The 282,440-nt window shown below is 48.4% G+C and overlaps 4 protein-coding genes, 5 long non-coding RNA genes, 1 other non-coding gene and 3 pseudogenes across 27 annotated transcripts, besides 1 other annotated feature; 6 read left to right on the top strand and 7 right to left on the bottom strand.

The window, feature by feature from the left end:
* Positions 1–35,580: 35,580 nt before the first annotated feature.
* Gm26698 (predicted gene, 26698) lies at positions 35,581–36,748 on the top strand. Its single transcript, NR_166902.1, has 2 exons — positions 35,581–35,656; positions 35,850–36,748. It is a non-coding gene; the product is annotated as a predicted gene, 26698 (long non-coding RNA).
* Positions 36,749–43,333: 6,585 nt separating this feature from the next.
* Positions 43,334–47,445, top strand: Irf2bpl (interferon regulatory factor 2 binding protein-like). The gene has a single exon (NM_145836.2). The coding sequence runs from the start codon at positions 44,251–44,253 to the stop codon at positions 46,576–46,578; it is 2,328 nt and encodes a 775-aa protein (NP_665835.1). The 5' UTR covers positions 43,334–44,250; the 3' UTR covers positions 46,579–47,445.
* A 29,714-nt stretch (positions 47,446–77,159) lies between these two features.
* Positions 77,160–105,924, top strand: Gm51955. 2 transcript variants are annotated; one of them, XR_003950101.1, is made up of 3 exons: positions 77,160–78,363; positions 100,731–104,315; positions 105,726–105,924. It is a non-coding gene; the product is annotated as a predicted gene, 51955 (long non-coding RNA). The 2 variants fall into 2 exon arrangements; XR_003950100.1 differs by having other exon boundaries at positions 100,731–105,556.
* Gm10095 (predicted gene 10095) lies at positions 81,945–82,404 on the top strand (annotated as a pseudogene).
* Gm40491 lies at positions 94,385–97,052 on the top strand. Its single transcript, XR_872891.3, has 2 exons — positions 94,385–95,856; positions 96,325–97,052. It is a non-coding gene; the product is annotated as a predicted gene, 40491 (long non-coding RNA).
* Positions 101,036–105,218: an enhancer, noted in NCBI's record as "VISTA enhancer mm1444". NCBI's record gives its function as "enhancer in: hindbrain (rhombencephalon)[7/9] | midbrain (mesencephalon)[3/9]" and the evidence as "EXISTENCE:transgenic organism evidence [ECO:0001131][PMID:17130149]".
* On the bottom strand, positions 101,857–106,745 carry Gm32806. Its single transcript, XR_003950102.1, has 4 exons — positions 106,467–106,745; positions 105,920–106,089; positions 102,105–102,189; positions 101,857–101,980 (listed from the first exon to the last, which is right to left on the bottom strand). It is a non-coding gene; the product is annotated as a predicted gene, 32806 (long non-coding RNA).
* A 52,377-nt stretch (positions 106,746–159,122) lies between these two features.
* On the bottom strand, positions 159,123–193,803 carry Lrrc74a (leucine rich repeat containing 74A). Of its 12 annotated transcripts, XM_030246838.1 has the most exons (16): positions 193,451–193,803; positions 192,682–192,884; positions 191,594–191,722; positions 190,304–190,476; positions 187,099–187,206; positions 186,351–186,447; positions 183,098–183,147; positions 182,560–182,641; positions 179,682–179,767; positions 178,931–179,125; positions 173,713–173,808; positions 169,537–169,683; positions 166,385–166,492; positions 165,504–165,586; positions 165,241–165,334; positions 164,351–164,521 (listed from the first exon to the last, which is right to left on the bottom strand). In XM_030246838.1, the coding sequence occupies exons 4-15, from the start codon at positions 190,379–190,381 to the stop codon at positions 165,268–165,270; spliced, it is 1,197 nt and encodes a 398-aa protein (XP_030102698.1). In that variant the 5' UTR covers positions 190,382–190,476; positions 191,594–191,722; positions 192,682–192,884; positions 193,451–193,803; the 3' UTR covers positions 164,351–164,521; positions 165,241–165,267. The 12 variants fall into 12 exon arrangements, 11 of the variants coding, with proteins under 11 accessions (XP_030102697.1, XP_006516189.1, XP_006516190.1 ...); XM_030246837.1 differs by lacking the exons at positions 164,351–164,521; positions 192,682–192,884 and adding an exon at positions 159,123–159,804 and having other exon boundaries at positions 190,418–190,476; positions 193,451–193,650; XM_006516126.3 differs by lacking the exons at positions 164,351–164,521; positions 192,682–192,884 and adding an exon at positions 159,464–159,804.
* A 41-nt stretch (positions 193,804–193,844) lies between these two features.
* On the top strand, positions 193,845–228,429 carry Angel1 (angel homolog 1). 5 transcript variants are annotated; one of them, XM_006516199.4, is made up of 12 exons: positions 193,845–194,097; positions 194,294–194,418; positions 199,881–199,995; positions 204,728–205,303; positions 206,081–206,307; positions 206,768–206,837; positions 207,485–207,918; positions 210,307–210,433; positions 211,122–211,232; positions 222,812–222,881; positions 224,828–224,991; positions 225,707–228,429. In XM_006516199.4, exons 3-12 carry the CDS (start codon positions 199,893–199,895, stop codon positions 225,865–225,867), a joined length of 2,043 nt encoding a protein of 680 aa, XP_006516262.1. In that variant the 5' UTR covers positions 193,845–194,097; positions 194,294–194,418; positions 199,881–199,892; the 3' UTR covers positions 225,868–228,429. The 5 variants fall into 5 exon arrangements, with proteins under 5 accessions (XP_006516262.1, XP_030102756.1, XP_011242471.1 ...); XM_030246896.1 differs by having other exon boundaries at positions 193,845–194,418; XM_011244169.2 differs by lacking the exons at positions 193,845–194,097; positions 194,294–194,418 and adding an exon at positions 198,545–198,566.
* On the bottom strand, positions 200,571–201,841 carry Gm32755 (predicted gene, 32755). Its single transcript, NR_136890.1, has 3 exons — positions 201,779–201,841; positions 201,118–201,277; positions 200,571–200,687 (listed from the first exon to the last, which is right to left on the bottom strand). It is a non-coding gene; the product is annotated as a predicted gene, 32755 (long non-coding RNA).
* On the bottom strand, positions 212,648–213,337 carry Gm17138 (predicted gene 17138; annotated as a pseudogene).
* Positions 228,430–232,459: 4,030 nt separating the features above from the next.
* On the bottom strand, positions 232,460–249,448 carry Vash1 (vasohibin 1). 2 transcript variants are annotated; one of them, XM_011244107.3, is made up of 7 exons: positions 245,302–247,803; positions 242,676–242,764; positions 241,126–241,182; positions 239,862–239,936; positions 238,865–239,246; positions 237,178–237,290; positions 232,460–236,312 (listed from the first exon to the last, which is right to left on the bottom strand). In XM_011244107.3, exons 4-7 carry the CDS (start codon positions 239,930–239,932, stop codon positions 236,240–236,242), a joined length of 639 nt encoding a protein of 212 aa, XP_011242409.1. In that variant the 5' UTR covers positions 239,933–239,936; positions 241,126–241,182; positions 242,676–242,764; positions 245,302–247,803; the 3' UTR covers positions 232,460–236,239. The 2 variants fall into 2 exon arrangements, with proteins under 2 accessions (XP_011242409.1, NP_796328.2); NM_177354.4 differs by lacking the exon at positions 245,302–247,803 and adding an exon at positions 247,822–249,448 and having other exon boundaries at positions 232,467–236,312.
* A 23,468-nt stretch (positions 249,449–272,916) lies between these two features.
* Gm22004 lies at positions 272,917–273,023 on the bottom strand. Its single transcript, XR_003950398.1, has one exon. It is a non-coding gene; the product is annotated as a U6 spliceosomal RNA (small nuclear RNA).
* On the bottom strand, positions 276,489–277,577 carry Gm8504 (predicted gene 8504; annotated as a pseudogene).

The following is a 282,440-nucleotide window of genomic DNA, read 5'->3' as shown; positions in this document are numbered from 1 at the left end:
CAGATACCTAAGGGTGCTGGGGTGCTGCTTTTTGCGTAATGGCTTCTTTAGGAAAATATAGGGCTCAAAATACTGAAATTTTGTTTCTCCTTTGCTGACTTTGCTAAATAAGTCCTTTGGATATTTCTAGAAGCAAGAACTCAGCAGCTCCTTCTGCAGCTCACGAGTCTCATCTGCAGCAGGCGGGTGTGTGGTCTTGCTTTTCAATCCACACTGCAGAGTTGGAACACCAACAAGACACAGCTTGAGTAGGCAAAATGCAGGGGCGCTAGGCTACATTCCTTTCTCTGCTGCTGGGGTGCCAGGCTTGTTGGACACCGATACAGCACTCAGGGGAGGCAAAATGTGGCCCGTGTATCTCCGGGTGAGAAATGGTGGGGGCTGGGATGGAGGCTGTGGTTCTCAAACTCCTGTGCACCCAGATGCTGCTGGGAACCCTTGAGGTCCTGAGATGAACATGGGGCAGGACCAGCTTAGCTCAGGGTGAGTACCAGGAGTGCAGTAGGGAAGGGTCTTCTTCAGGAGACTTAGGTGCGGCTCTATATAAGATGAAGGCCCCACCCCCACCCCCAGGCAGTCTTTGATGAAGGAGACAGTCCTTGCTTGTCCAAACTGCTTCTTCCTAGTGGATGAGGAAGCATACGACTCACCCAGGATGAACCAGAGATGAAATATCTTTTGCAGGAAGGGTTGCCTAGGCAGGGTGGCTTATTGGCTAAACCCACAGGGGCCTGTTTAGATACCTCATTATCATGGAGAACTCTGGGTTTCTAAGCTACCAGTTGTCATGGTCCTCTTGGTGGGGTGTCATGGTCACATGCTCCAGGACAGGAACCTGGTCTGAGAAGATCTAAATGCCTACATTCTCAATTCTGAGAATTGTCAGGGTTTCTTCATCTGCTGGACCTTACCAGTTCCTGCTGGACCTTACCAGTTCCTGCTGGACCTTACCAGTTCCTGCTGGATCTTACTGGTTCTTCTGTCTGGTGGCACAGTCCACTGCCCCACACTGGCATTCACTGCTATCCAAATCCTAACTTTCTTCATGTCCTAGCTGTGCTCTCCAAGGTGACTGGATGACCTTCTGAAATCTATCTCAGGCTCCTCCCAAGACAGAATTGTACAAAATTCAGGTAAACAAGGCCAGGACTTCATGAACACCACTTAGCAGGATTTGACTTCTCTCATCTTCACAGCACGTTTGAAAGCTGAGGGTGTTTGGCAGACATTTGTCAGGCCAAGAACTCGAGGATCAGGAATGAACCCAGGGCACATGGTTAGTAACAGTGAGGAAAGGAGCCAGGACCCCAGTTTGGGCTGTCTAACCTAAAGCCTCTCTCATGTACCCACCTTCATTGCAAAAAAAAAAAAGAAAAAACAAAAAAAAACAAAAAAAACCAAAACCCTCTCATCAGCGTGCTAGGGAATTCAAACCAGTGTATCAGGAAGTGGGATTTTCTCCAACCTGGAGGGATTACCATGAACATGGAGTGAATGGGTTGACAGTGAAGATAGAAATATAGCATGAAGTGATTTTTTTTTTAAAAAGAAAAGAAAAGAAAGGAAAGGAAAAGAAAAGAAAAGAAAAGAAAAGAAAAGAAAAGAAAAGAAAAGAAAAGAAAAGAAAAGAAAAAGAGGATGAGTTTGACTGTTCTAGTCTATGTAGCAATGGCGGCCATACAGGGCTACATAGTAAGACCTTAGCTCGAATAGCGGGGTGGGGTGAACCTACATCTCTGTGGTGGCACACTCAAGGGTCTGGACTTAATCTCCAGAAAAGGAAAAAAGAAAAGGTGTTGGAGAGCAGGGGTGGGGGCTGGGCGGGGAGGCTTGGAGGGTTGGGAAAGCTGGGGGGGGGGGATCTGGGGGGGGAGATATAACTCAGAGGTAGAGTGCATGTCTACCACGTGTGAGACTCTGTTTAATTCCTGTAAATGAAAAAATAAAGATCGAAAAACCACACCTGATCACGGTGAAGCCAGGAGACCAGCTCTGCAGCTGAAGGTCAGGAGCTGAAGTCTGAGAAAAGCCTGGGCCATAGGAGACCTTGTCTCAAAAACAGAACAAATAGATATATAAAATGTTTGAAAGAAGTTGGAAGGGAATGGGAGATTCTTTTGGGTGTGGGATGTAGCTCAGTTGATAAAGTATTTGCCCTAGGGCCCTGAGTTTGAGCCTCAGCACTGAATACAAAATCATGTGAAGCCAGGTAGTGGGTGGTGCACACCTTTAGTCTCGGGACTCCAGAGGCAAAGGCAGGTGGATTTCTGAGTTCAAGACCAGCCTGGTTTACAGGGTGAGTTCCAGGACAGCCAGGGCTACTCAAAGGAACCCTGTTTCAAGAAAAACCACCACCACCAACAACAACAACAAACTCAAAACAAACAAAAACCATATGTGATAGTTCAAGTTTATAATCCTAGAGGTAGAGCCACAAGAATCAGAATTTCCAGCTGGAGAGATGGTGAAAGAACCTAGTGGGGAAACCCCCACTCAATTTCTGTTTGGCGCGCACCCAAGAATCACGAACAGACGACCATCTTGATGTAAAAGCATGAGGTAGTTTAATGACGATGGTGGAGCCATAATGGCGGAGCTCCGGTTCAAAATGTATCTCACGCAGGAGACAGTGGTTTCGACCCCGAGGCTTGGAAGCTAGGGGTTTTTATAGAAAAGGGGTGGGGCTGGAGGAGGAATTGGCACGGTTTCACATGATTGGTCCATTTAAACATCAACAGACTGTCAGAAGGGTGGGAGATAGGGAGGCACTAGGCCAGTCAGGACATGTGACGACGGGCCTGCCCGGGCATGTCCTGGCCTGTTCTGTTATGTTCTTAGCCCCTGGTTTTAAAGCTCACAAACAACTCTTTGGGCTTTTTGACATATATTACATGAATCACAGGTCTCAAGTTTTATTTCCTTTCAATGGCTCAGTAGTTAAGAGCACTGACTGCTCTTCCGAAGGGCCTGAGTTCAAATCTCAGCAACCACATGGTGGCTCACAACCATTTGTAATGAGATCTGACACCCTCTTCTGGGGTGTCTGAAGACAGCTATAGTATACTTACATATAGTAGTAAATAAATATTTTAAAAAATCATAATTTCCAGGTTATCCATTTTGGTTATTTAGTGAGTTCCAGGGCAACCTAGGCTGCATGAAACCTAGTCTCAAGAATAAAAGAATGAAAAGAAGGAGGAAGAGGAGGAGGAGGAGGAAGAAGAAAGAAAAGATAGGAGGTCTAGAACAGGTCAGGGTAGAGGACCCAGGTTTAACTCCCAACACCCACAAGGTGGTTCACAACCATCTCTCACTCTAGTCCCAAAGGATCCAACTGCTTCTGGCCTCCGTGGGCACTCAGCAGGTATGCGGTACACAGACATACACACAGACAAAGTGCCTGCACACATAAAGGAGGCCATATATTTAAAGAAAAAAAAATGGGGATGGAGAGAAGGAAAGGAAGGAAGTATGGGAAGGAGGGAGGGAGGGAGGGAATGAACTAGGGTCATCTGGGCGTTGTCCCAAGAGCCTGTTGTCATAGCACACAGGACACTGAGGCATGAAGATCTTGAGTCGGAGGCCAGCCTGAGTTGCCTGGTAAGACTCTGACTCCGAACAAAACAAAGAAGAAAATGGAGTCTGATGCCAGGCTGCTTAGGTTTGAAATCTAGTTTCCCCTCCCAGACACAGCTCACATTCTGCATCTGAAAATTGGGGACAGGAGTAAGTACCTCCCAGGGCTATTGGGGACATGAAATGAGGTGATGTCTGTGAGAGCCATGGCAAGAGTAAACAGCCTGTTAAATTTTTATTAACGTTGTGATTACCGTTAGTCATACTCCCTTCGTTACACCAGACTCTTCTATCAAGGCAGTATTTGAAAATTTAAACAAAACAGGTGTCTAGCTGAAGGCTTACAGCAGGGAGATCTGGCTGGGAGACTGTCTTCTGATTTGGGATTTTCTTTGCCAGCTCCAAGACAGCTCCCCACGTAAGATGATGAATGTGATTAATTGCAATCAGCGCCTCTCCCCATAATGAAGGGAAGCTGGAAGTCACCCTGAGGCTTCTGTGCAAGCCAATGAAGTTACTCACTGTGTCCACATGGTGTCGCTACCGATCACACTTTGATTTCTGCAGCCACACCAGGTTACACTGGGTCATGGAACTTTACCACCAGACTCCAGAGTCAAGCAGAAATGTTGGCAGGCAGCTGGGCATTCTTCAGCCACGCCCTTCCAAACCTGTCTTTGCCCTACACTGTGTGGGTAGAAGGGCTGGGGGTTGGGAGGAGTGACTTGGCCAAGGTGACCTGGTAATCGGGAACAGAGCTAAGAAGAGTGCCATGTATCGATTCCATCCATCCCGAGAGTGTAAAAGGCCTTGGGATGACAGGAGCTCTTTCCAGGTGGCAAGGCCTGACACCTCCAGGGAGGTTGATTTAAAGGTGGGTCCTGGGGACTCGAAGGGCCCATTGTTCCTTTCCTTGAGTCCTAGTCTTTCAGGGCCAAGGCAGGTCTCCTAGATCATAGCTGCCTCTTTTAACCAGCTCTGAATTGACGGTGGTAATGATAAGCTCGGTGGCTCATCATTAAACTTGCAAGACTTCAGGAAACCTTTCCCTCCCCTAAAATGATCCAGCCTTGATCTGATCCTGAGGAGTCTGTGTTCTGGGGTGCCCAGACAGTATAGTCCTAGGGAGGAAAAGCCAGTACCCACTTCTCTCTCTCTAAGATGATCACCATCAGATTCGCCAGAGTCAGCCTCCTCAAATCTGAGCTCTCTCTGCCTGGGTTGCTCCGATATACCTTGGGAAGGTATATAAGAGGCAAGAGTAGGGCGGTGGTGGCGCATGCCTTTAATCCCAGCACTTGGGAGGCCAAAGCAGGCAGATTTCTGAGTTCGAGGCCAGCCTGGTCTACAAAGTGAGTTCCAGGACAGCCAGGGTTACACAGAGAAACCCTGTCTCAAAACAAACAAACAAACAAAGGCACGAGTGGCCCAAGATAGACCCCAGCCACATGCCCAATAGATGCTCTGAAGAAACAGTTTCCATGGTTTCCTTCCCTTCCCTGAAGCCTTTCAGAAGGGATTAGTATGGCTGTGCCCTGAGCCATTGCTTTTGCTTGCAGAGCAAAGGGGCAATCACCTGCGACTGCAAATCTGCCACACTTTATTTGACAACAATGGGGTCAGTTTTCACTTCAGCAGTGGAGAAGGGGGTCCCACACTGTGCCATGTGTCCCTGGGCTTCAGGTTGGCGCCAACAAGACAATCAGAGAGTGGGTCAGAGCTCCTTGCCCTCTGAGGCCAGCATCACCTGCAGAAACAAATAATAACTAGAAAGCCCACCCAGGTATGCATGGCTTGGCAGAGAGGTAGGGAGAGAAGGGGGTGGGAAGGGATGGAGGGAGAGAGGGAGGGAGGGAGGGAGGCCTTTAGGTGCTCTCAGAAGACCACAGCCTTCTCTCCATCCACTAGTCAGCAGGGGGCTTCTGAGAGCAGCAGAGCCCCTCCCCTCAACCCAGTTGTCAGAGTGACAGAGGGAGAGGAAGGGAATATTCGAGAGTGTTGTAATGATTGACATATATATATGCATATTTTTTTGAGAGCTGCTGGGTTGGGGATGAGCACAAGAAAAAGTACAAACAGTCTGGAGTTGATTTATTTTTATTGCTCTTTAAAATCATGCAAATAATTGATATTCATTGAAAAAAATAGGAAACACAGATAAGCCCAGAGAAAACAATGAAAATCATCTGTTAACACCTTGGCGGCAGATATCCGTTCTCACGGAGAAACTTCTTGTTTCATTGAATAAAATGGTGTCTTACTGTTATACAGCCTTATAACCTTGTATGTTTATTCTCTCTCTCTCTCTCTCTCTCTCTCTCTCTCTCTCTCTCTCTCTCTCTTTCTGTGTGTGTGTGTGTGTGTGTGTGTGTGTGTGTGTGTGTGTGTGTTTGGGTACAGGATGGGGGCTCTGGTGTAGCTGAGTTAGCTGAGTGGTAGAGTACTTGCCTAGCATGGGTAAGGCCCCGAGTTCAATTCCAGCACCACATACAGACACTAAGTTAATACATGTCCACCTCTGAGTGCAGGCTGTGGACAGAGGTCAGCCTGGGATGTCATCTTCAGGAATGCCATCCATCTTGGTTTTTTGTTACTGTTGTTTTTGCTTGTCTGGTTTTTTGTTTGTTTATTTGTTTGTTTTTCTAGACAGGGTATCTCTGTATAGCCGTGGCTATCCAGGAACTCCCTCTGTAGACCAGGCTGGCCTCTAACTTACAGAACTCTGCTTGCCTCTGCCTCTCGCCCCGAATGCTGGGATTAAAGGTGTACACCACCACCGCCCGGCCCACCTTGATTTTTTTTTTTTTTTTTTGAGGCAAGGTCTCTCTGAGGGACTTGGAGCCCGCCGACTAAATTAAGCCAGCAAGCCCAAGGGGTCCCCCTGTGTCCAGGTGCAAGCACTGAAATTCCAAGTGTTAACCGACACTCCAGGTCCTTCACAGGGACCCTAGGGAAGGCACGGGTGCTCTTGTGTGTGCAGCAAGCACTTGCCGCTGGCATCACCTGACCAGTCAGCCCCTGCCTTGCTGCATTTATTGGTTTTGTTTTGTTTTGTTTTGTTTTGTTTTGTTTTTTTGGTTTTTCGAGACAGAGTTTCTCTGTATAGCCCTGGCTGTCCTGGAACTCACTTTGTAGACCAGGCTGGCCTCGAACTCAGAAATCCTCCTGCCTCTGCCTCCCTAATGCTGGGATTAAAGGCGTGCACCACCACGCCCGGCCACTTATTGTATTTTATCTGTGAGTCTTTTGCCTGCATTTTGTGTAGGCCTAATGTCCATAGAAGATGGTGTCAAGATACCCTAGAACTGGAGTTTCTGATGATTGAGAGCTTCCATGCAGGTGCTAGGAACTAAATGCAGGTCCTCTGCAAGAGCAACCAGTGTTCCTAACCACTGAGCTATCTGAGCCATCACTCCAGCCCTAACCTGCTTTATTTTTAATAGAATAAGATAGAGGACATCCACCGGGCATGGTGACACATGCCTTTGATTCCTGCACTAGGAGACAGAGGTAGACAGGGCTCTGTGAGTTCAAGGTCAGCCTGGTTTACAAAGCAAGTCCAGGACAGCTAGGGCTCTGTTACACAGAGAAACCTGTCAAAAAAAAAAAAAAAAAAAAAAAATATATATATATATATATATATATATATATATATATATATGGCATCTTTATATCTATTGGTATGATTGGTGCCATGGCAGTCATGTCTGACAGTTAATAATTCATACCATGAGCCAGACATAATGGCTTCTGCCTGTAGTTCCAGCTACCAGGGAGAAAGATTGCTTGAGCCCAGGAGACCAGGTCAACACATAAACACCCCTGCTCTCTGCTGTTTGTTTTGTTATGGGGGCTGGAGAGGTGGTTCAGCCATTAGGGGGACTTGTGGCCCTTCAGAGGACTGGTTTGCTTGTTTGAGACAGGGTTTCTCTGTGTAGCCCTGGCTGTCCTGGAACTCACTCTGTAGACCAGACTGGCCTCAAAATCAGAGATCTGCCTGCCTCTGCCTAGGATTAAAGGTGTGAACAGCCACACCCACCCTGGCTAAGGACTCAAATTTGATTCCCAGCACCCACATGACAGCTCATAACTGTCCTCTAAGTCCAAGGGATGCTATACCTTCTTGAGGCCTCCAAGGGCACCAGGCATATGTATTGCACAGACATATGCACACAGGGGCAAAAAAGTCATATCTGTTAAAAAATAAAAATGCATTAAAATATTCTTTAAAGGATAAGGTCTCATGTAGCTCAGGCTGGCAGTGAACTCCTGTGTAGCTAAGAATGGACTTGAACTTTGACCTTCCTGCCTCTACCTCCTTAAAGCTGAGATCTCGGGTGTGTATTACAGTGCCCCATTCATGATCTTCTGAAGATCAAACCCAAGGCTTTCATGAATACTAGGCAAACGCTCTACTAGATAAGCGACATCCCCAGCACAGAAAGGCCATGTCTTAATTAAAACAGTAACTCACCCCTAAGACTTTCTGCTCAGCAGTAGAGATTACCTGAGCACCCATACCAGGGCTTGGGAGAGACATCAGACTGTGTGAAGACCTGAGTTTACTCTGCCTTTCATCCATTGGACTCTTGTTCCAGGCAGAGCTGTTCTAAGATAAAGATGCAGGATCCCAATAGACCAAAAACCTGAGTTGCCCTTGACCTCAAAGGCACTGTGTGTGTGTGTGTGTGTGTGTGTGTGTGTGTGTGTGTGTGTGTGTGTGTGTGTGTACAGGGCAAAGCCACACTGAAAGGCTAATGCAGGCTTACCTGGAAATCCTACTGGCTGAGGGCTGGTCACAGAAGAGAACTAGCTCCATCCAGTGATGGGGCTCTGGGATCAGATAACAGGCTGGTTCTGTCACCTACCAGCTGGGACAACCGAACAAATGACCCAGCCTCATATTATATGTGTAAAACTAATGAGAGCTACTAATCATGCTGGCGTGAGGGTAAAGATTCGATGAGGGAATTTGCAGATGATGGAGCGCGTGGATAAGGCTGCCTTTGCGTTATGGCGGTGATGGGCTGTGTTACCACTGCGGATGCGATCAGACCGTGCCCACGGCTCAGCCACTCCCCACCCACACCTCGCTCCTCCTCTCATACTGCTCATTTCATTTCATGCTTCATCCTTTCTCTCTCCTTTCTGGCTTCAACCCCACCCTCCCTTCTCCCCGGCTGGGCCATTACAGCAATGTAACATATCATTTCTCAGAAGAAGAAGGAAAACCCTGCTTCACCTGGCAGAAAGAAACAGGCTCCGCCCAAGGGCTCTCTTGTCCTTAGACTGAGCAGTCTGGCGGAGTACCTGATTGTTCTGGAATGTCAGGAAAGGCAGGAGTCAGCTCTGTGTTTGTGTACCTGCGTTTGTGTAGGAGAGGAAATGGGCTGTGCCCAGCCAGGGTCAGCCACTGGTCTGAGACTTGGTGAGGAGGGTTTCCTAGCCTCTGGCTGCAAAGACAGTCTAGACCCCAGACTAGGTCTTACCCTAGCAGCCTGGCCTGCTCATGAGAGAGTCTCCTTCAAGGGCAGAGGGACTACACTTCTGCCAGGTAGGCTGGAGGTGGTGAGCCAGGGAGCGGTTAAAAGTGCCTGTATTTTTTTTTTTTTTTTAACTTCTCCAGGAAGGTCACCACAGGGCTCCCATTACCAACCATCTTGAGCTCAGGATAAGATTTTTTTCTCCTACAATTTAATCTACTCCCTGGATGGCCTCCAGTGTGTGAGCCACTGACACTCAGCGGTCTTTACAATCGATTTCCTGGAAACAGCAGTCCAGCCAGCAGTCACGTGGGGGATGTGTGCTACTGGGACGCGTTCGGCTGAGCCTGAGCAGGCAAGGAACCTTTAGCCACCCTCCCACACTGGGACCTGTCCACCCACGGGACAGAGGAGTGAGCATGCATTTCTGCCCACCCACTGGTTTAAGCCTAGGGAACAATGCCCCCCCCCCCCAAATCTATTCACAGGCATGCAGAAAGGCCTGGGCAGCATAGTCCCTGCGGGATTGTCTGTGTGGTAACAATTGGAGACACCTCGACTGTCCATCAGGCAGGGCTAACACATTCTGAGAGTGGGTGGTGGCCCCTGGAATTGGGCAGACATGCCATTTCCTATAAAAGCTGGCTCATGCTGCCTTGAGTGAGAGCCGAGGGGGAAAAGAAGCTACTGAACCAGCTGTCAGTGCTACACCTGCCCGAGGACTATTATCCAGAAAGCTAGGAAAACAAGCAAGGAGGCTTTCCCCCAAGACGAAGGCCAGCTTGGACTGTTCCAGGGAAACAACTGCAGAGCAATATGGTCAGCCATTTGTGTAAAAAAAATCACCGAGGAACAAAGATCACGACCTCACATGTGTGTGTGCACATGTATGTCATATATATAAACACCTGGGAAGTTGGACACGATACATGTACACTCCCTACATAGGTTATTGCTGGGGACAGTGTTGACACCGGTCAGAAACAGGATTGGAAGGAACTGCACTGCTGCTGCTGCTGCTGTCTCTCACTGTTTATTTGCTTGTTTATTTTGAAACCAGTCTCACTGGGATGCACGGGCTGGCCTCATACTCACAGTGATCCCCCTGCCTCAGATTCCTGGGTACCGAGATTACAGATTTGATTCAAGAGCTCCCTTTTGTTTCCTCTCTATATTTATGTTCTCAAAACAAAGAACCCAGAGAGTCGGAGCGCAGCGTCTTCCGCTTGTTCTGTCTGTTGCCTGGTTGCTCCCCAAAGCCTCCCTTCTCGGAAGACAGCTCTCTCCTAGCTTCCACTAGGCAAGGAGGAACCATGGGTGAGATGGCTGGGTGTCACCTGAGCTGACATCAACAGGCCACTGCCACACTGGAGGGGTCAATGGCACCCCCAAAGTCATGCTGAACTTCTGCTCCAAGTCCAGCAACACCTGCGTCGAGGCAGCCAGCAGAGAAGCAGAGAGGTGAACCCCTCACTGGGCCCCTCAGGTGAGAAGAAGCAGGACAAAGCCCGACAAAGCCGGACAGAGCAGGAGTATGGTGACATCAAAGCCAGCTGCTTTTTCTGGTTCTCATTCCCTACCGACCCCCAGAAAGGTGGAAAGGGGTAGGAATAGCTTTCTTCCTGCCTCTGTGTTGACTGCTGGCCCATTGTCAGGCCTAAGCAAGAGCCAGCACTCTGGCCTTTGGCTGGGGCCAAGCCTACCTTTAAAGGAGTCAGGACACACCAATCCCCAGTGCTAGGCCAAGACTCCTAAATGTCTTGCTTAGCACTGCATTCCATCAGCCGCCCTGCCATGCTGGGCACAGGGGCTTTGCCCTCCATGCTCTCTTTGCTCTAAGAGAAGAGTCCTTCTGTACTGGAGACCCATGTGGCTTCCAGGGCTATGATGGGCCCAATTTTCATTTCCAAGGAGTCTCTGCTTCCCCTTTCCTTGTTCTAGTGAAAAAATATAAAAGCAAAATTCTAGGCCTTTAGGCCCAGGCTTGGGAATGTGACCTCTGTGACTCAATGCTCCAACGTATGCTAATCACAAAACAGATAGGGACATTCCTCCACCCGCCTGCTTCCTGGGTTCAAGGAGTGTTCATTCAAAGAAAGTCACCCTAACCCACCCTGACCATTGCTGGAACCCGCTATGCAAATGTGCTATTGTTAGGGGCTTCTTAGAAACTGTCTTGAGGAATAGCCCGCACAATTACCAGGTATTCCTTGTGACTCTTGTGACTTTACACTTCCTTGTGACTCCTAACTGGTATCTTTGGTATTTTCCAACAACACCTTCCTCACCTCCTTGATTGTGGTATCTTCCTTTAAATACCCCCTTACCCAGCTACTCGGGGCACCACGGTCCTCTACCCCTACATGGTGTATGACCGTAGGCCCGAGAGTGCTCTTGAATTAAAAGTCCTCTTGCAGTTTGCAGCAAGACCGTTTCTTGTGTCTTTCACTAGAAGGAAGAGTGAGGACGAGGGACAGGACACGGGGGGGGGGGGGCACAGGCCTATTTTGCACCTAGCTTGGTGTGTCCAACTGAGTTCTGGTCACACTACCATTGCCCATGTCACCCTAGAGATGAGGTCACCAACAGGGATGAGGCAAGATGAGCACACCACCAACAAATATACCAATCTGTACTTGGGTCTATTCACGGAGAGGGCGATACATGTCACCACATCCAGTGGCAGTCTCCTTGTTGGCAAGCTTCAGGGCATCCTGTGGTAGAGGAGCTGTGCCTCAGGTAGGGCAAGGAAAGCCTAGGGGAAATTGAGCCTCCAGGACCTCCCGAGGGAGCCTGCCACCCTGGCTGCTTCAGGCTCTTCCTGCTCTTTGTTAGATAGTGCTGGCCCTGCCAGAGTTGGGGGTCAAACAGACTACAGCCCTCCTCTTGGATTCATTATTCTCACTTCCAGTATTACCCCTTTTAGCCGGTCAGCAAGACCCCTTCAAATCTTACTCATCCCCATGGTAGCAATCTGCAAAGGCTAGTGGTTAACACGGCTGGATCTTTGTTTCTGCCACCCCAGGTCAGGTGACCTGGAACACATCTCTGAGCATCTCTGTCAGTTTCCTTGACATGCCCGTCATCAGAGACCCTCCCTGGCTGTCCCCAGCACTCTGGGTGTCTCTGCCTCTGTTGCCCTTTCATCTATTCTCTGGGAAGAATGGATTATTCTGTTGGCACACAGCTAGGAGGACATCAGAGGAGGCTAGAGAGGAGACAGGCTGTGGCCCGATGAAATGCCAGATGGTACTCTTCCCAGGAATGGATGAGATTAGTCCAAGTTTACATGCCAGTAGGGATGATGGTCGATACTGGAAGTAAACAAGCCAGGGCTTTTCAAATGCTCCGTTTTCTCTTCTTCACCTATCCCCAGCATCTCTGTCCTCTGATACCCATTGTCCCATATGCCTTCAGGTCCCGTGCTGTCAGCGTCCTGTAGGAAGTCCAGTACAGGGCCAGGGAAACGGGCAGAGGAAGGAAGGACAGACACCTTGACAGACCCACCAGGCAGTGGATGACACACTGAACCCCTGGCAGGAGCAGAGTATTTCATTGAAGCTGTCGGCAAAGCCAGGGTGAATTCCCGAGCCAGTTTATTTTCTCCTGATTTCTTTCTTCCTTTAGAAAGGCACTGAAGTGTGTTTGCATAGCACAAACCTCTGGGTTCAATCCCCAGCAATGAAACAAACAAACAAAAAACCGGGTGTGGTGGAACACACCTGTAAGTAAGTCCAGAGTCAGAGGTCAGAGGTCTATCTCAATGGTAAAGCATTTTTGCATTTTCACTTCATAAATTCAAGGTCAGTCTGCTATCCATTAGACCTTGTAATAATAATAATAATAATAATAATAATAATACACTCAGAGCCATCATACTTGGCCCTCAGAACTTCTCTGGAACAGCCATGCCTGCATCACCTCCACAGCCTGATGTGCTGCTAGCTGAGATGATCAACTCACACTACAACGGACAGGCCTACAGGAGGAGGGATCTGAAAACCAGAGCTGCACACACACAAAGGGACTTCACATCCTTTCTAGCCATAGTACGTGCCCTGTAACTGCCATCAGACGTGGGCCCCGGGAGCTGTTTGGTTGTCACCAACACTGGCTTATTTCTTGGCCGACAATTCTGTGCAGCAGAGGCAGCCACACCCAGTCTGAACAGTTGAGCCTGAAGAGAGTGAGCAGTTTCCCTCCGCAAGCTCCTGACTTCAGCTGCTTATAGCAGCACCAATGAATGCTGTCTGCCTTCTGCTGACCATGGTCTATTACAGCCACATCCCTTTCAGGACTGTCTCCAGAGGTGGGGGAGAGGCCACCTCCAGAGACCCTGTGTCCAGTACTAATTTCTGAGAGCCAACTGACTCCTCTCCTTGGATCCTCTGCAAACTAGAGGGCAAGGAAGAGCTGTCTTTGGGGTCCTTTCTGGGCACTAGAAAATAGACTTCCACAGCAACGGAATTCATGATCTAACCGCTGCTTCCTGGAAACCAAAGTGCTGTCTCATCAGGGGACTGGAGGCCTCTTAGTCTTTGGCCACCCCCACCCTCTTACCTACCTCAGGCTGCTGAAAATTCAACCTGGTGACCTGCTGCTCCTCCAGGCTCCCCTCTGACCAAGCTTTCTGGTTGAAAAAGATGACACAGGGCAGAACTGTCCCCCACACCTACAGACCAGTCCCTGTCTAAGCCATCTCAGGTCCCTCTGCCCTCAGCACCTGCAGGCTGTGGTAGAGGTCATATGCCCCAAGCAGGGACAAGGGAGACTGGAGAAATTCCAGCTGTAAGGGTCTCCAGAAGGGCCCTGTCCCTCTGGCTGCCCTTCCTGTTCCTCTCTCCCCACAAGTCCTGTTCCTGCTTCAGACCTGGGGTGAAGTTGGAGCCAATCTGGCCAAGACCTTTGCACAAGACTGGGGTTCTTGGCAGGTGTGGGATGGAGCCTGAGAGGGTCTCATGGAGCTCTGGTTGGCCTGGGACTCTGGATCCCCCTGCCTCCACTCCTGAATGTTGGGGTAACAAGTGTTTGATGCCACACCTCACCAGCTAGGGAATCTGCTTTTCTAGCTGCAGCTGAGGTGGCAGCGGCGGCGGCGGCGGCAGTGGCTGCTATCCATCTCTGCAGTATGTCATTTCTTCAAGGGAGCCTCCTGGACCCCCGAAGAGAACCGAGGAACCCACCGATACCTGCATTCTTGGGAACTGCTTCTGCACACGGCGTTCAGCACAGTTTTTGTTTACTACCAATCCATGCAGATGTGGAATTAGTGCCAACCTCGCCTTGAGCTGAGCGTGTGGTCTACTTCACTCAGTCATCAGTCATATTGTCGTCTCCTTGGTATCTAGACCTGCGCCTGATACACAGTTTGTAAATGAGTGAATGTCTTGTACATGTAAAATTGTTCAGGCTTTCTTGTGCTCAGGTGACAGGTGCAGGAGAGCCATGGAGGCCGCAGAAAGCGATGGCTCAGTCTCCTGGTGTTACTACTAGGTGTGTGACCTTGGGTTGATTTCTTAACCTCTCCGTGTGCCACCTGCTCACCTGTAAACGAGGGGTCACATCTGTGACTAATCTGTAAGATTACATAAGGATCAAATGAGCTAATCTGTCTAGACGGCTTGTTTGTGCCTGCCGACATGCCAAACACCATCTAAGGTGATGTCATTGTTATCAAAGTGCCCGACACTGAGTCCTCTCTCAGTTTTATCAGACTCTATTCAGAAACCTCTAGAAAATTCCCTCTGGCAGTCTTAGGTAAGTCTTTTTTTTTTCTTTTTTTTAAAGATTTTATTTATTTTATGTATATGAGTACACTGTAGCTGTCTTCAGACACACCAGAAGAGGGCATCAGATCCCATTACAGATGGTTGTGAGCCACCATATGGTTTCTGGGAATTGAACTCAGGACCTCTGGAAGAGCAGTCAGTGCTCTTAACCACTGTGCCATCTCTCCAGCCCAGGAGGTAAGTCTTAACTGGCAAGGGAAGTGGCCCAGAATTTATGCTAAGGGATGGATGATGGTGGACAACGGGGCATTAAGGAGAGGGGCATCCGGGTAAGGCACCTGAGTGGAGCTGATGCTTCTGGCCAGTCTTCATGGGTACCAGTCAAGCCTGAGTGCTGACTCACCAGCGAGAAGGAAGGTAGGTGATTAGCACGCAGGGCAGGTACCATGAGGAAAGCTGTCTCCGTGCAACCGGCTCTCAATGTGTTGCTCTGATTAATGTGGCAGAGAGAACATTGCAGCTTCCCCGCACCCCCCGCACCCCACCCCCCGCCCTGAATAGTCGCCACGTGGAGCCAGAGTCATTAGCATTGTGCCTCCCGCTTGCTGCGACCCCGCTGACCACCCGAAGTAGATTAAAAAAAAAAAAAAAAAGAACGTGGCTGAGGCAGCTGGGAGGCCCGGAAACCCTCCCTGGTGGTTTAGCAGCCACAGGAACCTCTGCTGCAAAAGGTTTCCAGGCGGGCCCACCTTGCATCCTCTCCCATTCCCGGCAAGCATTCCTTAAAGTTCTGCTTTGGAATCTGTGCCTTCTGGGGATGGGAAAGGGGGTGGAGCCACTTCGGTTCTCAGGTGAGAGGTGGGGCCCAGGTGGGGCTCCGGAGCACTAACTACTCTTGCAAGAAGGAACTACAGGAAGGAAAAATGAGGCAAGAATGGAGCTCTGCTAGGGTAGGAGGTGGGAGCCAGAGCCACGATGAGACTGATGGATCAGATAAGGCAAGGGGAGTACTTGAAGACCTGGACCTCATCCTGGGGGCAACAAGTGGCTTATCATCTGGGGTGGAGGGGCCCATTAGGGATCCAGCCTGGAAGCGGAGAGAACAGTGAGGCATCGGGTGCCATGATCCAGGAGCAGAGACACTGGCAGTGAAATATCTCTGCACATTACTGGATGTGGTCATCCCCCATCCCTCGCCCCACCCTGGGTGGGGGGTGTTTATTTGTAGTCTATAGAATACAAAGGCTCTGGAAACACCAGACAGCCATCAAGGACCCGCTAGCTGGTTGTGGCAGGAGGACCTCCTCTGCTGTACTAGTACAGACTATTGTTTGAGGACGAGTCCCCAAAGCGCTACTTCCCTTCCTCAGGTCTCTATTATTTCACATTCCTGCTCTGGGGTGGAGAATTGAGGGTCCTACTTGCTTGAACAAGACAATGGGGACAGCTTTGGATCTCAGACAGCTCTTGCCAGTCCCATGTCCCCACCATAGCGCATGCGCCAGCTCCCCCCACCCGGCTATCTGGCACCCTGCCTGGGAGCAGGGTCTTCCATGCAGCCCCACAGCCTCTCCTAGCCAGGAAGCAGCCCTCTGAATTCTGCCTGGGCTGGGAAGAGATGAGCAATAGTGCTAATTGCGGAGCCTGCAGGAGAAGATGGGAGGAGGCAGCTGAGAGAAAAATCATCTCGTGATGCACCAATTACCGATCAGCTGGGACGTAATTGTGGGGCTGCCATGCCGGCTGCTGGAGGTACCAGGCCTCCCTCTCGTTAATCAATGGTAATCCAGAATTACGACCTTTAATGATCTGCAAAGGCACTTATGCACACATGCACACATGCTCTCCCATGGACACAAGTAATTGATAATCAACCATGTAATTGGAGGCAATAATTCTGTCCGGGCCAGATGACAGGCTCCACCCTGCCAGCAGAACAGAGCCCAAATCACAGGCGACCCCAGCCACCAGTGGCAGTTTTGAGGGAGGAAGGAGGCCCTTTTCCTCCTTCAGCAGGTTTCCTCCAATCTTCTCAAGGCAATAAAAGGATGGCAATTTTTTTCTCTTGTCATTGCACCTTTGTATTTAAAACAAAATTTTTAATATAACTATGTATAGCACATAAAATTTTAAAAAAATAGCATTGCAAACTAGGTGTGGTGGCACATATCTTTAGTCCCAGCACTCAGGAGGCAGAGGCAGGCAAATATATGAGTTCAAGGCCAGCCTGGTGTACTGAGCAAGTTCCAGAACAGCCAAGGCTATACAGAGAAACCCAGTTTTGAAAAACCAAAAGAGGACCAGGGGGTGGTGGTGCACGCCTTTAATCCCAGCACTTGGGAGGCAGAGACAAGCAGATTTCTGAGTTCGAGGCCAGCCTGGTCTAAAGAGTGAGTTCCAGGACAGCCTGGAAGAACCCTGTCTCAAAAAGAAAGAAAGAAAGAAAGAAAGAAAGAAAGAAAGAAAGAAAGAAAGAAAGAAAGAGAGAGAGAGAGAGAGAGAGAGAGAGAGAGAGAGAGAGAGAGAGAGAGAAAGGAAGGAAGAGAGAGAGAGAAAGGAAGGAAGAGAGAGAGAGAGAGAGAGAGAAACAGAAAGAAAGAAACAAAGGAAGGAAGGGAGGAAGGAAGGAAGAGAGAGAAAGAAAAGAAGTGTTGCAAGGCTGTGTGACTGCAGACTGATGTTCATTTCTGAGGAGCCCACATAAAGCCAGACTTGTAGCCCGTGTTTGTGATTCCAGCACTCCTGGAAGTGGAGACAGGAGACTCTCTGAAGCTGACCATGGAGTGCACATCACCTGTGTGTGGTGTTTGTGTGTGCGTGCACACACACAAATATAATTAATAAGATGGCTGTTATAAACAAATAAACAAACAAACAAACAAATAAACAAGATGGGTGTTTTAAAACTGCATCCAGGCATGGTGACACATGTAATTTTAGCACAAAGGAGGCAGGGATAGAAGGATCCTGTGGTGGTTGAAAGAAAACGGCCCCCACTGGCTCATAGGAAGTGGCATTATTAGGAGATGTGGCCTTGTTAAAGTGCTCAAAGCCAGGCCCAGTGTGGCAGTCTCTTCCTCTCTGCCTGCAGACCAAGCTGTAGAACCCTCGGCTCCTCCTCGAGCAACAAGTCTGCCTGCAAGCTGTCATGCTTCCATTGTGACTACAGTACACTCTCCCTTACCCTCTTCCTTCTCTCTCCCCATCCCCCTCTCCCCCTCTCCACATGCTCATAACCAGCCTCTCTCTCCCTCTCTCTCTCTCCCCCTCCTCCCTCCCCCCCCCTGCCTTTCTGTCTCTACTCTCTCAACTTCCCTCCCCATACCCTAAATAAGCTCTATTCTATACTATACCATCACGTGGCTGGTCCCTTAGGGGAAATGGATGCCTCAGCATGGGCCCACAGAGGCACCCCCTTCCCCCCACACCATACTGGGCCTCCACCAAACATATTCATCCTTCTTCTCTTTTTATAAAATACAACAGAGGGTGCTCACAAAACTCATAACAAAGTACAAGAACTCACAAGAGAGTTACGGGGTTCTTGAGGTTCCAGTGAACGATTGCTCTGGAGGAGGACTCTTTAGTGGAGCCGACTACAAGATGTACAGGGAGCTTCCGTGGACAGGGAAGACACGGGTTCTTACCTATGTTCCAGTGGGCCTTTTGGTAATGCAACCGCCTGAATCACCTTTCATGTAATCCAAACCAGTTCCCTCCGGTCACCAAGTCAGAGTGGGCTGGAATAATGTCTTTGGTCTGTCTTTAATACCGCATCTGAGATGAACAGATGCTTGCCCTCTTTCCCCAGGAAAAAGCATGCACCGTCTTTACTTTGAGACTCTCTTGCTCTGGTTGCCTGATTCTGACCTGCATAGAAATTACCAGGTCTTTGCTAAAATAAAATAAAATAAAATAAAATAAAAATAAAAATAAAAACCAGGAGGTAGAGGTGGAAATCCGTATGCCTCCAGGCACTGCCGGGTGACGGTGACAGAGATGATGATCAAGGTCCCTCCTGCGTTAAGTACGGTTCCTCAGTGCCCAAGGCCTAAGCAAGAGCATGGCCTGTTTATAAGATTCTTGTTCTGCAACAGGTTGGGTAAAGGGTGGGCTCTGGCAGCTACATGGAACAAGGCATGTGACTTGGCTGTTGTTCCCAGACAGGTTAAGTTCCTGTAGGATCCTAAGAAAAAGACGTGCTCAGGGCAACTCGGGGATGGGAATCCGGGGAAATTTGGAAACAGCAGTGCTAGCCCTCAATGAGAAGAGACAAACCTGTGTGAGTCTACTGCATGGAAAGGCACGGGGCTGGATGGGTGATGGGCCAGGAAGACCAGACAAGACAAAACATGGCACGTGCCTTGTGGTGGGAGCCTTGTAGGCTTCAGCCAGACTAGGGATGGGGAGAGGGCATTAGTTTACTCCGTAAGATAGCCACAAACATGTACTGCTTTTTCAGAGGTAAACTCCACTTTCCCAGATCCCACACCTGGGCTGAACCCCTGGCTTGCTTTTGCTCTTAGGAGCAGTGCAGCTGATACTGAACTAGCCCCAGGGAGACTTTCTCGGTCTTTCTGTGAAGCCAGAGCCATGGAAGAAATGTATCTATCCTAAGAGTCCTGCACTGGCCACACATAAGGAGCTATGCAACAGGCCTTGGGATGTCAGGCCTACAAGGGCACCTTAACCTCTTCCTGCCCACTCCAGCCACCAGCTTAGGCGATGTAAAGCAGACTCCCCAGATGAACCCTGCTCAAATTCCCTTACCCACAAAATTATGAGAAATACCAAGTCTGTGTGTGTGTGTGTGTGTATACACACGCCTGCACGTTTGTAGTATTTGATAGGTTTTTTTGGGGTTTGTTTTTTTTTTCTTTTCTTTTTTTCTTTTTCTTTTTCTTTTTTTTTTTTTTTTTTTTGGTTTTTTCAAAACAGGGTTTCTCTGTGTAGCCCTGGCTGTCCTTGAACTCTCTTTATAGACCAGGTTGGCCTCAAACCAGAAATCCGCCTGCCTCTGCCTCCCAAGTGCTGGGATTAAAGGCATGTGCCACCACGCCCAGCTCAGTATTTGACACAAGCTAAGGAGAGGAGGGAAAGGTCTCCATTATATCTAGGTGGAACCCATTTCTTTTCTTTTTTTCTTTTCTTTTAAAAGATGTATTTATTTAATATATATGAGTACACTGTAGCTGTCTTCAGACACACCAGAAGAGGACATCAGATCTCATTACAGCTGGTTGTGAGCCACCATGTGGTTGCTGGGATTTGAACTCAGGTCCTCCGGAAGAGCAATCAGTGCTCTTAACCGCTGAGCCATCTCTCTAGTCCTGTAACCCATTTTTCTTAATTAGTCATAGGTGAAGGAGGGCCTAGACATTGTGGGTGGTGCCATCCCTGGGCTGTTGGTCCTGGGTTCTAAAAGAAAGCAGGCTGAGCAAGCTAAGGGAAGCGAGTCAGTAAGCAGCGCTCCTCCCTGGCCTCTGTGTCAGCTCCTGCCTCCAGGTTCCAGCCCAGCTTGAGCTCCTGTCTTGACTTCCTCCAATGATGGATTGCGAAGAGGAAGCAAAGCCAAATAAACCCTTTCCTCTCCAATTTGGTGATGGTCTTTCATCTAAAAATAGCAGAAGGAGGGTGAGACAGGGTCTTGCTCTGTAGCTCTAGCTCTCTTGAAACTCCCTGTTGGCTTCTGCCTCAAACATCTACTTTAAGTCGACTCTTGCCCCTCCCACCCCCATCTCCTAAGTACTGGGATTACAGCTAACATCACCATACCTGGTTTATCAAAACCCAGGGCTTTGTACTAACTGAGTCACATCCCCAGCCCCTCTCGAGCCATTTTGATACCCATAGACAAGACTAGTATTCATATCAAGCCTAGAGCTTCTGGCTTACCTCAAGCCTAGGTAAGTTTAAATAAGATCCAGTGCCCTATGTGTTAGGCCTCCAACTCATCTCGTTGTTGTTGTTGTTGCTTTTATTGTGGTGTGTGATGTATGTGTAAGTACATGTATGTACGCCATAATATGTGTTTGATGATCAGAGGACAACTTGCAGGGGTCAGTTCACTTCTTCCACCATGTGGGTCCCAGAGAGCAAACCCAGACCTTCAAGCTTGACAATAATCACCTTTATCCACGGAGGCATCTCAACCAGCCCTATACCTTGTTCTTACTTGGGCTGAGAATCTCTGATCATTATCCAGGGTGCACCCACGTTGTTTGGGAGGAAGTTAAAAAAAAAATCATTCCTATTTTGCGTGTATGTGTATGCCTGTGTGGGTGTATGCCACAGGTGTACAGGAGCTCACAATGTAAAGGAGAGGCTCCTGGAGCTGAAGAGATGGGCGGGTGGTTAGGACTGCTTGCTGCTCTGCCAGAGGACCGGAATTTGGTTTTCAGCAGACACTTCAGGTGGTTCACAACCCATCTTCAAATCCAGACCCAGGGCATCCCACACCCTGCTGGCCTCTACAAGTGCCCGCCCACACACATAAGTTTTAAATAATAATAAATGAAAAAAAATAAGATAATAATAATAACGCAAAACCTGATGCCAGGTTTGTTCCCAGCTGTATTCTGAGCAATGAATGCTCAACTCCAGAACTACCTAGCTCCAAAAATCGGGCTCTACCTGCTTCATCTCAAAGTCGCAATCCTCTCAGGGCCAGACGCAGGGATGGGGATGGGGATGGGGGGAGGGGTGAAGCTGGTGAGTGTTCTGTGGCTGCTGGTAGATGCTCTGCCGCCATTTACCCCACCGCAAACGAATAGACGGGACTTTCGCTCCCAGGCAGTAGGGGGCGCGAGCGCATTGTGTTCTAGAGAACCTCCCCCAACCTCCCCAGGAAACTACAAACTGCGTGGTGTTTCTCTTCTTAAGGTGGGGGACCTATTACTTTCCAAGCGGATCGGGCCACACAGCAGATCCTGCTCAAGGCCCTTGAAGCCCGCTATTTCACTAAACATCTGAGATTCTGATATTACGGATACTGATATTATATGATGATTCTACTCATTTTATAATACCTATCTGGGGCCCTACCCTTTAATGCCCTCCTCACCTTTCTCTATCTAGGAAACCATGATTCTCAGAGGAATGGCTCCTTCCCAGCTGTGCCCAGGCAGTGCCTGCATCCTCCGGGTTTGTCACTATCCCTTAACTTCTCAGCCGGGTCACCTTGAGGAGGTTGGCCAGGTCTTCATTGCCACCCACCCAGGGCTACCAAGGGCACTTCTGGCTGGAGTTAATTCCAGCCACCTGGTACATACTAGGGGTGTGTTCTGGATGCTGGGGAGGTGAGGATCTGTGGGGTGGCGGGGACGACGACGAGAAAGGCTTCACAGTCTCACAATGGTGTCAGCTAGTTCATGGCGCCAGCTAGTTCATGACCTGAACATTTGACTTGAAGGGAAAGAAATGTGTCCTGAGGAGGTGGCTTGCCTAAGGCCACTTTACTGCAGAGGCAAAGCTAAGGCTGGTTTGGAAGTCTTTCTTTGGGCCTCAGTAGATCACGTACTGGAAGGATGGGGAATTACTTCCTCCTATGCCCCTACTCCCATCATGCCTTGCCCTGCCCTGCCCCACTTCAAGCCGAACTCAGAGCCTTTTCCCCTGAGTTCGAGTCACTGGATCCCTGTAATTACTTCTTAGCTCTCCTCTTTGTCTGTTCACCACCTCGTCTCCAGCTGATCTTGGACTCCAGAGCTCAAACCCGGAACTGGGATGCCAGACAGCAGGATTTGAACCTAGCTGTGCCTCAGTTTCCCCTCTAGTCTAGACCAGAGATTTGTGGTCCTTTTGCCCCACATTCAAAGGCAACAGAGTCCTCCCCCTTGCTTCTTTCCTTGACATCTGGACTTTTTTGAAGTCCAGAAAGAAACTTAGAGACCATGCTAAGGCCCCTTTGACTCTGCTCTTGCTCTTTGTAGCGATCTCGCCCCCTAGTGGCTAAGAGGAGTATGCCGTCTAGAATGGAATACTGTCAGCCCTGGGAAGAATTGAGTGTTGCTATAGGAAACCCACAGGACAGAAACCTGGGACAGACTTCTAAGACACCAACCATGCTCTTTGAAAAGGCATCCTCAGAGCCCCCCTCCTCGAGGTCCCCTCCTGGCTCATGCACTGGGTAAGCCTTCTCCTATAGGGTGCTCTTTCCCCATAGCATCCTCTAAAAGGTGCCCGTTCTCTTAGGCTCTGCTTGTACCATAAGGCTGCGCAGGTCACAGTTGAAGATGTTGATTCCAGGATCTGAGAAGTGGAGACTGTGGAATTGAATGTGGTCAGCCAGCCAAAGGTCAAGCGGCAGCGGGACAAGCGCCACCCGAAAGCAGGTTACCTAAGCCAGCAGTGGTTTACAGGAGTCTCTGGGCCCAGTGGGCTTCGGTCAAGTTTCTGCATCTCCTTGGACTACTAGATCAGCTTCCTAATCCCACCGTCTGCTGGAACAACACATCACATTTCCCCCTTCTTCCTGTTGGTGGGCCTTCTATGCCCCAGGGTGATGAGGGACCACCCAGCTTCGAAAGTGGGGCGCCAGCAATTAGAAAGGCCTGTGCTTGGGATGTTTAACGCTGGCCATGTTTTTTTTAAAGGCACAGCAAAGGAGGCTCATTTTCTCAGCCCCACCAGGCTGCCCTGGGAAGCTACCCCTTGAGTTTAAGTCTGATGTTGTTGTCCTGTGTTCACGTGCATTTGGCACCTTTGAACCGATCAAACTCTCCCTTCTTGCCATCTGTCATGACCTTTGGTCACTTGGCATGGTCAACCATGCATTTGTCTCTATGGGCCTACCATGTACCCAGGACTCTTAGGTAATTAATAGAGTATATTTCACTTGGTCCTTAGATCTGTCTGTTGGGAGGGCCAGATTGTCATAGCAACATTGGTGCTACTGGACTGGGAGCTTCACCGAACAATGAAGTAGCTGATGGATTTTGGGAAACAGACCTGGAGTGAGTGAATTTGTTCCAGGATCCAGGGTAATCCAGCTGCTGAACTGGGCAACAGGGACTTTCCAGACTCCCTTCTGTGTGTTCACTGTGTTAGCTTAATGCTCTCGAGTAGTCTTCACAACACGATGTTTGGTGTGGTACCAGCTGTTGGGTCTCAAAGAAACCCAGGCCTCCTCTCAGCACTTCTTACCCTGTCCCTACCCTAACCCCTCCAGCCCAGAGACTTCGCTCAGTTTCTCTTTCCTACGCAGTCATTTGGCTTAGGCATTCTTTGGGCCTCTTGGTTCTCAGCTTCCATCACCTCCTTCCTTCTCACTCCCCATCCCCCCACACCGCCCCCAGCCAAGTTCAGTCTGGACTCTTCCAGATGATTCTGGGTGTGTTCTCCCTCATACCTACAATAAAGCCTTCTCTTTAACCACACCCAGGAGGGGTCGTATCCCATTTTCATTCACCACCCCCCAACTGGAGGACAGCTGTTTGTGGCTCTCCCGTTTGGCTTTGCTTTAAGACAGGGTCTTACATAGTCCAGGCTGGCTTTGAACTCCATGATGATTTTGATCTTCCTGGTGCTCTTGATTCTACCTCCCGAGCACTGGAACTACAGGGTGCCAGCCTGCCTGATGCACACGGTGCTGGGGAACAGAGGTAGGTTAAGGCAGCAGCAAGCTGGTCATACTGCATTGGCCGTCAGGAAGCAGGAAGTGCAATAAATACTTCCTAGAAATTAAACCTTCCTGGAAATACTCCCATAGATATACCCAGGGATGTGTTTCCATGGTGATTCAAAGTCTATCAAGCTGACATGAATATTAACTATGTCAACCACAGTGACTATTAGACAGTGATCAACAGTGTCTGCCACATGGGTAATTATTATTAAGGCCACATACAGGCAGGAAATGGAAAACTAAAAGAGACATATTGTTGATTTTTTAAGGCATAGCAAGAGGCCATGCTACGATTTGAACTCAGGACCAGCTCTCCTGTACTGTTTTATTTATGATTATTGAGTAAAATGTTACAATTTTTTTTTTGGCTGGGACAAAGTAGAGTAGAAATAACCCTGAATCATTTTACTGATAATGGGAGTGTATTATAAAAGCCCACAGTTATAAGCTGGGTGTGGTGGTACACACCAGCAAGCCCAGCAATTTTGGAGGCAGAAGTAGAAAGATCAGCAGTTCAGAGCTGCTGGGTGTGGTGGTGCATGCCTTTAATCCCAGCACTTGGGAGGCAGAGGCAGGCAAATTTCTGAGTTCAAGGACAGCCTGGTCTACTTAGGAAGGAAGGAAGGAAGGAAGGAAGGAAGGAAGGAAGGAAGGAAGGAAGGAGGAAGGAGGGAAGGAAGGAAAGAAGGAAGGAAGGAAGGAAGGAAGGAAGGAAGGAAAGAAAGAAAGGAAGGAAGGAAGGAGGAAGGAGGGAAGGAAGGAAGGAAGGAAGGAAGGAAGGAAGGAAGGAAGGAAGGAAGGAAGGAAAGAAAGAAAGAAAGGAAGGAAGGAAGGAAGGAGGAAGGAGGGAAGGAAGGAAGGAAGGAAGGAAGAGGGAGGGAGGGAGGGAGAGAGAGAGAGAGAGAGAGAGAGAGAGAGAGAGAGAGAGAGAGAGAAAGAAAGAAAGAAGTTCAAAGCTATCCTTACAGCAAATTCGAGGCCAGTCTGGAACATGTGAGACTCTGAAAATAACAGCTGAAAACTACCTTGGCCCTGTGTGGTAGTGCATGCCTTTAATCCCAGTACCTAGGAAGCAAAAGGCAGGAGAATTTCTGTGAGTGTTAAACCAGCTTTGTTTACATAGGAAGCTCTAAGAGAGCCAGGACTACAGAGACCCCTGTCTCACATTTTGAAAGAAAGAAAAGAAGAGAAAAGAAAAGGAAAGGAAAGGAACGAAACGAAGAGAAGAGAAGAGAAGAGAAGAGAAGAGAAGAGAAGAGAAGAGAAGAGAAGAGAAAAGAAAAGAAAAGAAAAGAAAAGAAAAGAAAAGAAAGGAAAAGATTACCCCCTGATTCATTTATTTGAGTATTATTTTTGAGGGCCTTTTGGCCTTTTGGGTGGACTTGATGATAGTGATAGTCTGGCTTGCCCTAGCCTTGAACTTCAAGAAGTCCCCAGTGAGGGAGAGAGACTCTGTGATGTATGTGGATTGCCACTGAAGCACACAGCCAGGAAATGCTGGGAACCAGTTTCACCTAAAAGGCTAAACAGCTGAGTCTTGAAAGATGTTTAGAAGTCTGCTCGAAGAACTTAAAGGGAAGAACACTCTTCCAGGCAGAGAGAAGTCATGGAAAGGCAGGGACAGGAAAGTTCAGGTTGTGCTCAAGGAACAAAGAGAGATTTAATGTAGTTAGAAAGTAGTGAGGTCACCATTGCATACACTAGCAAGATTTTGCTGAAAGGACCCAGATGTAGCTGTCTCTTGTGAGACTAGGCTGGGGCCTAGCAAACACAGAAGTGGATGCTCACAGTCAGCTATTGGATGGATCACAGGGCCCCCAATGGAGGAGCTAGAGAAATTACCCAAGGAGCTATAGGGAACTGCAACCCTATAGGTGGAACAACAATATGAACTAACCAGTACCCCGGAGCTCTTGTCTCTAGCTGCATATGTATCAAAAGATGGCCTAGTCGGTCATCACTAGAAAGAGAGGCCCATTGGACTTGCAAACTTTATATGCCCCAGTAAAGGGAAACGCCAGGGCCAAAAAGTGGGAGTGGGTGGGTAGGGGAGTCGGGGGGAGGGTATGGGGGGCTTTTGGGATAGCATTGGAAATGTAAATGAGGAAAATACCTAATAAAAATATTTTTAAAAAAATTAATTGAAAAAAAAAAAAAGTAGTGAGGTAGCTGGTGGTGGTGGTGGCGCAGACCTTTAATCCCAGCACTGGGGAGGCAGAGGCAGGTGGATTTCTGAGTTCGAGGCCAGCCTGGTCTCCAGAGTGAGTTCCAGGACAGCCAGGGCTATACAGAGAAACCCTGTCTCCAAAAAACAAAAAAACAAAAAAAAAGTAGAAAAGTAGTGAGGTCAGGAGGAGGAGGGAAAACAGAAAGAATTGCAGGAGGTTTCCCAGAAGCCCCGTGCTCCAGGCTGAGGACTCTGGAAGATTGTTAAGCAGGCAGGTAAAGTGGTCTGCAATGCATGGTTGGGGGAAACACTGTAACGGACCCAGGAGGGGTTAAAGCAGAAAGGAGACTCTGTCCAAGGTCAGATACTGTAAGAACAGGAAGGCACCTGCCTGGCATTGACACCAGGTCCCACTGAACTAAGAGCAGTCCACCTACCTGTGTAGGATCATAGGAAGGCTTACATAATGCTGTACAAAGATGAGCACAGGGGTGCTCAGGTGTCTACTGAGTGCTTGCTGTATTGTAGCCACTCTACCAGATGGAAGCACGTTTCTATTTAATTCCTACAGCAAAGTTGTAACAAAGCTTTCTGCTAGTTATAGGAAATGGCCAACATTCCACTGGATAAATTAAACATATGAAATCAGCTGAGAACACCTGGCTGTACACAAGCTTGGCTGAATCATATGTCTCATGAATCAGGACTCAAACCCAGGTCTGTCTGCAAAATTAACCCTGAGTTCAAACATGGCTTACCACCTACCAGTTGTGTGTGTTCTGAGTTCAGTTCCTTAATCATTAAGTCTCAGCTTTCTCACTTATAAGATAGAGGTAAAAACTGAACATATGCTCAGGTGGTGGTGGGAGGCAGAGTTAGGCGGAACTCTGTGAGTCCAAGGACAGCCTGGTCTACAGAATGAGTTCCAGGACAGCCAGGGCTACACAGAGAAACCCTGAGCAGGCAAGGAGGAGCTGCTTTGCAAAAACCTGATTCTTCCCCTCCTGATGCAGCTCTGACTTTACATGGGACTCTCTGACTTTGTCTGTCTCTTTGCTCTTGAAGCACGGTGCATGGTGCATGCTTCTTAGAACCAAGACATACCCTGTCCTTCTGTCTATAATGGGCCCTGCCACCTTGGGACCTGGCTCACTGATTTGTAGCCTTCTGATGTGGGCTACAAGTTTCTAAAATGTGAACACCCAAGACTGTTTCCCTGGCCCACCTGCCTCTCCGATGGCTTGGGCTTGAAGTTCTCACTTCCCTCCACACCCAACACCTGAAGTGTCAACCCACAATTGTGACTGCGGCTCAAGAAGAGGAAGGTCAGCTAAACTCCACGTTTGTCTCTGGGCTTTAGGATGCTCTTAGGCCCTTCTGCCTTGCTGGCTTCTCTCACAGGACCTGGCTGCCCTTATTGCATGCATTCTAAAAAAAATTAAAATAAAAAATAAAAACAACACGTCTAGCCCACGACCCAGACAGGTCCAAAACACTAATGCTGCTTTTCCATTTTCCTGGAAACTTCTATAGCCGCAGCCTGGAAAGCATCCAAAAGTTTCCCCGAACTAAAGATAACAACAACAGTAATTTTTTTTTAAAACATTCAAAGAGGCGAAGGAAGAGCGACCCTAAGGCAAATGTCCCTGTTGGTTACTGCGCAGCGGAACAGATTCGAACTGTAGGGACAGAAAAGGGAGGAAATTTCCAGGTCAATTTAAACATTCACATTAAAAGACAGTTTCAAAACAGTCCACCTCCCTGGGGTGATTTAAAAAAAAAAATTTACCCAGAAGGCAGACACTTTCCCCTTCCCTCCCCCATCTGGAAGGTTTTCTCAGCAGAGGTCCCAGCACATTCCTGAGTTCTGGCTCAGGCAAGGACTTTCCCAACCTTCCAACAGACCCTGCCCTTGCTCACCCTGCTGACCTACCAAGAGTTCAACTTACTCCACCCCAAGCAGCTGGATTCCAGCTGTGGAGTTCTTAGGAAACTGCCAGAAATCCTAAGGCTAAGGCTGTAAGGTAAGGGAGGAACGCCCCTCCTGACAGTGGAGACCCTGCCGGAAGTCCAGAAACCCAGGAAGCCCAGGAGCTGACTCTGGTTCTCCTCTACATGTCTATAAGTCCACAGGAGTGGGCTGTTGTCCTAGGGAAAACCGGTAGGATTCTAGGAGGTCTTACAGAGATTAAAGGCCTTGGCCAGGTTTATTCTCCCCACCCCCACCCTCCTTATATGCAAGGGGCAATGCAAAAAGTCAAATTCAAATATTTCTTTGGGAAGATTCAGAAATATTTCTGCTTATTCATGAGCTCTGGGACTTTTTTTTGGGGGGGGGGGTTCGAGACAGGGTTTCTCTGTGTAGCCCTGGCTGTCCTGGAACTCATTTTGTAGACCAGGCTGGCTTCGAACTCAGAAATCCACCTGCCTCTGCCTCCCGAGTACTGGGATTAAAAGTGTGTGCCACCACGCCTGACTTAAAGATGTATTAAGGGTGTGTGTGTGTGTGTGTGTGTGTGTGTGTGTGTGTGTGTGTAGGGGATAGGTATGTGTGTCTGAGTACACATGCCAGCAGAGGCCAAATGAGGTTGACATCTATCATTAGACCTTTATGAGCCATTTGGTACGGGTGCTGGAATTTAACTCAGGTCCTCTGAACTCCAACCTAAGCTCTGGGCTTTTTAATTCAAAGCATGACATCTTGCATGAAATAAGTCCTTGGGGCTGGGAATGTAGCTCCAGGGTACTCTCCCAGCAAGCCTGAAGCCCTGGGTTCAATCATCAACATAACAGAACACAAACACAAAAACCAAGTCTATGCAACACCCCAGTAAACAGAAACTTAATTTGGGGATTTGTGCCTCTCTGGCCCAAAATTAGAATTCAGGGACTGAAAGGCGGAGTTAGGAACCTGGGCTCCTGAGGGAGACCCTGCCTCAGAAACAATAAGAAGTACGTGGGAAGGGGAAGATTAATTGAAACTGAGACTCTGAGATGCAGCTCCTGAGATGGGGTGGGGCACTGCAGTGATACAGCTGTTTGGGGGTCACCCACCCACGCTCCTGTAAATAGTCTCTTACCTATGCCCCCTAAGTATGCCCAATAAGTCCATTGCTACACACACACACACACACACACACACAATTTGCCAATGTGGCTCTGGGTTCCTCCTGGAAGGTGACAGTGCCTCTGCTAGAGGCAGAAAGGGGAGTATCAGTCCCCTTGTAGATCCCCTGCCCTCCCAAATGTCCCTTGCCTGTGGATTCAGATGAGGAAGGGACTTGGGAGGCACACCAGAGCCCTTTAAATATGTAGATGTCAGCCAGACAGAGCAGAACTGAACAAATGGTATTTTAGGCAGCTGAAGCCTCAGCTGCTGTCTGCACAACTGTCGCCAAGCTCCCCCGGTTGGGGTGGCAGGGTAGGGGGTGCTGGACCCTGATATCATCATGTGGGGTGGGGCTGAGTGGTGGATACTCAGGTTAATGGAAGTTGCTTTACTCCTTGGCTTTAGATCAGTGGCAGTGGCCGGCGGCCTGGCTCCATGCTGGCCGATGATTCTGGATTTTGAGAGTCTGTGCCTTTTCATTAAGAGTGCTGGCCACCCAGACAGCAAGAATTCATCGCTTGTGATTTGAGAGTCCAACCTCATCCACAGCCACACTCTCCCGAATGTGTTCCATCTCAGCAGGCTTGGGACTGACTAATCAGGACAAAGGATGAGGGACTCCATTTGCCAGATAGAGGGAGAGGCCTTTTCCATTCTTCCATCAGCTCCAGGGTTTGAAAGTGAGTATGGAGAAAAGGTGGCCTCTGTCCCAGGAGACATCAGGCCTCAGAGCTATATAGTGAGCTGTGTCTCTTCTTATCCCTTCCCTCTGTCTCTCCCACTTCAAATGATCCACATAGCCACATATGCCCTCCTTTGCAAAGAGAGAGAGAGAGAGACTTTTGCCCCATTCCACTGGTCTAACCACCCACTTCCCATACTGGCCCTTTCAAAATACAGTCTACAGGGTTACCCATGGAAGCTGCACTTGCCTCTGCCCCTGACAGTGTCCCCTGAGCCCTTGAGACTCTAGAAGGAAAGCACCAGGAAACCCTAAAACATTCTCCCTCCTGAAAACAATGGCTTCCGGGGTCGGTGCCAGATACACTCACAACCCCCAAAATAGCCTCATTGTCCTCTTGTGCAATATCCAGGAATTTGGTGAAACTCATCATTTTTCAGGTTACCGATAATGCAAGTTTGGAAAGCGAAACAGGAAGGAACACAGGCTGAGAAAGCTTTTATCCAGCCACAGAATCTCTCTCCAGACGTAAGATTTTTTTTTTTTTTTTTTTTTTTTTTGGTTCCCAGCAGTCCTTTGGTGGGGTTAAAATTAGCTGGCAGCATTCTGGTCACATGGCAGACAACAAAACAAAAGGGAATTGTTCCCCCCAGCCACTCCCCAAGTAGCCCCACAGACCCTTCTAATCCGTGGATTTCTGGAAATCTGGCTCTCCCCTGGTATAAGAGAGGCCATACCGCAGGCTGCCCCTCTGGGATGGCACTTGCTGTAGCAGAACAGAACACAGACAGTGTGAATGCTCTTTGGAATCCTGGAGCTTGCTTTGTCTGAGAAGTCACTCTAGGGCTCCAAATTGGCTTTTTTTTTTTTTTTTCAATTTTTTTCCCAGATGCCAGCAAGCAAACAAGCAAAACATCAGGAGCATTTAAGGAGGATGAGCTAGAAGGGTAAACATGGTATCCTTTGCCTTTTGGGACACCTGGCTGCATCTGTCAGGGCGATAACGGGGCCCAAACTGTAAGTGACAAGGACTTCAGACAGATCCTTTATCCCTGGACCCTGTTGACAGAACGAACCAGGATCTGCTTCCACTTTAAAACCATCCCCAGCAGCCCCTGAGTTAAAAATACAGCCTGTGATTCACGCACAGTCAGGAAACATGGCTGAGCTCAGTACAGAAACGTGTCCGTCAACCTGGGAGAGGAATCACCACCACGAATATGCTCTTAGCTTGCCAAAGCTTAGCAGCTGCATGAGCCAAAATCCCAGCTGCCTGGCCCTGTCTGGGGAGGGGGGGAGGGGGGGAGGGGGGGGAGGCAAGGTTCTGAATCACCTGATTTCTGCCTCAGCTTTAGTGTAATTCTATGCCAGACCCATCTTGAGATGTCTCAAGAGCCAATAGCTCCTTAAAAGTGTGTTTGAACACTAACCCTTCAAGTCTGGATCTGTAAGGAAGGTGGAGCAAATGGGTTTTATTGATTATTTATTTGGAAGGGGGTATTTAGGATTCGAAAAATTCCATTGAGACCAAACAATGGCCCTGACCAAAAGGCAAAGGCAATCATGACCGGGCACCCATACAATCAGGTAGGCTCAAAGACTTGGCAGGTAAGCCTCCACCAACTGGGACAGGTCTAGTCTTTTGCCTTTTGGGCTTCCATGGCAGTAGATACCTAGGAAGAAACACCTAGACAGGTCCCATGTTCTGTGGTTATCTTGCCATAATTGAAACGAAAAAGGTCTCTAACTATTCCTTCAACTTGAAACCACCTTATGCAGATAGACCTAAATACAGCCCCCCCCCCCCCCCCGCCCTGTGCCTCAGGCTGGCCAGCATGTTAGAGTCCTCTTTAATGAACACACACCCCTCCCCCTAACCCCAGAGGAATGTCCTCAAGGTGTTACAAGTACATAAAGGTCTGAAAGCTGAGACTCTGGGTAAACAGTTCACAGGAATATATTTAGCAGAAAATATTGAAAACCATGGAGAAAAATATGTCTTCTTTCTGGGATATTAACCAAGGTTTATGTCTAGGAAGCCTTCAGGAAATAGTGAGCAAGAAAGAAATATTGCTCACCCCTTCCACCCCAGTGTAAATAAATCGCTAACCCTCTTTGGTTTCCATAGGTCTTGGCTGGGGTATTTAATTTTTTCCCCATTAAACAGGCCACCCGTAGAGTTGGCATTATGGACCTGAAAATATACCAGATCTTGAACACACTGTTTTGTTTCTGTACATTGAATCAGGCTGTGTTTCAAATAGCAGCTTGTGGAAGGGGGGGGGGGGCGGTGGAGTGGGGTGGATTATCCGAGGCTAGTGCACCCTCACACGAAGTCACCTGAAACTGCAGCATAAAAGACAGATCAGATTCACCTTGACTCACCCAATGTCTTGTCTCTGTCAGGAACCTGTCCTCTCTGTCTTTGTTGCTCAGCTGATGTCATGCTCTAAGGGTCGGGGTTTGCTAAGTGGCAACAAGATGCCTCCAGAAGGACCCAGATTGCCTGCAGTGTGGGGCGGGGACCTGAGAAACAAGGCAAGGACCGGCAACCACTCTCCCAAAGATGGAGGCCACATGATGTAAGCGGCTGGCTAAAATAGCTGGCATGCTTGCAGTTTTAAGTTGCCAGCTAAATATTATTAAAAAAAGATAAAATACACGCAAACTGTGCAGAATGTAGGGCTGCTGTGTTTACATCCGGGTTCTGATGACTCAAAGCCTTACACTTGGGCTTGCTGAAAAGCTCTATTAAAAACACAGCTTTCCGAAAACCCTCCGGGGAGCAGAAGGACTGACTGGGGGGTGGGAGAAGAATGGTAACCCACCCAAAGATGCTTTTCAGCTCTGCTCCAGGCAAGCATTTACGGCCGGGAAAGTCTGAAGGGGTTAACCCCCTCGCTGATTGCAAGCCAGAGCCGGGAGGGTTAACCTTTTTCCAGAACATTTATTTCACCATCTCACTGACTAGAGAGGGAGGAGGGGCTGGCGGGCGGGCGGGCGGGCGGGCGGGAGAGCCTGCCGCGTTGAGAGGCTGCGGATCACAAGGCCATTCTGATAGCCTCCTGTCCCCATGGCAACTGCAACGGCATTTATCAGTTCCTTCTGCGCACAGGCACCGCAAATCTGCATTGCACATGGCAGGCTTCCAGCATTTCAAATGAAAGAGCACTTTGAACGGCTGCCAAGTTTGGAAGGAGCAGAACTGTCAGGGCTGCTTAAAGCTGGCAGTTTATACTGGGGAGGTTTTCACTTCCCAGAATCCTCCGGGCTTGGCAAGCTGCCAAGTACTTAGCGGAAGCTAAAAAGTAACTCGCTCCCTCCCCTCCTCCCCCCCCCCCGCTCGCGCTCCCCCCCCCCCCCCACACACACACCATTCACCGCAGTGCTCTCAAAATTTTCCACATGTCCTGTGTCACCAGTGCAGACTGTACAATAAGAACCAGAACACCGTCTGTCCACGATCGGGCTTTTCTCAATAATGGAGGGTTTAGAGTAGGTTCAGACCCTGACAGCGGGTTCCCGCTGTACCTGCCTTAACCCCATAACCACTGGATGGAAACGCATGGCATGTGTGCCTTTCAACCTTAAAAACAAAAAACAAAACGTGCATTAATAAAAAAAAAATAGAAAGCGGCTTCAGAACTAGAAACACCCTAAGTACTGGGTGGGGTAGAGCATGGGGGCGGGAGGAGGGTGCTGGGTGGACAGACCGGAGCTGCATGGGGTGTGGAGAGTCTTGGAAACGAATACAAAACGTCCACATCCAGCTTTTCTAAGCCGTGGGGAAGAGGGTGGTTACTGAGAGCTGAACCGTTTCTGGCCGCTTTCTTGGTTCTCTCAGACGTCATGATGAAAGCTCACAAGCTCGAGATGGGGAGGGAATTGGGAGATGATTTTTCAATGCAAAGTTTACCAGATAACTTTGACCCTGCACCACCCAAGAGCACCCAGAGCACCCGGGCTTCTACTGGCAGAAAGTGGGAACCGACACAATTTTTACTGTGCTAATTTTTTTCTTTCTTTCTTTACATGAAAATCTACACTGAGATCAAGGGCTTGAGCTTTATTTCCTGCACAAATAGAACAAAAATTGTCTGCCGCTTAGGCGGTTGGATAGAGTTCAGGAAAACTATGTCTGGCATTAATTCCAAAGTGGAGGTTTTGGTTCAAGCGAGGCCCATTAATTTCAGTAAACTGTTTTCACTGGTCCAGACCCTGCTGTGTGAGCACTATTTATTACCTTTTGCTAACCTGATGTCTGCTGAGTTGCAAAGCAGAGGGGAGGGGGAATCCGGGGTGGAGATATCTCTATCTTGGATCAAATGGCTTTGCACCTTCCCGTTGGGGGTCATGTTTAATAGAGAGTTCTCTACCCTGGCTTTTCTTTATCGGAGCCTTGACCTCCCCCCCCCCAAAAAAAAATCCATCTTGCAACGAATTACAGAAAAACAAATCTGATGGAGAGAGATCTGGTGAGTGCACATAGCCATTCCTTCCCCATTTCAGAAAGGCACATCCCAGTCCCGGGGATGTTTTCTGTGCCCGCCCCCCCCCCTCCCCCAGGCTGCAGGTCCAGGGCAAAGCCCTGGCGTGATTCACCCTGACGATTGGGTCTAAATCCACCAAGACAGTCAATTTTGGCATTCGTTCTCCCTTAGGAATTTTACTAGCTGCCTTAGAAAAGCACATAAATTAGTCCCCCTCCCTCTTCTTTTTCCATGCCTTCGCCTTCATCCACCAGCACTCCCCCCCCCCCCCAGTCCATCTTGATGTCATTTCAAAGAGAAGGATGAAAAGAGAGAAAAGAAGGGATTTGTCAGGCAGTCCAGTCTGTGAGTATGTCTTGCCAGGCCCCAACGCGCACGCGCGCGCGCGCGCGCGCACACACACACACACACACACACCAGCTGAGAATGCTAATAAGAATTAAAAGCAAGTCAGTACTATTAAAGCATCAAATTTGAAGAGTTGAAAGAGGAGGGGGGCTTGGAGAAAGAGAGGGGGTGGGGTGGGGTGGGGGAGAGGGAATGGGAACGAAATACAATTGGGTCCTTGAAGCTGAGAAGGAAAGAGGTGTCAGTAGCCCCATTTGGTCTGCTTGTCAAATGTCAAATGTCAAATTCATTGGTCTCTCTCCTTTTAAACTACTCCCCCTCTCGCGGCCCCGCCCCAACAGTCAAGTTCTGTGAGGTTCCCAAGTGTGATTAATCTTTGGCAGAGGCCAGAAACAGGAGTAGGCTTCTTGGCTGCCTGTCCTGATAAACAATCTGTTCTTGGGAAGAGTAGGTGAAGGGGCTGCGGGAGGTAATCTGCGGGCATGGGAGAGAGGGTAGGAATGGGGGGGGGGGGGCACCGCAAAGCCTGCCCTCAGGGAGAAATGCAAGTGCCCCTCCTCCCGCACCGGTGGTTTAGGGGTAGGTCAGGTTTCCTGCCCTTAATAGAGTGGGTAGACAGTGGATCTTTTCTTCCTGCCAGTTCCTAATGTCCAGGGCGCGCCACTGGGCCACGGAAGGCTTAAAGGAGAAGAAGAGAGCAAAACCGGTGCGCGCCACACGGTTTCGGACCATCTACAAAGCTGTGCTCTAGGCGCGACAGCCCATCCCCCAGCGCGTGGGCGCAGAACCTGCTCTCGATCAAGGGAAACCAAGGCAGTAGCAGAGAATGCCGAGTTGGGGCGGCCGCTGTAGAGCTTATTATAAAGCATAACGGGGGAAGCCAGACTGTGGGCAAAACAAAAGGAGAGACTATTTGGCGGAGTCGGAGGTCGCTGGGATCGAAACTCCCGAGGCAAGAAAGCTGGCTGTGGATTTTGCAGCGGGGATATTGTGTGAGCAACCAGGCAGAAATTGGCAATATGTAAAAGTGGGAGGGGGGAGAGAGTGGGCGGAAAGGCAAATCAGTGCCTAGAAGGCTGCGCACGGCTGGGAAATGTCACCAAGGAGAGCGCAGTGGCACCGAATAAAAGATGAATGATAGACTACCTTTTGGAAAACGAATATAAAAATAGTATTGAAGGTGAGAAGTCCGCCTCTTCGCTGAAAAGCGGATCCATTCCGCACTGCTTGCCTTCAAGCCCCGACATCCAGGCAGCTCTAATCTCCCTTGTATCCAAGAAGTCAGGGCCAGGCTCGCTTTCCTTCGGGTTTAATTACACGAAAATGCTGAACAAAAACCCTGTAATTACACCCTTAGTCCCCGCCACTCAGGCCCTGCGCACTTCCTGCCTAGTTTTGTTTTTTTGATTTTTGTTTTGTTTTGGTTTTTTGTTCTCTCTTTTTTTAATTTTTTTAAAAAGAGGGGTCATTGCCTCTTTCTTTGCAAATTGGCCAAAACAAAAAAACCTAAAGGCACTAAATAAATCTTTAACACTTTAACAGCTTTGTCTTCATCCACATCCCCACAAAACACACACACACACACACACACACACACACACACACACACACACACACACACACGGGAGGGGAAGCCCTTGTCTCTAGGAGAGCCCAGAAGAAGGGCCCAAGTGTGCTATATTGTCTTGCTCCCGCTCCTAGGCTGAGATGAGAGGCAGTCCTTGCTTATTTTGTCTGTCACACCAACAAGGTGCTAGGCTGGTCACCTCGAGGAAACCTGCCAAGGAACAAAGAATGTGGAGGACAGGGTGTAGCACCAGGCCTGACTTTCCTCTTTCACCTGGAAGGGTTGAGTGCTGGACGAGATCTGGGTCAGGACTGGCCTTTTTACCTGCCCTCCAGGCCTCCACATTACAGTCGGGAACTCGAAGGGATGGTCTGAAGGCAGAACATAATTTAGGACGGACAGGTGAGAAACCAAAGCTGAAGAGAACAAACAGATTGCTGCCGGAGTCAGTCCCACTGCTGCAGGAAGTCCTGCACAGTGTTGCTGCCTCTTCCGGCTTTGGGGGGCTACTGCATCAGGAAACTAGGACACCTAGGAGCAATGGAAGCTGGCTCCATTCTGGGCTTTAGATACCCAGCACTGAGACAGAAAGTGCTAAGAACCAGGCCTGATCGTACAGATCTCTTAGTCCACAGCCACTGTGGAAGGCGAGGCAGAAGACCACACGTTCAAAACCTGTGGGCTACAGAATGGGTTCAGGATGAGCCTAGACAACGTATAAGGATCCAATGGAAACATGAAAAAAGGGCTGGAGATAGGGCACTACTCTGCGTGCTCCAGGCTCTAGGTTTTATCCTTGGCTAGGGGGCAGTGCTCTCTAGGTAAATTATTGACTAACTGAATAGAAGGCAGGGGGCTAATATGCTACAACCCTCCAGGCTGCAGGGGCAGGTGCATTTCAGTACACTTAGGTAAAAGCAAAAGGGTATTATGCCTGGGACGTAACTTTGGGGTCTGGAAAGAGACCTTTCCCACAATGTGTTTGTTTTCCAATCCATGTTTCTTATTTTCCTCCTTCGCCGCCGACTTGGTTCACTGAGTTCTTTCTCACTCATTTTCCTTTCAGTGCTGGGGTTCCAAATCAAGGCCGGCCTTGCACGGGATAGGCAATGCTTTCCCATTCAGCTGCACTCTCTAGTCCCAGACACGTACATTTTAAAACTGTCTTGAGGGCAACTGGGCAGCTTCCTCAGCCTTTCAGCCTTTGAGGTCAAGAACTTCACATTTTCCTCTATCACCCCTGCCTGCGGCCAGGGCACAGAAATCCGAAGGAGTGAGAGAAAGGTGTCTGGGGATTGCTGGGAAAGGGTGGCTACTCAGTGATGCTCTGAGCTCTATAGTGATTGATTTTTTTTAACTCCAAGACAACTGGTGCTCATTTATACCTCACCTTGCAGCCTACAGAGACAGTGGGACCATTAACCTGTAGAGTCCTGTGGGCAGAGGATTTTTCTTCTTGTGTAAGCTTCCTAGATGAATCTGGGACCCCTAAAGGGCCTGCTTTTGCTAACTCTGGATGGACTACCTCTGGCTCAGCGTCCCTCACCTGTACAAAGGCTGACGAAAATAACATTCACCTCAGAGGCTTGGGCGGAGAACAGTGAGATAATGTCTGGAAATGCACTTTTGGAGCCCTGGACAAATGTCAGTTATTGGTAATAATCTCTCTCACATTTTATTAAACATACTATAATACGCTGTCATCCGCACAGACCAATGAGACAGGCAAAGGAAGTGGAGTAATAGCTCCACTTTTACTCAGAACATGAAGTGCAAATGATTTGCTCAAGGTCAGCCAAGTCCAAGGTTAACAGCATAATGTAAATATGTACCAAGTACCGCCCCTTTTTCTTGCTCTCCCTCCCTCCCCCTCTCTCTGCCCAGTGAGTTCCAGGCTGAACTGCTAAGCACAGGCAAGCCCATAGACCCATGGACCCAATTCAAGGAAAGCAATGATGGCTGTCCTGTACCAGCCTTGACCCAGGAATGGTGAGGACCTAGGAGGAGCTTTCTGCTCGGGAGACCTCACTTTCTGGCTGTCCAGGCAGAAAAGTGCCTGCGGCAAAGGCTCTGGCTTGTGGAAATCCCAGGATTATTGTAGACTGGTGGGAACTTCCCTTTAAGGCCCAGGGCTCCTAGAAGTAGAGGGCCAAGGGGAGGCACACCTGTGGTCTTCATGGCCACTGACCACCGCGACAGGTCCCGCCTACTCGAAGCCTTCCTTCCTCTCAAGTTTCCTTGTTGGGGGTTTGAAAATTTGTTCCAACTGAATCAGTGAATAGCACCCTTGTCTGGATCTTCCACCCTCTTCCTCTAGGCCCGTTTCCCTGGACAGCTCATTTCAGACTTTTTTTTTTTTTTTTTTTTTTTTTGGAAGTAAGAAACACACCAGCTTTTGCGGGGAGCTCCTCCAAACCCTGGCACGACAGCAAGAAGAGGATGCCGGGAGGCAGGAACTAGTCTCGACTACCCCCTCTTCTGCGCCTTTTTTTCCCCTCCCTGGTCTCCGCCCCTCCAGGAAGAAAACAGCCTGAGACCGGATCGGTTTTTCGGCCACTGTGCCAACCCCAACCCCTCTGCCCGCCCGCCCGCCCGCCCGCCCTTGCCTTCTCCCCAATTTCTCTCTAAGTGCTCGACTTGCCCATGCGCCCGAGGCTGGGCAGGTCTTGGCGGGCGGTGCAGGCTCAGCTCCCCAGGGCTTCTCAGCGAATCACGTTGTTCCTGGGATTTCATGCTCTAGTGGCTCTTGTGTAACCCTATGCCCTGGACTAACTCAATACTTTTTTTTTTTAATACCAAGATTAATCCTTTAGGGAAAGGCAAATACTTCCGCCACGGATCCGACTGAGGAGTAAATGTGTAAATCACACAGCAGCCTCCAGCCCCCACAGCCCCTTTGCCCTGGGGGTTTGCAAAGCTCAATAACCGGCCGCACCCCTGGGGTTCCTGGCGCAAGGCGATTCCTAGCCTCGCCAAGGCCAAAGGAGGGCCCAGCCCACAGGTTTGTTTTCAACTACTCTTAAGCGGCTCGCAGGCCAAAGAACAGGGCACTGCTTACTGTGTGTTACCAAAAAAGGCTTTTCTCTCTGCGGAGCGCTTGGCGGCGCGCTTTGCAGCGGGGTGACGCGAGGTTCAGCCTCGGCCTGGAGAGCCTGCACGCCAAGAGCACCCCTGACCCCGCCCCATTTGGGTTCCAAACTGAGGGGGCCTTTGAGGGCGGGCCGGAGTCGCCGGGATGCATGGAAGTGCTGAAGATCCTGACAACCCTTCACCCGCCTAACACTAGGCAATGTTGCTCCGCAAAGGCCAAGTGGAAAGCTGACCTTTTGCTCTAGTTTAGATCAGTGTTGTCTGAGCTATCTTAGATGGAAAGCTGAGAAGAAAACAGCTATTAAGATGGAACTTTGCGCGGGGCGTGATGGCCCACGCCTTTAATCCCAGCACTGGGGAGGCAGAGGCAGGCGGAGGATTTCTGAGTTCGAGGTCAGCCTGGTCTATAAAATGAGTTCCAGGACAGCCAGGTCTATACAGAGAAACCCTGTCTGGAAAAACCAAAAACCAAAACCAAAACCAAAAAAAAAAAAAAAAAAAAAAAAAAAAAAAAGGAACTTTGCTTTGTGGGGCTTCGGGCTAACACTTTATACCTTGCTCTACAAGTCTCTGTAGTTGGTTGTGCCCCCAGAACCTAGCGCCAGAGTTGTGTCTCTGCTTCCCCCACTTCTCACCTCCCTTGATTAGTGCTTCCCAAGAGATCACAGTACTGCTGCAAGAGCAGAGGAATGGGCCTCCAAACACTGGAGTTCTCACCTCCCCAATTGCTGATGCATCCACAAACAGGGCTGTCTGAGACACGCGGTTAAGAAGCAATTTATCACCAAGAAAGATGGTGATACTTTTTGAGGGGGGATGGAGAGCTGTGATTTTTAAATAAAAGGATCATGAGAGCGTGGGTTGTGATGGGATTGTTTAAATGCATGCTGATGCGTAGCTGTGTTCACAAATACCTTGTTTTGGGGTGTGTGTGTGTGTGTGTGTGTGTGTGTGTGTGTGTGTCTTTAGTAAAAGGAGTCAAGAAGATGGGGACATATTTGTGTGTGCACCCAATGTAACACTGTGACATGGAACTCAGCTTGCTTTCTCTAGCTGTCTGTCTGCAGGGCTGTGGCTAAGCTGTTATTTCTAAAGTGGTTTTGGTTTAATAAAGAGAAAGATAAATAATGTAAAGAAATGGGTCAACCAGCCAAGGCAAAGTTCGGGCTGGTAGGGATGGACTGTTTTCACCAGGGTAGTGGTGGCATGAGGAAGGGTGACTTCTAAGGGTGCAGAGACACTCCTGAGCAGCTCGCCACACAGCACTCTGCTTCAAGCCAGCCAGGCTAAGTTGATTATTGCTCTGGAGCACACAGTGAGCTCACTGTTTTTTTTTTAAAACAGAAACTGGGTTGCTCTGAGATGAAAGCAGCTCCCTAAGGGCTCTTCTCCTTCTCCTTGCAAGCTCTCCCTTCCGTTGCACTTAGAACCCAGAATGAAGATCTTGATGCTGGGAAAACGCCCGAATTGCTTCTGGAGATCAAGTGTCAAAATTAAAGTATTTCTTGTTGCTTCAACTGACTGTAATAGCGGTCATAAGTAATGATCATAATGCCTCATGCACCTTAATACTGTCACAGGTTAGCCAGTGACAGTAGCGAGATCATCAGCACTAGTGTCTGACTGTGGCAGTTTCCTGTGAGTGCAATCATGAGGTCTTCATACTGTTTGGTGGTTCATTTATGCTTCTTCAGTCTGCACAGCGACATCGTCACAGCTTCTCTATGTGGAAGAATTCAGTAGTACAGTCTGGAGTTGGACCCTAAGGGCTCATTATGAAGGGGCACTTGCATAGCACTTTATATACAAGGTTGTATGTAACAAAAAAATGGGATGCTGATAGAAAATCTTGGCCCCCTACATCATCATGTCTGGGAGTCTTAGCTTGTGTGCACCACCACCTCTCAAACCAAACTTACTGGATTTAGATCCCAGACCAGCTGCTGCAATAACTTCAGACTCTCTATTGTCCTAGTCTGCAAAATGGAATGGAACCTACTTTGTATAAGGCATTACAGGTTTAATAACATAAATACCTCTTTATATAATGTATCTATATTATAGTGAAAACAATAAGCTGAAGCAAAGGAATTACTTGCCTAGTACTTATCTTTTTACCTGTCTCAGAGTAGTCTGTCACAAACACAAGGCACAAAATGAAGTCTCCAACAACCCATCAAGCTGAGATAATTCCATTTTGCAGAAGGAAAGTATTATATAAACAGAGCTCAAGGTTACAAAGCCCGGGGTAGCAACAGTGAAGAAATTCCAACCCGGTAGGCCCAACCCAGCCTTATCAAATCCCCTCCCCCCCACCACCAGACTTCCACAGGGATTATCTTAATTTACATAAGAAAAAAGCAAACTCAATAAATAGAAAAACCAAGGGAAATGCTCTGGTCAGAGCTCAGACCAACCCTATCAGTTTTTACAGTAAGCAATGATGATGGGAGATGATCTTAGAAGAGCGAGGGAAATCGTGACCTCTCCAAGTGCGCTGGGGCAGTGTGGAAAGAAATCACAACACACAGAAGGAACTTTGAAAACTGTCTATGCTTTATTTATGTATGGTTCTAAGGATGGAGCTCTGAGCCTGGGTCATTCTGAACAAGCCCTCCCTCGGTCTAGCACCCAGTATTGTTAAATGCCCCCCCACCCCCATCCCCTTTATGAAACCCAGAAAGCCACTCACCTGTTTGGCCAATTCCACACTCCCCCTTCCCTGCCCTCCACTGCAGCTGTATTCAGAAGGTCTCTGAGTGCTCATAGCTTCTTTAGACATTCGGTCAAAATATGTTATAGAGTTCGGCCAGGGAGAGGGTGGCTCATTTAACGCCTTTCTCTCAACTCCGCTTCCATTCTTAGGCTGAGTCGCAAAAGCAAATCTAAAAAGGTAATTTCTGGAAGATTGGGGAAATGCTAATTCTGCAGGTGTTTGGGCACCAATGGTGGCAAGGAATGTAATATTAACAGGGGAGGGAGCTCTCATTGCAGATTAAATAGGTAATACCTTTATATGAAATTCAAAGTGAAACTCGTCGAACAGGGCATTTAATTTTACAGCCTGGGGCTTTGGTGGGGTGGGAAACGGGGAATCGGAAACAACACTCGTGGCTCTTAAATGTTTTGTTACTTGGGAAAGCAAGGCAGGAAAAGGAAAGGTCATCGCCTGTTTCATCCCGCCTCCCCGCCCCGAACCCCCCCTCCTCCCCGCACCCAAACCCTGGACTTGCAGCTTTAGCTCCCGGGGCCTCAGCTGTGGTACACACACCGCCGAAGAGGGGGGAGGGGAGGAGAGGGTGGAGGCGCGGAGGAGGGGCCGACAGGGAGGAATCTGGGCATGCTGCCGCGCATGCGTCTTTCGCGAGCAACAAGTGGGCTCCACAGACAGAGGAAGTGTAAAGGGGGGGGTGGGGGACTGGTGCAGAGCATGGCGGTGACGTCAGCGCTCCGCCCGGGCGGCATCCCGCGCGGCCAAGCCGGGGACAGCGCGAGCCGCAGCCCGAGCAGGAGCGCTGAGACGCGCCTCCGGAACGTAGAGTAACAATCACAACCCCACATTCCAGGCGAGCGAGAGCGGGAAGGGATGCGACCCGGGTGGAGGCGCCGAGCGAGCGCCCTGCAGCCAACGTGAGCGCCGCCAGCCTCTGTGGCCGGAGAGGTGCTCAGGCCAGGGGGCGGTGGGAGCCTGCGTGCGTGCGCTCCTCTCCTCTGCTCTCGTGTGTCTTGGAAACGGTGGCCGCGGCGGCCGGCTCCCTCCGGCGTGCAAACCCAGACGCCGCCAGCGCAACGGCCGTCGCTGCGGAGGGGAAACGCTCCTCTCTTGGCAGCCACCACCTCCTCCCCCGGCCCTCCCGGGGAATCAGCGGCTTCAGCAAGATTGGACCTGGGCACCGGGTGGCACAACCTTCTAACCCTCTCCCCGGGGCGCCTGGCGTAGAGAGGACTCAGATCGTAGGGGGACCCCTCCGCGCTTCCACGCTTCAATCACTCCGGGGAGGGGGCCAAGAGGCCACTGGCAGCCGGCCCCGGACACCGTAGCCCCCTCCCCCCAGACCCGGAGCTCGCAGCCCTGATCCGCCGCACCAGGAAGAAGGCTCCCGGTGCTCTTCTCTGGACCAGACAGCCGCAGTAGGAGGTGGGGGCGAGGAGCGTGCGGAACCCGTCGGCCGCCTGGGTGGTGGAGCCCCCGCCGAGAGAGAGGCACTGCTGCGCCGGCTGTGGAGACTCGCGCTCTCTCCTGCCCCAGGGGCAGAACTTTCTCGCTCCCCTCCGCCCCCCTCCCCCGCAGCTGGACTTCTTCCCCAGCCAGCTAGTCCTCCCGTAGGAGAAGGCGCCTCGGAAACAGCCCGGGCGGGGGCCTACCTTCCCCGAGGCTGGCATCATGTCGGCGGCGCAGGTGTCCTCGTCCCGAAGACAGTCTTGCTACCTGTGCGACCTGCCTCGCATGCCCTGGGCCATGATCTGGGACTTCTCCGAACCCGTATGCCGTGGTTGCGTCAATTACGAAGGCGCCGACCGCATAGAATTCGTGATCGAGACAGCACGCCAGCTGAAGCGGGCTCACGGTTGCTTCCAAGACGGTCGCTCCCCGGGGCCGCCGCCGCCAGTCGGGGTCAAGACGGTGGCCTTGTCCGCCAAGGAAGCGGCAGCAGCAGCTGCCGCCGCACAGCAACAGCAGCAGCAACAACAGCAGCAACAGCAGCAGCTCAACCACGTCGATGGTTCCACCAAACCTGCAGTGTTGGCCGCCCCGTCCGGTCTGGAGCGTTATGGCCTGAGCGCAGCGGCCGCCGCGGCTGCCGCCGCCGCTGCGGTGGAACAACGCAGCCGGTTCGAGTATCCGCCTCCTCCGGTGAGTCTGGGGAGCAGCAGCCACGCCGCCCGGCTGCCCAACGGCCTGGGAGGTCCTAACGGCTTCCCCAAGCCGGCACCAGAGGAAGGCCCCCCGGAGCTGAACCGCCAGAGCCCCAACTCATCCTCAGCAGCAACATCGGTGGCTTCTCGGCGTGGGACGCATAGTGGGTTGGTGACCGGGCTGCCCAACCCGGGTGGTGGCGGGGGACCTCAGCTAACCGTGCCCCCCAACCTATTGCCGCAGACGCTGCTTAACGGCCCGGCCAGCGCCGCGGTGCTGCCTCCGCCCCACGGGTTGGGGGGAAGCCGAGGGCCCCCGACTCCAGCACCTCCGGGTGCTCCCGGGGGCCCCGCATGTCTCGGGGGTCCCCCGGGTGTGTCAGCCACTGTATCCTCCGCTCCATCATCGACTTCGTCGACGGTGGCAGAGGTGGGCGTGGGTGCTGCTGGCAAGAGGCCTGGATCGGTGTCGAGCACGGACCAGGAGCGTGAGCTAAAGGAGAAGCAGCGCAACGCTGAGGCCTTGGCAGAGCTGAGCGAGAGCCTGCGCAACCGCGCGGAGGAGTGGGCCAACAAGCCCAAGATGGTCCGCGACACGCTGCTCACGCTGGCTGGCTGCACGCCCTACGAGGTGCGCTTCAAGAAGGACCACTCGCTTTTGGGTCGCGTCTTTGCCTTCGACGCGGTCTCTAAGCCGGGCATGGACTATGAGCTGAAGCTGTTCATTGAGTATCCCACGGGCTCCGGCAATGTGTACTCCAGCGCGTCTGGGGTGGCCAAACAGATGTACCAGGATTGCATGAAGGACTTTGGCCGGGGTCTGTCCTCTGGCTTCAAGTACCTGGAGTACGAGAAGAAGCACGGCTCTGGCGACTGGCGCCTACTTGGGGACCTACTGCCTGAGGCTGTGCGCTTCTTCAAGGAGGGCGTGCCCGGCGCGGACATGCTGCCCCAGCCCTACCTAGATGCTAGCTGTCCCATGCTACCCACGGCGCTGGTGAGTCTCAGCCGCGCCCCCAGCGCACCTCCAGGAACTGGAGCCTTGCCACCCGCGGCGCCCACGGGCCGGGGTGCAGCGTCCAGCCTGCGCAAAAGGAAGGCATCCCCGGAGCCTCCAGACTCAGCTGAAAGCGCACTGAAGCTCGGTGAGGAACAGCAGAGGCAGCAGTGGATGGCAAACCAGAGCGAGGCGCTGAAGCTCACGATGTCCGCGGGGGGCTTTGCGGCGCCGGGACACTCAGCAGGGGGACCACCTCCGCCCCCTCCACCTCTGGGACCTCATTCCAATCGGACCACCCCGCCGGAGTCAGCCCCCCAGAACGGTCCGTCCCCCATGGCTGCCCTCATGTCGGTAGCAGACACTTTGGGCACAGCTCATTCGCCCAAGGACGGCAGTTCAGTGCACTCGACCACTGCATCTGCTAGGCGAAACAGCAGCAGCCCGGTGTCACCCGCCTCCGTGCCGGGCCAGCGTCGCCTGGCATCACGCAATGGGGACCTGAATTTACAGGTGGCGCCCCCGCCGCCTAGCGCCCACCCGGGCATGGACCAAGTACACCCCCAAAACATTCCGGATTCCCCTATGGCCAACAGCGGACCCCTCTGCTGTACCATTTGCCACGAACGTTTGGAGGACACGCATTTCGTTCAGTGTCCGTCTGTCCCTAGCCACAAATTTTGTTTCCCTTGTTCTAGAGAGAGTATCAAGGCCCAGGGGGCCACAGGTGAGGTGTATTGCCCCAGCGGAGAGAAATGCCCCCTAGTCGGGTCTAATGTACCTTGGGCCTTCATGCAGGGCGAAATTGCAACTATCTTAGCTGGGGATGTTAAAGTGAAAAAAGAGAGAGACCCTTGAACCGCAGGGCAGCGACCTCCTTTGCCCTAGACCACCTCCTCTTCAATCTAGAGGGCCCTTCCCCCACCTGCCTCCACCTCCCCTATCCACCAAGATGTAGAATTGTGAATATAACTGCAAAAAGTTAGTCTTATGTATAGACATTATTTTCGTCGTATGTTTCTATATTTTGAAACAGGTATGTAACTTCTTCATTTGAAGGATAAGCTGGTTTGTGTTAAGCAGTATAATATTGATTGGGTCTTTCGCATCATATTCGTTAGCATTTATTTGGTGGCAGAATGTTTGCCTAGGTACAGAATTAATAGCCCTTAGCAACGACTGCTGCTGGTGTGTATTTTTGTAAATGTTATGCACTCTGAAAGGAAAACACACAAAAGAAGAGATTTTGTCGTTTTTTGTTTTGCCAAGGCCAGTGTTGCTGCCTAAAAAAAAAAATAAAATAAAATACAAAAATACAAAAAAACATTGATACTATAAAATGGTAAAAAGCGTCTTCTTTCTAAACAGCCCCAGTGTTGAAGTCTATACTTAATTTTGTTCTGTTCTGTTTTGTTTTCCTGTTTTGTTTGCAAAATGGTAAGGGGGGTGTTGGGAGGGGATGGGTGGTTTGTTTGGTTTTTTTTTTTTTGTTGCAAGTTTGTGAAGGGGGAAAATGTTTTGATTTGTTTCTACTGACCTGAATGTGTTGGATCTTCACGTGTCGTTTTGTTTTGGCTTTATTGATGCACGGATGCTTTTGAACAGTAGAGCGAAATGCTAGACATGGAGAACTTGCTCTGTTTGTCCTTTCTACATTTCTGTAGTTAACAGAACACTGTAATGTGCCTTGCAGCTTAGTAACTTGTAATAAATTCAATTGATATTAATTCTGCCCTGAGTCAGCAAATTTGTCTTTCTAGGGTTGAAGCTATGCTACTCCAATTAAGGGGGGACAACTGTTTACCTCCTACTTGGATGGAACCTGGCATCCTGGTTCCTTGGAAGGCTCTTGAGCAGGCTGCCCCACCCCCTGGGTACCAGACTGTTTACATTTACCTCCCCTGTAATCTACAGTTGCTGACTAAGCGATTTCTGTTTACTCTTAAGCATCTTTACCCAACCCCCCATACAGGACCCAGCTGCAAAAAAAAAAAAAAAAAAAAAAAAAAAAATTGTCAGGAATGCTCTTTGGTGTCTTTCCCCGGAGCGATGAGTAGATCCTGGTACCCAGTGCAGCTGTGACTTAACAAGTGGGAACAGAAGGGAGTTTATTTTGCCTCTACAGGCAAGGCAGAATTTTCTGTCCTTGCACACTTAAAACAAAAGGTGTCTGGCTGGGCTTTGCCTCCTGTGTGTAGATGAAAATGTGACCAGCCAGCTTCCTGCATCTCCTGCCATTGATGTGTCCCTTAACTGCTCCAATTTCTAAGCTGCCATCATGGACTATCCCTCTGGAACTATAGACTAAAATAAACCCTTTTCTTCAAAATTTAAAAAAAAAAAAAGCCTAGGTAGGAGTGGGGGCAGGGAAGGGTGTGAGCATCTGGGAGGCAAATGCACGTTGATTGCAAAGCGGTTTTCACCTCATTCATTATATCCCACCCCTTAATGAGTGTTTCTTAAGTCAGGACACAGCTGATCAGAGCAGACTTGGGGGATGGGGGAAAGGGAAAGAAAAGCAAAGGTTGCTTAGGTACCAAATGGAATCCATTTCACTGGCAAAGAAACACAACTATCAACTTTGTTGCTGAGCATGGTGGGGTGGGGAAAGTACAGAAGTAGCGAAGGCATCCTCTGGAGCTCAGAAGCCCCAGCAGGCACCAGACAAGCCTTTCATCTAGCTAGAGCAAGGCAAACAGTCCTGGTTTGAACCTTGTCCTTTCCTGGAGGCAACAGAGGACTAGAAAACAGAAAGGAAGCACAACAACAGGGGTGATCTGATCTGAAATTAATTCCTAGCCACTCCCCATTCCTGGCTGGGAGAACGGACCCAATCTGGATTGCCTGTCCTTGTTGGAGGAAATGATCTCCCTAAGGAGGAGTCTGAGAGCAGGAAGGTGGGAATGGGTGGCAGGAGGAAATAAACCGTGGGATGGTCCTGAACACCAGCACTATGGAGGTTTGATTGAGTCGGGATTTGCAGTTAATATACCCTTTGGATTTCTGTCCCTGCTTGGCCACCATATTGAAGTGGAACCCAGAACCCCGGTGTGCCTGTATGGGTGTGTATGTTTGGGAATGGGAATCTGTGGTGCTCTTGATGGTTCTGCAGCATGAAACATGGGAGGTGCCTGGCTCACCTCTAAGAATCTCCTTACATATAATATAAATAGATGTTCATTCCTGTCGGCTCCCTGCAAATGTGTCCTTGCGTTTTCATCTGTTGCCAAGTGTTGTATTGGTGCTTATGAGTCATGAAACCTATTTTCATCCTCCAGGGTAATTAACTTGGTGTCGGTAATGCATCGTAGACTGTAGGAAGAGTTAATTCTAAAACGCATCCTGGACCAGCAACCAATCACTTAAAGGTCTGGGCTGGCTTTTCTTACAGCCTCATTAATAAAAACCTGAGCAGGTTTCGCCTGGAAGATTCTTCAAGGTGCTCCCAACCCCCACACCAAATGTACATGCTCTTGAAATGGGTGAATCTAAGAGGGAAAAGCCCTTCCTCCCCCATCAACCAGGATGTGAGGATTGCCAGTCTGGGTGTGAACGCTGTGAGTAGTGTCTGTCCTGTTACCTACCTGTGCACACACAGGCTCCCTTCTGCCTGCCACTCTGTCTTCGTTGCTTTGGTATTATGTCCAGGAACTTTTAGAATTACAAAGCCCTTGATTACTAGTACATATGGGCAAGCGGCCTGTCATTAAGAGCTGCGAACAGTGTTGTTTTCTCCCCCTGTTGTTGCTGGGTGCTATTATTAGGAGAAGCAGCAGCTGGAGTAACGAAGCATCGAGCCGAGGATCCTGGGTTGGTTTCACTTAAGGAAGCCTGACTTGACCAGACTCAGCAGAGAGCTGTAAACCGGAGGAAGCACTCAAGAGGTCAGGGCAGAACTCTGGCTGCCAGTGAATCATACATAACTGGTGCAGTTAATTTAAGTTTACAATAGCCGTGGGCTGCTTGTTAAATGGTAGCTCTCTTGGGGCGGGGCATGATGAGTGATAAGACCCTTCTCTTTGCTGGAATTGTTCAGCACCCAGTGTGGTTGTCTTAACTAGTCTCTATTTGGTTCTCAGGTTGGTTCTCCCTTCCCTGAAGGGGTCCACACTGGACACCTAGGAAGCATTTTCCTTCTCTGGCCCTAGGGATTATGGTGTATTTCAGAGACTCACAGCCAAGCGTCTAGCTGACTGACTGTAAGCTCCCTTTATCCCTGCGTTACTTGGGCGTATCCCTACTCCAGGTACTCATCCATCTCACTTTGGTCTCAGAACCATAGACAGTGGCCCCCATTTACAGTCTATACTGTATTATTTGTATGCCTTACCTGTGAGTCTAATACAACCTTAATGATTCCTTAAGTGAATTTGGGGTGGAACCATGAAAATGTAACAGCTTTTGGAAGAATAAGCTGGTGGGTAGATAAAGCCATTTTTGATACTGAAGGCAATACCATGGAAGATCTATCTGCGGGAAAGCTCATAATTTCAAACTCTTAATAGTAAAATTCCAGCTGGGCAGTGGTGGCACATGCCTTTAATCCCAGCACTAGGGAGGCAGAGGCAGGTGGATTTCTGAGTTCAAGGCCAGCCTGGTCTACAGAGTGAGTTCCAGGACAGCCAGGGCTACACAGAGAAACCCTGTCTCAACAAACAAACAAACAAACAAACAAACAAACAAAAAAATAAAATTCCAGATAGTCCAGATACATTCTCCCACGTATCCAGGACTGGTGATAAAATGAGATTCAGTATTTGAATAGTTTGGACCATCCCAGGTAGCCAATGCTGACTTCGAACTTTCGATACTGGACTATAGGAATGAGCCCCCAGGCCCAGCTTTCTGAAATTCACTTTTGTTTCTTCCTAAACCTCATCAAGAACAGGAAGTTGGACATGGGAATGACCCTAAGGCCTAGTGAAAACCCGTTTATTTGACAAGCCTTTATTTGGTGATTGACCCCTACGGCTCCATCAATGGAACCCTGTGCTCTACCGCAGAGTTATAGCCTTAGCACCTTCTTTACTCTTTATTTTGAGACAGGGAACTCACTAAATTGGATGAGCCAATCATGCTTTGTTTTGCTTTTCAAGAGCTCGCTTTATAGACCATGCTGTCCTCAAAGTCACAGAGATCCACCTGCCTCTGCCTCCCAAGTGCTTGGATTAAAGGCATGTGCCACCACTCCCTGACTTCAAACATTTTTCCCCCCAGGGTTTCACTTTGTAGTTGACCCGGCTGGCTTGGAATTTGCTGTAGATGAGACTGGCCTTGAACTCTGAGGGACTGACCTATCTCTATTTCCTGGGATTAGGAGTGCACCATCACGCCCAGCATGACTATTTCTAAAGGGATGTAGGAACAGCTACAGTCCATCTATGGAACTTGAGTTTAGAACTCAGGCCTGTGGGTGATCCGGCTTTTAAACTCAAGGCAGGGAGAAGAGATACAACTTACCTGTGGTTACAGAGTGGCAGAGACTGAACTAGATTCCCATTTGGAAACAGCCTTAGTAGACACTAAAGTTAAAACCAACTAACCACCTGACAGTGGTGGTGCCTGCCTTTAATCCCAGGATTTGGGAGGCAGAGGCAGGCGGATTTCTCAGTTTGAGGCCGCCTGGACTACAGAGTTCCAGGAGAGCCAGTGTTATACAGAGAAACCCTGTCTTGAAAAACAAAACAAAACAAAAACCAACTAACCAACAGTCCAAATCCTCTAAAGATTCTTGGTTTAACTACATTTGTCTACCAAAAGGAAGGACAATCAATGGTGAGCAAAGTCCCCAGGGAGTGGGGCACACTGTCTTCATTAACTCTTGGAAGATGGCAAGCATCATTAGTCTCTTGGTTTTTGGTCATACCTTAGCAACGTTTCTAGTTTTCTGACTATAAATGTCAGGCAGGATTGAATTGTAAAGTCTTTTCTTAACCTTTCATCTCTGTAACGCCACACCTCCTCCCCATTTGCTAATTGGAAACTTCTGGAGGTTTAAAGACAGACAATGGACTGCAAACCCAACTAGGGACAACCATCTGGGCGAGCAAGGAAGAGAGGGTGGGGGAGGGAGAGACACTGGTGACTCTTTCTTACTCTCTCAAGCTTAGGGGTTCTTGGCTCTCTCCTTATCATCTCTTCTTGCCTGGCTGATTCTCCCACTGCAAAGAGGGAACTGAAAGAGACAGTAACAAACCAGGCTCCAGGTAGAACGAAACACACTGAGTGGCCAACCTTCAGGCGATTCTGAGAGGAAGATGTGTCATCCTGTTTTATGCGGAGATCAACTGAACACAGAAAGACTGAATTACCCCGAGTTCAAGCCCAGGTTGGCCTAGATCCTGCACTCTTCTGATATCGGTTTTTCTGCACCTTTTAGTTCTGACCTTCTGACCCCTGGAAGCCAAGGCTCTGAGCATGAGTCCCAGCCATTCCCACGGCTTTCTTCCCGGGTTTCAGTGTAAGCCTTAGAGCCAGCTTCAGGAAGACTGGAGGTGATGCACTCTCCCAGCAAGGTGCAAGGTTCAGTTGGGGTCCTGAAGCAATGCTGTTTTCCTGGAGTCTCCCTCCATTGCCTCCTACTGTGATGTCTGATAAAATAGAGATGGGCAGGGAGCAGATGATCTGGCTCCACTCTAATGGCTATTGCTCCTGTGAGGGTCATCAACTCCGCTGACCAACTCGATCCCTGACATTTTCAATTGTGTTAGTGGGAAATTGGCGCATTTATTCTTGGACCTGGTTTGGTCATTCTCCCTTGTTAGTGGACCTCAGAAATGCATCCATGAGCAGGACAGTCCCTGTTCTGATGGTCCTGAGAAAGCTCACCTTTTTCTAAGAGCTGTTAGCTGTGAGTCTTTAGTTTAGACACTACTAGAGAGACATGCCCGAGCCTCCTCACTGATCTCCTCATGGCTCTGTTTGGTCTCTCCCTACTTCAAGCCTTGATTTTGTGGCAATGAATCCTTTTCCACATGAATATATCACCCCTTGCTTAGAACGACCCTTAAGACTGGACATATAGCACATGCCTGTAATGCCAGAATTTGGGAAGTAGAGGCAGGAAAATCTGGAGTTCAAGGTGACCCTTTGCTATATAGCACTTTATCATGGGCTATAAAAGACCCTGGAGGGGTGGTGTATATAATTCAGTTAGTAAAGTGCTTGTTTAGTATGAAGGAGGCCCTGGGTTTCTGAATAAAGCCACATATGATGATGAGAGCCTGTAATCTAAGCATTTAGGAGGTAGAGGAAGATTAAAGTTTAGTGTCATTTTGGCTAACCCTGGAATTCAAAACCATCTTGGGCTACCTAAAGCTTAATCTCAGTAAAAGTAAATAAAACTAAAGTAGAAAGTTTTGCTGTTTGTTTGTTTTTTAGGAAAAGGAAAAGAAGACATCTCCCTTGGCTATAATCCAATCCTGGGCACATGGACCAAGCGTCCTGATAACAAGAGGCGGTTTTGTTGTTTTGTTTTGTTTGCTGTTGTTGTTGGTGGTGGTGGTGGTTTTTCTAAACAGGGTTTCTCTGTAGCCCTGGCCATTCTGAAACTCATAGGCCGGGCTGGTATCAAACTCAGCAATCCCCCTGCCTCTGCCTCCCTAGGGCTGGGATTAAGGGTGTTTGCCACCACCTCCTAGCTGAGTGTTGTAATTTTTAAGAAAGAATTAAAGGGTGTCTCAGTGGTCAAGAACACTTATTGTTCTTCCAGAAGACTCAAGTTCTGCTCCTAGCACCTGCACAGTGACTTACATGCATCTCTATCTCAAGGTCTAGGGAGTCTGACACCTTCTGCCATCCTCAGGCACGCACATGGTGCACATACAAACACGCAGGCAAAACACTCAACTAAAAGTTACTACATGCCTTTGATCCCTGCACACAGTGAATCTTAGATGAGGCCATTCTACTGGAGATCTAACCTAGAGATACCTTACACAAGCAAGCAAGCAAAAAATGCACCACACTTATTTATATTAAGAAAAGAAAATATTATTCCCGGCACTTGGGAGGCAGAAGCAGGCAGATCTCTGTGAGTTTGATGTCTGTCTGGTCTACAGAGTGAGTTCCAGATCAGCAAGGACTACATAGAGACCCTGTCTCAAAAGACTGAGAAAGAGAGAGACAGAGTGACAGAGACAGACAGAGAGAGACACAGATAGACAGACAGACAGACACCATGGGGGGGGGGGGAATTACAGAGCTACTCAGAAGAAAGAAGGCTCTTCTCCTTTTGTTCTACATCTTCAGCTCTCCACAGAAGGCATCACAGTGCAGTCATGTGTGAGGGCCTTCATCAGTGCTCAAAGAAGCTGAGATCTATACCACAGCTGTCCTGGGGGTTAGCACATACCAGAGACAAGGAGAACAGTATAGGATAAAGACCTGATCTTGGGTCACAGAGGCTTGCTACCTGAACCTGGGGAGTCCACATCCCCTCAGCAAGGGTTAGCTTATATTCTTTTTTTTTTTTTTTTTTGGTTTTTTGGTTTTTTGAGACATGGTTTCTCTGTATAGTCCTGGCTGTCCTGGAACTCACTTTGTAGACCAGGCTGGTCTCAAACTCAGAAATCCGCCTACCTCTGCCTCCCAAGTGCTGGGATTAAAGGCGTGCACCACCATGCCCGGCTTCGTTTATATTCTTTATAAAGTTCTGGACAAAAGGCCAGTGTGAGCTGGGAGTGGTGGCTATATGGTAGCTTGAGTGTTCTTTGGAAGGGATGGCCAGCAACAAGGCATGGAGCAGGCCAGGTATCCCCTGCAATGTTCCAGAGCCCCCCACCCCCACCCTACTACCCAGCAGCTGGCAGAATTGTACCCCAGGGGACTACCTGAAGAGCTTGGCTGAAAGGAAAGAGGGCAGGAAGAGGGCAGGGAAGGGGTATAGGTTAGGGGTAGAGAGCTTGTCTAGCAAGCGCACGAGCCTTGAATTCTACCCTTAGCACCAATAAATAAATATGTAGATAAATAAGCAAAAAAATGTATGACATTTTATTAACTAAGATTATCAGCTTATGAATTGACTCTTGATGTTTACTGTCATTATTACTATGTAGATTTTTTTGTTTTGTTTTGTTTTGTTTTTGTTTTGTTTGTTTTTCGAGACAGGGTTTCTTTGTATAGCCCTGGCTGTCCTGGAACTCACTCTGTAGACCAGGCTGACCTTGAACTCAGAAATCTGCCTGCCTCTGCCTCCCAAGTGCTGGGATGAAAGGCATGTGCCACCACTGCCCTGCACTATGAGGATTCTTATTTGGGGAACTAGATGAGATTGGTAGTCAGGAAAGACATACTATAAACAAATGAAAGAATAATAAATAAAAATATATAACAGGGCATGCTAGGAGTGGTAGTATATGCTTGAATTCTAAGCACTTGGGAGGCAGGAGGATCAAGAATTCAGGGTCAGCCTCAGCTCCATAGAAAGTCCAAAGCCAGTCTGGGTTTAATGTGACAACTCGTTTCAAGAACAAGAAAGAATCTAATGTAACCCGCAGTGGAATAACACTGTCATGTGTAATTTCTCCATTATTACGACTCATCTTTGAGGTTGGCAGTGATAGTGTTCTCCACAGAAAAACATCCCTAGTAGGTCTTGTCAGTGCCTCTCCCTCCTTCCCGAGGCTCACCCTCACTCCTTTCTGACAGCCTCCTCTAGTTTTGCTCCCTAGCCTAGCTCCCCAGTCTTCCAGGGAGCCAGGGGTTTTGGTTGTGAGGAGAATTGGAACACTTGAAGTCCCATGCCAGGGCCCAGGCTCTGGACCACCTGTAGCTCTAGCAGCCCCAGGAGGCCTGGCCACAGCTGAGAACAGGTTTGGGTGGCTGGTGGTGCCTGCAGTGCTGATGGCCAACGCTCTGGGAGAGGCGGCTGTGGAATGCTGGCCCTGTAGACCTGAAGGAATTAACTCAATGCCCTGGGCCTCAGCCCAGACTGTCATGTGACTACCTCCCACAAGCTCCCCTACCCCTAACCTCTTGTCTTCCTGGAGTCTAAGCTTGGGGCACTACTGGTCTTGGATCAGAGCCCGATGGCAGCTGACCACTCCTTGGGGAGTGGCCGACAGTCTCACTAGTTCACTCTTGGTGGGGTCCGGGTGGAGTTCTGGAAATATTGTTGCAGGGTGATAAAGGGCGGTGGCTGGGAGCATCTCCAAGGTAGAAGAGGAAGGGGGCGGATAGGGAGTCAAAGAAGCAGCAGCAGGGAGTGGTAGTCCTCCACTTCACCAGCCCCCTGCTAGGAAGCAGCCTCTTTGGTTCCAAGCCTTGGCTGCCCAGCTGGGCCTCCAGACAGTGTCTGGGAAAGAGGCCTGGGAGAGACAAAGCCACCCTAGGGCAAGAAGCCAGTACCAACCACTTCTGGTAGGCCTCAGGGACCAGGTCCCCCCCCCCCCCCAGTCTTGTGACTCCCACCTGTCCTCAGATCCCACCAATCTTGTGCAGGCAAAAGTAGGGGTGAGCATGTCTACCTACTGCTTCGGCCTCTAGCCACTGGGGCAAGAGGGCCTTGCAGGCAATCACCATTTCCTTCTTTGTTCTGTACAGGTCAGGTCAAGCCCTTGTCACTGGAAACCAGCTCAGTCAGGACCTGTGGCTTCCCTTCAACTCCTGCCCCACCTGCTGCTGAGGCCTGTTCCCAGGCTTTCTCCTTCCACGCTGTGGTTGATGGCCTGGAACAGGGCTGGGGTCCCTTAAGATGGCAGAGGTGGCCCTCTGAGCAGACAGTGAGAGTGTGCACAGCCCAGACAGTAGCTTCTGCTCTAATCCCCTCCCACACTCTCAGTCCTCCAACACTCAACTGTTGGTAGATGTCTGAGTTCAAATTCTGGCTCTGCTATCAGCTCTGAGCAAGCTACAGATCTCTTCCGGGACCTTAGCATCTTCCTTTGGGACTGATATTGTCTCCTTAAAACAGTGTGGGTGAAAAAAGGAAAGTTGATGCTCACTGCCAGTCTAGGATCCGGGGCTGCCAGTGGCGATTAGCCATGACTTTTCATTTGTTGGTTCAGGGTGTGTTTGTGTGTGTGTGTGTGTGTGTGTGTGTGTGTGTGTGTGTGTGTGTAGGAATAAGGATGGGAGGTCAGGAAGGGGGGTGGTGCTAAGCTGGAGAAATTACTCAGTGGTTTAGAACACTTGCTGCCTAGCAAGAGGACAGGGTTTGGGTTCCAAGCACCAAGTATGGTGGCTCACAATGGTCTGTAACTCCAGGTCCCGGGGTTCTAATGCCCTCTTCTGGCCTCCTCAGGCACTGCATGCATGTGGTACACATACACGCAGGTAAAATGCTCATGCATATAAAATAAAAATCAACAAAGAGAAGCTGGCATGATGGTGCACACGTTTAATCCCAGGATTCTGGCAGCAGAGGCAGGTGGGGTTTTTTCTAAGTTTGAGACTACTCTGGTCTACATAGTTAGTTCCAGGGCAGTCCAAATTACATAGAAAGACCATGTCCTGGGCTGGAAAGATGGCTTAGCGGGTAAGAGCACTGACTGCTCTTCCAAAGGTGCTGAGTTCAAGTTCCAGCAACCACATGGTGGCTCATAACCATCCTTAATGAGATCTGATGTCTTCTTCCGGTGCTTCTGAAGACAGCTACAGCGTACTTACTTATAATAATAAATAAATAAATCTTTGGGCCTGAGCGAGCAGAGTTGACCGGAATGAGTGGGGTTGACTGGATCGAGCAGAGGTCCTGAAATTCAATTCCCAACCACATGAAGGCTCACAATGTACTCATATACATTAAATCAATCAATCAATCAATCAATCTTTTAAAAAAGCAAAAAGAAAGACCCTATCTCAAAACAAAAAACAAAAAGAAGCCGGGTATGGTGGCGCACGCCTTTAATCCCAGCACTCGGGAGGCAGAGGCAGGTGGATTTCTGAGTTCGAGGTCAACCTGGTCTACAGAGTGAGTTCCAGGACAGCCAGAGCTACACAGAGAAACCCTGTCTCGAAAAACCAAAAAAAAAAAAGAAAAAAAAAAGAAAAAGAAAAAGAGAAAGAGAAAGAAAGAAGGAAGGAAGTTAGTTAAGACATAGATGGTACATGCCTTTAGTCTCAGAACTCAGGAGGAAGCCTGATCTACACTGTGAGTTCCAGCCAGGGCTACATAGTGAGACTCTGTCTCAAAACAAACAAACAAACAAACAAACAAACAAACAAGCAGGTAATATCAGAGAAAATCAATAATCAATTGTTAGAGCCACAGGGAGGAAGAAAGAGTTATTTTTATTTATGTATATGTATGGGTGCGTCTTTGTGGAGGTATGTGCACTTAAGCAGGGATGCCTGCTGGATCACAGTACCATGTGTCCCCCGTCTTAGCCAACACTGTAACTGCTAACTTTCAGGGACTCCCAGACTCCCAGGTTCCACATGTGATCTGGAAGAGGAAAGAGGAAAGGGAGGGAGCCCTGTGCACCCAGGAGAAGGTTTCCTCCCTAAGTCATGCTCTCTGGCCCTGGAAGCCACGTCCATTTGACTTGGTCGAGGCTACATGGTTTCCCAAGCAAGAAGCAGTTTGGGAACATTGTGAGTTCCAGGAAGAACGGGCTTCACGGTTCTGGGTTTTGTGGTCACACAGGAACTCAGATCCAAAGGAACAGTTTGAACCTTTGCTGACTTTTTTTTTTTTTTTTTTGGTTTTTCGAGACAGGGTTTCTCTGTGTAGCCCTGGCTGTCCTGGAACTCACTCTGTAGACCAAGCTGGTCTTGAACTCAGAAATCTGCCTGCCTCTGCCTCCCAAGTACTGGGATTAAAGGTGTGTGCCACCACTGCCCAGCATTTTTATTTTTATTTTTATTTATTTATTTATTTATTTATTTATTTATTTTGCTGGCTTCTTATGGTAGACAAGTGCTTGACACTAAACCATGGTCCTGCCGTCTTTTACTTCTGAAAACCTTAGGTTATTTTATATTTTGGAGTCTCACTAGATAGCCCAGGCTTGCCTCTATATAGCCCAGGCTGGCCTCAGACTCACCATCCTCCTGCCCCAGCCTCCAGGCTGTTAGAATTATAAACATGCCCCATTATATGCCTGACCCAGCTGTCTTTTTCTGGTTTTGTTTTTTCAAGACAGGGTTTCTCTGTGTAACCCTGTAATCCTGGTACTCACTCTGTAGACCAGGCTATCCTCAAACTTCCAGAGATCTGCCTGCCTCTGCCTCCTGAGTGCTGGGATTAAAGGTATATACATGTCTGGTCATTTTCTTTTTGAAAAAGATTTTATGTAAGTTTGTATGTGTATACTTTATATGGGATCTCTAGCTGATCTATAGGGCTGACCTTAAACTTGCTAAGTGAGTGGTAACTTTAGCTTCTAATTTTCCTATCCCTACTTCCTGAGTGCTGGGATTATAAAGATGCCCTGACTCATCCGGTTTATGTGGCACTAGGGCTGGAACCCAGTGGCATGCCCCAACCAGCTGCTGCCTCCCCCTCCCCCCTCCCCCTCCCCTTCCCTCCCTTTCCCTCCCCTCCCCTGCCCTCCTGGTAGCACAGAGGTCTTGATGCACCTCCTCTCAAGGGCAAATGCAAAGCAGAAACACCTAAACCTTAAAGTAAACTCCACGGAGATGACCAGCCAGGTGCTGACCTCTCAGTGTGGAAAAGGCTGCTTCCTCGATATTTTTGAAACACCAAGAGTTTGCCTACCAAAAAGGAAAAAAAAAAGGGGGGGGGGAGGGACCTGGAGTGAGATGGTTCAGAGGGTAAGAGACATTGCTCCTGTTCCAGAGGACCCTGGTTCAGTTCCCAGCATCCATATCAGATCCATATCAGGTGGCTCACAACTGCCTATAACTCCAGCTCCAAGGGAACCCACACCCCTGGCCTCTGAAGTCACCTGCACTCATATGGACACCCCCACCCCCCACCCCTACACAAAGGCATACACACATACACGTAATTAAAAATAAAACACAGCTGGGCATGGGAGTGCACGCCTTTAATCCCAGCACTCGGGAGGCAGAGGCAGGTGGACTTCTGAGTTTGAGGCCAGCTTGGTCTACAGAATGAGTTCCAGGTCAGCCAGGGCTATACAGAGAAACCCTGTCTTGAAAAACCAAAAACAAACAAACAAATAAATTAATTTAAAAAAATTAAAATAAAACACCCAATTTTAAAAAACCAAAGGAAATCAAAATGCTCTGATACCTTCTCTCTGCCAGTACCATACATCTGTGTGTCCTCTGCCTCTTGGGCAGCCTGACCTTGCCTGCCCTATCTCTAGTGCCAGAGACAGGCTGGCCTGAAATACCAGGGCATTGGGCCACTCTGCCCAGAGCCTTCCTGTGATACATGGAGGCCCTGGGCCAATCAGCCTCTGCTAGGGTGGTTACATCAGAAAAGCCCAGAAGGTTCGGCTGATTTCACCCCACCCCACTAGAGCTGGGAGTCCTCTAACTGGCAAGGCCTAGCAGGTTGCCCTTTATCCACACCTGCTGCCCAGGCCCCCCTACCTCTCCAAGCACGGTCCAGCTACTTACTCTTCAGGTGGGGGAGGGAAGCAGAAAGACTAGAAGCTGCCACAAACTGGCTTTTCCAGATCCTGCCTGTAAATTCAGGTTAAAAATAAAACCACGTGTCCAGGAAGGAGAGGGGAGGGTGGAGGCTCAGTGCCCGCTGGAGGCTAGGACAAGCCCGGGCTACACAGAGAAACCCTGTTCCCAGGAGGAACAACAAGCTTCCCCAGCAAGGTGGTAGTGAACCCCAGAGAAATAGGCAGATGGGGCGGGCCATCCTAGATAATTCCAGTGGGAGGTACCTTTCAGGTCACCACCCAGAAAGAGCGACCCTTTTTGGAAGGTCGCTGTAGGAAAGAATTGGGTGGGATCCTTCATGTCTTTGTTCTCTCGGACCTTCTGCTGTGGTTTCCAATTCCTCCCCTGGAGTGATCCCCACCACGGTGGAGCACCTCTCTCTCCTTGCTAGCCCTCCGTGGAGAAGCTCCAGTACCCTGAGTACCACGCCTTGTGAGCGGTACCTCTGAATAACAGGCCAAAGGCAGGAAGCTGGCTGTTGTCTGAGGAAAACACCACCCTTGAGGAAAAGGGAAAGAACGTGTGTGCTGAGGATTTGCCCACATGCTGGTTGCCTCTCACAGGGGCTGCTAGCTTCAGAACTGTCCTCAGTGAGAAAGTCTCACAGCCTGAGAGACGCCCACAACACTGGAGTCATCCTTGCACTGAAAGACACTGAGTGAAGTCTGGGACCCTGCTGCCCAGTTGTGAGGTCATTTGATCCTCACAAAATCCCTTTTTAGTCAGCAGAGAGGAAACTGAGGCAAAATTGAGCTAGAGACTGGGAATAATGGCTACATGTGTGTGTGTTTTGAAACAATATATTTTTTTCTTTTTTTGTTTTTTCCTAGACAGGGTTTCTCTGTGTAGCCCTGGCTGTCCTGGAACTCACTCTGTAGACCAGGCTGGCCTCGAACTCAGAAATCCGCCTGCCTCTGCCTCCCAAGTGCTGGGATTAAAGGTGTGCGCCACCACACCCTGCTCCACAATATTTTAAGTAATGTATATTTATTCATTTTAATTATGCGTAAGTGTGTGGTGGGTGCCTGTGGAGGCCAAAGGTGTCAGATCCCTTGGAACTGGAGTTACAAAGAGTTGTGAGCCATTATATGGGTGCTGGGAATTTAACTGTGGTCCTCTGGAAGAGCAGTCAGTGCTCTTAACCACTGAACCATCTCTCCAGACCCTTCTTCTAGGGACTTATGCCAACCAAGCTCAACCCCAAACTAGAACTGAAACACAAGGCTTTCTGCCTAGTGGCCTAGGCTCCTAATTGCTGCATCATCTGACTTGTCTGCCAGCCCCACTCTGATGACCTCTTGTCTCTTCTGTCCAGGGGGTCTCTCCAATGTCATTCCTCTGTCCCTCATCCTTTCTGACTGTCAGTCTTGGGCAGGAAGTTCAGGTAGAACTGGCTGGCAGCTTTCTAGGGAGGACAAGGCTGTGTGTGTGTGGTGTGTGATCACCTGGAAGTCGGGACAGATAGGGGTGGGGCTCAGCAAAAATAGCTAACTTGGAGAAGGCTTAGTGGGGCTGAGATTAGTGTTTATAAGTACTCCCCCCCCCAAGCTCTCTCTTCCAGGAGCTTATGTATACCTGTCCTCTTGCACTGTTTACAGTTTTCATTTTATCACCACTGTCCCAGGCACTAGCTCGTGTGCCTCCTCCCTAGGCAAATGCTCTCAGAGAAGATTGCGAAGTATTGTTGGATTTTCGGGGGAAATGTGGTGAACGGAGCAGGTTCACATTTCCTCTGTGCTGATTGATGACCTTGGGAAAGTCACCGTGGCTGCATTTCTTCTCTGTCAGGTAGGAAAAAGAATATCCGTTGAAGCTTTGTGAAGGAACCAAGTGAGGTTACGAGTGCAATAGTCTAGAATGGGAAGCCCTCGACAGTTGTGGCCTGGGAAAAGCCATGCCTCTATCATCATTGTTCTCTCTCTCTCTCTCTCTCTCTCTCTCTCTCTCTCTCTCTCTCTCTCTCAGACATGATCTCTATAGCCCTGACTGCCGTAGAACTCACTCTGTAGACCAGGCTGACTTCAAACTCAGAGATTTGCCTGCCTCTGCCTCCAGGAGTGTTGGGATTAAAGGTGTGCACTACCACACCCAGCCCTGATGTTATCCTCTTAAAGGACAAAGCTATCCACTTCATGTAGTCAGTGTCCAGGGTCTGACTGTCGTCCTAGCACTAGGAGGCCAAGGCTTAGCCAACAGAATGCTTGTCTAGCATGCACAAGGCCCTAGGTTTGATTGTTAGCACCACCAGGCTTGGTGATACACATCTGTATTCTCAGCACTTAGGAGATGAAGACCAGAGGACTATAAATTCGAGGTTATTATGCTCCATAGTGAGTTCAAAGCCAGTCTGAGACACATCAGACTATTTCAAAAGAAAGGAAGGAAGAGAGAGAGAGAGAGAGAGAGAGAGAGAGAGAGAGAGAGAGAGGTGGGGATTGGAGAGATAGCTGCACAGGCTCCTTTTGAAGACAGTGCTCCTAACATCCATATGAGGCCTATAACTACAGCTCTCCTGCTCCAGGCTGGAGTTACTTTTGGCCTCTATAGGCACTGGTACTTATGTGCACATTCCTACCCAGAGACTCACACCCATACATATACATAAATAAAAATAAGACTTAAAGAAGAAAGAACCCAGCACTTGGGAGGCAGAGGCAGGCGGATTTCTGAGTTCGAGGACAGCCTGGTCTACAAAGTGAGTTCCAGGGCGGTCAGGGCTATACAGAGAAACCCTGTCTCGAAAAACAAAACAAGAAGAAGAAGGAGGAGGAGGAGGAGGAGGAGGAGGAGGAGGAGGAGGAGGAGGAGGAGGAGAAGAAGGAAGAAGAAGAAGAAGAAAAAGAAGAAGAAGAAGAAGAAGAAGAAGAAGAAGAAGAAGAAGAAGAAGAAGAAGAAGAAGAAGAAGAAGAAGAAAAGAAGAAGAAGGAAAAAGCAATAGAGTTAATGACCGAGGTGCTGGGGATAGAACTCAGTGCCACAAGGAAGTAAGGACAGTTGCAGTTGCCTCCTGGGTTGGATTTGTTGTGCTGTGCTCTGGCCCTGTGCCTACAGAAGGGAGCTGGGGTCATTCATTGCCTGATGGTTCACTGAATCCATGTACCTTCCTTAGGGCAGAGTCACAGGGCCTAGAGTAGCCAGGAGTTACTAGCACCCAATTCCTTAACCCTGGTGTTCCCAAAGGAGAAGGGACTTCCTTCCACCTGGAAGACCTTTAATCCAGTCAGCTTGGGAGACTGAGGAAAGTCTGGTAGCTGGAGAGGGGCTGAGAGACCTGCATCTAATAGAGCCAGAAGTCCTTACTAATGACGGGGACTAAATTCCAATCTGGTTGTGGCCGGTCATCAAAATCTGGATTGTCCTTGACAAACAGGAATGCCCAGCCCCCTGAGCAGAAGCCGGGCCCCCTGGGTTACAAGAGAGGAATGAGGAAATACAACCAGGCTTACAGTCACACTTGAGTTGCTTGGCCATTTGGTTAAATATCATTTATTCAGCATTGGGAATGTGGCCATAAGCAAATCCAAATCCCTATTGTTATGCGCAAGTCTAGAGAAGAAGGAGAGGTCTACAAATCTGCAACTTGGTAATGGGGTATGGTGGGGCGAGTTGCTTCGATTTGTCCAGTGTGGCCTGGGGTTTTGATGACTGAATAGGAGCTCACTGGGCAGGAACAGGAGAATCCCAGGACAAGATTAGCTGGCTAAGGAACTGCCCCTGCACAAGATTTATGAGTGGTGGGAGGTGCTCTAAGGCGACAGAAGAGCATGACTTAGAAATGAGGCCAGTCTGGATCTGATGATATGATAATTTGGCTTCTGCCCTGCTGGTCCAGTCTCCAGCTTTTCCTTAGGTGTGACTGGACGAAAACTCGACCCAAATCACATTTCTGTCTTTGACTGAATCATCTGATGTCTTGGTGGTGGAGGACAGACAGAATCTGTAGCTCTGCTCCACCATGATCCAGCCAGCAGAGAGACCACCTATTCATCTTGCCTTTGGTGAGCCTACAAGCCCTCTCCAGCCCTCTGTGCCTGCTGCAACCTCTCATGGGGCACCTTTAAACCTTTCCCTGGTTGGAGGTACCCAGCAAAAGCCAGGACCTAACTTCATCTGTACTTTTAGCTTGGCTCAAGGTTCAAACATAGGCCCTGACCTTATGCCAACATTCTGGGCACGTCTATGGCTGTCTTTGGTTGTCTCTGGTTAGGTTTTCTGGGTGGCTGAGTCCCTCAGGCTGGCCATGGATGGGCATTGCTAACTTGGGCTATCCCAGTTCAGCATTTCTGCTGCAGAGTGGGGCCATGGATGGACAAGACTTCTTCGATTTGTCACCTAGGTGTCAGGAGCACACAGACATGTGCACAGGTTTGGTCGCCTTAGCTGAATCGGTGTGCACCTTCAGGAGAGGTAAAGGTCTGTCCACCAAGTTAGAGTTTCCCTATATGGCAGTATCTTAGTTAGGGTTTTACTGCTGTGAACAGACACCATGACCAATGCAAGTCTTATAAAGGACGACATTTGATTGGGGCTGGCTTACAGGTTCAGAGGTTCAGTCCATATCATCAAGGTGGGAACATGGCAGCATCCAGGCAGGCGTGGTACAGTAGGAGCTGAGAGTTCAACATCTTGTTCCTAAGGCAAACAGGAGAAGACTGGTTTCCAGGCAGCTAAGATGAGGGTCTTAAAGCCCACACCCACCATGACATACTTCCTTCAACAAGGCCACACCTACTCCAACAAGGCCATGTCTCCAAATAGTGCCCTTTCCTGGGTCAAGCGCATATGAACCATCACAGGCAGGTAGATAGGACTTAGTCACTCACTTTATCAAAGGGACCACTAAGACATTCACAACTGATTTGTCCACATGTCTTTCTTGTTTTGTTTGGAGTTGTGAGCATGGAACCTGGAACCTCGCTCCGGATAGGCAAGCCCTCTACCACTGGACTGTATCCCTAGCTCTCTTTTTACTTTTATTTTGAGATGGGGCATTACTAAGTTGCCCAGGCTGGTCCATACTATGTAGCCCAGGCTATCCTTGACCTTTCAGTCCTCCTGCCTCAGTGTTTCCAAGCAACTAGGATGACAGCTCTAAGCTATTTATTTATTTATTTTAGATTTATCATTTATGTATATGAGTACACCATTGCTCTCTTCAGACACACCAGAAGAGGGCATCAGATCTCATTACAAATGGTTGCGAGCCACCGTGTGGTTGCTGGGATTTGAACTCAGGACCTCTAGAAAAGCAGTTGGTGCGCTTTTTATTTTATTTTTATTTATTTTAAAAAGATGATAGTGTCTTTTTTTTTAAATTTATTTATTATATGTAAGTATACTGTAGCTGTCCTCAGACACTCCAGAAAAGGGAGTCAGATCTCATTACGGATGGTTGTGAGCCACCATGTGGTTGCTGGGATTTGAACTCCTGACCTTCGGAAGAGCAGTCAGGTGCTCTTACCCACTGAGCCATCTCACCAGCCCGCAGTTGGTGCCCTTAAACACCAAGCCATCTCTCCAGCCCAGCTCTGAGCTTTTTGTTTAACACTCCCTGCATATTGCTTCATTTTTGGGGCTCAAGGAATTTCATATTCCTGGGGACCTCAAGTTTGTCACTTCGGTGTAAATGGACCAAAAGCAAACAAACTCTATTATGAAGGTGACCTTACAGACATTGCATACATGAGGTGGGATGGCTTATGCTTTTTAGTGGACAGCAACGTCAGAATAGCCAGAGTTAATCGCAGGCTCGGAAGAACCAACCTGCCCACACTGGTCAGTAGTCCTTCTCCTGTTCTTCCACCCATTGCTGCAGGGTCTCAGCTCAGTGTCTGACCCTTGGCCTGTGCAGGGTACCCAGCTGAGGACATGTGTCCTCATCCTTCCCCACCAAGTCCCCTTTCCCTGTAGCAGAGTAGACGCCACTGGGAGAAGTAAGGACATTTCAATGCTCCTGCATCAGTTCTGAACTTAGTGTGGATGCTATTGACTGGCTTTACATCCCTCCTTTCCCAAAATGTGGGTGGAGCTGAGTCTTCGGGCAGAAGCAGGACCTGGCACACAGCAGAATGCTTCTTGACTGACTGCTGCCCACAGTAAGCAGTGAGTGGGAGCCCAGAGGCCTGGGGCAGAAAGCAGAGGGGGCCATGGCAGAAGCTCATCGTAGGTGAGTGCACAAGGTAGGAGAGGAATTCGATCTCGGTTCCTGAAGGCGTCATTGTTGTCATGTGCAGGGAAATCTCCGCAAATCTCTACGTTGTGTCTGCATTGTCCTAAGCCTTTGTTAACTCGTGAGTTGGGCTGGAAAGATGGCTCAGCAGTTAAGAGCACTGACTACTGCTCTTCTGAGTTCAAATCCCAGCAACCGCATGGTGGCTCACAACTATCTGTAATAAGATCTGATGCCCTCTTCTGGTGTGTCTGAAGATACCTACAGTGTACTTACATATAATAACAAATAAATCTTTAAAAAAAAATTTCAGGAGTCATCATGAAAACCACATGTGAGCAGAAGTCGGTGACTTCATGTTGATTTCTTTTCTTTTTGTTTTCAAGACAGGGTGTGTGTGTGTGTGTGTGTGTGTGTGTGTGTGTGCGCGCGTGTAGCCCTGACTGTCTTAGAACTTGTTATGTAAACCAGGTTGGCTTCAGACTCAAACTTCAAAGAAGTGGGTCACTTCTTCCTTCTGAGTGCTAAGGTTAATGGCATACAATACCACTGACCACATGCCTTTAATCACAGTGCTGGGGAGGTAGAAGCAGGTACATCTCTGTGAGTTTGAGGCCAGAATAGTGTACAGAGCAAGTTCCAGGACAGCCGTGGTGTACTACACAGAGAGACACTGTCTTGGGGTGGGGGTGGGGAGTGTATAACACAATGCTAACCTGATTTCCCTGTATTCTAGCATAAGCTCATATACACAGACTACTGTGACTGTCCAGATGGAAGTGAGTGGTAGTCCTCCGTAGACCAAGTCTGTGTCAGGTGGAGTCCTCTGTGAACCCAGGGACTGAGGACAAGAGAAAGAACCTCTTAAAGAGGTGAGGACCTCTTAAAGAGTGTCTGGTGTGATCCAGGTCTGGAAAGCTACCTCATAACACTGAGCCATGGAGGTAGGAGGGGCTTGGCCACACAGACCTGTGCAGAGCAGTTAGCTGTGTCTGCTCACAGCTGACAGAGGCTTTTGTGGCCTGCACTCTCTGTTCCTGTCAAGCCCAGGGACACCTGTCTTTCCCTGCCATGTGACACAAAGTAGTCTCCCTGGGAAGGGGATGGCCGCAGGATTCTTGAAAGCAAAAGGAGACGGATGTGAGCTGACATTTCCCCTAGTAACTGGCAAAGGGCTGACACACACCCGGCCGAGGGCCAGCCTGGTCATTAATGTGCCTGTAGTTTCATTGACAAAGCAAAAAAGCAAACAGAAGAGAAGGGTGGGTGTGAGAGATGGGTGGGAAGGATAGGGCCGGAGGGGGAGTGACTTGGGGGAGGGCAGCAGTCAGGAGGAAGCAAATGAACAGAACAACCCACATCAGTGGCTGTGTGTGAGGATGGGTGAGAACGTGTCTGGGAAGACCTGTCTGGGAGGATGTGGGTGGGGAAGAGGTGCCTACCCATGTGTGTCTGTGTGTGTGTATGTGTGTGTGCATGATAGAGAGACAGATAGACAGACAGACAGACGGGGGAAGGGATCAAATGGAGAGTGGCTTGTGCTTCCTCTGCTCAGCCATCCGGCTTCTGGCAAGCCTGGCAGAGCGCAGTAAGGAATCTGCTGTGGGGAACTAGAAGACTACCTTGCTACGATCCCTTTCCCTTTGTGTGAGATTTTCCTGTGAAAAAACCAAGTCTGGAGCTATAAATAATCCAGGCACAGCTGTGGCATCCTGGAGACTCATGGAGCATGCTGATGCCAGGCAGCCAGGGCCTGGGGGACAGGGTGCCTTTAAAAACCAAGAAGCAAGGCTTTCTTCCCCTCTGTGGTTCCTCAGTTCCAGCTGGCTCCCACGGTCTTGGGCTTCTCCTCTGACCCATAGAACCTTGGTGGCAGTTCTTGGGGGACTCTCAACGATCAGACCCCAGCCTTGACTTGAGCAGACTGAACAGCTATAGTGTGGCACAGTCGCTGGGCAGATCAGGGAGTCCGGGGGCAGAGAGAATAGCAGGTGCCTTCCTGCCCAGGGGCCCCATTTTGCTCAACTGCTTCAAGGAGGGTCATGGTGTTCCTGGCTGGCATGCAGATGGCTAAGAGTCAAACGGTCTTAAGGCCTGGATTGTGGGCCAATCATATCCTCATTCCTGATCTCATTTACATACTGTACTGAGCCTTTTTCAAGGTCTCACAGGGGATGGGCAAATGGGTTCCACACAAGACTCCTGGGGAACCCCCCTTCTTAGGAGAGTACACACATCTGGCTCTTGGGATGAGGACATACATAAGGGGCTCTCCCAAGACCAGCCTCAGCCTGTTTCCAGTTTCACTTTCAGGGCAGAGAGCAGGAAGAGGTGAGGCATTTTAGAGCTCAGGCCTCACCTTTAAAAATCTATGTGCTCTGGAGAACTAGAAGGAGGGAAGTGAAGGGAAGAGGGGAGCCTCCTTTCTATAGCACCTCTGCTCCATGCTTGTGCCTCTGTCCCTCACCCACCATGTTCTCTATAAACTCCAGGATTCCTGAGAGCAGAGAGCAAACACTCGGGCTCTCTCTCACCTTGGCCCCGTGACTATGTGTGCTCAGGCCCCTGGTCAGCTTCCATTGGCTGCAGAACTTCCAGTCTTCTATTGCTTTGTGGGAAAGAGGTCAGAGCCATCTGACTCTCTCCTGGTCCCATCTCCTGTCAGGCTCTATCTAGGCTCTACTTTGGCCTAAGGACTTCCAAGACCCCTGCTCCCAGCCTTTCCTGCCCTTTCCCCAAATTCCAAACTGATGGGCCCCAGAGGACTTTCTAATTGGCTGGGTTTAGGTTCTGTGTTCCCATCCTGGTTGCCAGCAGATACAGGGCACAGAATTCCCAGCTTTTGCAGAGGCAGGCAGATCTCCAAGTTCAAACTAGCTGGGTCTACAGGGTGAGTTCCAGGATAGCCAGGGCTACACAGAGAAACCCTTCTCAAGCAAACAAGCCAGCAAACAAATTTCTAGAACTGTATGAGAGTGATTCGCTAAGCAGTTGGCAATACAAGATTGTGAGGCACTGGCGAGGTCACTCAGTGGGCAAAGCACCAGCACTCATAAGAAAGATGGCCACAAGGATCCTTCTGTAAACCTAATTCTGGGAGGGCAGAGCCATGGTAGATCCTGGCAAGCCAGTCTACTTGAAACAGGGAGTTACAGCTTTCAATGAGAAACCGAAGCCACCCTGGTCTACAGAGCAAGTTACAGCGCACCCAAAGCTACACAGAGGAACCCTGTCTTGAAAAACAAAAATGAAAACAACAAAAACAACAAAGGTCAGGTGGCTGGAAAGATTGCTCAGTGGTTAAGGGTACTCACTGTGCTTCCAGAGGACCCAGATTCTACTCCCAGCCCCCACAAGGTGGCTCACAACCATCTGTAACTGCAGTCCCAGGGGATCCAATGCCTTCCTCGGGCCTGCAGGGGTACCAGGCATGCATGCACACTGTGCACAGATAGACTTGTAGGCAAAAAACCTATATACATTTAAAAATGTCTTAACTGGGCGTGGTGGCGCACACCTTTAATCCCAGCACTTGGGAGGCAGAGGCAGGCAGATTTCTGAGTTCGAGGCCAGCCTGGTCTACAAAGTGAGTTCCAGGACAGCCAGGGCTACACAGAGAAACCCTGTCTCAAAAAACCAAAAATAAATAAATAAATAAATAAAAATAAAAATGTCTTAAGGTAAAAGAGAAAGAGAGGGCCACAGAGAAAGACACCTGATATTGACCTCTGGATTCCACATATAGACTATGGCGCACACACACACATGTATACGTACACACACACACATACACCACCCATATGCACATGACTAGAATAAAGATAAACTAGGCCAGTGAAGGCCGAAAGGATCTGCCTGACAATAGCTCTCCGTGCTGATGCGGAGCTTCCTGGAGTTCAATGCAGAGGATTCTACACGTGGCCTGGAGGTGATGGGGACATTCGTGTGTGCTGGTGTCATGTGTGCTGGTGACGCTTGTCCTAGGCTTCTTTAGTAGACACTTATTATAGTATTGCTTTTCCTATCTCTTGCCGCCCCCCCCCCCCCCCCAGGAAGAATGCTTCTGGAGACAGAAAGGCCAGGATCACACTTGTCCACTCCCGACAGCGCTGTCCAAGTCCTGAGTCATCCCACCACCTCCCCTGGGTCAGCACCTCCTTTTCCTCAGAGTGGATGCCCTCAGCCCTTTCCTTAATCAGCAGTCAGCTCCAGCGCCAGCCAGGTTGTTTAAGGTCTTCTTTCCTGGGAACTTCTCCAACCCTTTCAAATCCTCAGATGCCCTGGCTGATGCTCCTTGCCATCACGATCCACACCACACACGCACACTCACTTGCATTGCACATGCTGTCTCTGCAGAATAAGTTATAAGGAAATACATACACACAGTAACTTGAATCGCTCGGCTCCATAGCATCCCACTCCCCAATATGGTCTCCCATTACAGGGAGCCTGACAGTGTTCCAACAACATGCAGCCCAGTTGGTCAAAGGTGTAGAGATAGAAGAGGAAGGAAGCCACGGGTACTCTGTGGTGGATGCTAGAGCCTTGATATCTCCACAGGGCCTCCTGGATACAGAGAAGCCTTCCAAAAGCAAACCTGTGCTCTTCTGCCTGCAGTTGTAACTCAGGGGTACAGAGCTTGTCCAGTGGGTGTGAGGACTCAAGTTCAACACCCAACACTACATCTATCTAGTTTCACTCCCACACAAAAGCAGCCTTCATTTATTCATTCACAAAAGAACTATTTAAAGCATCTGTTCTGTGCTGGTGCCCAGAACAGATATGCATGTGCACTGAAGAGAGACAGATTCCAGTCTGGACAGTGCAGTAAAATGCCAGGGCAGAGTGAGCCCAGGAAGGACTCTAACCAGGGTACCATGGTGGGGCAGTCATGTAAGAGACTGTCCTGCAGAGATTTGAAGGTGTGTTTTCCAACAGCCCCTGGTCGGTGTGGCTGGGGTCTGTTTGTTTGTTTGTTTGTTTGTTTGTTTGTTTTTCAAGACAGGGTTTCTGTGTTATAGCTCTGGCTGTCCTGGAACTCACTAGCTAGATAGATGTAGACCAGGCTGGCCTCGAACTCAGAAATCTGCCTGCCTCTGCCTCCCAAGTGCTGGGATTAAAGGCGTGCACCACCACGCCCGGCTCAGTGGCTGGGATCTGAACTGGAGGAGAATGTGTGAAGAAAGCTAGATCCTCAGTGCCCTGACAAGTCCTTTCTTGGCCTGGCTCAATGGATAAAGCACTCGCCCCCATCCCCAAGCATGGGGACTAGAGCTCAGATCTCCAGCACCCATGTAAGGCTGGACAGAGTAGCAGGCATCTGGAATCCCAGTGCACCTTTGAGGAGAAGAGAGGCAGAGGCAGGAGGATTCTGCAAATGTTGCTGGGCAGCTAGCTTGATATATAGCAGTGAACAATTGATCCCACCCCAATAAAGCCGAAGGTGAAGACTGATGTATGAGGTTGTCCACTGGCTGACCTCCACACACCCACCATGGCTCTGGAAGGAGTGCCCTTGAGTACACACACACACACACACACACACACACACACACACACACACACACATATACACTACTCACATATCACACACCTGAGTGAAAGAAAGAAGAAAAAGAGAAGTCCACTTTGATAGGTCTGGGTTTTTCCAACACAGTCCCCGACACCCGTCAGCTTGGCCCATGCCTGAGACCTAGGTAGGACCCTGATGGAAAGCGTCCGCCGCCCCTCCCTTCCTGTGAGTCCTAGCGCTTCAGCTGCCCCAGAAGCCAGGAGTGCAGAGAGCTGATGACAGCTATGGATGGGGGTGGGCGGCAGAGCTGAGAGAGAGGAGGAGTCGCAGAGCAGGACTGCCCCTCCCCCAGCCTGCTGAGTAAAGGCTTAAATGCTCTCCCGGGAGAACTGGCTTGCTCAGTAAAACAGGCTCTCTGGAATCTTCCAGCTTCTTCGACCAAGCAAGAAGGAGGTTTGCCACTACCAACTCCTCTCCTAAACTTGCTAACCTCTCTTTCCAAGTCAAGCCCTTGGTAAGCCGTTCCTCCTTCTGTGTAACAGGAACTGTACAGAGGGGTGTGGCCCTGAGTGTGTATACTGCTTTGTATATGTGTGTACATACATAGAATCTCATATACATGGGTGTGCACACATAGAATGCTATATCCATAGAGATGTTTTATATGTGCGCAAAAATAATTATTGCTGATACAGTGTGCACAAACATGTATGAGATTTGCATGTTTCCCTGAGTGTGTGTAGAACATGGATGTACAAGCAAGCATAGGGATATTTATGAGTGTAGTCAGGGGATATGTAGTACACGTGTGTGTACAAACATGCACGCAGCTTTGCAGCTCCAGTGTCATGGCTATATTTGCAGAAGAGACCATGCTTAGCTGGATTACACCCACCCGAGCTATAATACACATACCACACTGGCTGCTGCCCTCTTGCTCCTTTTTGATCTGCCCCACACACACCCCACCCCGCCCCCAGCAGCCAGTGCAAGCTTTTAAACAGTGCAGAATAGGCTGTGGCTTGGTGGCGCATGCCTTAATCCCAGCGCCTGGGAGGCAGAGGCAGGAAGATCTCCAGAGTTCAAGGTCAGTCTGGTCTACAGGGCAAGTTCCAGGGCAACCAGACCTATACAGAGAAACCTCATCTTGAAAAAAACAAAAGCATCCACTCTCCCTGGCCCCGTGAAGATCCACTCGTGATACTGCTAGGCTGCAACCCCCTCATGGCTTCTCTTTGTATTTGGAATAAATCAGACTTTTGAATATGGCCTTCAGGACTCCAGTGTTTGAGACTTGGTACCTCTCCACATTACCTCTCTAAGTGAACTCCTGCTCAGGACTTGGGCTGACTGTTGGACCAAGGCAGAATATGGGAAGAAAGGGATGCTTGGCTGGGAGGGGTGAGTCCTCAGACTACAGAACCCACCTGACAAGGTTACTGCAGGAGCTAAGGCTGTCAACTCAGAAGCTACAGTTGTCTGAGAGAATGAGACAAGGCGCCACATCTAGGAGGAACTAGTTGTAAAAACACATCTAACAAAGAGCTGATATCCAAAAATATACAAAGAACTCTTAACTTAACCAGGCACTGCAATCCCAGAAAACTAAGGATGGGGGCATGAGGATTAAGAATTCAACATAGGAGTTGGGGTTCATCCTGGGCTTTATGAGATCTGGTCTCAAAACACCAAAAATGGAGCCGGGCAGGGTAGTACATGCCTTTAGTACCAGCACTCCGGAGGCAGAGGCAAGTGGATCTCTGTTCAGGAGTTTGAGGCCAACCTGGTCTACAGAGCAAGTTCTAGGACAGCCGGGGCTACACAGAGAAATCCTGTCTTGAAAAAACAACAATTAACCGATTGATTGATAAAAAGATATAATAAACATACTCTCATCACCCAATCCAGCAAACATGTTCCTTGGTATTTGCCCAGATCACTAAAATACCTGCATGAGAAGATGTCGTATGTTGTCATGGTAGCTCCTGAGAAGTGGAGGCAGGACGATCAGGAGCTTGCCGTTCTCAGCTACATACTAAGCTGGGGACCAGCTGGGCTACAATGGGACCTTGTCTCAAAAAACAAAATAGAATATTTAAGTCTACAAAAATGCGAACATAGATGTTTATAGCACAATCGACAGAACTCTGAAACAACCAAGATGTCCTTCCGTATGTAAATGGATAAATAAATTGTGGTAAAGCCAGACAATAAAGTCCCATTCGGTGCCAAAGAGAAATGAGCTATCAAGTCCGGAAAAGACATAGAACAAACTTAAACGCATGTTACTAAATAAAAGAAGCCAGTCTGGAATGCCAACATACTACACAAAGCCAACTATATGACATTCTGGAAAAGGCAAACTGGTGGAGACAGCAAAAAGATGGATGGCCAGTGCTGGGGAACAGAGACAGATAGATAGAGCTCTCTAGTGTAGACAACTGGTGAGCTCTTGGCTCTGTGAGAGACCCTGTTTCAGAAGATAAGGTGGCAAGTGGCGACTGGCAAGTGATACTTGAAGACAGCTGATATCAACTTCTACCCCCACACATATGAGCACACACACTCAAATGCATGTATGTGCACACATACACACATGCACACATATACTACACAGTCACATGCATACAACTCACAGAGATGGACACAAACAGAGACAGACAGACAAACACACTCACACAGAGAGACAGAGACACAGACAGACAGAGACAGAGTCAAAGGTTGGAGATTTGGAGGGATGGGAGATGTGGATAAGCAGAGCTCAGAGGATCTTTGAGGCCATGAAGTATTTTGTAAGAGCTACGATGGAGGGCATAGGCCATAACACATTTAGGGAAACCCACAAAGTGCAAATCCTCAGGTGAACTCTGATGTCAGTTATGAGGTCTGGGCAGTGACGACTGTGTTCAGATAGTCTCATCAACTACAACAAGCACGCTGGGCAGTGGTGGCACACGCCTTTAATCCCAGCACTTGGGAGGTAGAGGCAGGCAGATTTCTGAGTTTGAGGCCGGCCTGGTCTACAGAGTGAGTTCCAGGACAGCCAGGGCTGCACAGAGAAACCAACCAAAACCAAAACCCTACAACAAGTACATACTCCTGACGGGGGATGTTGGCACACGTGAAGGCAAAGGGCATGTGGGAAAGCTCTGAACTTCTTGCTCAGCTCTGCTGTGAGCCTAGACTGCTCGAAGCTCATTAAAAACCTTTTTAAAAGGCTGGCTATGTGACTCAGTTGGTGGAGCACTTTCCTAGCATTCATAAAACTGTATAAACTGGGTGTAATAGTCCACACTAGTAATCACAGCATTAGGGAGGTAGAGAAAGGAGTATCAGAAGTTCAAGGCCACCCTTGGCTCAATAATGAGTCTGCCTAAGATTCCTGAGATCCTGGGTTGCCTACAAGAAAGGAAGTGGGGTGCAGTGGTGAGCTTGCCTTTAATCCCAGCATTAGGGAGGCAAAGTTTAGGCGGAATTCTGTGGGTTGTGGGACAGCCTGGTCTACATAGAGTTCTAGGCCAGACAAAGCTACATGATAGACCCTGTGTTAAAAACAAAGGCTGGTGAATGGAGCTTGTGAGGGAGGGATGAAGGAGAAGAATCTAGACTAGACCCCCCTCCCTGGGATCCACTCTCATTCTTCCTTGAGCTCAGAGTCCTGGCTTCCTTAGCAGATGGATACATTCACGGGGCTTGCCTGTCTGTCTGTCCTTTCTTTCAGGTTTGCTGGGTCCCTTGTTTCTGGATTTCTGTGGTTCTCCTGGCAGGCAGCCTTGCTGCCACCCGTCCCCAGCATCCTGTCAGCTTCTAGAATGGATTTCATAAGCAAACAAGAGCTCCGACCTGTGCTTGCAAGCCCTGTCCTGAGATAAACATGTAACCCCCACACCCACCTAAGGTTCCTGCTCCCAGACTGAGAGAAGAAAAATCCTGGAGAAGCCATTAGCACCGCTCCAGCCAGGCTTACTCTGGCCTCCTTTGGAGTCAGGCAGTATTGAGGAAAAAAAACAAAACAAAAAAACAAAACAAAAAAACCCATCTTCCCTCTTGGAGTAGGGATGGGGTTGTCATGTGGAACATATTTAAGGGGAGCCCACCGACTGCGCCTGTCCCACTTCTATTACCCTAGGCTTTGATTAACACTCAACAGCACTAAGCGTTGAAAAGACTGGACCATTTCTACACAGCCAGAAACAGAACAGAATAAAATCAATGCTAAGTTACGAGTAATCAGGAAATTCTTCAGAACTTCAAATTATTCCTGGCGACCATGTCGAGGCCTTTTAAAAAATATGTCTTTAGTAATATTTTGTGTATATGAATGTGTGGTATGTATATATGTATGTATGTATGCATGCATGTATGTAAGTATATATGTATGTATGTATGTATGCATGCATGCATGCATGTATGCATGTATACTGAATGTAAGTCCTCTTGCCTGAGGAGCTCAGTAGAAGGAATGGGATTCCCTGGAACTGGAGCTGTTGGTAGTTGTGAGCCATCATGTTAGTGCTGGTGACTGAACCTCCATCCTCTGCATCCTTTGCCAGAGCAACTGGGGCTCTTAACCACTGAGCCATCTCCCCAGCCCTTCTTTTTTATTTTGTTTTCAAAGAGACAGTATGAAATTCTCAGATGACTCCCTCCTTTGATGATTGCCTTTGCATGGGTCAGATACTTCACATGCCCTTGTCATCTGTTAGGAATTCTCATGCCTGGCTGCTTTTCCCCATCCTGTGCTGAGGCTATAACAGGGTGGTTCCAGAGCTGACCTTAAAGACCTAAAGGGCCTTTCTGTGAATGCAAGGTTACTCAGAGAGTCAAGTTCCTTGTCAAGAAGGCTAGAGGGCTTGCTTTATATTCCAGGGCAAATCCATCAGGCTCACCGGAGATGAGTTGAGCTGTGACGGGGGGTGGGGGTGGGAATGGTAGGGGGGTGCTTACAGAGTCCTGCATAGCTGGACTGGGGAGGGGCTTAGGTCAGTTCAGCTTGAAAAACCAAGCTTGGCTAAAACCAGTGACTACTAGGTTCCATTCATAGGCAACAAATTGGGCTAGCACAGGAGACCAACAGCATATTCTCTGATGGCTTGGGGATCCTCTGATCTGGGGCAGCCCAGAGAACAGAACACAATGCCCAAGCATTTCGGGTGTTGGCTACCCACTGCCTCCTGGTAGTGGTAGAGAGTCAGAACTGCATTAGAAATAGCAGCCAAAGTCATAGATACCGCGGCGGTGTTGCTGGATCTGCTAACTGGGTCAATCATTGAAGGTGTGGCTCACATTGGTTCCCTGGGGGCTCTGTACTCCAGTTCTGCCACCATATGACACTTCCTGAAGCTGAAGGAAAAGGTGAGAAGCCTGCAGGCACACTGATGTCATGCCTGCATATTTCTTCTTACTTTGTGCAGTGCATTGTTGGTAAGCAATGTCAATGCATACATTGACGAGTGACTGACTGACGGACTCCTTGTAAGTCTATCCTGGTTTTTACCTACTCTGGATTGTTGAAGGATGAATGCTAGAAGCTTGGGCTCCCTGGGAAGAGCTGATGAGAACAGAGGTGAGCACAGAGCCAAGGCATCTGCCCACCTGGAGACGCATACCCTCTCCCTTGCCTGGCACAGTAGCCACTGCTGGAAAACATGTGTAGTGGCAGAAGATCCGCTGTAAAACAAACGCATGAACTCTACATGCAGCCATTCAGAAGATGCTGTTGTGCTGGCCTCCTTCATCCCCCATCAGCCCTGTTCCCATAGCAACTGGCCTCCCTCCAAACCAGAGCTGACTGAGGGCGTCCAGATTAACTCCTTCCGATGTAGCAGGGTCTTCTGTCCACATGGCCCAGATGCTTATAGCACTAATGTCTACTGGAAGACAGAGACACTGTGATACTGTGAGTGTTAAAGGCCCGAGTTACATCTTTAGGAGGCAATTGTGCAAACCTGAGTATTCCAGGAACGTTTTTGACCTCAGTCGAATTCTCACTATATGTCTGTCTCACTATATGTCTGGGAGAGTATGCTTGTTCCTAAGGTACTGCAGGGAGAGAAGGGAGTGCACACTGATGCTTGGGGGATACTCAGCTTGCAGGTAGCTCCCATCACCTGGGTCCAGGTGCATGCAAGCTCACTGCTACTGTGATGGCCCTGCACAGCAGAGAGGATCTATCGCAAATGTACTGTGCTGTGATTCAGCTGGGAAAGCAGAAACCCACAGCCACTAAGACACTACCGAGCCTGCAGGTTGCCCAGGAGAGCCTTATCAAATTGATGCCTAAATTGATTCCATCTTGAGTGGAGTCACGTCAGAGCTCGCAGGACTGCAGACTTCCAAACAGAGTCGCTGGATGAAACCCGGGGATGGATGGAAAAGCAAGGACGTGCGAGATGGTCTGGGAAGAGGAAAGAAGGTGAGCTTGGTGCTAGATTAGCTAGACTCGCATGACAGGTTGTGGGTATGGGGTCACTGCTGTCTCTGCCAAGTGCTATGTGCTCAAATCATACGGAAAGGTCCCTGGGAAAAGGGACAGCAGAGCCAACTAGACAAGACAGAATCCATGGCCTCTTTTTTTTTGAGGGCCAGGAAGAGTGAACAGGGATGAAGGCCTATTGAGTCATGTCTCCTGTCCTGATTACAGGGCCTTGATGGCTTCTTCTGCTGTGGGTTCAGGGCCTCAAACCCTGGGATGTCCCACTAACCCTGGAATCCTTTCTTGTCCCTCAATGTTTTCTGTACCTCTCTGCCCCAGCCACTCAGCTTTTCCTCTGATGTCTTCAATTGAATCTTCTTTCTAGCCTCAGCTCTGCACACTTGGGACAGAGCTTCCTTCCTAAGATGACCCTGCACTCATTCCACTTCATGTAGTCCGTCAAACCGAGAGACACCCTTATACAAATCCAAACTCTTCAACTTGAAACATTTTCAATTTTTTTGTTTGTTTGTTTTTTAATTTCCACTTTGATGGCTCTAGAGGTCAAACCCCAAGCCTGGCATGTACTAATATACCAGCTCTCTGATGTTATCTCAGACAGAGCTGGGGCTGTAGCTCGACTGGCAGAGTGCTTACCAACCACGGACGAGGCCCTGGATTCAATCCTCAGCACCCCATAGACCAAAGGACACATAAAAGTGGTTGAGGTGGGAGGATCAGAAATCCAAGGTTGTCCTTGGCTGTACAAGGAGTTCATGGTCAGCTTGAGTCACATCAGACCTGTGGAAAGGGGGTGGGAGGGAGAGGGAGAGAAAGGAGGAAGAAGGAAGGGAAGGGAAAGGAAGAGAGGTAGGTTGGAGAGACGGCTTAGAGGTTAGGAGCACTTGTTGCTTTTGCAGAGAGGCCCCCTAGGTTCTGTTCTAACCATCCGTGTGGCAGCTCATCACTAACCCTAACTCCAATTCCAGGGAATTTGATGCCTTAAGGCCTCTGCTAGGCGGCTCTGGTGGTGCACACCTTTGATCCCAGCACTCAGGAGGCAGAGGCAGGCGGATCACTGAGTTTGAGGCCAGCCTTGTCTATGTAGAGAGTTCCAGGCTAGCTAGGGCTAGATCGTGAGACCTTGTCTCAAACGAACTCCAAACCAACCAAAAACCAACTAACCAACCAACCAAGCAAACAAACAAACAAGACATCTGTGGCCACCAGGCATATGTGTGGTACAAATGTATAGCACAGGCAAATCAGCCATATACAGAAAATAAAATAAATCTTAAAAAAAAAAAAAAGAAAAAAAGGAGAAAGAGAAAAGAGAGAGGGAGGAAAAGGAAGGATCGCAACTACATAAAAGTTGCAAATTATATTAAAAATAATCCCCAGTTCCCTCCCCTCCAGTTCTCCAGACATCAGCTTGCACTGAACTTGTGTTTGTGCAGGTGTGCTTGGAGGGGGGCAGGTTCTCCTCCCAACTCCATCCTTGGGAACCTCCCTGAGCTAGCGTGAACTTGGCAATGGGTGGGAATAATTACAGCACAGACGTCTCTTTAGGACCTTTTTCCTCTAGAGGATTGGGTGCTCAACAGCTTTCAGCATACAACCATCTATTCATCTCTTTTAAATACTTTTCTCTCTGTACATTTGGGGTGTGTGTGTGTGTGTGTGTGTGTGTGTGTGTGTGTGTGTGTACATATTCTTTTCTCTTCCTGGTCTGAGAGTAGGTTCTCCACCCTACCCAAGTCATTTTACCATTAACTACTTCCATATGTATTTTTCAAAAGTAAAGGCACCCTCTCTTATAATACCACAATGTATCTATTGAAATCAGAAAATAATCATGACCACAGTCCAGTAGATGCATAGACCTCATCCAAAGGTTGTCAACTATTCTTCTAATACCCTTCATAGGAAAAGAAGAAAATTGTTCTAGTCTAGGGCTCAATACAGGATCACAGATTTCATCTAGTGTTGGAGTCTCTGGTTTCCTTTAGTATTATTTAGCATTTCTCTGTTCTCCATGACCTTGACATTTCCTTTAGAGGACAGATCACTGACTCTCTGTATGCACTTCAGGTTTCCTTGGGCTGTGTTCCTCCATGACCAGATTCAGGTTCTCCATTTTGGAGGAACAATGACAGCACAGAAGTTCTGCTGTGGCTGGTTCGGTGAATCCCATCCCGAGGCCATAGCACTGATTTACCCCACTTCTGGGACAAGTTGATATTTTCCAATTTTCCCCTTTGTAAAGATTCATTGTAAAGATCCCCCCACCCCCACCCAGATCAATTTGTAGTTATCTTCTTTCTTGTGTGGGAATGGATACTTTGGGACTGAAACTATTTTGCCTCCTATAGCTCCTCACTGGTTGTGTATCTTTTATCAAAAAATAAAATAAAATAAAGGGTTTGGGACACAAAGTATTTTACATGTCAGAGTTTTTAGGATTTGGGGATATTCACATAAACTTTACCGGTTGAGCATCTCGGTTGTCTGACTTTCCTTGGAGATGCCTGTACATGGATCTGATCAGACCAGATAGGTTACTAATGACAGCCCAAAGAACTTGCCACCCAAATGGTGCTTAGTGAGCCACTGAGCTTGTTGCAGTCACATGCCAGTGCATGGGTGACTCAGGTGGCTGCATCTGGAAAGAGCCAGATGTAGTGTGAGTTCTCACTCCCCAGGGCTGCATCACAGCACCAAGGAGGCTCCTCTCCCTGAAGCAAAAGTTTCTCCGTTAACTTCATGTTCTGGAAGGATCTTGTGAATCTTTTTTTTTTCTTTTCTCTCTTTTTTTTTTTTTTTTTTTTTTTTTTTTTGGTTTTTCGAGACAAGGTTTCTCTGTGTTGCCCTGGCTGTCCAGGAACTCACTGTGTAGACCAGGCTGGCTTTGAACTCAAAAATCCACCTGCCTCTGCCTTCCAAGTTCTCCACTGCCCGACTGACCTTGTGGATCTTACAACTTTCTTTTAATTTCTTTGTACCTTGCATGAGTTCCATCAGCCTTCCCAACTCCCTCCTTTAGAAGTCGTCTGTAAACGTTTTTGAACCTTGATATGACATTTAAGATACACTTCTAGTGGTGCATGCCTTTATTCTCAGCCCTCAGGAAGCAGAGGTAGGCAGATCTGGGTAACTTGAAGGTCAGTCTGGTCTACAGGGTGAATTTCAGGCAAGCTAGGGCTACACAGTGAGAACCTGTCTTACTCACTTTCCTATTGTGAAGATTCCATGACCAATATAGAAGAATTTCATGGGTCCTTTCGGCCGCCGCAGCCATCTTCCAGTAACTCGCCAAAATGACGAACACAAAGGGAAAGAGGAGAGGCACCCGGTACATGTTCTCTAGGCCTTTTAGGAAACATGGCGGGCTGGTGAGATGGCTCAGTGGGTTAGAGCACCTGACTGCTCTTCCGAAGGTCCAGAGTTCAAATCCCAGCAACCACATGGTGGCTCACAACCATCCGTAACAAGATCTGACCCCCTCTTCTGAAGTGTCTGAAGACAGCTACAATGTACTTACATATAATAAATAAATAAATAAATCTTTAAAAAAAAAAAAAAGGAAACATGGCGTTGTTCCTTTGGCCACATACATGCGAATCTACAAGAAGGGTGATATTGTAGACATCAAGGGAATGGGCACTGTTCAAAAAGGAATGCCCCATAAGTGCTACCACGGCAAAACCGGAAGAGTCTACAATGTCACCCAGCATGCCGTGGGCATCATTGTCAACAAGCAGGTTAAGGGCAAAATTCTGGCCAAGAGGATCAATGTGCGGATTGAGCACATCAAGCACTCAAAGAGCAGAGACAGCTTCCTGAAGCGGGTGAAGGAGAACGACCAGAAAAAAAAGGAAGCCAAAGAGAAGGGCACCTGGGTGCAGCTAAAGCGCCAGCCTGCACCACCCAGAGAAGCACACTTTGTGAGGACTAACAGAAAAGAGCCTGAGCTGTTGGAGCCCATTCCATACGAATTCATGGCCTAATGTACACAAAGAAATAAAAATACCAGCACCAGGAAAAAAAAAAAAAAAGAATTTCATGGGAATTTAAAGTTTCAGGTGGTGAGACTATGCCATCATGGTGGGGGGCGTGGCAAGAAGCAGGCATTGGAGCACTGAGTGAGAGGGGGGAGAGAGCTAGAACATAAGGAAGGAAGCATGAGAAAAGGAAGAGGGAGGAGAAAGGAGAGAGACAGCCAGATGGCAATGGTCAGAGTCTTTTTTTTTTTTTAAAGATTTATTTATTATATATGAGTACACTGTAGCTGTCTTTAGACACACCAGAAGAGGGCATCAGATCTCATTACAGATGGTTGCGAGCCACCATGTGGTTGCTAGGATTTGAACTCAGGACCTCTGGAAGAGCAGTCAGTGCTCTTAACCTCTGAGCCATCTCTCCAGCTCCGGTCAGAGTCTTTGAAGCACAAAACCCCTCCCCTAGATACACACCTTCTCTAACAAGACCACACCTCTTAATCCTTCTCAAAAAGTTCCACCAACTGAGGTACAAACACTCAAAATGAGCTTATGGGGGCTATGGCTCATCCAGACCATTACAGATCCTGTTTTGAGAAAAGATACATGTCTGATCTGGGGTGGAGCGTTTCAGATTTGGGATTCTCAGACTCAGGTGCTCAGTCTGCAGTTATAGCCCCCATGGACATTTCATCTGTAACCATATCATGGTGGTCATCAAGTGTTGCTTTTCAACCTCTGCATTTGGTTTTTTTTTTCTATTTGTTTTGGAACTGTCTTACTTTGTAGCCCAGGCTGGCCTGAACCTCATTCTCACCTGTGACCTTAAGTTCTCAGCCTCAGCTTCCCCTCAAGAGGGATAGCAGGCAGGAGCTACCTCACTCCCCCTGTCCACATTTGCTCTTTACTCTTCTGCCTTAAGAAAGAATGTTCAGGCTTTCAGTAGAAACCCATGTGATAAAAGAAAGCTAGTTCACACAAATTGTCCTCTAACTTCTACTCGAGTGCCATAGCATGCACGCACGCACACACACACACACACACAGAGTAAGATATGTAGTAAAATTTGTTTAGTTTTTGTTTGTTTTAAGATAGTCTCATGCAGCCAAGGCTGGCCTAGAACTCACTATGTAGCCGAGGATGGCCATAAACTTCTGATCCTGCTGCCTCCTGCCTCTACTTCCCAAGTGCTGGGACACAAGTATGCTAGCTCAGGATTTCTACAGTAGGGTTTTACAGTGGACTAGCTTGTTCAGGACCAGGTGGCTTTCTCTTGAATCTCATCATATTCTCATCTTGCCATTTCATGTCCTCTTTGAAATCAGAGACGTCTATGAAGCAGAAGGAAGTCTAAAGGAGCTTTCTGTAAGCACAAAGCAACATTTCCACAGTCAGAGACCACTATTATGGATAATTGGCTAAGCTTTGCTTTCTCAGTTATCCCAAATAAAAACTGGAGGTGTGGTCAGTCAGTAGAGTGTGTGCCTAGAATTCACTGGCCCTAGTTTTGATCCCCAACATGCAAAACTAATAAAAACTATAGCAGTAATGTAGACAGTCAGGAGGATTTAAAATCTAATAATCACAAGTAGTTATTCTTGAAGCAAAGCTCACTGAGGCGCAGGAGAAAGGGCTCAAAGATTAAGAGCACTTTCTGTTCTTCCAAAGGCCCAGAATTTGGTTCGTTCCCAGCCTCCAAATCTGGTGGCTAAACATCTGTCAGTAACTCCAGTGCCTGGGTATCCAAGGCCTTCTTCTGGCCTCTGCAGGCTTTCCACACCCCAACAGACACGTATGGCATATGTCACACGTACACACATATACCTCATACCTTAAAAAAAAAAAAAAAAGCCGGGCGTGGTGGCACACGCCATTAATCCCAGCACTCGGGAGGCAGAGGCAGGTGGATTTCTGAGTTTGAGGCCAGCCTGGTCTACAAAGTGAGTTCCAGGACAGCCAGGGCCACAGAGAAACCCTGTCTCGAAAAAACAAAAAACAAAACAAAACAAAAAAAACCCCAAAAAACAAAAAAGCCAATTCATTCCTGTCTCAAAAACAAAGCAAACAAAACAATCCCTCCCTCAGTTGGACTCAGTTGCAGAGTTCATGTCTACTGTGCACAAAGGCATGAGAATCCAGAGTTCAAATCCCAACCCTGTAAAATGAGAGAGCAGTTGAGCATAAAACATGCTCACACCACTTCCTCACTAACACTTTTCCTTCCTAACACCCACCAGATTTGGTAACGTGGGTTTGGGGGGGGGGGTCCCTCTTTGTTCTTCTCTGCCTGTATGCCCCCTGAGGCACACCCCTGCCTGTCTATCTTGAATTCATACCTGCATCCTCAACTCCCGACACAGGCAGGCATTCAGTAATGATTTATGGAGAAATGATTGGATTAATTTAATCCTCAGGACGAGCCAGCAAGCAGGACGGTTCTCCCAGCTTTACGGACAAGGAAACCCAACCTCCATGAGCCCGGGTTTGTTTACCATTCCTCTCCCAGTAAGTGGAGAGATTCATAGAGTCAAACTCAGATTCGTCAGATGCCAGAGTCCTTGTGCAGTTTCAGCAGAGGAAACTGTCTTAGTGGTCCCTGAAGGAGTGTCTTTATTCTTAGAAATTAGGGCAGCACAAATGCAATGTGAGAAGGGACACAGAACGGGGCTGGTGTTGCAAAACCAGCTCCCAGGTGGGGCCAGCCATTCAGTTCATTATTTGTCACTGCCACAGGACCGCCTGGTGGCCCGCCCCCGCACCCCCCCACCCCCCCCGACCCCCCGCCACGAGGAACAAGGAACGAGGAACGGAAGATGTGGCTATGACAGGCAGCAGCCAGCAAAGTGGCTCAGCTCCACTAGTCAATAGCAGGGTTAGGTTTCTGTTGCTGGGAAGAGACACCATGACCACAGCAACTCTCATAAAGGAAGACATTTAATGGGGTCTGGCTTACAGGTTCAGAGGTTTAATACATTACTGTCACTGCGGGAAGCACGGTGCCATGCCTGCAGACATGGTGCCAGAGAGGTAGCTGGGAGTTATACTTTTGGATTGCAGGCAGCAGGAAGAGAGCGTTGACATTGGAGCTGGCTTGAGCAACGGAAGCCTCAAAGCCCATTGTCACTCACTCTGGGACACACTTCCTCCATCAAGGAACTCTGGGACACACTTCCTCCACATCTCCTACTAGTGTTACTCCTTATGAGCCTATGGGAACCATTTTTATTCAAACCATCACCAGCAGGTATAGTAGTGACTTCCTTAGCATATGGGACTGACCAACTCTTTTTCGCTCTGGCTTCACCAACCTACCTTGAATCTTCTGGAACATGTACACACTAGCTAGGCAGAGCAGGGGTTATTTCTTGCTTTGCAGATAGTAAAGGTTCACCAAGGCCCTCAGTTTGCCCATCTGTGCCATGGGAGGATTGGATTTGGTGGTGGCATAGTTTCTACACCATTATTTTCCCCAGCCCTCCAGGCACTTGTGTGGCAGTCAGAGGACAGCTTGTGGGGTCATTTCTTTCCCTTCACTTTGCAAGGGTCCTGAGGATCGAACTCGGGTTCGTTCAGCAAGCTGTCTTTACCCACGGAGTCATCTCATCACCCCAGATTTGAACTTCTCAGGTGCAGGTTCACAGGTGCTGTACAACACTACCTCAGACTCCATCTCTCACGGTCTCAAACTCCCATGCTCAGTTCTCTTCCCTCCCTTCTTCCTTCCCTTCCTCTTTCACTCTTTCTTATCGTTCCTTTTTCCCCTCCTTACAGGAAAAAGGAACACACAAAATGATTTACATCCCTAAGTCCTGCGAATATCCGACTCCTTTTTTTCCCCTTTCTTTTCTAGACAGGGTTTCTTTGTATAGCTCTGGCTGTCCTAGAACTAGCTGTGTAGAGCAGGCTGGCCTCAAACTCACATTGTCTTCCTGCTTCTGCCTCCATTGTGTTGGGATTAAAGGCGTTCACCAGCAGCAGCAGCACCATCAGCATCACCAGGAAGCCAAATATCAGACTCTAGTCCATGCAACACTTTGCAAGGAAAACATCTAAGAGAAATGCCTGGAAGAACCTGTGGGCCTCCATTTATAGGAGGGTGAGGCTAGTCAGGAGGCACAGCTGCCCTGTTGTCCCTTCTAAGCCCGCTTTCCTACAGAGTCAGGTAGGGAAGGGAAAGGGTCAATGGGCCTTTGTGGGAGCTGAGGATTGTAGCTCGGTTGGTAGAGTACTTGTTTAGCATGTGTGAGTTCAGGGTTGGACCAGCAGAACTACATAAAACTGGGTGTGGTGGTACGGACCACCAGAGCATTGCAGAGGTAGAGATAGAAGGATTAGATACCCAAGATCAGCTTTATAACAAGTTTAAGACCAGTCTGGGACCCAAATAAAACAAAATTACCGGGCTGGTGAGATGGCTCAGTGGGTAAGAGCACCCGACTGCTCTTCCGAAGGTCCGAAGTTCAAATCCCAGCAACCACATGGTGGCTCACAACCATCCATAACGAGATCTGACGCCCTCTTCTGGAGTGTCTGAGGACAGCTACAGTGTATTTACATACAATAAATAAATAAATCTTTAAAAAAAAAAAAAAAAAAAAAAAAAAAAAAAAACAAAATTACCGTTAAAAAAAACCAACCCTTCTCTTCATCTTCTTTTTTTTTGGGGGGTGGGGGGAGGCGGGTATCGAGACAGGGTTTCTCTGTGTAGCCCTGGCTGTCCTGGAACTCACTTTGTAGACCAGGCTGGCCTGGAACTCAGAAATCCACCTGCCTCTGCCTCCCGAGTGCTGGGATTAAAGGCATCCATCTTCTACCCCCAAGGGCTAGAGCCTACAGTTCTGTGAAGCATGGTAAAAGTGGGCAGTATCCATATTTGCTTGGAGTTAGGGCTTATTCCTGGAGTATATCTGGGGTGTGATGATGAAGGCCTACTTAGCAAGCAAATGGCTGTAAAGACCTAAGAACAGGCAGGAAGCAACGTGCCCAGGGATGCTTGGCCCTGCTCTCCCTCCTGTATCTAGTGGGTAAGGAGGTGGTGTATCGTACTGACTGAGTCTGGGAGTGACTGGGTAGACTACAGCCCAGCAGGAAGCGGTTAACCCCAATCTAGTGGTCAGTACCTCAGTCTGCCCTCCCCTGTGTCTGCCCCAGTGCCAGCCTCGAGCAAGGACACCCTTGCAGGTAGAAAGGCTGTAGGTGACTCCAAATGCTCCCATGCCTTCAGACACACCTGGGATTGACACCATGATAAAAGCCAGGGCATTGTTTCGCGTGCTCTCTCTAGGGCCAACACCCCTGGGAAGGACTTCAAGAACCCAGGAATGGACAGGTCATTCCTAAAAGGTGGCTTTCAAAAAAAAAGAAAAAGAAAAGAAAGGAAACAACAACAACAACAAAACACCTCTGCTTCCTGCTGAGGACACACAAATACAGCTTCAAAGAGCTTAAAATCATGCTTCCTTGCAACCTGAAGGACCCGCAGCTGAACAAGCACAGATGGGCATGCTCCCTCAGACCTGTGCATGCACAAGACACACCACCCACATCTGCAGCAGTTGTATACCTTGTTTGTACACACACAGAGAATGTAAAATTTACAAAAAAAAATATTTTTTCTATACATGAATATTATGTGTTTTGTGTTGCTATCCAAGTTGTGAGGGCTTTTCCTCTACTGCTTGCTCTCTCTCTCTCTCCCTTCCCGCCCCCCTCTCTCTCTGAGACAGAATCTGCCACTGAACCTGGAGCTCACCACTGCAACCCTCCTGCCTTCATCTCCCTAGGGCTGGGATTGCAGTCGTTTACTGCCATGCCTGGCTTTGATGTGAGCACTAGGGATAGAGTGGGGACCTCAGCCTTGCATAGTAAATACTAACTGAACCAAGTCCCCAGTCCCTGGGTGACTTTTTAAGGCAGGGTCTCACTGGTTACTCCTTGCTGTCCTTAAACTTGAGGCAGTTCTGACTTCCAAGTACTGGATTACAGGCAGGAGCTACCAGGCTCAGCTGTTGGCGGGTTTTTTTGTTTGTTTGTTTCTGTTTTTGTTTTTGTTTTGGGGGTGTGTGGGGGGCGGGGAGGCTTGGAGGATGGCTAATGCCTGTAATCTCAGGAGGTCAAAGTGAATTAGATCAGAAGTTCAAGGTCACTTTCCCTTGCCTAGTGAGTTCAAGGTCAGTCTGAACTACAAATGTTGGGATGGAGGACTTGGTCATTTGGTCTTGATGTCCGGCTCTTAGAATCTTAGCATGAAAGAAACTGAGGCAGGGGGATTACTAATTTGAGAACAATTTTGAACAAAAGCAAAACACAAACCTTGAAACTATACACTCTTATCTTGCCACAAGCTTCTTGCCTTGCTATCTAGCAAATCTTGTGCCTGGTAGTAAGACATACTTTATTCCTGCGACTGCAGCAAGGACGTCCAAGTCCCATGTCCCTTTCTGGGAGTGCTGTGGTCCTCTGCCTGGTCCAGGATTTCAGCCGCATCCTTCCTAAGGTAGAGAGCACCATAAAGAGGGCACATTCTTCAGTGGGAAGGATTCTGCCCCACACTCCCCCCACCCCACCCCAGAAGCATTCAGGGGCCCAGAACTTCACAATGATAAGTACTCTACTCGAGCCTTTGATAATTTCCCCATTGTGAACAGGGGAATGTAAACATAGCTTAAAGAAAGTGTAAATAGTGCTTAAGCCAAACTTTATCCTCTGCAGCAGGATTGGCTTCCTGTTTCCTGTTTCCCCAGGTGAGATAAAATGGGGGAGAGAGAAGAAGGGGTGATTTCTGGCCAACAACGGGCAAACACTATTAAGAGGGGAGGGGAGACCCTTCTTGGCAAGGCTTGCCTCTTAAGACTGTGGTAGTGTGGGAGGTTTAGAATGAGCAGGGGTGATGAAGGGGTCATCGGTTTCTGCTGTGTTGAGCTAGGTAGGTGCAATGGACAACCAGCTGAAGTTGCTTGTAAACCCAGGTCAGGACTCACTCTCAGATGAACTGCTTTGGTTCAGTCTCTGGAAACTTCCCTGGCCTCCCTGTAGCACGCCGCTCACAGAAGGCTCCAGTCCCTTCCAGGTCCTCCTCAACTACAATGTCATCTCTGCTGTCCCTTCCATCTACCTGCCTCTGTATGTATGTGTCACCGACTTTCCAGTAGTATAGCATTCCACAGACAGCTAGAATTCAGCATGTGCTTAAAGGAGTCATGGAATCTCTCTCCTCCATCCCTTCTCTATTTCCAACTAAGGGTTCCTGCAACTCATGCAGAATTCAGGGGCCGTCCTTGCCTTTGTGCCAGCTTCCACATCCTAAGCCCCTGTATTCTACATCTCTCCTGTCCACTCCTTCCCACTGTAGCTCACAGCTATGTCCTGTCTTGCCTCCAACTCCATGCTGGGCGATTACATCATTCTGGCTTGAGCCCTTCAGTGTCTTTAATTGCCCAGAGGATGAAATCCAAATTTCTTAAGTCTTAAGTTTAGAATCTGGTTCCCTGTTGCCTTTGGTAGTCCCACAGCTCCCTGCCTTACCTCCACTCTGCAGGCTCCACTCAGAGGCTGTTCTTTACTTGGAACAACTATCCCTTTCTGTGTCTGGCCAATGACTGGTTCCAAGCCTGGGTCCTGTGCAGGGGGTCCCTCCCTCTACGAAGCCTCCTTGTATGCTTCTGTGCTGCTATGCATTGCACTGGAAAGCCTTTGTCCTCTGGTCTTAGTCATCAGAATGTGTCTCTATTCCAGGATCCACAAAAATTCCGAATGTGCAGGAACCTGGTCCGTGTGGCTAGCATTGCTTACCTACACAGGAAACAGAAAAGTGAGGAAACCTGACAAATCCGAGCACTTAGAAAGATCATAAGTTCAAGGTCAGCCTAGGCTACCTGAGACACTGTCTTTAGAAACAAAGGGCTGGATACACAGCTCAGGTGGTAGAATTGCCTGCCTAGCATGTGTGCGCAGGAAGCCCTGGGCGCCATATAAATCTGATGTGGTCGGTCACACCTGTAAATCCTAGCATTGGGGAGGTGGAGGCAGGAGGATCAGGAGCTGAAGGTCATCTTGGCTACATCAGCAGTTTGAGGCCAGCCTGGGCTACAAGAGACCCTGATTCAAAAAAAATTATTAATAAGCCAAGTGTAGTGGTACACACCTTTGATTCCAGCACTCTGAAGGCAAAGGCAGGCAGTTTGAGGCCAGACTGGTCAATAGAGGGGGGGTTTCAGGACAGCTATAACTATATAGTGAGTACTTGTCTTGAAACAAACAAAAAATTAATAATAATAAAATATGTTTGAATATGTCTAGCTTCAATACAGTGATATACACATATAGTAAATGTAAAAATTGCAAAAAGGGTTGTTTGTTTGTTTGTTAAAAGAGGCTACAAAGATGGCTCAGTGGTTAAGGGCATTTGTTGCTCTTGCAGAGGACCAAAGTTCAGTTTTCTGCACCCACAACGTGGCTTACAACCATCAGTAATTCCAGCCAGAGGATCCGACTCTTTTTTTTTCTGGCCTCTGTGGGCACCAGGCACACATGTGGTGCCCATACATACATGCAGGCAAAACAATATATATTAAAAACATATATAAACTTATATATGGTGAAAACAAACAAAAAATCTAAAAACATTGTTTATATAAAAAGCGAACGATTTTTTTTATTAATGAAAATAAGATTATGTTATTAGATGAACGAAAATAAGAAAATGTTTGATGCACATTTTTGTGCCTCTTGCAAAGACTTGAGCTAATCAGGGGCAGGCAGCCCAGGCCTTCCTCAACCCGCACCGCTTTGTTCAGCGCCCGCCCTGGCACGCTGCTGAGCTCTGCTATAGAGAATCAAGAGTGACCAGAAAGTGAAAGTTACATGGAGGTGAGAGAACTAGGCGAGGTCTAGGGAGGAGGGCCCAGTCGGGCGGGCGTAAGTTCACCCAGCCCAGTCTGTTCGCCCAGCCCAGTCTAGAGCTGCCCTTGGACGGGAGGGAGTTGAGAGGAGGGGGGAGCGAATGGGCGGGGATGAGAAGCTGGCAGAAAAGAGAGGGACTTATGTAATTACTCATCCTCCCCACCCCCACCCCGAGGGTGAGAATTTTCTGCGGAGGTGGGTTGAACAGCTTTGTAGAACGGCAAACAGGCTAACCGAGGCCATGTTGGGTCTTCATGCCGAGGCTGTAGTAGAGCTTTCTATACCCCCACCCCCCAATTCAAGGTTGGCCCTAGCCGTGGGAGGAGGAAGCTTTCCTGAAGCCTCCGACTGCCCTCCACGTGGTCTCCTGAGACCATGACTGAGGACAGGGTGGTGCACACGCCTGCTTCCTGGAAGGATCGGCTCAAGGGCTCTAATTTAGTCTAGGAAGTCCTTAGGAAACATGAAAATCTCCGAGATAAGACCCGGGGTAAAAAGCTTGAGCCACGGAGTTAGACATGCCCAGGGTGGAGTCATGTTCAGAGGTTCAAGACCCGAATCAGCTACGTAAATAAAGCATTTGAGGCCTACCTGGGCTACAAGAGAGTATCTTTAAATAAATAAGATGATTTAAAAAAAACTGTTTTCCCCTTAGATGGATTAAAAAAACAAGACAAAACAAAACAAAACAAAAACCCGTCTTTCCTTCTTGCTAATGGGGGAAGCAGACAGAAGTGTGTGAAGGGGAAGGAAATGGTGGTCACGTCCTTCACCCCTAAGGGGTGCTGGAGCCCAAAGTTAAGACAAAGTGGCTCCCGACATCAAAGGCACATTTTGGCTTTTGGCCTTCAATCTTTTTCTAGAACATTAATTTTTTTTTTTTTTTAACTTTTAAGAACCATGATTCAAAGGACTCAGCACTCAGGAGGCAGAGAAGGTGGATTTCTGAGTTCAAGGCTAGCCTAATCTACAAGGTAAATTCCAGGACATCGAAGGCTATACAGACAAAACCTGCCTCAAAAAAACCAACCAACCAACCAACCAACCAACAAAAAAACAAAACAAGCAAACAAGCAAATCCCCGCTCTGCTCCCCAAGAAACAAACCATGAATCAGAGTCAAGTGTGCTTGCCCACGCTTTTAATCAATTCCAGCAACTGAGTGGTAGAGGCAGGCAGAAATCTGTGAGTTTGAGGCTAGCCTAGGCTACGTAGTGACCCTGTCTCAAAACAACAATCTCAAAAGACACGACTAACACTAAACATACACCACATTTCAGTCTATTAGAGGTGAGATGTTTAGATGAGGTTAATCATACAACTGTATACAAGGATGCAAATCTTCAAAATAACAGGCTCCTTTGGACCTAAGCAACCACCCTTAGGTTTTTCCTGTGTTTTGTTTTCTTTGTTGTTGGAACTCAGGGCCCTGTGAACATTCAGAGAGCACTCTACCGCTTTGCAATCCTCCAGGCCTTGGGGCTTTGAGACTGAGTCCCATTATGTAGCCCAGTCTGGCCTCAATCCCTGATGAGCTACATCAGTGTGGGGTTACTGGTATGCAACACTGCCCTTGGCTATGTATTTTAGTATTTTATTTTTGAGCTGGAGATTAAGCCCCAGAGCCTCACTTTTACTAAGCAAACAAACACTTGATTGCTGATCAATATTCCAGCTCACATTTCTCTTTTAAATAAAAAATTTGGCTGGGCAGTGGTGTCACATGCCTTTAATCCCAGTACTTGGGAGGCAGAGGCAGGCAGATTTCTGAGTTCGAGGCCAGCCTGGTCTACAGAGTGAGTTCCAGGACAGCCAGGGCTACACAGAGAAACCCTGTTTCAAGCCCCCTCCCCTTTCCCCTCCAAAATGAGTGAAGATTGAAGAAATGGCTCCAAAGTTAAAAGCACTTGCTGCTCTTACAGAGGACCAAGATTCAATTCCCAGCACCCACACCGGGCCACTCATAACCTCTGTAACTCCAATTCTAAGCGATCGCAAGGCCTCTTTGATTGAGTAGCTTCGAGCACAGATAAGCAGGCTCTCTTCCTCCCTCTCTCTCCCTTTCCTCTCCCTCCCTCCCCCCCCCCATCTCTCTCTCACACACACACACACACACACTAAAATTTTAAGAAATTCTGAGTGACCCACTAAGTCAGTCCCATGACTCACAGATGAGTCTTACTTTACAAGTGGATGAAACACTCCTCAGGAGGCCCCAATGCCACGCACTGCTATCTATGGCTAGGCCACAGTTTCCTTCCTGAGTTCAGCCAGCCCCTTTACTTTGCTTGCTGTGTAGCAGACACAGGACCCACACAGACTTCTATCTGCTTCAGGTCAGGACACCTGTTCCCATCAGGCATCCTCCTGCCGGGGAGCCACTACAGGATGAGATAAAGCCACAGTTGCAGAAGGCCGTGGGCTTTGTGGCTGTTCACATCTGATGGACTCATAGGGCTCAGAGACAGAATATTCAACTGAAGCGACTTCATACCACTGGTGGGGTGGCCCATGCTTTTAATCCAGCACTTGGGAGGCAGACACAGGCAGAGTTCTGTGAATTTGAGGCTAGCCTGGTCTAAATAGCAAGTTCCAGAACAGCAAGGGTTATACAGAGAGACTCTGTCTCACACAAACAACTTCCCCCTTAAAAAAAAAAACAAACCAAACAAGCAAACAAAACAACAACAACAAGCAAGAGGAATCAGTAAAGTCAACTGTTAGTCCCGGAATAGAGGATTCCAGAGTTAGTAAATGCTCATGTGACCTTCTGTTTATTTCCCTGTTGTCACTGCCAACCTTGTCATTCTTTTTTTTTTTTTTTTTTTTTCTTTAGTGGCAGTGTGACCAGAATCTGTGACAGGGGGGGCATGCTGGGTAGCAGGAGAAAGGAAGGGTGGGGCTGAGGTTTTCGTTGGCTCAGTGACTGAGTGAGTCACTCCCTGAGTGGCTGGCCCCTTTCACCCATGTAAGGACAGGCCGTAGCCACCCACTGGCTGCCCAGCTGTGTCTGGACAGAAATGGGCATGTCTGCTCTGCAAACAGCCCCACCCGTGCTGGGATAACCCTGTGAGTCAGGGAGCCCAGAGATCTACACTGGCTTCTTTTCGTTAGTCTCAGGGCTCAAAGCAGAACTGACCTCTGGGGCCACCTGGGACTCTAAGCCTGTGGGGAACAGAGTACCTAGCATGCTGACTAGCCCTGTGTGGGATCCTGGGAGCAGGGAGGGGTGAGAAGTCATGAAGCAAACTCTTTGATGCTCTCTATTCATTTTGTGCCCCTTCTTGGTCTCATGCCTAAGGACCAGGACTTCAGCCGGTTCTCACGTGGGTCTGTTGTCTGTCAGCTTCCCCAGCGAGAGTTGGGAGTTCAGGGGTGGTGGGAGGATTGCTCCTGGTGTCTAAGTCAAGGGTAACACCTAGGAGTACAGGCTGGGCACGAACCGAGCACATTGTGTGAGCTCAGCAAGACCCTGAGTCCGAGGCTTCCCTCATTTTGGAGATATGGAAACCCTGGCTCCAAGAGGGCTGGTGACTTGCCTAAGACACGGCTCCTCAGCGGTAGAACCATGAGCTGGGGTCTCCTGGGTTCCAGGCTGTCACTAGCCTCCCTTGCCTGGATCTCTGATTTGCTTCCTAATTTGTTGCAACGCAGAGATCACCATGGGTAGCCTCAATGAGAGGCTGGCCTAGGCTCCCCGGCCCTTTGCTCTGACCTGCTCATTTCCTAGCTGCCACAGACAGCTCGTTCAATCAGCTCACCTCTCCTCTCTTTTAATAGCTGTTGTGCAAGCAGCTCCCCTTCTAAATGCACCGCCTGCTTGGGTTCCCAGCAGCCAGGAAAAGGAACTCTGTTTGTTGCTTCTGTGCTTAGGTGCTGTTCATTATGGCTTGGCTGTCACCCTGACACATTTCATAAAGTCTGGTGTACCCAGACACTTAAGAAAGTAGAGGCAGGCACCAGACTCACAGGGAGATGCCATTACCGCAAGCCCCGTGAAGGTAGCCTGTCTGAGGTCACCACTGGTAAGTGCAGGGTTAGGACTTAAAGAACCCCAGGTCTGGTTGCTCGCAGAACTTAGCCCCTGAAGACCCGTGTTTAGTGTTCTGAAGGCAGAGGAAGCTAGAAAAGCAAGCTAGAGGCAAAGAGAAGGAAGATATGTGCTGCTGACGGCCTCAAGTGTCACTTGTGAGTCAAGGTGAAGTCTGAGGTGAGATATAAAAGAAGCATGCGGACTCATCAAGTCACATGGGTGACACACTCGGATTCATGCATCAGAGGCTGACACAGGCGTACAAACACTAGTGCCACGCATACACACTAGTGGACACAAATAGATTGGACTGTACATAAAGTATATAAAAAGACAGACACGGAAGTGCACACCTGTCCGTGACTGACACCAGACTACAGCCAGACCCAGACAGACACCCTGGGACACACACATCCTGGAGGGAAGGGAAGGAAGAGCCGCGCCGCCTCATTTCCTGCCCTGTCCTCCAAAGCCGAGGGAAAAGCCTGCCTCAGAAGCGCTGAGTCAGCAGCGGGTGACAAAGGAGACTTGGGCGGCAGGGCGCGAGCACTTAACATGCGGTGTGCGTGCATGCCAGCGCCAGTCCCTACCAGCTGGGGGGTTGGGGGGTGGGCAGGGAGGCTCAGCGGCCCCTTGCCCGCCTCGAGGAGGCCGGAGGGAGGAAGTGACTGGCTTTGACTTTACAAAGTCATGGACTTTGCAGCCCAAGGTCACTCAGCTGGCGTTGCCAGCCTTTTTGCTGCCGGGAGGTGGTAGGATGGGCTCTGGCTAGAGCCGGGCTGTAGCCTAAGGAAAGGGTTAGAACTGGTAGGTGAGGGAGAAGAACCGGGAGTTGTCCAATCCGGTGCGGGGCACCTAATTAGGTGTTTGGGAGTAGGAATGACCTGGAGGGCTCCCCATTTAAGTATGGTGAGGGCCTGGGGTCCTTCCTAAAACCTGCCACCCTGGAAATTAGGACTAAGGCACGTGTCAGCATGCCTGGCCTTGATCATCTTCCTTCTTGACCCCTCATTTATTCTTCCTAGAGCAGCCAGCAAGGTCTTTGCAAAACATCGATCATGTCATTTCCTCGCTTGGAACGAATTCAGCCTCTCATAGCGGGCAACAGCACCAAGGCCTGAAAGGAAGGCTTGCTGGGTGCCAGGAAGCAGGACATTGCATTAAAAAGCAGGTCTGGTTCAGCACTAATCCCTACCTACTTCTGCTTGGTCCCGCCAGCTCGCTACCATGGATTCCTGAGATCTTTTTGTTCCGGCTCACTTCCTTCCTCTGGCCATCAACCTAAGGAGGTCCTGTTTGCAAGCCATTGTCCATGACATTGCTTTTTGTTTGGGTTTTTGATTGTTGAGTCTGGTCTTGAACTTGTGATCTTCCTGCCTCTTCAATGTTAAGTGAACCACCATCCCTGAAACATTAGTTTCCTTGATGATACTCCATCCTGTATTTGTTTTGAAATTGTACACTGGTGTGAGATCCCTTGGAACTGGAGTTACAGACAATTGTGAGCTACCATGTGGGTGCTGGGAATTGAACCCAGGTCCTGTGGAAGAGTAGACAGTGCTCTTAACCACTGAGCCATCGCTCCAGCACCTTGTGTGCTGGTCTTAAACTTGAACAGGCTGCCTTGGAAACTCGCGATGCTATGGTCTGGGGTTAAAGGTATATGCCTCAGCCTACTCTCTGAATTTTTATTTTTACTTTATTTGGTTCTCTTTTGTAGTTCTGTCTCCCTCAATAATAAAAGCTCTTGATATTGAAGACTTTGGCTATTTTTGTTTGACTGTACTGAGTCTCTATCACCAGGGTAGGGTCTGGGACAAAGCATTTACCAGCCACTTTAAATATGTTTATACAGGAGAAGAACAGCCTGAAGGGGAACACAGGCCTTGAGTCCACAGAGGGAAAGAGATGGCCTGTGTGTGCATGTGGGACTGGTTGTGGCATGGGGCATAGCTCTGGGGTACCAACTGCACCAGGAAAACAGATCCAGACCTGCTGAGACTACGCCGTGGTGTTATTTTCGAAGAACACAAAAACCAGGTGTGGTTAACTTGGGAGGCTGAGAGAGGAAGATTGCCATCCGTTTGAGGCTAGCCTGAGCTACAGAGTAAAACTCTGTCTCAAACAAAAGGGAAAGAAGAGAAAGCAGCCCTCTGGAAGGGTTACTGATGCCCTTCAGCCCTTTGGGGGGGGGGGGGATCTTCTTCCTTGCCCATCTCCTCAGCACTCACTGGGCCTTTGTAGGGAATCCAGCCTTGGTAATGGGAAGACAGTCGCTGCCCTTTTGTATCTGCTCCGCTTCCGTTCCAAGTATACCAGGCTTGATTCAGTATTGGAGCCTAGGGATTGAGCAGGGCGTGGAGCTCCTGGAGAATCTGGCAAGACAGAAAACATAAAGTATTTTCTTCTTGGCTCTCTGGCTTCCTTGGACTTTGAGCCTAGAGGCTTTTGTTCTTAATTCCTGTCTTCTTTTGCGCAGCTCCGGGAAGATAATTACCAGGATGGTGCTTTGGAACCCATCCCTGGCTGGAGCCCTAGGAAGGTGCTGCTATCCTTTGTGTCTGTGATGAAATTCCCTCTTGTGGATACGGAGCGCAGAGGCTCTGTGCGTCCCCTTTCTCCCCAAACCCAGGGGGCCCCCAGGAAACAGTTTTTCTGACACGCAGTTTTACCTCTTTTCTGTGGGCTGAGGCTACAGCACCAGGTGGAGCAGATCCTGCTTCACAGAGGAACAGAGAAGGAGGCCCTGGGGGAGGAAGCAGCCCCCAGGGGACATACAGCCTGCACGAGAGGCAGCCACACACCCCTAACCCTGGCCTCCAGCTACGTTCCCGGCTTCCTAGGTTTGCTCGCAGCCGGTGCTCCTTCCTCCACAGCCCGGAGCGGATAATGAGAGGATGGCCTAAGGCCACTCTTCACAAGCTTCTGTCCTGAGTCAACTTCTCCCTGTGGGTGCCTGGCAGCTAGGGATACACCCTCATGGGTTCCAAGGCCGCCACTACCAAAACACACCTCTGGAGACCAAGGCAGGCTCGTGGGGGTGGGGTGGGTGGAGAAGAGAAAGAAGGAGAAAGGTGGTCGTGGCACCAAACATCCTCTGGCTCCACCCACAGCCAAGCCTGCAGCCAGGGGTTGAATCAAGCTGATAAGTGTGCAGTGGCGGCGGCAATGTTGGCAGCAGCGGTGGTGGTGATGGTGGTGACGGTAGGCTCAGAGTCACAAGGCTGAAGATAACAGGCAGGCTTTCACTTAGCCTTTGTTGTTGACAGTTTTGTTTTTAGTTTTGAGACAGGGTCACTTTGAAGCCTAAGTTGGCCTCCAACTCATGCCAGTTGTCCTGCCCCAACCTCCTGAGTCTTAAATTTTAGGTATGAGCCACTGTAATTAGTGCCATTCATTTTTTAGTGAACAATGCTATCATCATCATCTTCTTCTTCTTCTTCATCATCAGGTTTTGTGTGTTTGTTTTTGGATAGGATTTCACTATCTAGTCTGGACAGGAGTTCACTCTGTAGACCAGGCTGTCCTATTCAGAGATTCGGAGATATGCCTGCTTCTGCCTCCTAGGTGTTGGGATTTCTTCTTAGAGAAAGGAGTAGAGTAGAGTAGAGTAGAGTAGAGTAGAGTAGAGTAGAGTAGAGTAGAGTAGAGTAGGAGCTGGTCCAGACATTGATACATAGTTTCAACCAAGATTAAAAAAAATATTGGGCTGGTGAGATGGCTCAGTGGGTAAGAGCACCCGACTGCTCTTCCGAAGGTCTGGAGTTCAAATCCCAGCAACCACATGGTGGCTCACAGCCATCTGTAACGGGATCTGACGCTCTCTTCTGGAGTGTCTGAAGACAGCTACAGTGTACTTACATATAATAAATAAATAAATCTTTAAAAAAAAATATATTTATTTTATGTATATGAACACATTGTAGCTGTCTTCAGATGCACCAGAAGGGGCATCAGATCACAGTTACAGATGGTTGTGAGCCACCATGTGGTTGCTGGGAATTGAACTCAGGACCTCAGGAAGAGCAGTCAGTGCTCTGACCCACTGAGCCATCTCTTCAGCCCCTCAACACAGATTTTTTAAGTGGGGGCTAGAAGGGCTGGAGAGATGATGGACTGATGGTAAAGAGTGTCCACTGCTTTTAGAGAGGACCCAAGGTGAATCCTAGCATTAGGCAGCTCACTACTGCCTGGAATTAACTCTAGCTCCAAGATCTCCCATGCTTCTGGCCTGTGTGGACACAAACAGTTCCGCATACATACCTCCACACAGATGGACACACACATATATAATTAAAAATAATATATCAGCCGGGCGTGGTAGCGCATGCCTTTAATCCCAGCACTCGGGAGGCAGAGGCAGGTGGATCTCTGAATTCAAGGCCAGCCTGGTCTACAAAGTGAGTTTTCTCGAAAAACCAAAAGAAAAATATATATATATATATATTTTTTTCTTTATTTGGGGGCTTGAGAGATGGCTCAGCAGTTAAGATCATGCACTGCTCTTACAGAAAACCTGGGTTCAGTTCTCAGCACCCACATGATAGCTCACAGCTGCCTGTAACCACACCTCTGGGGATCCACTACCCTCTTCTGGCCTCTGAGGGCTCCTGTAGGCACATTGTCCATATGAATTCATGCAGGCAAATACACGTACACATAAAATAAATAGATACAGCCTTAATCCCAGCACATGGCGGGAAGGCAGGGGCAGAGGCAGGCAGAGCTCTGTGAGTTTGAGGTCAGCCTAATCTATAAAGAGAGTTCCAGGACAGCCAGGGCTACACAGAGAAATCCTCTTTTTTTTTTTTTTTTTTTAATTTTTTTTTCAGATTTATTCATTTATTTATGTATCTGAGTACACTGTCACCTCTCTTCAAAGACACTAGAAGTGGGCATTGATCCCATTACAGATGGTTGTGAGCCACCATGTGGTTACTAGGATTTGAACTCAGGACCTCTGGAAGAGCAAACAGTACTCTTAACCGCTGAGCCATCTCTCCAGTCCCAGAAATCCTCTCTCAGAACAAAGAAACCAACTCAAACAAGCAAAAACTAGAAATAACTGATTTTAAAATCCCTGTCCTTCTGAAGCTTCCATTGTAGGAAAGAAAATATGGTCAGAACCCAAAATATATGTGATCCCATATCAGGTAGTGATAGGCCTAGTGGAGAAAATAAACCAGGAAGGGAAGTTTAGAGCATGGATGGCTGACAGCATTGACAGGGAGAGCTTCTCACAGAATCATTGATCAGGATATTGACCAGATGGCTCTGCTGGTCAAGGCCCTTCCTGCCAACCTGAACTGGATCCCTGGATCCCCAGGATCCCTGGGGCCCATATGTTGTCTTGTGCCCCACCCCCACATACATAGACATTGGTGTATATGCATGCAAATGAATAAATTTGATTACAAAATTTCTTTTTCTTTAAAGAATCATTGGTCTGTCCCAAGAGCTGCAGGTGGCTGACTGGCATCGCCACGAAGGATGACAAGGCCAGGGCCACAGGAGCTGTACAGGCTAGGAGGACTGGGAAGAGATGGAGACACTGGAATCTGAGCTCAGATTCTGCCTGAGGTTTGTAACCACAGCATTGCTATTGGAGAGAGAGGGGTGGGGGAAGAGGATATAAGAGGGCGGATGGCGAGCTTTTGCAATGGTGGCCATCTGTTTTCCAAGCTGAAAATCAGGACACGCTCTGAAAGGATTTTCCTGTTGCTGGAATTGAGAGCTGCCGTCTGTGAGAGGCGGTTTGGATGGTTGCCTGAAGGGTGGTATTTTTGAGACATTCCAGTGGCTTGTGGGGCCCATGAGACAGTCCAAGGGTAGGGCATTGCCATGGGAACCACTGGGCCTGACCACTGGGCCAGGATCCTGGTGCAGGGCCACATGGCCAGGACACTTCATTGGCTGTGAACCCAAGACATCAAGGGTCACAAAGATAAGCCTGATCCACTGAGCAACCCACACTGGAGGGACGTGGAAGGGAAGAAGGCTGGGTGTGGCCCACATCAGCCTATGTTCTGAGCCAATCAAGACAGTGGTCTGGCAGACTCCAGGAAGTGCTCCAGGACAGGTCTGCAGGGGACACGAGGAAGAAAAGTCAGGCTATGTCATAACCTGTGTAGACACTTGAGTCTTCCCTCTGTAGCACTATGTTCCCCTGCCTTCCTAAGTCATGTGGGGACCACCTGATTGCTGGTTCATCTTTGTGGTGGGTGGGGATAGTGACTCTCTTCTCGGGTAATGCCTGGAGTTTGGGCAGAAACTGACTGATGTGTGCATGGCCGTTCCATAAGGCTATTGGCTGTTTCCCTCGGCCCAGTAGGAGGCTGAGGGCATGCCAGAATGGCGAGCTCGGCAGAATGGGAGAAATTTGAGGGCTTGGGAAACACATGACCCACTCACCCAGGGCAGTCGCAGGTTCCCAGCCAAGCCCTGCTTGTGGGTTGGTCAGGGTTTTGTCAGCAACAAAAGAACAATACCCTTCCCAAAAGGCTAGGCACTAGGAAAGTGCAAGCCCTGCCTCTCCTCCACTTGCCAACATCGTGCGTCCAAATGGTCCTGCTCCTCCAAGTCTTCCATACTGCTCTGGGTTCATGAGAGCTGTCAGGTGCCTCCAGGACATCAAACTTCCTGCTTGGTAATACCTTCCTGGTAAACTCAGCACTGCCCTGAGGTCCCTTAAAAAAAAAAAAAAAAAAAAAAAAAACTCGAAAAACCAAAAACCAAACAAACAAAAAACCCCAAAAATATTGCTTTTAAAGAAGGGAACAAGGGGCTGGGAATGTTGGTAGATGTTTTTACCTAGCATGCTAGAAGCCCTTGGGTTCAATCCCCAGCATGGCCAAACCCAGTCTGGTGACTCAGCTGAAATCCCATTACTCAGAACCTAGAAGCAGACAGGTCAGAAGTTCAAGGTTATCCTAAGCTACATACCAAATTTGAGACCAGCCAGGGAAACGTGTGAAACCATGTCAAAAACAAAACAAAACAACAACAACAACAAAAAACTTTTCAAAGCAGGAAAGAGCTGGAAGACATCTGTCTCCCCTACTCTCAGACTTCCATCGGCTGAGTTTTCTCCCTCAGGCCTTGGTCATGGCAAAGCCAAGGAGAGCTGGAACCCAGCCCAGCTTTTTGCCAATAATTCACCACCTGACCTTACACTTCCTCTCAGAGCCTCCTTGTCTTCCTTTGTAAATGGAGGGGTTCAGACAAGACTGTTTCTCAGGTCTAATCCTGACCTCTCAACGATTGTATTCATTGATCTTTTCTGCTGGTTCATTCATACATAGCACTTCCACTTCCTGACATAGTATTTTTTTTAATGTGTTTGTTTACTGTCTGTCTTACTCTGATTCGGTTCCTTGCTCCCTGAGGGCAGGAGATTTGGCTTGTTTTAGTCACTGCTAGATTCCTGCCATCTGTAAAAAGAAAAAAGAAAAAAAGAAACAAAAAGAGATGTGAGTTTGTGCCTGTGTTCTGAAAGGAAGCTGAGGTTGCACACTTAGAATCCAGAAGGGGACGTCACTGAAAGCCTCCTTCCTAGTTGTAGTCAAGGTAAGAACTCAGCTCTGGGTAGTGAGTATCTGGGGTGGAGCCGGAGGGTTAGACCAGGCTTCCCAGAAGGGTTGCCTAGCAAGACCGCAGCCACGCCCACCTGGCCCAGTTGGAAAGCAAGCGTGGACTACTCCCACTCAGACCTCCTTTTTCTTCAACCCCTGCTTTCCCCTAGAAGGGTAGAAAGGAGGGACTTGGATCTGGAGTGGGGCGGGGCCCACTCAGCCTAGTACCCGATAAACACATCTGCTGGGTACTGGCCCCGTGCCAGCGTGTACACTGCTGACCAGCATGTGATCTGCTGGCGCATAAAGCTAAGGCTGTGCCCACCAGTCTGCCCTACATGACCCGACACGGTGTTGGGAACTGTCCACTCGCTCTCCCTGGAGCTGCTCTAACTGTGTCTAGATCCAATTTGGGGCAGCCAGCCTGGTTTGTAACATTACCGCGAGGATGGAAATAGAGCATAGTTGAAGGCAGGGAGGAGACAGGGGTCTGTCTAGTCCGCGAGTGCTGGCTATGTGGAGCTACCAGCCCTCTGTAGGATGTCCTTGAAGTTTAGTTGACTAGGATCTAAAATCCTACTCCATCATTTCTTTGCTGGGCAATCTTGGGCCTGCTTCTTGACATCTCTGGTCCTCTTGTTTTATCCTCTATAAAAATGGGGATCAAGGGGATGTAGAAGGTCTGTGAGGATTTAAAGAGCATCTGTGCACCAGGCTTAGCACAGAGCCTGGACACACCGCGAATGCTCTGTTATTATAATTAGAGACCAGAGGCCACCCCCTTCCCTATTCTCGCTCCTCAGGGATCTCCACCCCCTCTCCAGCTCCATTTAATTCTGAGTGTTTTAGGTCATTCTATGGCTGGCGGTCTGCCAAGGCTCTGACAAAGACAGGAGTTCCTGCTCATTCATCCTAATGCAAGTTCCTGCGTTTATGATAATAGGGGAAATGCATGAAAGGGCTCACTGCCTGTGGAGGGGAAATCGGCTTAGAATTGAAAACCGAGCCCTTCCTAGGCCCAGCTCTCCCCTCCCAGCGCTTTGGCTGGGGCGACAGAAGGGAGGGTGGCTGGGAGGAGCCGAGAGGGGAAGAGGGCGGTGAGGCAGAACTCACTGAAGGGAACCGAAGGGCAGGCAGGGGGCCGCGGGAGAGGGCCTGGTTCGCCCGGTGAATGGGTTTCAGGGTGGCTGAGGAAGCCTGCCAAAAAGGCGAAGTGAAAAGGCCAGACCCTGCGAGGCGCTGCGCTAGCGGTTTCCATGGCGACCCCAGCTGCCTCTGGGCCCCGGTGGCTGGTTGGCTGGCTCCGTGGCGGGGCCTCGTCTGCCACCGCACGGTTACTCAGCTTGAAAAAGAGGCAAAGAAAATCTGAAGGGTTGTCTAGGCCCAGTCAGTGCCACTGTGGCTCCCAGCCTCACGGGGATGGAATCCTGAGGCCAGTGGATGGATGCAGGTACATCTGGTCCAGCAGAGGGGTCTGGTTAGCAGGGAGAGGGTTTGGAGAGAGACAGACAGACAGAGAGACAGGCAGAGACAGACACAGAGAGACAGGCAGAGACAGAGACACAGAGAGAGACAGAGGAGAGGAACACACACACACACACACACACACACACACACACACACACACACACACGGCGGGGGCGGGGAGCCTGAAAGAGTGCCCTGGGCTCTGTTGGTGGAGTGCTTGCCTACACTGAATAGGGCCCTGGGTTCAATTCCCAGCACTGCATACATTAAATGGTGTTCTACACCAGGAATCCCGGCATTTGTGAGGTGGAGGTATGAAGATCTGAAGATCAAGGTCATCTTTAGCTACATACTGCCCTAGCAATTAGATATTAAAACATAAAAAGACATTTTAAAGGGTAAAAGACATTTTAAAGGGTGTGTGTGTGTGTGTGGCCTACATGAATCAGAGATTTAAGGTCTTTTGGAGTTGGGGTTACAGGCAGTAATGAGTAGGATGCTAAGAGCTGAACTTGAGTCCCCTGGGAGAACAGCCGAGGTATCTATCTTTATGGCCTCAGCAGGTGGTGGCGCACGCCTTTAATCCCAGCAGGGCCCCCCCCCCCCAGGCAGGCAGATTTCTGAGTTCGAGGCCAGCCTGGTCTACAAAGTGAGTTCCAGGACAGCCAGGGCTATACAGAGAAACCCTGTCTCCAAAAACAAAGAGAGAGAGAGATGAATATATGAACATATATGCAAGGCAGGGCAGGGCCGGAGAGATGGCTCATGGGTTCAGAAGAACACCGGCTGTCCTTCCAGAAGAACTGGGTTTTATTCCCAGTGCCCACAACTCCAGTCCCAAGGGGTTTCTTTGATGCCCTTTTCTGGTCTCTGCAAGCACCAGACATAGACATGGCACACACACTTACATGCTAGTAAAGCATCTATATACATGAAAGTAAGAAATAAAGATTAAAACATTGAGAATAAAAGGAGAGATTAAGAAAAGAGTGAAGCGGGGCGGTAGTGGTGCACGCCTTTAATCCTAACACTTGGGAGGCAGAGGCGGGCGGATTTCTGAGTTCAAGGCCAGCCTGGTCTACAAAGTGAGTTCCAGGACAGCCAGGGCTATACAGAGAAACCCTGTCTCGGAAAAAAAAAAAAAAAAAAGAAAGAAAGAAAGAGAGAGAGAGAAGAAAAGAAAAGAGTGAAATCCATCTCATTTGTCACTGAAGAAGGCCCTGGGTAGGTGTTTCAGAACCTGGGGTGGGGGTGGGGGGTTGTACAGGTATATGGATACCTGGCTCATGGTTTTTATGGGGAGCTTTATTGAAATCTTTTGGGCCATTCATTCCCATCTTCCTCTGCGTAGAGTGCTTGCTTCTGTGTTTACAACCCTGGCTTCTTTCTCTAGGAAAACCTTTACTCAGATTGCCGATTGCCTTCCAAAGATCCACCCTTCGGCACACATCTGTAGATCCAGCTAGGGAAGGCTGAGGCAGGAGGATTGCCTGGACTACATGGGGGAGTTCAAGACCAGTCTGGGTAATTAATGGAGACCTTGTTCCTGGAAGACTAAAAAGAGAGAGGGGTAGGTAGAGCACTCACACAAGCCTTGGATCACCACCACTCAGCATCCACTCTTGGTTTTGCAGCAGCCTTGACACCAGCAGAGCGCTGCTCCCTGGCTTATGGGGGAGCTGGAGACAGGAGGGAAGGCCTAAGAAGCAGCGTCTCCCTGGGTGTGGCCCATCACCAGCTTCAGTTCTAGAACAGTCCTAGGAAAAGGAGGGACCGGTAAGTCATCTGAACCAGCCAGTTTTTCTTAAATGCATATCCCCTCTGTTGGGGCTCTGAGAATGTACTGGCTGGTTTTGTGTCACTTTGACACAAGCTGGAGTTATCACAGAGAAAGGAGCCTCCCTTGAGGAAATGCCTCCTTGAGATCCAGCTGTAAGGCATTTTCTCAATTAGTGAGCAAGGGTGGGAGGGCCCAGCCCATTGTGGCTGGTGCCATCGCTGAGCTGGTAGTCTTCCATTCTATAAGAAAGCAAGCTGAGCAAGCCAGGGGAAGCAAATCAGTAAGAAACATCCCTCCATGGCCTCTGCATCAGCTCCTGCTTCCTGACCTGCTTGAGTTCCAGTCCTGACTTACCTTTGTGATGAACAGCAATGTGGAAGTATAAGCAGAATAAACCCTTTCCTCTTCAACTTGCTTTTGGTCCTGATGTTTTGTGCAGGAATAGAAACCCTGACTAAGACAGAGAGCCGTAGGGCATTTTAACATTCACCTCTCCTGTTCCGAGTGGGACCTGGGCAAGGATGCTCTTTATTAGCCTCTCTGGTGCTCAGAGGTGCAGGCCTCATTAGGATGTTGCAGATCCAGCCAGAAGTGAGGCAACAAGGTTCCTGCACTCCTGCGGGTGGTTGGGTAACCAGACCACCGCATAACAATGAATGAGCATGCTCAAAACGAGTCAGGGGCTGGATTATAAAGAGGCAAGCTGTGCAATGATGGTCCTGCCTGTCATCCCCGCCTTGGGAGACAGAGACAAGCAGAGCAGGATTCTAAGGCCATCCTTGAGGTCATAGGAAGCTTGAGGCCAGCCTGCATGACCTGAAACCCCCTCTTCTTTAAAAAAAAAAATATCATGGAATACCATACAAAAATAATCTAGGGTAATTAGAAAAGATATTTTTTAAAAAAAAATATTTATTTATTTTATGTATATGAATACATTGTAGCTGTACAGATGGTTGTGAGCCTTCATGTGGTTGCTTGGAATTGAATTTTAGGACCTCTGCTCGCTCCGGTCAGCCCCGCTTGCTCTGGCCCAAAGATTTATTTATCATTATATAATAAGTACAGTGTAGCTGTCTTCAGATGCACCAGAAAAGGGTGATCAGATCTCATTACGGGGGCTGTGAGCCACCATGTGGTTGCTGGGATTCGAACTTAGGACCTTCGGGAGAGCAGACGGTGCTCTTAACTGCTGAGCCATCTCACCAGCCCTAGAATTTTTTGTTTGTTTGTTTGTTTTGTTTTTTTGATTTTTCGAGACAGGGTTTCTCTGGGTAGCACTGGCTGTCTTGGAACTCACTCTGTAGACCAGGCTGGCCTCGAACTCAGAAATCAGCCTGCCTCTGCCTCCCAAGTGCTGGGATTAAAGGTGTGTGCCACCACTGCCTGAGAAAAGATCTTTTTGTGGTTTTGGTTTTTCATGGCAGGGTTTCTCTGTGTAGCCCCGGTTGTCCTGGAACTCACTCGTAGACCAGGCTGGCCTTTAACTCAGAGATCCTCCTGCCTCTACCTCAACCTCCCAAGTGCTGGGATTAAAGGCATGTGCAGCCACTACCTTGCCTGAGAATCTCTTTTTGAGAAGGTGGCAACTGGGCTAAAGAGATAGCTCAGCTGTTAAAGGCCAGGCTTACAACCCCCAAAAGAAAACAAGCAAACAGAGGCTGGAGAGATGGCTCAGTGATTAAGAGCACTAACTGCTTTTCCAGAGGTCCTGAGTTTAATTCCCAGCAACCACATGGTGGCTCATATCCATCTGTAACATGGAGCAATGCCCCCTTCTGGTGTGTCTGAAGACAATGACAGTACATACATGAAATAAATAAATCGCAGCACTTGGGAGGCAGAGGCAGGTGGATTTCTGAGTTTGAGGCCAGCCTGGTCTACAGAGTGAGTTCCAAGACAGCCAGTGCTACCCAGAGAAACCCTGTCTCGAAAAACCAAAAATAAATAAATAAATCTTTTTTAAAAGGAAAAGAAAACAGACAAATAAAAAACTAAACTGAAAACAAGAGAAGGTATCATTCTAGGGGAGACCTGAAGGTTTTCATGCAAATAACAAGTAAAAAGTCCTCCCAGGAGAGTGTCTGGTTTAGGGTTTTTTTTTTTTCTTCTCGAGACAGGGTTTCTCTGTATAGTCTTGGCTGTCCTGGAACTCACTTTGTAGACCAGGCCGGCCTCGAACTCAGAAATCCGCCTGTGTCTGCCTCCCAAGTGCTGGGATTAAAGCGTGCGCCACCACCACCACCAGGCTAGTTTAGGGTTTCTGTTGCTGTGAAAAGACACTATGCTCATGACAACCTCCTCCCCCACCCCCTTGCTTGCTGTGGGTCCCCCTTGCTTATGTTATGGTAACTCTTTATAATATATATATATATATAATTGGAGTTGGCTACAATTCAAAAGTTCAGTCCATTATCATCTTGGCAGCATTCAGGCAGACTTGGTGCTGGAGAAGGAGCTGAGAGTTCTACATCTGGATCCGTAGGAAGTAGGAAGAGAGTACCACACTGGGCGTGGTTTGAGCATCTGAGATTGCAGAACCCACCCTCTAGTGACACATTTCCAACAACAGGGCCATATCTCATCATAGTACCAGTCCCTGATGACCAAGTCTTCGAACAGATGAGCCTGTGGGGACTTTCCCATTCAAACCACAACAGGGAACCTCAAGTGCGGAGGTCTTGAGGCAAGAGGAAGAGGTTTGGCAGGCTGCTATCAGGGGACTGGGCAAGGCCGGTCCAGTCACTGAAGGGCTTTTCAGCTCAGGATGGAGTTTGTATAACCATTGTGAAGTTTGTCTAGGGGACTGACAGGATGTGGCAATACTCTGGCTTGGGTAGGAGTGAGGTGGCTACAGGAAGGTCTCTGGAAGTAGAGAACAAGTGGGAGGAAGTGAGTGGTGGGGAATTTAGACCGTGGGGGGGGGATTGGTTCTCAAGGACCGTTTGTGGGCTGGGGTAGGGAGGGGAGAGTCACAGACTTCAGGTTTCAAGGTGAAGGGTCCCAGCATGCATGATAGATAATACAGTGCCCACACTGTCAAAGAAAACCCCCAACTCACCATAGAGCCTACGAGGACAGACCTGTCAGAGTCTGAGTGAATGGCGCTGTACACAGATGTGGGAGACACAGTGTCACAGGAGTTAACAGGCACGTCAACCAGTTAGGCATGCTTTCTGTTGCCTGTGTGGAGCTCTTGCTCCTGTTGTAGTGAGACATGATCTCAGGCCTTAAGTTTGACAGGTATGTGTAGCACAGGCTGGCCTTGAACTCCCATTCCTGCAGGTGTGAGTGTAGGGTATGTTTCAAAGGAGAACTCTTCTTTAATGACCCAAACAGCCTTTGCCTAGTGGACCAAAAATTTTGCATTTTGTGATAACATTAAGAGAATGTAGGTCAAAGGTTAAGATGATGAGCTGGGGAGAGTGTTAGATGAGGTGGAGGAGGGAGCCTTGCCAGGGTGGCTCCTCTACCTTCTCTAGCTGAGATAGAGTCGGGAGGAGATGCTGGCCTTGTCTCAGCAGATGCAGTCCAGGCTTCCCAGATTGGGGCCCAGCAGAGAGCTGGGAGAGAGGAGGAGACTGGCTGGGGCCCTGGGGGGACCCCGAGGAAGGCTGAGGCTGCCAGCCTGCCAGCTGACCCTGTTATTTTTAGCTCTGGAATGTGTCTCCTGAGCCCCCTTCCCTTCTGCTTATCTTGCTTTGGAGTCCTGATTCCCTCTGGCAAGTCAGTATCAGGGGAGAGAGCAGGGGACCTGAGGGTGTCATATGGGGGAAAGATGGGAGAGACAAGAGACCAGCTGGGGTGGGTCCTCCCTCCCCCTCTCTACCATCCATTGATCAAGGGTTGGCTTTCCCTCCTTTCTTTCCTTCTTCTTTTACCTTTCTTTTCTTTTTTGGAGACAGACTTTCAGGATCCTCCTGCCTCAGCCCTCAGAACAGTAGATTTGCGGGCTATACACCACACCAGGGTCCTCTCCTTCCCTTCTGATTTTTAGTTGGTGAAATGGAGACGCCCGGCTCTGGGAAACCTTGGCTCCCATTCAGTTGTGCTGTCCAGCGCAGGCCCTTCACTGTTTAGCCAGGATTCCCCCATTGTCCTTCCAGCACCTCAGAACACACCGTAGCTCTCTTGAACAGCAGGAACCACAAGATTGAACATAATCAGCTTGGAGTCTGCCCTTTCCTCTATGAAGTTGAGAGCAACACAGAAATAGGGAACTTTCCTGATGCTGGAACACTGTTGAATAAGAATCAGACAGGTCTACCTACGGTCAGTCACATGGCAACAGCGCCAAGGGTACTAAGGGGCCCTGAGTCTCCAGAGGTCTTTGTAGGTCACTTGGAAGAAGCCATTTCCTTCTCAGAGGGCTGACTTAGATCTGGAAGGTTCTACTCTGGGATGATAAGGAGCTATCATCTGCTGCTTTTCTTCCTATACCACTCCAAAAGATCTGCTCTAATGTTAAAAGTGAGGGGCAATTACCTCCTGTTCCCAGTCAAAGACTTAGATCTCAAGGGCACAGATGCCAAGCTGGTGGAGGGCAGCACTGCTTTGATATTCTCGTGAGGACTTTCTCAGGGAGCCAGGCTGCCTCGTCCTGTGCTCTCCTTCAAGCCGGCTGAGCACTGGAACAAGCCGTCAGCACACACCCCAGTTGTCCCACACTTGAGGGGACAATAGGAGGATTCTGGCTGCTGGTGTGGCCAGTGTGTCAGTCCAGAGCTGGACACACACACACACCAGACCCAGAAATGACCTGAGGGCCCTGTGTACTGTAGTGTGGGCATGCCCAGGCCAGATGTGGTAGAGGACGGGGTGGGGAACATCATCCGGACAACCTCTTGCCCCTGGGCATGGAGCCAAGGTCACTTAGAAGGAAAAAAAGGTGACAGCTGCCATATCCCGGGAAAGGCATTGACCTTTAGAGAGGGAGACAGAAATAGCCCGGGGTGAGAGAGGGGTGGAGGGACGGATATGCTCCTGTGTGGGAGAGAGGTTCAGGCTGGCAGGGCAGGCCCAGCAACTTGGCAGGGGAGAGCCACCTCAGCATCCCTTGTGCCAGGCACCCTGCTGGCTAGGCCACATGCCACTTCCTCAGTTTCCAGCATCCACTCTGCAGGTGGGGTTTGTCTTTGTTTTGTGCAACGGAACCCGAGTCAGAGAGGAAAGGCCAAACCTAAAAGAACAGAGCCTGACAGATCCAGACCTAGCTTGTCTGACCTAGCCCTTTGCTCAATGGCCACTGCCCTCCTGGAGTGCTCCTAAGAGGTTGTACAGGATAAATGAAAATGCACTCAAGCCTGGCCTGACTTCCCTTAAGGTCAGGAGGCCCCAAAAGGCTGAGTTCAAGTACTGTGGTTTACCAGATGGACTTAAGCTTTTACCTCTAGATATAGTACCAATTTTCCTCCCTCTCTTGCTCAAGAAAGGGAAAAACCAGGAGTTCTTCAGCCCACCCCATCCTCGAGTGTGCCAAGCTCCCTGCTGGGCTGAGCCCTAGAAACCCTTCCCCAAAGGCTGTGGCAAGGACACACCAGGGGAACGGCCCTAGCTCAAGCTGATGTCTGGATAGTGCGTGTAACAGGCTCAAAATAACCTGCGAGGATAGGCTGGCTCCTTTCCTCCCCTGCGGCTCCCAGCCTCAGCAGCTCCAGCTGTTTCTGCTTATCTGAAGCCAGGGAGGCTGGTTGCCTGGATACCAGTGCTGCTGATTAGCAGTTAGGTCCTTCAGTGGCAGACAGAGATGCAGCATCCCCAGCCAGCTAGGCGTGGCATCCCTACCCCCCACAGCTCTGGCTCTAAGAAGGATTGCAAACTGGGTTGGGGGTGTTCTCTGACAGTAGTCATCTCTAAGGGGCACTTTGCAGATGAGAAGCCGAACCCTGCCTTTTGCTGCTGCTGTGACCTTACTCTCATAAAATAAACCTCTTTCTTTCTTCAGGTTTTTTGTTTGTTTGTTTGTTTGTTTGTTTGTTTTGAGATAGAGTCTCATGTAGCCCAGACTGGTCTGGAACTGGCTGTATTGCTGAGTATCTTCTTGTCTCCACTATCAGGTGCTAGGATGACAGGTGTTTGCCAGCATACCTGACCAGTCTCTTGACATCTCTGAGTTTGTCTTTTTGCTCAGAAGGGAAATGCAGAGCCTCTAACCCAAGAAGCTATTACAGAGTAAATTCCATGATTGGATGACTGGATAAGCATGAGGCGTGACTGCCTCCTCCAGCTTAGTTAGGCTCTGTCTGGAACCCTCGGACTTGGTGTGCACTGAAAAAGCTAAGGGAGGCTGCTGGGGAGGGCACTTTGGAGGCAATCTTGTGGCTCCCTGTCTCCAAGGAAGAGGCTATAACATGACATTGTCATGACATGATGTATGACAGGGTGTTCAGGACTAAGCTGCTGCAGGTGGAAGCAATGGGGGGTGGGCTGAGAAAAAACAGGCAAGACAGCAGGCCACCCATCCCAGTGGGAGCCCAAAAGGAGGACAATATTGGCCTCTATCCTTATGAAAGTTCTTGTCTAACATCCATTTCCTGCCAAGGGAATGGGCCAGGCTGTTGGACTGTAAGCAGAAGACCAAAGCACAGAGGAGAACAGGACTCAGCATTGCCAGCCGCTCAAGGTGGCCAGTCACAGCCCTGGGGCAGGACAAAAGACAAGGCCAATGGAGTAGAGATGTAACCCAGAAGGGAGGGCCTTCTGGTATCCCCACCTCTAGTGGTCCTGCTGTGTTCAAAGAAGAGCTAGGCAGATCCCAGGGATAGAGGGCCCGCTGGGGTTGATGAATATTGACTTTGCTTGGGGAAATGAACTTTTCCAGTTCATTGCTTAGCTCTCTAGAGCCCCTATCCAGTGAGCCAGCCTGGTGGCGTAGGCAAGGGGACAGGACAAGAAGCAACAGATGATCACAGGCCTACGGGGAGCCTAAGGCCTGTAGGGTCTCTCTTCTTAATCCTCTACATTTAAAGGGCAGGCAAGAAAAGGCTGGAGGAGGGACTGGGTATCATTCACCAGGGCCTCTACCTTTTCTCTCTCTGAATGGGGTGGTGAGATCAGCCTACGCCAGTTGGTAGCAGAGAGGAACCCATGAATAATGCAGGCAGGAGTGAGGCTTCTAGAAAACGGCTACCATTTCATCAAACCAGTGAACGTGCCTCGAATACAAAATGGAGGGTGGCTGGCGCTACAGCAACAGGGAGAGCTCGGCTGCTTTGGGGACATCAGGCTGAGGGAGTTGAGACATCAGCTGGCAGAATTGCCAAACTGCCCTAGCTAGGTAGGATTTCCCTACTAAGGCAACAGCATCGGCAGGAGGTAAACTTCCTCAAGGAAACAGAGGGGTCTTCCAGAGATGTGTGTGCGGCAAGGCAAAACATGGATGGATGGACTGAAGGACTTTTAGCACCTTGGGATTTTTATACTGGGGAAAACCAAGAGGTGTGTGGAGCAGGGATTGCTTAAGATTCTAATGAAGCTGGGCGTGGTGATGCACGCCTTTAGTCCCAGCACTTGGGAGGCAGAGGCAGGCAGATTCTGAGTTCCAGGCCAGCCTGGTCTACAAAGTGAGTTCCAGTACAGCTAGGGCTACACAGAGAAACTGTGTCTTGAAAAACCAAAAAAAAAAAAAAAAAAAAAAAAAGAGTCTAGTCTAATGAAAAGAAGTAGGCAGGTGTAGTGTTGTGTTGTATGTCCACGACCTCAGTACTTAAGAGGTGGTGGAGGCAGGAGAATCATGAGCTCAAGGCTATCCTTGGCTACATATCCAATTGCAGGCCAGGCTGGGCTAAATACAGTACTACCTTTATAAAGAAATATTAAAAGGAAGGATTAGATTATACCTTAGACAAAAAAAGCTCCGAGCCGGGCGTGGTGTCGCACGCCTTTAATCCCAGCACTCAGGAGGCAGAGGCAGGTGGATTTCTGAGTTCGAGGCCAGCCTGGTCTACAAAGTGAGTTCCAGGACAGCCAGGGCTATAGAGAAACCCTGTCTTGAAAAAACAAAAACAAAAAAAAAAAAAAAAAAGAAAAGAAAAAAAGCTCCACTTCGTAAGGAGCTCACAACAGAGCACGTGAAATGATGTCTGCGAGTTTCCTCTGAGTTCCGGGGGAAGCCATGCAAGAATTTTTTTTTCTCCCTAGGCAGGGTTTCTCTGTGTAGCCCCCGCTGCCCTGGAACTTGTTCTGTAGACCAGGCTGGCCTCAAACTAAGAGATCTGCCTGCCTCTGCCTCCCCAGTGCTGGGATTAAAGAAAAGCTGCACAAATAGCACACAGCTCCATGGAAGGATCTTACAAGACAAGAGCAGTTTTGAGTATAAGCTAACTGTGACACTGTCATCGCATTGCTCTGGGACATCCAGAAGGACTTGGTTTCCAGACCCAGTGGTCCCAATGTGATTTGAGGATTGGAATGCAGGGCTTGCTCCAGGCTATTGGAGTAACCTAGGTGCAAGAGGCTGGCAAGAGCCGGGCAGTGGTGATACATGCCTTTAATCCCAGCACTTGGGAGGCAGAGGCAGGTGGATTTCTGAGTTCAAAGCCAGCCTGGTCTGCAGAGTAATTTCCAGGACAGCCAGGGATACACAGAGAATTCCTGCCTCGAAAAACAAACAAACAAACAAACAAACAAACAAGAGACTGGCAAGGTCAGGCCCTGTGGAGGCCTTTAGGAAACGCAAGCGACCATTCTTGATGACATGTTGGAGGGCAGGAGAGAAAGGAACGTCTGGGTGTAGGATGCTTCCATGTGGGAGAGGTGCTAGACACAGCCTCTGAAGCTGTTCCTTAGGAGTGTGGACAGACAGGTAATGTCTGGCCTTCAAAGCCACCAGAAAAAGGGGCCAGGTGAAGAATGGATCAGAGCAAAGTTCTGAGCCCTTAGCTGTGGGTAATTCTGTCACTTGGGTGGGAGGGAGCCTATTAGTTTTGGTTCCTGAGTCTCCACAGGCCCAGGCTATCTGAAATCCTTTCTCTTTGCCTGCACATGTGCCTTTGGGCTGTTGCCACTGCTGTTGCCACTTTGAGAACACTTTCTCATAGGAATGCCTCAGGAGAGAGACTTTCTCCTCCCACCAGCTAGCTCCTCTGCTGCCAGCAATGAGCCCTGAGGGGCGTTGCACAAGTGGGTGCTCCCAGCAAACTCCCATGGGTGCCCCTGGGGTGTCGCTCTGGGAGGTGGGATGGCACAGATAGAATGCTGTCTCTCAGGGGGCTGGAGCTGCTTTCCCGTGGAACTCAGTTCATGGCAACACCCCCAAACAGCAGATACACAAACCTAATTCAGAAGCAAAGGCTAGCTCAGAGAGGCAGCTCAGTGACTGGCCTAAGCGAGGGAACAATAGAGAATACAGAGATGGGGTGACAGCATGATGGAGGCTGTTTGAGGAAGCATAGTGACTGGGACCAGGCAGGAGGCAGAGGGTCCCAGTGAGTCCCTCTGGGTGCCAAGTCCAGTAGCAAGTAAGGAAATTCAGATCAAAAGAGTGCCCGAGGGTCTAGTAGGTAAATGTCACTTGTCCACATATTCTTCATTCGTTGCTGTACTGACAGTATTCTGGGTGGGGGGGGGGGGGCGGACCTCCAGGCTCACAGAAGGAACACAGCCCTGGTTCTGGAGTAGTTCCCCAGAATGTGTAGAAGGCAAAGGTAAGACAGGCCTGCAGAAAATGGAAAATGGCCTCCTGACTTAGTCTGGAAGGTTGTGAGGGTGGGGACTGTGTCCTAGAGATGATGGGCCCCAGGGAGAAGCCACAGCTATGCAGGTAAGGAAGGGCCAGGCATGGCAGAGTTGCAGCTGTTAAGGCTGAGGCACAGGGGAGAGCTAGGGGCTTGCCGATAGCTCTGGTGGCCTTGCTTGACAGGGCTTAGCAGTTTTGAATATGCACCGGTGTGTGTGTGTGTGTGTGTGTAACTGTGTGCCCCTGAGTGTGTGCATGCCTCTATGACTGTGCACCGGAGTGTGTGCAAACGTGTGTGTATGCATGTCGCTGCATGTGTATGCGTAGCACAGCTTGGTGAAGAATGAGACAGTGCTATATGCAGTCCCATGTGCTCTGTTCCTCTGAAGACTTGACTGCACCAGGCCACACTCAAACAATAGAGCGAGGTGTGTGTTTGCACAGTGGAGACCAGAGTTGGCAGACAGCTGGCTAAGAAGCCAGCCAGGAGAGGGGTGCTGGTATTGCATGGCTTTAATCCCAGTACTCAGGAAGCAGAGGCAGAGACAGGCAGATCTCTGAGATTGAGGCCAGCCTGACCTATAGAGTGAGTTCCAGGACAGCCAGGGCTACGCAGAGAAAGCCTATCTTGGGTGGGTGAAGGGGTGGGGAGGAGAGGAAGGTCTAGGGGCGTTGCTACAGGGCAGAGTGCTTGTCAAGTGCACATAAGACCCTGTGTTCAATCTCCAGGTCCATGGGGGAAAAACAAGCAAGCAAAGCAAATTTGAGGGACACATAATTTCATGGGTCAAGCAGTGCTCCTGTCCACTTGGAAGTTGGAATTGTCGTCTTTATTAGGAAGCAAAGCCTTTGCAGGAGAAATTAGGTGAAGCTGGGGCCACAGTGGATCAGACTGGCCCCTAGTACAAAAATGGATGCTCTCATACCAACACGGAACTCTCAACACAGAATCATAGAAGGAGCAGGGGAGACATGCGTTTGGAATAAGTCGAGCAAAGGCCTAGGCCTGCTGCTGGCAGCCATCAGAGGGAAGAGGGAGAGGGGAGAGGGAGGAGGAGGACAGAAGAGGAAGGGCTTCCTCTCTAGATCCAGCAAGTCGCAAGTTGAGTGTGGCTTTGCCAGAACCTTGATGTCAGGCTTGCAGCTTCCAGAGCGTAAATGCCTGCTCCAGCCTCCCAGCGTGTGTGTGACAGTTTGTTATGGCAGTCTTAGGAACCCATCACTTCCTTCCCACTTCAAAGAACCCAAGGCTTGCAGAGTAGGCTGAGGGCATGCCTAACTCAGTCAGGCACTGTCTAAAAGCAGGAGGGAAGAGGAGGGCAGCACTCCTGCAGGAGGCAGGTGAGCTGACGTGGCAGGCCCTTGAGAAGGACAGGCTGACAGTGATCGTGGAAGGCCTTGACAGGAAGAGGGAGGAGTCTGAGACGGTGAACGGAGCTGGCAGATGAGCTCAGACAGGAAGGACATGTTCAAAGCTGATGGAAGGGCACAGAAGCAAGGGCAAGAATAAAGGAGCAACCAGAATAGAAGTGGTGTGTGGTGTGCTGCAAACTGCATGAAGCTGAGCCTTGCGGCAGGGGCTGAGAGCAAAGCAGAATTTGGAAGGTGGGGGAGGTGGAACTGAGTAGTTTTTTAAAGCATCATTAGAATCAGGCAGAACCGCTGAGGGCGTCGTGGGCTTATTTAGCCCTCACAGATGTCAGATATTCCTCAGGGCTGTTCATTGTTGTTCTCTGTAGAGGTAATGGGGCACACATTTCCCTTTAATGTCTTTTAATTGAAAAATAAAAAGAAGTATTCTGTGTGTATGAGTGTTTTGCCTGCATGCATGTTTGTGTGCTATGGCGTGCATGTGTGTGTGGTGCCTGCAGAAACCAGAAGAGAGCGTTGCATCCCCTGGAACCAGAGTTGCACGTGGTTGTAAGCCTCCATGTGAGTGCTTGGAATTGAACCCAGGTCTTGTGCAAAAGCACCCAGTGCTCCCTCTTCTAAAACAAAAGATCTCTCTCTCTCTCTCTCTCTCTCTATCTATCTATCTATCTATCTATTGTTTGTGTATCAGGGCTCTATCTGTATGTACACCTGCATGCCAGAAGAGGGCATCAGATCCCAGGATAGAAGGTTGTGAGACACCATATGGTTGCTGGGAATCGAACTCAAGAGGTCTCTGAAAGAGTACTATGCATGCTTGAGAGCTGTTTGGAGGTTCTACCAGGGGAGTGCAGCTACTATATACCCTGGGCCAGACAAATCCTTCTCTGTTTGGGGTAGGGACTGTGTGTCCCTTCAGGAAAGAAACAAATGGAGCAGTGAGGGAGGGAGACACTTGCCTAGTCAGCCAGACCAGCCTAAATCAGCTCTGGTGACCAGTGGGGTGACAGATGTCACAACTACATTGCTTGCTGTTTTGTTTCCATGTATGTCTGAAGGTGCCAGATCTCCTAGAGCTGGAGCTACAGGCAGTCATGAGCTGCCATGTTGGAGCTGGGAATTGAACCCAGATGCCCTGGAAGAGCAGCCAGAGCTCTTAAGTGCTGAGCCATCTCCCCAGCGCCCCCTTCCCCCCCCCCCAACCAGTATTCAGCCTTAAGCAATGTGCTTTCTCTAGGTCCATCCCACTCCCGTTGAGACAGAGTCTCATGTAGCCCGTGCTAGCCTCAGAGTCGCTGTGTAGTCAAGGACGATGTTTTGTACTCCTGATCTTCCTAGATTTGCTTCCTCAGTGCTGGGATTACAAGTGTGCAGGGCCACACCTTGTTAATGAGGTACTAGGAATCCTGAACTCAGTCTTCAGGCTAAGCAAGCACAGCCCACCTTGCTACATCCTCAGGCCATCAGCTTTGTATTTGTTACAAAGTATCAAATGTGCTTCCCTTAACCCTCTTTGGGGTCTCCCTAACCCTGACCTTTAGCCCATCACTGTCAACTCTGGTGGCCTAAAGACTGAAGTACCTAGAAAAATCCAGGCAGCCCTTATGCCTGGTGGCAGAGGGGTTTTGCCCTGGTGTTGCCTCTCCCTCCTGGGCATTTCTTTGTTCTCTGTCTCTCTGTCACCATAGTTGGCAGGATTCACCAGCTGAATGAGCCTGGGCTGTCCCTTGCCTCTCCCACTGCCTGTCTGTTCATCAATGGGGCCAGGCATATACGGAAGACCCCGGGGCTTCAATAGTCTAGGGTAGTGACTGGTTCCTCCCAGTCACTGGGGCCTTCTTTCTGATCCATTTCCCCTGTGTCTGGCTGCAGGTGGAGGGAGGGAACCCAGAAGCTTGCCCTTGGCTGAGGACAAGGATCTACATGATGTCTTCTTTGACCTTGGGAGAGCTTCTGCCTGCCCCGCCTGGCAGGACAGGAGCTGGAACGTTCCCCTCTGGCACTGTCTGTCTGAAGGCAGCTTCCAGACACCTCCCAGGGACTGTCTTCTCTTAATAAATTGAATTCCCATCTGAGGCCTGAGGGACAGACAGGGTGAACAGTGGGAATGAAGGTGCCAGTACTTACCTTCAGGGGGCTGGGGTCCTAAGAGGAGGGGCTCCCATTTGGGCTATGGGCCCCCCACACAGCTGTCAACCTTAATATAGGGCATAGACCAGCATCTTTCACTCTTGGTTCACCCTTACCTAGGGAATCATTTCTCTCCTGCTCAGACTCAAGAGCCCTAGCTCCTCTGTCTCTCTGCGTGCTGTGTGACCACTGGGTATTGACTTTCTCTCTCTGGACCTCAGTGTGTGGCAGCGCAGGTATATTAAATAGTTCTGCGGCCTGCTGTAGCATTTATTGAGGAAAATGGAGGGTTTTGCTTGACTCTGGCCACACCTGAATCTTTTTTTTCCCCTTTTCCTGAGATCAGTGGAATGAGTGTATGTCTTAGCTTTTTGTCATTGTTTGAGACAGGGTCTCATACAGCCCAGGCTGGCTTCAAGCTCGCTTAGCACATGAGGATTATCTTGAATTTCAGATTCTCCAGTTTCTGTCTACCTCTGTAACCTATTAAGATTACAGGTATGGCCCTAGGGCTTGGTACTTGACAGGCAAGCATGCCTAACTAAACTAAATCACCTGAGTACCTGTCTATCTGTCTGTCTGTCTATCTGTCTATGTACTTATCTATGTATTTATCTATGTATCTATGCATGTATTTGCAAGCCTGGCAGGATATTCCAGCGAGATGCTGTCTCACTGGGAGTGTTTCATGGTTGGCCCCTTTCCCCTCCATCCCTGTTTGCTCTCCTCAGACCCTGGCATCACTGATGTCCAGAAAGCAGAGTTCTTCCCTTGTGCTGACAGAGGGAAGGAAGCACTGCAATCATTCATACCACACAGTTGCTGCCAGTGCTCTCTGAGGTGTGCCCGACCCTCTCTCCAGCTCTGCCGCCACCCATTTCCTCCCAAGAAAGAACCATGCCTTTTCTTGCCTATGCCCCTGTGCTGGCAAGAAGCAGACAACACCACTGGCAAGGTCCCAAGGCCCACACCTGGGCTGGCTTCTTCCCGGAACTAGACCACACGCCTAGCACAAGAAGAATATTTATTGAGCTCTTTTTGTCTGGGAGACTCCAGGTTGTCTGTGTCCTCCTGCCTCCTTTTAAGGAGGCTAGAAAGCTTTTGAGGAAGCCACCCCTGGGCACAGAGAAGCAGCCGGAGGCAAGGCCTGGGTGGCTTCTGAGGTGCTTGGAGCTTCTCAGAGTCTTTCTTTGCACCCCAAGTGCTGTGAAGAAGGAGGGGGGTGGTGAGGTGGTTGAGGAAGGACGAGAACGTGAGAAGAGAGAACCATCCTAGTTTCTATAGCAACCACACATGTGAGCCAGCTGCTGTCACCATGGAAACAAGGGGAGCCTGCTCAGAGCCTGCACTGTCTCAAGGGAAACACTTTTTTTTTTGAAAAAAAAAAAAAATCCTAACAACAACAGAAACCCAAACCTTTGATAAAAAATAAAGAAAAAGAATAATGAAAGCCACCCTCTCTGGGCCTTTCTGGCACTGCGGCATGAGGTGACAAAGGAGAGGAGGGGGAGGGGGGCTGCTTAAGGAGGAGGTGTGGGCAGGAACATTTGCTGTAGAGGGAGATTTGTTGAGTCAGTATTTCAGAGCTGAGTAGGGGGAGCTTTGAGCTCACCCTTGTTGATGGATGGGGGAGGCTGGGTGTGGGAGGGAGGCTGGAAGGGAGGCAGTGGCTCATACTGGGGCCCTAAGGCATAAAGAAATGCCTGCAGGAAAACTGGTATCCCTGGAAGGAGGGGAGGGCTATTGGGAGTCTCCTGCTTAGGGTCATGTCAGGGAAGACCCATCATGACCAGAGTTACTGAGTGACAGGGCTTAGTATACCCTGGTAAGGCCCCACCTGACAGGTGAGCTGAGCATCCTTAAGTCACTCTGGACATCTCTGTGTGTCATCCTACCTGTGTACATTTGCCCAAGCATCATGGCAGACACGCTTATCCCAAAGATGAAGATTAAGGACCAGGAAGTTGCCTCAGGTGCCCCCAGCCTCTGTGGAAAAGGCTGAAGGTACCGGGGGTTAGGGTGGGGGAATGGGGCATCTGCTAGGGCCATAGCCATAGCCCACATAATGGAAGATCAAGGTCATGTTTGGGGGCCTAGTTCTGGCTGCCTCTTTGTCCCAGAGCTTCTCTGTCCGCACCTGGGGTTTTATGTGGCTTCCACGGGAGTCCCAGAGGTAAGGGTGAGGAGCAGGAGGGACAGCAGGAGTGGACCGATGGATAGCTTCGCTCTGCCCTCATCTTGCAGGAGCGTTGTGCTCCCGGTCGCTGCCCTTCACCTCCTCACTGCCTCTACCCGCCCCCCCCCCCCAGCTTCTGAGGTGCAACCACGTGGCTGGGTTGCCATGGAAACAGCGGAGTTCCATTTGAAAGCATTGCTCAGTGTAATCTGAGATGGCTGCAGGGGGGGGGGTTGGCTGGAGGGGGTGGCTGGGGGAGCACCCACACCTGTTCTTCAGCTCACCTTTTCCCTACAGGAGCTGTCTGGGCTCTCTTTGCCCTCGGGGTTCTTTAGGATAACACCTCCCGAGGCCCAGCCACGACCCCTTTGTAATCTCGGGTGGTAACCAGACAGGAACAATTATCTCTATTGCATAACTCCGGTAGCAAAGAACTGGAACGTGTGTGGGGTGGGAGGGGATCTTGGGATTATTTGTGCAGAGAGAACTTCACACCAGGGACCCAGAGCTCTAGAGAAGGGAGAGACGGGATCGTGGCGCCCACCTTCTCTCCTCCTCTTTGTATCACCTCAGCAAAAATTCTGGCCACTGGCCAGGAGCTGAGGCAGGCTAGGGACTGAGATCCACAGGAGATCAGAGAACTGGGTCTGACTTAAGGCAGAAGGTAGGTTTTGCCTAGCCTTGATTAGAGCATCCCTCCCACCGCCAGGCTCCTGGGTGACCCTCTACAAGCCGGTTCAGGGCCTGTTTTGGTCATGCCATAGGGCAGAGTGAAATCACTGGCCGTCCCTGTAGCCTCTCCTATCCTTCACCCTCTCCTCCAGGGTTTCTTCATAATCCCCCAAATGGAGTCCCAAGCCAAAGAAACAGCTAGAACTGGGTGCCAAGACTTGCCCTTCATTTTCCACAATCTCCGTCACTGCCATAGCCAGCCACAGCAGAGACATTAAGAATTTTGTTTCTTCACTTTGCTGTGTGACTTGGGGCAAATTGCCTAGCCTTTCTGAGCCTCAACTTCTTCTCTCCTGAAATAGGAATAAAGGAAGAGCCACCCCCTGGAGTGTCTGGGGAATTCAAAGACAGTGTGTTCAAAGTGATGAGCATACCTCCTGGTGTCAAGAGAAAAAAACGTGTGATCACAGTTATTTCCATCTTCCAAGACTCAAGCCCCAAGTCGTCCTGGAAGCTTTCCATTTTCCCAGGGAGGGGGTGGAGCTCAGAGCTGCCTCCTCCCAGGTGCCAAAATGTCCTATACCTTTATCTGCTCACCCTCACTACAACCCAGTTATGTCTAGCCCCTTTACGTACCCATTTTACAGATGCGGATGCTGAGGAACAAGGAGTATTGTGCTCAGGGTTATTTATTAAGAACATTCAGGGTCAAGATTCAAACTCAGTCTGCTGAATTCTGTTTCTGCATGACGTATGCTTCACCCATGGTGATAATCCATTTCATGGCCATTTTCCAACAGTTCAAGGTTAAGGTTAAGGATTTCTTTTTTCTGTCCTCCTTTTGCCTCAGTTCCCTGCACTGGACAGAGGAGGCCAGGGAGGTCCCTAACCTAGTGGCAGGAAAGGCTAGGGACTCAGCTGTACCTGGCTTAACCTGGAACTCAGACAGCAGGCGCTAGGAGCCAGGCAGGTGTCTGTGGGAGGCAGGTGACCTGGCACAGGAATCTTTGAAGGTGAGGTGGGGTTCCAGGTGGCTGTCAGGGTCGGCTGACTTTCCACTCAGCATTGACCTTGGTCTCTAGACTCTTAACAGACCAGGACTGACAAGGGCTTGATGCACAGTCTCTCCACCTGGTTTTGTTTATCTGGGGTCTTCCGGTATCTTGTCTAGGTGAGGGGAGAGAAGAGATGAAAGGAGAGAGTAAAAAGGTTGGAGAGAGAAAGGAAGAAATGGGAAGAAGGAGGGGGAGGAAATGGCGAAGGGAGGGATGGAGAAGGAGGGGTGGAGTGGAGGAGGACACAGGAAGAGAGGGAAGGAGAGAGGAAAGGCAGCCACACTCGCGTGTGATTGTGAGCTTTGAGAAGAAAGGATGAGAAAGCAAGAAATTCGCTTCAAGGGAAGGACAGGGTAGGGAGAGAGAGAAAGGGGAGGATGAGAGAAAGTGCAGGGATGTGGTGGGGAGAGCCAGAGAGCTGGAGACCAGGATGGGAGAGGTCTTTCTGAGAGAAGTGAGAAACAAAGGCCAGACAGAGCAGCTGTCCCTTCTCCTTCACCAAGTGAAGTCAAAAGGACCAGCGCCAGGGTGACTCAGCCTGGCCCACCAGCAAACAAGCTTCTGGCTTAGCAGTTTCTATCTGTTGGGGTGTGTGTGTGTGTGTGTGTGTGTGTGTGTGTGTGTGTGTGTGTGTGTATGTGTGTGTTTGCACAAGCGCACACTACCTTCCTGAAGCCCCTCTTTGGATGATTGATTATCTTCCCTGCCCTGCCTCTCAGTTTTTCTTGGCTGGTACCTGCCCTTTAGAGTTCTCCCTGGCTTCTGTCACACAGCCTTTTCAAACCACACGGGGGAGCAGGCTGTCTCTGTGAGGAGAAGAGTGGGGGTGCAGGTGACTGCTGTCCGAGGGTTCCCCCTCTTCCCATATCTATGGCCTGGCACCTTTGGGAACCAGTTGCCCCCCAGTAAAAGAACCCCGATATACCCAGAGTTTAGCAGGGGAGGATGGCTCACTTGGGCTTTTAGCTCACTTAATTCTCTAAGATGTCTGTGGGATTCGGTTGTGCAAAGAGGAAATGAGAGCTAAAGAGGTTTGGTTATTTGCCCAAGCTCCCCCAGCTAGAAGGAGAAACCCAGGGGTTCCTGACTCCCCCTTCCCAGGGAGAAAGGTCATGGCTATTCTTAGGGTTTGGACCCAAGGCAAGGATGAGGAAGGAGAATGCAGGACTAGCTAATGATCTGGCCTATCTGCTGTGTCTCAATTTCCCCCATGCAAGACCACTGTTTCTATAGGAAAGTGCAGACCTAGAGAAGCTGACAAAGGAAGCCCAGGCGTAGCTTAGTAAGGCCAGAATAGATGGTGGTTCCCTGGCAAAGCAAGAGGGCCATTGGTTTCCTGACTACAACTCCACCACAGTCTTTGGGGGACGGCCAGATGGATGGTGGTAATAAGGCTTCTTTCATGGGGCTTTTGAGAAACAATTCCAAAGCCTTTCAATATGTACACACACACACACACACACACACACACACACACACACACACACACTCTCTCTCGCCATTCTCATCTCCAGGGCGGTCTTCCATAGCACACAAAGTATGCATGTCTTCATTCTATAGGGTTGGTGCTTTCTGACTGGTAGAAGACTAAGGTCATATAGCTAGGAAGTAGGGAGGACAGATAGCACCTGGATGCTCGGTAGAGATGTCACTTCTGCCCTCAGGGCACCTTTGTTGGCTCCTAGGAGAATACTAGTTGCTTGACACCACCATACTCAGGCTTCCAAGCCTTCCCTCACTCTCCAACCCAGCAATACTTAGAGGGGTTTCTGAAAACCCAGGTAGGTACCATGGTCACCTCCACCGCTGACCCTTCAATCAAGATTCTGAGTATGGGAGAGGGCTTTCCTCTGCCCTTCCCCACCTCTTGCCCAGATGGCAGTTCCCCTTCCCTAGGGACCAGTGATGCAGCAGCTTGGTGGCCATGGTGATGGCCTTCCCTTTGGGTTTCCTCTTGATGCTGAAGGGTGGGGCAAATGTGTTCTGTGCACACACACATCTATGTTCACTTCCAGTTCCAGGTGAGGGCCGGGTTGGGGGGGGGGGACGGGGGAGGGGGACGACGACACCGGGAGGGCTCCTGGAGTGGGAGAGCACCCTCTTCCAGTAGTGGCTGCTTCCCTGATCAGTCTGGGCCAGCTCTGTGTTGTCCAAGCAGTAGAGAAGACCAGAAGACAGACAGACGGATACTGAAAGCTGTTCCAGAAGGAAAACTGGAGGTGGAGGGTGGAAATGGGGGTCGGTGTACATTGTCCTGGAAGGATAGAGGCAGGGGTATAGGAGGAGACAGAAAGGAGAAAGGGGCCATGAGTCAGGACTAGCCCAGAAGCCAAGGTTCCAGAGAATCTGAGGAAGAGGCAGGGAGGGGTGGACTCCTTATTTCTGCTATCCCCAGGGGGTCTCCTGCTGAGCGCTTCCCGGGCCGAGAGAAGGCCCCTCTGCTCTTCCAACATGATCAGTAATTTCCGGCAGACATTTGAGGTCTCTGACATCTGCATAATGTGGGCCAGTCTCTTAGCAACGGGGAACAGCTGTCTGGCATTTCCAAGATTAAACTGTAACTTTACACGGTCCTTGCCAAGGGGAGGGGGTGGGGGAAGGGGGATAAACACTGCCTCCTGGCATTTCCAAACTCATTTAGCTTTTTATTCATTTCCTGCCTCCAGTAAAGAGGCCAGGGATTTGGGCCGGGCCGGGTGGTTACTGCCCCTGCTCACGACAACCTTCACCAAGGCTGCAGAGCCGCCGCCGCCTTTGGCTCCTCGTTGAGATCCGTTTGGGGACAGGGATGAGATTTCGCTAGCTCTTTGTTTTGTTTTTTATTCTGTTTGTTTTTGTATGGACCTGGCACACTAGGGGTAGGTGGAGCCTGGGGAACTAGCAAGGGCTACCTGTCCTTAATCCAAGTCGGCTGTAGCCTGCTTTCACTTCATCTAGCGCCTGGGGCTTGTCTCTGCAGATGACCTTGGGCCCCAGGCCTCTCCCGTCTTGCATCTTCATCTCCCCATCTGAAAAAAAGACGGTTCTGCCACTCCTGAGCACGCAGTGAAGGTGAACTTGATGCTCTCAGGCAATGATGTCATGATGAATCTGCTGTTCCTCCGGTCACCCTCCCCTCCCGTGTTAGCAACCTCAGCCTCAGCTATCCAGGCTGAGTGACACAGCCTAGCTCCCCAGCAGCCATCACCTTGAACTCCAGTTCCCAGGAGCCCTGAGCAATGACCCTTTGCCGGGATAGATGGAAGGAGAGTATGACAGCCCCTCGCTGGGCCCTGGGCTGCTGACAGGAGGTGTCCTCATTGCCTGGCCTGCTTGGGCCTGGCAGCTCCTGTGTCCAATCGCTCTATGCTTGCCATTTGGCTCCCATTCCAGGGCTCGTGAACACGGTGTTTTGGTTCTGCAGCGAGAAGGAAAAATAAAAGGGCGGGTGTGGGGCGGGACTGGAGGGGGAAGCAGGAGGAGGGAAAACCCTCTAGCCGTCTGTGCTGGCCGGTTCCAGGAATGTGTTCTCGGCCCCCAGTGCCAAGGCAGTGACCCAGGAGCAGCAGCCAGGGCCAGGCTAGGCCTGGAGACCTTCCCAGGAGAAGGGGGAGGCCAGGCCAGGGGCGGAGCTGCCCCTCCCCCACCAGCCCTCTGCTGACTCATCCCCGCTCCAGCTGGCAGAGCCTTTTCTGGGGATGGCTGTTGCTAAGATTCCTGGGAGATGAATGATCGCTTCTCCCCAGAGCTTTGTGAAAACATGTTTGTAGACTGCACGCAAACACACACACACACACAGTCCCGTGGGCTTGCACGCCAGGCCCCGGACTTCTGCACACATGTGTCTGTGTGGCTGAATTTTGTCTGTACACATAGGGTGCCCAAACGTCTTTACCGTGCTCACAGCCTCCCCGGGATTTGGTTGCTGATCTGTGAGTGTGTGATCTCCTTGTGTATGGACGAGATTATTTTTACCCCGCCCTAAAGGGGCTGAATGAGGCCAGGACTTCCTGGCAGTGGCCTCAGCTGTTGGTGCACGAGCCTGCTTTAATCTGTAGGCGCTTGGGGTTGTCTTGAGACATTCTTGGCCCCTGTCCCTCCTCCCCTCCCTAGGTTCCTCATTTCCTTCATCCTGTTGCAATGATCTAATCCCTTCTCTTGAATCCTGCCAGTTTTTTTTTTTTCTTTCTTTCTTTCTTTTTCTTTCTTTCCTTTTTTTTAAATGTCTGGTCTGGTGTTTCAAGGCCTCCCTGGGAGTTGAGTCATTGGAGAGCTTTGCCTGGTCTGGACCTAATTTGCCAAGGGGGCTCCAGGGGAACCCCAGGGCCTCTATTTCCCCAGAAGAAAGGACAGCCGCTGCCTCAAGGTCTCGGGTGTGGAAAGTGCTGGGGTCTACTTCAGACACAAGCTGGGAAATGTTTGCTCCTCCTCTGTACTGGGCTGGGGCCTTGGTTGTGGGTCTGTCTGAAGCCTGTCCTTAGCTCTGTCCCTGCAGCCCGACCTTAGTGTGTGACCTTAGCCACACTGGGCTCTGTTGCCTTGATTTCTCTCACCTGCTGAAATTCGAGTCCTTATGGGATCTCCCAAGGTTTGAACTGGACTTGGCCTGTGTTTGGGCACCAGACATGTTTGTTTGTTTGTTGTATTGAATTCTTATTTATTTATTGTTTTGTTTTGTTTCTTTGAGACACGAGTCTCACTATGTAGCTCTGGTTGTCCTGAACTCACTACATAGACCAGGCTGGACTAGAATTCACAGAGATCCATCTGCCTCTGCCTCCACTCACTCTCCAATGCTGGCTTGAGATTATATATATATAAAATTATATATATATATAAATTATATATATATAATTTCCCCTTTAAAAAAATTAGATCAGGAGTCAGGGCTCAGCAAGTATGAGCATTTGCTGCTGTACTTATGGAGAGACAGGGCTTTCAGCACCCATATGCCGCCTCATCAGATCTCCAACTCCAGCTCCGGGGAATCGGATACCCTCTTCTGGCCTCCAGGCCGGAGACACACATGCGGTACATATATAAGCACAGGCAAAACAAACACATAAAATAAAAATGTGTATTTTTTAAAAAAATAAAAAAGTTATATTGTATGTATGTGCCTTATGCACACGTGGAAGTCAGAGGACATTTTGGGAGTTATTTCTCTCCTGTTACCTAGGGATTGAACTCGGGGCTTAGCATCGAGCACATTTTACCTGCTGAGTTGCCTTGTGGGTCCTGTCACAGGTTCCTGAAGGGGTCAAGGGATAGCCTTTTGATATTCTAGCAAGAGCATACCCCATATTTATTCTGCCTGTCTTCCTTCCTTCCTTCCTTCCTTCCTTCCTTCCTTCCTTCCTTCCTTCCTTCCTTCCTTCCTCCCTTCCTCCCTCCCTCCCTCTCTTCCTTCTGCTTTCCCTCTTTCCAGATATGCCAGGTGTGTGTAGCTTCTTTAAATGGACTCATTCCAGGGCCAGATCCCTGGAGTGCTCTCTACCATGGTGCCACAATGTTGCTAGGGAAGGCTACGAATGTACCTGCCCTCAAGGGATGAGCTGAGACCAGTGTGGAATCAGAAAGCACTTTAAAGCTCCAATAGCCACAAGAGAAGTACCTGTGGGGAGGGTTCTTATCCTTAAAGGAAAAACAAGGCTGGGTCCATGGGTTCGGCGTGTTTGAGCATGCGACAATACGGGCAGCTGGGGCGGGGGTGGGACTCTGGAAAGTGAGAGCGAAGCAGATGAGAAAAACAGCAGTGTCACAAATGGAGAGCTGTTCCTGCTTGTCAACAGTAAGTGCCTAATGGCCGGAGCTGTCTACTGGATGCAGATTTATGAAAGTATTACCAGTCAGGCAAGCGGCAGAGGAATATACAGCAGTGTTCTGAGCACCGCTGTCCCAAGTCCAGGTCATCAGCCTGCTCCCCAAAGCCTGCTCATTCAGCTTCTTGCCGCCATAGCCCTAGGACAAAGCAGGGCACAGAGCAACCTGCCTGCAGTTCTTGCTTCTGCCTGCAGGTGGCGAGAGATCTGTGTTAGCATTCCAGAGTTTGGGAATCAAAATCTGTCAGTCACAGGCTAGAGCTGGAAGGCTTCAGGGGGCCAGGTGTGGGTCCTAGCAGTGGTCCCCGGATGGTGTGGGTTTACTAGGGTTCACTGGTGAGGATGCAAATAGAGAATGATCAAAACGATTCTATTAAAAAAGAGCTTTGGAGCCGGGCGTGGTGGCGCACGCCTTTAATCCCAGCACTCAGGAGGCAGAGGCAGGCGAATTTCTGAGTTCGAGGCCAGCCTGGTCTACAAAGTGAGTTCCAGGACAGCCAGGGCTACACAGAGAAACCCTGTCTCGAACCCCCCCCCCCCCCCAAAAAAAAAAGAACTTTGGTAAGGTCCCTTCACTCATCCTGATTGGAGAGAGTTTTCCAGATGGGAAAACTGAGGCACAGACGCGTTTGGAAACATCCAGCAAGAACTAGGCCCTGGATTTCAACCGGAGAAGGTGTCTGGGTGTCGGTGGTGCACGCCTTTAGTCCAGACCTCTGTGGGTTCGAGGCCAGTCTGGTCTCCAGAATGAGTTCCAGGACAGTCAGGGCTACACAGAAAACAGAGAAAACCCTGTCTCAGAAAAACAAACAAACAAACAAACAACAACTGGAAAAGGTAGAAGCCAGCACTTGGACCTTAAGCCTGTACCTCATGACCTCTGCTGGTCACCCCCACTAGAGGTCACCCCTTATCCACAGCAGAGGAGAGAATAGGTGATTTCCACTCCTTTCCTTTGCTTGTGTAGTTACGTTTTTTTTTTTTAATTTATTTTTATTTATTGGTAGAGGATCTAGGTAGTCTGGGTTGGCCTTGAAACCCTAACTCTCTCCACTCAACCTCCCAAGAGCTGGGGTCCCAGGGATGAGTCACCTTGTCTGGCTGCTATTCCACGGCCTTCGGTATTCTGCCCCTGACCTTTGGAGGCCTCACCTACAGCTTGTTTGCTCACAGGGTGGCCAGTCCTTCACAGGGTCAGTCCCTTGACCCTTATCTCCTCTGTAGGTTGTCCCCTTCTGTGGACCAGGCCTCGCATGTCCTCAGTTCTGTGGTTGTTCTGTCATGCAACAATTCTGGAACATTGCTTTCTTCCCAGTCTCCCAAGCACACGGTCACAGGTGTTGTGAATATGCCAGGCCAGGCACATACACAGATGTGCACATGTGCACACGTGTACTTGAGCGGTACAAGACTTTGAAAAGTCACACAGATGTACCTGTAACTTGGGGAGGACCTTTGTTTTTTTTTTTTTTTTTTCCATTTTTTATTGGGTATTTAGCTCATTTACATTTCCAATGCTATACCAAAAGTCCCCCATATCCACCCACCCCCACTCCCCTGCCCACCCACTCCCCCTTTTTGGCCCTGGTGTTCCCCTGTACTGGGGCATATAAAGTTTGCAAGTCCAATGGGCCTCTCTTTCCAGTGATGGCCGATTAGGCCATCTTTTGATACATATGCAGCTAGAGTCAAGAGCTCCGGGGTACTGGTTAGTTCATAATGTTGTTCCACCTATAGGGTTGCAGATCCCTTTAGCTCCTTGGCTACTTTCTCTAGCTCCTCCGGGGAGGACCTTTGAAGTCTTCATTTTTATGTGTGTGCATGTTTCCTATGTCTGGGCCAGAGGAAAACCTTGGGTGTCATTGTCCATAGCTGTCTCCATTGCCCTTTTTTTGAGTTAGGGCTTCTCACTGGTGTGGAGTTCTCTCTGTAGGCTAGATTGGCTGGCTAGCAAGTCCCAGGCATTGATAGGTCTCCCTCTGCCTACTCGGCTCTGGACTAAAGGTGTCAACTGCCACACACAGCATTTCTGTTCCCCACGGGTTCCAGCGGGAGACTGAATTCAGGTCATCCGTCACTTTACCAACTGAGCTATCTCGCACCCTGACTCTCATTGCTCTGCTGCCATTTTTTTTTTTTAATGGAAGAGAGCATTTCTAAGTTCTCACAGACTGGTTCTGATGTCAAAATGCAGTTTCCCATCTATTTTGAAATGTTTGTGTGAGATTCTGTATATAAGTTTTCTTGTTCTCAAATCCCCCTATCTCCTTTCCCCACCCAGAGGCAGTGTTTCTTTGTGTAGTCCTGGCTGTCCTGGAACTCACTCTGTAGATCAGGCTGGTCTTGAACTCAGAAATCCGCCTGCCTCTGCCTCCCTAGTGCTGGGATTAAAGACATGCACCACAACCATGCCTGCAGCCTTCTGTGATCTTATAATTAGTAGTTCCTCCCTGCAGGTGTGAGGGGCACACCTGGTATCCCTTTTCGTAGGTCTCCTGCCTCACCACACCCTCAAGAGGAAAGACAGATGGACTTGGAGCCTACTGCTTTCAGGGTGACATGCCCTCACAGGCTGGTGATGGCATCTGACCTAGCCTCAGCCGTGCCTGGCTTTAAGCCTGGTTTGCTTGGGTTAGAGTCAGGTTATGTTGACTGCGGCTAATGAATGGTAGTGTAGGCTTCACAGCCCTCTCAGATTTGTGGTGCAAGGTTGAGGAGTATCCCCTAGACCCCCAGGACCTTTTCTGAGCTACTTGAGAGAGTGTGTAGCTCAGAGTAAAGGCTTTCTGAGCTGAGAGGGTGTGCTCTGACTATCCTTTAGTCACCCCTGTTTTGCTTGAGTAATAGGTTGAAGCTTCCATTGTCTATCTTCAGGCAGATAGACTATAGCATGACTTTTCTCAGTGAAGTTGGAGAACAGGACAACTAAGTTTCCTATTTCTTGGTCCCTGTCCTGAGAGTGGAGAGTGGATGGTGGGAGAAAACACACACACAAACGCACACACACACACACACACACACACACACACTCCCCACACCACAAATCCTTTCACCTGTATCTTGCCATCCCACAGCACCACCCAGTGGACGGTGACTGCTATAACAAGAAGGCCTCAGAAGCCTGTATCCCACAGCACCATCCAGTGGACAGTACATGTTATAACAAGAAGGCCTCAGAAGCCCTTATCTAGGTAAGCCATTGGCAGAGCCTCACCCAGAGCCCCAATGGCTGCTGGATCAGTCCACTCCCCGAGGGGGCCTAAAATCTATCATTCTCCTCTGAGCCAAGAGCGCCCATCCCTGTGAATACTGGAGCAAGATGAGTCTGGCAAAGATTCAAGGCTTTGTTAGACTAGGACATATGAGGGTGTGATGGCCTTTAGGCCCAGTTCTTGGCCACTGGAGTTGGAGCCGTTCTCTACACTGTCTGGAAGGGCCTGGGGCTGGTAGTGAGCCTCACTGTCAACACCCAGAGATGTGTGAAAACGAAGCAGTTCCTGCTGCCCTCCTCAGGGTCAGGTGAGAACTCCTGCAGCCCTGAGTCTTGTTTCACACCCTTCCCCTGGGACAAGTCAGTTGAGTCATTGTAACACTGCCCCTGCAGGGGTACTGAGGTATGGTGCCAGCACGCTTTCAGAGCACAAAGCCAGCGGGAAGCACTTGAGCAGACCTGGCATCTACCTTTTGTTTTTCATGACATGACTGAGACAAGTCCCCACAGCCACCAACTATAAGCATCATTTCCCCCAGAGAGGGCACAGTGATAGTGGTGACAACCCTGGTACTCTGGGCTAATCTGGGAGCACTAGCATGTGTCTAAGCTGGGTAACCCATGGCCCATCCCTTCTGACACTCACGTGGGTAGGCAGTCGTTCTATAATGACTTTGCTTGGTCTGTCAGTATCAAAGAACGGTGGGTTCTGTGCTGGAGAGATGGCTCAGTGGTTAAGAGCACTGACTGCTCTTCCAGAGGCCATGAGTTCAAATCCCAGCAACCACATGGTGACTCACAACCATCTGTAAGGAGATCTGATGCCCTCTTCTGGAGTGTCTGAAGACAGCTACAATGTACTTAGGTATAATAAATAGATACATATTAAAAAAGAAAGAATGGTGGATTCTTACCATCGGGGTTTGAATCTACTCCTGTAGAACTCCTGTATGACTTTGATTCCTTAACTCCTCTGTGCCTCAGTTTCCCATCTGTGTAAAGCCTATGTCAAAGGATTGTATAATGATGATTCCACGTGCTGGGACAAGAAGAGTGCAGTGCCCTTTCCCTACCCCACAGAAGGGAGTCTGTGGGGTGTGTGTGTGTGTCCTTTTCAGTGGCATGAGTGTGTGTGTCACCTTGAGCTGCCATAACAAAGAGATTTTACAGCGGGTGGTTGAAAGGAGGTTCTTACGTTTTGGAGGCTGAGTGTCTGAGGTCCAGGATGACTTCCTTCCTTCTTCTGTGTGCCTAGGTGACTTTTCCTCTTACACACACGCATATGGGTTGGGGAGGGGCGAATGCAGCCGCCTCTTCTTTCAGGTGCCATTGATTTTCTTGTGCTAGGGAGGACCCCCGTCCTATCCTCATCCAACTTCCATTCCCTCCCAGGGCCTTGCTCTCAAGTACAGTCACATTGTGGGTGGACGCTTCAATAGACAAAGCCTGGGCTAGAGCTGTAGGTCAGAAGGTAGGGCGCTGGCCCAATATGCAACGTGGGTTTGAAAGTTCGCCGCCACAAACCAATCACCACATGAACCAGGCATGGTGGACGCCTGTCATCCCGGCACTGGGGAGGTGGAGGAGAGAACCAGAAAGACAAGGTGACTTGGAGTTATATAAGGAGTCGGAGGCCAGCCTGGGATACATGAGACGGTCTTAAAAATCAAACAAGTGCCAGCAAGACAGTGCTGGTAAAAGGGGACAGGCAGGGAGCTGGGTGTACACAGCTAGGGTTGCCACACTCCTCCCATAGAAGCTAGCCTGGAAGATCCTGTCTTGAAGTCAGAACTGTCATGTCACGCAGGAATGCAGTCCCTCCCACTGGGTCAACAAACAAGGAGGAGGGAGGCCAAGGCCACACTCAAAGTCCTCCTCCATCTTCCTGCAGGGGCATGACATCATTCCTGGCTCCATCTCTAATTATTCTAATCAAGAGCCAAGTGCAGTGGTCAAAGGGTTGTCTGAGAACTCCCTTCCCCAGAGCATCTCAGCCAGCTGGAGGCGGGGAGGGGATTGCAGCCGGCTCCTCACTGACCAGTGCAAGGCATAAATCTTGGCTAGCCCTTGTCTGTGTGAGGACCCACCTCCCCCTTACCCCCCACTCAATCCTCTGCTCATTGAGGCCAGAGGAGACTCCAAAATGGCTGGCAGGCTCTGGGCCTGGGAGATCAAGAAGGTGGTGGGTCTCCAGGTGAGGACTATGTGACACTTGCAAGAGTCTGCACGGCCTCTGTTGGGGTTTGCAACAGGCTTTGAGTCTGCTGAACTTGATGCACATGGATGCTTCAGCCCAGGCTGGCTGGCATGCCTTCCTAGGCCGCTTGCCTGATCAGCCCCCACCTCTAAGGTCCATACTATCTCTCCTCTCTCAAATACTTCAGGCTGCATCCTAGCCTGCTTCCAGGGAGTTGACCTGACTGGGGATGGTGAGAGAATGAAGAAAAGACAGGCAAACAGACATGTGGACACACAGAAAAGATAAGATTGGGTGGGCCGGGATCTCTAATGGGCATGCCCAAACTGCTGCATCCCAGAAGTTAGCATATTTATTACATAGAGTTGAATGGAGAGGAGGTGGGGTTATTACGAACAGATAAACAAGGGGGCGGGGCTTAAGGTGGACAGCTGAACTAGGACACAGGCTTAGCTAATCTAGGTAGGTGCCATCTCTGTGAGGACAGTCTTCAGGCTGTAAATATCGCAGGGGAGAAAGCTACAGTGGACACTTTCTGCACACACTGTTAAGGCATATACTCAGTTCCCCCAGGAAGGCACTTCCAGTTCCCTCTGAGCTTCACCCTGGGTTGGTGGGGTGGGGGTGGTTTTGCCAGTTTCCCACTGTCTGAGACCACAGAGTCCATGTTAACAACACACATCGGTTCAGGACTTCACTCAGGGCCTCCTCAGACCCTACAATACCAGGGTTGCCTTTGGAACAAAAGTACATGTGTGCGTGTGTGTTGCGTGCGTGTGTGTGTGTGTGTGTGTGTGTGTGTGTTGCGTGTGTGTGTGTGTGTGTGTGTGTGTATCTACTGTTCCTGTTGTCACGGGACACCCTGCTTGCTGAGACCCTCACTTACATTAGGGAATCAGACTTGTTTTATTATATGTTACATGCAGTTTTTAGTACTTAAAAAGTTTCATTTTTTATTTAACTGTCTTAAAAGTTTGTCTATTGCTGGGCAGTGGTGGCACATACCTTTAATCCCAGCACTTGGGAGGCAGAGGCAGGTGGATCTCTGAGTTTAAGACCAGCCTGGCCTACAGAATGAGTTGCAGAACAGCCAGGCTGGCCTCCAACACACGGAGAACCTCATGCTTCTGTCTCCTGAGTGTGTCTGCTGTCACCACAACCAGCTAAAAGTTTACTACTACTACTATTACTATAACAACAACAACAACAATTAACAACAACAACAACAACGACGACGACTACTATTATTGGTTTCTCAAGTCAGGGTGTCTTAGTTTGGGTTTTATTGCTGTGAAAAGACATAATGACCACGGCACCTTTTATAAAGGCAAATAGTTAATTGGGGCTGGCTTACAGGTTCAGAGGTTCAGTCCATTATCATTGTGGCAGGAAGCATGGCACTGTGCAGGCAAGCATGGTGCTGGAGAAGGAGCTGAGTTCTACATCCGAACCTGCAGGCAGCAGGAAGAGAAAGCCACACTACGCCTGCTTTAACTTCTGAGACCTCATGCCCACCCCCCAGTGACATACTTCCTCCAACAAGACCTTGGTTACTCCTACAAGGCCACACCTCCTAATAGTGCCACTCCTTATGGTCCTATGGAGGCCATTTTCATTCAAACCACCACACAGGCTTTCTCTGTATAGCCCTGGCTGTCATGAAACTCACTGTGTAGACCAGACTGGCCTTGAACCTGGAAATCTGCCTGCCTCTGCCTACCAAGTGCTGAGATTAAAGGTGTGAGGATTGACCCCTTGGCTAAAGGTTTATTATTTTATTTTATTTTATTTTGACAGGGTTTCATTTTGTAGCCCTGGCTGCTGACTTAGAACTCACAGAGATCTGCCTGCCTTCATCCTCAGAGTGCTTTGATTGAAAAGTGTTTACCACCACACTCAGATATCTATATCTGTATCTATATCTTTACAAAAATATTTATTTATTTTTAAAGTACATTTATCTCTCTGTGTGTGTATGTGTGTGTGTCTATCTATCTATCTGTCTGTCTGTCTATTTATCTATCTATCTGAGACAAGATCTTGATATATACGCAAACTCACAGCAGTCCTCTTGTCTCAGCATCCAATGTTAGAATTCCCAGTTTGTGCCACCACACCTGGCTGCTGTACTGTACCTCTTGTATTATACTGTACTGTATTGTATTTAGGTGTATGTGTCTGTGAGTGTGTTTGTGAGTGAGCACTTGTGTGCATGCATTTGTGTTGTGTGGTGCATGGCATATGAATGTACATGTTTATTTACCTTTCTATGCACATGTGGAGGTCAGAGCAGGACACTGGACATCTTATTCTATCACTTGGGCTATGCTGGCCAGAGAGCTCTCAGGATCTGCCAATTTCTGCTCACAAATGCTGGGGTTACAGGTGGGCACAGCTATGCCTATGTTTTATGTAGGTGCTGGGAATTTGAACCCAGGTCTCTGTGCTTGCAGTACAAAAGCCCTTCCCACGTGCTTCAACTCCCCAGTGCCTGCATTTAATTTTTTAACAATTCATTTGTCTGTGCTGTTTTTGTAATATGCACCTACTTCCGTGTCTTGATCATCTTTATAGGCTATTTAAAAGATTTTTTTTTTATACAAAGAAATGTCAGCAGGAGTCCATAAATAAACTGTTGTTTATCTAACTCATCCACTGACATTTTCTACTTCTCTCCTGACCTTGTTTTAATCCTGGCTCTGTTGATAAATAGCTGTATGATCACAAGAAAGCCATGTCTACTTCCTGAGAGCTCCTCGTGGCTGGGCTGTCTAGCGCCCCTGTGCCCTGGGTCATTGCTTTGAAGATTCTTGCTCTGGTGAATGACATAGCTCTTGGCACAGGGCCTGGGCAATGCTTTCTCAGTGTGACTCTGCAATAGCTTCCCTGCTGCATTCTTCTGGTGGCTCGGGAGTTCATCTTGCTGACTCTGATGGCTCCAAGGTCTCGGTGAGACTGTCATTTTTAGTCCACAACTCTTTTGCTCAGTTCCCAGCAGCAGATCAGCCTTGAGAGCTGGTCTTGGACCCTGGACTAGGAGTCAGCATCTGATGTAGGGACCAGACTGATGTGCAAGCCAACTTCTGTGGCTGAGTTTGGGAATTGGCTGAGCTCTCTGAGGGCAGATCCTGTGGGGGCAGAGCTCTCCTGATCTCCCTCCCTGATAGGCCAGCAGGAGTGCCATCCTACCCGCCTCTAACAGGGTCATCTGCTCAGGTTGCCAGCACACACTGAGTCATGGGCTGCCCCTTGACAGCCAAAGATGTAGCTTTTCAGGATAGCTGATTGACCTAGGAGCCTCTTACATCGCCACATAATTTCCCAGCACCAAGCAAGATCTCTGTGTGGAGATCTGATTTTGGCTGCTGAGACCAGAAACAGGGCCCCTGCTTCACAGCCAGGCCTCCTCTCGGTCCAGCTGTTGGCATGGCAACACAGCTCCTACCTCCACTAGTCCCAGGCTAAGCCTTTGGTAACTAAAGGCAGCTCTCAGCTCTGCATCAGCTCCCAACAGCTGGGCTGTAGACCCTGATGGCTCCAAAGAGAAAACACATGTAGGGGGCCCAAATGTACATGAGCCTCTTCTCCCCATCCTCCTCACGATCACCAACTCTCAAGCATCCCACCCTGTCTTACACACTCATCCTGTCTTACACACTCATCCATCCCGGGCTGTACCAAGCAGCCTCACTTCTCACTGAGCTTGGATTTCTGGTTGTGATGCTCTGAGAGAGAGAGAGAACAGGAATGTGGTTTTAAAGTCCCAGATTCCAGGCTGTGGCACTTCTCATCTCCCTAGGAGAAGCCCCTGCTCTTGTGGGGAGGCAGAGAAAGTGACACAGATCACCAGCCTGGGACACGTCATGTATTTGATTGTCCTACACATAGAGCTCTGAGAGGGACAGGGAGAAAGTTTCACTTCTTATCCCATAGAGAGATGGGGAAAGGTAAAAGGGAGACTCAGGGTTGGAGAGGGGCCCTGAAGGATGGAGGATCTCATAGAGAAGGAAAAGTATCCATCACCCCAGGCTGTGGTTACAATGTGTCCTCCAGGATTATATTAAGTTTAAACTTAAAAAGTTAGATAATGTGGTGATTTGAATAAGGAATGGTTGCCATAGATTTGTGTGTGTGCATGGTTCGCCATAGGTTGTGACACTATTAGTGTGTCCTTGTTGGAGTAGGTGTGGCCTTGTTGGAGGAAGTGTGTCATTGTGGGGCCGACTTTGGGGTCTTATATGCTCAAACTACACCCAGAATGAGACACAGTCTTCACTTCTGCTGCCTGTGGATCAAGATAGAGAACTCCTGCCTCCTCCTGCCCCATGCTTCCTAGATGCCGCTCTGCTTCCCACCATGGTCATGATGGACTGAGCCTCTGAAACTGAAAGCTGGTCTCAGTGAGCTGTTTGCCTTTATAAGAGTTGTGTTGGACCGGGTGTGGTGGCACGCGCCTTTAATCCCAGCACTCGGGAGGCAGAGGCAGGTGGATTTCTGAGTTTGAGGCTAGCCTGGTCTACAGGGTGAGTTCCAGGACAGAGAAACCCTGTCTCAACACCCCCCACCCCCCAAAAAAAGAGTTGCGTTGGTTGGGCTGGAGAGATGGCTCAGTGGTTAAGAGCACTGACTGCTCTTTCAGAGGTCCTGAGTTTGGTTCCCAGCAATCACATGGTGGCTCACAACCATGTTTAAAGGGATCCGATGCCCTCTTCTGGTGTGTCTGAAGACAGCTACAGTGTAACTCACATACATAAAATAAATAATTAATTAAAAAATATATAAAAGAGTTGCTTTGGTCATGGTGTCTCTGCACAGCAATAGAACCCAAACTAAGACAGATAAAATCTCAAGTCTGCAGCGTCTAAGTCATTATATATAAATCCATATAGTCCAGGCTAGCTTTGAACTTGTGATCTTCCTGCCTCAGCCTCTGGGGTGCTGTAGTACATACCACACCTAACATATGTTGGTAATTTAAACTGCAAAGCATTGAGAAGAGGCAATGGTGATGATGGTGATGGGGGCTGTGACACACTCACTATCCCCTCTTGTCCCCTCCCCCATCATGTCACAGCAAGAAGCCCTCCCTATATTCAATCCCTCCCTTCCTCCTGCCCTTCCTCTCTCCCTTCTCTTCCATCCCAGTCTATTAAAATTAACTATAATAGAAACAAATATGTGTATGGCAAGCTTAGGTATGGTGGCTCACACCTTAAGCCCTAGCACTTGCAAAGGCAATTGGATCTCTAAGTTTGAGGCCAGCCTGATCTACATAGTGAGTTTCAAGACAGGCAGAGAAACTCTGTCTCAAGAAGCCAAACCAAGCCGGGCGTGGTGGCGCACGCCTTTGATCCCAGCACTCGGGAGGCAGAGGCAGGCAGATTTCTGAGTTCGAGGCCAGCCTGATCTACAAAGTGAGTGCCAGGACAGCCAGGGCTACACAGAGAAACCCTGTCTTGAAAAAACCAAAAAAAAAAAAAAAAAGAAGCCAAACCAAAAAATCTGTATAAAGCAATAGTGCTTGTCGTACAGTTCGCAGGGATTCTCATGGAAACTAGCCATGGACACACTGGCCCCGCTTCTTAGAGCCTGCCCATCCCAGGTCCACACTATCCATGAGTCTGTCTCACGGTCTCAGTGCTGCTGGCATTACTGTTTTTGTTTTTAAAGATTTATTTATTTATTTATTTTATTTACCATTTATTTATTTACCTTTTTTTTAAATTAGGTATTTTCCTCGTTTACATTTTCCATTTATTTATTTACCATTGCTTTCTTCAGACACACCAGGAGAGGGCAGCAGACCCCATTACAGATGGTTGTGAGCCACCATGTGGTTGCTGGGATTTGAACTCAGGACGTCTGGAAGAGCAGTCAGTGCTCTTAACCACTGGGCCATCTCGCCAGCCCCTTCATTACTGTTTTAACCTTTTTTTTTCAGGCTAACATCATCCGAGGCTTTCCCCTGGGAGCCTTTTCTTTTTCCTGTGCCCAGACCCAGCTCCTGTCTCATTTCTTTCCTTTCTTCCCCATTTCAGTGTCTCATATAGTCCAGGCTAACCTCCGACTTGCTATATATAGCCTAGGTTGGCCTTAGACCCCAAACCTTTCTGTCTTCCTTTCTGAGTGCTGGGATTAGAAGAATGTACCACCATGCCTGGCTCCCTGAATTTCTTCCCAACCCTGAAGGTTTCTCAGCACCATACTGCTGCTGCCTGGTAGCTATCCTTCACTGAGACAGAGGGCTCGAGAGCTGCCTAGGATGGGAACCATGGTGTCAAATCCGGCTCAGCCACAGACTGGCTGGGTGGCCTTGAGTGACTCACTCACTGAACACTGAGTCACAGTCACGTCACACATCAATTTGCTCATTTGTTAAGAAACAAAGAAAGAGTCAGGCCTTTGTGTGTGCCCCAACCCCATCTCATTGTCAAGGGCAGGTGGCGCTGAGTCCCCTAGGAACCTCTCTCTCTCTCTCTCTCTCTCTCCCTCTCTCTCTCTCTCTCTGTGTGTGTCACACTCTACTCTCCCTTCAGGGCCCCACAGACCTATTGGAGTCTGCTGCTCTGCCCTTTGCTGATTGGTCTTCACCATTGTCTTCTGGGAGGCAGGCTCTCATGGATTCCAGGCTATCCCTGAACTAGTCATGGGGCAGATGCTGGCCAGCCTCCACCTCCTGATCTTTTTTTTTTTTTTTTTTTTTTTTTTGCTTTTCACCTCCTAGGGATGCAGGGATGTGTCACCACATCTGGCCTTTGCTGTGCATTTTTGACAAGCTCTCTTTCATTCTCCCCTCTCAGTCACCGTGACTACATCATGCTTTGTTGCACTGTCATGGCAGTGTCGCTTTTGTGAATGGAAAGTGTGTGTGCACACTCCACTGCTGTTGTTCCTGCTCCATGCTTTGTACCCCAATCCCTGCATAGCCTGGGGAGCTGGGCAGATGGGGAGGGAGAGAAGGAAGCAGCAAAGATGAAAGAGAAGGCCTTGCTTAGAGCATCCCTAAGGTTCAGCATCTGATCTGTGAAAATCCTGGGGTCTTTCCAACAGATTTCCTGTTTTGCTCAGTTGGGCTGGAGTTAATTTCTATCACTCACCACCAAAGAAATCCTGAAGAATTTGGAATGAGCAAGCCGGAGCCAAGAACAAAGTGTTGGCACATGGTATATAGTATAAGGTGCATTCCAGGGCCAAATATAGTAAAACCTCGATTGCCCAGAGGTCACCAGCACGACCTGCTTGTCCAGACAGAACACCATGGAAACCCCAGAAGGGGAAAGGGGGCTTATTATGTTTGTGCCTTCCCGAAGGGAGGGGAACAGGAGGTGTAGAGACAAGTTGTAATATCAAAGACAAATGCAGAATGAAGTTGGGGTCTGGCCAGGAACCAGAACACAGGGAAGCTGAAGCCAAAGATGCCAGACCCAACGGATGCAGAACACGTGCTTAAAGCACAGCGTTGCCAGGGGACTGATCAGGCATCCGGAAACCTGGTGGCACCAACACACTGGACGGGGAGCCACCTTCTCCCAGATTCCCTCTCACCCAAACCATAGCGGTAGTTTCTGTTCTTATGCTCCTAAGGAAGAAGAAGTCACACAAGTAGAGGAAACAAGAGGTCTTTCTTTCCCTGTTTTTAATCAGGGAAGAAAGTAAAAATAGAAAAATAGAGAAGAAAGAAAAAGAAAAAAAAAACAAAATAGAGTATTAAAAAACTTAATAATTAAAAAAATTTAAAAAAAGAAAAAAATAAATAAAGAAAGTAAAAATGAAGTGTGCCCTCCAAGGTGGGGCAGATTGCTGCCTTTGATGCCTGCATTTCAGAAGCCTTGGTCTACTAGGGGCTGTCTACACTGGTCTTCTTCCCAGAACAGGTGGAGGTTCTTTTAGAAGCCATCTTTACCCATAATTCAGTCTGTTACAACCAGATGCATAGATGCAATAATATGTATAAAAAGGATAATAAGATATCCATCTATGCTTTAGCTATCTGGGACCCAAATAGTGGAAAGTAAAACCCTACTCCTTAAAGTTGTTTTCTGACCTCCCCATGCTCAAATGCATGTACACACACACACACACACACACACACACACACACACACACACACAGAGAGAGAGAGAGAGAGAGAGAGAGAGAGAGAGAGAGGTGTGAGAACCCTCACAGAGAGACTAACTTGCGCAGTGTTCCTCAGGAGATGAGGGTGGTCTTCACGGGAGCTGGCCAGAGCTTGCTAAGAACAGCTTATCTGTATTTCCCAGAGCCTTGGCTGCCATGCCTCTCCTTTGGTCAGCTTGGCTCGTTCACACTCAGTCATAAGCCTCTTTTTCTTTTTCTCAGGGTATCTGCTCTTGCTGTTTTAACTCTAGCATTCATTATAATCATAACATTTGTTTTAACCATAACAGCTACTACTGTCCCAGAGAAGGGTCTGTTCTGTGTGTGGACAGATCTTCTTAAAGATCCAGCATCACCGTCGCCAATACCTCCTGAGCCCAGTTAAGGACACTGAGCCCTAATTAGACCAGAGTCGGGATCACAAAGCATACTGACGCTTATGAGTAACCTCTGGGGCTGAATTCTCAACTCTTTACTGTTGTTTTAGAGCCAGTCTGTATTGGTTACTTTTCTATTGCTGGGATAAAACACCATGACCAAGGCAATTTATAGAAAAGGGAGTTTATTTGGGCAGATAGTTCCAGAGGGATATGTATGAGTCCATCCTGGCGGGGAAACATGGTGGCAAGCGGCAGGTGTGGTAGCTGAGAGCTCACATCTTCAATTGCAAGCGTGAAGCAGAGAGAACAAGCTGGAGTTGGAGAAGACTATAAAGGCTATAACTCTTGCCCTCCGTGCTTCCTCCAGAAGCCTCCCCAAACAAAGCCGCCAACTGAGGGCCAAGTGTTTATAATCTGAGCATTTCTTATTTGAACTACCGTACAGTCTCAGCAAGTTCAACCAAGCAGCCTCAAGGCCTCAAGGGGTGGACACGGACACAGATAGTTCTAGAAGAATATCTTGAGCTACATGTAGGATAGATGTGTCTCAGCAGGGCTTCTCAGCTCTAATGGCACTCAAGGTTACCACATGCTCTATTGTAGGGACTGTCCTCTGCTCTGCAGGGCATTTGACAGTATCCCAGGCTTCCACACACTGGGTGCCCACAGCACACCTCCCTCATGTCAATCAAAAAATGTCTTTAGACAATGCCGCATGTCTCTGGGGGTGGGGGTGGGGAGCAATGGAAGCATCCCAGAAAGCCAGGCATAGTGGCCCGCAGCTATGAGCCCAGTGCTTGAGAGATTGAGGCAGGAGAATCTGGGCTACATAGTGAGAGTCCGACTCAAAAACAAACCAAAACCAAAAAAAAAAAAAAACCAACACCAAACCAAACCAAATCAAGATGCATAGCAACTGTCAGACAAGTGGGCTGGGTACAGATCGGTTGGTGGAATGCTTGCCTAGCACACATGAAACCCAGCACAGTGTAAACAGGGCTCAGTAACACACACACACACCTCTATTTCTAGAGCTTGGGAGGGGGAGGCAGGAGGTTCAGAATTTGAAGGTCATTCTCTGCTATATTGGAAGTTTGAGGCTTAGCCTCAGGATATAAGAGATTATCTAAAAAAATAAAAAATAAAAATGAAAAGAAGCAGAAATCAAGCCAGCTCTGCCCTCTGGGCTTGTATGCCCACATCTGAGAGCTGCTGTTTAGAAAGCTGTGAATGGGGGCTGGGGTGAAATGAAAGCAGAAACACCATTTAGTCTAAGATGGGAGGGGGGAGGGGCTTCAGTCTATGCCATCTACACAGTTTTAAAGGCAGGGTGTCCCTATGAAGCCCAGGCTAGCTTTGACCTTGAGGAGGTCTTCCTGGGTGCTGGCATGTCATCTGACTCAGTTATAGTTTGTCTTGTCTTCACTTGTGATGGTGAGAGTCTCATGTATCTCAGACTGAGACCTCAGACTCACTATATATCCTTATAGCCTCGAACCCCTGATCTATCTTCCTGCTTCCACCTCCTGAGTGCTGAGATGATGCTCTGGCACTACCACGTCTGCTCTGACACTTTTTCTTTTATATTTATTTATTTGAGGGAGGGGCCGTGGTGATCTGCGGAGGTTAGAAGACAGCTCGTGGGAGTCTGTTCTCTCTTTTCACTCCGTGGGTTCTTGGAGTCAAACGTAGATTGTCATTCTCCGCTGTGAGTGCCCTTAACCACTCAGACACCCATCCTCTCCTCGACGGTTCTTAACCAGGTGGGGTAGCACATGCCACTAATCTCATTTCTACCCCATGTCTATAGCTCCACCCCCAAACAACTCCCCAGCTAAAAGACTGAGACAGACACACAGTCAGAAAACTAGACTATCAAATTGGGGCCTTCTAGAATCCAGAGATAGGGGCAGATTTCTTGTCATGCCAGGCAAGGGTTTAATAAGCCCTGATGGGCTGGGTTAGCTCAGGTAAAGCTACCAGGGGAAGTGTGTTCAAGCTGGGGGAAGGGTAGTGAGGGGAAGGGCTGTGTTAGGGGCCCAGGGGAAATCTCCAGGTCTTGGGGTGGACCACAAGCTTAGCATCCCTGCCTGGACTTCTTTCCTCCTTTGTCTTTTTTTTTTTTTTTTTTTTTTTTTTTTTTTTAGTGTTTTCGAGACAGGGTTTCTCTGAATAGCCCTGGCTGTCCTGGAACTCACTCTGTAGACCAGGCTGGCCTCAAACTCAGAAATCCGCCTGCCTCTGCCTCCCAAGTGCTGGGATTAAAGGCATGTGCCACCACGCGCCCCCCCCCCCCTTTGTCTTTTACCTCCTGTCTTTTCAGCCTCTGCTTTAGTAGCTAAAGATGTTCACTTAGAACTCTTACAGTACGGAATCAAAATGAATCTTCAGTATTTGTTTGTTTCGAGACAAGGGTCTAGGCTTTGTAGCCCAGGCTGACCTCAAATTCAGGATCGTCTTGCTTCGAGCCTTCCAATCACCAGGTGTGCCCGGAGCAGATCAGCCTTATAAGCACAGGTCAAGAGCCAGAGTTCACACCGCCAGTAGAGTCCATTCCCTCCGTTTGTGGAGCTTCTAGGAACTGCCAGCGTGCCTCGGTTTGTAGTCCCTTTCCTCCACTTCAGAGTGAGCAGTACTGTCTCCATGTCCTTGTTCCATGTCCTTCCACTGTTCCCGTCTTTCTCGTCTAAGGACTCTTGTGATTAGGGTTCATCTGGATTTCAGGACAATCTCATGGGAAAAAAAATCCTTAACGTTGTCACACTTTGCCATTGAGATTATGTAACACATCCAATATTTAAGGGATTGAAATATGCTCGTCTTTGGGGGCCACTGTTTGATTTTGTCACACTCTCCCATTCCTTTGTGCGGGAGACAAGGTCACCAATGTGTATACATAGCTCTGGAGCAGCAGAGCTCTCCTGAAGCACAGAGGTATGGTATGGTGGGAATGGAGAAGCATTTTGGGCTATCTTGAGCTAAGTAGATGGAACAAGTTTCTCCTTCAGGGTTTAGAATTGAGTCCTTTAGAGTCTCCAGTGACCCTTTGTGATCTAGTCTCTTGAGCATTTCTCTGCTTGCATTTTTGGGTATATCAAGATCCTTGTGCTAAGCCTTGCCTCCCAGGGTTCCATGGGAACCCTCAGCCATGCCTGGAGGATCCTGGAAGGCTGTTCAGTGTCTAGAGCCTAGGCAGGAAGCTAGAGGCCCCCGGAGGGTCAGAACTGAGCACTTGAAGCCTGGCTCTGTAAGGGAGGCTTTGCTTAGCTCCCCCTGTGTTCTCTTCCCCATGTCTGCCACAATTACGGACTCACTAGAGTCCCGGGAGAAGGAAATCCAGAGCCCAGAGGAAAAGGGCTCATTGTCCACCATGTGGCCACGACACAAAGGGATGCTGTGGTTGTTCCTGGAACTGAGCCACTCCTAGTAGATCCTAGGAGTCTGCCCAGGGAGAGAGGACTGGAAACAGTCACGTGAGTAGTCTCTGAAAGCCAGAGAAGAAGCAGCATTTGTCGAGTGTCTACCCAGCATGAGAGTTTGGTAATTTCCCTGGAAACCTTGAGAAACAGGCATTTATCTTTAGGGGAAACAGGAGCTCAGGAACTTAGGAATGTCTTGAGGTTCCACTCCGAGTTAGGGAGTTGCTCGATGCTCATAAGCATGTAGAATGGGATTTGATGTCCTCTTCTGGCATGCAGGTGTCATGAGATAGAGCACTCATACATTAAATAAATAAATAAATAAATAAATAAATAAATAAATAGCTCATACATTAAATAAATAAATAGCTCATACATTAAATAAATCTTTAAAAAAGTGTGTGTGTGTGTGTCCCATGGTGCCTGTGAAGTCAGAAGACAATTTTCTGCCTTGTTGAGGCAGAGTCTCCCTTGTTTCTGCCATACTATATACTGTAGGCTGGCTGGCTTGAGGGCTTCTGGGTGATTCTCCTGTCCTGTCATAGGCGTGCTGGGACTACAGATTTGTGATACTGCGTCTGGTTTTTGTTTTTGTTGTTGTTCTGTTTTGTTTTAAATGTGGGTTTTAGGGAATGAACTTGGGTCATTAATCTTGTGTGGTTAGCCTTTAACAGCTGAGCTATCTCCCTGACTATTTGTTTATTTATTCTTTTTTCTTTTTGTTTTTTTCGAGACAGGGTTTCTCTGTGTAGCCCTGGCTGTTCTGGAACTCACTCTGTAGACCAGGCTGGCCTTGAACTCAGAGATCTGCTTGCCTCTACCTCCCAAGTGCTGGGATTAAAGGCATGTGCCACCATAGCTGTCTTAAGGTTTTGTTGTTGTTGTTTTGTTTTCTTTTTCTTTTCTTTTTTTTTTTTTTTGAAACATGGTCACAGTATGTAGTCCTCATTGACCTGGAACTTGCCATGCAGACCAGGCTGCCCTTGAACTCACAGAGACCTGCTTGCCTCTGCCTCCAGAGTGCTGGGATTAGAACCATCCTTTAGTGGATTTACTTATTTATGTGTGTGTAGCTGCACATGTCTCACAGTCTTGGCGTGAAGATCAGAACACCCACTATGGCTGGGTCTGAGGGATGGCACTGCCCATGATCCCAGGGCATGGGTGATGTGTGTGTGCGTGTGCGTGTGTATGTGGTGGCATATATAATAAATAAGTAGAAAGTCAGGGAAATGGCTCAGCTGTTAAAGTCTGACCACCCAAGATTGATGACCTAAGTTTATTCTCCAGAACCCACATTTAAAACAAAACAAAACAAAACAAAACAAAACAAAACAAAACAAAACAAAACAAAACAACAACAACAAAAGCACCACAAAGAACAGACTTCACAAGTTCCGGGAGGCTCTTGCTGGGTTCCAAAGGACCAAGTCTGAGACTCCCTTATTATATTTTAATTGAGTAAATTGCTAGATGACTGATGGAGACAGAGAATCCTGGAGGAGATAATGCTTAGAGTTTGTTGACAGAGAGGGTCCTTGAAGGAAGACTGTCCCCATCTGACCTGCTAAGATAGGAGAGCTGAAGCTTGGTGGTGGTGGCCCACACCTTTAATCTCAGCACTCAGGAGGCAGAGGCAGGCAAGTCTCTGAGTCTGAGCAAGCCTGGACGAGGCACACTGTTAAGAGTCAGAGGGTAACCTCCAGCCTGTCCCTCTAAGTGATGTTTTAACATAATGTGTTGACATGGAGGTCACTTAGGCCAAGAAGAGAAGACACTTGAGGCAGAGTGTCTCCCAGTGTGTGTGGTGGACTTAATGTGTTATTCTAATTCCTGTCACTCATAGGATGCCTCTTTCATAAAGAATACGAAGAAATTGCTAGAAAGATGAAAGAAAGAAAGAAAAAAAGCACCATACAAGGTAGGAGTCCTATTATTCTGTTGAAGTGATTAAACTGTTATAAAACTAATCTGCCCCCTGCTGGAGACACTTCTAAATATTTCCGGAGCATGTCTGGTCTTACTTCATCTTAGCCTGTCCCTGCCCTGGACAGCAGTGGAGGAGGGCTGAATGGCTGTCTGGGGCCAGTGGGATGTCTCTTACTCTGTTCTCTGCAGTTTGCAGAAGGGCTGGGAACCATGCCTTGAGGCCATCCAAAGTAGAGGTCAGCTTAGGACAATACTAATACTAAAATAGCTAAAATACTCAGAGTCAGAAGTTGAGGCTGGGAAGACATGTCTCCTAGTCTCTTCTCACTCCTTCCTGTGTGCCCTGCTCACCCTGGGTCTTGTGCCTCCAGGAGGAGGGGTGAGTTTACCTCTGGTAGGAGGGTTTCTGAGGGGACAATGGGCCTGGCTAGGATGCGGTTACCACTGAGGCCCTGCAGTTCGATGTATCACAGTGGTGCTATACGAGGCACACAGGGGCGTGGCCAATGCTCCTTTGGAGGCGATGCTGAGCCTCTCTGGGGGCTTAGGGAGGAGGAAGAGAGTCTGGGAAACAGCTCAGTTTCTCCCACATTCTCAACAATAATCTGGCTCTGCTTCCTCGTGCTGAAGCAGTCCCACAAAGCCCTGCCTTTGCCCGCTCGTGCTGGGATTACAAGTGTGCACCGCATCACCATTTTGATTTTACATTGAGTATGGGCGTGCCCTGTGGGTATGTGCACATGAGAGCAGGTACCCATGGAGTCCAGACAAGGGTGTCAGATGCCCTAGGGCTGGAGTTACAGGCAGCTGTGAGCTGCTCTGTGTGGATGCTGGGGACCTAACTCAGGTCCTCCGCAGGAGTGGTGCTCACTTCTAACTGCTAAGCCATCTCTTCAGCCCTTAGATTTTTTTTGTTGTTGTTGTTGTTTGTTCTTTTTTTTTTTTTTTTTTCGAGATAGGGTTTTTCTGTGTAGCTCTGGCTATCCTGGAACTCCCTCTGTAGACCAGGCTGGCCTTGAACTCATAGAGACCCAACTTCCTCTGTCTCTCAAGTGGTTGAATTAAAGGTGTGCGCCACCCCTGCCCAGCGAACGTTCACATTTGTAAAAAGAAAGGTTACATTTAAACTTGGACTGGTGTGAGATGTGTCCAGGTGAGATGAACTTCCATCCTTGCTCCTGGAAGACAGCTAGTTTGGAGACTCCTCTGGGTGGACACTCACTGCATGAGATACTGGGCTCCTGGGAAGGGTCACTGCAGACTCATGTCAAAGCTTAAATAACAAAGTCACTCACTGTAGGTCACAGCAATGGACAGGATGAGATGGGGCCTTGGGTGGCTCATGGTCTGGTGACACAGAGAGTTTAGCGTCCATTGGCTTTACTATCATCTTTCACCATCTTGTACCCAGGGGTCCTTACAGTTGATCAGAGGGAGGAAGGGCCAGTTGTACCCTCCCTGGGTATTAGTCTAAGTAGGGGGGGGGTATTCCCTTGTCACCTCAGCTGGGGACTAATGTCTATAGGAGGGATGCCATCCAACCTATATGACATGCTAAGCACGTCAAAAGGCTTCCATTTTAGCTGGCACACAGTTGCCCCTAAAGCTCTCAGCACTCTTCTGTCCTCCCTGGGAATGTTCCTGAATCCAGCACCCAAAGAGACACCTCAGAGGCCACCAAGATCCGGACCCAGCATGGATGTCCCTTTTATTTTCTGGCTGTGCTCCCCCCGCTACTTTCTAATATATATATATATATATTTTATTATTATATGTAAGTACACTGTAGCTGTCTTCAGACACCTCAGAAGAGAGCATCAGATCTCATTACAGATGGTTGTGAGCCACCATGTGGTTGCTGGGATTTGAACTCAGGACCTTCAGAAGAGCAGTGAGTGCTCTTACCCACTGAGCCATCTCTCCAGCCCCCCCCCCCCACTTTCTAATATTAAGACATAGTATTTTACTATTTCACATTTCTGAGGTACTGAGGATTAAGCACAAGTCCTTGCGCACATTAAATAGGCATTTTACCAGTGAGTTACAGCCATAGCCTTCTAACTTAAAACAAACAAACAATCAAAAGACCAACTTTAGATTTGTGTGTGTGTGTGTGTGTGTGTGTGTACGTGTACATGCACAAGCATGCCACTCATGTGGAGGCCAGAGACCCACTTGTGAAGTTGGTTCTCTTCTACCTTGTGGGTTCTGGAGGTCAAATGTAGGTTGTCAAGCTGGGCAGCAAGTGGCTTACCCACTGACCCATCCCTCTGGCCCGCTAACCCTGGCTGGCTGCAATTAGAGACACTGTGTTGAAACTTTGTAACCATCAAGTTCATCTTGGCTACATTTTGAGTTCAAGGCCAGACTAGGACACCTGAGACCCTGTCTCAAAAGAACAAAAATAAGTAGGAGAGGAGAAGAGCAAAATTAAGAGGGAGTTCCACTCCCGGGGAAACCGAGTCAGTAGAGAGACCTGGAGCTTCAGCAGCCAGGGCGACAGATGCCAGGGGCCATGCCAGTCAGTCAGTCTCTGGTCAGTGGGGAACAATGGCAGAGCTGCCCCCTCAGGCAAGCAGAGAGGGCAAGCTTTGCTTTCAGACACCAAAAGACCCTCTAGAAACAGAGGCTCGGGCTGGAGAGATGGCTCAGCGGTTAAGAGCACTGACTGCTCTTCCAAAAGTCCTGAGTTCAAATCCCAGCAACCACATGGTGGCTCACAACCATCTGTAATGAGATCTTATGCCCTCTTCTGGTGTGTCTGAAGATAGCTACAGTGTACTTACATGTAATAATAAATAAATCTTTAAAAACAAACCAAACCAAAAAAAAACCCAGATGTTCCAGACCTAGGCTCCACCCCTGGAACTCACTAAGTCTCACACTCAAGGAGATCCACCTGCCTCTGTCTCCCCACTGCTGAGATGACAGGCTTGTGCTATCTTGTTACGTTCCCTCCCACCCCTTGTTCTTAAAGGTGAGTACAGAAGATTTGAACCCCTAGAAAGGATTCAGGATATAGTTCAGTTCTTTCAACAAAGACAGACAACAGAAATGGGCCCTTTAGAGTTACCAGACCAGGTTCTGTGCCCGTGAAGATGGCACCCAGCACTCTGGAAAAGGCCAGGCCAGAACTCCAACTGAAACCTTGGGAACTCATCCAAGGAGAAGGCTCCTAGGTCCCTCTGGGCCTGCAAACGTGTCCAGTCTGAGAAACAGGCCTGGGGTTGCTACTATGTTACAGGAATGGCTGTGATGGAAGAAGGCCGGGTCTGGGGAGCCAGGCAGGACGCGGTGACCCTTGTTTCAGTCCTTCCTCCTTTCAGTGCGAAAGCTACAGCTTGTCCAACATCCCGTGATTATTAAGTGCCAAAGCTGGAATCTGCCTTTTCCTGGAGAGCTCAGGAGAGATGGCTGAGGAAGTCTTGCCTGGGGTAGTTACCTATTTAGCTGTTGACCCTATGTAACATTTCTGGGCCTGTTTCCCTGATTGTCTCCCCCAAATCTAGCCCTGGTGTGTCCCTCATGCCCCAACTCAGGTGGGCCCCAAACCTCTTCACAAGTGTGAGGACTAAGAACCTCAGAGTATCAATTCCTTCTGGGCTCTGAGAAAATTTGCATTTGAACAGGGTGGGGATCAACAGCCCACCTTGAGAGGTGCTGAGGGAGGGGAGGAGACTAAGGCCAGGTTCCCAGCCTTCTGGACAGAAGGTGGGTGTTGAAGATTGGGTGGAGCTGCCTGAGGACCTGGCTGCTGTCTGGCTAGCCCTTGCCAGGAGGGCGGACTTTCTGCTGTCTGGCTTCTGAGATCCTTCCAGGCTCCAGGCTGGACTGAAGACAGGTCTGGAGCCTGTCTCCACTGTTTTCATCCCAGCACCCAGAGGGTGGGGCCCCTCTCCCTCTCTTCTATGGAACCTGGATCCTTTCCAGGCTTGTCCCCCCAACTCCCAGTTCAGGTTCCCGGTACTGACTGACTTTGGACCAGCTATGAATACAGGGGCACACATCTGGAAGGTAGATCCGAGGTGGCTGCCAAAGCTTGAGCAAGGAGGAACAAGGCAAGCAGGCCCCAGCAGCAATCTGGAGGAGTTTCTGAATTACCCACTGGCTGGAAACCAGAGGCCAGAACAGGCCTGGGCGGGCCCTGCTGGCTGGGACTCTAAAAAGTCTCCTGGCTCCAGGCCTCAGCACCACTTCCTCTGTCCTCCCTGTTGAGTCCTCAACAGGCTCTCCTCTGCAGGCTCCTCCAGCGGCACTTGCTGCCAGCTCACGGGGTTGTCAGTTGTACACTCATCCTATCAACATAGTAGATAGAGGAGGCCACCCAGGATCCCAGGGCGAGCTGCTGGTCCTCTGCTTCCTTCCTGACTGTACCTACCACCTGCTGAGGTCAGCCCTTGACCCCACCTCTGACATCTGTCAAGTTCAGGAGGAGGCCTGGCTACATTCCCCACCATTCCCAGAAATGCTGGAGGACCGTGTATGATTGGGACAGTGCTAGAGGTGTTGGTTGTCACCATGTCCTCTAATCTGATCTCCAGGCAGACACGTCCATTCCTCCCATCAGGGCTAGGGATTTGGCTCAGTTGGTAGAACACCTAGCAGGCACAGAACCCTGGGTTAGCGCTCCAGCTCCATATAAACCAAATGTGGTGGCAGACTATGGTAATCCCTACACGGCAATCCCAGCACTTGGGAGGCATCTCACTATTAAATATATACAGAGAAATGCACACACATAAAATTAAAAATAAAAATTTTTACAATAATTATCAGCAATATTAGTTGTGACACAGTTGAGACCCTTCATTAGGCGAGACAGGGGCCGGCGTCAGCGGGACCGGTGTCAGAGGGTGCTGTGAACAGAAGCCATGACCAAAGCAACTCTTATAAGGATGGCATTTAATTGGGGCTGGCTTACAGGTTCAGAGGTCCAGTCCAGTATCATCAAGGCAGGAGCATGTCAACGTCCAGGTAAATGTGGGGCTGGAGGAGCTGAGAGTTCCATCTCTTGTTCTGAAGGCTGCTAGCAGAAAACTGGCTTCTAGGCAGCTAGGATGAGGGTCTGAGAGCCCACACCCACAGTGACACACCTACTCTAACAAGACCACACCTCTTAATGGTGCCACATCCTAGGCCAAGCATATACAAACCATCACTCTGGCTGCCCTCAAACTCACAGAGATCTGCCTGCCTCTGCTTCCAGAGTGCGTGTACCACTACCCCCAGGCTGCTTTAGTTTTGTTTTTCCTGTGGGTGAAGACTCTTCTTTGAATTTTAGACTGTGTGCTGGGCCTTCCTTTCCTTTAGGCCTTGCCATGTATCTTATGCTGGGGTGAAGAGCAGGGACTAATATCATAGCCCCCACTGATAACCACTAAGTAAATCTTCCCTGAGTCATTTGAAAGAGCAAGGGAAATGAGCGTGGTTTATTTTCTGTTGCTATAACCAAATCGTTGATGCTGGTAATGCACAAATAAGAGAGGGTTGCTGTGGGAAGCCACATGTGCCGTTGCAGAGTGGCACTGACTACTGCTGGCCACCATGCATAAGTTTGGACAAACAACCAATGTGTACATATGCAGTAAAGTTTTTTGCAAAGACACTGCCTGGCCCGGGCATGATAATGAGGCTTTGAGAGTATAACCAATCAGATGTGAGACATGCAAATGAGGTATGATAATGAGGCTCTGTGAGGTACAGAGAGAGTAGCCAATCAGATGAGGAACATGCAAATGAGGCGTAGTGCATAACCAATCCGGGTGTGAGACACGCCTCTCCTAGGCCTATAAAAGCAGCACCAGTTCTGGGCTCGGGGTCTCTTCGCCTCTGCAATCAAGCTCTCCCAATAAACGTGTGCTGAAGGATCCTGTTGCAGCTTCGTTACTGCTGGCCAGTCCGGTGCGCGCAAGAGGTTGCCAAGGATGGTGGTGCACACCTGTAATCCCAGCACTTGGGAGGCAGAGGCTGGTGGATCTCTGAGTTTGAGGCCAGCCTGGTCTACAAAGTGAGTTCCAGGACAGCCAGAGGTACATGATGAGACCTTGTCTCAAACAAACAAACAAACAAACAAACAAACAGTATTTATTTTTATGTGTGTGTATGCACCGATGTTTGTGGGTGCTGGCAGAGACCAGCAGAGGCTGTTGGCTTCCCAGGAGCTGGAAATGCAGTCAGTTGAGAGCTGCCCAGTGCTGGGAACTGTACTGTACTGTTTGTCCTCTGACATGCCAACTTTCTCTCCCAGTCTTCCTATTGCTACTCTATGTACTACCATGCACAGTTACCATAGTGCCGGTGATCTAACCCATTGCCCTAAGGCAGGTGCTCATCTGAGTGAGCTACACCCGAGGTTTTTTTTGTTTTGTTTTTTTTTTTGGTTTTTTGTTTTTCGAGACAGGGTTTCTCTGTATAGCCCTGGCTGTCCTGGAACTCACTTTGTAGACCAGGCTGGCCTCGAACTCAGAAATCCACCTGCCTCTGCCTCCCAAGTGCTGGGATTAAAGGCATGCGCCACCACGCCCAGCTATATCCCAGGTTTTGCATGTGGATGCTGGAAGCCAAACCTGGGCCTTCTTCAAGATCAGTCAGTGCTCTTAACCCGCGCAGCCTTCTCTTCTGTTCCCTCTTCCTCTTTTCAAGGATTAACATTCTGAATTCCCCCCCCCCAATAACTTAAAAAAGGAGTCGCTGCTGTCACATGGCATATTTGGGAAAGGCATTTGGAGGCTTATGTTAACCTTAAGCTTGAAATGACAGGAAGGTGGAAGATCCAGTGTGAGGTGGGGAGGCAGGATACAGAAGCCCTTAGGCCCTTTCAAAAGATGGGTTGGTATAGGGGAAGGGACAGCATCCCACACTTGTTTGTGGTGTGCCTACCATTGGCTGCTCTACAAACAGAAAGAGAGGGAGGTTGGCAAGATGTCCTCTCCCTAGAGAGAAACAAGGTCTCCCAGCCCCTGTCTTGGCACTGCAGGATCAGGAGGCAGTCTGCCTTAGGAAGGGTGGACCATTGTCTCAGCTCCCTTTCCTACTCCTTGCTGGGAAACAAAGAGGAGCTGATGGGATATGGAATTCTCAGTATAGCAAGGGTGTGTGTGTGTGTGTGTGTGTGTGTTCCCGAAGAAGCCCCTTCCAAGGCCTCAGGATTTGATGTTCATTACACTGTCAGCGTTTGCAATTTCTCACTGGTTACAACCCAACCTCCTCCCCCAACTCTAAAGAAACCAATGTCGTGACTACTTTCTCTCCCTCCCTCCCTCCCTCCCTCCCTCCCTCCCTCCCTCCCTCCCTCCCCCTCTCCTCTCCCTCCCCCTCTCCTCTCCCTCCTCCTCTCCTCTCCCTCCCTCCCTCCCTCCCTCCCTCCCTCCCCCTCTCCTCTCCCTCCCCCTCTCCTCTCCCTCCTCCTCTCCTCTCCCTCCCCCTCTCCTCTCCCTCCCCCCTCCTCTCCCCTCCCCTCCTCTGTCTGCCTGTCTGTCTGCCTGCCTGCCTGTCTGTCTGTCTGTCTGTCTGTCTCTGATAGCAAATAGGAATCTAATTTTCCTGATCCAGTACGGGTCTGTTTTTCCTGCTTCCAATTACCTGGTTTCATTGAACTGGTTAAACGGCCCAGATGGAGGGCTTGTAAGTTTGGAGCGCCACCTGCTGGGCAAAGTATAGCTTGGAGAGGCAGCATCTCAGCAGGACGCTCAGGGATGCCCTCTGAAGGCAAGTTCCCCTGGGCTTCAGGCTCTGACAGGCTCGCGCTTGAGTATGCAACAAAAGGCAAATTCAGACATGCGCATGCCTGTGCGTCTCACTTAACCTGCATTAACTCCGGCGGATCTAGTGCAATTCTCATTGAACCTACTCACCCTGGAGCAGACCTGCACCAGACCTCCAATGGTTTAAGGGCTGAATCCTGCACAGGACTGCTACTTAAGGTGCTGGCTGCAAGTGGGCTCCCTAGGATGTCTGACTGGCCATATAAAGATTTGAGGGTCCTGTTTCCCCTCCCTGGATGTGCTACGGCAACAGTTTATTTCCTCATAAAGGCTACAGGCGTGAGGAAGTGACTTGTTGGGTAAATATGCTTGTCACCCAAGCCTGGAAACCTGGATTTGGATCCTGGAAGCGCATGCAAAAGGCAGATAGGATAGCCTGGATCTGAAATTATACCCTTCTCATGGTAAGGTGGGAAGAAATAGGAAGCTTGCCCGCCAGTTCACCAGAAGAACTCAGCCAGCCAGCAAACAGGAAGGAGTCTATACCAAACATGGTGGGCTTTGAGGACCCGCACTTGAGGTCCTCTTCTGACCTCTACATGCACACACGCACATTGTTAAAATGCACATACCCAGAAAAACACACACACTCACATATATACGTTACACACACACACACACACACTTACAAACACACACACACTTACACACACACACACACACACTTACACACACACACACACACACACAAACTAAATAAAAAAAAAAAAACCAGACTCATAAAGGCGACACACCAGGATAGCCAAGGGAAGGTGGGCTTAGAAGAGCAAGATCCGAGGGCTGACGCTTGGCTCCCTCCCCGTGGCGTCTGGATACCACCCTCCTCTGCAATGACTTGTTCACCACCAGGAACTTCAAGAGCCAGGGAGTTATAAAGTTCGTGATTAACTGAAGGAGGCCAGAGTATTAAACTCTACCTCCAGGCCACCTCCGGGAAGGAGGTGTCTGAGTCTGGACTGGAAGGCCCAGCTCTTTGGTCTTTCTGGAGATCAGCTCCCATCCCAAAGCCATTGAGGGCTGAAGGAAGCATCCATTAGCATAACAAAGGATTTCTTCTCGGGAAATTCCAAGGCTTTTGACACTCTTGCCCAAGAACTGGGGAAAAGACTAACTTATTATTTTAAAGCTGCAGAATGAGGGGTTTCTCTGTATCCTGGCCTGGCCTCAATCTGTCAATTTTCCTTTTCTTTGTCTTTTTTTTTTTAAATTGTATTTGCACACATTTTTATAAGTAGGAATGTTGTGTCCCAGGCATCTTGAACTCATAGCAGCCAGCCAGTTACCCTGGCATCTTCAAGCACTTTCAAAAGTCATGGCAAGTCAAAGCCAAAAAAAAAAAAAAAAAATCCCCCTGCCAGGCATTGTGGCTCATGCCCATAAACCTAACTCTCGGGAGGCTGACAGGAAGATTGCAGAACATTTGAGGCCAGTATGAGGAGAGAGACACACACGCACAGACAGACAGACAGACAGAAGAAGAGAGGACCCTGTGAGCCTGTGAGCATCACACTGCTCTTCTCCCCTGTGGGGCATGCTGGGCTGGAAGCCAGCTCCCAGCTGCCCTGCTTTCCTCTCCCGCTGGAATGTGATGCAGGCTTCCTGAGAGTCCTCCCCTCACTTGGGTTCAAAGATCTTGGTTAGGAGCCAGGGTCTTAGGACACAGGCTAGCTTTGCCAGCCATTGTTTTCTTTTGTTTAAAACGAACACAGATCCCAAGAACCCGAACTTGGCAGGGCAGGCTTGGTCTCCTGAGGACACTAGAGCTGCCACCAGAGCTGAGTTTACAGGCTATGGCCTGTGTGAACACTCTCATCCGTTCCTGACCAGCACTGGGACCATGCCAGCTCCAGTGAACCACTGGGCTGTGGTGCTTGCTTGCTGGGATGGAAGCTCCAGCATTTGGAGCCTGAGCCTTCCGAGGGGCTTATGGAGGGGGTTGGCTTGGTCCAGATGTGCTGATGTCCTGCTCTGTTGGTCTAGCAGTTCCCACCTCTTGTTTCTCAAGGCATGGTTTCTCTGTGTAATAGCCCTGGCTGTCCTGGAATTCCCTTTGCAGACTCAGGCTAGCCTTGAACTCACAGAGCCCCACCTGCCTCTGCCTCCTGAGTGCCAGGATTAAGAATGATCTCTGTCATTCTTCAATCATGGGCTGTTTGCATTCTAGTGTTAAGCCAAAGGCCTGAGGTTGAAACTCCTCTGCTGCATTTTTAAGACTCAGTACTTGGGTGTGTTGAGATGGCCCTGATGGTGTCCTCTGGGTCCTATAGCTTCCAGTACTCTCTGTCAGGAGTGGAACACCACTGTCATGAGGCTGGGAGAGGAGGTAGCTCTATAGGCAGCAAGGATGGAGGGCCTTGCTAAGTTATAAGCTACTCACAGGCCTGAAAACGAGAAAGGGTTTCATATATATTATTTCATGCTCTCTTCACAGGGCTCTCTGCTTATTATCATCCCCATTTTATAGATGAGGAAGTGGAGGCCAGAAACATGGAACCCACTGCTCAAGGTCATAGAGATGATGACTGATAAAGCAAGGTAGACTTCAAACTGAGAACTGCAAATTTTCAGATTTGACATGTGTTGATGACAATATAGCTCTAACACACAGAGGTTACTGTGTGTTAGAAAGTAAAGGTTACCACTTTCCCCACTGGGGTAGCTGAGTTCTATGGGGGTGGAGGCCGGGGTGGGGATTGGCAGGACTCACCCACCTTCTCTGTAAGGATTTGGCCAGGGCAGAGTATGGAGTGCTAAGCACTGAGTATTTGGCGAGGTTGCCTTTGTCTCTGTCTCTGTCTCTGTCTCTGTCTCTTCTCTTCTCTCTCTCTCTCTCTCTCTCTCTCTCTCTCTCTCTCTCTCTCTCTCTCTCACAAGCCATTTCAGCCTTAACGGTGTTATTTCCCAGTTTGATGTCTGCAGAGTGTTTACCCTGCCCCCTGGTGGTGCAAAGGTGCAAGGCAGCCTCAGGGGGAAAGGGAAAGGGTATGGTTATGAAACATGGCTCTTTGTGACTCGTGGGCAGGATGCTGAACTCTTATTCATTGAGAAATTAACAGCTCTCATTCTGTAAGAGTCCATGATTCTCCAAAGAATGATACCCCAGACTCAACTAGTATGTAAATGCAAAGAGTGTTTTATTCTGCAGAAGCCCAGCATGCTGGGGTCTCCCATTACCAGAATAGAGAAACACCCCAAGTGAGCTTGCAGGCCTGATTTAAAGTACACTAGGGAATTCTGGGGTAGGTGACCTCTATGTTAATCTGTTGGGTCCATCTCTATGGACATTCCATTACTGGGGGTATGGGGGACTGGAAACTTGCTGGGGAGGTCTGGAAACTGTTACTGAGGAAGTAGCTGAGGAAGTCTGGAAACTATTGCTGATCCCATTGTTCTTGCCTCAGGCCAGGTGGCGGGCAGCTTCTGAGGCCTGGACTTGCCTGGGATTGCCCAGTTCTTGGAGACAGAGATTTAGGCCTAGTCTCCTTAACTGCCAATTTGAAGCCTGGCGTGCAATCAGCCTAGCCGTCTCAATTATACAGTTCTGGGAGGATGCAGAGCTGGTTCTCAAAGCCCAGTTGGCGTATGGAAGGATGGGTAAACAGGCTGCCATTTCCTAGGCTGCTAGGCTGTCTCTCACCAAGATGGCCTCTGCTACTCCTGCTGAGTCTTCCTGTTTACACGCAGCTGCAGTAGACTTTCCGCTGCCCCTCCCACCTCCAGGTTTCTGCAGGCTTGCTCGGTGGGCTCGGCTTGCCAGTGCTCCTGCAGATCTGCCCAGTGGTGCTCTCTGTTGCCTAATTGGGGTGGGGGGGGGGAGGCTAGATGGGGAACCGGCTGTAGAACAGCTCAGGTGCCCGCTTTTCTTCCTTTACTACAGAAGTGCACGGTAGTTCTTAGCAACCCCGATGGACGACGAGAACATGGAGCCTCTGAGGGGTCTGCGCAGGTTTGGGCTACTGGATCCCTGGGGTTGATCAAGCTGCGTTCCAGGGGGCAGACAGTTAGGACGTCGAAAGACAAGCAAAGATTCCAAGTTTAGGGAGTTCTCTCTCAAGAGCTCAGTGAAGGTGAGGAGTTTTGGAGCTGACCTGACATCTAGTGGCTACAAGTGGGAATGACGCCACCTCTGGGAATTGCTAAAAGCAGTTTGGGAGGCCTCGTGGGATACTGGGGGAAGTTAGGGTTTGGTCATCTGTCTCTCAGTTACTTAGGGTGGTGTATCAGTGTCAAAAGGTGACTTAGAAGAGTGGAGGTGGGGACAGTCGTAGATTTTGGGCTCTCTAGAAACTCTACCATTCCCAGAAATCAGCCTGAAAGAAAATCAAGTTTGTCATAACTATTGCTTCTTTTACAATTTTACGCCAAGATGAAGAGAAAGAAACAGGAGGTTTTCGGTTATGCATAGCCATTCTGATTTTCTTCCCCCCCTACACATTTGGATGTTCTTTCCAGCCACACAATCCTCAGGGCTCCCCTAGGCCCCGCCAGTTATGTGTGGCCCATAACCACTTAAGTTTGCAAGTCGTGAAAGATTTAAAAGACCCCTGACTTCAAATGCCACGCCTTTGAGGAGACAGTCCCAACGGCCACAGAACACCCGGATGTATCCTGGGCTTTGCCTTTTCCCACCATCCTAACCGAGACCTGTGGGCATACAATTTTTGCAACCTACTTTTAAGAAGGGTTCAACCTCTCCTCTAGCCCGCCACCCAGCAGAGGTAGTGGAAGAGATAGGTTATTAGGATAAGGGGGAAGTGGAGCTGTTCAGCAATAGTTCTTTGGGTCGGGGGTGAGCTTGATCTTTTTGGGCAGCAGTTCAGTCCTGCAGCAAACATCAAATGTGATTCAGCAGCTGCAGATCAGTCCTCTAGGCAGGCAGACACCACACACTAACTGGCAGCTACAGTCCAGTTCTTTCAGCAAGCAGACACCAGGCAGCTGAAGTTCAACCCTGAAGAATCAGCCAGGCTCGCCAACCAGCCTGAGGGGGAGGCCTCGGAGTGGCAAACTGCTGCAGAAACCTCATGAGTAGTTCTTTGGGGAGTTTCTCAAAAAGGCGGGTGTTACCACAAGTTGAGCTCAACAAGGCTGTGTAAGGTGAAGCAATACATCTATGTCATTATTGAAGAATATTGAGGAGGAGCAAGCCCAACCAATGCTCAGCGCTCATCTCCCACTGTCTGTGGGGTCATATTTATACTCCTCCGTCCTGGGTCCTCTCACATGTTCGCTATATCCAAACATCTTTTCATTTGAGTCTGTTTCAGGAAAACACTCTTTCCTGTGTCTGATCCAGCAAAACATCTCTCATCTGTGTCTTCAGGAAAACATCCTTTCACATGTTTGCTTTAGCAAGACATCCTTTTATCTGTGCGTTCCAGCAAAACATCATCTGACATAACTAACTTTTCAAAGAACTAGAAGTTTCCACTTCAGTGACCCTGAGCTCTTATCATCACCCAAGCTAACGAAACTCAACTTCAGCTGAGGGTTGAGCCATCTGTGGCACTGACCTGTCAATCATCTCCCCATCTGACTATCATGTGCAGAGACATGCACTGCCTGCCATGGTTGCTCCGTAGTGGTAACTGGTGACGCTATACCTGCCATCCCTCACCATGCCACAAGCCTGGCCGACCCACCAGACCACGCGTGCTCACGGCTCTTTCTTCTCTTCTTTCCGCTAAACATTTTTTGAAAAATTTTATTTATGAGTACATTATAGCTGTTTTCAGACACACCAGAAGAGGGCATCAGATCCTATTTTAGATAGTTGTGAGCCAGCATGTGGTTAATTGAACTCAGGACCTTTGGAAGAACAGTCAGTGCTCTTAACCACCAAGCCGTCTGTCCAGCCCAACCTTTGCTAAACTCTCGCAGTCTGTTTTTCTTTTTTCTTTTTTCTCTTTTGGTTTTTTTTTTCGAGACAGGGTTTCTCTGTATAGCCCTGGCTGTCCTGGAACTCACTTTGTAGACCAGGCTGGCCTTGAACTCAGAAATCCACCTGCCTCTGCCTCCCAAGTGCTGGGATTAAAGGTGTGCGCCACCACGCCAGGCGCAGTCTGTCTTTCTTATCTCTTCTTTCTCTCCCCACGTTTTTTTTTTGTTCATGTATGTGAGTGCAGATGTGTGTATGCCACAATACTCCTAACTTCTGAGTCATTTCTCTGACCCCTTTTGTTTTTTGAGACTAGCCTAGGCTAGTAGGCTATGTAGGCTAAGCTAACCTCAAACTTATGGTAATAGACTTGTCTGTCTTGGCTTCCAGAGAGCTGCAATGGCTGGCATAAGTGGCCTAGCTTTATCTGCCTCAGTTCTCAAGACTTGAACATTTTTATATTAGTGTGTGTGTGTGTGTGTGTGTGTGTGCCACAGCAATGCATATGCAGGTGAGAGGACCTCACTACTTTATATTTGTGTGTGTGTGTGTGTGTGTGTGTGTGCCGCAGCAATGCATATGCAGGTGAGAGGACCTCACTACTTTATATTTGTGTGTGTGTGTGTGTGTGTGTGTGTGTGCCACAGCAATGCATATGCAGGTGAGAGGACCTCACTACTTTATATTTGTGTGTGTGTGTGTGTGTGTGTGTGTGTGTGCCACAGCAATGCATATGCAGGTGAGAGGACCTCACTACTTTATATTTGTGTGTGTGTGTGTGTGTGTGTGCCACAGCAATGCATATGCAGGTGAGAGGACCTCACTACTTTATATTTGTGTGTGTGTGTGTGTGTGTGTGTGCCGCAGCAATGCATATGCAGGTGAGAGGACCTCACTACTTTTTTCCTCCCATCACTGGTTCCAGGATTGACTTCAGGGTTAGCTAAGGAACAAATTGAGAAGTTTCATCTTCGCTGTTCCATTAGCCAGATGAGACCACTGAGGCTCTAAGGTCACATGACCAAGCTGTGCTGTGACAAGGTTTTACAATGCCCATGGCAGCTGCTTTTGTGCCTTAACCTGGTTCCTGTAGGCTCTTTTCTTTCTGTCTGACAATCCTACATTCCTGGCTAATCCTCGTGGCTATAAACGAGACCACCTAGACTTTGTCCCCTTGATGACCACTAAACCCAGATGTAACTTTAATTTTTTTCAAAATATATTTTTTAAAATATTTATTTATTTATTTATTTATTTATTTATTTATTTTATGTATATGAGTACACTATAGCTGTACAGATGGTTGTGAGCCTTCATGTGGTTGTTGAATTTAGGATCTGGTCTCGCTCCGGTCAGTCCCACTTGGTCAGGCCCTGCTCCCTCCGGCCCAAAGACTTATTTATTATTATAAATAAGTACTTTGCAGCTGTCTTCAGATGCATCAGAAGAGGGCATCAGACCTCATTATGGGTGGTTGTGAGCCACCATGTGGTTGCTGGGATTTGAACTCAGGACCTTTGGAAGAGCAGTCAGTGCTTTTACCCACTGAGCCATCTCTCCAGCCCCTCAAAATCTATTTTTAATGGTGGTTCTTAAAGCCTTCCTTTTAGTCCACCACTCACCAGAGGTAGTGGGAAAGAAAGGATACAGGGGAGGTGGCCCTGTTTAGAAAGGTTCTTTGGAGCCAATTCCATCTGGGTTGTCAGGAAATCAGCAGTTCAGTTGACAGGTCAGAAGCGGCAGCTTGATCCACTGGCAAACACTTCATGGCTATGCCAGAAGTCAGTCGGTATAGCAATCACAAATCAGCAGTGGTGGCACCACCATGCAGAGACAGCCAGGCCTTAGGACCAGTCAGCAGGAGGGACCAGTGCCAGTAGAAACACCAGGAAAAGTTCTCGGCTGTGCCTCTCTCAGAGGCAAGCATCACACAGCTAGATCTATAAGCAAGCCTAGCCCAGCCTCTTCCACCAACTGTTAAGTCCTATTTATACTCCCTCCAAACATCATGTGTTCTCCACGGGTCTTGCCTCAGCACGTGAGTCTGTTTCAGATGACATCACTTTGTCAATCAGCCCGAGTCTGCAGAAGTGGCAAGAAAACTGCAACACATCACCAGAAGTTTTTTGGTACATTTCTTTCTATGGAGTCCCGACAAACACAGCTCAACTACACAGTGTAAGGCGACCAATGCATGTTATTAGCAAAGAATACTTCATCATGTGTCCTTTCACATGCTTGCTTTAGCAGACCATCCTTTCTTCTGTGTCTGCTTCAGCTAAACATTCCTTCACGAGGCTGCCTTAGTCTTTCACCTGTGTCCACTTCAGTGAAATGTTCCTTCATGTGTTTGCCCCACCAAAACACCATCCAACACAACCTACTTTCCAAGGAACCCTTAAGTTCCCTCGTCACCCGGAGTGTTCCCCCCACTGAAGAGAACAACCTCGGCAGCACAGAGATGCCCAGAATCAAGCCATATTTTATTTTCTCGCACTTAGGTCTGGTCATGGCATCTTTCCTTTTGGCCTTTGGTCTGGTCTTCTCATAGCCACACAACTTGCCAGAACTTCTTTGATTGGCACTTCGATTCAGACCTGACCGGCTGTTGTGATTTCCAGGCTTTTAAAAAACTGCTTTGAAAGTAAGCAAATAGGATGAGAGCTGGGCTGGGGAGACGATGAGGCATCTGCCGTGCAAGCTGGAGGGCCTGAGTTTGCATCCCTGATACCCACAGACAAGTCAGTGTGGTGGAGCGATATTGCTAGAGCTGGGGTAGGAAGCTCGCTGGCCATCCTGTCTAGCCAATTGGTGAGTACATATTTGTGCACACTTACACACACAGAGACACACACACAGACACAGTCATACACACAGACACACACATAGACACAGACACACACACAGACACAGACACACACAGAGAGACACACATAGGGACACAGAGAGACACACATAGGGACACACAGAGACACACAGATACACAGATGCACACACAGACACACACACAGATAGATAGACACACACAGACACAGACATACACACACAGACAGACACACACCCACACACACACATAGACACACACAGACACAGACACATACACATACACACAACCCAAAAGGCCAGTGGGATGGCTCAGCAGCTAACAGCACTAGCCGGAAGCCAGACAACCTGAATTTGAACCCCAGAATCCTTGTCATGGGAGTGGTGACCCTACAAGTTTTCCTCAACCTCTCTAATGGAAATGTGGCATGTGTGTCTACCCATCTGACCAGACCCTAGTGGAAGCAGTGTCAAGTGATGGCCCCCCCTCTGGCCCCTGCACACCTCCCCGAGTACTTCCTGTTCTCACCTCGGAGTCCTGAACATTGTCCCCTTGTCACGTGGACTGGAGTTCCTCAGGCTTGGGTTCCACTGTCTTGCTCAAATCTTCCTTTTCAAGTGAACTAAGGATAAGAAGGGAAGGCGAGCTTTGGGGGCCTGACCGACCATGGATCTGGGATGACGCATCTGACAGACTCTCACGGAACACAGATGGCTCTAGGACCAGTATGCATAGGGTCCGTTGGCAAGCAGGGGTGGGGCTGGGGAGGAGGGGCTGAGGGCCATGCTCACCTGAAGTTCACCATACCCTTCTTCTCATCCAACTTCTTTATCAGCTCCCTCACCTGGTACCGGTTGATGAGGATATTGCTTTGCTGAGAGGGGCGATGTAGATGTAATGAGTTTTGGAGCCCTTTGTTCCTTCGCACCCAGTGACCCACACAGTGCCTCCCTCCTCTTGGGACCACTGGTGGCAGTTGAGGGCTCAGAGGGGGCTACCCCTATCACAGGGAGGTACAGGACACAGCCGCTTTCTATGGCATCCCCCTGCCTTCAGAGGACCTCAGCTTCTGGGGAGAGGCGAGAGCTATGAGCAGATGCCATGAGTGGCCTGCTGAGGTGGACTAGAACTGTACTCTTCATGACGTGGAGGGTGTTTGTGCTCCCAGGGACCTGGTCCCAGCTAGCCCTCTTGCTCTATGGGCCTGGGAACTAAGCGATCATCCCTGCTCAGCCTCCCCCGCCCCCCAGCATTCTTCCAGGGTGCTGTCACAGTGATCCCTTCATGAATACATTTCAGGGGACCTCCAGTGTCTCCATTCTAGTCACTAGATGGGTAAGAGGGAATGTGGAGGGTTAGGTAGGTCTAAAGGCAGAATGTGGGTGCTACGGGTGTCTTTTCTCTCAGTCTCTTTTTATCTTCCTAGGAGCCAAATGCAATGGGGGAAAGACCTCTGAGATACACGTGTGCATCTGGGGTGAGGGGTAGCACTGAGTCACATGACAGAGCTCTGAGAAGGGAGTTGGGGGGGCGTGTTGAGTTTTCCTCTGAGTTTAGTTGAACGAGGGCAGTGTCTTCAACCAACCCTAGAGAGCACTATGAAATAATGCAAGCATGCGCCTGCCTGTCCACCCTCCACCTCACACGCTCCAGAGTCTGGGGCCCAGCACACCTGGATCATGGCTTTCCGGAAGTCCCCAACAGGCATTGTCATCAATCCTGTAGGATTCAAACTCCTGAAGAACTCCACCACTGAGATCTTCTTTTGTTCCGTATAGCTCTGAGGGAAGTGGGAGACACGAGGAGCAAGCGGTTGGTTTTATTACAGCGATCACACCTCCCCGCTCGTTCCCCAAAGGATGACCCATACTTCTGAGCCCAAAATTGCCTGGAGAATGGGAGGCAGCAGCACCGGCTTGTGGCATCCGCTTTAGCTATTGCTTTAGAGCAGTACCAAGTGCAGGCAGCAGACTGATGATGGTTCCCGTGTCTGTCCAGTTCCCGGCAACCTCGCCCCAACCTAACAGAGGCTCTCCTCATCCCATTCATTCCCTGACTTCACAGAGGGACACCAACCAAAGCTGCTAGGTTGCCCCAGTATCACCGGAGTATGGATGGTGACCAGATCTAAGTCTGTGATTCATCTTTGGAATGGCCTCTGTTAGCACTCCCGCAGTTGGAGCTCTGGGGTGGGGGGAGGTTTCTTCCAGCGGAGAGATCACGTGATTGAACCACAGTCTTGCAGCGCGGTTGCTTGGACAGGCTCTAGGTGCTCCCAGGATTCTCACAGTTCCCCACAGACGTCCAAAGGGAGAAATGCTTCGCTTGGAAACTTAACGGTAGCATTTTTATTTACATCCTCGTGTGTCCGAAGGGTCACCCATTAGTTATCATGGATGCGCATCACTTCTATGGCTCGACAGTTCCTGTGGCTCCCTGTGCCATACGGGATCAACGCCCCCACCCCCTGCTCGGGGGGTCTGGGATTTGCAGATACCACATCTGGCCCAGGCTTTCTCGACAGCTTTGCCTTTCAGGCTTCTTTGTGAGTCTAGGGTCCCAGGGCTCCTCAGCTGGACTCCCACCCCACCCCAGATTCCCTGAAGGCTGTTTACACTCATCCCTGCTCTGACGGCAGAAACCATCTTGCTAGGACCATCTTCAATGCTCTGTGCTCACTCTAGTCCTTCCGATTCTTCTGGGGCCTTCCCCAAGTCCCACCTCTGCCAGGAAATCCTCCTTTTTTCTTTGCTCATCCTGTGGTGTCCCTGTGATTCGGATTCTGATGAAGCTTACGGCCGTTGTTGCTTTTATAATATTTTCTTCTGGTCATTACTGAATCTGTCCCATCTTTCCAGCCCTACGGTTGCCTCTTCCCGACTGGAGTTTACACCCATGTCTTATTTGCTTTCTACCTGAAGTTCCTTTTTTCTACAGCTCTCTCTTCTTTCTCTTTGTGGTGTTGGGGATTGAACCCGGGACTTCACACACGCTAAACAAATGTTACCCGTGGGCTATGCACCTAGATAGCCCTCTTTTTACTTAGCATTTTGAGACAGGGTCTCATTAAGTTGTCCAGGCTGGCCTTGAGCCCACTCGGTAGTTCAGACAGGTATCCTGAGTACTGTGATCGCAGGGCTGAGCCACCACTTGAGGTCTGCCAGTCTGGCTCTGAGTCTTCAGCTGCTGCCCGCTCAAGCCACTAGTTCCGTATTCTTTTAAAGCAAGGGGGCAGGGGTGGTGGTGGTGGTGGTGGTGGTGGTGGTGGTGGTGGTGGTGGAGAGATGGCTCAGCAGTTAAGAGCACTGACTACTCTTCCAGAGGTCCTGAGTTCAAATCCCAGCAACCACATGGTAGCTCACAACCATCTGTAATGGACTCTGAATTCCTCTTCTGGGGTGTCTAAGACAGTTACAATGTACTATAAGTACAATTACTATATGTAAGATAATAAATCAATCTTTAAAGCAAGGGGTGGGAACTCTGTCTGCATCCAGCGTCCTGTTTTCACTGGTTACCATGGAGTCAACTCACTCTGTAGACCAGGCTGGCCTTGAACTCAGAAATTCGCCTGCCTCTTTTTCCCGAGAGCTGGGATTAAAGGCATGCGCCACCACGCCCGGCAACACAGTACTTTTCATGTTTGACCTTTTAGATTTAGTTTTGGAAACTGAGGCACAGAGCAGACCAACCAGAGGCCAGAGGCAGACTGAGTGGGGCATCCTCATAGGAACTGCATATGCACAGCACTCCCAGATGGCAGTCAGTGGAGGTACAGCCAAACCTGAGAAACTCCTTACTCAGGCTTCAAAATTTGCTAGATTCCTAAACTGTCATGATTGTACCTATTTGTTGTGATTTTTCTGGAGACAAACTAAGAAAGGAGTCAAGCCAGGTGCATTTTGAGAAAGAAAGGACCCTGGAATGACATGGCATCCAGCCTCAGAAAGAAACTTCAAGCACTAGACATTTATTAGATCCAGGCATTGCTCTGAACACCTCACACCTACTAAGTAATTTGGTCTTTCACAGACACCCTTCTACTCGGTTCCCATTTTACAGGTGAAAATACTGAGGCACAGAAGGCCTCCTTGACTGCCATGGAGTCAACTCACTCTGTAGACCAGGCTGGCCTTGAACTCAGAAATTCGCCTGCCTCTTTTTCCCGAGAGCTGGGATTAAAGGCATGCACCACCACGCCCGGCAACACAGTACTTTTCATGTTTGACCTTTTAGATTTAGTTTTGGAAACTGAGGCACAGAGCAGACCAACCAACTAATTGTTGGCACATTAGTAAAAGGCAGATCTCAAGCAGTGGGCTCCATCCTGTGTCTCCAGCAAATATTTCCACCAGATCTCAGCACTTGCCTATACTGGGGTGAGAAGCAATATTCAGGGACCCAATATGTTGGGGAAAAATTTCAGGTCTCCATTTCAAGGAACCTTATTAGAAAGGACTACATGGAGCCAGGCGGTGGCGGTGCACACCTTTAATCCCAGCACTGGGAGGCAGAGGCAGGTGGGTCTCTTTGAGTTCAAGGCCAACATGGTCTACAGAATAAGTCCCAAGACAGCCAAAGCTACACAGAGAAACCCTGTCTCAAAAACAAAAACAAAACAAACAAAACAAAAACAACAAAAAATAATCAAGCAAGTGAGAAAACAAGCAAGCAAGCAAGCATACAAGCAAGCAAGCAAGCAAGCAAGCAAGCAAGCAAGGCTCACAGACACTCAGAGAGAGCCAGTGCATGATGGATGATTTGGGGCCATGTGGCACCTTCCTCCAGGGCTCTCTGAGGCTCTAAGGGAGAGGCAGGGCTCACCTGGATCAGCCTCATGGGGTTGGTCCCCAGGGAGATGCTTTTCTTGGTGGAGAGACCCTGCAATCCCTTGTATACCACATCCAGCTGGGGGTGAATGGCACAGACTCCATCCAGGACTTTGACGAACTGCTCTGATACCAGAACGTTCTGCAGCAGGGAGAGAAGGGCCATGGTGGGGGGGGGTGCTATCATTGAGCCGTTTGCCTGATGACCAGAGTACCCGCCCCTCCCTACCAACCCAAGTTCAGGCACTTTGGTCCTTTCTGGTTTATTCTGTTTCTGAACTGGCGTGGCTGGCATTTTCTACCTCGTGACTGAGTCATAAAAGTCATCTAATGTAGCCTTGGATTCATGGTAATCCTCCTGTGTCTACCTACCAAGTGCTGAAATTACAGGCATGTGTCGTTATGGCCAGTTTTATGGGATGCTAGGCACAGAATCCAAGGCTTCCTGCGTGCTAGTCACACAGTCTACCAAACTTAGCTACATCCTCAGCACCAACCTGATGTTATGTATCTTGTGACTTGTAAGTTTCCCAGGTTTAAAAAAATTATATATATATGTAATAAATATATATAAAGATAGGGCCTTACTCTGTAGCCTGGACTGGCCTTGAACTCACTATGGAGCACAGGAGTGTGAACTCGTGGGACTTCTTCTGCTTTATCCCTGAACACTCGGATCCTAGGCATGTGTCAATATGCTCAGGTCTCCTAGGAGGTTTTTATTAGATATTTCCATTGTGTTCTGGTGGCTTGTCACATGCAGTCAACTCATCCTTCTCTGAGATGGTAAGTCTAAGTGCCCACATTTGATGGACATTGTTACTCAGAGCTGGTACCCAGGATCCCCCATGCCGACCATCCTGCTATGGCCTACAGTGAACAAGAAACTACTCTTTTGGAAGAAGTCAGAGCTGGCTTCCAGGACATGGAGAATGTGTGTGCCTTGGAAGAGCGATCCAACCTGCTCTCTGTCTTCTAGACGACCCTCGGTTTCTTCAGATGTGGTTCTGAGTACTTCTTGCCTCTTCAAAGGATTGAATTTATGTCTAAGGGCTGAAGGTTTTGCAGAGACTCTGGCCCCAGGAGCACCTACGAAGCTGGGATTCCAGGGCCATTTAGAGTTATAGCACCATTGTTGACAAGAGCACCATTCCAGGTCCATTTAGAGTTATAGCATCATTGTTGACAAGAGCACCTTGTTAGCTTGCACCTTGGTGCCCCGGGGTGGCAGTGTGAGGAGTAGTGGGACCTTTCAGGGGTGGAGCCTAGTGGAAGGAGATTGGGGTATGGGGGTCACCACCCTCACAGGAAAAGGCATCATACTCAGGGGACCTGTTAGTTCAAGGGTTGTCAGGCCAGGTGGTGGTGGGACACACCTTAAATCCCAACACTCGGGAGATAGGCAGGCAGACCTTTGAATTTGAGGCCATTTTGGTCTACAGAGTTCCAAGACAGCCAGTTCTACACAGAGAAATCCTATCTCAAAACAAACAAACAAACAAACAAACACTAAATATAAAGTAAAAAAGGAGGAGTGTTCAGCACATAACACTGAATCTCTGGCTTCCTGACTCTCCATGTAGCATCCTTCCCTTCCCGTTTGTACGTCCATTGTGATGTCATCTTGCCATTGGGTAAGGTGATCAAGAGGGCCTTCACTGATGCTGGTTCTGTGCTCCTGGGTCACTCAGCCTCCATCAATGTGAACTAAATAGGAATCCTTTCTTTATAGCATACCGGCCCCAATCATTTCATCACAACATGAGAAAAGACACTAACTGGCTAACTCTGCCCACTGGCTGTGGCGGGCTTGGGCTTGTTTAATGGCAGTTAGGCCGTGGCTCATAGGCCCCCTGTGCCATCTAAGGTGCCATCTAAGCCCTAAGAAGTGCATTTCTACGGTTTTCTCAAGTATACCAAGACTGGGTCCATGTTTTCCACCTTCCCTGGGTGAGGTGGGCAAATGGCTATGAAATCTGAATGTGGCCGAGACACTGGGGCAGTGTGGGTGGGGGCCGAGGGGTTTGTATCCGGGTGCAGTCATAGCTATAGTATGTGTGGAGAGATGGGGCCTCTGAGGAGAAAGACTGGGGAGTCGGAGGAGCAGGGAGGGTTGGGTGAGGGAGCAGTGGGAAAGAAGAGCAGTAGCACCTTCCAGAGGAAGGCATTTAGCTTCGGATATTCAAAGTATCATGACTCAGATCCAGTACAAGCATCAGGGTGATCTCACAAAACATCATTGAGAAACTTTAGGGAAAGAAAGGGATTCTCACATCACTACCTTCACAGAACTAGAGGAGGAGGCAAGACCGTGGCTTACACCTACCTGTTTCTAGTTTGCTAATGGGTCCTGGGCAAATGACCTAATGGCTATGCTTCTGATTTCCTTGTAGTTTAAGTGGAAAAGTATGTGTGGTATGGACTGAGCTGGTGCTCCTGTCCTCATGATTTAAAAGTTTTAAATGTCAACCTGCTACAACCTGAGACTCACTGGGGAAGAGGGTCTGAAGTAGGGATTGATTAGATCAGGTTGGCTGGTAGGCATGGCTGTATAGGATTGTTTTGCCTTAATTGCTGTGGGAAGACCCAGATCATCCCCTGGTTTGGGGGTCTGGGCTATGTAAGAGGAGAGAGGGCTAGGCAAGCACCAAGCATGCCTGTGGTCTTTTCTCTCTGCTCTTGGCGGTGGATGTGATATGACCAACCTGCTTCAAGCTCCTGCCACTGTGACTTCTCTGCAACACTGAACTATAACTTGGAACAAACCTTTCCCTCATTGCTTTTTGTCAGGGTAGAATATCACAGCAACAACAGCAAATAGAACACACCCAAGGGGGCTTGAAGTCTGTTTTGTTTTGTTTTGCTTTTGAGACTGGGTCTCTCTTGTCTGTCCTGAATCTCACTCTGTAGACCAAGATGGCCTTGAACTCACAGAGATCCACCTGCTCCTGCCTCCAAAGTGCTAGAATTAAAGGCATGCACCACTCTGCTAAGTGGGTTCAAAGTCAGCCCTGTAGATATGACCTCATCTGGAAATAGGCTCTTTGCTAGAGATAATCAAGTCATTAGGGTGAAATGATGTCATCTGGACAAAATGACATCATTGGATGAAATGACATTACTGGGGTGAATGACATCACTAGGGTGGGCCCTGACATAATATGACAAAATCCTTACAAAAAAGAAAAAGGGCTTTTGCTTAGAGTTAGTCATACACACAAGGAAAATATCAAGAGAAGAGAAAAGCAGGGTTTGGGATAATAAATCTGCAAGCCAAGGGGTGTCAGTGATGGCCGGCAACTGCAGAAGCAAGGAGAGAATTCAAGGGCAGATTCCTCCCCAAGTCCAGAGAAAGAACCCACCAGCCCACAAAAAGAACCCACCCACCAGCCCACAAGTCACGTGGTTTGTGTTACTTTGGTATAGTCATCCTGGAAATGATCACAGTACTCTACCACCCCCCTAGAGTAGCAATCGAGGAACTGGGATAATAAAGTCACTTTGGAACAAAAAGCACCAGCGAACAAAGGTATGGGATATTGTTAGTCCCCGCTGCCCTCCTTGTGGTGATCTGGCAAGTCCCTGTCAGAAGGCTGGATAGTCAACTTCTCTCCTTAGGAAAGGATCACTTATAGGTGCAGCTCTGAGCACAACAGGCCACAAGTCATGAAACAAAAATACATTCATGAGGCGGGTCCTAAAAATCCTGGGGTTCTGGCTGGGTATGTGACACATGCCTTTAATCCCAGCATTCTGGGAGGCAGAGGCAGGCAGTTTCAGGCCAGCCAGAGTTGGAAAAAAAAATCCTGGAATTCTGGAACATTCTGAGACTCAGTTCATTTATTGGCAGTGTACAAATTCTGTTCTGGAGTCACCTCTCTTTTTTGGTTTTTCCTCATTGACACCCTTGAGTGCTCATATCCTGGGTTCCCAGGATCGAGGAAATTATTTTACATGTGGTGAGACTGACTGGAGAGCTACTTCTTTTTTTTTTTTTCCTTTTTAAAAAAAATTTTATTGGTTATTTTGTTTATTTTGGAGAGCTACTTCTATCTCTCAGCCCCTTGCCTCTTGTGTGTGAGGGCCTGGGAAGGACACAGTTGGTGGCACTGGTGGCAGAATGGTAACTAGCTTGTGCCAGGTGCAAGTGACTGGTATTTGGGTCACTTACAGAGATGTCAATGTCTTCCATCCTGGATTTGGGGTTCCTCTTGATGGCCATGATGAGAGAATATGCCCCCTCCAAGCTCAAAGGGTTCAGGAAGAGCTGTGGGAGAAGAGCACAGGCGGCGGAGGAGGCTGAGACGGGGGCAGGAGAGGCTGTGTTAGCGTGCGACTTCCCGTTCTCTAGCAAATCACAACCTCTATCTTCCTTGCAGACTTCTCCATCTATTCCTGTCTGTCTTTCTGACCATGTGTCCTTCCATCTTTCCCCACAATACTCAGTACCCGTTTATCTATTCGTCTACTTCCCACCTGTAATCTCTAAATCCACCCCTTTCTCCATCTATCATCCATCCACTCATCCACTTATCAGTCTACCTCACCTTCCATCCATCTACCCATGCGTCCACTAATCAATCTCTGTCTCTCCATTCATTCACCCAACACTCATCTGTCTCCCTCTCATCATCTATCCGTTCATCCATGGAGTGGAGACTTCTGGTTTCTTTGGAAAGTCAGTTATTTGATAAAATGATGCTTTGCTGGCAGACAGGTGAAAGGATGTTTTGCTATAGCAAACACGTGAAAGGATAAGTGATGTTTAAAAAGAATATAAATATGACCCCACAGACAGTAGGAACTCCAGCATTGGTTTGCCTTATGCTGAGTATTGTTGGAAAGATGGAAGGACACATGGTCAGAAAGACAGGCAGGAATAGATGGAGAAGTCTGCAAGGAAGATAGAGGTTGTGATTTGAGAATCACAGAGAATGGGAAGTCACAAGTCTCTGCTGATGGCATGCATGTATGTATTGGTTTGCCTTATATTGTGTTCTGAGCTTCTCTTGTGGTGGTGACTTCATAGAGAGAAACCCACCAAGGAACTCGTGAGATTCCTGCAGCTATTTGCTGCTTCCTCAGACTCAGGCGAGTCTCTCAGTTTCTTCTGGATTGAACTGCCCTTGCTGATTCATGTGTGGTGTCTGATGAGTGGACTGAACTGTAGCTGCTGATTCATATTTGGTATTTGCTAGTCAACTTGACTGAGAACAATGAAGGCTAGAATCACCCCAAAGAACTATTTATAAACAGGTCCAATTCCCCCATATCCTAACACCCTTTCTTTTCTACTACCTCTTGTGGGTGGTGGGCTAGAGGGAAGGTTTAACCCTTATTAAAATAGGTTGTGAAAAATATATGCCTACATATCTCTCCATCCACCCATCCATCCATCTACACATCCATTCATCCATCCATCCATCCATCCATCCATCCATCCATCCATCCATCAATGCATTCATCCATGCATCCATCCATCATCCATCTATCCATTGATGCATCTATTCATCCATCCACCCACCTACCCATTTATCCATCCATCCATCCATCCATCCATCCATCCATCCATCCATTCATCCTACCTTACTACTCATCCATCCACCAACCTACCCATTAATCCATCTCACCCACCACCCACTCACCCATTCATCTTCCAACAAATATTGAGGCCTGCTGTGTATTGGCCAGTGAGCTAAGCCCAGACAGTCATGACAAGGGCCTGTCCTCAGATAATGTCACTCTAGTTAGAGGAGACAGATTAAACAAGCAAATGACATCAAATATATGATGACAATAGTGACAGGGGGACATACTGTAAGAACCGAGAAAGAAAGGTCCAGCACAAATAGGGGATCCTTGAGAGAAGCCTTGCTGGGATGTGGGGGAGGGTTAATCATATCTGCAAGGGGAGCAGGATCAGAGCTGGGAAAAGATTCACCAAAGAAGAAAAAAGCAGAAAAGGACGAAGGTGAGAACAGCATGGGGGTTGGGCAATAGCACACGTTCTATAAGCAGATTCAGAGAGGAGGCCCCAGAGCCAGGAAAGGTCATAACATGGCGGACCTTGTGGGCTTGGTTATTATTGCACTGAAGGGTGAGGCACTGACGCATGCATGGAGTTAGGAAGAGGGAGTGTCTAGTTAGCCGGCCTTGGGTCTGACTTGCTGGCTTCTTTATACCCATCACCACAGAGGAATTGGTCCAAGGGCCCAACCTTGGAACAATTCATCCCAGGAATTCAAGGAGGTGTCCAGTGCACAGCAGCAGCAAATGAGTGGTGGCTGTTGCTTCTGAAGGCCACTTCAGGTGGTTGTATTAGGAGGAAGCCACAGTCTTAGTGAGCATTTACTGTAGGCCAGTTTCCCAGGCCAGTTCTGATGCTCGCTGATGAGAAAAATCCCATGCTTGTGTGCTTGGCATGTGGCCTCTGTGGGACTCATTTCCCAGGGAAGTTTCTTAGTTTCCCAAGACTGAGGATTGAGGGGAATGGGTGTGGAGAACAGTAGATATTTCCTGTGGGAATTTTCTAAGTTTTTTTTTCATTTAAAACATTAAAAAATGTTTATGTATGTATGTATGCATGCATGTATGTGTGTTTGTATGTATGTATGCATGCATGTATGTATGTATGTATGCATGTATGTATGTGTGTGTTTCTATGTGTGTGTGTTGGTGTGTGTATGTGTATGTATGTGTCTCTATGCATGTATATGTGTGTATTTGTGTATGTGTTTGTATGTATATGTGTTTGTGCATATATGTGTGTTTGCATGGTATGAATGCACTTGTGTGTATGTGTGTATTTGTATTTTTGTGTATGTGTATATTTGTGTGTGTTTGTGTGTATTTATGTCTGTGTGTGTGTGTGTGTGTGCATATATGCCATGCTGTGCATGTAGAGGTCAGAGGACAACTTGTAGGAGTTAGTTTTTCCCCCTCCAACTTATGGTTCTGGGGATTAAACTCAGATCATTAGGCCTGGCAGCAAGTGACATTATCCACTGAGCCATCTTACCAACCTGGTTTCTTAGTCAAAAGTTCCTTTAAGAAGAATGAAGACTGAAGTGTGGACACTATGCCCCTCCTTAGAATTGGGAACAAAACCCCCATGGAAGGAGTTACAGAGACAAAGTTTGGAGCTGAGACAAAAGGATGGACCATCTAGAGACTGCCATATCCAGGGATCCACCCCATAATCAGCTTCCAAACGCTGACACCATTGCACACACTAGCAAGATTTTATCGAAAGGACCCAGATGTAGCTGTCTCTTGTGAGACTATGCCGGGGCCTAGCAAACACAGAAGTGGATGCTCGCAGTCAGCTATTGGATGGATCACAGGGCTCCCAATGGAGGAGCTAGAGAAAGTACCCAAGGAGCTAAAGGGATCTGCAACCCTATAGGTGGAACAACATTATGAACTAACCAGTACCCCGGAGCTCTTGACTCTAGCTGCATATGTATCAAAAGATGGCCTAGGCGGCCATCACTGGAAAGAGAGGCCCATTGGACTTGCAAACTGTATATGCCCCAGTACAGGGGAACGCCAGGGCCAAAAAATGGGAATGGGTGGGTAGGGAAGTGGGAGGGAGGGTATGGGGGACTTTTGGGATAGCATTGGAAATGTAATTGAGGAAAATATGTAATAAAAAATATTTAATAAAAAAGTTCCTTTAAAAAGGTTCAGGTTTATACAGCTGTTCTAGGTTCCACTGGACCTGGAGGCCGAGTTACTCACAGGCTGGGCCACCTCACTGGGTTGCGTGGTCCCATTCTACTCCAGCTGGAACCTTCACTTTTCATGGGTCCTAGATAGCCAGTCCAGTTCTGTTGGCCATGTCCGTACTCCCTCTGCCAGGGTCTGGTATCCTTTTGCCCCCTTGCCAGCACCTCAGCAGTAGGGCTCATCTTCAGTTTTCTTATGTCTATTCCTCCATCGGTAAGGATCCCAACACCTGTCATGCCTCCATTGTCCTCTTGGGGGTTGGTGTTAGAATGGCCTTAGAAAGCCAGATACAAGTGGCCACTCTCGTCATAGTTATGTGGTCTGAATGAGTCACTTAGCTTCTGTCCTCGCATTTGGAAAGTGGAACTGGCAGAGATAATTGGCCACACTGGGTAATGACTGATGAATTAGCACATCATTTGATGTAGGGTGTTCCTTGAAAGGGCACAGAGAGAGGACCCAGGAACAGAAGCCCTCTTGCATCTGTTTTCAAACTATCCAACAGCCTATGTTGTAAACAGTTTCCATGAAGTAACCTAATTTATAATGACATATCAATCTATCCATCCATCTACTTTCTATAGATTCACTGTGCATCCAGCCATGCTGGGCACAAGGGGTAATGAATGATGATGGCCCATGATCACCAAATATCCTTGTCCTTAGGAGGATTTCACATTCAAATGAGAGTATAGTTAGGAAATCACAGTGGGTTCTGCAGGGAGAGGAGATCAGAGTGCTGGTAGCAGTCCCCTCATTCAGAAGGTCCCAACTTGTCACGGACCTTTGTGTGCCATGCTCTTCAGCAGAGCCAACATGAAAGCAGGTGCTAAGAAGAAGAGGCTAGGAGGCCAGGAAGAGCAATAGAGAACAGGGATGAGCTGAGGCTGCAGAGGACTAGACTGTAGTGCCAGAAACCACTGGGAGCTAGGATTAGTATCCCCAAAGCATAATATGGTCTTAGCATGAAGACAATCCCAAGGGAGACCTAGATGGTATGAAGGAAGACGTGTTTAGAAGAACTGTGTCACCAGAAAGCTGAGGGACCCCTGGGTCTACAGGACAAGTACAAACATGTGCACATATGTGCACACAGAAGTACTGGAGGGCTGATGATTCTCCCCAGATATATCCAGTCCAGTTCTATTACCCTGCTTCCCTACAACACACACAGACAGATGGATCATTGTGATGGTTTGTATACCCTTGGATCAGGGAGTGGCGCCAGCTGGAGGTGTGGCCTTGTTGGAATAGGTGTGACTTGGTTGGAATGGGTGTGTCACTGTGGGTGTGGGCATAAGATCCTCACCCTAGTTGCCTGGAAGTCAGTCTTCCACTAGCAGCCTTTGGATGAAGATGTAGAACTCTCAGCCCTGCCTACACCATGCCTGCCTGGATACTGCCATGCTCCCACCTTGATGATAATGGACTGAACCTCTGAACCTGTAAGCCAGCCTCAATTAAATGTTGGTTTTTTTTATAAGACTTGCTTTGGTCAAGGTGTCTGTTCACAGCAGTAAAACCCTAACTAAGACAATCATATTTATACAAGTATATGTACATGTGCACATTCAAGGGTACACGCTCATGGGCACATAGGCAGATACACATGACATGTAGACACAGGCATACAGAGGACGGTGCCAGCTTGGCGAGCTTACCTTCAGCACTTGGAGGCACTCGTTGTTTTCTAGGCCCTTGCTGATTTTGGAGGCCCCCTCATTGGTAATGCCATTTCTACTGACATCTACGTAGACCAGACAGCTGTTGAGTCTGAGGGCGTCCCCCAGAGCCAGAGCACCCTCATTCCCAAAGCCATTCATGGACACGTCCAGTTTCTTCAGGGTCACATTAGACTCCAGGGGAGGGGGAACAACAGTAGCATCAAGATGGAGTGAGACTTACCCAGGAAAATGCCCGGAGTACCAGCCTAGCCCCTACCCTCACCCCCATCCTAACTGACCTAAATGCTAACCCTTATCTCCATTCTTACCATAACCCCGCCCTAATCATCACCCTCCACAACTCTTACCTTAACCCCGCCCAGCCAAGCTTAACCCTCACTCTCACCTCCACCCTCCTTCTCCCCTAACCCACAGCTCAGTGATTTTCTGCAGAGACAGATCGTTATTGTCCTGAGGTCATTATTGTCCTGAGGTCATTATTGACCTCTCAAGGCAGGGCTCATTCTCAAGTTCTCATTGGAATCCATCCCCCTGATGGATTTAGCTAAACTATCCCCTAAAAGAGCCCCTCATGGTGGTATTCAGGCCTCAGTAGGGAGGATTTGTAAAGTAGCAGTGCACATCCAGGAAGCCTAACAACTCAAGAGACCCCCACTGAGTGCTCCGTAGACCCAAATCCATGGTGATCACAAGAAAGCAGCTTAGCGTGTCTCTCAGTGTGACTTACCCGGAGACCATTGCACAGGGCCACAGCGCCACGAATGTTGAAGTGATTCCAGCTTAGGTTCAGGGACTGGAGCCCTACGTTAAGGGCTGGGAGGGGGCAGTGAGTCAGCTCGGCGTCCCCCACCTCCCTGAGACCCAGCCTCAGACCCACAGCACTGGAGTGGGTTATGCAAGCTAGAAGTCCCCTCAGCTGATAGCTTAAGAAACATTTCTTTTAAAGACAGTCTCACTATGTAGCCCTAGCTGGCCCGGAACTCTCAGAAGTCCATCTATGCCTTCCAAGTGCTGGGATTAAAGTCATGTGCCACTATGCATGGCCAGGTGATAAGTTTCAGTTAGTTACTTAGGTACATGATTGAACGATGACCTCTAATTTGGGAACGATGACACAGTGAAGAGGGCAGGTGTCGTGATCTACCTGGTAAATGTGAAGCGAGCACAGATGTTGTCCCATGAAGAGGTGTATACTCTAAGACGCTACCTAAGAGAACAACCCAGACTGTGGAAGGACTCCGTTCTTACAGATGTTTTACTCTGATGTCACAAATACAGTGAAGTATCTTAAGTGTCCACCTGGGACCCTGAGGGCTGTGATTCAATTGGTAGAGTGCTTGCCTAGTGTGCGTGAGGTCTTGGGTTTGATCCTCAGCACCACATAAATGGTGCACAGTGGTGAATGGCTGTAATCTTAGCACTTAGAAGGTGGAGTCAGGAGAATCAGAAATCCAAGTTCATCCTTAGATATATGGAGACTTCTAGGCCAGCTTGGGTTATATAAGACTTTGTTTCAGAGAATGAGAGAGAGAGAGAGAGAGAGAGAGAGAGAGAGAGAGAGAGAGAGAGACTTGTGGACACAGCTTTCTAAAGATGGAAAGGAGTTGCAGATTTGTAGAGCAAACACACTCTTGAAACTTATTTGTGTTTTAGGAAGGGTCTCAGCATATAGCTATCGCTGGCCTAAAGCTGGCTATGTAATTGTGGCAGTCTTCTTGCCTCTGCCTCCCGAGTGCTGGGATTACAGATGTGCACCACCGTGCTCAGTTCACACATAGGAGGGTTGTAAGCCACCCTGTAGGTGCAGGGATTTGAACTTGGGTCCTCAGCAACAGCAAGTGCTCTTAACCACTGAGCCTGCTCTCCAGCTACGACTCATGTTTTTCTAGTCTTAGTCTCTGAAGCAGGTGGGGATTATAGGCCCACATCACCATGCCTAGAGATTTACAAAAGTCAGGACTTTTTTTTTTTTGGACAGTCTGTAATTGGAGCTCACTGGGCAGATCAAGCCTTAGCCCCTCCAGTCTCCTCTTGGAGCTCTCCATTCCCCTGATCCTTGCTTGTCTTTCAAAGTTGTCCTTGGCTGCTAGTCATGGTGGTGCATGTCTTTAATCCCTGAACCTGAGTGGTGGAGGCAGGAAAATCAGGAGTTTGAGGGGAAATCTTGTTTCAACTGACAAATGACAACACTCCAAATTAAAATGATAGAGCTGGGTGTGGTGGCCCCACAGTTCCCAGCACTCGGGAGGCAGAGGCAGAGACCTGCAGGCCTCTGTGAGTTCGAGGCCAGCCTGGTCCTCAGAGCAAGTTCCAGGAAAGCCAGGGCTACCCAGAGAAACCCTGTCTCTCAAACAAGCAAAATCAGATAAAAAAAATTTACCCCCCCAAAAAATCATCTTTTATCACATGTATATTTTAAATATATTTCTATAAAACATATGAATTGTTTAGGTGCAGTTTGTGTTACCAGTGTGACATGTAGTAACCCCAATCTACCCAATGGTGGCTGGCCACTTTATTTTTTTAGAGAGTTTTTTTAAATTTATTTTTTATGAATATAGTTAAATTTTTTTATTAACACATTCATTTTTGTTTTGTTTGTGAATGTTTTGCCTGCATATATGTATGTATGTATGTATGTATGTATGTATGTATGTTTGTGTACTACATGCATGCTTGGTGGCTGTGGAGGTCAGAAGAGGGCATCAGAGTTACAGACAGTTGTGAACCACCTTGTGGGTGCTGGGAATCCAACTCTTAAGAGCAACAAGTGCTCTTAACTGCTGAGCCATCTCTCCAGCCCTAAGATTTATTTTCTTATGTGTGTGTATGTGGTGTGTGTGTGTGTGTGTGTGTGTGTGTGTATGTGTGTGCCTTGTGTGTGGCTGACCAAGGAGGCCAGAAGAGGGTGTTGAGCTCCTGGCGTTGGAGCCACAGGGGTTGCCTGATTCTGGTGCTAGGGACAGAAATGGTCCTCTACAAGAGCAGCAAGCGCTCAGCTGCTGAGCCGTCTCTCCAGCCCTCATGCAAACTGCTCTCTCTATGATCTGCTAGACTCTGGCCAGTTTTGCTTCTCACATCCAGGTGGTTGCTTTGCTTTCTGATCCCGAGCATGATTTGTGCCTCTTTTATGATTGGAACATTCAGGACACCTACACTTGGGAGGCGGGAGGACCTTAAGTGCAAGGTCAGCCTGGGATATAATAACAGTGAGAGTTTCAAAAAAAAAAACAAAACACCCAAACCACAAAAACAAACAAACAAACAAACAAACAAACAAAAACAACCAATGGAAAAACAAAACTACAACATCAGCAGCAACAACTAACACCAAATCAAAAGAAAAGCCAACAAAACAAACCCCATAAAGGAAACAGTCAAGTTAAAAATAGAAAGAGCTATAGCAGCTGTCTGTAATGCCAGTCCCAGTGGATCAACACTCTCACACAGACATACACAAAGGCAAAACACCCATCATATAAAACATTAGTAAATTCATTAATTAAAAGGAAAATCCAGCTTTGAGTGATCCCCGTCCCAGTCCCTCATCCCACCTCCTCCCGGTCACCCTGACTAGTCCGCTCCCCCCCCCCAGGGGGACGTACCCAGCATTTGTCCCAGATGCTCCCCTCCAATGTCAGAGAATTCGTTGTGGCTGAGGTTCAGGGACCTGATTCGGTAATTGGACTGGAGGGGCAAATTGTAGAAAGAAAGGTTAGTTTCATCTGCTTATTTATTTAACTTGAGACAGGCTATCACTATGTAGTACAGGCTGGCTTTGAACTCTCTACCCTCTGCCTTCAGCCTCCTTAGTCCTGGGATAACAAACATGGGTCATCATGACCAAGCAAGAGGTCGTTGACCTCAAGTCTCTCAGTTAACCTTGGGGACAGAATAATAGAGGGCTCCTAGGAACCTGAAACCGAGTGGGCTAGGGTTCTTAGCAAATGACTCCCTATATGGTTTAACTTAACTGTTAATGGTTTCTGGGAGAACTATTGCTACCCAGAAAGCTCTATGAGTTTGCTGAAGCCTTTGCAGAGACCAAACATTTATTAGTTCCCCAAGCCATGCAAGTGGCTTTGCCCAGAGCATCCCCAGGTCACCCAGAGTTCTGAAGGGACATCTCCACATGCTCCTTACCGATAGGGCTTGACATAAAAGTGCAGCGCATTCTTCCTTGAAGCTGTTTCCTGTAATAAGGGCGCTTCATTAGCAGTGTACTCCAGACCATGCTCCCGTGTCCTCCCATATCTGCCAGGCCTTCCCTTTGATAGGCCAACACACACACACACACACACACACACACACACACACACACACACACACACACTCTTATTAAATCGAATAGGTAGACACAAGGAGTAGGGGGAGAAGGTTGTTCATCTCCTTCCTCCTATCTAACATCCAACACAAATATCTTTAGTGTATTAAGAATGCCTAACATTTGGAATAGAGGGATGTCTCAGCAGTTAGGAGTGCAGGCTGCTCTTCCATAAGAACCAGTTTCATGTCCAAGCATGGCAACTCGCAGCCATCTATGACTCCAGTTCCAGGGGATCCAATGCCCTCTTCTGACTTCCACAGGCACTAGGTACACAAGTGGTGTACAACTATACATGCAGGCACAATGTCCACACATAAAAGTTTAAAAGATAACCCCCCCAAAAAAATTGCGAATGCCTAACAATCATATAGAAGCCCTACCTAACAACTGACATTGCATAGAAGAGGAAATCCAGGAAGCAACAGACATCGGAAAAGATGCTCCATCTCAACATCAATGAGAACTCCCAGGGATGAGTGCATCTTAACATCCCGCTGGTGTTGTAGGCACTTTAGATTGTAATCCACTTAGTCCTCAGAACCACTGACTACACTGAAGTGTGAAGTTGTTCATGGTCTATGCATAAGAATTAGGTCAACTGAACAAAAGGGTGGATAGGTACCAGACTAGGACCCACGCACTGTGACTTTAACGCCGACACATTTGACTATGTGGTTCACAAATACTTGGTTAATCCTCTTCTGTAGTAGAAGAGGGTGATAGTTCATGGTAGGATTGTAACCTGCTGTAGGCTTCTTAAGGAGAAATACAGAAACCGAGCTTCACAACGGTGGATACAAACACTCAGTACACTCTAGGGTGTCCATCCAGATATACCAACCAACATATGCCCAAAGATGTGCATGCAAGAAAGTTCTTTGAAACATTAACGGAGAGGTTGAATACTGGACAGGACCTATCACTGTCCCTTCAGCACTGGGATGCTAATAAGACACGCCATCTCTCTACAACATGAGGTACCATTCAGAGAATGGGAGCGGTCCGTGTGTCCTATCACAGTGAAACCTGAAAGGAATGCCAGACATATGATAGGATTTGTATTAAAAATAAGCATCCTATTTTTTTTCTGGATACATTTAAGATATGGATGTTTTAAGAACTTCTTTGTATCTTAAAAGTTTTTTATTTCATTGACAAATTTAGGTGTGGATTTTTTTTAATTTTTATTTTGTTATTTTGTGTATGTGTGTGTGATTATGCATGGGCATGTGTGTATGTGTGTGTGAGCATGCATGTGTGTGATTATTCATGGGCATGTGTGTGTGTGTATGTGTGCATGTGTGTCTATGTGTGTGTGAGCATGTGTGTGTGTGTGATTAGTGTGTGTATGCATGTGTGCATGTGTGTATGTGTGTGTGGGCATGTGTGTGTATGAATGTGTGCGTATGTGTATGTGTATGTGAGCATGTGTGTGTGTGATTATGCATATATATGTGTGTGTATGTATGTGTGCATGTGTGTGTGTGTGAGCATGTGTGTGTGATTATACATGGGCTTGTGTGTGTATGTTTGTATGTGTGCATGAGCATGTGTGTGTGTTTGTGTGTTTGTGCACATACCTGTGCAGTGTCTGAAGGTCTTTATCACTCTGTACTTATTTTTTGATAAGATAAACTCTCTCCCAGAACCTCAGAGCCAGCCATTTTGGCTAGTCTGGCTGGAAAGATCTTTGGATCTCATCCCTTCCCCTCCCTCTGGAGTTACAGATGTACACTACCTATATCTAGCTTTAACATGGAGGCTGCGGTCTAACCTCAGGTCCTCATGCTTTGTGAGCAGGCACTTGGGGATTTTTTTCTTCCATAAGGTTACGATATTTTATCACAGCAACAGAAAGGTAAATGATGCATAGTCTGTGTCTGAGAGCTCTGCTTTCTGAAACTGCAAGTGTCCACTTGTTTGTTTTTTGTTTGTTTGTTTGTCTGACTTTGTGACAGGGTTGCTCTGTGTAGCCCTGGCTGTCCTGGATCTCACTCTGTAGACCAGGTTGGCCTCAAACTCAGAGATCCACCTACTTCTGCCTCCTGAGTGATGGGACTAAAGGCATGCACCACCACCACCTGGCTCAAGGGTTTACTTTTAAAGGTTTTTTTTTCCTTGTAAGTTTTGGAATTTTGCAGGACACCTGGACTGGAACTTATCTATGAGAATCCCAAATCACTGGGTAAAGACTTGTCCTACAAAGAGGTACTATTGTTCAGCACAGGGCTACTCTAATATTGTTGTTACTGACACCCTACTCTCTCAATTTATCCCTGGCACTTCAGATAAGCATGTTGGTTGTTTAGAAACTTAAGGCAGATTCCTTTTGGAGAATCTGAAAACAAGCCATCTCACCAGGTCTCTGCTTTCCACAGAAGAAAGCTCACTCCTGTTAGCATGGGTAGATTTTCTTGGCATAGAAGTTCCAGAGCCCCGCAGATAGCATAGAGCTGCAAACCCAAGTGAGGTTGTGTCTAGTACTAGAATATCCCAGTGACGCCATTAGCCCAATAATAGATAGGCTATCACTCATTTCAAAGTATATGTGTAATAATCAAGTAGTTGATGAACGTTAAGACAACTGGAGAAACAGGATAGAGAGTAGTAGTGGTAGAGCATTGCTGTCGTGATAGGGATCAGAGAAGTCCCTTTAAAGGATGACATGAGCTGGGTGGTGGTGGCACATGCCTTACGTCCCAGTACTCAGGAGGCAGAGGCAGGGGATCTCTAGTTCTAGGACAGCCAGGGCTGCATAGAGATACCCTGTCTCAAAAGTCAAGAGAACAAAAGATGTCACGAGAGTGAAACATGAACAGAGTAAGAAAGGAAGGCATAGAGGCCGGGCAGACCCCGGAGATGCCCAAGACCAGGGATGAGTGCTGCTAAGAGAGGCTTGCTAAGGAGAGCAGGAGGTTGGTGTGATACTACAAGGGGAAGGCTGCCTGGCCCAGCAAGGGAAAGATGCAGTGTCCTGTCAAGAAGTTGGCCTAGTACATCTGGACCCTAGGGAACCTCTGTTTCTGCCTTTGATTCTCAGTGACCTCTCCTCCCCTTCCACGGGCTCACCTGAAAGTTTCAGTTTCCAGAGCGAAGAGTTATTCTCCTGGAGGAAGTTCGAGATGATCCTGGCTCCTTCCAAACCCAGGTTATTGTCAGACACGTTCTGAGAGGTAAGAACACATGCACGTGCAGGGAAGACTCGCACAGAGAGGCTCTCAAAACCAAGCGGGGCTGGTCAGGGGATGGTGGAGAGAGTAGGATTGGTGTGAAAGGCTTAGGATTAAGGTAATGCAAAGGACAGAGAGAAGAGAAGGCAAGAAAGCGTGCTCCCAATGTGGCTTCTTTAACGTCGCTCACAATATCTCATTTTTCCCCCCTCCAATATTGTCATTACGGACACCCTACTCTCTCAATTTATCCCTGGCACTTCAGATAAGCATGTTGGTTGTTTAGAAACTTAAGGCAGATTCCTTTTGGAGAATCTGAAAACGAGCCATCTCACCAGGTCCCTGCTTTCCACAGAAGAAAGCTCGCTTCTGTTAGTATGGGTAAATTACTCCTTGTGGGAACTTTCACAGCTGGAAACAGCTCTTCAACTTTTCCCATAGCCACAGGGTACAGTGCCCGAGCCTGCCTCTGAAGCATGGCCCTCCTCTGAGAAGTTGTGTCTACAGAGGAGGACCCCCACAGACTGGTTAGAGGTTGCCCAAAGCTGACCTGGGCCAGGGGTAGGGATGGGGTTCTGGCTTGGCTCTAGTGGTTCTGAGTCCCAGGTGGGCCGGGAGGAGCTGGAGGAAGGGGGAGGGCACCCTACCAGCTCCTGCAGGTAGTAGTTCTCGTGCAGCATCTCCATCAGACTCATGATGCCCTCTTCCTGGATGCAGTTGTCTCCCAGCTCCAGTTTGAGGACCGTAGTGTTGGACTTTGGCCATCACAATGGGAGAGGAAGAAAGATGAGGGAGTAGTTAGAGGCTAAGTTCAGCCTCTGGTTAAGTTCGGCTTCTCTCTTGAACATCCCAGCCATGCAAGAGGGTGCTGTATTAGAGGCCTGGTTTCCGGTGTGGCGATGTGTGAGTCAGTGAGACCATGGTGTCTGTAGGAGATGGCTCTGTAGTTAAGGGGCTTGCCAGGCTAGCAGAGGACCTGAGTTCAGATCCTCCCCATCAATGCCATGTACTGGTGCATGCCTGTGATCCCAGCATGGGGAAGGTGGAGACCGAGGATCCCTGAGGCTGGCTGGCCAGCCAAGTCTAGCTGAACCTGTGAATTTCATGTTCAGTGAGAGATCCTGTGTTAAGAGCTATATAGGAAGACATCTGACGTTAACCTCTGAACACACACACACACACACACACACACACTACACACTCACACACACATACACACAGAGATAGAGAGAAACAGAGAGAGACAGAGAGAAACAGAGAGAGAACTTTAAGAAGTGGGGCCCAGGAGATAGATGACTTTGTGTTACGAGTTCATACTGCTTTTGCAGAGGCCCTGAGTCTCAGTACCCACAGTGGGCGGCTCACAGCTGCCTGTGGCTGCAGCTTCAAGAGGATCTGATTCCTCTGCTCTTTGCAGGCACGTGCAACTCACATGCTCCTTGTCCCTCTGTATACACACATAAAAAAAAAAAAAGTCTGCATAAGGAAGTGGAGCCCAGTGGAAGGTGGCTGACCGGCTCTTCCTGCGCATGCGCCATCTGGCCTTCCTGTCTTATTTCGTTTCTTCCTCTCAAGTTCATTCCCTTTATTAGGGATGCTATGAGGTCATCACCAGAGGAGAGCTGGCACCAGCCCTTGAACCTAGTTAGCTAAATAAACCTCTTGTCCCCTCTTCCTTTTCTCTATCTCTCTCTGGTTTTTGTTTGTTTGTTTTTGAGACAGGGTTTCTTTATATATCCCTGGCTATCCTGAAACTTGTTCTGTAGACCCAGCTGGCCTTGAACTCACAGAGATCGCCTGCCTCTGCCTCTGCCTCTGCCTCCTGAGTGCTGGGATTTAAGACACGAGCTACCACTATCCAGCTAAAACTCTCTCTCTCTTTCTTGTGAAGTCACCGAGCCTCAGGTATTGTAGTCATGGATAAGGACTAATAGAAAGGCTCTGGCGATGTCGACTAGGAATCTGAAGGAGTACTGGGGTGAGGAGGGGAGTACAGAGGGTATGCTGTCCCTTTAAACTCTGCTCAGCGTTTTTCTGTCGGCCACAGTAGCTTCTGGCAGAGGGGCTGTTCCCACAACGAACATGGATGGTGCTCTGCAAAGCTTTGAAAACCGCCACTTGTTTTGCAGCGTGATAGACATCAAAGCCCAGAGTTGCCTTCCTTCCCCATGTTCCTCTTAGACTCCATCGCCGAACCAGCTAACTCCACTGTCTTGGCAACCTGTCTCATGGGTCAGACTAGCAGCCCCCACTGCCCTGCAATTTGTTCCCGATGGGTTTGTGATTTATTTTTCCTTTCAGATCGTTTATAAACAGAATGTAGTAAGGATTCCTTCTCCATCTCTTTTGTTTTTTTCATCCTTTCTATGGGTAGTTAAGATATTACTGGTGTTTATTTTAAGACAGGGTCTCATATAGACCCAGGCTTGCCCTGGGACTCACTATTAGGCTAACTTGACTTTTAAGTCCTGATCCTTCCACTTCTGTCTGCTTAGTGCTTGCCACCATAGAAACATTATGCCACCATATACAGTGTTATTACTAATTAAAAAAAAGTGTTTGTGTGTATGCGTATTTTTGGTGGTAGTTGGGAGGACAGAAAGGGTTTTGAGACTGGGTTTCTCTGTGTGTCACTGGCTGTCTTGGAACTCTTTCTATAGACAAGGCTGTCCTGGAACTCACAGAGATCCACCTGCCTCTGCCTCCTGAGTGCTGGGACTAAAGGCGTGCGCCACCACTGCCCGGTGTGCGTGCATACGTATGTGTGTGCATGCATGTGTGTGCATGTATAAGTCGTACACATGCTCCTGTGTGCACAGCGTGAGAAGCCAGAGGCTGACATCAAGATGTCTTACTTTATTGCCCAACACTCCCACCACTTTGTGAGACAGGGGCTCATTGTATATCCCTGGCTGGCTTGGCACTTATTATGGAGACCAGTCTCTGGAGCTCTAACAGCCTTTGCCTTTCAAGTGCTGAGATTAAAGGTATCCTCTACCAGGCAAAGCTGCCACTATATTCTTGATAGTCTAGCTCATGATTGGCTGGACTTGTGGAGCATACAGTGAGATCCAGGGATCTGCAGGTCCCTGTCCCGTCTGGGCCAAGGTTATAGATAGATACCACGAAGCCTGGCTTTTAATGAGTGTTGGGAATCTGACCTGCACGTCTCGTGCTTCTATGGCAGGTAGGTGCCCGACCAACTGAGCCATCTCTCCCTTACTGGGTTTTAGATGTCCCTTCCTAGGAACATCTGCCTATTTACTTTTCTGGGCTTCTCTGAAGTCAAACTTTCTCTTGACCCTCTTAAGTGAACAGTCACGGAGACAGTGATGTGCAGTTGTCTTATGTTTTCAATTTTACGTAATCAATTATATAACTCTGTGATGAAGCCAAGGTCAGGTCCTTGTTTGGCCATTAGCAAGACCTAATGTTATCCATGAGGGAAAAAAAATGTGATTTAATCTGCAATGGGATGTCTAAAAATGTTAATGTGAAAGGCAGACATGAAATGGAGTGGCTCAGTAGTGGCTCTATGTGTGGCCAAAGTCAGCTTTGGAATGGAGACCCAGGCCTACATTTTGTAATGGCAGTAACTCTTGGGTCTGGTTTTAGCCCATAGGACCTATAGGCTGATGACTTGCTTCCTGACTGGGAAAGGACACTGTCTTCGAAGTGCAGTCTCTTCTAGGAGCTAACAGAAAAAAATGACTAAAATGGCCACTGACTGAGAAAGGTACAGGGTAGGTTGCTCTTTAGACACCAAAGAGGGTTCCCTCTGAATCTCAAACCAGCCACCCTGTTAATCCTCTTCTGTCAGGTTCGATGTGTTTCACTGGCCAGCATGCTCACCACCAGAGTTATAGCAATGGCTTTGGTACCCATGGGGCCCAGACCATGGTGGTTGAGATTCACGCAGGACTCCTCCATGTTCCGGATGAAGTAGGAGGCAGGCACTACACCCACCAGTTTGCAGGCCTCCAGGTACAGCTCCTTCTGTCCGATGTTGAAGAATTTCTCTGTGTCTGCATAGAAAATCAGAATGAAATCAGGTTTCTTGTCTGGTCTGCCTTAGCTCCACTCTAGCCCCAGGGGACATGCACTTTGCCTGGACATTCCCCTGCCTGGGATCTGGGCTTGTATGTGCTCTAGAACCCAGCTTTTCCATGTGTATACAGGAGTGTAACCAAATGTTGGGGTCACCAGAAAGTGGCCACAGTAAAAAGGTTTCCGAAGGTGTGATGTTCACAAATTAATTTACAATCACACATGGGATGAATCCGGTGTGTTTCTGCTGCACTTGAGGCAACATTGAAGGGCAAAGGAGGGGGCCCAGAACTGTTGACTTTTGATGGCTGAAGGAATCTGTATTTCAATTTTAGTTTCATTAGCATGGTTTTTTAAAATTTATTTATTCTTTTGTTTTTTCAAGATAGAGTTTCTCTGTGTAATCCAGGCCATCCTAGAACTCACTCTGTAGACCAGGCTGACCTTGAACTCAGAGACCCGCCAGCCTCTGTCTCCCAAGTTCTGGGATTAAAGGTGTGTGCCACCACCATCTGGGTGGGTACTGGTTTTTTTTTTTATTACTATTACTATTTAATTTATGTGTATAGGTGTTTTGCCTGCATGTATGTCCATGCACTACATGTGTGCTGGTGTCCATAGGGTCTCCTTTATATTAGAGTTACAGATAGCTGTAAATCACCATGTTGGTGCTAGAAACTGAACCTGGATCCCCTGGAAGAGCAATCGGCACTCTTAGCCACGGAGCCATCTCTTTGGTGGCGATCTGATGCTTCTGGTTTCCTAAAGCACCTATACTCTTGTACACACACACACACACACACACACACACACACACACACACACTTTAAAAGAAAATCACATAAGAGAGATTAAAGACCAGAAGCTTTTTCGTGTTGGTTTAGATCTTAGCAACAACCCGATATGGGTCCTGCTCAGAAAGTCCTGTGTCTTCTGTCCCCAGCTAACCAGGAGGACAAGGTGGTCTAGAATTGAGCACAGCCTTCCGGCTACAATCTTTCAGCAGGACGGAGAGGAACACTCTGGTGGAACCCAACCTCTCCAGTTTCTGAGGAAGCTGGTTTGCCACCTACCTCTCCTCAGATGTCACCTCACCTTCAATTTCCAGGTCGGTTTCTGAATCCTCCCGGGCAGATTTCTCTTTCTCAACACTTGGAAGGACTTCAGCTTCACAGTAGAGGGTGACATCGCTGTCCTGAGGTGTCAATTCAGCTTCAGCCTCATCTGGGACAAAAAACACATTCCATTCCGGGAGTTAATCTTTCAGTGTATTAAGTGACACCTACCACTGACTTCATTAGTCTCTCTCTCCTCTCTCTTCAGCCTTCCACGTCTTGTCTGCAGCCTTTGTCCCATAGCCTCACCTATCAGCCCTGCCAGGGAAACCTCCTTCTCTAAGACCTCCTTATGGCTGAATTGCTGGAGTCCTTGTGTCCTCTGTCAACTGGCTGACCATCCAGTCCCCTTCCCTGATCTGACCGCTTTTGGTTGGGATCCTTGCCCTCACTCCTACCTCATCATTTTGAATGGGAAGGATTTTGGGGTCTGCTGTTGAGCCCGTTACTCTTTCTGGTGAAAGGATGTGTCCCAAAGTCTGGACTTATTCATGGTCACACGCTGTGCTGCTGGGAGGTAGGTGAAGGGCAGAACAGGTCAGGGCTGGGGTCAGATGCAAAGGAAAAAACAGATGGAGATGTGTTCCTGGGAGCAAGGGAGATAATCACATCTCTAGGAAGCTGGCCTAGCTTCTCTTCCTTCAAGTCCAGGAGTATTCCTGGGACTATTAAGGAGAGGATTGAAGATGTCTCCTGAGCTCAGGTTCATTTCTATGATTAAGCATGCTTGTCTTCATTGAATGAGGCTCTGCTGAGAGCAACAGTGTATCCCTATACTTGCTAGATGTGGTTTATTCATTGGGCTACTGTGGGATGGGCCCCTGAAAGCCCCACACAACATTCAGAGATGAATCCTCCAGTATCAGCAGGCCTCAGTGCTTCAGGAAGTCATATTTGTGCTGCTGGAAGGCCTGGCAGATAGGGCCAGCCTATTCCTTTCCTTCTCTGTTTTTCCTTCTCCTTTTTTTTTTTTTTTGCCTGTTCATTTTATTTATTTATTTATTTTTTTACTCTTTGAAAGTTTCATTCGGGGATCCCATTGAGTGGGCTAATATTACATACCCCTACCTTCACAACTCAGATTCTAGATGGTGGACTCCTTAATGACCCCCAAGCAGGTGTATGTCTTAGTTTTTGTTCACGGAGTCAGGTCCCAGTATTTATTCCCAAGTCTCCATGACAAGCTTCTATGTAATGTGTAATTTGAGCAGCAGTAGTTTGGGAGTCAGGAAGGATGCAGCTGGTCAACCACCAGTCTGAATCTCTGGGCTCTGAAAAAAGGGGTGAATTTCCAAGTCTCAGTTTCTTTATATGGAGAGAGAGAGGCAGAGAAAGAGAAGGGAGAGAAAGAAAGTGTGTGTGTGTGTGTGTGTGTGTGTGTGTGTGTGCGTGCGCACGCGCAGTGCCTATAGAAGCCAGAAGGCAGTATCAAGTCCTGTGGAGTTGGCATTACAGGTTATTGAGTCACTATGGACTGAACTAAAGTCCTCTGGAAGTGTGGAAAGTTCTAAGTGCTGATCCATCTCCCTAGCCCCTCAGTTTTAGAATTCCACTTAACCAGGGGACGCTAGCAAATTAGCAACTGTTGGCCAGTCCACGTGGTGTAAACAATCCTAATGTGGCTGATCTCTATCAGTGTGATGTCAACCAGGCCACAAAATGGAAATGAAGCTCCCAAGAGCCAAGTCTCGCATCACATCTCACGAGAGTGGTTTCTAAACCCTGTCCCTAATGTCACCTCCACTGCAGAGACTGGGGCAGAGAGAGTAGGGCACTTGTAGTCTACCAGATCATTGGACACAACCCTGGGAAGGGCAAGAATTGGGAGCCTTTTCACCTTTGGTCTCGGACTCAACAGGCTCATTATCATCGTCGTCCATGCTGCCAGGACTCCCCTGGGGGCTGGTGACAGCTTCTTGTCCCCTGGTAGCTGCTTTCCTAAGATGCACACCCGTCCATTAGGCTGTGTTTCAAACTATGTGCACTGCTCTCTTGAGGGTGAATCCCAGGGGGATCTGTAGCTATTTTTTCATCCCAGCAAGCTTGGAGGAGAGCCGGCCTTGATGGGAATCCGGCATGAATGAATTTGTCACCAGCTGGACCTGGGAATCATCGGGGACAATGGTAGCGCTCTATTCCTTGGACTCTGGTCAAAAAAGGATGCCCACTGGCTTATGACTTTGTGACATAAGAGCCTCTTTCCTTTTATCTTCAACATTCCATGATCTCACGCAGTCATTGTGATCCACGAGGGTGGACCCGGCAACAGCGGGTCTCCCACCCTTTTGGTGGCTCTGGTGGTCATCTTTTCTCATATGTTGGCTGGGTCTAAGCCTAGACTTGGCTGTGAGTGCTCAGGTGCTGTAGAGGGGCCTCTTAGTGACAGCCTATTTCCTTCTGAGTTAGCACTAAACCCAAGGCTCTTAGTCAGGTGACCGTGAAGTCCCGCCACCATGTTTTTCTCTCAAGGTGGCTGCGCCTCAGGTACGAAGTATTTCAGTGATGGGTGAAGTCAGGTTTCTTCTACCCAGTTCTTCCTTTTTGCTTACACCTGTGGGAGAGCATCCTCGACCTTGGCACAGAAGAACAAACCAAAGCACCACAAGCCTATGTCCTATCACCACGATTCGTTGCTACCACAGCATTGCTCAAGCCAGACTCCTAAGCTGTTTCATTTCAGGCCGGCATTCTCACGCTCAGCTGTGTTCGCATGTGGAGTTGAAGTTCACTTGAGGTGTGGTGTCAAGAGAACCCAAGGGCTTGTCTGTTGCTCCTTGATTAAGGCTTCAGGGCATCAAAAGTCAGGTCAGTGACTGGAAGACTTGGGGGGAGGGCAAAGGAAAGTCTCCCTTTGGGTCATTTGCAAGATGAAATTCTAGAAATCTGGGTTTGGAAAATAGTTACATGTGTGTATGTGTAACCAAGGGGACACCTCTCAGGAGCCTGTTCTTTTCTTGTGTCTGAGGCAAAGTCTCATGTCTCTATGTTGTATATACTACAATGTACCCTAGGCTGGCTGGTTCATGAAACAAGCCAATTTTCTTGTCCCCACTTCTCAACATGCCGTAGGGATGCTGGGATTCCGGATGCACACCTCTGCACCTGCATTTTCACATAGGTTTTGGGTATTGAACTCAGGTCATTAGGCTTCTGAGTTCATCTTTGTGTATGAAGTGGAGAATCATTTGCCCATGTGCCTGTTCAGATTGTTTCAGCACAGTCATTGAGAGGACCCTTCTCTCTCCGTTGAAGTCTTTCACCCATTGTTGAGGTTGTGTCCTCTTTGTCTTGTGTCATAACCACCCAGGCCTGGTGGCACTTGCCTGAAATCCCAACACCCAGGAGGCAGAACTGGGAGGATCGAAAATTCAAGGCCAGTTTGGACTAGAGAGTTTCAAACAAAACTAAACCTCACAATCAGAATACAGCATTGTGCCATCTAATTAGACCACTGTGCTTTGAGATGACAAGTTTGTGAGATTGTCCCCTTCTATGCTGGGAGGAGGCCCTGAGGGCACCTGGGAGATGAACTGTTACTGCATGTAATTCAAAGAGCAGGGTGCTATGATTTTGGTTTCCAAGAGGATTGTACCATTTGGATGTCAAATACTAAGAGAATGATAATTGGACCCTCAAGGTGACTCATTGGTTAAAGGCTCTTGCCTCGGAGCCTGATGGACCTAAGTTGGATCCTTGGGACCCACATGGTGGAAGGGGAGAGTATGGAATCCTGAAAGCTGCCCTTTGATTCCCACGTGCCTGCTGTGACACGATCTTCCCCCCACCCCCCATGACATTGGCTTTAAAAGTAAGAAGAGAAGGGGTTGGAGAGATGGCTTAGCAGTCAAGAGCACTGACTATTTTTCCAGAGAACCCAGGTTTTATTCCCAGCACAAGGATCTGACAGCCCCAGGCTCATCTGACTCCTGCAGGCACCAGGCACACACTCGGGTCACAGACAGATATGCAGGCAGAACTCTCATTTACATAAATATATCTTTGAACAAAAGAAGAAAAGGGGATAACTTTCTCTTTTCTCTCTTTCTGTTTTTGTGGTGTGTATGTGTGTATGCTTATGTGTGTGTCTGCCCTTACATGTACATGCAAAGGACAGAGTGGGCGATTTCAGGAGCCTTCAATTTTATGTGTTATGGGTGTTTTGCCTGCATGCATGTCTATGTGCCACACACATGCCTTGTTATGGTAGGCATGAAGAGGCCAGAAGAAGGCATTGGATCTCCTGGAACTAGAGTTACAAATATGGAGGCTGGGAATGGGATCTGGGTCCTTTGAAAGAGCAGCCATTGCTCTTAACCACTGAGGAATCTTTCCAGCCCTTTACACACACACACACACACACACACACACACACACACACGTATGTATTAGGTCTTTCACTGAATCTGAAGCTTGATGACTTGTTTTCTTTGGAGCTAGGCTGGCCAGCAAGCTCACAGGATCAGCCTCACAATACTGGAGTTACCATGACCATGCCTGGTTTTTATATAGGGGTTAGGGATTCGAACTTAGGTCCTTTCGCTTTTGCCTTAAGTACTTGTGATGGCTGTTCTTGGTCATCAACTTGACTGCATCTGGAATAGCTATCACAGGGACTAAAACCACAAATCACTGGGTATACTGTGAGGGATCTGCAGTTAATTCCAGATGTAGTCAAACTGACAACCAGCAATAGCTGGCACGATACTTATCTCACTGAGACATCCCTCCTATCCTAGCTTCTTCATGACCACTACTTCTGCTCACCAGTGAGACTAAAAGCAGACCGAGTCCTTTGTGTCCTTTATGTCCATTTTTATAGCCAGATAAGCATCAGACACTGTTCCATGGTCTTCAAATGTTTCAGTGTGTTTGAACTACCCAACAGCTCTATCATTCCTGGTTTGTAGAAGAGGAGACTAAGAGAAGGATTAAGTAAGTGGTCCAAGGTCACAGAGTTAGTAGGTGATGGGGAGAGGATGTAAATGAGATCTCTCTGGCTTCAGAGCCCATGCTGCCTCTGCAGTGACATCTTTATTTGAATAAAACAAGGTTGCTTCGTCTCTGGGGCAACATTGTGCTCAAGTGCTTGATTTTGGGATAGGTTGAACTATGCAGTTCACTGGTCAAATCTGGGCCATGATTTGTCTTTATAAAGTTTTATTGACATACAATTATTTCAGCCCACTTAGGCATAGCCTCTGGCTGCTTAAACTCTATAAAGCCCAAAGTACTTCCTATTGGGTTCCTTAAGAAAATATGTTTGGTATTTGATGGCAATTGGATAAGATGATAAGGGAGGAGAGGCTAATGTCTTAGAGGGAAGAGAATGGAGACAAAGGGATTAAAGGGTGGAAGTTAGCAGAAACCACACTAGGAGGAAACAACCTAAGAAAGGAACAGAGGTTGTTGTGTTAGTTGTAATGATGCCTGATTTTATTTTTTTAATAAAAAAGTGTATTTACTTAGAAGCATTCAGAATGTCAACAAAACAGCTGCATTTTTTTTTTTTTTTGCAATTACAGAGTGGTATTCAGTTAGCAGAACAACAATTATCTTCATATAAGCTGCATCAGAGACAATTGAAGATGAAAAAAATAAAACCCAAAAAGAAAACCAAAAGGAAAAATAGAACAAAAACCAAAACCAAACTACTGTACCCATATATAACTAATTTGTGCTGTGCACCAACAAGATCCTGTTTTAAATTTCTATGCCAATTTACAACCCCCAGACTGTACCAGGCAAGGTTAGTGGCTACTAAAAATACCACCAGGACAGGGCTATCTAAAGACACATTCAGTAGTATGTTAACTATACAAAAAAAGACACTGTACAGTTTAAAAACAAATCTTATACAGCCTTAAATTTCAATATTTTTCTTTAAAAGGAGTGAGTTGTGTATGGGCGGGGGGGGGTTGTTAAATGCTTTATAGAGCCTGATTTTATTTAAAGATTTAATTTTTTATACAAGGGCACAGATAAATGCACAGACATTGACCATATTGAGTCTAGGGGGGAAAGAGTGTGCTATAGGAGCAAGCTGAAGGGACTTCAAGTCTATACTAGGAGCAGTGTTGTGTGTGTATGTGAGTGGTAGAGATCTGAGAAACTTAAGGAAAAGATGTCAGACTGAGAATCAAAGATCCACTAGACAATATGGCCCTGACTAAGACACTAACTCGGATCATTTTAGGAATGTCTAGTCATCAGTTCTGAGGTGTTGGAGGAAACACTAGGCTCAGAGAAGCAAGATTTATTTATTTTTTTTTAAGGAGTTATCAGAAAAGTTGAAGTGGCCATGCTTTTTAGCCTATCCTATCAGAGCAGCTGAGAGAGCTCTCTAGACCAGTGCAGTTCAATATGGAAGCCCCCGACTGATTTAACTCCTGGTAGTTCTTAAGTCCTTGGAATGTGGCTACTTCAAGTTGAGACAGGATGTGTGAGTAACATGCAGACTTGATTTCAAAGAAAAATAAATGTAACCCTCTCTCGTTTAAAAGTATAAATGGTAGTTAATTTTTTTAATCTATAGGGTCAAATTAAAGATTATTAAAACTAATTTCATTTTCTTTAAAATTTTTTATGCTTTTCTCTGTGTGATGCTTGGATTAAATACAGATTCTTATGAATACTAGGCAACTGATCTATCACTGAGCTATATCCAAGCCCACCTTTTTTACTTTTGCTATCTATCTATCTATCTATCTATCTATCTATCTGAATTTCTTTTCCTTTTTTTCCTGTACTGGGGATTGAACCCAAGGCCTGTACATGGTAGGCAAATGCTTTGCCATTAAGTTACACTCTCAGACACTAGTATACATTTTTTTTTTGCTTTTATTTTATTTTATGTGTACAGATGCGTTGGCTGAATCTATGTCTGTGTACCACTGATATGCCTGGTGCCTGCAGAGGTTAGAAGAGGGGTGCTACAGATGACTGTGAGCCACTATGTGAGTGCTGGGAATCAAACCTGTGTCCTCTAGAAGAGCAGTCAATGTTATTAACTGCTGAGCCATCTCTCCAGTTCTCTCTAATGTGCATTTTTAAAAAAACATATACTACAATTATTTTAGATTTATTGATTTTTTGTTTGTATATATGTGTATGGACTCTGCATGCTCCTGGTGCCTACAGAGGGCACTGGAGCCACTGGGACTGGAGTTATAGTTGTGAGCTGCCACGTGGATGCTGGGACTTAAACCTAGGTCCTCTGAATGAACAGGTAATGCTCTTGACTACTGACCCATCTCTTCAGCTCGCTAAGATAAAAATTTAAACTACACATGTGGTTCACAATTTTTGGTGCAGTGAGCATTACTTTCCAGGCCTTGGCCATTACTACAATCCTGAAGGTAATTGGCACAGATAAAGCAAAAAACATTACAGGCAGTCAATTTTGCACCTGTGCCAAATTGAATTCTTCAAAGTATGACAAAGCCTTTTCTTCCACTGATAGGTAGTGTATGCACCTTGAAGGTGTGCTAATGAAGAATGCAGGTGCTCCTCAAAGCCTTTGTCATCACAGCTGAGATTAATTACAGGGCTCATCCCTCGGGTTGTTTCTGATAAGCTAAAGCTGGCACACAGTGAAGGCCACACTTGGAATTTTCCTTTGGCTGAGAACTTGTGGATCATAGGTTTCATAATTGGACTGCTGGTTGGTTCCTTCCTTGGAAGCTTGCATGATGCCTTCTGGTATCATGAAAGCTAATCCTCAGAGATGGGACTTTCAGGTCCAATACAGCTCAGGTCCTCTGGGTCCTGTGTACGTGGTTGTCATCAGTAGCAGGGACTCACCTTCTACCTCTGAGGGGAAATATAGCCAGGGCTATACAGAGAAACCCTGTCTCAAAAAACGAAAATAAATAAATAAATAAATAAATAAAAGCCTCAGACCTATGATGAACAACTCTGGGAGGAGGGCCTAGATGTCTCTACTTTAAAGACATTTTCTAGTAAATGGAAGGACCATTGCTTTGTAAAATGATATGCATAGTCCCTGATTTAAGATCTGATTAGGAACTTGGACTTCCAGATAGATCTTGGGAGACAGTGGAGAGTTTACTTAAGCCATGTTGAAGGAGTGAGCTTGATCTTGGGGTTCCTTAGGTAACACTAACACGTGTACACTGACTTCTAAATGCCTCCCCAGCCTTTAGATTGAGTTCGTCTCAGGTAAAGGGATGAATGCAGCTGCAAGCAGATAATGAGGGGGAAATTACAGGAAAGCCAATCACTGATCCTCTCCTTCTTCCTCCCTTTAGCCCGTCAGTGTTATGATGTATCCAGCTGGTCCAGGATCCGGTGACTCCCCAGAGGGCTTCTCTGAACAGCCAAGGCTTCAGCCACAAATTGGAAATGGCACAGCTCAGACACTGGGTAATGGAACTGAGTGTACTATGTAGTCCTTCCTTCCTTTAGATCATGGTTGGGGCAGAGGACTGAAGGTAGTAGACAGGGGAAGAGAAATTCAAAGAGGTCTTTCATTAGCATAGAATCTTGATCAGGAACTGGCCTTCTTTAAGCAACACATACTTTATTCATCATTAGTCCCTTCTGCGTGACTGGTTATGTATGTATGTCTCTAGCTATGTATCTATGTATCCAAGTATCTATCTATCTATCTATCTATCTATCAATCTATCTATACTATGTATGTATGTGTCTATGTATGTATGTATCTATCCTATGTATGTATCTACTGGGTATCTATCTATCTATACTATGTATGTATTTATATATGTATCTATCTGGCTACCTATCTATACCATGTATATATGTATGTATGTATGTATGTATTCATAAGGTCTCATTATGTAGCCCTGGCTCAGCATGAACCCCACAGAGCTCCACTCAATCTCCAAAGTACTAGGATTAAAGGTGTGATCTGCCATGCCCAGCTTTAGTTTTGTATTGCTGTGAGAAAACACCATGACCACGGCCATTCTTACGAGAAAGTGTTTATTTGAAGCTTACAGTTCCCGAGGTGAGTCCATGATGGCAGAGTAGAGGCAGCAGGCAGCAGGCATGTGGATAAACGGAAGCCGAGAGCTGAAGGTTCACATCTCAAGCTGTAAGCAGCAAAGAGAACTGAGAATAGCGAGTCTTTCAAAACCTCAAAGTCAGCCCCCAGTGACACTTCTCCAGCAAGGCCACACAGCCTAATCCTTCCCAAAGGGCCACTCACTAAGAACCAAGTATTAGCAGATGGGAATCATTTTACTCAAACTACCACACTGATTTAGTATTGGGTACAATAGAGATACAGGGCAAACACACCACCAATCAGACTTGGTTCCTGGCATTGAGGAGTCCTTCCCTTCCTCCCAATGGGCCACACCATTTTTACTCATGGCAAACAAGCCACCTAACTATTCAGTCTTGGTCCCTATCTTGTGCAGTCCTTTCTCCCTCCCTCCATTTCTCCCTCCCTTCCAATGGGACACTCTTTTTCCCCATAGCCCATTTGGAACAGGTGAAGTAAGTAAAAATCGTATGTACTTGAAGCAGGGAAGACTGTTTGTGACCTAGACTCTGAGCGCGGGAGGAGGAAAGGCCGGAATTGTGTGAGAATGAGGAAGAGCATATTCCTGAACTCTTGGCTCAGAAGGGCTAATTCCAGAAGCTATGGTCAGCAGAAGTCTTTGCGGAAAGTCCAGTCCTTTGTATTAGAGATGAAGAAAGGGTCAAAAAGGGGATATAATGGCCCTGAGGTAGACCCCTAGTTAGTGGCAAAATTGGGAATAAAACAGTGGTCTCTTAATGATACTTTAGAGACTCCTACGAGCCCCTTAATATTTTTATTATATCTTTAATCTTTATATTTATTATTTATATCTTTGAACTTTTAAAGTTAGCATAGAGTTTCATGCTAGGCTGTTCTGTTGCCATAGAAACCGGTGCCTTCTAACGCAGCCCCTCCCTTTGCAACCCGCCCCCTTTCTCTTGTTCCCAATAAAGTTGTTGTTGAAACGCCAGCCTGGGGCGGGGCCTGGGCGGTGAGGAGGCGGAGCCTAGGCGGCTCAAGGCAGAGCCTTGCTAGCGTGGGGCGGAGCCCTGGAGGCGTGGGGCGGGGTCGAACAGAGGAGACCGGTGTGCAGCAGTGTGGAGGGGCGGCGGCGCGGGCAGGCAGCCGGCCATGATCGCGTCGTGCCTGTATTACCTGCTGCTGCCAGCCGCGCGCCTCTTCCGCTTTCTCTCAGGTACCGGCCTTGCGCCCCGATGGGCGGGAGCCAGGGCTGCCCCTGTTGAGCTCCACGGACCCTGGGGCGGAGCGTGAGGCCTCAGGACCGCAGTCCTCTGCTTAGAGGCAAAGTGTGAGGCGGTCCGCGGGCCGTCCTGGCCCCACGAGGATGGGGCTGGCGGGCGACTCTCGTGGGCAGCCCCTCCTCACGCTGTGGTCTGGTGACGTCGGGCCACGGTTAACGTGGACCTAGGGCTGGGGAAGGGGGCGTCCTCCTTGACAGTAGCGGTGGTCCTGGGGCAGGCTGAAATACTCCCGGGAGTCGGGAGCGGTGGCAACCCGGGACAGGCGAGGACCGGACTTCTCGGCGGGTAGAGTTAGGGACGGATGTGCTTTTAGGCGGGTGGGCTCACTCCTCACAGGTTTTTTCTCTTTTTACTGCGGTCAGTCATTTGCTGTCCTCTTTGAGCCGACTCTAGTTGAAAAACAGACACGCTCAGAAGCTAGACGCGTTTAAAACCTCAGTTTTGGAGCAAGTGTTTAGAGAGAGCTGTGATAGGCTGATGCTTTAGTGAGGGGGTTGGTTGTTACTTCTGAGCAGTCAGCTTCGCTCTGCTTTTGAAATCCGTAGGCTTGCTTTCACACAAGCCCAGTTTTAATCGGGGGTCTCACAGAACCCCCAGACTTTTCTCCTGTAACTTAGGGGCACTACCAAGAAGGTTTTTTTTTTTTTTTTTTAGAAATAGGACGCCCAACTGCACCCTGTGCTTTGTCTTTCTGGAACTGCACTGTCTCGGAGATGGATACTGTATTTTTATATCAAACATTATTATTATTATTATTATTATTATTTTATTATTTTTACTGTGTTGCCGCCAGCCTGCCAGCTTCAATAGAGCAGGGCCTTGCCCATTTGTTCGCAATATCTTATGCTAACACAGGACTTGCTGGCAGTCGTGGGTCTCCCAGAGGACTCAAGAAGCCCTTCAGTGTCTTATGTTTCTCAGGAATGGGAAGTCCTAGAGAAGTCACTGTGTTCCGAGTACCCAGCATAGTCCTTTAATTTTGTGGCTATCTAGTGACCACAATGGCAGTCTGTTAGCTCACAGGTTTCCCAGTTAGTTAGCTTCTAGAGATTTTAAAGGAGCCCTCCAATCCACATGTTATGAAGGGACAGTTCTATTAATTTTGTGTATTTGGTATTTTGTAAGAGATTTTAGTAAACCATCTCCACCAATATTATCTGCTGAATTTGAAAGTGAGGGGCTAAAATTTATGCCTCTCAGGACGCTCTTATTAGTAAGCTCTTGATTAAGTCCCAGCAACCCAGCCTGTTAGTTGAGAGCATTCTTGACATGCTAGAGCAGAGCATTTGCTGTGAGTCTGTCCTGTGCACTGTAGGATGCTTGGTGGCACCCTGACAGTCATAGTGCCTCAGCAGCTCTGGCCATTACTGTTCCCTTAGGGCAAAAGTCTGCCTCTCTCACCTAGTTGGAAAATACCGATCTAATTTTTAAAAGATTGATTTGTTGTTCTCTGTGTGCACAGAATGTGTGTATGTATGTGGTGGTGAACTAGCCAGGGCGTGTGTGTGTGGAAGTCAGAGGACAACCTTTGTGGATTTAGTTCCTTCAGCCTTTGTGGCAAGTACTTTTCCTTGCTGAGCCATCTTGCTGGCCCAGATTTACCAAAATTTACTGACTTAGAGAGACATAAATTAATATAGTTCACAGATTGCCAATAAGATGAGTGTCTGGTGGTTGTGGGTTATCACTGTGTGCATGCCATTTGTCCCTGGGATGTGAGTGAGCGCTCCCTGGTCTGTGTGCATGTGTGAGGGGGCGGGGACTGACTTGCTGTCATCAAAACAGGTCTTTGAAGCTCTAATTTTAGAGCTCTCTGCCTGCTCTGTTGCCTATTGGCTGTCATTTGTGGATGCTATAGCATAGATGACAGCTGTCTTATAACTGTCAGTGGCTGCTACCCTTTAATTTACAGCCTCTGGTGTGTTAATGGAGCAAGAAAGCAGTGAGGTTTTTGAAAATGTTATGGGTGGGATGAACAGCTCTGGAAAGGAGCCTAGGGGGTTCTGTTTAAAAAGTAAGTTGGTTTTAAGGCCCACTTTAGTAGTAATATTATTTTTGGGATGCTTTCATAAAGCTTATAGACCTGGAAAACTCTCAGGGGTTATCTCGTTCCAACTTCTCTGGTTCTCGAAGTCAAGAAGAGTAAGTCCGCCTGAAGGAACATCGTTTAGAGCCAGTTTTGTTAATTTTGTTATGAGTATAATTCTCCGTATTATTTCACAATTAAGTGTTAGTTCTAATGTAGTGTTGTTTTCAGGACTGGAGAATTGATGTTAAAAGTAGAGTTTTCAGGGCTGGAGAAAATGGCTCTGGTTGTTTTTCTAGGGGATTCAAGTGTGATCGATTCCCAACCCCCACATGGTAGCATACCATACTTTGTAACTCCAGGCCCAGGGCATCCAACAGCCTTCTCTGACCCCTGTAGTTACCAGGCATGTACGCACACACGCACACACTACACAGACATACATGTAGACACAACACCCGTACACTTAAAATAAGTTAAAAATTAAAAAGGAGTGTTTACCTCCAGGAAAAGAGATGAAGTTTTATGTTCTGATCTGTGTTATAGATTATCTCTGGGATTAGTGTTCTTTCATTCTCCCATTGAAATTTATCAGGTCCCTGCCTTGCAAATTGGTTAATATTTGTAAAGCGATTACAACAGTGCCTGGCATATCACAAGCACTGCTGAGATGAGGTCCCAGGTATTGAGTTGGGAGGCTGTGACAGCAAGGTGGAGATGATCATTGTTCCCATGAGGCCTCTGTTCCAGCTGGAGAATACTGTGGAACAAGTTTTGCTATCTTCTTATAACCTGATATTTTGGCTTCCTTTCTAGATGCTTTCTTTACATGTCGAAAAAATGCCCTTCTGGCGAAGAGCTCATCTCCCCAGGTAGAGGGTAACTTTGCCATGGCCCCTCGGGGGCCTGACCAAGAAGAGTGTGAGGGCCTGCTGCAGCAGTGGCGAGAAGAAGGGTGGAACCAGACACCCTCAACTGCAAGCGAGGGTCCCCTTGCGGATAAGGGACTAGCTGAGAGCAGTCTGGCCCTCCTGATGGATAATTCTGGAGAACAGGATGCTGCCTCGGAGGACAAGTGGTCCAGCAGGCAGCTGAGTGACCTTCGGGCAGCAGAGAACCTGAACCAGCCTTTCCCTGAGGTGCTAGGGGAGGAGCCTCTGGCCGAGGTTGAGGGTCCTTTGTGGGCGGCTGTTCCGGTACAGACAGGGCCCCAGTATGCAGATTGTGCTGTTCTTCCAATGGGTGCGATGGCCGCAGAACAGTGGGAAGAGGACCCTGCAATGGTGGCCTGGAGCATAGCACCGGAGCCTATGCCCCAGGAGGAGACTTCCATGTGGCCCTTTGAAGGCCTGGAACAGCTGCAGCCTCCCCCAATGGAAATACCTTATCATGGTGAGTCTGACAACCAGCATAGTGAGCCCGGGTTGTGGGTCATCTAGAAAAGAGCTTGTAGTGGGGGGAGGGGTGTGTGTGTTCTGCTGTCACATTTAGTTTTTTCTGAGACCATTGCAGGCTCAGATATTGGCAGTGTCATCATGTCCGTCCTCATGTGTCTACAGATGAAAAAGTCATAGTGCAGAGAGGAATGGGACATGTCTAATGTCTTGCAGTTAGGCAGTGAGATAACTGAGGCCCAACCTTAGTTCTGATGTTCAGTCTACCTTGTTGTACTGCAGGTGGGATACAGGGCTTTGTGGAGGCAGGGGTTCAGAGGTCTCACGGCCTCCACTCTGCCTCAGGGAGAATAACTCTAGTTTTATTTACGTTACATATATTGGGAGTCTGTGAAGATGTGAAGAAAGTTCTGTGGCTTAAATAGGTTTGAAATCTACTCAGGTACCTAACCCCAGAAGACTATTAATGACACCCCATGGCATGATTCCCCAGAGGCTCATGGCTATATCATATGTGGGAGCTTGTTAGACTCATAAGTATTCATGAGCATATGCGAGGAGGTAGGTAACCGGGGGACACAGTGATGGATAGGCCAAGACTGTCTCCAGCCCTGAGGCGTTTATTCTCAGCTCTGAAAAATGTTTTGAGACTGATGGGTGGCAGGGGCAATGGAGAAAGGAACCTCGGGCATGACGTGGTGACACTGGGTAGCAGTGGCTTGGCCACTGGGTAACCTGCATGTCCTCTGGAGCTCCTCTCTTGACCCCTTTGCAGAAATCCTGTGGCGAGAATGGGAGGATTTCTCCACACAGCCAGATGCTCAGGGTCTGGAGGCAGGAGACGGCCCTCAGTTCCAGTTCACTCTGATGTCGTATAATATCCTGGCCCAGGACCTGATGCAGCAGAGCTCAGAGCTCTATCTGCATTGCCATCCAGACATCCTCAACTGGAATTACCGCTTTGCCAACCTCATGCAGGAATTCCAGCACTGGGACCCGGATGTGAGTGAAGAGGGAGATGCGCCATCTTGCATAGGTGCAGATCTAGCCTGTTCTCTGACACTCGGAGAGCATGAGTTCCTGTTCCATAGCTATCCAGATGATGCCAGCCGTGCCAGATGAGCTAAGATTATCTTTGGCTCTGTAGATGACAGCTTTGAGCTTGCCTGCCCTGGAGTCAAGCATTTTGGGCAGATGCCAAGACGATTCTCCAGAGTGTACACTTTCCAGCACTCTTGTGCAGAGATTGACAGGGTGGGGAAATCTAACATGCATGTCTTGGCCACTTCAAGCTTCAGTCTGGGCCTGTGCTTGCTGCTGCTGGTGGCTGGCTAGCTGGGAAGTCAGCTCTGTGGGAAGTCTCACTATGACACTCAATCTGGTCTGGGGGCCTGCTCTTAGGGAGTAGGAGTCATATTGTTCTGGACCTCTGGAGTGATTGGTTCCTTTGTCAATTCCCCAGATCCTGTGTCTTCAGGAAGTCCAGGAAGACCACTACTGGGAGCAGCTGGAGCCCTCTCTGCGGATGATGGGTACTACAGCTCCCCACAGCATGTCTGCCAGCCCTTCTTCCTCCAGCCCTGCAGTCACCTGAAGAGTCTACCTCTTCTTTGTGTCCTTGTAAACCATTAGCCCTGCCTGTGGGCTAGTTCCTTTTGTGTGTGTGTGTGTGTGTTTGAGGAGGTAGAGTTCTAGGTTTTTAAACCTTTGAAGTAACTAACTCCATGAACTCTGTGAGGCTACGTGTTATTGATCCCATTTTACAGATGAGAAACAGGTTCCAAAAGTTGCTGTGACTTGCTCAAAACCCCCAAACTACAAGGCTAGAAGGTTGTGGAGCCAGGACTTCTACTTACCCGATTCTAGATCCAAGGGACTAGGGACTGGGGAAGCTACTAGGATTAGCTTGGGTTACAGGATTACAGGACCTCCCATTTGGAGCCAGTTTTGCCTCTGGTGACAAGCCTCTGTTCTTTCATGTTTGTTGCTTGTACCCTTCCCCTTCTTGTCCCTCAGGCTCTGGCTGTAGTTGTAAGGGAATCTCTTCAGAGCCTCAGAGGTGGCAAGGGCCCTCTTGTGGGTTCCCAGGATTTGGTGCCTTAGGCTCGGACCCTTTGTGGTTGGAAGGGATGAAGGCTTCCCTGACACTGACCCACTCCATGGTGACATTTCCTTACAGGCTTCACCTGTTTTTACAAGAGGAGGACTGGGTGTAAAACGGATGGCTGTGCTGTGTGCTACAAGCCCACCAGGTTCCGTCTGCTCTGTGCCAGCCCTGTGGAGTACTTCCGGCCTGGGTTGGAGCTCCTCAACCGGGACAATGTGGGCTTAGTGTTGCTGCTGCAGCCGCTAGTGCCAGAAGGTCTGGGGCAAGTCTCAGTGGCTCCCCTGTGTGTGGCAAATACCCATGTCCTGTACAACCCGCGTCGGGGTGATGTCAAGCTGGCCCAGATGGCCATTCTTCTGGCCGAGGTGGACAAGGTGGCCAGGTTGTCAGATGGCAGCCACTGCCCCATCATCTTGTGTGGGGACCTGAATTCTGTCCCTGACTCACCTCTCTACAACTTCATCAGGGATGGAGAGCTCCAGTACAATGGCATGCCAGCCTGGAAGGTGAAATGGGACAGCCGCCGTGGGGTGGAAGCTCGGGCTAGGGAGAGAGCTGGGTGTGTCGCATCAGCTGCTGCTGCTGCATGGCTGTGTCTGCTCCTGGCGATTAGCAGCACATGAATACCTCGGGCACACTCAGCAGCTTCCCATTTGTACCAGGTTTTAGTTTGCAAGCGATTCCTCTGAGTTATTTAACAATTAAGAGAAAATACCCTTGTGTAACCTAAGTCCCATCGTCCCACACGGAGTGAAGTGATGACTTCTAAGTGTAGCAACACTTCTCTCAAGTCAGTCTCCGTGCAGTTACAGTATTTATGCTGCCAAATACTACCCCAGTTTACATTATTAAGCTCCTAGCTGGGTCTCAAGTACTGTTTTGAGCAGTTTACATATATCAACTATTGTATTTCCACTGTTTCTATCATTAAATATTTTTAATAAGTACAGAAACTAAGGCAGAGAGGTGCTAAATAATTCTGTTTAAGTCATGCAGTTAGTGGGAGGGGGGCAGGAATTATAGCCAGGTGGCCTGGCCTCTAATATCATGCTGTAATCACCACAACACTCCTATATAAATCTCCATATGTATGTTATAAACACAGCACAGTACTGTCTTTGTTTTGGGCTGGTTTTTTTTTTTTTCTTTCAGCCAATAATTTACATTTGAATTTAATTTCTTATAGCTGCCAAACATTGGTAGCATAGATAGCGCATAGTTTTATTGGCTTGTTTTGACTACCTTATGTTACTTAATCTCTCTGTTCCTGTTTTGTCTCTCCTGATCCACATTTTTGTTTAATTTCTGGCAAAACACAATGGAGCAGGGACACAAAATGACTGAACCATCATTGAGTACTTGGGCTTTTCTTTCAGTGAGGTTACTTAAGTGCTGGTGGTATCCTGGTTGCCCAGAGCAAGGCATTAGCCTGCCCTAAAGGAGCTGTCTTCAAGGAGCTTGGACAGGAGAATTTGCTGAGTGCCTACCATGTGACAGGCAGGCAGGGTCAGGGATGGGCTGTGAGAACACTTGTTTTGAAACCAGATATCCTTGAATTCAGATCTCTGATCTGTCATCCTGGGCAGGTTATGGAACTTTCTCAGGCCCCCTCTGCTTCATCTGTATGCTGAGGGTATAGTGGGACCAATGGTAGATACCTTAGGATCATATGAAGTAATGCATGTGAGGTTTTCTAGTGCCCTGTTCAAAGGGGACAGTCAGTAATCACTAGTGGTTATTATTAGTGTAAGATTTGTAATTGTATATGGTATTAGTGTTCTTGGTAAATAATATTAACTTAAAGAACATGAAGTGACTTGTCCAAAGTCACAGCCTGTAAGTGGCCGTTAATTCCTTTTTAAAGTATTTATTTATTCACTTTACATCCCAATATTAGCTCCACCTCTCATCCCAGTACCCTGTCCCACAGATCTTACCCTCACTTCCCCCTCCTCTTCTCTGAGATAGGAGAGCCTCCCCCATTCCCCCAGCACACGAGTCACTGCAGGACCACTGAGGCCGGACAAAGTGGCCCAGTTAGGGGAACAGGCTCTACAGGCAGGCAGCAGATTCAGGGACAGCCCCCACTCCAGTTGTTGGGGGACCCACATGAAGACCAAGTTGCACATCTGCTACATATGTGCGGGAGATGGCCCTTAATTCTAAGACTCTAACTTGGGATTGCATACTGAATGTTTATGCCCTTTGAGGGCAAGGGAATGGTGTCTATCACTAGTCTATCCCAGTGCCATACACATAGTTGGCATTCATATATTTGTTGTTAAGTGAAACAAAGGGGGTTTTGCTGCCCACGTGGAGATGTGCGGTGACTGCTGTTGCTGAATGTTTCCCCTACACGCTCTGTCCATTCCCAGGCTGCTCATGACTTTGGCAGAGGATGGTGACGTAGACACGGTAAAGTGCTTGCTGCATCTCCCATTTGGTTTTGCCCTGTGTTTCCCCAATACCAGACTCAAGGAATTGACTTTGGTCTAGAAGATGCCGAGCTGAGGATGGCAGGGTCAACCTGTGTGCATTATAGATTAAGATCTGCCGAGAGTTGGTCTCCCTTGTGCAGCACTGTGTACATGTTTCTGAGGCGAACCTCAGGACCACATGCTCTACAGCTCTGTTTGCCTTGACTTGGTCCCCACTCTCTCTTCACTGTTTTCTATCACACGGACGTTTGTTTCTAGTGAGTAGGTAAAGTTATAATTAGTTCCTTATTGTTGCCTTCCCTGGAGATTAGTGGCTTGCTCATTCCATGCGTACACTGTTGTCTGATGGCGTATGTTTGTATTTGTTCAAATGTCCCAAATCACGAGTCCTTTCGTTTTTCTATCCTGGCTTCCTCATGCCCACCTGGCTTTCCTTTCCTTTTCTTTTTTTGGTAGGTTTCTGGACAGGAAGACTTCTCTCATCAGCTTTACCAGAGGAAGCTGCAGGCCCCACTGTGGCCCAGCTCCCTGGGCATCACTGACTGCTGTCAATATGTCACCTCCTGTCATCCCAAGAGATCAGGTAAGCAGGTTTTCTTCTTTGTGTTTTTTTGTTTTGTCTCTTTGCCTGGGTGCCTGTATGTGCACCCTGTATGTGCCTGGTGCCTGCACAGCCTAGAAGTCGGGTCCCTTGACACTCACACTAACAGATGGTTGTGAGCTGACATGTGGGTGCTAGGAACCAAACTTTGGCACTCTGTAAGAGTAGCTGGTGCTTTTCTGGGCAAGCCATCCTTCAGTGCTCACGTAACACATTCTTTTTTGTTGTTGTCATCTTTTGACACAAGGTGTCTTTACATAGCACTAGCTGTCCTGAAACCCACTATGTAGACCAGGCTGGCTTGGATCTCAGAGCACTTGCCTCAGCTTCCACAGTGCTGGGATTAAAAGCGTGTACCACCATGTTTGACTCGTATATTGCATTGTTGGTTTGCTGTGTCTTCATGTTCATGTGGAGCGAACGCTTGCTCTTAATTATGAAAGTATAATCTCCTTGATGTTCTTAGCATGTCCCCCTGTCTTCCTCATTGGGCTCCATATGTCACCAAGTGAAACAGACAAGTTCCAGCTGCAGCTGTTGGAACAATGTCCCTGTCCTCAAATTCAGATTTCCTCTGTGCTGTTGTGCTAGCGTGTTCTTGGCACTTAGGAGGTCTCAGCGTGGGACTCCTGTGCCTTTCCTTTACCATATGACATTTCCTGGTTTTTAGAGAGACTGAAATATGGCCGAGACTTCCTACTACGATTCCGCTTCTGTGACCTCGCTTGCCAGCGACCAGTGGGACTGGTTCTAATGGAAGGAGTGACAGACACTAAGCCAGGTAACAGGAAGCCTGTTTTCTTGTCCCTTATCTTTCGTCACCGCTGACATTTGTAAGTTCTTGTTTGCTAGGCCTCTCTCCCTCTCTCAGAAGCGTTGTCTATTTATGTGTGTGAATGAGTACTGTGTGCATGCAGTGCCTGCAGAGGGTGGAAGAGGGCATCGGATCCTGTGGAGCTGGAGTAACAGGTGCTCGTGAGCTGCCTGATGTGGGTGCTGGGAACTGGATCTGTGTCCTCTTCAGGAGCAAGTGCTTTTAGCTGCTGAGCCATCTCTCCATCTTGTTCCACGTCTCTTCTAAATGTAATCCTTGACCAGCTTCTGATAATGAGTTTGGAAGAAGGAAGGTGAGCAGAGTTCATGCTTAGATGTATATTTTGCATCCAAGCACTGGATGGAGCACTGGGCCATAAACCAAGAGCCCTGGGTTCTTGTCAGCTCTGGGAGTTTGAGTAGCAATTAACCTTTTAAGGCTTAGCGACTGTGTTTAGCGTTTGCAGGGGAGAAGGGAGAAGGTGCATATATCACAGGGCTTTGCAATCTGTGAGGTGAAGGGAGTCTCATCACAAGGAAACCTTGCTCCTATGGAGGGCTTCCGTTTGCATATGCAGAGTACCTTTGGTGGCTTCACCTTCTGGTCTCTGACACCACTTTGAAGAAATAAGGAAGATGAGGAAAGCAAGCCAGAGACAAACACCATTTTTTACAAAACTAGATCTGAAGCTGTGAACCACAGTGAGTTGGTAATGGACACAAGGGGAGATGGGCTAGCAGTGCCTGGGGAAATATGGGGAGTCTTACCTATGGGGGCTGAATAGATCTCAAAACAACAGTGTGCATTTCCCCAAGGTGAGAAACACCTTTTTTTTTTTCTGGTGCTTCAGCTGCTGTTTATTGACATTCAGGTGGGCACTATAGCTACAGGCCTGGAGACTCTGCAGAATACAAGGTGGAGAGTGGAGTGTCTGCAGTGACAGCAGTGGAGTGCACAAGGAGTGGGGAGGCCAAAGCTGTTGGGAAAGTAGGGTCAAGGGCAGGGCCAAAAGTCATCTACACTGGGACCCTGGGCCCCACGCCCTCAGCCCCTACTCTTGCTATCTCCTGATTCCAGGCTAGGGCTGGGAATTCTCTGGACAAAATTGTACAGGAGCAAAACACAGAGATGCTGCCGCCCTTCTGTGATAAAGTCAGAGGGTTTCCAATCCTGTATTCCTCCTCCACCCCTGGCTCAAGTAGGGCCATGAATAATAGCTGGGCTCTAGTGCATGTTTTAGAGGCATTAATTTTCCCTGGTGTCCCAGTCCACCAGCGCCACACTGTGGCCCAGAGTGGTCACTACAAGCATTGCTGGCCTAATGGAAAGGATAGGGGAGGGGAAGGGACAGGAGCTAGGAGAGGGGCTCCAGAGGGCCATCAAGGTACAGGCACTACACGCATGGTGTTGGTGGATCCAGAGCCAGGGTGCCACCCGGTCAGCACAGTGACCACATCTCCCTTCTGAAGAAGTCTCGGGCCTTGCCAACATCCATGGCCAAGTTTACATGAAGGTCAACATCCTCAGCCCAGGCATTCAGTTCGGCATCCTTATACAGCACAGGGAAGATGCCACGTACAGATGGGCCTGGCGAGCAGTCTGGGGATTGCACGTCACAGCAATGATAGGAGCCCAAGTTGCGGTGCCTGGCCACTTGGTGAGCACTTCTGCCAGACATGGTGAGCATGATGATGGCCCTACTGCAGCACTTGAAGGAGGCCTCCACAGCGCCCACAGCAGCAGCTTCTGTGGGGTCGCTGGTAATGGGTGTCAGGCAGCGGAGTTCCTCAAATAGCTGCAAGTGGTAGATGGCAGCCTCTGCCTCTTGGGCAGTCAGGTGCTGCATGCGAACAGCCTCCAGAGGGTCGTCACCCTGAGCTGTTTCTCCAGGCAGCATGATGCAGTCTGCCCCATCAGGACTGCATTGGCCATATCACTGCCTTCAGCATGGGTGGGGCATGGCTTCTTGATCATGCTCTCCCAGGGGAACACCTTTTGAGGGACCCCAAATCTCTTTTTTCCCCCACCACCCTACCAAGAGTGGAATGCATACATTGTGATAGAAAAACCTGTAGTTGGTTTTGCTCCTGAAAGGCAATGTATGGAGAATTATGCAGGGAATCAGGCCATGTTTTCAGTACACAGTGTGTTCATGTGTGTGAAGGGCAAAGGTGATTCTTTCGGAGCTGCAGAGCCCTCTGGCCGTAGAGAAGTGAAGACTGAAATGTTCCATACACAATCCTATGTTAAAAGTAAAATTATTATTTAGAACACATGCTGAATGTTTCCTATATCTAAATTTCTGATAAATAACTGGCATAGAATAATGTAGCTAACTTAAAGCTGGCCTTGCTCAAAGTAATATTATGTAATCTATACTAAAATATACAAAGAAAGAAATAATTGAAAGAGGAAGGCAGATGCTTTAGAAAAGAAAGATAAATAAAAGAGTGCTTCAAAGTTAAGCATTGGAGCATATGGAAAATATTATTATTTTTCCATGAATAGAAAGATGAGTGGTCACTGGGAGCTGTTGGCTATTGATAGCAAATGCTGGGAGAGGGAAGAGTCTGTGGTCCCCATGAGAGTGCCCAGGATCCAGTAGATGGCGGTAGACTTAGGCACATAGTGGCAGCACTAAGTGGACTCAGTGGTTTTTTAAAAAAAACAAACCACAAAACTGGGAGGGATTAGTGACGGGAAGCATGTGGCATTGGAAGAGAGGGGCTCATAGGAAGTTGCCAAACAGTAGAAGTGATTATAAAATACTGCGTCAGAGGATGACAACTGACCTCTGGAGCTCACACTGGAGGTGGGAGCTGAGGTGTGCTCAGTAGTAGAGCGTTTCCTTGGCACGTGGCCGTGGAGGAGACGATATGGATGTCTCAGGTAGGGCCAGCAGCTCAGCTCTGAAGTTTAAGATTACAGAATCCTGAAGTAGAGCAATAAGAGCCCCTGTGGATAACTGTATTAAGAATAGATGATCTCAAGACACGAGTGCTGGGCTTGAATGAAACGTAAAAGTGCTGATTGCAGTTACCCAGGGCCTTTAACCTGCACACTGACAGCCCAGTAGAATTGTTCTGCTGGGCATGGTCGTGCTGAGGAGGGTTAGGTGGAGGAGCGCGTCAAGGCTGTTCGGCCTAAGGTTACAAAACAAGATCTTGGCTTAGACAAAAGTTTATAATGGGAATGATTCACGAACAGTACAAAATAATGGTAATGTTTTCACATTTGAGATTGAACCCAAGTAAACACACATGTGCACCACAGACTCAGGGCTCAGGGCCTTCCACGCAGGGCTGAACAGGCTGCTGTTCACCCCATAGAGACTCTATGTCTGAAAAGCCTGTATCGCTTTAGAGCAGAAAGGAAAATTATACTAAGTGCAAGTTTTCTAGAGAATGTTTAAATATGTTAAACATAAAATTTCTAGTTTAGTAGCAGAATTATCCAGTCTTAACTACATATCAAAACATGCCAACTTGTCTGTGAAACTGACTTTAATGGTCACCCCTTAATGCAAGGGGAGATGCAGTGCTGACAGTGAGCTCTGATTCTCAGAACTGACACAGCATTTCACTGGCACTGTCTACATCGCCCACACTGTGTGATATAAAACATGCATTCTTGTTCTTCCCAACTTCCTTTGTGACAGAATGGTCTTTTTTTAAGATTAATTTTTTTTATGTATATGAGTTTTTGCCTGCCTGTTATGTCTATACATGCAGGTTCCTTAGAGGCCAGAGAAGGTGTCAGATCCTCTGGAGTTACAGATGGTTATTAGCTGCTATGTGGGTGCAGGGAACTGAACCTGGGTCCTCTGCAAGAGTAACTTGCACTGCTGAGCCATCTCTCCAGCGTCTGTAATGATTCTTAAGTAGGGTATTTAAATTAAAGCCCTCTCTTGCTTATGTTTCCAAGTGTGGTGATTTCCACCCACACCACCCCCAGATAGATGTAGCTGCTGTTCTTCATATTATTGCTCTCTGGGGAATTAGGATTTCAACTTATGAGTCAGTAGGGGTTCACACATATTCACACTGCTGTAGATACTAAAGAAGAGTCCCTGGATAGGCTTAGATTTTTCAAAAGCTACTTTAATTATGGTTCTTTACTGTTTCAACCTCCCTTCTAGCCCACCACCCACCAGAGGTAGGGGGAAAGAAGGTTAATAGGAAGTGGGGGTTGTGGACCTTTTCTTTGGGGCGATTCCAATCTGTTGTCAGCAGTCTAGACCACTAGCAAAACATCAAACATGAATCAGAAGTGGCAGTACAGTCTACTCAGCAAACAACAAACACAAATTACTAGCAGTGGCTCTGTCCAGAAGCAACCTTGAGGCTCTGCTGACAAGCATGAGTCTGAGGAAGCCGTAAGAAGCAGCTGGAATACCACCAGAAGTTCTTTGGTGTGTTTCTTCTATGAAGTCATGACAAGCCAAGACCAGTGAAGAGTTGTAAGGCAAATCAATGCAAGAATGTCATCAACTGTCTGTTGGGTTATACTTATACTTTTCCCAACTATCACGAGTTCTCTAACCAGTCAGCTTCCAGAAAAACATCACATCTGTTCATAAGATAGTTTCCAGGTTAATGTCACATGACACCACTGAGTCTCCAGTGAAACCAGAAATTCCCACTTCATCCCTGTGTTTCCTTTTAAGTGCATGAGGAATCTCTCTTGGACATCTTTTATAGGGACACTGATTCCATTAGTGACCATTTTGCAGAATAATAGTAGTAGGCTTTTCCCTAGGGCCTATGACCAGCTAGCCACAGGTTCTCAGCCCCAGCAGTGGTCTGGGCATTGGCTCAGTTTTGTGAAATGGGCCTTAAATACAATTAGGAAGCGGTTCACTACTCCCGTAATGCTTGTGTCACTGTTGCACCTGTGGGTGTATCTTGCCAGGCTGGTCCTTGTAGCTCACATCGGGGTCCACATCTGAGTGAGATTGATTGCTTTCCTCCTCCAGGAGCATGCACACCATCTTCCAGCACCATGCAAGGTAGCCAGTAGGGATAAGCTTCCGGGGCAGTACCAGTTAGATTTCTCTTTGTTTTGTGACTCAAGTATGTGGTGTCTTAAACAATAGGGTCTTACTATCATATTCTGAAGACTAACAAAGAACAGTGGTAGTAGGTTGTCTGTGGGACTCCACTGGCCAACTACTCTAAAAGAGGCAACCCATTCTAGGTACTGTGGTTTTTGTTAGCCTGTTGTGTCTAGTAGTACCATTATTAAAGGGTTAATTCCATGTAATGGTTTGCATATGCTTGGTTTAGGGAGTGGCACTATTATGAGGTGTGGCCTTGTTGGAGTAGGTGTGTCACTGTGGGCATGGGCTATAAGACCCTAGTCCTAGCTGTGTAGAAGCTAGTCTTCTAGAGACCTTCTGAGATGTAGAACTCTCAGCTCCTCCTGCACCATGCCTGTTTGAATGCTGCCTTGCTCCTGCCTTAATGATACTGGACTGAACCTCTGAACCTCTAAGCCAGCCCCAATTAAATGTTGTTCTTAAAACAGTTTCCTTGGTCATAGTGTCTGTTCACAGCAGTAGAACCCTAACTAAGACACCCCATGTCTCTTCTTTTAACATTTGTGTGTGACTTTAAAAGGTCTTTAGTATTTAGACAAGGACTCTACCCTTGTGGCATAAATACCTCCCAAAGCCGCCATTCTTCATATCATTGCTGTCTGGGGAGTCAGTCTGTAGGGGTTCACAAATATTCACACTGCTGTAGATAGTAAGGAGAGTCCCTGTGTTCCCTTTCTCATGGACACTTATGTCTTTACATTGGGCTTTAACTCTGTGGCCCAGGATGGCCTAAAACTTAGCATTTAGCATAGACTGGCCTTGAGCTCACAGGACTTCTCCTGTTCCAGCCTTTCTGAGTGTTAGTATTACAGGTATGGGCCGCCTTAGAGGTTCTAGGCAATGTGGGTGACTTTCCTGTGGGTGCGGGAGATGCCGACTCCTATGCCCGAGCTGTGCGGTAGTGATTCTTTCTCTCTGACTCAGCTCCCCAGCACTGCAGATTTAATTTTTTTTTAGATTTTATTTCATGTGTGTTAATTTTTTGCTTGCACGTATGTACGTGCACCATAGACATGCCTGGTACTCACAGAGGCCAGAGCAGATGACAGATGCCTTGGAACTGGATTACAGATGGTTGTGAGATACCATGTGGCTGCTGGGAATCCACCTAGGGTCCTTTGCAAGAGCACCAAGTGCTCTAAACTTCTGAGTCATCTCTCCAGCCATCTCTTACTAAAAACTCTTCAGGGTATTTTATCACAGGAACAGCATGGGCAAGGCTCTAGGCCCAGTCTCCAGCACCACCAAGAGAAAACAGACAAGTGCACAGACAACTGGTGGCTACTGTGGTCTGCCTTGTTTGTTATAATGACTAAGGGTGCAACTCTTAGTGAGGTGTTAGTGTTAGAATGTTGGTGTCCCAAGTGAGGTCACATTAGTAACCATGATGTGACTCATGAGGCAGAGTTGGTTTTTAGTTTTTTAACACTTAAAAAATATTTTATTATTTTATGTGTTGGGCCTGGATGTATGTCCATGTGCTACCTGCATTCTTGTTGTCTACAGAAGACAGAAAAGGCTGTAGGGTCTCTTAGGATTTATGAATGGTTGCAAATCACCATGTGGATGCTGGGAATCAAATTTGGATACTCTGGAAGAGCAGTCTGTGCTCTAAACTTAAGAACCTAAACATTTAAAAGGAATATACCTAAATACATAGAAAATATTATTCTCATAATATTTAATAGACTACAGATAAAATTTTAAGTAACTTCTAACCCTTGAGAGACTTGAGGCCCCAGGGAGTGGGGAAGTCTGGTTGATGGGGGTGGGGGGAGGAGGTATGGGATGAGGAACAGTCAGAGGGAGGAATGGGAGGGGGATAATGACTGGACTGTAAAAAAAGATTAAAGAATAATAATAAAAAAAAGGACTTAGATTTCTGACATCAGTATAGAGTAAGAATAAAAAAGATAATTTTTAGCTTAAATCAAGATTTTTCAGAAAAATGAGCAGAGAGGTTGATTATGGAATTAATAATGCTATGAAGAGGCAGAGTTTTAATTCATGGTTCACAGTCTGCAACACAAGGTGCTTTGTTTAAAACAGAAGAAAAGTATTCAACGTCCGGCACCGTGAAGAACAAGCATTCAGACCAAAGCCACCGCATCTGCCCAAGCAGCCTTGCCTACAGAAAGAAGCTTCAGAGGCCTGCCTGTTAGAGCAGGGAGCAGACAGGAGCACCGACTGTTGTTTGTGTTGGAATACAACATCCAACAAAAAGAGAAAGTGGAAAATAAAAGCCTAAGACAAGAGAAGGCTTAGACTGGCTCTTGTTAATGATTCCTCTATGTAATTGGTCAAGAGAAACAACTAAGACCAATAATGTTAAAATTAAGATAATCCTGGAAAGTAGATAGCTATAAAATTAATATGTAGCAATCAGTAATAGTCAAATATAAATGTCTTGGTTTGTTAAAAGATATAATGAGAATAAGACCCTATTTGTAGAAGGAACAGCAACAAAATGAATAATAGGAGAAATACAAACTACATAAAATGAGATTTCCTTTCATCTGAATTACCAGGGTTTTTTGGCCAAGGTTGATCATATTAGTCCTTTATCCTTTTTATTAGAAACACTTATTTAGGAGTTAGAGAGATGGCTCAGCAGTTAAGAGCACTGACTGCTCTTCCAGAGGTCTTGAGTTCAATTCCCAGTGGGTTTATAAAAAGATTTAGGCAATGGTCCTTCAGTTTCTGTTTTGCTGAATAACTTAAGGAATATTAGTGTTGTTCTTTGTAGGTCTAGTAGAATTCTGTGCTAATTCTTCTGACATTGGGCTTATTTTGGTTTGGAAACTTTTAATTACTGCTTCTATTTCACCAGTGTCTGTTTTGAATTGTTTAGGTCATAAATATCAAGACATTTGCTGGGTGCGATGGTGTATATCTTTAATCCCAGCGGAGCTAGGCAGAGCTCTGTGAGTTCCAGGCCAGCCTGGTCTAAATAGCAAGTTCTAGGTCAGCCAGGGCTACATAATGAAACCCTGTCTCAAAAGTATTTTTGTAATTGATTTTAGGTTTTCTAGTTTGGAATATAGATTTTTTTTAAGTATGCTCTTATGTTTTTCTGAATTCCTCAGTGCTGGCTGTCATACATGTCTTAAGCCCAGGCTGTCCTGGAACTCTCTGTAGACCAGGCTGCCCTTGAACTCAGAGAACCTGCTGCCTCTGCCTTTCAAATCCTGAGACTAACGCCTTACATCACCACACCTGGCATTAATTTGGATCTCATCTGTGTCTCTCAGTTAAGTTAGCTACAGGTTTGCCTTTTGTCAAAACCCAACTCTTTGTTTCATTGATTCTTTTTTGTTTGTTTGTTTGTTTGTGTTTCATTGATTTCAATCATGAGTTTTATTATTTCCATCTACTCTTTTTTGAATCCCCCCCAACCCCCCCCCCCCCCCCCCACACACACACAGGGTTTCTCTGTGTAGCTCTGGCTGTCCTGGAACTCTCTGTAGACCAGGCTGGCCTTGAACTCAGAGATCCGCCTGCCTCTGCCTCCCAAGTCCTGGGGCCCGGCTGAATCTTTTTTTTTTTTTTTTTTTCCTAGCGCTTTTAAGTGTGTCACTATTAATATGAGCTTTTCCAGGTTATTTAATGTAGGCTGTGAACTTGCCTCTTAGCCGCACCTTTGTTGTGTCCCACAGGTTTGGTTATGCTGTGTTTTCATTTTCATTCAGTTGTAAAAAGTTTAAAATTTTCTTCGTGATTTCTGTTTGGATCAAATTTTCACTTGTTTGTTATACTGTCTGCTGTGTCTGTTGTGTTGCTCTCCAGCTTAGTCCATAGTGGTGAGATAGGACCCAGGCTGTTATTTCAGTTTCCTAAATGTCTGTTGAGACTTGCTTTGTGTCTTAATATGTGGTCCATTTTGGAGAAAGTTCCATGGGCTACTGAGAAAGTATATTCTTTAGTGTTTGGGTGGGATGTCTATAGATTTCTGCTAGTCCATTTGATTTATGATATTATTGAGCTCTTGCATTTTTCTGTTTAATTTTTGTTTGGATAGCCTGTCTGTTGTTGGTAGTGGGTCATTGGTGTCACCCACTACCATGGTATTAGGTTCAGCATGTGACTCTTGCTGTATTAATGTATCTTTTATGAACTTGGGTGCCTGTGAGTTTGGCACATAAATGTCTAGAATTGCATAGTCTTGGTGGATTTTCCCTTTGATGAGTATGTTCTGCCCGCTCCTACCTCTTCTGATTAGTTTTGTATGATATTAAATTAGATACACGTCCTTACTTTTTGGGTCAATTTGCTTGAGTTACTTTTTCCATCCTTTTACCCGAAGATGATTGATGTCTGTCTTTAGTGGTAAAGTGTTTCTTGGATGCAGCAAAAAGATGTATTCTGATTTCTAAAATAGTCTGATAGCTTAAGTTGTTGGGATTTATCATGTGATTTCAGTATACAAGCATATTTATATTTTGCTGGATTTATATTTTTATTATATTACATTTTCTGGATTTTATTGTATTTATAAGAGGTGTTAGTCTTTAGTTTTCTTTGTGATATACTTATATAGTTTTGTATGACAGTAATAGCACTATTAATGACTTCATAGAATGAGTTGGAAAATATCACCAAAAAATTTGAATGCAAAAGATTTATATGAATTCTGCTAGGCAGTGGTGGCGCACGCCTTTGAACCCAGCACTCAGGGAGGCAGATGCAGGCTGATCTCTGAGTTTGAGGCCAGCCTGGTCTATAGAATGAGTTTTAGGACAGCCAGGGGTACACAGAGAAACCCTGTCTCAAAAACAAGACCAAACAAAGATCTAACCAAACCCAAAAAAGGATTTAGATGAACTCTTAGTGAAATGTCTGGTAGAGGTCCCTGGTGAGGCCATCCAAAGTCTGGCCTCTCCTTGCTGATTCAGTCTCTTTATTTGTGAAAGGCCCAATCAAATTTGCTGTTTCTTAAGTTTGTGTTAGCTTGTGTCTCTCTAGGTTTTTTTCACTTTATGTAAATAATATATTTTTAATTTTTCATTTATTTACTTTTTGTTTGTTTTGAGACAAAGTTTGTCTGTGTGGGAACTCACTCTGTAGAACAGGCTGGCCTTGTACTTCAAGATCCATCTCCCTCTGTCTCCTGAGTGCTGGAATTAATGTCATGTGCCCTTTGTTTACTTTGTTGAGACAGGGTTTCACTGCAGCTGTAGCTGGCTTAGGGCTAGCTATGTAGAGCAGGCTGTCTTCATAGCATTATGATAGTTCCACTGTCATAAAGCATATGGAGGCTAGAGATAATTTGTGGGAGTCAGTTCTCTCTGCCTTGTGGGTTCCCGGGATCGATCTCTGGTTGTCAGGCTTGGTAGTAAGTGCCATTACCCACTGAGCTAGCTTTTGTTTGTATAGTTTATAGTGTTAGTGAACAGATTTTTCCCTATAAATTACAAATAATGGATCAACTCACTGCCTCCACTCCCCCTTTTCTTTTTGTTTTTAAGTTCTGGGCTCTGTCCTTTACAGTGGGGCCCAGCTGAGGCCCTCTTCCCTTCTTGAGTTTAGTAATTTGATTGCTAAGAATTTGACAGTGTCAGCCCTTGTTATCTTATTAATATCAGCAAGTGTCCTGGCTAGTTGTCACCTAAACAAAAGCTAGGATCACCTGGGACGTGGGAACCTCAGTTGTGGAAAAGTCCCCATCCGTAGGAAGCCTGGGGATGGGTGTGTATTTTCGTGATTGAGGTTGGTGTGGGTGGGCCCAGCCTGTTGTGGGTGGAGCTACCCCTGGGCTGGTGGTTGGGGTTGTCTAAGAAAGCAGGTGGAGCAAACCAGTAAGCAGCGCCCTCCATGGCCTCTGCTTTAGTTCCTGCTTGCAGGTTCCTGTCTTGAGTCCCTGCCCTGACTTCCCTCAGTGATTGAGTGTGGAAGCCAAACCCTTGTCCTTCCCCAGATTGCTGTACATCCCGGTGTGTGTTACAGCAAAAAACTGGACTAGGATAGTGAGATTTGTAGTAATATCTCTTGTTTGTTTGTTTTTTTTTCCTGATGTTGGCATTTGTATTTTTCTTTAAGAATGCATATACAACATGGACATGTTTGTATGAACATATGTGTATATTTATGTGCTACTCAATGGATGGTGTGTGATAGAAAATTTTAGAGGAAAGTATAAGGAATTTGATAGCACTGGTTTTCTCTGTATGAGAAAAATGAAAGGCAAGGGGTGAGTGGGAGGGACTCTTGACTGATTTTCTTCATTTTGATTTTGAACCATATGACTGAGCTATGTAAAGAGTGCAGAGTGTTAGGGACCTCTGGTTTCTAGCCTTGGTTCATCTCCCCCCTCTCACGACTGTTTCTTTTCCTTCCCTCCCAGCCTTCTGGAACAGTGCAGCCAGGGGCTGAGAGGGAGCTGAAGGGGAAAGGTTTGGACTCTGCTGTACTGTCTATGAAAACAAAACTTTTTTTCTCTGGCTTCCTACAGATCGACCTGCTGGTTGGGCCGAGTGTATCTTTGAGGAAGAGATATCTGAACTTGAGCCTGTCTTCCCCAGGTAAACTTGTTTGCGGTTTTTAGCCTGAGCATGAGAGAACACTGGCTGTACTGAGGCTGACTAGGAACACTTTTTGCTAAGCTCTGTCCTCCATGGTGAGCTTATAGAGGGGATGCATACATGCAAAAGCCAAGGCGGCGTACGTGCGGGTGAAAGGCCCGTGTAGCCTTCCCTTGAGGGAGAAAGCCTCCCAGAGAACTTGCTGGCCCACAGAGGAGAGCACTGGTGCTCATTATCAGGTGAAGAGTAGGCATGAGCAGGGTCAGGGGCTCAGCATTTGTCTGTCTGTTGAGTTCAGCTGCGATCACCAGCCTCTTAGTGTGGGAAGGAATTTGCTGCAACTGAATAGTGTATTGATTTTCCTGTTGCTGTGATAAAATACTTTGATAAAAGCACATAAGGAGAAGGGGTTTATTATACAGGTGGCAAAGCCGCAGCGAGTGCCAAGGCTTTCCTTCCTTTCTCCTTGTTAATTCCAAGACCTCTGCCCATGGAAGGGTGCAGCTCACATTGGTCTTCCTGTCTCAGTCTCTATGATTCCCCACAGGCATACCCAGGGGTCATTCTAAGATCCTGTCGGGCTGACGACATTAACCCTTGCAGCTCTACCCGTCATCACTGGGACAACTGACTACATCACTTCTAAGCCACCTCTTTGTTCCCCATGTCCCCATTGTTTCATGACAGGTTCATGAGGCAAATGTACTCAGCCCAACTTCACATGTCCCCGTAGTCTAACAGTTCCAACCCTATTTAAAAGTGTGATGAGTTTCCCTGAGTCTGAGGGGGTCTCTTCAGTGTAAGCAAGCCCCTATATAGTACCAAGAAGTTGCATGTGCAGGCATACATCTTTAATCACAGCACTTGATCTCTGAGAGTTTAAAATCAGCCTGGTCTACATAGTGAGTTCTAGGCCAGCCAGGGCTACATAGTCTCAAAACAACAAGAACAAAACAAAAAAAAAAAAACTAAAAAACAAAGGTGAAGCAAAACAAAACCCAAACAACAACAACAACAACAACAACAGAAGTTATGTATTTCCAACATGGAATGACACAGAGTAAACGCCCCCCTTCCAAAAGAGCAGGACCCAGCAGGGAAAGCATTGCCTGCGGCTCTTTGTTGTCATCTGGGGCTCATGAGAGAGTCATCTGGACCCCAGAAGACTTGGTAGCCCCACCTCCCCAGCTCTGCTGCCCACAGCACACATTGCTTCTCTCTTGGGCCAGCTCTGCTGCACACATCCAGCTTTCCTTGGTGGACATACCAGATACATGGCATCTCCAGTATCCTGGTTTCTCAGACACTGTTCTGTTGCTGTGATGGAACACCATGACCAAGGCAGATTTTAAAAGAATGAATTGAATTGGAGGTTGCTTACACTTTGAGAGGGTGAGTTCATGGCCATCGTGGCAGGAAGCATGGTGGCAGACATGCATCGTGATGGGGCAATAGCTGAGAGCTTACATTTGATCTACAGGCAGTGGGCAGAGAGGTGGGAGGGGAGAGAGAAAGAAGAGAGGAGGGGAGGAGACAGAAAAACAGAGATAGACACACATACAGAGAGGGAGGGAGAGGGACTGAAACCTCAGAGCCCGCTCCGCTCCCGGTTACACACCACCTCTGAGAAGGCTGCACCTCCTAATCCTTCTTAAACAGTTCCACTACCTGGGGACCAACTACTCAGGCACGAGTCTAGGGGGCCACTCTCATTCCAAGTACCACACCTGGGGTCTCCAAGGAAACCCAGACTTTATTTTCACAACCTTGCACAGCCTCGCAGAACTTCCTTACAGGACTATAATGTTGCTGTACATTGCTGGTGTCAACAGGATCTGAAACCATCATTAGGGATTATCCTTTAAAAAATCTTAATAAAACCCACAGAGAAATTGGCCAGTGGGAAATGTGCTTTGCTAGCTGACGTCTTACCTTCTTCCCTGCAGGACTATAGGCACCATCCAGCACTGCCTCCACCTGACCTCAGTGTATACCCACTTCCTGCCCCAGCATGGCTGCCCAGAGGTCACCACGATGCCCTTAGGGCTTGGGATGACAGTGGATTACATTTTCTTCTCAGCTGAATCCTGTGAGAATGAGAACAGAACCGGTAAGCCCAGTGAGCCAAGGGTTTCTAGCAGCCACCCCAGGGTGCTTGGGATAGCTGGTGGTAGGTTGGGTTTTGGTGTCTTGGCTTGGGCTCCAGGAGCCTGAACATCAAAGAAGCAGACACCGTACCAGCTTGTTCATCCTTTACGCAGGCTACCTACCTTACTTGTTCTTCTTTTCTTGCAGTGTCAGGGTTGGGACAGGGAAGTCATTCCTATTTCCATCATGGAGATAGAAATATAGCACTAGGCGTAATTAGACTTGGCTAAGAGCCAAAGTTGGGGAGGGACTTGGTAAGGTTTTTTTCTTGCCAATAGTCATGATGAGCAGTTCACTAGCCCCAGGCCTAGTTTGCTTATTATTTTTAGAATGTTTGAATTAATTGCCTATGTTTGGAATAATTTTATATAAGGATTCTATATTTCTGCACCTCTTGAATAATCAAAAACCTTGTAATGTTAGGGGCAGGACCTACCTGTATCCCATTTGTCCCTGTGTCCCTGTACCTGTTTTCATTCACTGATGTTATCACAGGGAAGCCTTCTAGTCAGAATGCAAGGTGGTGTGTGTGTGTGTGTATGTATGTGTGTGTGTAAGTGTGTGTATGTGTGTATGTGTGTGTGTAGGTAGGTAGGCCATCTAATTTAAAGTGAAAGATGTGCCATGCAACCTGGCTGGTGGCTGCTGTACCCACTGGCTTCTGCTTTGTGCCCCAGATCACAGACTGGATCGAGATGGAACTCTCAAGCTCCTGGGCCGCCTCTCCCTCCTCTCTGAAGAGATTCTCTGGGCTGCCAATGGCTTACCCAACCCCTTCTACTCTTCAGACCATCTCTGCTTGCTTGCCAGCTTCGGCATGGAAGTCACTGCCCCATGAGGGGCCCCAGGGAAAGAGCTCACTGGACCGACGACTGCAAATGCCCCGTGCTGTGGAAACTTCCGTCCCTTCCCTCGTCCCCTCCTGCCCGTGGTTAGACTTTCTCCAGGCCTGTCCACGTTCTTGGCCTGTGGTCCCTGCCCTGCCCCAACCTCTTCCTAATCCTGGGCCACATGCTAGGTGGCCCCTCGAGAGGTGGAGAATACTCCCCTTTCTTCCATGTACCCAGCACCCCTCCCCCCATTGATTTTTTTTTAATGACCAGGGTTGCGGGAGTTATTGATCTCATTGGTTATTCGCTTTCAGGCCATTTCTTGGTGGCACCCTCTGACCCAACCTTCCCTTTCCTTTCATGACCTCTGGGCTCTGGCATGCACATGAGCAAGGTGTGTGTAAAGCGTGAGTTCTCTTGGAGCGGGACTGCCCAGCACAGCCAAAGCCTACCTCTGCCTAGTCCATGTGCTACCTATCATGAGCTGCTGGGCTAGACACAGGTTGAAAGCATGACATAGTAGCTGTGTGCTGCCGGGAAGCAGCAGGTGTGGGGCCCTTCTCTCCCAGTCAGTCATCTCAGCATCCTGGGCACACTTGTTATTTCTGGAGACAAATTGGCCCCCAGCCTGGAGCAAGCAGCTCAGGGATGCCCTAACCTCAGATCTCCTCACTGCCTTCCTTGAGGAAAGCGGGTGGATGCCTTGTGCTGGGGTTCACTGGGCTGGCACAGTGCTGGGAGGCTATGGCATTTGAAGGGTGAGGAGACTGAGCCTTCAGGGAACTGTTGTCTCACCAGACTCTGAAGAACTGGGTAAGAGTTGGAGTCCCAGCAGAAAGAGCAGGAGGCTCTACAGCAGCCTTGGCCAGCACTGGAGCCCCAGAGGGCTTGATCTCTGACCTCTGCGTACCTAAGAAAGTTTCTTTTCTTCTTCTCTCTCCTCCTCCTCCCCTCCTTTGTTCCCTCCCATTTTCTCTCTGGAGAAGCCCGCTGTTTAGCTCAGGCCAAAACATCTCAACAGAAGCCTGGCTTGGGGCAAACTAGGTCTAAGAACTCAGGGTGGCAGTGCTTGCCCATGTGCTCTGCCTTTTCCTCCCCAAACATGGGCTCCGCCCGCTCCCCTAACCTACTGAAAACCCCTGCAGCCCAGACCGTGTCACCTGCATGCCTTACTCACTGCTGGGGTGCAGCCTAGGGTGACCTCAGGCCAGAGCCTCCACATAGCTTCAACTCAGAAGATCTGCTGGCCCAGAGATGAGGGGATTGACTGAGGCTGCAGTTAGGCATGGTGGAGCAGCAGTTACACCCTTCCCTTGAGTTGAAAGCCAGAGACCTGTCTGGAATGCTGCTGCTGCTGCTGCTGCTGCTGCGTTGCTGACTCTCAGCTTCCCATGCTCAGGTCTGGGGGACGTCTTTTCTTATGTGTGTCTTATTTTTAAGTTTTGTTATCTGGGTACTGGACATCTGCCTGTCTGAGCCCCAGGCCCATCTGTCTGTCCACAGCCCACTTTTCACCGTCACTCTCTGGGCACCTCCTGAGATGGTTCCACAACCGTGCCCTGTTGGTTCTCAGAACAGGGGCCAATGATTGTTCCCCCTGCCAGGAAATGCAGGTTCAACTGCTAAAGGAGGCAGAGGGTCAGAGCTTGGTGGTTTATCTTTTCCTTGTTTCTCCTTGTTTCTGTTTTAGAAATGAAGTGTGGGGGTTTAAATGGCACTTAAACTGCACCCTGGAGCCGGCAGAACCAGGCAACGTTTTTCCAAATAAAGGCTTACCATGCCCCCTACGTTGTTAGCCTTGTTATTGGGACTCTGAAAAGCACGGGGTTTGAGAGAGAGCTGGAGAATGTGTGGGCAGAGGAAGGGTCTGTGGAGCTTAGGTCCTGAGGGTGGGGCCTCGGGATCTAAACGGAGAACAGAAATGTTTGCCATCTGTCTCCGTTGTCTTCCCTGTGCTCTGAGGTTTGGGGGAGGGGGGCAGGGTTTGAGTGAAGTCCCCTGCCCTGCCCTGCCCTTCGCAGGGTGCAGCTGCCTTCTCTGTCCCCATATGAGAAAAGAGGGGGCTCTAATTTAGCTGCTTTTTGCTCTTACTCCATCTGCTGCCTTGTGTCTCTGTAGACTTTTACAGACGGGTTGGTGTAGAAAGCGGGGTGTTCCTGGTCAAAGCAGCGGCAGCTCTGTGAGGCGAGACGTGTGTGGCAGATGCTCTTGCTGGGTATCTATTTCTGATCATCTCTTGTAGTCGAGCCAGGGCTGAGCTGTGGGCCATCTGTCACTGGAACACTTCTCTTCCTTGCCGGGCCTAACTGCTATCATTTCTGTCTTTCTCTGATGCAGTATGCCAAGCCAAAGCCAAGCGAGAGGAAGGTATGATTTTCTGTCTTACCTCAACAAATTGCCAGCCCCAGACTCAATCTCTAGTTGCTGTCTCTCCGGGGACCTGGTGTTATTTAAGCTGGTGAACTCTGGGCCAGAGTCCACTGATTTAGGAGAAAGCAAATTTAGCCAGGGAGTAGGATTAAGGAGCCTTAGCTTGGCTAGCCTGGTTGTTGATTAAGGAAGTCACTTAATTCCTCCGCCTTTGAGTTTGCATCCTTTGATGAAAGGAGGTTGAAGGAGTACTTGTGAGGGCTTTTTAGACCTGTATTGCTTGTGCCATGGCAAGGAAAGGATGCTGAGTGCCAAAAACTTGTAGTAGGAGATTGAACCCAATGGCTTTCCCCAGAAAGGTGGGAAGATTGGCCCTGTGGGCGGGGGTATATCTGAAAGCTCCAAGTTTTGAGTTCTAGTGCGCTTTCTTTGCACTAAGCACACACTCAGAATTTTGGCTAACAGTTTAGGCTGAGTGTGTGTGTGTGTGCGTGCGCATGTGCACGCACAAGCACAGGTGCATATCCATGTAGGTGCATGTGTTCGTGGATGCTTGTGAATGTGTGTGTGCGTGCATGTGGCAGAGATCAACTGTGTTTGTCATTCCTCAGGATCTATTCAGCTTGTTGTTGTTGTTTTTTTTTTTCCTAAGCACATCGGCGTAGAACTCATAGAGCAATGGAGACTGGCTGGCCAGTGAGCTGCAGGGATCCACCTTTCTGCCTCCCCAGGGCTGGGATTATAAGTGTGGGCCACCATGTCCAGTTTTACATTGGTTCTAAGGATCCAAAGCAGGTCCTAGTGCTTGTATAGCAAACACTTTACTGAGCAATTTCCCCGACCCCACTCCAGGGAAAAGACAGCAGCACAGTTAGGAGGCAGTAGGGGTGTGGTCTCCATAGCCTCGTACAGCAGCAGAAGCAGAGACCCAGTGACAAACCCAGAATCTTGAATCTTCGCTTAATCTTTTGCTGGCCACTGCTTCTCAGACATAGCCTTTCCAGAGGAACAGGGGAGTCAGGCTTTGTTGCAAGGTTGCCCATCATGGGGCAGGGGTCTGGGAAAGCTCAGAAACAGCTTTCAGCTGGAGACCAGGAAGGGCTGCAATCAACCACCTTTGTTTGCTTTTTCTTTCAAGTTCCTATGCTGGTATGTAGTGACTCACTGGAGAGCTGGGTTTTAGTGTGTTAAGTAATGCATGATGTAGCTTCTCTTCTCCCAGGCTATGAAGGCCTATCTCTGGCTGCTGCCAAGAAGGAGCTGTCTGGGACAGAGCACCCCTGCCCCCAAGAGCCTGGTACACCATTGCCTGTCCTTTAATTGCTGAAGACAAGGGCCATCTAGAAAGCCTGGTAGTGGTGCAGTTCAGCTCATTCTGGGGCAGAAAAATGTGAATTCCATGTATTTTGCAGAGAAGTTGGTCCTTCTGTACTGTCTCCAGTCCCTATGACCTACTGAGTACGATCTCAGCCCAGAAGAAAATGACTTCTTATACTCTCTTACACCTAAATTCTTGGAAATTTTGTTTCCCATTAGCAAATTCTTACAGGCTAGGGATTGGAAAGAGTTTTCTCGTGGGCTGGCTCAAAGAGTTGACCTGTCTCCTCCATCTGACAGGCCTCTACAGCTGATTCTCCACCCCACCTTGGCAAATACTAAGTGTTGCTAGGCAACCTGCATCTGGGTCAATCTTAGTCCTTGGTATGACAATTGCAACTCCCCTCTACAGCACCAGTCAAAATGCTAGGTCCCGGCAGATGGGGAGGAGGAGTCAGTTCATCAATCTCTTTAGGGCTTTTGGGAAAAGTCAATTTAGTCATATGCCTAAATGAGATAGGGCCAGGCTGTGTGCCTGGGAGAACCTGGGCAGTAGAGAATAAGATAATTGCTGTCTCCCAGGAAACTGGGTTCTGGGCAGTCCAGAGGTCAGTGGCAGCATATCTGCATTCTATGGAACTGACTGGCTTAGCATGATCTTGATAGCCTAGGCTCACCCCAGGCCATCCCTATCCCTCGGTTCAAGAGCAGTTGGCCCAGTGTGGGCCTATACCATTGGGCATTCCTACCAAGTTCTCTGATGTGTTTCACTGTAACTGTCACTAAATGTTTAAACAGCATGTCCCCATGAAATACAGTGCCTTCACCATGGTCACAAATTCTGGTACCTTTGTGCAAAAGTTGTGGTTGGTTTTTTGCTTTTTTGTTTTTTAAATCTGGGGGTATAGTTTAGCTGGCAACAAAACTGTCTCTAAGTGTGGATTGTTCAAGCTACTCCCAGATACTACTAACAGCTGGGATCACAATGTGACCTCTGCTCTTAGACAGACAGCCTTGATCTCCTTCCTAGCCTTAAGGTACTCCTCATGTATGCTGCACTGTCTGAATATGGCCAAGAACATCTTGCAGGCTTTGTCTAGCTTCAGTTGTGGGTCTAATTTGGAACCTGTTTTGTGGTATGGGCTGGGATACATGTGGCAACCAACTTTCACAGATTCACGGCAGTATCTCCCGAACAGCCAGAGCACTGTCCACATCCTCTTTACCCAGTAGATCCTGGACACTGGAGCACTGACTGCACTCCTTCACATACCCAGATGCCTACCTAACCAGCAAACCATGGTGTTTTTGTAGCATCGAGCCATGGAATGAAGTCACAGGCCTGAGGATGATCGGCCTATGTTTGATTAGTCTGTGGATCTGCTGATGGGAGCTGGCATCAACAGTATGGTCCTATTGGATCCTAGCAGACCTTTTTGCTACAGTGGAGGATACTGGAGGCTGCCCTCTTCTGGTTGGAGCATCATGGCAACAGTAAAAGAAAGAACTCTCCAGCCAGGCTTCCCCCATCACTGGGCACATTTTTGGTGTCAGCAATGTAAACCACAGCTTGTCGTGGCCTTAATTTGCCATTCTTTGCTAAGGATGACACTGAGGAGTTTTTACTGTGCTTATATATGCCTTCTCTGAACATGCATTCACAAGTGAACACATGCACATCAGGTCTTACCAATGACTTAAGACGGACTTCCTGGAATTCTGACATTACACGAGAAGTCCATGATAAAGCAACTTCTGCAATAATATTCAGCAATAAATGCTGGGACTCTAATGCTAACTACAAGACCATTTTATTTGGAATCTATAACCTACTAGTGAAAACTTGAGGCAATAGCTGAACATGATAAAGTCACATGGGGGACAGAACCACACTGGGCTGGCATCTCAGAGCTGACAACAATAATATCGGCGACAGGACAGGAGCTCATGTAAGGTGAGTGGATCTGGGTTCTGAGCAAGGAGAGCCTCCTGAATGCACACCGCAGACAGCGTTCTGGATTCAAGAACCAGGTCAAAGGCAAAAACACTTAGCTAGGGATTGCTTCTTTGAAGTTTTACTTCAGATGTTATACTTCTGTTCATGATGTGGGGTGGCAGACCCTCCTCCCTCTGCGAGCTCTCCTTCCGAGTTAGCAGCCATGACAGGTTCTAGTGATGGAAAATGCAGTGCCACCTCTGCACTAAAGTCTGAGTTAGCAGACGTTCTCCTCAGCTCTGCCCTCCAGGGGCAGTAAGATGTGCATCCCCAGAGCAGCACCTAGAGTCGTGCAGCCTCACCAGCTGCAATGCTGACCCCAACCACTGCAAATGACAGAGGCTTTCTGTGCTACACTGTCTTAGCTCGGATCCGGTGGGGGTTTGGCTGTCCTGTGGCCTGCCCCCCGCCCCCTCTTAGCCCAAGGAGATTCTGGCTGACAAATGCTGTGGGCTCTTAAGATAATTCGTGTGTGTGTTGGTTTGCTTTTCAGTTTGGCACTTGCCTTAGTGTGGGTAGCTAAGAGGTCTAGAGCCAGTGGACAAAGTGGTGGGGCCAGAGGTTTCCTCAGAGCCATGGATGGGCATCTGATGAGCAGATCTTGGTGGCTGTGGTTTCCTGAAATGGACTGCCTTTCTCCTGATGGACTGTGGAGAGCTTTGGCTGGGCTATCTCCTGGGAGCCGGGTGAGGAAGAGGCACCTCATAGCTGGATGGGAAACCTGACTCCAGATTAGGGCTAGGAGGAGCTGAACAGCCTTGACAGGCTGAGAGTCAGAATCCAGGCTTCCTGTTCCTCATAGTTTGGTTCCCCTTCCATCTACTTGGGAATCTTGGCTTCTTCCTGCATGCAGCCAGTGGGGCTGATGAGGGTGGGAATGGGCCTGGGTTACAGCTCCCAAAGAAAATCAGACAAGGTTTCACGTGATTTCTGCCAGCCCATACGATGGGAGCTGGGAGACTTTATTCATTTCAGGGGAAGGTGAGAAAGGAATGAGACAAAGTGTGCACTGAAAGGCAGGGGTAATACTGATACAAGGGCACAATAATGGCATCAGGGACAACACAAGAGCCTAACAAAGCACAGGGGATGGGCGGTCCGTCATCACTGGCCCAGGGGTCAAGTGTACCCAGATTTCTTTCCAGACTTAACAAGGAAGCTTGGGACCCCAGTGCATCGAACTGGAGTGAGGGGGTCCTAGCACAGGACTCACAGCTAGTACAGTGACAGCCCCACCTGGCTGGAGATGCTGCTGGGAGAGGCTGTGGTACCCGTAGGGAGAATCCCTAGCTCCCACCTCCACTCCTTCAGAGAATACCCTTGCCCTTCACACCTCTGGCTTATTGGTCCCCACCTGTGCATCCTTGCACTTTAACACCACTGACAGCATGTCAGGGTGGGCGCTGATGTGTTAAGCCCAAACTCATCCCAGGTAGGAAAGCTGGGGTGGTACACGGGCACAGACCTCAGAGCACAAAGCCTGCACAGCTATCATTAGACCTACTCCTCCCCTGAGCCAGGATGTCTTCCCAGCTGGAAAGGGGTCAGGGCATGATCTGACTGGACCAGACATCAGCCATGGTCAGTCTCCTGAATCTGTTCCTCAGTACCCAGTCTCTAGGCTTCATCATCAAGTCTGGGGCCAGCGGGCTGCTGTTCTACCCGCTTGGCCATGCCCACTAAGGATGGGTGGCTAGCATGACAGTTCGGGGGAACAAGGAAATATGAGGTTATGGAGGGGGAAAGGACTGGCAGGTAGCTGGATGGAGAAGGAAGGTTCTCTGGAGCTAGCTTCCCAGTGTTTTGACCCAACACCAAACACAAGGAACCTCTCTGCCCATGCCACCTCCACCAACCAGCCTCCTCTGACCTCACCTTGACCCTCTTCAGCCAGCAGTCCCCAAGGGTGGGGTAGAAGAGCTGAAAGGGCAGGCCTGAGTCAGGAGGTCTGCAGACATCTGCCAGATCCCTGGCTCTTATAGGAAGTGAGATGAGGTGATGTCATGGATGGTGACTAAGGCCTCAAAGTCCTTGCCTCTGCCTCCCCAGAAACCAGACAGCCAGGCCAGCCCCCAAGAGCACAGCCTGTGTAAATGGCCACAGAGGGAAGCGTGGCTTGCTACATATGAGAAAGAGTAAAAAATAAAATAATAATAAAAAAAGCACCACTGTGGCCCATGACAGCCTATGACAGTCTCCACAGGCCGGACGCCCTTAGCCTGGGAGAGGTGAACAGCAGGGGTGTGTGTACCCCTAGCCATCAGCTGCTCCCTCAAATCCTGAACAAGTCGGGGCTCCCCCTGCTTCCTTCTTTCCTGGGCCTCAGAGGAACTGGAGCTCAGCGCTCCTGTCCTAAGGCTCTGGGACCTGGTGCTGTTCTCCAAATACACCTGACTCTAGCTCTCCCCACACCTCCTTCTCCCATATTTTGTCATATCTTGAAGTTTCCAGAGACACATAGGGCTGCTGTCCCAGGGATAAGCAGCCACACTGAGATCCAAAAAAGATCTTGTCCAGTCTTATACCTCTCAAAGAAGGCATGGGAGCTACTGCCATCCCTACTCCCTGAACTCTGAGATGGATCAAATAGTGTCATGTCTTTTCATGGGTCTGGCTAGAGGGTGTAGCCTAGGCTATGCACTTTCCAAGGGCCCCCCTGACCCCAGGAGGAACCAGGCAAGACAAGGGACTAAACACTCAGCCCCCCCCCATGGTGCCTGTGCTGGGCCCAGGAGCTGTTGGTGTGTCACCAGCAGGGGCATCCCTCTTCCTCCTCCTCCTCCTCCTCCTCTTCTTCCTCCTCCTCCTCCTCCTCCTCCTCCTCCTCCTCCTCCTCCTCCTCCTCCTCCTCCTCCTCCTCCTCCTCATTCCAGCCACCATCCATTTCCAGGCAGGAAGAATTCCACCCTTCTATCCTACTCTACCCAGCAAGCACAAACTCAGCCTCTGCCTGCAGGATGGGGCTAAGGAGAGAGATACAGGAAGTGGCTCCTGCTGCCTTTGGGAAACTTTAAACTGTCACATTTTCCACCCACAGTCTCCCCACAACCAGCCCATGCTCTCTACCCCAGACATTGTGGACTGATACTCCCTCAGCTATGGTGATCACTTCTTGAACTGGTAACTTTTAAAAAATTACAATTCATATATTAGTTCAGAGCCTTGGCCTAAAAAAAAAAAAAAAAAAAAAAAAAAGGGCTTACACCCCTTAGGGCTTGCACTGTGGGACAGTACAATGGCAGCATCCTACTTTAATGGGATATGTTCTCTTTGGTGGGACACAGTCCCCATCCAGCCCTCTTCTTTGCCTCTTGCTGGCCCTGTAGGCATTTGAGTCCCTAGGTCTCTAGCTCTTATCCCAGCCAGCCCTCAGCCCTCTGCAGTCTTATTGGCAGCTGCCCAAGCTGACTCCACCTCTCAGTAAAGTCCCTTAACGGTCACCACCTCATCCAGCTGCCCTCTGTCACTTGAAGTCTCCAGCAACTTGAAGAGTGCCACCTGTGCTGCAGGGAACTCGGTCCCCACACAGTCCCCACCGCATCCCCATCCTGAACTGCCTCTCTCAGCCCTTCTCACTTACATTCCCAACTCAAGGGCTGGTTCTCCTCCCCAGCCCAGACAGCCCCTCTCCACACCTCACTTTTCTACCTGGGATCTTGTGCTCCAGGGCCAGGGGGCAGACAACTCCCACCCCCTCCTGCCAGTGTCCCAAAGAGCTGCTAAAACTGGCCACTACTCCAAGCCTAAACAGGCAGCTAGGCCTGGGAAGGCACCCTGGAGGTTAGGCAGCCTGCTCTGGTCTTGTTTCCCCACCAAGTGCTGAGATTATTAGATGGGGAGAGAAGAGCCCACTCCCACACAGCTAGAGTAGGTAGTTCTTCTCAACTACCCCGTGCCCAGCCAAGTTTCATAAGGTCATGGTGTCCCCAGTACAAGGCTGGGCTCTCTACAAAGCCCAGCCCTTCTTCAGGGAGCCCCTGGGCTGCAGCAATAGTCAGAACTAGACGGAGCCAGCAGATGTGCTAAGAGCCAGAACTCTTCCCACTATAGTCCTCTCCTGGTCCTCCTATAGCCTAGTCCTAAACTGGCCATGGTGAAGATGTAGGGGGAGGTGGGGGGGGTGCACAGTACTATCTAAAGGGCTCTCCTGGACCTTAGGCAGATGTGGCTTCTGCCAAGTTCCTGATTTGAAAAACAAATAGACCTTTCTCAGGAGAACCTCCCACCCTGCTTTCCTTTCCCTGGGTCATGATTCTGCCAGGACAGGCCCAGTTGGAGAAAACACCTCCATTCCTACACTGCCCCACCCTCACCCCACAGGCTGGGGAGGCTCATAAACCTGATCACTGTTGAGAGAAGGAGCACCACAGAACGAGGCAGCCCTCCTCCCCAAGCCACGCAGTGCTCAGAGAGAGAGAACAGACCCTGACAGCTACCAACATATCCATTTGTCTTTCTGTTCAAATACCTTATACTTCAGTTGTAGAGCTAAAACTCCAAATAAAACACTAACTGCTTCTTGGCCCAAAGTTAGGGGCTTGGCTTCATGGGAGGGCAAGTCACTTGGGGCTGAATGGCAAGGCCTCCTTCTGGCCTCCCACCCCAAGTCCACCCCATCACTAGCCCCTGCCTGGATGAAGTAGTTTCTTTCCTGGGCCTCCAGACGCAGAGGAGATCTGGGGATGCTGGCATCTGCCTCACACCCGGATCTGGTACCCACTGAGGTCTGGCATGGCTTTGGGCTCTGCGGGCTTCTTCTCCCCTGAAGGCCTGCAGGAAGAAAAGCAGAGGGTGCAGAAGAGGAGCGAGTGGTTACTAGGGAAATAGAGACAGGGAGGGGGGAAGGAGGGAGAGCTATCCCCTCCTCTAAGACTTCCCTCCTCTAAGGGGCTTCTACAGCTGCAGCAGAGAGTGTGGGCAGTGTTTGTGGAACCAGTGTGGCCAGCCTGAAGCTCCTAGAGGATCGATCCCCTGCGGTCGGTTGGTTACACAGCCTCTGGCTTTCTGATGACTTACATAGCTTGTGGGGTAACAGCTTCAAGCACAACCCGGAATTGGCTCCTTACAAAAGCCTCCTAGATCAAAGGTAGGAGCAATGGGCATTTCAGCACTAGAGGCCTGCTCAGCAACCCCTCACTTTCACAGCAGAGAGGCGGCTCCACAATTATAATTAAAGCGAGAGCCATAATAATGTGTGGGAGAGGGAGGGAGTCAGAGTGAGAGGCCTGATATTTAAATAGCAAGTCTTGCCATTTGGACACAGACACAAACCCACACCCTAGGGGACAAAAGTTGTGCTCCAAGTCTCCGGTCCTGGCTGCTCAGCCTCTGGTCATACGCAGAGCCCTTGCAGCAAACTTGAGGAGAGCTCAGGGCCTTGTGGGGGCCCCATTGGGTCTTTCCTTCCTCCTCAATCCATTCTGCTGCCTGCCTCAGACCTTCTGGCACAGCTTATCTGGACACAGTCGAGGGGCCTTTTCTTTAGGGAAATGGCACCAAACTGCCGTTAGCCTGCCAACACTTAGACCCCTGGATCCTTTGTCCCAAGTGACTTCTGACAGAGCAAAGGATAGGAAGGAGAAAGGAAGAGTGAGGAAGAGAGAAAAGGGAAAGACTGTGGGGTCTCCTTCCTCACCGTCTCTCACTGCGGCTGTTCCTGCGATGGGGGCTGGACTGGGCCCTCTGTGGGGAGGAAACATCCTTCTTCCGGTCCTTGGTGGGAGAAGGAGGGCCTGTCCCCTTGCCAATCTGGATAGGGAGGAAGAGAGAAAAGGATGTTCTGAGCTGCCGCATGGCCTACTCTGTCCTGCTAGGAGTCACAGTCCCTGGAAGCCATCCCTATGCGGTCTGAGCTCCAAGCCTCAGGTGGCCTTTACCCCATCTCTGGGTCATCCCTGGCACTAAAGCCATGGGGGGGGGGGGGAGGCGGGCAGCAGATCCTTGGTAGGGCCGTCTACTCCACAAGGGTCCCAAACATAGTGCAGGAGGCACCACTGGGCTGTCCTAGGACTGGAAAACACCTTTCAAGAAAGAAAGACCTTTTTAGCCAGGCAAGGTAAATGTGCCAATTGGGGATCTGGCAAATACTGAGCTCTGAGTCAGGTCCTACCAGCCTGACAGTGACACTGACTGTCTCAGGCTCATCAGATGTCACACTGGGAGCTGGATCGCTGATACGGAAAAAGAACAAAACCAAACCCACCAACCAAAAACCATCATCATCATCAACAACAACAACAAAATGAACCCAAACCCAAAACATCCCTTGTGTAGGATGGTCAGCCTGCTTTGAATTTCCTCAGCTCAAACAAAGCTGAAAACAAAGCAACTCAAGGAGTCCAGCGCTGAGCCGTCTGGGAATCAACAGCACTCAAAAGAGGAATCTAGAAGCTCCATGTCTATCTATGTGACTTGCTGCTACCCGGAAAACACGACCATGCTCCCAACAGTGGGGGAGGGTGGGTGGAGTGCAGGCTTACCAAGCTGGGGGAAGGGAGTGGCCCAGGCACAGAAAAGCCCCTCTGTAATATAGGCCTATGACAGCTCCTACCTTAGGGGAAAGACACTGTTAACTGTAGCGGTTGTGGGGAGCAGGCTACAGTGCAGTAGGGCTGAGTAATGCAGAGGGCTGACCACGCTGGGGAGAGCCCTGGCAGGCCCTAGGAAAGCTCTCTCCAGTCCAGGAAGATAGAAAGCCCTATGGAAGCCAACTCCTCGGGATCTTTGCCTACTGTTGTTGGTCCATGAGACTTCTCCAACTCTCCAGCTCCTGCCCAGTGGTGGGAGAGAAGGGGAGGGCTCACCACCCTCTTAGTGTCTTCCCTAGAGGTGGACCTTCCGTTTTCTGCTGATCTCCTCTTGGTCCTTTATTACAGGCAGGGAGCTTAGGGACTCAGGAGTCGAGATGGACAGGAGAGGTTGTGGCTGCTTACTACCCCATCCTGCCCATTGTCAGACAGGTCAGGTGTCTGCTTCTTCCATTCTAAGCACCCAGGCCTGGAGTACCATGTCCCCGCCCTTCACGTGTCCAACTGCACAGGCCTATGACTCACTCCCAGCTCACTCCTTTCCTACTTTTACATTAGTCCTCCGTCTGCCCACCTTGAAGGGACAACAGGGACAACAACTGAACGGTTTTTTTTGTTTGTTTGTTTGTTTTGTTTTTTTTTTGTTTTTTTGAGTAATGCCCCATCCTGAGCCCAAATAGATACTTCATTTTCAGGCCCAACTGGTCGGGACAACCTGCTAAAGGCACGGAGGGAATCCCATGAGAAAGCTGCAGCTGAAAGCACCGGTCTCGTGGACCCATTGCCGATGCTAACCTTGAGCCGCATGTCTCGGGCATGACGCTCCAGCTCCTTGCGGAAGTCTTCCCGCCCCAGCCTCTCCACATCCAGCACCGAGTGCTTCCATTCAATCTGTTCCACACTGTGCGGGTCGTGGGACACACACTGACCCAGCTTCACCTTCTTCAGCACGTGCCAGCAGCGGCCGTAGGCCGCTTCGTAGTCCAGCACGAGCTCACTGAGCGTGCGGAAGGCGGGCGGTTTGTACATCAGGTCCTCCCTTCGGCTCATACCCAGGGCGCCATAGCGGCCCCCGAAGTTCACCCCCAGCACAATGTGGCGGAAGTAGTTCCCTGAGAAATAGGTCTTGAAGCTGATGGGAAAGCGTTCCAGGGTGGGCATACTGTTGGTGAGGTAACTGGTGAATCCGAGTGCTAAGGAAAGGGTTAGGTCTGGGTGGTCACGTGTGCCAAAGAGGCCTTCTGAAGACAATCTGGCCATGTTTACCCACTCACTCCCCTGCCCTGACTGGGGTCCTACAGAGGGCTGCTTCTCCTGGGGGCTGGTCAGTCTTCCTAGGTGCCCCTTTGCCCTTGCGCGGCTGGCTGAGAAACCGTGTGCATCTTTTTAGGTTAGTTCTGATTCCAAAAGCTCATCTGTCACGTCTATAAATCAGCACTACCTGGGCGTGCCAACACGGGGCTTCTTTGCAGCTTCCAGAGCGTTTCTTAGAAATGGCACAACAGCCAGACCTGTACCCAGGCAGGGATGGAATTCCAAAAAACAGGGTCACCTTGACCATGGGACTCAAAAATAAGCTATCCAGCCGGCCTGGAAGATAGCAAGAGAGGGCACTGAGACGAAGACCTCCCCAAGAATCCTTTCTTTTACAGAGACTCCTCCATCTTGGGAGGTGCTTCATGCTGGGGGTCAATTGTTAGCACAGGAAGCCCTTAGGACCCTCCCATTCCACAGCCTGCAGCCAAGGCTGGGCCAGTCTGAGCCAGCCTCTCCCAGGCCCAAGGAAGGATACATTCCCAGGATCACAGCTTCCAGGCATTTGATTGGCAGAGCCTCTTTGGTCATTTCCTTGGCCAGGTCCATCAGCCTATGAGAAAGGGAGGCGGGGCTGTGTGGAGACCGGCTCCAACCCTCTCAGGCCCTATTTGCTGAAGAGCCAGAAAGACTGGGGCAGAGGCTTGCCTCCAGGATGTCCTCCCCCAGGCCTGGTGTTTCCTTCTCTCCCAAGTCTAAAGTCTTGGGTAAGGAGGCAAACACTGGGGATCAGGAAGTAGGCCTACTGTCTGTCCTTCTTTCCCTTCATTTCCTCTTTCCTGGCCTGGGCTGCTACTCAAAGACTGGGGGAGGGGAGCATGACTGGAGCCGGGATCTGAGGAGCTCAAGCCTTCTCCCATGGCAATAAGGGCTTGGGAGGGGAGAAAGCTTGGCATTGATTGGGTCCCTCCCTGAGCACAGCAGATACTCCTCATCTAGCCACAGCTGCCCAAAGAACCTGCTAACTGATGGAAAAGACTCTCAGCAGCCTGGATGCAGCATCTCAAGCAGACAGCTGTCGCTTGGCTTGTAGGCCCAGCCCTGACCTTGGAATTTAGGCTATTTCAAAACATCCTGTCCTCCAGGTCTAGGGACTCAGCCTAGCCTCTGCTTTGTCTGGGTCACCTGCATCCTACCAGAGGATGCAACACAAAGCAGCAACGGAAGGGCAGGAGCAGAGCCCGGAGATGAGAGAATGTGGCTCCACCCAAGGGCTTCAAGAGGGGGCAATTGATTAAATAGATAAGCAACTCAGGATATTTTCCCATGATTAAGTAAATAAGCAACTTAAACTATCTAGAACAAGAGATTTAGTTCAAGTCTGCATGCTGAGTCATGATGGGGCTTGCGGGTAAGAGAAGCAGTTTTCTTTCTTGTAGGTACCACATAATGCAGAGTACAGGGGGGCTTCAATGAAAGAAAAAGGGAAATGGTCTTCCCTGCCCCCTCCCACATCCCCCACAAACAGGGGGCGGGGCTAGGTGGGGGCGGGGCTAGGTGGGGGCGGGGCTAGGTGGGGGCGGGGCTAGGGGTTACACTAGGAGCTCAACTGTGCCTCCTTTCATCAGCCTTGGGTGGCTATCTCATTGGGATTTCCTTCCTTAGGGCCCTAGGGTAGCACCCTTCCCCCATCCCATGGCTGGCTTTTCTCAGAAAAGTCCCCTGCCAACCCCTTAAGTTGTCACTAGAAGGCAAACCACAGAGGTTCCCTAGGGGAGCCAACCCAGTGGTTTTGTACTTACCCCGTCAGAGGTCTGCTCTTCTTAATTTCAAAGAATTGTGTCCCTGTGTGATTGTACCTGGGGACAGTGGTTAAGGACTTCCTGGCTCGATCTGGAAGGCTGTAGGTACTGTTCCCTCGGCTGCTATCCCAGACCCTAGGACGGCTACAGAAGCCCCACGGAACACCCTCCAGGACACTTAGGACTTGATCTTGAGGAAGAGGGGGAGGGTAGGGCGTGGGGTTCACCACACTCTCATAGACCCTCTTCCCCCGCTCTTTGGCAATGCCTCTTGTTCTCTCTTGGCCTGCTGTCTCAGGGAGGACACTGAGCGGGCAGCCAGCCCAGCAGTGCTGAGAAAGCAGCCTTAGCTGGGGACAGTTCCTGGCAGTGCTGGGCTTTGCCAACAACTAAGAAGGCTGAGGGGCCACCACTACTTCCCCTGTGCCAGCTACTTTTATGTCAATGTGATACCCGTTAGAGTCAATTGGGAACAGGGGACCTCAATTCAGAAAATGCCTGCACCCGACTGGCCTGTGGTGAAGTTTCTTAATTCCTGATTGATGCCGGGAGGGGCTCCCATCCCATTGTGTGTTGTGTCACCCCTGGGCTGCGTGGTCCTGGGTGTCTAGGAAAGCACAAGGAGCAAGCAAATAAGGAGCACAGAACCCAGGACACAGACACAGCTCTTGGGCAGAAGCTCCAGGGGCCTAGGGCAGAGACAGAAGGTAACTCGCTTCCAGACATGGAAGAGAAATGTCAAGAATTAGGAGAAAACTTTAGGATGTGGATGTTATATCTTAGTGCAGAAGAACCTAGTCCCTTTTCCCATCCCCCCCCAATTGAGCACTGTAGTGACCCCAAAGAGCTGCTTCTGTCCCTTGACTAGGGCAAGACGAATTACAGCTGACACCCCCTTTCCTCAGCAAGGTGCTTAGGAGCCCCCTTCTTCCTGCACACACAACCCCCCCACACACAGACAAACACACACACAAACACACAGACCCCCCCCACAGATACACACACACAAATCCCCCCCACAGATACACACACATACACAGACACACAGATACACACACACAAACGCACACACAGACACACTCACACACAGACATAGACACAAATGCACATACATAACAGACATAAATGCACATACAGACACACACACAGAGACACACACAGACACAAACGCACACACAGATACACACACACAGATGCACACACAGATACACAAACGCACACACAGACACAAACATACAGACACACACACACAGACACACACAAACACACACAGACACACACAGACACACACACACATATACAGACACACACACACACACAGACACACACACACAGACACACAGACACAGAGCATAGGGATCTAGTGCTGGAGAAGCTGGATAGAGTCCAGCACTCAGACACAGCCTCAGCAGCTTCAGGGAACAGCGATGCCAGTGAAGAGCAGCTCTGAAGCTGGGAGGGAGCTGGCCCTGCGGATCCCTCACTAGACTCCACTTGATCTTTGGGGCTGTCACTAAGTGGTGGTCACAGCTCTGGAGCCAAGAGGATACTGCAGCTCCCTGATGTAGCGCTGCACGGCTTCCAGGCGCTCAGGGACGGGCGTCGTCGGCTGGAAAGTAGGCACACTTGGTATGGGAATCTAGGGACAGATAGAGAAAAATCTCTGTCACATGGAGAGGCACACCCTGGAGCTTCCAGCACCCCCCTCCCCCAGCAGCAACACTCTGGGGAGCCTGGGGAGGCTCCTACTCTGAGCCATTTTCCCTGGCAATGCCTCCCTCCCAAGCCTCCTCCCAGGGCCCCAGCTCAGCATCCCTGACACCTGACACCTGGGGAGCTTATGTTGGCCTTGGAATTCCATTCTATTAAATAATTTTAGAAAACACAGAAGGATCCACTGACTAAATTTAAAATACACATGAATTAATACTTAATGAGAAAGTCTGGATTGGGATTAATTTGTTTGGGTTTGGGGTTCACTCTGGTCTATAGCTTGGATGTGGCAAAGGTGTTGAGATTTTTGTTCCTGGGTTGGTAATGTTGAGTGGGCTCTAGATGAAGGTATTAGGGTACTGGAGGTGTGCCCTTGGAGAGGAGGAAGGCAGTTCTCAGGGTTGTCATCAAAGGAGCAATACACAGCTCCCCCTTCTTCTGACTTCTTGCTTCCACTGTGATCTGTTTCTCCATGACCCTGTCATGATCCCATCCGTCGCCATTAGACCTTTCCCCAGTCCGAACCAACAGGGGCCCCTTCAGTCCCCAAGGCTGCAAGCTAAATAAACCTCATTTTTTCACAAGTGTCCTGCCTCAGGTATTTTGTTATAGCAACGAAAACCAGACCAATACACTCTGGCTCGAGGACTAGACTAAAACTGTTTTTCTCAGTGTTCCATTCTACCAGATGATACCCTAAGCTAGGGGGTCTGTCCTGGATAGGTGGCTATAACCTCAGCAAGGGGTGTCATCCACTTCACTGGCATGGCAGGTGTGCCAGGGCTTCCAAAGCACCAGCCTGAATGGTCAAGGAGTGTGGCAGTGGGACAAGGGAATTATGGGTCAGGTCTTACTTCAAACGCCATTTCCTGACCCACTCCATCCCTGAGCAGCACATGTCCACCCTTTCCCATGGGTTAGGTTGCCATTGGACCGTCCAAGGCCACCCAGAGCTTGCCCATGCCCACCTAGCTGCAAATGTAAGGGTAGGAGTAGACAGAAGGGGTATCTCGTGTCCTAGGTACGCTCAGGGTGGGGCTATATGGAGGAGGAAGGATTCATCCTTGGTAGGCTGGGCCCACAGAGGATTTTTTTTTTTAAATCAAACAATTGATTTTTAAATCAGTTTTTAAAAACAACAACCATAGTTGTGGCTGGGCTTGATCAGGAAGGGACGTCACACACAGTTATCATCATACACTTGTCTCTGGGGTGCTCCGAATGGTAGGAGATACTGCCTCACTCTGCAGGGCGGAGATGTAGGAAGGAAGGGTCCTGGCTCAGGGAAGCTGTCTAACATGACTTTCTTCCCTCTCCTCTCGCCAGGGCCCTTTGTTTCCTGTCTAGGCAGTCTGTAGCAGCAGATACCACAGCCTGGAGAAGTTATTTCCCCTTTCACATCACTCCTGTCTTCAAACCGGCACTGTCACTTACAGCAGGAGGCAAGCTCAGGACGGGCCCTGCCTTCACTTCCCTGATCACTCTGTGCCAGCTGCACACAACTGTCCAAGGGGCTGCCCAGCCATCCTAGTCAAGGGTATACACATCCACCCGAGTTGCTGGACCTCGGGGGGCATTCTCAGTGTAGCAGAGTAACCCCCCCCCCCTTGATAAATAGGTCCCAGCAACTGGAGCTGTGTAACTGAACCCACCTGTTGGTGAGCCACTCTGGACAGGGAAGGAGCCATAGCAGAAGCACTTGCCAAAGCTCAGGCAGAAAGACTTGGGACCAGACTCAAGCCAGGAACGGGAGTACCCACAAAAGCATCATGGGTACCTGCCACACAAAGGGCCTGGCAAGAAGGCCACTGTGGAAGGAGAGTCAGAAATGACCTAGGATTCTATGTGTGGCCTTGGAGACTACCTTCCCAGGAGCAAAGCCTGGTCCAAGAACCAGACAGTCCAGGGTTCTAGGACAATCCTACAGGAAGACTTAGCGATGAGCACAGCAGACAGAACTGGCCATGTTATGGAACCAGCTCTATGATTTCAGGGGAACTCCTGAACAGTGGTGCCCCAGATGTCTCACAGGGGAATGTACCTCACTCATGAAAGGGGAGTAACAGAACCCGCCTTGGCGGGCATCACTGACCTGCTGCAAGCAATGCTTCGGAACACTGTCCAACACCTGGCTACAGATATGTACCAAAGCCGGTTCGGCACACGCTGCCCTGAGCTATCTGGCCCTCTAGAGATGCCTGGATTCCCATCTGCAGGTGCTCAGTGGCCAAAGACACAGCTAGGCCTACAGCAACCAGGTTTAGGCAACTTGTTTCTGGGCTTTCACAGGGGACAGTGGCTGGGAACAGCAAGGAGATATTCTTATGCAGGAGTTTAGCCTGCTGCTGGCTTCTGGATCCTGGTAGAAACTGTTATGTTTGACATCGCTCTCACAGAGGCTGCAAGTACCTGTGGCTTGCTGCGTGCCCACTCTGCACCACTGGGGACCTATTAGATGCTCACCTAATGAGGTGCTACACGCTTTCCACCATCAGTTCATCTCAATATCCCCAATGAAAGGGTCATTGCCGCTGATCCGTGGACGGCTGGGCATGCTGAGGGGCAAGGACACAGCCTCCTCTTATAAGTAGTTATGAGATCGAAAGGGTGAGAGACCATGATGGCTTCCCCTCCAGGGCTTTGAACTGCCCTGCTGCTGTGGCTCCAGCTTAGCCTGTAAAACTCAGGGAAGATGGGTGGGGTTATGGGAAGCTGTAGCAAAATGAGAGAGTGGGGACACATCCCAGTCCCTCCTGGCAGCTGCTATAGATATGCTGTTCCCATTTCTCTTCCTTTCCTGTAAAGATGCCAGATTACGGATCACTGTGTGAGAAATCTAACGTTAACGGTTAGCTCAAGCAGTCTGTTACAACACTGTGTATCCTAAGAAACCCTTCCAGGGCCCATCATAGGACAGTGTGACCTCTGCAGCAGGCCACATGGGACAGGTCAGGGACAGGCCTTTCTGCAGCTCCCAGTATGACACCCAATATTGCTGCTCTTCGCCAAAGCTTCCAGGGCTCCTCCACATCCTCTGCACCCCAAGGGTTCCCTGACCTGACGTAACACCAAGCTTCACCATGCTTCCTTACTTCCTCACTGAGACGCTTTCCCAAAGGCTTAAAGACGACGTTTCAAAGTGTCCGAAACCCCTCATAACCCCACCCCCCCATACTCTGGTCTCCATACTTTCTTCCCTGACAAACAGTTGCATTTGTTCAAACGTGCCCTTTCCGAACCCGAGGCCAGAAGATGGCATTAGTGACTAATCACTATCGAAGACACTGATGGCCAGAGTCCTCCAAAGTACTGATGGTAGCCATTCTCCCACCTTCCTATGGCCCAATTCAAACAGAACCAAGAGGGCCAGACACTGTGGAGCATGTGTGTGACTCTGGCCTCGTCAGTCAGGCGCTCTGTGTGGCATCTCATCTCTCTCCTCGAATCAGTCCTCCTCCGCGGTTGGATGATTAACGTAGTTTCTCATTTCACCCTCTCCACTACCAACCCATTTTACAGATAAGCCAGCTGTGACTCAAACAGGCTGGCTGGGTGGGTGGGGATTGCCTTGAGCTCACACGGGCAGGTAGGTGATCCAAAACACTATGCCACGATGTCATACTTTCTTGTTCAGATATTTAAAAATCAAAGCTGGATCCCCGAATGCATGCTTTAGAGTGGTCTGCATAGTGTTCATTTTAAGGATAAGACAGTGGAAACAATGTCCAATTTCAGATTAGCTAAATAAATGAGAAGATGATGATGTAACTGTTCAAAATCAAATCTAGCTTATTCCCCTGGGAAACATTACGTAGCAGCTCAACCTTCGACCTCAGATTATCTTTTCTCCAAAACTTTCTTTTTTTTTTTTTTTTTTTTTTTTTGGTGACGGTTCTACCAATAAACCAGCAAGAGGAAAACAGGCCTAATTTCTTTTTTTTTTATTCTTTTTTTTTAATTAGGTATTTTCCTCATTTACATTTCCAATGCTATCCCAAAAGTCCCCCATACCCTCAGGCCTAATTTTTGTGTATCGGTAATTATCTCTCTCTCTTCCTTCAGGACCTAACCCTTAGCCTCTGACTTCTGACCAGTGGCCTTGGTACTTGGAGCAGTGCTTTCTTGGATTGGACCATAAACATTAAACACACACACACACACACACACACACACACACACACACACCACATGTCTGCACATTTTTAGCACAGCACTGCCCAGCACGGCACATCCCAAATGCCCTTGCATTTAGCAAACACACATAAGTGTCCACCCTGTGCCAAGCACACAGGAGACCTCAAGAAGACAAAGATGAATGAGACAGAGGCTCTCCTTGCTCAGCACAGCCCGATAGAGGCACTGTTGTGGCGGATGAATTCCAGTCACCGCAGGAGAATATCTAACTTATCTCTTCCCCACAGGGTCACCGCTCATGTGACTGAATCCAGTACCCACCAGAGCTGAGCAGAAGGAACCCCAAACCCTGGCGTGGGAATCTCCACTCTGCTAATTCTCACGTATCTTTTGAGTTTCTCATCTTCCACGAGGAACCCAAACGGCACTTCCTTGGGAATGCTGCTGGTCGAACTTGGTAGATAATACCGGAAAACATTTTCTCATACACAGCAAGCCCTGCACTCTCCCAGTCAGTCACCAATAGCCTCATAGTTTTCTGGCTTCTCAAGTATCCTGAGCCAAAGAGAGGCCAGGCTACACCAGTTCTCCAGTTCATTTGTGATCCTGCTCAGGATGCCATGAGGGAGGGCCTCCTGGAGATAGGGGACTGAGCTTCCCCCATCAAATGACTCCAAAAGCACTGGGAAGAAACTTCTGGACAGATGGCACCTACCTATACTTTAAAAATCTCACCACAACAATGGTCCCTCTACTTCATTCATCAGCAACAAAATAGTGTAGGTTACTTTCTTAGCTTCAAGGTCAATAAAACCCATCTTCACTGTGCCTGGCCCCTCCATGTCTTACCTTGGGCAGGTCGGTGGCCCCACGGATGCGCAGGGCCACCTTCTCTCCATCTGGGTGGATCTTGGCCACATGCTTCCACATCCTTTCCCAGGTGGCCTCATCCACTGGCAGTCCACCTCGGTTGATGAAAAAAGGGACACCTCCATCTCGTAGGTCCTCTTCCCCTTCCTCTTCGGGTTCCTCATCTCTCTGTGCTGAGGCCCCTTCGGTGGTCTCCAAACGTTTAGTGCCAGAGTGGGGGGCAGCAGCGGCAGCAGCAGCAGCAGCAGTGGTGGTGGCGGCTGCGTTCGGGGAGGCACTGCTGCTGCCACTTGGGACCACCTTCTTTCCCCCTGGCATCCCTAAATCCTCAACGGGGGTGGGACGATGATCAGGAGGTGGGGGGGGGGGGAATAAGTGCCTCACAGAAGGCCTCCCACACACCCGCTATAAAGATAACACATGGTCAAACAGTGCCTGGCGCCTTTAAGAAACCAGGGCGTGGCTCCTGTACAATAAAATACCATTTGGTAACTCAGAGCATCAACCAGGAGTGATGGCCAGGTGGGTTGCCCAGGGTCGACCTTAGAGGCCTTGTTTTGTTTGGAAAACAGGATAAAGAGAACACACCCCAACTTGGCAGCCTGTATAAATCACCTCCATTTGGCAGCGAGAACAATGACCCACAGCGATCTACGATGGCTGAGAGGAGAAAAGTGGGGGGTCGGGGTGGGGAGACTGAGGCCAGACAGCTCAGACCTGCAGCTACACCAAAAAGGCAGGCCAAGTCACCGGTGCCCACTCTCAGTTTTGGACAGAACAAATTCCTCTACGAAATCCTTGCTCACTCACACTGGAGCGAGCAGAGGGGACCCGCGTGAGCTCCGAGTCTGGACCTCGGGGGCCGGGGATGCAAGGGTAGAGGGCGATGTCCGGGGTGACTTCTCGGTCACGACCCTCCTGGGAACCAAGACTCGCAGCTGGTGGGGCGGGGAGGGGGCGCGCGCCGCTCCGCACATTCCAAGCCTGCCTCCCTCACAAAGTGGGGCTTTGTCTGGGTCTCCTAGCCCCTAGCCCCGGGGAGCAGCAGCGGAGAGGGCGGGAGGGGAAGGGCGCGGCGGGAAGGCGAGGGCTAGGGGAGCCCAGGCCCTGGGAACCCTGGACTGGCGCGGCTCAGCGGGGGCACCGGGTGCACCTGGCGCTAAACGGTCCCAGCTGAGCTAAAGAGGGGCGCGGAGCCCCAAGCTCAGCCATCGTGGAGAGCGGCTCGGGCGACGCTCGGGGACCGGGCTGAGGTCACTGAGCGGCAGGCTCCAGCCGCAGCTTCGCCGCTGGCCAGCAGCTGCAGCATGAGCGGGCAAAAGGATGCTGCGCTAGGGTTCCCGCGGCCAAGCTGAGCGAAGCTGGGCGTGCGGGGCGCGAGCGCAGGTCCTCAGGCTCCGCCCGTGGCGGCGGCTGGAATCCACTGACAAAGCGAGGGCGGGCGTCGGTGCGTGGATCCCTGGGGAGAGCAACAGCCTGAGAAGGTGCAGCCCATCGGCCGATCGCTGCGTCCCGGCTCGGCGAAGCAGAAGCCACCGCTGCCGCCTGCCGGGTCCCCAGCCCTCCCGCCGCCCACCCGGCTCGACACCGGTCCGCGCCGCGCCGCGCCGCGCATGCGCTCCGTCCCCCCCTTAAAGGGCCAGCGCTTTCGCACCGGGTCGTCGTCCTGCTGCTGCCACCCCGAAGCCCCTAGCTACAAGTTATTGCAGGGATGCCCTGGACGTCCTTTCCCTTCTCACCTCTCTTTTTTTAGGGCGCTGAGAACTGCAGAGTTGCGGAGGAAGTTTATTACTCGCCACACAGCGCAAACTCCTGGGGGATTCCTAGCGCGGAAGGAATTGTGGCGGTCGGTTCGGAATTTCCTGAAAGTACACCTCAGCTATAGAAGCAAGAATGCTGACCTGGAAGACCCGAGTTCTAGATGGCGTTTATGACTGTCTTCCTTTGTAACTTCCAGTAAATCCCTCCCCTTTGCAGGCCTCAGTTTCCCCTTCTGTCAACCGGGAGATCACACTGGATGAACTCAGCCCTCTGCCAGTGCTCCTTTTTTCTTTTCTTCCTTCCTTCCTTCCTTCCTTCCTTCCTTCCTTCCTTCCTTCCTTCCTTCCTTCCTTTCTTTCTTTCTTTCTTTCTTTCTTTCTTTCTTTCTTTCTTTCTTTTTTTCAAGACAGGGTTTCTCTGTGTAGCCCTGGCTGTCCTGGAACTCACTCTGTAGACCGGGCTGGCCTCGAACTCAGCAATCTGCCTGCCTCTGCCTCCCAAGTGCTGGGATTAAAGGCGTGCACCACCACTGCTTTTTAAGGAGGATTTGTGGAGGTTGGCAGTCATTCTGTTGCCCTTGGTTGCTTACATGGGATCCTGGGAGTGTGTCCCTGGTTCTAGCTTTGGTTGTCCCAATCCCTGGATATCTGACTGGAGACATGAGCCTTCCCAATCATGAGACCAAGGCAGCAACATAAGGGTGGGAGGCAGTGTTTGGGGACTGTTGACCTGCCCAGAATTAGTACAGCTGTGTGTGGCCCGTGGACTCTGGAGACCCAACATACCCTCTCCTTTCCCAGTAGCACAGATCTGCAGGTAACTCCCAAACTAAAGAACTTTACCAAGGGTCTACAACTGAGTTTGCAATGCAAGACTTTCTTTCCTCCTACCAGTAGTTGGTATGAATAGCAGTTATCCAGGAGAAGTGTTTCTGTTTCTGACAGATACATAGTTTGGATATCAAAGGTCTCCCAAAGACCTATGTGTTCCCAGGTGGTGCTGTTTGGCCAGGGCACAACCTTTGGGAGGTGAGGCTGTGTGTATGTGTGTGTGTGTGTGTGTGTGTGTGTGTTTAGGTTGCTACAAGTATCCCCTCTACCCTAATTTCATCTCTGTTACTGTGATAAGACACTGACCAAAAGCAGCTTGGGGTGGAAAGGATTTATTTTGGTCTATACTTCCAGGTCACAGTCCATTACTGAGGGAGGTCATGGCAGGAACTCAAGACAGAAACCATGAAGGAGTGCTGCTTATTAGTTTAATCATTCATATTTATTTATTTACTTATAGACCAGATCTCACTCCGTAGCACCAGTTGGTCTGGAACTTGATATGTAGAGCAGGTAGGTCCCAAACTCAGAGATTTTCCTGCCTCTGGAATGCTGGGATTAAAACCATGAACCCACAGCAAGAGTAGAAAAGACCCTATAGAATCCTCAAGCTATCAGCTCTTCTCCATTGGTTCCTTAAAGTTCCTCATGGTGTCAGGTGTTTCTGAGCCCCAGTCACAGCCTTTTATCACACTCAGTGTCTGGAACCAGGCCTGGTCAGTGGTAGGGATGTTTCCGGTAAGGCCAGGTTCCAGGGCTCTAAGAAAGTTAGCTAGGCCCGGCTCATCCTAAACTCACTGATGTAAGAAGAGTCTGGGCATGCAAATGCCACCAGAGACCAACAGCTGCCACCTCCCCATGGTGTAAAGAAGGAAGCCTGAATCTCAGAGTGTAAATTCCCCAAGCTCACACAGAGACAAGGGGCAGAACCTGAATAGAGTAGGAAGTCTCCTTATAATACTTCCTTTCCACCTAATGATATCTGTCTTTCACTTTTGCCTGTGGTGAATTTAAAGTATGCTTGCAAGTTCTCTGCCATCCTTTTGTGAATATCTGAGTCCGATTCCCCTTCCTCTGAATGTGTGCTGAGCTTAAGATCTTTTCTCTAATGAACAGAAGTAGAGAGGGTGATGCTCTGAGATCCTTAAAAGGCTGTGCACAAAAATGAGATGCTTTCTTCACTCAAAAGACACCAGCCACCATGCTGTTAGGAAGCACAAGTAATACAGGTGTCACGTGAGGGTGTTCTGGCTGAGATCTCCCAGTAGACCCTCAGTCAACCCAGATAATCAATACAGGTAGTAAACTGAAGCTATAGAAGATTCAGCCCCTAGCCTCTGACTCTTACACCCAAGATCTCAGGCTTGGAACAGAGACAAATCAACAATATAGACCCTGCCTGAATTTTACAGAAATAGAAATAAAAAGTGATCCTATTTTAAAAAGCAGGTAAGTTTGTGACATAGCATCAGAATTATTACTGCAGATTTCCTAAAATGAAATGGATTTGGGGGTATTCATAATGCATGCAAAATAGACTCAGAATATTCACTCAGACCTTCAAACAAGAAGATGTGAACAAGAGTGATGTGTTCTTAGTCCTAACAGACCTTAGGGTTTTCTAATCGAGGAGAAGGCTGGGCACGATTCCAATGAAGTCCTCTGCCAGAGAGTAGACAACTGTGAGAGTGTATAGCTAGAGTTACTTCTCAGTGAGATGGAAGCTGGGGAAAGAAGAAAAGAGTTACAAACCTGTATGGTCTAGGCTGGGCATTGATTGGCTTGTGTGTGTAGAAGTGGGAGGAGTTATGCCCAGCAAGGGATATGCAAAAAACAATGGAGAACCTGGAGGATGTGTTTCATTTGGTCTCAGACAAAGACCCAGAGAGGACAAGGGTCTTGTCTATTGTTACACAGCTTGGGAAGTGGGATCACATCCTGGGTTCTTTGTCAAACCTTCCCAGGAATCCTCCAACCTTGTGTCCCGAGAACAACATTTATAAGAGACACTTGAGTCCCACTTATTTTGGCTCTAAGTGGTTATGACCGTGATCCTCTTTGTTAGCCAAATAAAATCTCTGGAAGTAGGGGTGGGGTGTGTTGCATAGTTGAAGAGTGTTTGTCTAGCATGCATGGAATCTTGAGTTCTATTAGGTTTTATTCATTGCATAAAACAGTTGTGGTCGTGCACACCAGCCCTGGGGAGGTGGAGGCAGGAGGACCAAAAGTTCAAGATCTTCCTCGGATATATAGTGAACTCACGGTCAGTCTTGGTTACATAAGACTCTATCTCAAAACAAGACTCTGGCTGAAGGTAAGGTGGATGTAATTTCCATGTTACAGATGATTGCACAAATTGTGTCTCTAGTAGAGGAGCTGGCACGCCAGGGTTGGGTACCTGTGATTTTGATGATGAAGATGAAGTTCATATTATATACACCACAATTGTTATCACATTCTAGACTACAGCTCTAGAGTTGAATGTGAAGTGTCTTAGGGCACTAATTCTCAAATCAGTCTACTTTGATTAATCTTCTTCTTCTTCTTCTTCTTCTTCTTCTTCTTCTTCTTCTTCTTCTTCTTCTTCTTCTTCCTCTTCCTCTTCCTCTTCCTCTTCCTCTTCCTCTTCCTCTTCCTCTTCCTCTTCCTCTTCCTCTTCCTCTTCCTCTTCTTCTTCTTCTTCTTCTTCTTCTTCTCCCCACCCTCTCTCTCTGACAGAGTCTCACTATGTAACCTTGGCTGGCCTGGAACTTGATATGTAGACCACGCTGGTCTCAATCCCCAGAAATCTGCCTGTCTCTGCCTCCCCAGCGCTGTGATCAGAGGCATGCACTACCACCCTGACCCTCATTTTCTATTTTTGTGACAATAAACCTAGATTCAGAGTCCCAGAGAGAAAAGTCTGGCTTAGCTTGGGTTCTGAGCCTATCCTGTGTCTGGAGGACAGTAGTACAATTTTATAGCTGTACAATGTTATAGCTATTACCATTGTAGAGAAATTTTAATCCAGCAACATGGCTGCTCTGGCTGGAATACAGACACACTCTTAGTCCACACCTTTAATCCCAGACAATGTAGGTAAGGTTAGTTTGCAGAAGAGAGCAGCCATGTTTGAAAGTTTGAGAGGCAGACAAAGTGACGAATAAGAGAAAGATTTGACAGAACGAGTCACAGATAGGATACGCTCAATTCTCACAAGAACAGACAGGAAAGGGAGGCTATTTAAGGGCAGTGCAGGGAGAGAGGCTCGGGTCAGTTCTGTTCAGTCAGTTGGAAGTCAGAGCAGTGCAGTGGAGTTGAGTTTGTGTGTGAATTCATGCAGTGCAGTGCAGTGTAGGTCAGCAGAGGCAGCTGAAAACAGAGAATAAGAAGACACCAGAAGATTAGAACAAATTGCCAGAGTTAGCTTGAGGCCAAGCAGAGCAACTCAATGAGAATCCGAGAGAAGCCAGATTGAATCAGTCCTCTTGGAGAAGAGTTTGAGCCAGAAGAGCTGAGTTGAATCAGCCATCCAGAGTTCAGAAAGAATGAGTAAGGGTGAGTTTATTCAGCAGTAAGCCTCCGAGACGACAATTACATCAGGTGAGTAAGAGTTACTTTGACAGACTATAGATATTGGAGCCCTAAAAGTGATGGGGTGCATCTGGAAAAGAGAGGTGAGGAAGTGCACGGGCATAGACGAGGTTTATAATTGATTGGCACTCCATATGCACGCTATCTACTATGGAACGACAAACCATATGAGGGTCTTTAAACTTAACCCTAAATAAAGTTCGAAAGCTAGAGCCCCAATCTCAGTAGCTTCATCCTATGTGTCTAGTATCCATATCTCAGAGCCACTGTGGTGGAAGAGCAAAGGCTACAGAACCTTTCCATTACCACAGAGACTCCAGCGCTCTTCAGTTTCCACTTAGAAGTCAAGTTCTCTTTCTTTTGTCTGCTCCCCTACTCGTACTTTGAGAATCACATAGACCTGATTTATTCTCAGATTCACTATAGAGCCATGGCTGACCTTGAACTCCAAATCTCTCTGCCTCCAACTGCTGAGTGCTGGGGTTACAAGGCATGTGCCACCACACCCAGTAACTTCTTTTTTTTTTCCCTCACCTCATTAATTATGAATACGGGCACAACAAAAGCTGTGAGTGATGTTCTTTACTCACTTATGCACCGAGCCTATGCAAAGTGTCTATGTCTAGCATCAAGCATGACCACGGTCTCCAGGAACACCTGGGAGGAGCCTCAGAGCTCCTTGGATAAAGTAGATCTCAGATTAGACTCCCCCAGGGAGCTCTCAAAATTACTGATAACTGGGCCCCAGCCAGCAGCAGAATGTGAAAAAAAATTGGTTGGGACTGGGTTGGTACCCAGAATCTGGAAACACTTGAGCATGATGCTGCTGTACAGATGAACTCTGGCCTGACCAGCGACATGCTATGCATCTGCGTCCCTCCTGAGTACTCTAAAATTTTAATTATTATTACTGGATGTATGTGTTATATCTGCTGCCTCAGAGGCCGGAAGAAAGCATCAGCTCATCTGAAACTGGAGTTTCAGATGATCGTGAGCTGCCATGTGGGTGTTGGGAATTGAGTTGTGAGCTGCCATGTACCCACCTGCGACTCAAACCCGGGTCCTCCGAAAGAGAAGCCAGTGCTTTTGACCACTGAGCCATCTCTGCAGCCTCTTCTTGGGGTTCTTAAGAGGAACTCAAGAGAGTCCTCTGTGGATTTGGCATCTGCCTGAATTGAAAGCAGAATTCTTAGAGAACAAATGTACCCTTCCTCTATCTAACTGGAATCTAATCTATTTTATAATGAAGTAGCAAGAAAGCTTCTTGCTTTGGGGTCTACTTCAATTACTTTTTCTCAAAGTGTTTCTGTGGTTTGCTCATTACCGAACTAAGTGGGAGATATCTCTATAAAAATAACCACGAAACACACTGTACAGGGCTTCACACATAGCTTCCAATAGCCACAGGGCAGGCTTGCAAGGCAAGTACAGCTGTCACCAGCTTCCGGACAAGCAGACAGAGTCACAAGTGCTGAGGATTCGAACTTGTCCAAGTTTGAGCAGCTGGGATTCCCTGACCAGGGTTTCCCTTTTTTCTCTCACTATCCCATAGCCGAGAGTGTGAGCTAGAATAGCAGTTTCAATCTGCACTCCTGGGGAGAAGTCTCTGGTTAGGTGAGGTGCAGCCCCTGTTGTGTGTGTCAGCGGAAGTCCCAATGCTGAGGCAATCTGGACAGTTGTCACCTGTTCTTAGCGAGAGTCTGAGGATCCCAGAAGGAGGGGGTATTTGGGGGTGTGTGGGGTGAGAGATTAGGAGTGGAGTTATTTAAGTTGGTGAATTCCTTCCTCTTAGGGACTTGGGAGAGGCAGCTGAGAACACTGCTGCTCCTGGAGCGGTTTAGCCCTAGGCACACAGTAGTTAGGGTGACTGCCTGGTGAACGCATTGTCTATTCTTGGCTTGGATTTCTGGGAGATGGTAGAGTGTCTGTCTGTCATCATGTATCTTTGCAATTTGAGCCCTACCCAGGAGCTTAACTTCCTGGGCAGCCTGGCCTGGCCTCCAGGGGCCCAGGAGAGACAGGACACATTGTGTTTCACTCCAAAGGACACTATCCCCTGCTGTCTTCTGAGGACCACCTCATACAATGATAGACGATCTATACCTTAGATGAAGGGAAGTGACAGACTAAGAATGGATGAGGTCTTGCCTGCCTGTCATTTAACAGGCCTACATTAGGAGCAAAGCAATGGCTAGGCGATAGTGAGTGATGTCACTGCTGGACGAAGTCACCTTTACAAAGCTTCCTGTCCAGCTCTAGGTTCACAGATGGGAGCCGAGGCTCGGCTCAGCAAGGTGGTATGTTGTGCTTAGGGTTGCACAGACAAATAGGGTAGAAAGCCAGGCACTACAGGACAGACCTGTTTCAGCATTTGGAGGCAGGAGGATTTGGAGTTCAAGGTCATTCTTAGCTGCCGAGTAAGTTCAGAGCCATCCTGGATGCCATTAGACCATGTCTCAAGAAATAAACACAGGTCAGTAAGATGGCTCTGCATATGAGGTGCCTGCTGCCAAGCTTGACTCCATAAGTTCAGTCCCTGGGATTCACACGGCAGAGAAAGAGAATTAACTTCACAAGTTGTTCTCTGACCTCTGCATGTACACCCCGACACCAAGAATAAATACACTTAGTAAGAACAAACAAACGAACAAGAGCCAAACCCTATACTATAAACAAACCTATAGACATTAGTGGTAGGACCCATACTGGAACTTTGGGCCCCGCTCATTCCTGCCTCAGTCTGCCTTCTGTAAGTTGTTCTTTAGCAGTGGAGAGGTTGGCTCTAGGAGAACTCTTGAGAGTTTGGCGGAAGCAATGGACATAGAAGGTTTATTTCAGGTGTGGCCAAGCTGTGAGAGACAGGGGATCAGTGCCTATGGAAGAAAGTCCTTTTTGGTCCAGAGGACAGGGTGGCTTGAGGTGGCTACAGGGCCAGGGCTGCTCATGGATTACAAGATTTCTGTTTTAGTTTCATCTCTGTTTATGTGATAAAAACATAGTGGGCAAAAGTAACTTAGGGGAGAAGGGTTTCTACTTACTTATCATTCTAAAAGTATTTATTTCAATGTTACATGTATGAGTGTTTTCCTTGCTTGTATATATATATATATGCACCATGTGCACACCTATTGCCTAGTGCATGTGGGCCAGAAGTGGGTGTCAAATCCCTTGAAACTAGAGCTACAAATAGTTACGAACTGTCCTGTTGGTGCCGGGAACCAAACCCAGATCCTCTGCAAGAACAGCAAGTGCTCTTAACTGCTGAACCACCTCTCCAGCTCCAAAATGTCCACCCCCCCAACAGTCTCAGGTCATAGTCCAACCACTGTGAAGTCACATGTCGGGAGCTTGAGGGAATTGGTCACATCACATCTATAATCAAGAACAGAAAGAACATATGTGCGTGTTAGTGTTCAGTTTACTTTCTCCACTTATGTAGTTCAGTATCTGCTGCCCAGGGAATGGTGCTACCCATAGTGGGCATGTCTCTCCACCCAGAGAACGGTGGCTGTGACTTTCCACCCCTATTAAGATAATTAAGTCACTCCACCACAGGCACACCCATAGGCCAACTTGATCTGAACAATTGAGAGTCTCTCTCTAGATGGTTCTACACTGTATCAAGCTGACAATGAAAACTATAATAACTCCACCCCTTGTCAAATTGACACCCAGATACATCACTTCGAAGTCATAACTTTCCAGTCTTTGTCCCCAAAATGTTATGTTTATCTCATAATGTAAAATACAGTCCAACTTCAAAAGTACAGTCTTTAGAAGTTCCAATACATTGCAAGTCAAATTTTTTTTTATCTGTGAGTTCCTATAAACCAAAAAGCAAATTACACACTTTCAACACACATTCTATTTTCGAAATGGAAGATCCAGAGCATAGCAAAGAATAATCACACCAAGCTGAGCAGTGGTGGCGCACGCCTTTAATCCCAGTACTTAGCAGGCAGAGACAGGTGGATTGCCGAGTTCGAGGCCAGCCTGGTTTACAGAGTGAGTCCCAGAATAGCCAAGGTTACACAGAGAAACCCTGTCTCAAAAAAAAAAAAAAAAAAAAAAAAAAAAAAAAAAAAAAAGAAAAAGAAAAAAAGAAAAAAAAAAAAAAGAAGAATCACACCAAAGAGCATCTTATCACGGCAGTAGAAAATAACTAAGGCATTATCCCATCTTGAAATTTCTTCTGCCATACAGATCAACTCAACACCTTCACATTGATGCTGTCAGGACACAGGTAGAATGCAGCTATACTCTTGGCTACAATGTCACATGAACGACCCCCATCCCAGTCCCCTACAGAATCCTCTTCTCATTGAAACCACATACACTCCCACTGGCTATGTTTTTCCTATCATTATTACCTCCCAAGCTCCCATAAGAATGACCAGTTAAGCTCTGCCCAAGGCATGCAATAGCTTTTCTAGCACAAAATTCCAATTTCTTTTATGTTCTTCCCACTAAACAGTTCCAAAAGCTTAAAAGCCAAATGGTCAGGTTTATCACAAGAATCACATTTTGGGCACCAATTTCTGTTTTAGTTTAGCTTCTATAGCTGTGATAAAATATCCAGACGAAAGTTACATTTAGGAGAGAAATGGTTAAGTTTAGTTTGCTGTTTCAGGTTACAGTCCATCACTGTGGGAGTAACAGAGGCAGGAGCTTGAGGGAGTAGGTTATACCACATCCATAATCAGGAAGAGGGGACATTGAATAAGCGCATGCTCACTCATTAACTTGCTGAGCTCAGCTCTCATTCTCTACTCATACAGTTCAGAATCCCCTGCCTAGAGAATAATGCCACCCACAGTGGGCAGGTCTTTTAAGGAGTTAAGATAATCCCTCACAGACATGCCCTTTCCCACATGACTCTCCATGAAGTTGGCAATTGAAACTATCATGGTTTCTCTGTACCCAACTCCTCCCTAGTCCTCTTGGGATCAGTTTGTGGTTCAAATCCTTTCCCCTTCCAAGGTCCTTTTAGTGAATACACTTCATCATGAACAATGACCATTAACTACTGATGCTCACCCAGCACTGTGGGGAGCAGTTCTAGGATGACAGAGCTCTGAAGTCCTTTTAGCATCCAGAAAAAAGATGTTCTTGACATCTCTTTCTACACTGGGGAATATGGACATTGAAGAAAAATGCAACAAGCCCAGGTTTCTAGCCTTGCTAGATGTGGCAGAGAAACAGAATTTGAATACAGCCCCGCTAAGCACTTTTAAAAAATCATTGTGTTTTGCTAGCTTCCCAGGATGCCCTTACCAAGTGGACTGATCTCTGACTTTATTGTCTCTCTGTGATGATGGCACAGGAGGCCTATGGGAGGCAGCTGGTTCCATCAAGCTTAGCAGGATGGGGTGGTTGGTGGTGGGGCATTACGAGGGAGGTAGCCCATCAGTTGTGCCAAAGAAGGAAAGGCAGTTTCTAGTGGATCCTCTCCCAGTGCCTGGCACCTATCTAGCTTGCATGTTGTTCTGCAGTCAGGGAGGGCTTCCTGGGAACAGGGCAGAATGCCCAGGCAGCCAAATGGGTGGCATATGTGCTGCAGCTTGACACACAATGGGCTTATGGTTGTGCGTCTGCACACAGTGAAATAACAGTCTATCATTGCATGATGCAGAGAATAATCACAGTATGTGGGGTTGGGCCCCAAGACTGTCTGTATCCCTTCTTTCTGGGAACATGGCCCTTGTGGGAATGCTGATGGTGAAAGTTATGGGAGGTGATTTGCCCAGTCCAGGGACAGGGTAGCAGGAGCCTTCCATCAGACAGTACTTGGGTTCTGTCAAGTTTGTATTTGGCCTTCATTGACTCCATGACAACTGTGGGAAGAGACACAGGAGTGCGGCATAGGACCACTGAGTCCGTCTGTGGACATGAGGAGGAAGGATCGCTGGTCTGTTCCTGCCTGTCACTGGCAGGCTATGTCGAAGACCATAAAACATCAGCTTCCAGGGGTTTAGTCAACCAACCCAGGACTAGAGTGACGTCTTGACAATGTGTGAAGTCACAACATCTTCAAGTTGAGCACACTCTAAAATAATCTCTAGGCCTCTTACACACGGTGGCTGGGCTTTGCACATTGGGAATTAATATGCTAAAGTATAATTCTCAAAACGGCAGAACTTGGCAGGGGGATTCCTCATCATGTAAAGGTGGTTGAGGCCAAGCCTGATGACCTGAGTTTGATCCCTGGGACCTACTTAGGAGGAGACAAATGACTCCCACAAGTCACTCCCTGACCGCATGAGCTCATACTCAGGCACACACACACACACACACACACACACACACACACACACACACTCAACAGAAAATTTTAAAAGGGGAGGTGTTTTGGGGAGATGGCTTAATGGCGAGGAACACTGGCTGCTCTTCCAGAGAGAGGACCTGAGTTCAATTCCCTGAGCCTGCATGGCAGCTCATAGCTGTCTATAACTCCAGTTCCAGGGGATTTGATACCCCCTTTTGGCTTTTGCAGGGACCAAGTATACATGTAGTGCTTAAACATACATGCTGAGAAATTACCCATGCACATAAAATAAAAATAAGTAAATCTTTAAAGGAGGGGCAAGACTATGGAATAAATAAATAAAATACGTTTCTGTTAATAATTTTATTTAATTTCTTAATTAATGAGTAAACTAAAGAGTCATTAAAATATGATAAATTTAAAGAGACCTATATAGTACCAAGGAGATAGCTTAGTCATTAAAGTGCTTGTCTGTCAAGTATGAGGACCTGAGTTCAAGTCCCATTACCCACGTAAAAAGCGTGAAGCGCAGAGGTGCATGGTTATGAGCCTAGAGCTGGGGAGGTGGAGATTGGCAGATCCTTGGGGCTCACTGGTCAGCCAGCCTAACTGCATCAGTGAGTTCTAGGACAGCGTGAGGCCTTGTATCAAAACTCAAGAGGATGATGTCTAAGGGTGACAGCCGAGGTTGTCTTCTGGCTTCTCCATGAACCTGCGCACACATGAACATGCATAAGAAAGAGAGAGATAGGGATGAGAGAGGGAGAGGAAGTTGCCCATGAACATAAAATGGGTTAGCATCCTATGACTTGAAGTGGGATTATCTTCTTTAAAGGTACACTGGTGTCTACTGAGCAAAATTCCCTTGCATAGTGCTATAGTTTGGGTCCTGAGTGGCCCCATGGACTCCTATCTTAATCCCCAGAGAGGTACTAGAAGGAGTTGGTGGGACCTTTAAGAGATAGTGTCTGGGGGCTGGTGAGATGGCTCAGTGAGTTAGAGCACTGACTGCTCTTCCGAAGGTCCTGAGTTCAAATCTCAGCAACCACATGGTGGCTCACAACCATCCATAACGAAATCTAACGCCCTCTTCTGGAGTGTCTGAAGACAGCTACAGTGTACTTACATATAATAAATAAATAAATCTTTAAAAAAGAGAGAGAGAGATAGTGTCTGGTGAGAGGTCCTTAGGACATTAGGGGTGTGTCCTCAAAGGGGACTGTGGGACCCTTGTCCCTCGTCTTACTTTCTACTCATGAGCTGAGCAATTCTGCTCTGCCAGGTTCTATGACATGCTGCCTGCCACAGGTCCAAAAGCAATGGGCCAACCAATCAACATCTACAACCTGGCAAAGTGTGAGCCAAGATAACCCCTTTCTCTTCCTAAGTCAATTGTCTCAGGTATTTCGTTATATTGCCAGAGATCTGACTAACAGATGTGTCTATGGATAAGAATAATTTGAATTATTATCAGCTTTCAGCAATTGTCCTTCCAAGGTAAATAAAATAAAACAGTCCACCAAATGCAATGTCCCTGTGGAATCAGATTGGATTAGAGAGCTGTTCAGTCATTAGAGCACTTGTTAGATGCAGTTGATGGGCCACTATCCCAGACTCATGGCTTCTTTGACCCAAGACACTAGAATATGTTTTTAAGTCATGGGAATGTCCCTAAGACTCATTCTTTGCCATTTTCTTCTCTAGATCACTGGAGCAAGGGAGGAGATGAGAATCAGGTTGTATGTGTCTGGCAGAGATGGGCTAGTGATGGAGGGAACTTGACTGTTTAGACCCAGAAGCATCAAGTGCCAAAGAACAAGAACAGTTTCCAGGAGGCAATAAAACAATAATGCCTTATCTTTATCCTTCAGCAGTTGAGGGTCCCTGTGAAGGCAGGGGAGAGATTGGATCATCTCAAAGGATTCAACCCTGCACTGAGGGCTACTGGGGTCACAGCTGCGGTTTGGAGAGCTCTTCCATTCAGCAAGCCCAGTTAGAGATACAAGGGATAATGACATTTCTTCTCCCAAGGCCATCTAGTGGCTGTTAGACAAAAGACATTCAGATAGAAATGTTTAGTTTATTTCAATCAGTAAATTAATTCTCTCCCTGGTCATCAACACGATTCACCAGTTGTGTGGCCTCAGCATCTGGCCTGATCAGTAGTCACTGGGTGATTTTGCTTTCCAAAATGATGCGCTTAGTGATGTTGGTTAGGGAAAATGTCTCAAGTTCATATAACATTTGCCACTTTGAAAAGCATTTCCTCCAGACATTATCTGAGTCAATTAATATTTTCATTAATGTTTGCTCATTACAACATCTTAACAATGTTTCTCCAATAAAAGATCCCTTCATTGAAAATGGGTTGAGCATAGAAAGAGATAGAAATCTCACCACACCAGGGCTAATCCATGCTCATGGACAGAAAAACTCAAGACTGCACAGATGTGAGCTGCATTCGAATTAATCTCTACATTCAAGGATATCCTCATCAAAATGCTGGCATGTGGTGTGTGTGTATGTGTGTGTGTGTGTGTGTGTGTGTGTGTGTGTGTGTGTGAGAGAGAGAGAGAGAGAGAGAGAGAGGGGGGGGGGGGAGGGGAGGGGTTCACTGTTTCACCATTTAGCTTTGGCTGGCCTTGAACTCACTATGTTAAACTCACAGAACCTGGCCTGCCTCTGCTTCCTGGTCACTGAGATTAAAGTCATGGACCACTATCACTGTATTCTGGTAGGTTTTATTTTTGTTGAAATTGATAAGCCGATTTACAAAACATACAGTATTTAAAAGGCCAAGAAAAATATGATGATTTAGAAGAAGGAGGAGGAGAAGACGAAGAAAGTGGGAAGGAATATACCAGAGGAACCAGGATTTACTATAAGTTGCAGTGGAAGGAGACTGCAGTGCTCTGCTGCTTGCCTGCCTTAGCAGTGCTCTGCTGCTTGCCTGCCTTAAATGCTTGTGGAGTTCTGAGTGTTTGTCCTGGGATTGTAGTTGACCGAAGCTGAGGTTGCATAACATCTATGGGATCTCTTCATTGTCTAAACCAGATTGGAGTGTGCATAATCATAGGACTTGGGTTCATGTCAGACATTACTAGTGAGCCAAGGACTACTACCAAAGGACGTGGTTGGTAGATCCTGCCTCCTATCTCCAGCTTGGTTCTTTTCATCAGGCTTTGGGTTGCCTAGCTGTGTTTTTGTAGGTGTTACAGCCCTGCGCTCTTGGAGGGCTTTGAAGCACCAGCTGAGAAGTTCCCCACAGAGCACTTCTGTATGCCTCAGATAGGAGTAACAGGGATAGATGTCCTGACTCCAGTGGGTCTCTGAGGCAGAAGTCACATGTCTCTGGTGCTGTGGCAGAACTGAATCCCTCTGCCCATTGCTGCTGGTCAAGACCTGAAGGCTGGCTGGAGGCAGTAGAAGCCTCATGTGGTGAGCCAGTCTGCAGCTGTCTTCCCTTTTCCTTTATGGAGATCTGGTGACTTTCTATAGTATAGCCAATAGAACATCTTCATTTATGGAGAGTCAGCTGGACCCTGACTGGCATTGGAGATGGCATACAATTAGAGCCAAGGTAATTAGAGAAGAGCTGTTAAAAAGTTACTATCAGCTCCAGTTACTAGGGGTTCTCACTGCAGGCTGCCACTGGCTGCTTTTCCTGTCTGGTTACAGTAAGGGCTCTGGCTATGGAAGCCCAGGATTTCCTGCATCCTTGTCTCCCCTGTTTGTCTCTTTTGCCATTAATACTTGAGTTTTGCCACACTCTGGGCTGGAGGCTCCTTGTCAGGTGGGAACCATACTGGGGACCTCTTCTACCCCCAATCCGAGGACCACACCTAATACCAGCTGAGCGCTTTGTTCTCATTTTGATCTGGGTGTCCCCCAAAGTCTTATGCATTGAAGGCTTGCTCAGCAGTCTGTGGTGCTACTGGGAGGTGGTAGAACCTTTAGGAGTTGGATATATTTGTGCCTCAGCCCTCCCTCTCTCTCTTCTTGTTTTTTGGTCTCTAGACAATGGAGAGGCAGCCTCGGCGTATGTGTGCTGTGTCACAGGCCCAAAGCAACAGACCCAAATGTTCATGGAATGAAACTTCTGGAACCATGGGCCAAATAAAACTTCTTTTCTTCCCTTTAAGTTGTTTGTCTCGGGTGTTTTATCACAGTGACAGAAAGCTAAAGTAACTCTGGCAGTTTCAAACTGTGATGGCTTTCAATGGAAAAACAACAACAACAACAACAACATTCTGTCTTAGGGTTACTAGCGGTGTGGTAAAACACCACCGCCAAAAGCAACTTGAGGAGGATAGGGTTTATTTTACTCATGGTTCCATACTACAGTTTATCATCAAAAGCTGCAAGGGTAGGAACTCACACAGGGCAGGAACCTGGAGGCAGGAGCTGATGCAGAGGCCATGGGGGTGGAGGGGGTGCTGCTTAATGCTTGCTCATCATGGTTTGCTCAGCCTGCTTTCTTGTAAAACCCAGAACTATCCATCCAGGGATGGCACCACCATAATATGCTGGGCCATCCCCCATCAATCACTAAACACACAAGCAAGCAAACCAACCAACCTTCCAGGTTTGCCAACAGCCTAGTGGTATGGGGGCATTTCCCCAGTTGAGCCTTCCTTCTCTCTGATGACTCTAGCTTGTGTCAAGTTGACATAAAACTAGCCAGTACACAGTCTCAGGTCCTTAGCCAGGCTCAAAGAGATCGCCACCCAGTCTCTGGCTCTGCCTGCCTGCCTGCCTTTCTAACCTTTCCTTCAGCAACACTCTCCAAACCTTATGGATACACACTCAGTCCCTCCAATGACGTAGAGTCTTAGAGTCTATGCATTTATTTGTGGATTTCCCTGCTTGCTCCGTTTTTTCCTCTTCCCTTTCCTTCCTTGGCCATCTCCTATTTATTGGCTGCCACATGCTCTCTGAGCCTCCATTGCTCCTGACTTTCCAATGCTCTGCACTTTTATCCAGTATCTGTCCTTCTAACGTCACAAAAGAGATCAGGGGCTGTCTGTGTGATGTACCATTGTGTTACCTGCTCCTAGAACCATGCCTGGAACCCAGTAAGTGCTCAATCAAGTGTTGAACATACTACCATATGAGTGAATGTATAAATTAATAATACATGTTTGGCAGACTGATTCTGTAGTATCAGATCCATCAAGTCTTACCTAACTCTGCCTTTGGCAAAGATCACCAGTTTATCATGTGTTGGTTTCATGTCTGAACTTCTGGGAAGGGTTGGCCTAGTGGCTCTCCATAGTTACCCAAACCTGTCCTGCTTGTCCAAATGCTTGTCAGACTGGATGAGAGAATGTGGATGGAACAAAACCAGTGCCCCCCCCGAAATAAGGACAGTGTGGACTGACAGCGTCATCATTATATCTGAAGAATCAGACAGGTCCATTCTCACTGAATACTTTGTAGGAAAAAACAGAAGTTTGGTCTTGCCGGTTGGTCCTAGCAAGAAGTCCTCTGGTGTGTAAAATCAGAAACGCCAAACTCGGTGACTTAAGATCCCTGAAGGGTGCTGTTTCTGGGGCAGTGGTTCTCAACCTTACTAATTCTGTGACCCTTTCATACACTTCCTCACGTTGTGGTGACCCCCAACCATAAAATGACTTTTGCCGCTACTTCATAACTGTAATTTTGCTACTGTTATGAGCTGTAATGTAGACATCTGGGCTTGCTGATGGTCTTAGGCCATCCCTGTGAAAGGGTCGTTCAACCCCCCAAAGAGCTCGTGACCTGAAGGTTGAGAACTGCCACTCTAGAGGCTACAGCCACTCCCACTTTTGTGTGCTGATATTACATAAGTGACCATTATGTTTACCTTTTTTTTTTTTGGCTCCAATAGTGTTTTGTTATAATAAAAGAATCCCTGGTATTTAAAAATTAGAAAAGGAAGATGGAGGTGGAAGAGTACAGTACAGAAATCCAGGGTCTACACGTCCAACAAGCAGGAGAACACAGTCCTCTGGGGCCCACAGTGCCTTCATTTCTCTTAACAGCAGAGAAAGTGAATGGTGAAACTGACACAGGATAATGACTCTAGCAAGGTGCAACATACTGCGAAAACACTGGGAAGGACTGCATCCCTTAGCCTGATTATCCTCATCTTTATGTCAGTGCCATCGTGAGATAGAATTCTTAGCTCTTCTTTATGGGGGGAGAGGCTCATAAAGGCAAAGGGGCCCGATGCTCGCAAAGTGACCATGCAATGGCTCTGTAAAAGCCACCCGATTTAACGATCTGGTGTTCTTATGATCCCAGTTTCCCAGGGTGTATACAACACTCCTTAGCATACATGATCACATTTGCATCATTTTTTTTTAAAACAAAGATGGGATTGTATTTGCAGCTTTATGGTTTTAACTGGACAACATGTCTTCCCACCTTTCTATATTAATGAATGTAGTTAGATCTTAAAACTACATTTATTTATCCATCTTTTTAATTGTGGGGTGTGTGTGTGCCTGGGCATGCACAGAACCATGGTGCACATGGAGAGGTCAGAGGACAACTCGAGGGTCCATGGGATCAAATTAAGGTGCCAGGCTTGGTGGCAGACAGTGCGACCTCTGGATGCACTTTAGATGTGTCTTTCTTTAATGTTTTCTTTCTCATCATAAAAATAACATATCTGGCCTCATTCTTCGATGTTCCAGTGAAGGCATGTGTTATAATCCACACATCCAGCTTATTTTTGGTATCCCCAGGCTTTTGCTATGATATATGACATTTACCTGGACACTGGGCTCGTAAAATCGGCACTTTGTCCCGAGGGGGTCAGTTTCTAGATGTTTAATTTTGAAATTTGATACTGAAGGAGTGTCCGTACACGCTATCTCCTGAAGACGCCACTCTGGCATGTGGACTGTTCTGAGGTAAAGGCAGGTGGAAAGCGGCAGCCGTGTGAAGAACCTCTGACTTGGCACTTCTTTCTCTCTCAAAGGAGAGGAAATCCTCTCTCTCTCTCTCTCTCTCTCTCTCTCTCTCTCTCTCTCTCTATCTCTCTCTCTCCCTCTCTTTTGCAGGTATGATCTTTCATTGGCCAAGGGCTCACTAATCAGGCAAGGCTGGCTAGCCAGTGAGCCCCAGGGCTCCTCCTGCCTCTGTCTTCCCCAGCCCTGGAATTACAAGTAGGTCACCATCTGTGGCTTCTTCTGCATGGGTTCTGAGGATCATGCTCGGGTCTCCATGGTCTTCACCTGGGCCTGATAGTTAAATGACATTAAGCATGTGCACAGAAGGAGGCACGCAGACTTATATCATACAGGTTTTACATGACCCAGGAGCCTTCATGAGGAAAAAGAAGACCCCAGAATGCAATTAGAGTTGAACATTTATACACTGGATAGGGAAAGAGTAGTCAGGTCTCATAGAAATAAATTACATGGGAAGGACTAGGGAAGGTGAGAGGTAGCACAACAGTCCATATAGTGTCCCCTTGTGCTAGCTCCTCCTTGTTAATCATTTTCCTAATCTCTTTCCCTCTTTCCCTGTTTCTTTCTTTCTTTCTTTCTTTCTTTCTTTCTTTCTTTCTTTCTTTCTTTCTTTCTTTCTCTCTCTCTCTCTCTCTCTCTCTCTCTCTCTCTCTCTCTCTCTCTCTCTCCCTCCCTCCCTCCCTCCCTCTCTCTCTCTCTCACTCTTTCTTTCTTCCTCTCTCTCCTTCCTTCCTTCCTTCCTTCCTTCCTTCCTTCCTTCCTTCCTTCCTTCCTTCTTTCTTTCTGACAGGGTCTTGTGTAGCACAGGCTGGTTTCTGGCTTGGAATGTAGCTGAGCATAATTTAGAACTCCTGATCCTCCTGCTCCTGCCTCCTGAGTGGCCGGCATCTCCACTCTTGAACTTCTACTGTTGCTGAAGGTGCTGCCAGAAGGATGTAGTGAGTGCCTCGGTGGTGTGGAAATGTCGCCTCCTGCTTCAAGGAACAGAAGGAAGGTTTGAAGGATCTCCTTGTTTGGCTTCACATGTGGCTCTGACTCAGAATAGTTGCAGCAGCCAGATGGCCTAACTCCCTCCGTGGGAAGGAAGCGGTGAGGAACAATGTCTGATTTTTTGAGGGGGAAACCCTGTTTCCTCAAGCCTTTGCTTTGGGTTTGTTTTTAACTGCACCTGCGCTTCTTGCAGGTTTTCACAAAGAGGCTTCCTTTAGAGAGTCACAATATTTCAAGTCAAGCTGTGCCCCCAACCCCTGCAGGGAAATGTTTGCAAACTCAGCCTTTGTTAGCCCACCCGACATTGTTCCACTGACATTGATTGAAATAGTCATTTCCTTTGGGAAGCCTTTGCCATGGAAACAAACTTGGAGCTTGGATGTGAATGTCTGAGAGAGGAGGGGGCCTACAGCTACCGTGGCTACAGCTTCTAGTGGCTCCCAGTCTTTGTTATAGGACTATCAAAGTCAAAGGAACAGGTTTCCACTACCTTGGCTGATGCTAAGAGGTGAGGCTGAGCCTTACAGCCTGGATACTTCCTAAGACTGTTGTAATTACTAACTCGCACACTAAACGGCACTTACAGATGCCAATAAAGCTTGTAGGTTAGTGGATAGTTATACCCAGGCAGATTTCTTACCCACGAATTACATATGGGCTATAGTTCCAACTCTGTGAACATTTAGTGTCTATACAGTTCATCAAGCTGTTATGCCCAAGGCTGGATAACGAATGAAGAACGGAAATCTAATTTTTGTGCTTTGACTGTAGAGAAGGTGTCATCTGTGAAGTAAGGCAGGGAAGGGACACGCAGGAAGTTACAGTACTTCTGAAATCACTTCGGAGATTACAAAGCACCCAGAAGAGTTCAATTTGATTTTTTGAATAAACACATTTCCAGGATATTATGAGCTTCCTGAAGTTAAGGACCATTGTCTCCTTGGCATTTAACACAATGCCTGGTACGTGCTAGGCTTCCAACACCTTTTTGCTCAGCAAATAAAAGGAAGAAGTTGAGATTCTGAAGGTGGCCACCAAGAGCCTAAGCAGAAAAAGAGACAAATTGGTCCTGGCTTTGGGAAAGAGAAGAAAATGCCAAGGGGGTGATGTGCCAACTTTTGGTACAACTCTCAGTGCACACACACCAACACACTATCCTTGTGCAAATTAGGGAGGAGGTTGAGTCTTAGGGTGTTGCATAAGGAGTGCTGGTCACAGGAGCGGGAAGGAGAGGTGATTCCTAAAGTACAGAACTCAGCAGATGTGACTCAGTGACACAGAACCAGAAAGACCACACACCAATGGGCTGATCCGTGTCACGTGGCTCTTGGATCCATCTGGCTGTTGAAATAAATATCAGCCTCTTGTCCCATTCTCCAGTGTTAAATGTGACAACAGTTGTTTTAATGCAGACTGTAGGCCATGGGATGTTACTGCAGGAAATGACTAATTTTGATGTCCCATAAAGGAACACTGAAGTAGAAATGTCTCGTTTTTTTTTGGAAAGTTAGTTATGTCAAATGATGTTTTGCTAGGGCACACAGGTGAAAGGATGCTTTGATATAGCAAACATGTGAAAGGAGGCTTGATGAAGGGGTATAAATATGTCCCCACAGACAGTGGGAGGTGAGCACTGAGCACTGGTTTGGTTTGCTCCACCTCGCTAATCTTCGCTAATGACATAGATGTATTGGTCTGCCTTACATAGCATTGTTGAGCTCAACTTGTGGTAATGCTGCCATGGAGAGAAGCTCACCCAGGCCTCACCCCAGGCTTATTGACAAGCCTAACCATCTCTTCAGGACTGAACTACAACTGCTGGTTTGTGCCTGGTGTCAGCCTGCCAAAAGTATTGATCTTTACCTGCCAGTTCGTGTGTGCTGTCTGCCTGCCTAGAGGACTGGTCTGCAGCTGCTGATTCAGATTTGGTGTTTGCTACAGGACTAAACTGCTGCCAAAGAAGATTGAGTTTGGCTCCCAAAGAACTATTGCTGAACAGGTCCACTTCCCCCATATCCTAATAACTTTTCTCTTCTACTACCTTTGCTGGGTGGTGGGCTAGAGGAAAGGTTAAAACCTTATTAAAAGTAGGTTGCATAAATTTTATGCATACAGAACACACTAACAAAGTGAGTTAATTTGGCTAGATCATTTCTTTTTGAAAGCAAGGGTGTGCCAGAATGCAAACTGGCCTAGCAAGCAGCATACTTGGCCAAAATGGACTCCATCTTTCATCCCTAATGTAGATAGGTGTTGACGACGTTTCAGCTCGTTGGTTCAAGTTTAACTTCACAATCCTATGCAATTGGCTAATGGGCACAAAGGAAGGGGACTCAGAAAAATATGGGCTATGTTTGAAAGGAACCATTTTTCAACCTACCTATTTTGCTGGCACCCGGTTGCCAAGCAGAAGAGTTAAGTCAGACCATCTGAAGTGACAAACCCATCAGTATATCACAGGACTTAGGCAGACAATTCTGCTTATGATGTGAAATGTGCAAGACATCAAGAGATTGTTTGCTAGGTTTGTGACTTTGAGAATGACAGGCAGTTCTGGTTTACACAGGGTTTCTATGTTATACCGACAGCAATTCATCAGACAGGAGACAATCTAGGCAGGGCCTCCAAGCTCTGAAAACATTTTCCAGAGCTCTTCACCAGACCCAGCTTACATTCTCTGTACATAATGCACACAATACAGCATTCTTTTCTTTAGAATTTTCTTGACATGAGTCAAATATTTACAATCCAGTGCTTTGCTTCCATAGACAGATAGCATCATCCCAGGGAGGGCGGGCATAGAACAAATGTTCTAGAACTCAAAGAAGCACATGAATCTCTTACATATATGTGTGCCTTTGCTCTCCAAATAGATACTTGGTTCAATGAAGCCACAGAAAGTGCATCCCTGTTCTCATATACCGTATTGTTTTGCATATAAATGGTGCCCAATAAATAATGGTAAATTTTAATAAGCTGGACATTGCATTCTATGGTGCATGTATGTGCATGTCTGGTCTTACCAATTGCTTGCATTATATATATTTATAATATATGTAAAGTATTTATATTTATTTTATATTTTTATTATTTTATTAGCCTTTTATATTATATTTTACTATTTCACTTGTTTTTATATTATAGTTTATATTATTAGATATATTTATAATATATTTACATATGCATATAATATATAAACATTTAAATATAACATATTTATCTCTATTCTTATATATAATATACATGTGTTTATATATTTATAATATATAAAATAAATATATAATATAGAAAGTCACAAATACATACACATATATACATATATATGTGCATATACAAGTATGTACACATAGATGTATATACATATGTATATGTATATAAATATATGTGAATACACACAAATATATACAAATAAGTATATATTTGGGTATTATATATATTTAATATATATAAAGTCAAGCAAAACCAAAATTTATTCAAAGAGGATAATTTTATTGGAGTTTAAAAGAAAACCCCAGGACAGGCAGGCTGTCGCTTTCAGGAGCTCCCAGGAGTAAAATGGAGAAGAATCTGCTATCCTTCCCTCTTGGTTTCATAAAGCTCCCTCCACCCTTTTCTTCCCCTGTAGGATCTGGTTCTTTGCCTGGGAAGGACTGGTCTGCAGCTACATCCTAACTTCACATGGCCTTGCAGTTCTCCAGCAGCAGACTTACTGCTGCCTCGACTTTAAGCTTCATCTGAAAGGATGCTGAGCACAGGTGCCTGGGTTTAGTTTCTCTGCTTTGGTGGTAAACTTGTGGTATAGAAGGCAGAGCCCAGGGTCCCTGTCTCTGTAGCTACTGCCAATCCCAGCATAGCACTGGGCATTAGAAATGCTGTTACAAGTAGAACCTAAGAGTAGTTTCAATCAGAAAGCCACTCACTTATCTTGAATAGTCAGGAGGGCTGGGTGGTGACAGGTCAGGACAACATCTCCTCACCGTCTGTCATCCTTCATCCAGCACTCAGTCTGTCTCCTGGCTGGCTAGCTCACTGTGGTGGAATCACCAGTGACACCAGGCAAGCTGTCTTTGCACCGTGTCATTCCTGAAAGTATGATAATGGAGGTCTTCTCTTGCTCCTATTTCTACCAGAGAGAAACATACGTTCCCCAAAGCCATCCAAGAGCGTTTAAAACACAGCTCTTACTGCAAAGGGAATGACAGGTTATTCTTGAACCAAATATAACTGACAGTATCCCAGAACACAGATTCAGTTTCTTCCCACTAACATGGGATTGTTTTCAGGAAGTTTTTTACAGTTGTGGAACAAGAGAAGATCATGTATAAAGACATTTTCCAAATACATTGGTACAAAGATCAGGTAGACAGGTTGTAGCCAAGTAGGGAAATCTCTGTGTTAGGTCTTAGGTGCTGTCTGATGACATTCTTTGTTTTGGGGCTGGTAGAAACTAGTGGATTGCTAATACATTCCAAAGAGCAAGACCGTGGCGGTACGCCCTTTTAATCCCAGCATTGAGGAGTCAGGCGGGCAGATCTCTGAGTTCGAGGTCAGCTTGATCTATAGGTGAATTCCAGGACATCCCAAAAGACTTTACCCTTTAGTCACAAACATGTTAAGTCAGACACAGAGGTGATAGAGAATGGCTTTTAAGTGGCTAAAGAGAATTCAACAAGTTTGTCCTTTTTTGTTTTTGTTTTTAAGTATGGAACTCTTTATGAACATGTGCGTCATCCTTGAACAGGAGCCATGCTAATCTTCTCTGTATCCTTCCAATTTTAGTATATGTGCTGCCAAAGCGAGCACTGTCTGGTTGCTTTTAAGGGTTGTCTGCGGGGAAAGAGCTGACTCTGGTGTCACTTAGCTGATGTGCCAGGACTGGGTGATTTAAAGCTGAAGGCTGAGCATTGTCTTCTTCAGATGCATATTGTTGTCTCGCGTTTCTTCACTTGGAGGTTTCTGCTCGACTAAATCTCCAGAGCTGCCAGGAAGAGAGAGACAGTAAATGGCTTCCCAAGCCCCCATTGGCAGGCCCCAGGTAAGAGTTCAGAACCTAAAGGATGCGAGGCCCCAGAGGCCACAAAGTCTGTCTCCTCCTGTCTGCGTTCCCTGCCAGTCTGTGGGCTCACTTGCCTCTTGTCTTCCTCTCTTTTAGCCCCTCCTCCCTTTCTTTAAAGCCCTGGTCCTCTTGGTCGGCTACAGGGAAGACTGCGACCTGTGACCTGGCTGGCAGCAAATAGGGAGTCAGGAAACAGCTACAAGGTCACACAAGGTCAAGCCCAGTCCTATCAATAATCTGGGGGAGGGAAGAGTGAGGATGCACATGCTTCCCTCCCACCCTTGACCCCCTCCCCGATTCCCAGGGCAGACTCAGCCCACCATGTTGCCCTTTCGACCACCCTGTTCCTGGGCAAGGGTATCAGAGCATGCTCTCTTCCAATCTGCCACTTTGGCATCAGCACCATTTTGAGCTAAAGACATGTTAAAACCAAGGGATGCAAGCACGGCATTCTCAGCCCTGTGTCTTTCTGTAGATGGAGATAAAAACTCTCATGTTCGAGAGTCCCCCCTCAGCAGTAGAAAAGAAGCAGTTTGTAGACCACTCTGAGAACTGCATGGTCACGGAGAAGGTGGTAGCTCTTTCCTCAAAGCATCTTTCACTCCTTCATCCATGGCTCCAGATCATCTTTGGTTAAGGACCAAACTTTTTCATTCTTTCTGTTCAGACTGGAATGCTTTGCAAGGCTGGGTGTCGTCTTTTCTCTAGTTCCCAGAGCAGACCAGCAGAGGAGGGGGGGAATCTCTACCCAGTGAATCTCACACTTCCTAATGGTGCTTCCTTTCCATACAGTTCCTCATGCTGTGGTGACCCTCAGCCATAAAACTATTTTTGTTGTTACTTCATAACTAATTTTGCAGTTATGGATTACAATATAAATATCTGATATGCAGGATATCTGACATGTGACTCCTGTGAAAGCATCACTCTCCCCTCAAAGGGGCTGCAACCCACAGGTTGAGAACAGCTGCTCTGCCCCATTGATCCAATTTTGAGGTTCTGTCTCCTCAGCTCTGGGGCCTGCGATACCAGTGCAACACTGGATGTTTTAGAGTTTCATCGTCTGAATGGTACCAAGACCCTCGAAGTGCCAGAGTGTTGATTATTCATTATTGGCTACTCCTTGGGTGTCCTCTGATCTTTTCCCTGTAGCCCTGGGCAGTTATGGAGCCCACTCTGTCCTCTGAGCCCAGGAGGGTCCCAGATACACAGGCATCCAGGAGTCTGCTGTGAGCATCCTGGAACTGTGTCCCAGAGCAGGATACAGCCCATCTTGGTACCTCTCTTTTCTTTTTTCCTTTCCTTTCCTTTCCTTTCTTTTTCTTTTTCTTTTTCTTTTTCTTTCTCTTTCTCTTTCTCTTTCTCTTTCTCTTTCTCTTTCTCTTTCTCTTTCTCTTTCTCTTTCTCTTTCCCTTTCCCTTTCCCTTTCCCTTTCCCTTTCCCTTTCCCTTTCCCTTTCCCTTTCCCTTTCCCTTTCCCTTTCCCCTTTCCTTTCCTTTCCTTTCCTTTCCTTTCCTTTCCTTTCCTTTCCTTTCCTTTCCTTTCCTTTCCTTTCCTTTCCTTTCCTTTCCTTTCTCCCTCCCTCCCCCTCCCTTCTTCCTTCCCTTCTTCCTTCCCTTTCCTTCTTCCTTCTTTCTTCCCTTCCCTTCCCTTCCCTTCCCTTCCCTTCCCTTCCCTTCCCTTCCCTTCCCTTCCCTTCCCTTCCCTTCCCTTCCCTTCCCTTCCCTTCCCTTCCCTTCCCTTCCCTTCTTGGACTAGATTATTAATCTTTCCTAGATGATTTGGCTTCTCTCTCTTGCGTCTCCACTCTTCACACGTGTGTCAACCTCAGGGCTTGGAAGCTAGGAGCCCTTGCAGGCTACAGGACAGAACATGGAGCCCAACAGCTGCATACAGAAAGCAAAAACTGGGAACATAACACAAAGAAGTGACCTCACTCCCAGCACTTGTCGCGTGGCACCGTGCCCAGTGTTCTGCAAAAGGACTGTTGGGGGAATAAATGAGTGGGCAGGAGAAGGAGGAAAGCAGGACCCTTGGCTCAGACGAGCTCCAATCCCAGCCACTGGCTGACCTCCCTCCAATGACCTAATCTCTTGAGGAAGGACAGATGAGGTCATTTCTGGGACCCTTTCCAGCCCTGGCACTCTGGATTTTGCATCTGCATAGGGAAAATAGAAAGACTAATAATGCTGCCTTCCTCCACTGAACTGAGCAGGGAGGAAGTCCCCAGGGTGATTCAGGCTCTGCACACCATTGCATCCCAATGTGTTCCTCTCTGTTAGAAGTCACCAGAGAATACTGTTGGGGAACCCAGGCTGGGCTGTCTTTGGCTGTAACAAGGAGAGTCCCCGGGTCCTCGGAGCCTCGGCTGTTTCCCAGTGCAGGAGAGAAAAGATGGAGTCTGTGTAACGCAGCTGTAACTGGCTTTCAGCATGGAGAGAGCTGGTGAGGACCAGAACTGGCAATGTGGCTGAATGAGGATTTCCAGTTGAGGGCTTCAAAGAATCCTGGTGTAAACTGCTTTCAGATGCTTCCAATTGAAGACATGGCATGTCAGCTTCCTGGGATGAACCAGTTCTTATCTTCCAGGGCAAGCATCGTCTGGAATCGCAGGGTTGGTTTCACGAAGACAATAGAATAAAGTCACATGAGTTGGGAAGGGTTTGATTCTTTCCTGCAGCTACCCTTGTCTGTCTTGAAGACTGTGATGTCTTGTGTCCTGGTCCCCAGAGGCTGAAACCACTGGGTATATCAGTTCTCCTTAGTACCCTTGGTCTGCCTGGGTTTCCCCATGATGGCAGGAAAGAAAAGAGGCCAGAACACTCGTTTCTACCCCTGCCCCTGGGTTGCCATACTAGTCAGTGGCTTCTCTATTTCAACCCTCAGCTCCTGGAGCCTCAGACCCTCCCCCATGGGCTAGAGTCACTACTCCTCCCTTGACCTTTCACCTGAGGGAATTTGATTACTGTCCTGTTAGCCCCATCACTTCCCCTCAAAATGTCTTACTCTTGAAGATCTGTGTTGCTTTTTTTTGAGGAAGGAATTGAAACACTTTAATTAAAATATCATGGGTCGATGATAAAGTTTATGGAAGCTGAAAATGTACAAATGTCTTAAACCCTGGAATCGCTGACTGTTCAGCAACTATACAGATGGATCATGGGTGGTGGTGAGCACCAGAAAGGGATCCTGGGTGACTCTGCACTGTTCTAGCTGTTCCACATGCCACCTGTCTCTGAGGAAAGCCTGACACAGATTAGACACTGAGCCAGGCTGATGCTGGCAGCAGATCCAGCGATGCGAACCTGCCTGTCCTTCCATTGGGTCTGCAGTTTTGATCTTTGACCCAGACATCTGACGGATCTCATTGATTTTGGTGCCCTGACAACAATTATGCAGCCAATCAAATCATTTGGAATGGTGAATTCAGGAGAAGTAGTTTGAGCAGACGCATCCAAACCTACTCAATAGCCTTTCACCTCTGAGGAGCAGGATTCATGCCGCTGAATCTGGTGTTGCCATGGGTCATGGGAAAATGAGACTGTAGCATTGTCTACTGCGGCAGCTTGGTCAAATCCGGGTGTGGAATGGCGTGCTGTCTTTGAATGATGTAGGCCTCTAGAGGTGGTTCCTCCAGGTCAAGGTTGAGGCACATGGACAGGGTGGTGTGGGGAAAGCTCAAACTGTCACTGTCATTGTCTGACCACAGGCAAAGATGATTTGAGAACTTTGAGGGAGGGCTTGGGTCTGTATGGGGATGGTCACCCCCTGGGGGTAGGGGGACTGGGAGAGAGTCTCCAACAGGACCACACAGATCTGTTTGACCTATTCACTGGTGGATTGCAGAGTGCCAGCAATAATGATTGCCCCCTCAGTTGAGTTGGCGAGCACATCTCCTGCCACCTCTGCCTGAACCCCTGTACTCTCATTTTCTTGACTCTGCAACCACCTTTTCCAATAAGAGAGCCACACTGACTAGGAAGGACCACCAGCCATAAGGTAACGGGGGCTGTCTACTGACAGCTGTGCTATTGTGCTATTGGTCGCAGCTCTGCTTATGTCCTCTCCCAGTTGTCAGTGATCCTAGCAAAGGCTTTGAAGGTGACATTAGTCAGTTCAGGCAAAGTGTAATCCTCTCGGGACAACCCCCTTCTGGGAAGTTGATATGCGTACCTCTCTCCTTGTGTATCTCCTTAGCAGCAGCTTCTCTTTTTATTTCTATGACACTGCCAACTTCCTCTCCACATGTAATTAGCCCAATGGTTGGCATTTAATCCACCTTCAGTCACATCGGTGTCCATGTCTAGCAGTTACAGAGCACTGGATTTTCAGTGGTCAGGTCTTTGGTCACTGGAGGAGTGAGTCCACAGAGGGGAGAAAGGGAGCCGTCGGGAAGGAGAAGGCCAAAGGCAGTACAACAGGGGTAGGTGGGAAGACAAGGGGTGGAGGAGGAGGAGGAGGAGGAGGAGAAAAGAGACCCCCATGGCAGGGTGGTGGCATAGGGCAGGTGGGAGGGCAAGAGAGGGTGAAGGCTGTGACTGCTGGCTGCTGCTTCTGTTAGTCTGGGCACCATATTTTTTCTTTTTTTTCTTTCTTTTTAAAAAAAGATTTAATGTCATATTTTGATTCCATGTTCACGTGAGTGTAGTTGCCCTTGGACCCATGGATGCAGAAGAAGGCAGCAAACCTCACAGGTTGGAGTTACAGGGAGTTGTGAACTGCCTAGTGTTGGTGTCTGTTTGAGCTTGCATCCTCTGTAAGATCAGTATGTGTACTTAGTTACTGGGCCATCTCTCTAGCCCACTTCATGGGTTTTTAAAGTCAGTTGCAGGTAAATGCAGTTGGAATTTGAATGGGAACCTGAAGCTAAAGCACAAAGCCGTTTGACAACTAAGGGAATTTTCAGAGGAAGATGAAACCGTGACACTTAAGCAAATACTAATTGAACACTTTAAGGATCTTACTTCGTTACTGTGAATGAAAACCATTAAGATGTTAGAAGCTCTTCAGATGAGGAGCCAGAGCTGTGCTGGTGCACAGAGAATACAGCCACAATGAAATCAACTTCCAAAGAGAGGCACCCTTGACTTACAACGGGGTCACATTTGATGCATCCATTTACACATACGAGCATCGTGGCTTAGCCCAGCTTGCCTTGAACCCGCTGGGATACCTCTCTCTGTCAGCTCGCCGTGTGGCACAGTCATCAATGCACAGGGTACTTTATAGTGAACAATTGGACCTTCACCCCCACCTGCTGTTTATTGAACATGGGTACTGAAAATAAAAAAGCCAGAATAACTATGTGGATGTAGGACATAGAAGTAGGCATGTTATAGATGCGACTCGATGCAAAAGTACGCACCACAGTGTTCTAGCTTGCGTTCCAAACGCTATGATCAAAAGCAGCTTAGAGGACGGGAGGGCTTATTTCAGCTTACACTTCCAGGTCACAGTCCATTATGGGAGAAAGTTGGGGCAGGAACTCAAGGCAGGGAGCTGGGAGCAAAAACCAAGAAAGGATAGTTACTGACTGGCTTGCTGGCACATGTTTAGTTAATTGTTTATATAGCCCAGCCTCATTTACCCAGGCATAGTACCTACTGCCCATAGTGGGCTGGGCACTTCTACATCAACTAGCATTTAAGAAAATGTCCCGTACACATGACCACAGGCCAATCTGATGGAGACAGTTCTTCAGTTGAGGTCCCATCATGCCAGCTGTGGTGGTTTGAATGAGAACACCGCTCTCCCCCCCAGGATCGTGTGTTTGAGTGCTTGGTCCTCAGCTGGTGGAACTGTTTGGGAAGGATTAGAAGTGTGGCCTTGTTGAGAAGGTGGACTTTGAGGTGTCAAAGTTAGTATGTGCTCTCTCTCTCTTTCTCTCTTTCTCTCTCCCTTTCTCTCTCTCCCTCTCTTTATGCCTCCTGCTGCAAATGAAGATATAAACCAGCAGCTATTTCTCTGGTGCCATACCTGCCTGCTTGCTGCCATGCTCCCCAGCATGATGGTCTCAAACTTACTCTCTGGAACTGTAAGCCCAATAAACCCTTTCTTCTATCAGGCTTCCCTGGTCACGGTGTCTCTTCATAGTAATAGAAAAGTAACTATGACATCAGCTAAGCAGGATGCATACTTTCCAAAGAATGCCAGCAGCACAGAGTACTGCTGTGTAAGCCATTTTCTCCACGTGGCAGCCTCACATCTGACCACAAGGCTGCAGCTCACTGCTGCCGCCTAGCATCATGGGAAATCACCTTACTGCATAATGCAAGCCCAAGAGAATACAATAATTCAAAATATGAAACATGGTTTCTAGGGAGCTTGTGTTGCTGTCACACCATTGGTAAAATGAAAAAAAAACAAAAAACAAAAAACAAAAAAACAACTCTGAAGTTTAGAAGCTGGGAGTGTAGAATGCTTGCCCTGAGTTTGGGTCCCAACTAGCATGCACAAATCTGGGGTTTTCACTCCTGAGCATCCCATAAGCCATGTGTAGTGGTGTACAACTGTAATTCTAGCACTTGGAAGGTAGGAGAATAAGAAGTTTGAGGTCATCTTTGGCTACATAGTGAGTTTGAGGCTACTTGGGATAGGGTTGGGTAGCCTGGGCTACCCTATCTAAAGTAAAATTAAAATCATAACTTGAACCAGTGTAAGTTGGAACTGGATGGAAAAGGAGTCAGTTGAACCTCAACAGGACAGAACTGATGCATATGCCTTGGAAATAAAGATGGTGGGAACAAATTCTCTCAGTTACTGCTGTGCAAAGCAGCTCAAAGGCAAAGCCCCCAGAGTGCTCTTAGCATCACAACTGGATACCCTGGTTAACGGTGTGCTTCAATGTTGCAGTTTTCCAATGAGAGCACTTAATGCTCACAGGCAGTGATTCAGCACACAGAGGCTGATAATCTACTTGGGAATTTAAGACAAGGAGAGCTAAGCTCTTTCCCTCCAGCTGTCCGATTGGGACGCTCACTACATTTCTTCCCCGTGACATAGATATATTTAGAAATTGAGTCCTCTTATAAAGTTTCCCTCTCGGGGAGAGTTTCCACTGTCTTAACAAGTTTGAAAGCCACCAGGCCACATCCAACATCTTTATTTTATAGGAGAGAAAACTAAAAATCAGATTTGGTGCTGAGCTGGTCCCGGGCCTGTGTTTGTTCATTGATTTCAAGTTAGAAGACTGACTGACTTGGAGACCAGGTGGAGGAGGTGTTTCTCTTTGGCTCTATTAGGCGACACAGAGGGCTTTCTTGGAAGGGTGGACTTAGAGAATCAGGTTGTGACAGATGGCTTTCATCTCCAGTGCTCTGGAAATCTGCTCCCCAAGCCCCTAATTGGATGCAGGGAGTTGTAAGCAAACACGGATCTATATTAAATCATTGTTCGCTGTCCCTAATTAGACCTTGGAATTTGGCTGAGTGCATCGTAGAGGATGTTCATTTGTTGTGTCGACAGGGACACTCAGCATTTACAAATTTTTCTGCGGTAACTTGAGTCCCAGGCTTCCTCCAGTGTTGCGGCAGCAGGTTCGCTCTCAGCTGAAAGATGACGGCAAGGGAGGTAGAGATTGGCTGGCTGTGAACTGTTTTTCCAATGTCCCTACTTGAATGTAAAGTTCTAAAGTCTCTCTCTTTTTTTTTCATCAAATCAAGGAAGCTCTTTGAGGAGTTACAATCGGGGCTCAGTTCCCCAAAGTCAGAGCCACGTGCCCGTGGCATTTCCCAGCCAATCTCTGTCTACTATCTCTTGGCTGCGGTGCTGCCAAACCTCATATTCTTATTGGCATGGTCAGTTTCAAGGGAAGCTTTGTCTCCCAAAACAGAGCGTGGTTCCAATTGGCCCTGCCACCAACAGCCTCAAGATTCCAGATGGAATAAGTGTCCAAGCTTCCCGAAGCTTGTAGCCCCCACCTCGGCTGCTTTAGTCGTTGCCAGCTGCACAAATGGTCTGCAGATTCTATCAAGGGGTGGAAAGATTTGCTAACGGGGGGAACAGCTCATCTTTTCTTCTGCCTTAACCCCATGTCATGTGAATAGAAAAATATCCCTGCATCAGGCTGGGAGGGTTAAGCAGGCCAAGGCCAAAGAAGGGGGTGGGGAGGGCTCAGCTTTATCAAAGATGGAGTCAGGAAAGAGGCAATTTTGGCTGCCAAGGAAAATTATAACTTTTCATTGTGACTATAGCTAGTCACTATCTTCTCTCACTCTCTCTTTCTTTCCTTTTCAAAAGACATCTTTAAGGAACCCCAAGTATTGGCAGGAATCCTCTGGCAGGGAATGGGGAGGTGGGGAGAGCAGTTTCCCATAAGGCTGGAACAAAGCTTATTATATTTAATGTATGTGTTGGGAGGGAGAGGGGGATAAAGGAATTGGGAGCCACATCCACATTCACCTACCGGTAACTGGAGAAAGGAAGGGAGAGATTAGGATGGGAGATTTCTGAACTTGAGAAGCCAAGTTTTAGCTGTCACAGGTCACATGACAGGACTGGGGCTGTGGTGTGGTCGGCAAAGGTTAGAGTGTTAGCCCTGCAAGAAGACCTGAGTGGGACTCCTTAGCACCATATGTAAGTCACGTGTGTGTGTGTGTGTGTGTGTGTGTGTGTGTGTGTGTGCTTCTGTGACCTTAGTGCTGGGGAGGTGGAGACAGGAGGATGACCTTCGTGAGCTTCAAGTTCAGTGAGAGTCTGTGTCTCAAAAAGTAAAATGGACGGGCTGGAGAGATGGGTCTTCCAGAGGTCCTGGGTTTGGTTCCTAGCACCTGCATTATGGCTCACAATCACCTGTAACTCCACTTCCAGGGGATCTGACACCATCTTTTGGCATCTGTGGGCACCAGGGATGAATGTGGTGCAGAGATACATGCAGGCAAAACATCTGCACACGTCAAATATATTAACATCACATTTGAAAATTTTCAAGTAAGGTGGAGAGAGCTGAGGAAGACATCCATCATCAGCCCCTGGCCTGTGCACAGACATTCGTACACATGTACACACCAAAGTCAAGTGGCAAGGCGGCCACTTCTCTGCCATCCCATTCTGGCTAGCTTCTGGGATTCCTCTCCCTGGAATCTTCCAGGGGCCTTACTCTCAATACCCACCCCCTTCCAGTTACGGGCATGGCTAGTGTCTGGATGACCTTTCATTGGACATGT

This window comes from Mus musculus, chromosome 12 (genome assembly GCF_000001635.26).
Source record: "Mus musculus strain C57BL/6J chromosome 12, GRCm38.p6 C57BL/6J".
Taxonomy (NCBI): domain Eukaryota; kingdom Metazoa; phylum Chordata; class Mammalia; order Rodentia; family Muridae; genus Mus; species Mus musculus.
Note: the sequence above shows the minus strand (reverse complement) of the source record. Positions and strands in the feature narration are given on the sequence as shown.

Bases quoted from the DNA above. Each gene is read 5' to 3' on its own strand.
- Irf2bpl (NM_145836.2), top strand. From the start codon at position 44,251: ATGTCGGCGGCGCAGGTGTCCTCGTCCCGAAGACAGTCTTGCTACCTG.
- Lrrc74a (XM_006516126.3), bottom strand. From the start codon at position 193,493: ATGGACGACGATGATAATGAGCCTGTTGAGTCCGAGACCAAAG. The intron at 183,148-186,350 runs GTGAGCCCGTGG...CCCTTATTACAG, and splicing joins CTGGAAACTGAAACTTTCAG to GAAACAGCTTCAAGGAAGAA. The intron at 173,809-178,930 runs GTAAGCTCGCCA...CTTCTCCCACAG, and splicing joins AGTGCCTCCAAGTGCTGAAG to CTCTTCCTGAACCCTTTGAG.
- Angel1 (XM_011244169.2), top strand. The intron at 206,308-206,767 runs GTGAGTGAAGAG...TCAATTCCCCAG, and splicing joins TCCAGCACTGGGACCCGGAT to ATCCTGTGTCTTCAGGAAGT. The intron at 210,434-211,121 runs GTAAGCAGGTTT...CCTGGTTTTTAG, and splicing joins CTGTCATCCCAAGAGATCAG to AGAGACTGAAATATGGCCGA.
- Vash1 (NM_177354.4), bottom strand. From the start codon at position 248,160: ATGCCAGGGGGAAAGAAGGTGGTCCCAAGTGGCAGCAGCAGTGCCTCC. The intron at 242,765-247,821 runs GTAAGACATGGA...ATCTGTCCCTAG, and splicing joins GGGCCACCGACCTGCCCAAG to ATTCCCATACCAAGTGTGCC. The intron at 237,291-238,864 runs GTTAGCATCGGC...CTCCCTATCCAG, and splicing joins CCCGAGACATGCGGCTCAAG to ATTGGCAAGGGGACAGGCCC.